The sequence below is a fragment of the Nilaparvata lugens genome, chromosome 7 (assembly GCF_014356525.2).
Source record: "Nilaparvata lugens isolate BPH chromosome 7, ASM1435652v1, whole genome shotgun sequence".
Taxonomy (NCBI): Eukaryota; Metazoa; Arthropoda; class Insecta; order Hemiptera; family Delphacidae; genus Nilaparvata; species Nilaparvata lugens.
Genome location: NC_052510.1, coordinates 40,753,981 through 41,012,072, shown reverse-complemented (window position 1 = coordinate 41,012,072; position 258,092 = coordinate 40,753,981). Strand labels below are relative to the sequence as shown.

At 34.2% G+C, this 258,092-nt stretch overlaps 4 protein-coding genes, 1 long non-coding RNA gene and 1 other non-coding gene across 9 annotated transcripts; 4 read left to right on the top strand and 2 right to left on the bottom strand.

The window, feature by feature from the left end:
• The first annotated feature begins 1,734 nt into the window (after positions 1 to 1,734).
• LOC111051812 (zinc finger protein 436) lies at positions 1,735 to 42,255 on the top strand. 2 transcript variants are annotated; one of them, XM_022338374.2, is made up of 10 exons: positions 1,742 to 2,081; positions 10,812 to 10,949; positions 14,831 to 15,051; positions 19,407 to 19,692; positions 23,513 to 23,822; positions 34,061 to 34,317; positions 37,297 to 37,536; positions 39,210 to 39,353; positions 40,464 to 40,595; positions 41,276 to 42,255. In XM_022338374.2, exons 1-8 carry the CDS (start codon positions 1,914 to 1,916, stop codon positions 39,270 to 39,272), a joined length of 1,683 nt encoding a protein of 560 aa, XP_022194066.1. In that variant the 5' UTR covers positions 1,742 to 1,913; the 3' UTR covers positions 39,273 to 39,353; positions 40,464 to 40,595; positions 41,276 to 42,255. The 2 variants fall into 2 exon arrangements, with proteins under 2 accessions (XP_022194065.1, XP_022194066.1); XM_022338373.2 differs by lacking the exon at positions 40,464 to 40,595 and having other exon boundaries at positions 1,735 to 2,081.
• Positions 24,863 to 26,801, top strand: LOC120352416. Its single transcript, XR_005571831.1, has 2 exons — positions 24,863 to 24,950; positions 26,734 to 26,801. It is a non-coding gene; the product is annotated as an uncharacterized LOC120352416 (long non-coding RNA).
• A 45-nt stretch (positions 42,256 to 42,300) lies between the features above and the next one.
• On the bottom strand, positions 42,301 to 58,774 carry LOC111051809. 2 transcript variants are annotated; one of them, XM_022338371.2, is made up of 5 exons: positions 58,194 to 58,774; positions 48,368 to 48,611; positions 47,152 to 47,330; positions 43,297 to 43,368; positions 42,301 to 42,967 (listed from the first exon to the last, which is right to left on the bottom strand). In XM_022338371.2, exons 2-5 carry the CDS (start codon positions 48,501 to 48,503, stop codon positions 42,905 to 42,907), a joined length of 450 nt encoding a protein of 149 aa, XP_022194063.2. In that variant the 5' UTR covers positions 48,504 to 48,611; positions 58,194 to 58,774; the 3' UTR covers positions 42,301 to 42,904. The 2 variants fall into 2 exon arrangements, with proteins under 2 accessions (XP_022194063.2, XP_039288717.1); XM_039432783.1 differs by lacking the exon at positions 58,194 to 58,774 and adding an exon at positions 48,941 to 48,967 and having other exon boundaries at positions 42,302 to 42,967.
• A 23,865-nt stretch (positions 58,775 to 82,639) lies between these two features.
• Positions 82,640 to 247,499, bottom strand: LOC111043725 (serum response factor homolog). The gene is made up of 5 exons (XM_039432753.1): positions 246,914 to 247,499; positions 197,413 to 197,661; positions 107,266 to 107,350; positions 97,678 to 97,863; positions 82,640 to 87,653 (listed from the first exon to the last, which is right to left on the bottom strand). The coding sequence occupies exons 1-5, from the start codon at positions 247,355 to 247,357 to the stop codon at positions 87,349 to 87,351; spliced, it is 1,269 nt and encodes a 422-aa protein (XP_039288687.1). The 5' UTR covers positions 247,358 to 247,499; the 3' UTR covers positions 82,640 to 87,348.
• On the top strand, positions 120,986 to 181,798 carry LOC111060684. Of its 2 annotated transcripts, XM_039432786.1 has the most exons (5): positions 120,986 to 121,165; positions 142,400 to 142,486; positions 159,005 to 159,043; positions 171,974 to 172,172; positions 181,696 to 181,798. In XM_039432786.1, the coding sequence occupies exons 1-4, from the start codon at positions 121,001 to 121,003 to the stop codon at positions 171,980 to 171,982; spliced, it is 300 nt and encodes a 99-aa protein (XP_039288720.1). In that variant the 5' UTR covers positions 120,986 to 121,000; the 3' UTR covers positions 171,983 to 172,172; positions 181,696 to 181,798. The 2 variants fall into 2 exon arrangements, with proteins under 2 accessions (XP_039288720.1, XP_039288719.1); XM_039432785.1 differs by lacking the exon at positions 171,974 to 172,172.
• Positions 247,500 to 253,322: 5,823 nt separating the features above from the next.
• Positions 253,323 to 253,395, top strand: Trnav-cac. Its single transcript has one exon. It is a non-coding gene; the product is annotated as a tRNA-Val (tRNA).
• The last annotated feature ends 4,697 nt before the right edge of the window (positions 253,396 to 258,092 follow it).

The following is a 258,092-nucleotide window of genomic DNA, read 5'->3' as shown; positions in this document are numbered from 1 at the left end:
CCTCTTGATAAGTAACATAATATCAGGCTACGAGTAATATATTGATATCAATAAAATTGAAGTATTCTGTGTCTAAGAAGAGCATTTACTATAATTTTTCGAAAGACAAGTTTTGGAATAATTTATTTTGATCTAGTTAAAATAATTATAACGTGCATTCAATAAAGAATAATTCCAGTTTATTATTTGCAAGTGAAGTAGGTATTATGTGCATTGAGTTTGAAGAGCTCTTGTTGTTTAACAAAAAATTTCCAATTAGAATGTTTATGGCCTAATTTGTGTACAGTATTAGAACGTGGGGTCTTTCCAGAGAATATCATGTACAGTATTACTATATTTAAGGGGCACTTGAGTCTAGAGTCAATTTCATATTTATTAAAATAATTTAAGAGTATATTTTATCATTAGGCCTATTTTCACTATTCACGTCAGAGCACTTTAATCTTAATTTCAAAAATAATTATTTGAATATGCCTATACGTGTATAACTCTATGATCTTTAGGTCTATCTATATTATTATTATTATTATTCTATTATTACCTACAAAATTTATAATCAAGCTTTATAAAAATTGCATGCTGATTTTCAAATATATTGTATTTAAAACATTAGATTCTCTTGTGTTTTATTGATTCTATTCTATATTCTCTTCTATTATATATCTTGCAGCCACTTCCAAAGTAGCCTATTCTATTCAATATCATATTGATTGATTAGAGAAACCCAGAGTGAAAACCTTCACAAAAAGACTGGTACCGTACCTAAAATATTACCTGTTAGTAAACTTTCTTGTAGTCCTAAGAAGAAATGTGCTATGATGAAAAAACAATCAGGTTAATGAGTGCATAGAAAACAGGGCGTCCATTGGTTGGTCATGCTCCACAGCTTTTGCTAGCATGACGGTTTGTCTTCCAAAGAATAACAACCCAACATTTTGGTACCATCATTGACAATATACATACTTTCATACAAGACAAGAGATTTTCAATCATCAATATCTTATTAATAAATTATTCCCAATCAACAAGAGTTAATTTGTTTAATAGATATAATATTTGTTAATAAAATGAATACTGGAACTTGTTCAAATGTAAACAAGTTATTTACAGAAGTGTTGGAAGAATTATTTTTTCAATTGTCAAATAAATAATCACTTATTATTTACGAGAGGCCTACTCATGTAACCATTTTTAAAAAAAATGGGATCTTCCAAATAGTTAATGGAATAAATATTTATCTAATCCTTGTTTATTCTCACAATAGTAAAAATATAAATGAAAATAAATTATACTTTAATAATAAAAATACATAGCCCTATTTAGACTCAATGGATTAAACTGGGTTTGATATAAAGAGGGCAACTAAAATGCTTTAATAACATTTTAGATCCTCACCCTACTGTATCAGATGTCTACATATCTAACTTGATATTTTCTTAATTGCCTTAAAAACCTTTAAAATTGTAAATCTATAGAGCTCAGAGCGCAAAAACATAAATTTTTGTATAAATAAAAAAAAACTCAACGCGCCTATGCCCCAATATGCACATGTTGGAGTCGATAAATACATTGTTTTCCATAGATTATGTCGCTTGAATTACCCCGGGACTTCATGCTTAATTAAGTTCCGTAGAGGGGTTCTTGAAATGCCCTCCATTTGTGGTGGGGAGGCCATTGCATCATATCGACAGAACAGCTATCTGAATGCCTTGTTACTCCGCCGTCCGCCAGAGGGTTCCGTTTATCGTTTGTTGAGGAGGTGTCTCGACCTACGTAACTTGGCTTGCCTAACGCCTATGCCCCTCTCCTAGCAACTCGCAATGACCATGAAGGTGAACCACGTAACGCCGTTTCTGATTTTTCGACTCTAAATTGTCTTCAAAAGTTCCAAAATTTATTGAAATTCGTCAAAAATGAACGGGAATTTTTTAAGAACTTTCAAAAATGAGCACAGTTTTAGCAACATGTGCCGCATTTGCCTGGCTTGGAATGGGGACTGTATGCCTTCAATTTTTGACTCGTTGAAAAGTGATAATTCCATTCCGATAATTGAAGTGATCAACAATTTGACCAGCATAAGTGTAAGTAAATCTATTTATTGAGTATTTTAAAGTATGAAACCTATTTACTGTATTAATTTCCTATGCTTTGGGTTAAGTTAACCTAAAATATACGCAGTCATAGGTTATGAAACCACTAAAAGCATTCTTTGATCTATGGCTTAGTCACCTGCCTATTTTTGTGAAAAGTAATCATTGATCAGCGAATACAAATCCAAGTTCATTAAAAATATAAAATAAGTGTTATCTTATACAGTTATAACAAGAATATTCTACAGTTATAACCAGAATAAATACTGATATTAATTGAATTTGAGGTAAAATGCTTCTATTAATGCACAAATTTAGGCCAAGGATAGCTGAAATAAGGTCTGTTGTAGTTGCCAAACATTTTTATTTTAGCTTAAAAATCACTTTATGGTCTTTATAATGTATATTAGGCTGCTCACGGTTATAAACTTAATATTTTGTGTTTGTAAAACTTATTACCAGTGTAAAAATTTATCTTGGACCCCTTGGAGATTGGCTCAACCGCTCATGTCTTATAAAAATATTCTTGCTTTGGGTCTTATTCCTGGCAAATATATACATAATTATCTTGAAATTATCAATAATTGTAAAAAAAAGATGAAAATTTTGTAATTCTTGTGAATTATTTGCATTAATTAACTTAGACTTGGTCTAAACATTGCAAATTGTAGCTAAGTTGGGTGTGGTCCTAACTTGTGACTAAACTATTGGATTGAAAACTAAGTTATATAATTATAATATTTCAAAATTATATATTTGAATAATGTAATCATATCAAACATGTAGCCTACTATGCCAAAAATCTGACTTTAATAAGTTTTAAGTTACGGTACGCTACGTTGAATTACTAAACTTATTCATTAGGCTACCAATCAATAATATTTTTATTGATGTCAGGTAAGTTATTATAATTTCTCACTCAGTAAATTTTCTTGTATCTATATTTTTTAAAAAGAATTTGATTTTATGAATGCATATACCATATGAAATATTTAAAAATTGATCTAGCGGCACTGGCAGTAACAGGATGGAAACAAAAATCGAATTTGCGAGAGGATTAGAGACTGATTATGGAGAAAGGCAAGGTTCATCCCAGACTGAAGTGTTTAGAAAAGATGGATACTTTTTAATTTTATTCAGCTGCATTTATCCTACACCAAAGTTAATAACAAAATGTTGATATCATAACTTATCATACACATAATGAACATATATGTGTTTATCAAGTTCCGTTCAATCTAATAGAATCTATAAAGATTGCGTTATTAACATTTTGTTAATAACATTGGTGCAAACGCAGCTTTAGTAATTGAAATTATGCGTAGGCCTATGCGTATAGCTTATCTTTGAAATGAGTAAAAATCTATAGTAAAAATAAATATAATATTAAATCTTTGAGACTGGCTCAACATTAAACTCGGTGACTGCAATTGGAAGCTAGGTATGTGCTCAACTGTATATTAGAGCTCCCACAGTCACACTGCTGACATGTATATTAATTTTTAATTATTAACCAATTCGCTGGTACTCTTTGAGATATAGGATATAGAACTTCGTTATTTCATTTTTCTTAATTAGTTATCTTATTGTATTGGATGTATTTATTCAAGCTCATGTGGAAATAATATTACTAATCTACAATAATAATAATAATAACAGGTACACTATAGAGCACACATATGAGACAAAATGTTAATTGTAAGTGTAACTACTTTGTCAGTGGCGTATTCTCGAAGCTAGCTAGGCTAGGTGCAAAGCGTAATTAGTAAGGTATACTAAATAAATATTATTGTTGATTTAGGTATAATTATTTAAGAAGGTATGAAATCTAGAAAAACATCAGTATTTCATGTTTTTACGTCAAATTAAGCTTTTGCGGGCTCAAATCCCCGCCGTGCAAGATATTTTTTACGGGCCATTCCCATGTTTCCCATAATAAAAACATTAAGGCGTTGGTCCCGGCTGCCTAATAACAGTCGTCAGGTTATGTCAGAGGCCCGACCAGGTGTGTCCTGAAAACTGACACCAGACCTGAGCCAGCCAGGTTACTCGATATTATTATTTAGCAACTTACTTGCTTGTTACTGAAGTCATTGCTAGGACTGGGGTTCTAGGCAGTATCAAAGTTTTCCAGTCAATTACAATAAAACTAATCTGCATTCTTCTTCATGATGTGGAGGTTCCTCAATAGAGGCTCCTCACTCAGCTCCCGAGTAGAGTAAAGTGACCTTTCTATGAGTCTTTCCTTCAGAATTGCAAAGAACTTCGAGTTCTCTTCGTCCTGAATATCCAAGGCTATTAAGGAATTTAATGGCTTGTGTTGGAAAGCTCTTGTAGGCTCCTGCTATTCTGCTTCGTGTTGCCTCCAGCTTGTTGGCATGCCTATACTCTGTCCAAATAGGCATGAGCTCTGAAGGATTAGGCCGACCCTCCTACTACTCACACACACAAGCGCAGTCTCCTTTTGTGTGTGTGAGTAAAGGGACGGTCTGTCTACCTGTATACACATAGTATACTGTCTACTACGTAGTATACATAGTATATCAATGGCGCAGGTAGGCCGGGCGTGTGTGCCTGCGCGTGGGGGACCGAGGGTCGACTTAATCTTTCAGCGCTCATGGCTGTCTGGACAGAGTATAGTATTGATTGTATTGTAGCCTTGCACATCGCACCTTCTTTGCAGCAGCTCTAGGGGTTTCCTTACATTTATCAGCAAGCACAGTACTTATTGACTGAGTACTGTGAGAATTTCAAGACTGTTGAAGAGTGGCCGGCAGTGATCTCTTAAATCCTCAAATAGCAACATCCTCTGAGTCTTCTTCTGTAGAAGCAGCACATCAGGGACGGCCGGCACATCACTCCACAATAGTAAGCCATAGATTATGTGGCTCTGGAAAAGCGAGTGGTAGGCCATAATGAGGGTGCTGTGATCAACCAAGTTCCTCAGTTTTCTAAAGAGGTACCTATACAACTCATAGACTTGCAGAATTGGTGCACATGATGACTCCAGCTAAAGAGGTTTAGCTGGAGTCATTCCAGAATCCCAACAGCTTGACTGGTTTTATGATTCTGTTCTCTGCAATTAGCAAACCAGGTTACTTGTTTTATTCTACATTTGTAGATAGTTTACTTGTTTATTGGGTTTGCATAGGGGGGGCGTGTACGTTACTTATCTTGGGGGGGGGTACGTCACTTATCGGTGGGTGGGAAGGGGTTTCTTGGGTTTCCAGGAGTGGCATAGGGATAGGGGGGAGAAATGTAGTTCCTTTCTTAGTGGGGGGGGGTGTAGTGTCATTATTATTATTATTAAATGTCAACAAGCTCAACTGATTTATGCAAGTACTGCAAAATACATATATATGGCTATTCCTACCTTAGACTCATTCTCGCACACAGGCAATAATGCCTCTGCGAGAGTAAATATTTCTTTATAAATATTAATATATCTGCTGTCATTTCTGTGTTGCTGAAAGTGTATTGTAATAAAGTGTATTCTTATTTTAAGCTGTACCACGGTAATCGCTTGTATAACTTATGAAATCAACAACTTTTGAATTGAGTTGAATTCTCATTGAGATTTAGTTTGTTTGTCAAAAACCATAACCTAGCCGCCTCAAAGAATCTGACAGACTCCTCCCTCACTTGTTTCCTGCTCTCTCCTCTAAAAATCGAGGTGTCATCTGCAAATTGTATCGTTCTCTGACTGTTTGTGAAGTCGTTTATTAGCGAACAAAAGGGGACCAAGAACCGATCCTTGCATCACACCTTCCAATTTAGAGGTTGCACCTCCCAGTTGCACCACCTGCCTCCAATTCTCCAAGTACGATGCCAATGTTCTAAGAACTATGCCACCCAAGCTGCACCTGGCCACGATTTTCCACTGGATCAGAGCCACAGTCTGGCAGCTCTTTGAGTATGTCATCAACTGCACTGACGAAATAGTTGTTGAAGTCATCAAGGCTGAGTGGTAATTCAATTTGTGGTTTCTTGGAACGATGACGGCTGACGATGTCTAGGCTTACAGTTGCTATCAGCTGACTTGATTATCTTTGATGCATGTTCCTTCTAAGCCAGTCTGATATGAGTCATGAGCTTTCAATTTGTTTCAGATTTTGGTTGAACCAGTAAGTTTTCTTTTCAGGTGTGATAGCTGTGTTGTGCTTATGGTGGTGCACAACAACCAGGTTCTTCCTTCTGGCAAGATTTTTATCAAACCAAGGTCCAATTCCAGTGACAGCTTTTCTTTCAAAGTTTCTTGAAACTCTCCTCATTGTCCATGGGAATACAGAGTCGAAGATATGAACATAACCCACCATCATCTACTCCCGCCTTGTGAGACCAAACACATCCTGCCAATCAATGCCCTGGAGCCTCCGGCAGAGTAGCCGAATCCCTTCGTTCTTCACAGATTTGGAGTAGGAGATGTAGTTTCCCCTTCATGCTTCTTGATCCGAGTCCATTTTGTGAATCGCTGCCTGAAAAACCACTGCGGTGCCCTGTGATCTGTGAGATCGAAGAGAATCAATCAGAAAAGTAGAGTTGTCTTTAACCAACAATTTATCCGGTAAAATATTTCATAAAATGTTATATTTAATTGAGCTAAGAAATATTTTAAAATTAGATTATTAGAAGTGAGATCCAATGAATTGGAAAATGTAATACAATAAAATTTATTGTAATTTATCTTTCCAACCTAGATTAGTGGTTCCCAATAAGTGGTCCATGAAAGCTCTGGAAGTGGTCTGCAAGGAGCCCTTCCAAAACGTTGTACCGAACTCATCGTAAGTTCAAAATATGTTTACGATCGGTAAAAGAAGTTATAAGTTCCAAATTTTTAATGAAATAAGATAGGATTATAAAGTTTGTTTGGAATCTTAATGGCGGATTTGTACCATGTGATTGAGCTAGCCAATCAAAAATAATGTGGTAAAATAGTAGTTTGGTTTAACTACAGCCTTATAATTTATCAGCACAAGAAAATCATATGGTGTAATCAAAGTGCATTATTCCATGTTATTCAAATAAACAATTTTTAAATGCTCAATACACATCAATGATTTTTAAAGTCAAGTCTGAAACTTGTTGACATTTTAAAGTGTCTTAGAAAACTTCTTCCGACAATAATATTATTGTATAAGAGTTTTTAATTTTTTACCACTTTTTGTTTTTCAAGTGGCAATATCCTGTAAGAATATAGAAAAGGATTGAAGCGTTTTCCATTGAAATTCAACGGATACAATCTAAGTGAACGTCGATCTTTAATTCACTTATATTTACAATAATCAACGTAGCTATAAATTCTTTTTCAAAGATGATGAGCTCCAAGATTACAGCAATCAAAAACATATTTCCACCAACTTCTACTCAAAAAAATATTCAACAAAATAGTGATAAGATGTCAGCAGAAATCTCTCACAAAAAACTGAACCGACCAAAAAAGGTAAAACCTATTCAAACGCATCCACCAACGGAAGAAATGGTATTAACTGCAATAACAACATTAAAAAAACGTAACGGATGCTCAGTGCAGGCTATCAAAAAGTATATTCTTGTAAATTACAATGTGGATGTTAAGAGATTTTCGTCGCAGTTGAAAAGGTATTTGAAAAAAGCTGTTACTATAGAGGTTTTGATTCAAACTAAGGGTAGGGGAGCAGTTGGGTCTTTTAAGATTAATAAATTAAAGGAAAAGAAAGAAAAAAATGTTAGAAAACCAAAGCTGGTGGTTTCTAAACCTGAAAAAAGTTTAAAGAATATTGTTTCTAAACGCAGAAAATTTGTAAAAGATCTACTTTCGACAGCCAAAAGTTTGAATTCGTTTAAAAGTGCAACTTCAAAATTAGACGATGAAAAAAATTTGAAAAGGCAGAAAAGTTTGTCAAAATTTTCGTTGAAAGATCGAAGAAGAACGGTGAGTCAGACGAAAATTGCTGAGTTGACAAAAGTTTTACAGTCAAGTTTTCAGTCACCACCTAGCAGTGTGACTAGTAATGGATCTCAGGTTGATGGTTATCATGGTGATGAAAGCGCTTAAATTTGTAAGATTAAAAAGAATTTTGACAAAATTGAATAGTCATAAATCGGTTGAAGTTCTTGTACTTGATGTCGTCTAAACAACCATTCAGATCAGATTGTGAATCAGTGTTGTACTTTTATTGTTTCATATACATGATAAAACTTTGTGATCAAGTTTTAAATACCGCAATCACCAATGGAAATCTTATAGAATCATCAATGATTTCATAATAATGCCACAGGTATAACATATTTTTAGACTTGCCTTGAAGTTGTAAGTTGAAGATTGGATGAAATCTCTTGAGTTTCAATCGTTGGAATACCTGTGTGAATTATATTAATCCTTCAAAAACATAAAATACTGTGATGATAAAAATATATTTAAATTATTTCTTATTGAAAGTGTCACCAAAATGCCATCTTTATGAAAACCTTGTGTGAACGTTTTAACTTTAACTGTTAAGCCTTTTTTAAATTCTTTTATACCTTTTACAATGTGTCATTTTTTTAATAAATGAATAGATTTAGTATGATTTTTTTGACAATGTTCTAAAAAATTGCTGAAATACTGTATATTCTTATTTTAATTGTAATCTTTGCTAGCACAACCAAGTTAATAATAAATTATTAGTTTCTATAGTAAGAGCCTGTTCACATGACAGCGATTTACGCTCAGTTGTCGCGCGGTTGACCAACCGAGCGGTTGCCAGGTATAGGGAAACACATGATACCGTACACATGCAACGCTCGGTTTTAGTAGTCGCCGGCGAATCGCGGCGGTTGTAGTCTCCAGTCCAACCGCTCGGTTGTCGCTCGGTTGCCAGGCGGGTCTATATGCTAGATAGGCATGAGAGCGTACACATGTCTTCAGTCAACCGAGCGGTTTCGAGCAGAGCAGTTCACATAGTGCACATTCTATTACAATTACAGTTCAATTAATTGTATCTATTACAATTTTCAGTTCAGTTAGTTGGTAAGTTCAGTTTATGTGAGTTTGTAGATGATCATAAGACAGACATATATTATATTATAGATATAGATATTATATTTCATAGTAGGGTAAACTAGCCCACGTTGGGACATCGATATTCAAACAGCTATAATTTAAATATACAAAAATTCGTCATTTTTTAATTTTATATTGATTGTTTTTGCTTACACTTTCATGGCAACTGCATCGATTGTCGATTGATTTTTTTTATTTCAAAAACAATTTTTTGGGAGTGTCCCAACCTGGGCTTAAGATCGGCCCATGATGGTTGATGGCAAGACATCCCTTGCCCAGGTTGGGACATTGAATTAAAAATAAGCAATTCGTTATTTTAGGTACATAATAAGTAATTTTTAGTAAATAAAATAGCTTTCTCAAAAATTGATATTTTCAAAAAAAATTGTTTTATTCAATCACTAATGCCATGAAGAATTTATCTTCCAAAAATTTAAACTTTAGTCGCTCATATCTCATAAAGTAATAATCGGAAAAAAATTACATTACAATTTTGATAGCTTGATGATATACAAATCGAAAAATATCACCAGTAGAAAATTTAATTTCAGCCTTTTCACAGTCTTAACCGAGGGCAAACCGCTCATGAATCGCTGTCATGTGTACAAGGCTGGCAAATCGAGCAATTTGCCAACCGAGCGTAAATCGCTGTCATGTGAAAAAGCTCTTGGGCTCACTTTTAACTGTCAGGTTTCCTTGTGATAGCATGAATGTTTCTCATTCAAACAATGCTGAAAGTCAAGTAAATCTCATTGTGATTGAAGTTAATCTAGTATTTATACATATCATAGAAAACATATACCGTTTATGCAAGCATACATTGTATTATTAATGTTTTTTTCTGATATTATTCAGCAATTATTATATCTGTATTTTTTGCAGTTAAATTATTATACAATTCAATTGCAGTTATAGTTATATCATTATACAATGCCAAGTTGTAACAAAATTGAATATTAACCAAGAATTTTTTTATAAGCATAAATTTTGTTTTTATGGAAATTCAACAAAAAATAATTAAAAATGGAATATTTGTCACAATGACTTCATTACTAGATTGATTACGGTAGTTAAATAGTTATGAACATCTATTGCAATATCAACTTTACTTCAATCACCTTTCACCCTCTATAGTGAGATTCAGTGGCGAATATAGTTTTTTTTTGTGGGGGGGGGGACACAAGGTAAATGTGAGGTTAAGTGATTCTAAGTAAACACCCCATGATACTTAATATCAGTTTTGCTGTTCATATTCAGAGGGTAATTTGCGCTGGACGCCCTTTTTACTTTACCGTCAGGCCGTCAAAAATACCTTTACCGTCAAAAATTCAGATTAGGGTATTTTTTTCTGTAATTACTGTACTGATTTTTCTTTATATTCATTATTTCCGAGGAGGGGGGGCTCACATAGGTTAAATTGTAAGCATTGATCTTTTTCATAAGTAATACTGACAGTTGAAAGCTTTTTTACTCACTTCTTCACAAAGGTCGAATACCGTGAAAAAGTTAATTACATAGTAGGCTACTGCAATGTCTCCACCACTACTGTACAGAAATTTAAATCTTAAGGTGCGAACAGACTTATGCGCCACGAACACATAGCTGATAAAAAGAGAAATGCGCGTGTTCGTGGCGCAAAAGTGTGTACGCAGCTTGAAGTCCTCTTCTGAGTTGCACCTAAATAATGTTGTTTTTTCCAGATCAAGGAAGGAGATGGACTACCTGAACGTATCTGTGACGGCTGCCTCACCGCCATTGAAAGGATCATTGAATTCAAACAGCTTTGTGAACAAACTGACAGTAACTTGAGGAACTTTCTCCTGTCCCTGAATGGAAAGGTGCGTTATTTATTCATTATTTGTAATGTTATGCGTTCTCACAATAATAATATAGAAATTGTATGGATGATAGGGGGAAAACAACATATCAGGCGAGAATTGTTCTTTCTCGAATATTGCAAGTTATACTGTTACAAAAGTAGATTAAGTTTCCACCTTTAAAACGTTTCACTCCAATTTTCATCCCATAAACTTACGAACCAGACATTTTGAATTAGATGAACTAAACTAAAATTACGATCGCATTGAACCTAATAGTATTCACTCAATTACTGTAAACGATTTTCACTAAAAACACCTTAATATAATATTGCACTCAATAAGCACTAAAGAAGAATTTATTCTAAATATTTTGATAATTTGAAACTTCTTAATTAATGATGCCATAATATACAATCAATATTAACACGCGAGTAATCGCACGGACTTGCAGAACGTCAGTGGTCGCGCGTGAGCATTTTGCTCACACTCACCCTTATAGCTCCCTAGACTATAAACAGTTGGTTTTGACAATTCTCTTTCAACATTTATTGATTTCAAATCTTTCTCAACGTGTTTTATGTTATCATATACTATTAATGTATAATAACATAATACATGGAGAAGATTCCAAAAATACATAGCCTACTGCAAATTTATTGTTAGAATTTATCATTTTTATGGGATGAAATAATCTACTCATGAATGGAGTGAATATACCTTCTTTATTTCACTTATTTTTCGACATTTAGATAGAATAAAAATATAATTAAAGTTTAAACAAGAAGATGGAATATAAAATTGGAAGATAATACCTATATATTTAAATTATTCAACGTTCATTCTGTCATCCTCAAACTGTTCAAGGATTCAAACTGTTCAAGATTGTCTAGAGGACAGTCACAGTGAGGATTACATGAGCTGCCAACCTTGGAAAAAGAAAATTCCCAAAGCTACATACAAAAGTTACAATTGTGCGGCAATTTGTCGCGGGCGCGACTACCCGCGTGTTAAAGGTGATGGTTTCTTGATTCATTCCGAGCTGCGATGTATTAACACACTTTTTTCTATGTATTTCACAAAACATGCAGTCAAATATTTAAGTAAACTAGCAGGTAACCCGTGCTTCGCAAGGGACTTTTTCAAGGGATTGAAATCCAGAAGAATTGAAAATAGGCCTATAAGAATCCTCGGTTGATTAGAATTTATAAGCAGCATTTCAAGTAAATAAGTCCAGTAGTTCAGACGTGAAGATGCGTCAAACATAATTTCCCTATCCTCTACACGTGTTTAAGCCAGTTCTTTCCTCTATTATAGTATAGAAGATGATAGATAGATAGATATATCATCCATCTATCTATCATCTTCTATACTATAATAAAGGAAATGAATGATAATAAATTTGAAAGATTTGAGATATCGATGTGCGGTTTTCACCATACCTTTTCTCTGGAAATCCTGTATCGGAATCATGTATCATATGACCACCTTTCAATTAAAAAAAGAAGTTGGATTCAAAATGGCGGAAAAAATTTGGGTGTGACGGAAAACCTGTTTTTATCATTCGAAAAGGATCCCCAATCATACCTATCTTCTAATTTCCCTTTTAAGAGAAATTTTCTGCTGCTTCCTTACAATTACTGAAAGCATGACAAATAATTGAAAACTTGACAAACTGAAAACTTGATGTAATCAAATATTGAAGAATTTGAAATAGGTTTATAACCATCGTCGGTTAAGCAAGAATCTATATGCAAAATTTCAAGTTAATCAGTCCATTAGTTCAGACGTGATGATGCATCAAACATAATTTTCCTATACTTTACACCTGTATACGTGTATAATCCAGTTCTTTCCTTCATTATAGTATGGAAGATAATAGATGGATGGATGATCATTGTTATTTTACTAAAAGATAGAATACGTTGAATAGTTTCCCTTTCAGAGGGAGTTTTGACAACCCACAAAATTCATTTTTCATTTGAAGATATAACGAAAAGGTGCATATGGCCTTATTTTTTTGCTCAGCTTGCCAAAATATCCCTCATTCCAATATTAATATTTTCGACTGTGAGTGAGTACAGTGAGTGAGTCAGTCATTCTAATTCTATCAGGGCTCGAATAATTTTGAAATTTTAATTAAATAAAAATGGAAGAGAATAATTTCTTCATATAAATATCAACACCTTTATTCAAAGATATATTAATTGCATGCGTTTTCATATTGCCGATACAGCATTGATGAAACTGTAGACGTTTATTTAGTACTTTGTCTCAAAAAGCTGTTCTAGCTGATAAATTAATAATGTATGCCACGTGTAGGCCTAAACAGGAAAACGACGTTTCAAAACTATGGGCCAGTTGCACTTACGTCTGTTAAATATGGACATTAACGCCGATTAACACATTTCTGTTCCACAAAGATCGGTTAGTTTTAATTCCGATTAAGTTTTTCGGTTAACTAACCAAGATTTTAACGGTTTCACAATCCGGCAACACTGTAATTTATCCGACAGTGATGTTATTAAAATTATTATTCTAATCTAAACAAATGGCAAAAAAGTGAGGATATGTTATTGAAGCGGTGACTATTCATTACGCATGCGCCATAAAAATGTTCTGTCTGTCGCCAGTGTCGTGCTATCTGCAAACGAAGAAGATCGAAAACTAACCTCACAAATTAGAATCTAATTTTGAATGCTAATATCAGCTAAATACTCTTTTCTATTTTATTAATGGATGAAATTCATTCATATATTTAGCTCATACTTTGAGTTTTGTAGTTTTTCTACCAAAAACTAATTTTGGAAGACAGCTATCAGTAGGTACCTAATCGGCGTTAGTTGATTTAATTCCCCGTGAATGGCCTGTTAAAATTGTTTTACGTCGATTCAGCATTATCGCTTGAAATTTCTTTTTTGTGCAACCAAAATGCATCAGTTAGCGTTAATCTCAATTGAAGTATAACATTTTATCGCGATTAAACGTTAACCGACGTACGTGCAACTGAGGGAAAGTTTTTTCTAAACAGATGTTTTTAAGATAAATTTGATGCAGCTGTTTCACATTCACCATATTTATTATACAGAGTTTGTGAAAATGAAAATATTTGTTAATTATCAAAACAATACTATTATTATATTTAAAATAAAAATATTATCATTATTATTAAAAATATTTATCAATTATGAAAACAATATTATTGAGGTTGTGGTATCAGGTAGAAAGCAATAATAGAAACAGATGTTCCTTTTTTAATTTCGACCATATGATTTGGTGATTTTTTTTATGAAATCGTATGTACCATTAATGAAGTTTGAACATTAATTCTGAAAAATCTAGAAGGAAAATCGAAATTTGTGCTTCCAGGTGCACGAGATTGATATTTTTAGAATCTATGTTCAAAATTTGGAGATCTAAATCATTCCCGTTTTTCCGGTATGCAATCCACAAGTTGACATGTTTTGATGCGAACAAACGAACACACGAACAAACACAACCCTACTCTCTCCTATTATATAGATAATCAACATCTTTTACTTACTGACTGTAGTACTCGAGACTGTAGATCGCGAGACGGTCGAAAGTACTACAGTCAGTGAGTAAAAGATTTTACAATACTCTTGCAATATTCAAAGCTGTTTGGGGAAGGTTGTGTGAGGGTGAAGATAGTAAGGACTTGTAAGTCCTAATTCCGGCTAATAAAGGATATTTCCATTTCATTTACTTCACTTTTACTTCCTATTACGAGCTGTCAGTTAATGATCAATTCGAAAACTTTTCAACTACATAACATTCTATTAAACTCTTGTAATAATTTATAAGCTCTTAATATTATCGTGTCTATTTTTCACATTAAAATATAATTATATTGGAATTGTAATTCATGTTGATTTCTGCAGAATGGCTGCAAGACCACAAACGACGAAGGTGACAAGGAAAATGTTCAGACAAAACAAGTGGAAAACGACGTCTACTCGAGTATCAGTGAGAGAATTTGCGTGGAATCCGAGGTGGTGGTAGTCGATCCCAGCTCCTCCGTTTATGATGAGAATCAGAATCAATCCGTCGTCTACTATAACCATCCAACTGCTAGCAGTGGTCGCACTGAACAGGAATGGAGGTAAAAATTATTTTTTTCAAAGAGTCATTCATCTTGAGGACGAGAACGTGTGAGTCATGGTTTAGATTTCAGTTTCGATAAATTCAGGTTTTAGATTTTTCAATAATAAATTATACAATAATTTATTAATTTATTCATTATTAAAATTGTTCTTATTCTTGTAAAATGTTATGATTCATAAGGCATTGGGACAAGAGGCTAACCAAGACCTCCTATATTACCAGACCTGAGCCTAGAATAAAAATGGCCGCCGTATGTGGTGGTCTTAAAGAAATTCCTACTGAGAAAAAATCACTAATCAGCTGTTAGAGAAGGTCTCAGTTTGTCGAAAAATCAGTTCGTCTAGTTCCCGTTAAAATATCAATGCCGGCCACCACATGTGGCAGCCATTTTTTTTTTTTTTTTGTAGGCGCAGGTCTGGTATATAGGAAGTCCTGGGCTAACGGAACCTCAAAAACAGTTTGAAGTTCCTAATCAATTAAATCTAAAAATCTACAATTTAGCTCCTAGTTGGAATCTAAATACTAATATTCTGTCGGAAGAATTAATTCTACTATTCAAAGCCAAACAATGACCCTTGGAAAATATTACAAACTAGCTGGCCCGGCGAACTTCGTACCGCCAAATAGTTAATGCATCTCATGACAAACTTTAACTGGATGCACACCTGAGGAGGCGCAATGCGGCATTTTGCATCCAGGTGTTTCTTGCTTATTGGTTTGAATGGAAGAACTCACACACACTGAATCGGGCATGCCGTGGAACGGTGTGACAAGGCACCATAAGATGAGCACTTTGTATCACCAAGCCGCACCTCCTCAGGTGTGCTTAGCCTTAGATTGATCGGATGCACTATATTTTTATGAAAAATATCCAACAATCAGTATTTACATTTATATCTCAATCTGGACTTCCTATGTGCTTAGTTAGTTGTGCAGCAGTTTGTATTTTTAGATATAGTTGAATGCAGCTTGCTGGGAAATTGAATGGTATATCTCCTTGCTGCTGATTTTCCCGTGCATATTCTAAATAATGTACAACATTTCGAGCTCTACGACCCAAGTTTGGACGTCGTTCGTACCGCGGCATTATTATTAGAATTGAAATTTTGTGAATCAGTAGAAAGAAAATGGAAAAACAGATCCACCGACGGCTGTTGGATGCTTAGACCAGTTATAGAATAGACACGGCACATTGTATATTCATGCTGAAAGTCGATGAAGCCAACATCTACTGCCATATCGCCCCATCGTGACGTCAGCATCGGATAGAAAACTTATGTAGAGTTTGTTTACATTGTTTTCTATTTATATTTCAGCGGGAGTTTACCATTTTTATAAATAATAATTTACTTCCATCTGAAATAGACACAATCAGCTATGGAAAACAATGTAAACAAACTCTGCAGAAAAGTTTTCTTTCCGATGCTGACGTCACGATGTGGCGATATGGCAGTAGATGTTGGCTTCAGAGGCTAGACTTCCCAACGTGTCTATTCTATAACTGGTCTAAGGTTGGATGACACAATGATTATAACAGCTGATTTTTATTTCTGTGTGTGGCCAGCTCACAAATCTTCTCCTATAAGGATTACATGTAAACTTTGAAGGACCGTAGGAAAGAGTCCTGAAGTCGGATCATAAATTTGATAGGCGATAAACCTGCTCTTGAACTTGTGTTTGTTATACACAACTTTTAAAAATCATCAAATTCGGTGCACACATAAAAAAATCTGGTGTGGCGCACTCACACAACTTTCCTTGCCGTTATGAAAATTGATCACCTGACACTAGTGTTCCCGCGCATCTCAAGTCTACTACTATTCAAATTTCAAAGATCTGAGCCAGCTGGTGACAGGATAATAACGCTGGAAACACACGAGGTCTGCTATCTCTTCATAGTAAATTATTTAATAAAATCAACAGTTGCCAAGAGTTTGCAATTGAAATAATCACATTTTCTCGAATTTCGAGCTTATTTTCAATTTTAGGTGAAAATGTAACTGAACATTAGTTGTAGAGATTTTTATGCTCAATCTTTTCCACTTGAAATTTTTTGTTTAAATTGTATCTGAAGCCTGATAGTTGGGAATCTAAAATCAAACTTTGCATAGATGGGGCGGAGCTCCTGAAATTTTTACAGATATAGGACTTGTGGCAGTTGATAGAGCTTATCAATGACTATTCTAGGTGTAAATTTGATCAAAATCGTTGGAGCCGTTTTTGAGAAAATCGCGAAAAACCCTGTTTTTGACAACATTTTCGCCATTTTAGCCGCCATCTTTAATTGAATTTGATCGAAATTGTTCGTGTCGGATCCTTATATTGTAAGGACCTTAAGTTCCAAATTTCAAGTCATTCCGTTAATTGGTTTCCTTATATTGTAAGGACCTTAAGTTCCAAATTTCAAGTCATTCCGTTAATTGGGAGATGAGATATCGTGTACACAGACACACATACACTCATACACACACACACATACACACACACACACACACACACACACACACACACACACACACACACACACACACACACACACACACACACACACACAAACACACACATACAGACCAATACCCAAAAACCACTTTTTTGGACTCAAGGGACCTTGAAACGTATAGAAATTCACAAATTGGGGTACCTCAATTTTTTTCGGAAAGCAATACTTTCCTTACCACCTATGGTAATAGGGCAAGGAAAGTAAAAGTTATTGAATGTCAAAATTTGACGCTCGATTCTTATTTATATACATAACTCATCATGTTGTTTACTCTAAAATGATAACAGCTGATAAATTTGAAATCAGGTCTAGGTCGATCCTTTATATCGATTTTACAGATCGATGTGACTGTATAACATACGAATTCATATTTCACTATATAATTATTATGACAGTACATAGTGAGGAGTCACTGCACTGAGGTCAAAGAGGTGACTAACCATCGCGATTGCAATACCACTTCTAGCGCTTCCTTGCCTAGGCAATAGGCATATCCTGCATTCACTGCCCCAGTCGAGCTCGACCACCTTTACAAGCAGTTTCTTGTTGAACGAAACATGCAATGTTTAAATCTAAATACACCAACACTGATTATATTTCTAATATAATATATAATGATTTTTTTTATGAAAAAAAAACAACTGGAATTTTACTGATAAAAAGCAGAGGCGATCAGCGACTGCGTTCAATGCAACGTCTTGACAGTTGTCACTCTAAATAGCGCTGCAGCTATAGCGACGGGCTTCAAATAACCAATCACAGAGCATTGCAACAATCAAATATATATAAACATATCTTTTCTTTATATCAACGTATCTTTTCATATATAAACATCTCTACATAACCTATGTATCTCAAATAAATCAATCAAGTCTGATCAATTCATAATACAATTTTGTACTAGGCTAATACAAAATAATGGAAGATTTTATTAAAAAATATTGACCAAAGAATTGAATATCAGAAGGAAATTTGATGAATGGAACTCTCCAAAAATACAAAATACATGCACATTTTTTGTTTACTCACTTAAAAATGGCATTAATATGTTGAAACATGTTGTGAATAGAAGTTTAAAAAAAGTTTACTTAGATTTACATTTGCAAATAAGAGTAGCCCTCACCAAAAAGTTAAGATTTTTTGTTCTATCAAAATACCTTATCAGCCAAAATAAACAGTGCTGAAACTGAATCAGCTGTAGTTGCCTTCTCGATCAGCTGATTCAATTGGTGATTGTTGCTACGGCTTCGCGTTCATTACTTCTTTCTTATTTGAGGTTATTTTTTATTAACATGGTGCTAACAACTGTAGAAAAACTTTTATCGTAGAGTATTATTTTCGCTCATACGGAAATGGACGTGCGGGTGGTCCAAGCTTGTCAAACACTGCTTTACGTTTCCAGGAACATTTCCACAAAAACCCGCCTAGCAATGCTGTGATTCTTAGTGTGGGGAATTTTGAAAGAAAACATCTTCCGTGAGGACCCACCATCTACCATCGTTCAACTCAAAGAAAAAATAACCATGTGTATTAGGAGAATGGAACAACCCCTATTGATAAAAATGGTGCAAAACCTACATGAACGGTACGAGTGTTGCTTTGAACATGTTATTATATTACCCATTTTTAACCCATTTTTCTTCCTTTGACTTGTATGTGTTGTTAAAATTTATACGTAAAATGAAGTATTACCATTTCAGTACTGTTCATTTTGGCTGATACTGTACTTGGACGAATCAACTCTGATAAATTTATAATACAATTTTGTACTTCGGAATGATTTTTCTTGATTAATTAATTTTGTTGTAGCTCTTGAAATGCGGTATGTTTTTAATAATAGCGTTATTTTGTAGCAACGAGCCTGCTGCAACTGGCAGCGGCGGTCACTCGGTGTTCGACTGGGAGGCCGGCGACAATGCCTCCGAATTCGTGCAGAGCAGCTACGACACAGTCGAGTCGTTCACCTACGACAAACTCGCTTCGTCAGGTCACGGCAGCGGCTATCTGCCGCGCGCTGCCTCGGTCCACGGCAGCGATGATGATGACGTCATTCCGCTGGAGACATTCACGTGTCGCATTTGCAACAAGGAGTTCCATACCCAGAAGTGGTTGGAACGGCATGAACAGTTGCACGATGATGTCAGTATTAAACTATTGATACTTAGTTATTGAAGTCCATAATTAGTTTCATCATAGAGAAAAGATAGCACAAGTATGAATAGTATCTAATGAAGTATTTAATAGGGCTACTTCACTTGTTTAATTAATATAGAGATAACAACGCCATACCCTTCTTTTAACTTTGTTTTTCATAAACACTATCAGTTTCAGCATTCATGCCATTTTAGTGTCCTTTTTGGAAATAAATAGCATGAATGCTGAAACTGGAAAATAAGTGTTTATGAAAAAAATTGAAAAAGGGTATTTCTATCAATAAGGTCTTAAGAGGACTGCCCTTCAGTTTATAGTTGTGTATAGTTTTACTCTCGTGTGTTATAAGTAATAAAGCTAATCAGTATAAATCGCCTCAAGTGTTTTATTAGTGTAGAAAACTGCAACCGTATTACCAGAGACAAATAAATAAATAACAAATGAATTAAACAGTATCTTTACTTATGGTATTATTTAGTTATCTCTACATATAGATTTGCTATAATTTTCTCCATGGTTTTATTATGTGCTAGGTCTATAAATAAGTATTGTTTACTATTGTTGTATTTTATTGTGAAATAAAACCATATTCTATCCCATTGAGTACTTGATACAGCTCTTGATACAGTAAAGTTATTGTGGGTATAAAGTAATTGATGACTCATCACAAGCTGAGGGCTGGCTAACTAGTTGAAAAAGAATAAAGTACGCATATTACTTATGCGCAGATTTGCGCTTTCCAATGTGAAAGATAGGTAGATAGATAGATTAAATAGCATCCACTGCCCACCTAATCAGGGGGATCGGGAACTTGTAAAAAATTAGAATGGTCGAACAAAGTAGACAAAGCCTACAGTAACAAAGACAAGACACAGGACAAAAAACATAATACAATTAATGTAGAGTAATGATCAATGTACTCTTCCTTTGTGTAGAAAGCACTCTTGGAGAAATCTATTTCTAATTTAGATTTAAACTTGCGTTCATCAATATTCTTTATGAAATAAGGTAAAATATTATATAATTGGATGCCAGAGCTCCTGACGCCTCTTTTATAGAAAGTGGAGCGATGTATGGCATGCATCTCATCTTTCAACAAGTGTTTATTTTTGGTATTATGAGAATGAATATCATCACCACGAATAAAATAACATTGATTTCTCTTAACAAAACAAAGGGCCTCCAGAATATTAACACTAGGTTAAAGAATAATTTTAAAATGGGGTCTACAGCTATTCCTCAGTGACTCCCCCAACCATTACCCTGATGGCCCCTTTTTGAATCCTGAAAACCTCAATCAGAGTCAGATGAACTACCCCAGAACACTATTTCATAAGCCAGTGATAAGTGAAAAATGGCAAAATAGATCTCTCTAAGAGATTCCAGGTTTGCCAAGTTTCTTTTTCCACCGCTTTCTATAGTAAATCATTGTCATTCAAATCATCCCGGTGTATTGTTAATTCTTGTTAATAATTATGTATTTTATCAATTTTTTTCATTAATATCTGCATCACCTTTATTATATCCTGATATAAATATAGAAGTTCTACAGGATTTCTGCTTCTAGTATAAATTGATCTGTCAATCCTGTTTTATTTCGCGTTTTCCTAATTGCATTTATTTCTATCTATCTTCCACTGATTCAAATAAAAATCAAAGAAACCCCAAAATCAAAAATCATCTTATTCACTTCATTGTACAATTTTACAAACAATAACAAAATAAAAGTAGTTGAGTGCACTCCTCATTCGACTACATCGAGGAATGGTTCTCGTCTAATTACGGTATATAAAGGTGCGTACAGACTTTCGCTCTGCTCCGCAACCGAACGTCACTCAAGCAGAGCGTTTGATGATCGACCGGGGAACAACAGTGGTTCGACCGGGGAACGCGAGAAGATCTAACATCTTCCGTAACGTTCATGATGGGTGCGACTGCCGAGCGGAGGCGGAGCTACTGCGGTACGAAGGAGGAACGAGGGCGGTACGAGGGAGGAGCGTGCTCGGTGCGGGTTGGATGCGCGAATATGTGTACGCAGCTTAAGAGTACAAATCTTTAATCCATAAAGTACATTAAATCACGAGAATTATGAGCAAAAAAAATATTAATAACTTGATCAATAGATAACTTTGAAATACAACTAGTAGTTCTGTGAACAGTAGACCTCGCGCAGTTATAAACCGCAGCCTCCTCTGATATTGTCCATCAGAGTAAATCCTGTCTGTATGTCGTGTCTGCGAGATATCGGTGTGAAAACGGCTAATGGCTGTTGGGGTTGGTGTATCAAAAATGCTAACATCAAAATCTAATCTTCAAGACATACTGGCAACAGGACAGCCCGAGTTCAAAGCAGAGAAAGTTCGAGAGACATTACTATGTTATTTTAGTTATTAATTGCATGCGTTATTGCACGCAATCAATAGTTCATTTATTTATTCACAATGGAGACAACGGGTTTTCCCAAATATGTCTCCTTAACAATAAAAATTTTACAGATACAAATGAAAAAAGAAAAATAACGATAAAAATAATACGTACTTATGCAATAATAAATAATACAAACAACAAAAATACCACCTAATTCAAAAATGAAAAATTCAATGATTTCAAATACTTATGAAAAAAGTAAAAATGAAACAAATTGAGAATTCAAAATTCCAAAAATTAAAGAAAATAATAATGAACAAAAATTCTATAAATAGGATAAATAACATTTATTACTGAACGACGTCCCAAACCATATGCACATCCACACTGATACACCATCTATTTATTTGATCAGATCATGCTTACACAAGATTTAATTATAATATTATAACGCTTTCCGGAATTTAGCGCGAGAAAACCAGAAGACATCTAGGCGCCCAGACAAGCTGTTAGAAGTTCTTTGCATCCTATTATTTAATAGTGCATAAAAGTTGCATTCAATGAGGCATGCAATTTATAGTCTACACAGCTGCTGATTTTCTACCAAGTTACATTGAAATATTGAATTGCATGCGTCATGGCATGCGATTTATAATCCTCTCGACAGCTGATTTATGATGAATAATTCTAAAGTCTGATTTTTTCATGTAATATTGGCGTATGAAGGAGGCTCCTTTTTCCTTTATCCTTGAAATGCAAAATTTCCAAAAACCTTGTATATACGTCGACGCGCAATTAAAAAAGGAACATACATGTCAAATTTCATGAAAATCTATTACCGCGTTTCGCCGTAAATGCGCAACATATAAACATTTAAACATAAGGAAAATGCCAAACCGTCTACTTGAATCTTAGACCTCACTTCGCTCGGTCAAATATGGAATTGATCACATATACAAACAAAAACACAGTATAATATGCAATGTTAGTCTAGTTACTACACACATTGATTTTTTGACATACGATTTTTTTGCTGTCCTTATAAATTCTATTGGATTGAAATAATTTGACAAACATATGATATGATCATGTGTTTGTCAAGTTCCATTCAATCTGGTAGAGTTCATAAGGACGGCAAAAAATAGTTGAGTGTGTAAGTGGCTTAAGAAAGAAAAAAAACGGCTGCTTCCAAATACAAGTAGTATACAGAAACTTGTTGCTTCAAAATGAAAACATACAGAACTGATCACGTGATTTGTATACTATTCCTAATAATTCCTTTCCCAATCATTCATAGTTCAGAATGATATTGTATCTATATCAATGTATAAATAAATATTTCTACTTTTTTGTAGATTTATGAAATGGAAATCTATAATGAATTTGAACATTTTTGTTGATAAATTTATTGACGGTTACATGCTAAATTGCTTAATTTCAGACGCAGCCCTACCCGTGCGACTACTGCTTCCGTTCGTATGCGACAATGGCCGAGCTGAGCGAACACTGGCGCGATCACGCCGAAGGCCGCGACTTCTGCCGGCTGTGCGGCGAACCGTTTGCAGACAAGTCGCTGCAGCGGCAACATGTTGCGAGGCACTTTGCTGCCAGCCAGCAACAAGTTGCGCCGGCCAAGGCCAGGCTGCCAGCTGCTACTGATTCGTGTGAGCAGTGCCTGACGGGCTTCGGCAATGTTGCCGATATGCAGCTACACATGATCAAGTGTCATCCCGGCAGGAATGTGGCGGCCTGTAAGTGACATTCATCAATTCATTTCATAAATATTAATTAATTTATTGTATACAATATTTAATTTAATATTATATTAAATAAATAATATAGTATTAACTATAATAATAATTCTAATTTGTATATTGCAAGAAAACTCAAAAAGTGAAACAATCGACTTCTATAATTTCTCAAATTCTATGTTTGCAGTAGCAGAGTACCGTAAGACATGCATGATAAACATGCATGTACTTGCAATGTATGTACTTGTGAATGTAATAATTGCATGTACATGCAAGTTTATCAATGCACACACACACATACATGTTCACAGTGGCGGCTCGTCCTATGTGTTCAATGGTTCATTGAACCCCCAGAATTGAACCAACTCCTATAGAATGATGAATTCTACTCATATAATTATATTTTTATTTTATACTCATGAAATTACATCACAAAATTTTTCATCTAAGTAAATTCAGTGTCGATGTTTTGCGGCCGGTGCCGGAGTGGCTTGCTTGAAACAGCACCGAATGGCATGACTAGACGGGTGGTGGTGAAAAGCAGTGTTCATTCCCCGATGTGAACCCAAAAACAGGGCTGGGTGAAGTAGTGGAACAGAGGAGGGGAATCTGTTTGCTAGCACGGATTTGGTTCACAATCCTGTCTGAAACACGTTTTCACGAGTTCATCAGAGAGTATCCGAACCTAGCCGAGGCAATGAAGCATTCGGTAAACCTCGGAATGAATCGTGAGTACTCGTGATACGGATTCAGTAGCAGTGCCATCTTGAACATAGCCAATAAATTCAAATTTGGTGGCAGTAAACAGTAAAAAATCGGTAAACAAGAAGTAGAAAGCGTGACAGTTTTGAGGTTATACGGTACGGTTTCGGGTATACACTGTATACAGTTGTGATAGATTTCACTGCATTTTTTGTTATATAAATTTGTTTTGCGTGTTGAAGAATATAGACTAGTAATTTCTAGTGTGTTTCGTGTATTCGTGAGTATTTCTAGTATGTCCATTGTTTTAGTGAGAGTGTGAATATAATTGATTGTGTTAGGTACCGTAACAGCATTTTGATGAAGAAATAATATGAATAAGGTTCAGTATTTGTTAAAGACAAACATTATTAATATTAAGGATAGGTGTAAAATAAACATGATGGTAGATTAACTCCCAAAGTAAAAATGCTCAAATAAAAATGCAGGCGAGCGAAGCGAGCCTGCTGATCTCATTCTTGGACGATCCAGTCGAGGGGTCCAGGGGCGGAGCCCCCTGGCTAGACGGATATGGCGAGCGAAGCGAGCCTGACGGCTAGTTTCTTATAATTCCTTTCCCAATCATTCATAGTTCAGAATGATATTGTATCTATATCAATGTATAAATAAATATTTCTACTTTTTTGTAGATTTATGAAATGGAAATCTATAATGAATTTGAACATTTTTGTTGATAAATTTATTGACGGTTACATGCTAAATTGCTTAATTTCAGACGCAGCCCTACCCGTGCGACTACTGCTTCCGTTCGTATGCGACAATGGCCGAGCTGAGCGAACACTGGCGCGATCACGCCGAAGGCCGCGACTTCTGCCGGCTGTGCGGCGAACCGTTTGCAGACAAGTCGCTGCAGCGGCAACATGTTGCGAGGCACTTTGCTGCCAGCCAGCAACAAGTTGCGCCGGCCAAGGCCAGGCTGCCAGCTGCTACTGATTCGTGTGAGCAGTGCCTGACGGGCTTCGGCAATGTTGCCGATATGCAGCTACACATGATCAAGTGTCATCCCGGCAGGAATGTGGCGGCCTGTGAGTGACATTCATCAATTCATTTCATAAATATTAATTAATTGTATATAATATTTAATTTAATATTATATTAAATAAATAATATAGTATTAAATATAATAATAATTTCTAATTTGTATATTGCAAGAAAACTCAAAAAGTGAAACAATCGACTTCTATAATTTCTCAAATTCTATGTTTGCAGTAGCAGAGTATGACGGTAAGACATGCATGATAAACATGCATTTACATGCAAGGTATGTACTTGTGAATGTAATTGCATGTACATGCAAGTTTATTAATGCACACACACATACATGTTCACAGTGGCGGCTCGTCCTATGTGTTCAATGGTTCATTGAATCCCTAGAATTGAACCAACCCCTATAGAATGACGAATTCTACTCATATAATTATTTTTTTATTTTATACTCATGAAATTACATCACAAAATTGTTCATCTAAGTAAACTCAGTGTCGATGTTTTGCGGCCGGTGCCGGAGTGGCTTGCTTGAAACAGCACCGAATGGCATGACTAGACGGGTGGTGGTGAAAAGCAGTGTTCATTCCCCGATGTGAACCCAAAAACAGGGCTGGGTGAGGTAGTGGAACAGAGGAGGGGAATCGGTTCGCTAGCACGGATTTGGTTCACAATCCTGTCTGAAACACGTTTCCACGAGTTCATCGGAGAGTAGCCGAACCTAGCCGAGCCAAGTGAAGCATTCGGTAAACCTCGGAATGAATCGTGAGTACTCGTGATACGGATTCAGTAGCAGTGCCATCTTGAACATAACCAATAAATTCAAATTTGGTGGCAGTAAACAGTAAAAAAGCGGTAAACAAGAAGTAGAAAGCGTGACAGTTTTGAGGTTATACGGTACGGTTTCGGGTATACACTGTATACAGTTGTGATAGATTTCACTGCATTTTTTGTTATATAAATTTGTTTTGCGTGTTGAAGAATATAGACTAGTAATTTCTAGTGTGTTTCGTGTATTCGTGAGTATTTCTAGTATGTCCATTGTTTTAGTGAGAGTGTGAATATAATTGATTGTGTTAGGTACCGTAACAGCATTTTGATGAAGAAATAATATGAATAAGGTTCAGTATTTGTTAAAGACAAACATTATTAATATTAAGGATAGGTGTAAAATAAAACATGATGGTAGATTAACTCCCAAAGTAAAAATCAAACAAGAAAAATATGAACAGGGCAAAAAATCTATATTTGTAGAAGTTATGCTTAATCTTTGGGGGATAATTCCTTGAAATTGTTATTGATTACCTTTACACTTGACCTTTCTCCCCAATTGATCATGAGGTTGGACCCCCAAGCTAAAAGATCACGAGCCGCTACTGCATGTTATCATGTATTGTCACAAAGTGAATTTTTGTGACGGATGGAGAGCCGTCGTCCAGCGTAATTTAGCGAATTTATTCTATTTTAGAATTGGAATAGGATCGACTGCCGGATATATTTTGTTAGACTTATAGTTGTATATGCATTATCACCATCGCCGTCAACCCCTTTAAATCATCAGCAGCGGATTCATCTAACCAGATATTTCCAGATCTTGTTTACCACTCGGCTACCGAGTTGAGTCGGTATCATTCTTCTTGTAATTTCTGGAATAGAAATATTGTTTACCGGCCTGAATTAGTATAGCAATTACTATCATTGTCATCATTTGCTGCACCCTTAGCATCAGGAGCAGCTGAGTCAAAACCCCGTCACATGACCAGTGGCGTGATCGTCTTTTCAGACTCTCATTGGTCAGGAAGCTCTTTTCCCCCGGCCTCCTAATTTTCAGCGACCCGGTGCAGCTCCAAGAAGACGAGTGAGAAGCAGTTGTTCGGTGAACGGGTTCGTGTACGGCTGCGTTCCGAGCGGCGCTCCTAATAGTGGTGTATTAGTGGGTTAATATTCTATTCTGTATTTTAGTGAATGGAATATTGTATGGCGAATTGCCGACTGTATTTGAAGATAGAGCTTCCTGGGGGATTTTCTTTCTTGTGGGTTATTTTTCCTAAATTCGTATCACTGGGGGTGAACGAATTATCCTTGGTTTTGAAACCTATAAGGGATCTCAAGTTTGGACTACAAATAGTTGAGTGGGAAATTTAGCTGGGCTCTTATAGCAGATTATTTTGAGTGCTTAATTTATAAGTCTCAACTCTGTCGCTTCACGACGTTTTTAATTATAATACGGGAAGTGGGAATCGGTTCGCTATTCTCCGTATCAGTATCCACGTCATTTCAGGTAATTGTATGTCAGGACTGGTAGTCCGTATATTTTTCCTTCTCTGTAGTAAGGTGGCCTTTAGTTTAAAGAGTAATTTTTCTCCATTGAGCTTTTATTCTTGTAGGGAAATCCCTGTCCTTTTTAAGAATAGTTTTTCTCAATTAATTTTTATTCACGTGGGAAAATCCCTGTTCCTTTGGAGAAAAGTTTTCTCGATTAATTTTTATCCTTGTAGTGAGATTATTATCATTTAAGGTAAATTTTCCTTGCTTAGTTTTCATACTATAGAGTGGCCCAGTATTTTAACTTCGCTTAGCAGTTTCTGACTTGCTGTAATTCCAAGTAGGAAAATTCCAATCATTTCCTAGAGAACTCAGGTACAGCTTGAGTTCGTCCTTGTCGAAGTTGGTAGACTGCGACGTCCTTTCTCTTTCTTTCTCTTCACTTTCTCTATTCTAAAATCCTTCTAGCTCTCAGGTACAGCTTGAGGACTTCCTCGCCGAAGTTTCTAGACTGCGGCATCCTTTCTCTTTCTTTCTCTTAATTCTTCCTGTATTAAAATCCTTCCTGATCTCAGTTCCAGATTCGAGATCGTCCTAGTCGCGGGTTTTCAGACCCGCGAATCCTTTCTAAAATTCTTAGAAACCTGTCTTCTTTAATAGCAAATATTATTTGCTGGTTTTCCCTGTGGAAAATTCACGAATTTTCCCGTGATCTCAGTTGCAAATTAGAGATCGATCTTGTGGTAGTCCTTAGACTGGCAATTACTTGGAAAGTCTATTGAAATCTTTTCCTGAATTAGGAGTCTCTGACTCGATATTTTCCTTGTGGAAAATCCTGGAAAAATCCTTTCCTACCCTGACAACGACAGACTGTTGTCTTCCCGATATTATTCTACAGACTGTGTCTGTGAAAAATCTTTTCTATCCTCTCATAATAGTCGACATACTGACTATTAATTTAAAAGCGTTTCGGACGATTGAGAGTGATTCCCATACCCTTAAGGGCAGTCACAGATTGGCCCTTAATAACCGGCGCGCAGTCATCAGATTAGCGCGGAAATCCTGTTTAGCAGTTTCAGAATTGCTGAAAATCCTTTCGCAGCTGCAGGCTCGCGATTCAGAAATCCGACACCCGAAACCTTATCCTCTAAACTATAATTACCACACAATTGAAATTGATATACTGTATTTAGCTAGCAGGTCCAGCTTGCTGAGAGCTAGAGCGCAATTCTCAGATTGCGGATTATTGAGCAGATATTTATTTGCTGTAGAGAATAATAATCTTATTATTGATTCTCTGTTCCCTATACCCTATACCGTATACCTCATACCCTGTACCCTATTCTCTATAGCTTACACCCTATACCGTGCCCTATTTAATTATACCTTGAATACTACTAGTAACTCCATAGTTCCATCATACCTTTACCCCATAGCTCTCACCTTAAACCCCATAGAAAAACCACATCCCGGGCTTGCAGGTACAGCTTGCTCGCCGTCAATTCGCAGTTGGTTCAGATTGCATACTACCTTTATAAATAGAATTATTGGTAGGGATCTGATAGTCAGATCCGTCTCCTTGTATAGGGTTATCTTAATCTCCCTTAACACCCACCCTGTATTCCAAAGGCCGAGGGCCCAATCGGCCAGCAACGGCACGGGCAAACACTCTTCCCCTGAAAGTAAAAATCTCGCGAAAGAAGCAGAGGGTAAAGAATCAGGATAGAGGGAGAAGTGTAGGTCCGGTAACTCCACCTGTCAGTACGGCTACTGACCCCGACCCATATCCGACTGTAGCTAGTCCGCGTTGTAGCAATACTTCGCAATTATTAGGAAACCTAGAGGGTGGAATAGGTCATGCTAATAGTATGTTTAGTCTCAAGCAGGCTTCTAACATAAAATAAACGACCAATAACAATAAATAAATACTGGAAAATTACAAATTATGAAGATAGAAAATTAATTTTACCTCAAAATAGAGTAGCAAAGGAAAAATGAATAATCAAAAATCGGTGATACAAAACCTAACCTCGAAAAATTTTGCTCGAAGCCTTTTGTTGTGATTACACAGCAATGTATGACGGCATGTTTATCATGCATGTCCTACTGTTGGGCCAGCCTTATTGACCTTCCTCAAAAAATAATGATTTCCTTGGAAATAACTTTTTGGTCTTCCTATACATTCCACAGTTGTAGTGATGAAAAAACTTGGTTGTTTTAAATTGAAATTTCCTTATTTACTTCCGAAATGGCATTATATACACGTATTATATACTCGTTGGATAGAGTACGGAATGAAGAGATTAGGAACAGAATGAAAGTTCAATCGGATATAATGAAGTTCGTTGAGGACAAGAGACTGGTATGGTATGGGCACGCGAGTAGGGCTAGTGCAAGTAAGTGGATCGGAATTGTGATGGATTGGAGCCCATTAGGTAGATGGAAGCGAGGAAGGCCAAGGCGATCTTGGCGAGACGAGGTGGACGACGCCATGGAGGCTAGAAATCTCACAGATGTGGAGTGGAATGACCGACAAACATGGAAAATCCGACTAAAAGAAGGAAGGCGGTGATTCACCGTAAAATCCTAATATATATAATTATATATACTTCCGAAAAGGTCTGAAGTAAATAATCAACAAAAAATATAACATTTCATGTGACATAAACAAATTTTAATGGAGAGGATATCTCCATAAATCAAATCACTTTTAATCATACTAGTAGTTCTGTGAATAGTAGACCTCGCGCAGTTATAAACCACAGCCTCCTCTTTTACTATCAGAGTAAATCCTGTCTGTATGTCGTGGCGGCGAGATATTGGTATGAAAAAGGCTAGTGGCTGTTGGGGTTGGTGTATCAAAAATGCTAACATCAAAAGCTAATCTCCTTCAAGACATTCTGGCAACAGGTCAGCCCGAGTTGAGAAAATAGACTATGTTGCTCTCAGTTATTAATATTATTGCATGCAATTTATAGTCTACACGACAGCTGATTTTTTAGTAAGTTACATTTAGATATCAAATTGCATGCGTCATTGCACTCGACAGCTGATTTATGATGAATAATTCTATAGTCTGATTTTTACGGGTAATATTGGTTTTCGAAGGAGACTCCTTTTCCTTTTGTATTATCCTTGAAATGCAAAATTTCAAAAAACCTTATGATATATACGTCGACGCAAAATTCAAAAAGGAACATACCTGTCAAATTTCATGGAAATCTATTGCCGCGTTTCGCAGTAAATGCGGAACATATAAACATATAGACATACTAGTAGTTCTGTGAACAGTGGACCTCAAGCTGTTTTATAGTGTCTTTTGAGAACCTAAATTCTCAGACAACTATAATTAAGTTTGGAAATCGTGCGAGACCCCGATGGTGGAGGGGTTAGTGAAATTTTCTAGTGCTATTCTAGTGGTGAGGAATCCGAAATAAAAATCATTTGACGATTGATTGCCTCTATATTAAATATTTAAATTCAAACAACACTTTACAATAAATACTTTTTTCAATTAAAGATTATCTTTGTCTTAAGAGACCAAATTTAACTACATTTACGTCTTTAAGAGACCAAATTTAACTACATTTACGTCTTTAAGAGACCAACATTTAAGGGACCCATTGAATTCCGATGGGGAAAGATCAAGTACTCATCTTGTAGTTGTCGTCGCGATGTCCGGAGTCCCTGGCGGAGATGGATGAAGGGTGAAGATGATTGGTCGTCTTCCAGGAATGTTCAGGCGTCGCGGCGACAGATCCAAAAGGGAGTTAGTCTTGTTCTCTCCTCATCAGCGTTCAATGTCGTACGATTCCATCCATGGTTGGAAGAAGTCGCCGGCCCTTTTACAATGGAAATTCTCGGCCCGAAACAGAAACCTGATGACAAATTTACAACAGAATTAGAAACATAATAATTACCAATATCTAATAGGATTGTATTCAATTGATGATCTAGGTAGATCATCAAATAAATACAATTCACCGTTTCCTATGAGGAAATAATATTATTAACATACATAAGTCGAACACTTTCAAATTACAAATGATAAATTATATTCAATGACAATAATAAAAATACTCACCCAAAAGGGGTATTGAAGATCCGAAGTATAGAGGGAATCAACCGTCATTTATTAACTCAAGCTATCCCATTATTACTGTATTCTCTAAAAGAGGGACTTTACTTCTAAATTACAATTACATTACTTCAAAAGATGTCCGATTTACTTGGACAATCAATTAAATTCTCCTGGAGAGAATGAGAATGTTCCCCCAAACGAAAACATTACTGGAAATTGAAAGAAAATCTCAAGAAACAGTTAACACTATGACAGCTGGGATTAGCATGATCGCTCTCCTAGTTTTCAGAGGCGTCCAGACTGATCAGTTTTACCATCATGACTTAAAATATTTACCCGATCGCCGGTGAATTTCTCTTCGCCCACTCTCTTTCTCCTCAGTAAATAAGGAAGGTGATACGTTCAAGCAAGAAGGAAACTAGGAGAGAAAAGTTATTTCCCTTTTGCAAGTTCAGAATTATGGGATTGACTCAGCATACTTCTGGCGTCTAAATCTGTCGTGAGAATATATAATTCCAAGTGGGATCGTGGGAACCAAGGACTTTAATAAGATGCTGATCATAATTATAACGATTTTAGAAATGCTGACTAAGTTGCCAATGAACAAGAATAAATTTACTATCTTTATGGGAACTGAAAACTACTTACTTAAGATATAATAAATTCCATTTAATAACTCAAAATGTTGGTACAGTTTTCTCATCCACAAGTATCTGGTGTCACCTCTTCACCGGTTTCTCCAGACATCTGTGTAATGCATGCAATGAATTGTCAGCTGATTGATTATGAATAGTTCTATAGTCTGATTAATCCTATCTTCAGAGTAGATGATTATAATATTATATAGTGATATCGGAGTATGGAGGAAACTTCTTTTCCTTTCATATTATCCTTAAAATTCAAAATTTCAAAAAATTGTCGCGCAGTTAAAAAAGGAATATTCCTGCCAAATATCATAAAACCCTATCAACGCGTTTGGCCAAAAAAGCGTTACATACATACAGACAAAAGAAAATCCGAGTTAAAACTAATTTAACTCATACCTCACTGCGTTCGGTCAATAAACATATAAACATAAAGAGCAATGAAAAATCGTCGACTTGAATCTTAGACCTCACTTCGCTCGGTCAATAAATTAATATTTGATTTACATTTTTATTGTTTTCTGGAGGCTTGTTAACCCGTTCATAACCAAAGAAAAGACTTTTTGGTTTATTCTTATCCATTATGTATAAAAAACATAGAGAACCTCTCATTTTTACTATAGGCCTATACAGTATTACTATATAGGCCAAACATTAACTAACATTACTCATTTGCAAGCTCTTTCGAGCATGACCATTATGGGACCACTTCTTCAACTCTCATCCCTGACCAGATTTCAAAATTTTTAAATGTTGCTTAATTAACCCAGAGTGCTATGGGTGAATGAAATAATATCTTTTTGAATGATATTTTTTGAGTCTACAATATAGAAGTTCGAATGTGAGTAAACATATTCTCTGAATAAATACAAACAATATTCTTATTTCAGCTATTACAGTACCGGTATACGGTACCGGTAAAGCTTGTCACTATATATACTTTCAAAGTTATGTTTGTAAATTAAATTAAATTCTGTTGTATTGATGGTGTTAGTCATCTCATCTTCTACCTACCTGGATCTCAAATTAATATTTGTTTTATTGGCCTTTCTCCAGAAAATAATACTATACTGTATTATAAGTTACAGAATAGAAGTTCGAATGTGATTAAACATTTCCTGTGAATGAGTTTAGATATTTTGGAAAACATAATTTCGAACAATATTTGAGCTCACTTACCCAATGTATTTGCACTCCTAATCGAAATGTATTACTACTACACCTGATATAGTACATAGGTTTCCCCATGGTTGAGTAATTTAATTTCCGAAAAAAAACTTATATAAATTTGTAGTAAATTATATTTTTTATTTTGAATACTATGTACATTTTATTGCTTGTTTGTATTTTAATGGAAATAAAACTTATTTAATAATTATTATTGAAAGAAAATCCTAATTAAATTCTGTAAATCACCCCGAGGACTTTTGCTACTGAAATGCATTTTCTAATTTATTTCCATGTGTAGAACGTATTTATTTATTTAGTGGTGTGGTTTGCAGCAGCACCTCCGGACCCGTCGTCGGCCGACTCGAGCGAGCACAGGTGCCGCATTTGCCAGAAGACATTCGGCCGTCGCTCGAACCTGATGAAGCACATGCTGGCGCTGCACAGTGGCTTCCGGCCGCACCGCTGCTCCACCTGCAAGAACGCATTCGCCTCCAAGGCCGACCTCGCCCGCCACACCAGCACCCACACCGGCGAGCGACCCTACTCCTGTCATGTGTGTCTCTACTCATTTAGTCGCCGCGACAAGTTGGTGAGCAAACTGAAGCGATAAATCTAGACAGTACTGTACGATTCACGATTATAATGTTTTAACTGTTTTGTTACTCGTTGCCAGCACACAAACCAGTATAGTCCAGGCAATGAATGCTCAAAAAAGGATATAGAGGAAAATGTTTGGAAGACAATTTTTGACTCCACAGTTCTGTTAAGGGTAGTTAGGAGGTAAACATATCAAAAGTCCCCACCCCTACCCATTGTGCTAAGGGGGTGGGGGTGGTTCAATGGTACTTTTTTTTGGTTTCTAGCAAAGAACTCAAAAACTATGTATCTTAAGGACTTGACTGTCATATAAAAATTAAAGCTTACATAATTTCCTACAATATTCATTCTACAACGTTTTTTATATCTCCTCTAGTTTTCGAGTAATCCGCTCTGGAAGGTGTGACATTTAAAAAAAAAACACGTTTGCCAACAATTTGTTTCTATTTTTGCTCTTTTAACTTTTCAAAAATCGACGGGAAATCGATGGCATGTTGGTTATGAGCTTATAGAGCATTAAATTCTCTTTAATTTGATGTAGGCTATAATTTCACACTTTTACAAATTTTCCTATACCTTTTGTAGCAGCTTTAGTGTTGAGTGTGAAACCTCCATTTTTGCAACAATAGATCAATTGACAAAGGAATTAGAAGGGAATGTTTTAAACAAAATTTTTGACTTTGCAGCTTTGTTAAGACTAGTTAGGAGGAGAATATATCAAAAGTCCTCATTCCCAACTCATGTGCTAAGGGGATGAAGGTGGTTTTAAAAGTTGCATTTTTCATCGTTTTGCATCCACGCTCATATCTTGAGAACAATGCGTTCATCCGACATAACTAACTATTCAAAAATGAAGCTTGATAAATTTTCTCCACTTTTTATTCAGTGGAATTTTATGATATTCTCAACAGTTCCCGATATATTCGCTCTTGAAGGTGTGTAATTGTTATAATAACATGTTTTTATCGAATGTTTTGCTATTTCAGGGCTTATAGCTCTCCAACAATGCATCATAAAAACTTATGCTTATTGTAGGTTTGTAGAGCATTGAATTCTCTTTGAAATGATGTATTATTCTACTATTCCAAGTTTTTGTGTATTATTTTGAGGGTAAATAAATTTGATTTTGATTTATTCTTACTCTTCTCCGACTCGTTGGACATGGCATTATTTATAATGAAATGAAATTTATTGATTCCTTTTTACAAAAAACATAGCAAATTACAATTTAAAAAAAGTAGGAACTAAGTTGATCACTCTAACAAGTATTCGTGGTCAACTTACAGAAAAAAAAAATGCCTAGTCCACATATTGGTCCAGTCGCTGGCTCAGCCAGGTGAGCTTGGCTGCGTTGGTGTTGCCTGCCATCCACACTGCGTGCCCAATCAGGGCTACATGGAGCGCCGCATTCAAAATTACAAACAATTGATAATGTTGAATAAGCTCATAAAAAAGCAATAAAACGGAATCTAATAAATAATTATTAATGAGCGAAAATCCCAATTAAATGCTGTAAATCACACCGAAGACTACTGCTACTGCAAATATTGACAACAGGGTTAACAGCTAAATGAAAATTCAATGAGAGCTACTATTCAAAAATTATAACTTCGGGGTGATTTACATCATTTAATTAAGATTTTCGTTTAATAATATTTTTTTATTAATTAGCATTTTAATAACTGCAATTTCTCATTAATTTCCATTTGTGGAATGCAATCATAATTCTCAGAAAATCAACTAAAAATCACAACTCAATGAAACAGCACATATATCAAACGCATTTCACTTCTGAGGCCTGTATATTTGGTATTATACTTCATATTCTCCTTGCTAACCCCCCTATTCGAAACTAATACAACGACCTCCTATAGAGATCCTGTTTATACGCACAGGTCAGTGGCGGCTCTAGGGTGAAAAAGTAGGTACAGCCCAATATTGAGTAACAAATTGACCCCACCCCCCGTTATTAGATAACCCCCCTCGCGGATGGCTGAACCAATTCATATATATTATATCATACTCGTATAACAGAAAAATAATATAAACTTGTGGTCTGTTGATTCGGAAACAAAATTGTCTAAATAATAGCTCCCACATAACCATGAGTTACTCGTATTATACCATGATTGCTGGAAGTTTCTTCGGTCAGCACCACTTCCATCGTCCAATTTTTGAGTATGAAGAATTGGTTGAGGCTTTTTAAGAGCTAACAAATCTTTTCTGTCCTTTTCTTTCCACTTAGAAAACGGTGTTTCAATTAACAAGCAAACTAAATCTTTTTCAGGCTCCATGTTTCACGTTATACAATATTCACACTCATAACTATAAGAACACAACAGCATCAGTCACCACGCGTGTCGCCACCAACAATCTAACATTACCTAAACAGGAGAAAATAGGACAGCTATGAAAAGAGAACGTCCTCTACGTGTACTAAGATGACCGACCAAAGCGAATACCTATAATAATGAGGATAGACCCAGGGCAGCCAAGAGGCAACCTACGATAAGTGGGCAGTACCTGGGCTATGAGTCATCATTTCTTGTCACACTGAAGCTATGGAGCGAGCAAGCCGTTGTCATGGCAACCAAGCCATAGGTGCTGCCAGCTAGTCGGAATTGACATTGGGCTGTACCTGGCAGCAATAGTCATCTTTTGAACAGTGCTGCCACCAAAATGCATTCGCAGTGTTGCTAGCAAGCAGTAATGTACTAGCAATATTGTATTATATTTTTTCACTGAAGTTACACTACATTCTAAGATCTTAAATAAATATATAAGGATGTTTTATTGAGTAAACCAATATTTGAATTCGTATTGCACTATTTTCCTTCTTCAAATAGTATTGATATTTGTATTGATATTTTTATTTTTAAAAACTTGGTACGCCCGGCTGTACTTGCTGCCCCTGAAGAGCCGCCACTGGCACAGGTTGGTATTTTGATTGATTTGTGGTGTGGTGTTGCAGGTTCGTCACATGCGCACGCACTCGAGCGAGCGGCCGTACTCGTGCGAGTTGTGCGCCACACGTTTCAAGTGGTCGGACAAGCTGCTTCGGCACATGCGCAGTGCGCATCCAGAGCACGAGTCAGTGTTGGCGCTGACGCAGCTGCAGCTCTACAAGTGCAAGCAATGCACCGACTCGTTCAAGACGCGGCTCGAGTTGGCCAGGCATTCGATGCAAGCGCACGCAGCCAGCGAACAGCCTGTCAGTGCATTTCTTCATTCATTCGTTTATTAAGGCTGTGCAAAAGGCTAAAAAAATATTTTTACTGGTGATAGTTTTCAAAGTAAGATCTGTATACTATCAAGCTATAAACATGAAAAAAATCACAAGAAATTGTTTTCCGATTATTACTTTTTGAGATATGAGCGTCTAAAGTTTAAATTTTTGGGACAGATCATTTCAAATTTGGTAAGAGATAAATCAATGAAATTTTGAGGATAAATTCTTCATGGTATTGTTGATAGAATAAGACAAAATTTCCTTGATAACTTATATCTATTCTTGAGAAAGTTATCCCACTAACAAAAAATTACCAAAAATAACTCAACTAAAAGTTATTATTAGTCATTTTTTCTAAATGGAATATTTTTTTTTCAAAAATTTATGTTTACAAGAAATTTTTGTTTTATTAAATCAACATTACCCTGAGGAATTTTTCCTCTGAATTTCATGGATTTATCTCTTACCAAATTTGAAATGATCTGCCCCGAAAATCTAAACTTTAGGCTCTCATATCTCAAAAAGTAATGATTAGGAAAAATTATTATCTTGAGTTTTCTAAAATTAAATTCTTATAGTTTTGTGCCAAGCCTGAGTTTGAGAAAACCTTTTTATTTAGATTGCTTGATAGTATACAAATCGAAAAACTTTGAAACATATCACCAGTAGAAATTATTTTAACCTTTTCACAGCCTTGCAGCCATAGAACTGAGCATGTCTAAACAGTTCTTGATGGTTTGGAGTGTACTGGGTGTATTAATTGTATACAATTATTGCAATTCTTCGATCATAATATTTTATGGCACATTTTATTCTTTATTAACATCCGGGAAAAGAATAGTGTCTATACTACAACCATGTTATTATACATTGTTTCATCATACAAAACAACATCAAAAGAATAGTTTTGGGCCAAGCCTGTGTTCTATTCGTATCAAATTTATAAGGCCTGTAATTGTATTTACAATTTCCAAATGGCTCTTGAAGAGTTGAAACTAGTACATAGTACTAAAACACAATAAAAATCATCAACTACCCTTCATTTCACTGCAAAACTAGTAGTTTCAACTCTTCAAAAGCCATTTTAAAACATTTTTTTGACATTATTCAACATGACAAGAGTTGAAACTAGAAGTTTTGCAATAAAATAAAGGGTACTCGATCATTTTTCGATAATCAGTAGCCTTTAAAAGAAGAGTGATAATACAGTACTTTCTGCAATTTTATAGCATATTAAGACTTATTCAGATAGAATGAATTTGATTCAACTCATTTATTGATTGATTCATTCGTTCACTCAAAACTCGGATTAAGGAGAGTACTTGAACAGTCTTCAACATCTTATCTTTGATATTCTTCCATGAAATTCAATTGTGAGGCCATTGAATAGTTCTATCGCCTCATCTATACAGAAAAAACATTTTTATGAAGAATCAACTTTGTAAGATGACGTGAATGTCGTGGGTATTGGTTTGATCCTGGCGTTGGTAATCTAAAGCCAACATGAATGCTAATACGTGTTCTGTGCTCTGTATTTTCTTGTAACTTGCTATAAGTAGGGATCCAGTAATCCAGTAGGGATTTTTTTACTTTTTTACGAGTTAATTTAATTGTTACTGGTATCCTTAATAAAAATAGGGTATGTTGTTTTGCAGGTAGTTGCCTTGAATCGGATGGAGCATAGCTCGGAATCAGCCACTGTGAGAAATGAGAGCTGACGGCAACTGAGACGTCGATAACCAAAAAACACTCCAACTGCAATCATTATGCTATAAAATCACCTGGTTTCTTAATTATCAGTAAGTATTTATAATTGCCTTCTCCCAAATTTTTATAATAGTAACATATTCTCCAAGAGATGTGTTGTATTTAATTTCACTTCCACGAATTTAATTCCAATTTTCTGATGATGGTTTCTTGATCCATTCGAAGCTGCGATGTATTAACACACGGATTTGATGTTTTTTACAACGACGTGCAATCAATCATTCAAGTAAATAAGCAATTTTATACACTTAATGACTTTAGAATGGCATGCGTCCATTTTCAACAGTCTGACAAAATTGCTTATTTACTCAATTAATTGACTACATGTCGTTGTAAAAACATCAAAACCGTATCCAAATCCCTCAAACTCCAAAGCTTTGTACCACCTACTTCCCTGGAATCGAAAACCTCAAACCTGTCCTTAAAGATCTATCTCATGTTGTCTCCTCCAATCCCTCTACCCCAAACACCTTTTCCAGCAACCTCCCATCCTCATTCATAAGCAGCCTCCCAACCTCAAGAAAATTTTCAGTAAAAACCAATCACTCACCTCTGATGAAACCCCAACTCCACCTGATACCCTATCCTGCACAAGCACCTGCTGTAAAACCTGTCCTATCACTGATCCCTCTGTTTCCTTTACCAGTCCTATCACCAACTACACTCATCAAATCCATCAATCCAGTAATTGCTTCTCCAAAATTGCATCTCCCTCTTTCCTGCAACTTCTGTCCTGCCTTCTACATAGGTGAAACCACCATTGCCCTAAATCACCAAATCAACAACCACAGAGCTTTCTTTAAAAATAATACTTCCCTAGCCATCCCTCCCCATGGCTCTGAGCACAACAAGAACTTTGACCAATGCTTCAAAGTCAAGGTTCTTGCCACCCTCCCTCCCACAGCCCCCTCCATAGATGTCAAAACAAAAGAATTGGCCTTTATTTGGGTGCTTGGAGTTACTTCCATCACTGGTCTCAACAGACAGCAATAGTACCATAGCTATCAACTCTATACCAAGTTTTCAATTAAAATAATATACATTTTTAAGGGGTGGAGCCTTTCCTTATCCATAACACACCCAAATTAAAAATCTCACGCTTATAATCCATAATGGCTGTAATCAATCTGTAATCCTTTTAGCTCCATTCGTCTGTACTACATACTCTGTGATCTTGACCGTTGGAATTCGAACTGAACAACAAAAGAGCACTACTCGAGTACTCGGTGGTTGAGGAAGGTTGGCGAAGCCACCGAAAATTACCGGTAAATAATGTGAGTTTCAAGGTGTTTCTCTTCTATCTGTTACGTGCTTCCTGTTTTAATTAGTATTATAAAACTGTAAAGTGTTTTCTGTTGAGTGCTACCTATTGAATCAATATGAACATGGTGTTTACGAACTGCCTACACTACTCTAGGGCCTTTGATGGATTATGTCCCACACTATTGGTAGGCAGTTCGTAAACACTCTCTATATTTATTTATTTATTTATTCGTGGACAGAATTACAAATCATATAGATATGATTAGGAAGGAACAACAGGCTTGGCCCAAATCTATTTCATTCCCAAATTTTGATAAACTAATAAAATGTCCAAAAAATAGGTTATGTACTATATGTACATAGTTTCACTATTTTGCAATTTTCATCAACTTAATATTATTGAGTCAATAAATTATTGAACGATTGATTGAACTACTTTGATATCGAATTATAATATGATATTTCGCGCTATAACTCTTTTGCTCAAGCATTAAAGTCGCTTTACGCTCTTAATATATAAATAGCTATTATATGTATGTTGTTTTCTATTCCAAAATTGTAGTTTAACTGTTTGTAATTTGAAATTTTTCACAAATAAATTTGATTTGAAATAGATAGATTAAAATGATGAGGTTTGAGATTTTTATTGAAATCCTAGTTTAATCTATTCAATCTGTTTTTTTTATTTCAGAATATCTTCTGTCAACCGCCTAGTTAGTTACCCTACACATATGTACAATTTTAAAGGGGTTCTGAACACCAATATTTGCTAGAAATGTATGATCTCTGTATGAATGTTGTATATTTTTTGCACTATAACATTATTTGTTTTCGAAATTGTTCTTATTGTGACAATGTTTGAGGTATTCAAGTGAAAATATTAGTTTTTAATTATCTACTATTGTAGTAAGTTACATTGTATGCCTGTATCATTTTTCACACAAGCTGTTCTGTTTATAATAAATTATTATCTTTGAAATAACTGATTGAACTTGAGATTTTTAGTTGTTGAATTAAGATTTGACTAACGTTAGTAGCAATTAATATTTTCCTCTATTATTGTGGCAAATTTTCTTCTTTATTTAGTCCTGTTTGCATTTTCAACATGATGTCCACATGAGCCCTAGGTTTGTGCTTGGGTAATAAGGGTAAGATGATGATGATGATGAGATTAATATTATTTCTAACCATTTTTAACAATGCTTTATCTTTATAGTACCGGTATTAAAACATACATTCATCATTCTTTATTTATCAGTAGCCTATATTAAAAATTAACAAATTTAAATAATGTGATAATATCTCCTTACTTTCAAAACTAAGACTGCGTTCTTTAGATGTAAATTCCTTGTAATATTTTCCAATAATTTTATGCTAGTAATTTTGTATTATTTGTGACCGTTCAAAATTATTTTAATGTTCGTAATTCGTTGCCTTAATGGTATTATTATATTTATTCTATTGATCTATCTTATTATAGTACTGTATTCCATACTCATTTATTGTTTCATTTTAGTCTATAATTCTTGTATTTTTTCATTCGCTGAGTTGAATTTTGATCAAATTTATGCTTCCTCTTCTCTGCTTATCTATTGAGTTGATGATTATTACAAATTTTTATTTCTATGATTACACTGAATGCCATTATAATAAATAAACATTATAATATTGTATTGGTGTTAACATATTTCACTTCAGACGTTATTGCTTGATGTATTGAGAATATAGTAATTTTTATTATTACATTAATTGATATGATATCATTCGAAAAGATCAGTATAAGTTTAAGATCAGTTAAGTTTAAGTTGCATCATATTTAATATTACATTATACTTTTGTTCAAACAAATTCAATATAATCTAATGATAAACACATTTCTACTAAGATGTACCTATCTACATAGCTCAATTTGTTTTCTTAACTTATTTACATAATTTCTAAGATAACAAAAACATCTAGAAAGACACCATTTGATTGGTAAATTTCAATAAATTTTCAAGATTATTATTTTATTCCCAATCTTACATTACCGGTATATCTTTTCTGTCCTCTCACAAAGGCGTACCGTACCCTACTTCTCAAATTATCACAGTGAAATCTAATAATTTTATCTATGATAATAAATTTCTCATATCCAATCACATCCATAAAGAATTATTTTCAAAAACGTACCTCTTGATTCATAAAGTTTCAATAAGTTGATGACTTGATAAATGTTGAGGCAGTTTGTTCACAATTCATTAATTGATATCGCAACCGTTTTCATTATAATTTGATTTACATAAGTAAAATAATTTTAAACCACTAACTGACTAAAAAACTACAGAGCTACAGTTGATGGATCTTGGTTCATACTCTCCAGCAGCAAATCGTTTCCGTTGGCCTAAAAACACAAAAATATACAACTTGATTTCTGATGTAATTGAAAACTTGGTTTATCCATAAAAATTCAATATGAAAATAGGCTATGCAGTATATAGGACACATAGATGTACTTTTTAAATCCGCTACCTTAATATGAATTTGTCACGAACGAATGCAGAAAAAGTAAAAAACTCTTCCTTTAAATTGAAATGGTGTGTATGGCCCATAGATTTTTTTATATACGGTATTTGATATTATCATTTATCATAGATACTTCTGTGGAATTGACCTGTAGATTTTAGTTGCGATTAATAATTAATTCTCTCACAATATTGTCACATTATTTACCTCTTCGTTGTTGAGCAAACTCCTCTTCACTTTCTGGCGAGCTTTAGCCGATTGAATTCTCTGGTTTAGTATCTGCACAGAAAGCAAATAAAATTAATTTTTTGTTCTGAGCCATAAATTGCCTGAACTGTTGATATAGAACATTGTTATAGGGGGTTCAAATCTAATTGTCTATGGACAAAAAGAATATTATCGTTCTTTTTTGTAGTAGTAATTTTGTTTTGCAGAGGATAAATATTATGCCTACTCATATTTATTATGTGCCAAGCTTTATGGATAAGTGGGTCCACTAACTAGGTACTATTGTTGTGTCGTATTTTATTTGTTTTTCTGTAGAATAAAAACATATTCTATTACCGGTAGTCAATGAATCAATAATAATTGAAATTATGAGCTCTAGAAGTGACTTGTGAGAAAGCTACGGTACCTAATATTGGTTTATAAAGGTCCGCACTTGTGTCAACCAAACTACCGTATACAGAATGCCAGTTGTGCAATATTTCATTTAATATAATAATAAAAGTGATAGAGAGTACTATTAGAGAATATAGTAGCATATAGAGAATATTTTATTCAAACAAAAAATTAAAAATAAATAAATTTAATTATAGAAGCAAAAAACAATATTTAGGCTACCGTACCGAAAAAAATCTGCCAACAAATTTATTAAATTCGCAGCCCTGTTAATCCATTAATTTGAACTTTAAAATCAATAATACATACAGAATATTGCAAAAAACAAGTTGTTTATAATTTGTTCATCTTATTCAGAGTTATCTTGAGGCTAGGATTCAATATGTAAAAATTCATCATTTCAATTCAAAATATTTTCAGTGCCCATCAGGCGTACCTCAAGGCTCTAATCTGGGACCACTCCTCTTTATTTTATTCATTAATGACCTTCCATCTGTTATCAACAGCTCTTCCTGTCTCATGTATGCAGATGATGTAAAGTTGTTTAAAGAAATTAAGGATCCAAATGATTACTACAATTTGCAGAGAGATATTGATCATATGTCCAGATGGTGTGATTCAAATGGGTTAAAAATTAATGTAGATAAATGCAAATTCATGAGTCTCACCCGGCAATCCGCTCCTCATAATAATATATATTCTATAAGTGGTATCCCTTTGGAAAGGGTGGAATTGTTCAAGGACCTGGGGGTGGTATTCAGCTATGACCTCTCTTTCAACTCACATGTTGAGTACACAGTTAATAGAGCCAATCAGCAGATGGGATTCATCTTGAGGACTTGCTCGCCCTTCAGTGATGTAGAGCCTTTGATACTTCTATATAAGTCAATTGTGAGAAGCCTGTTAGAATATGCATGTGAAATTTGGAATCCATATTATAATGAACAGATTTATCTACTGGAACGTTTACAGAACAAATTTTTGAGATGCATTTATTACAGAAAACATAATATCTTTTGTCCTTTTGATTATCCTTCCAATTCACTTAGAAATGAGTTCGATTTTACTTCTTTGAAAGTAAGACGCGATGTCAAATCACTTATTTTCCTTTATAATTTACTAAATAATAAAATTGATTCATCCCATTTGCTATCAAAAATTAATATATATGTAAATACCATTGCTCGCCGTTCTGGTTTTTCATTTCATATAGCGCGCTCTAGAACCGTAAGTCATTATAACTCTCCTCTAAATAGAGCTCAGAGAATCTTTAATCATTGTTCGGAGCACTTAGACGTCTTCTGGTTCTCCCCCTCCAAATTCCGTAAGATCTCATATAACTTGGTTGGGTAGCATGTGATCTGTCTTTTTGTGATCGATTTTATAAAATTTCTATTATTATTAATTTGATTATTCATTCTTGGTTTTACACAGACATCCTTTCTCTCTTCATTCTTTCTTCTTCTTTTTTTCTCTTTTTATTATTACTTGATTCTATTTTGTTTAATAATTATTCTTATAATCAATTATTATTGTTTACAATTACTTCAATGATTATTTGTATTCTTTCATATTAATTGTATATTTCTTCATTTTTTATCTTCTTGTATTCCAAATTGTATAATGTGTTGAAAATATTGTATTGTGTGAAGGAGGCAAAATGGGTTTATCCTGTTGTCTCCATTAATAAAATTATTATTATTATTATTATTATTATTAATAATATTGATAATTATAATAAAAAAACAGGAGACATACAATATTTTACTGAGCTCTAGGCTAGTTGAATTTTTCGCAGCTAGATGGTGTGAGCGTACGCAGACTCAATTTTAGCCGTCTTGCACCGCAAGTTTTGATGTTATAACTGATAATGTTAAAATGATTTTTAAATTATCGCTTATAACTCCTCAATGACACAATTTATTCAACACAGAGTTATAGAGCTCAAAAAGTGAATTACTTAACTGACTAAACTTTTACTTAGGTTCGGTACCGTATACATTCTCATAGTATTTTTTTGTGAACCATGCAGTAACCATGTTTTTTGAACTCTCTAAACATTTAGTTTCTCAAAATTATGGTCACTACCTTTTTATAGATAAAATTATCTATTTGTTGTGTACCTAAGTTTGTATTTATAGTAGATGATATTGAAGTACCTAAGGAAGATGATCATTTAACATTTTCATTAAGATAATTTTAATGGAAACCTTCAACATTTTTCTTGACTAGGCTACTATATAATTAGGCTATAGCCTATTGGTGCTAAGAATGGAAGAAGTAAATGAGCCTATTAGTTTTTCAATAGCCTACCTATTAGCCTATTAACTTATTGGAACACAAATACCCTATACTTTTTTGTAGACATAACTCTACATAACTTGTTCCTTATTTTTCATGAAATAGTGAACCATAATGTCACAATCTAAAGCAAACTGAGTCAGTGTAATAAGGCTTAAGATTTAATAACAATTTTTGTCACTAGACAGTGCTGGCGTTCCAATTTGAGCAGTAGATGTCTAAGGGCCTTTTGCACAGTCAAGGCTTAAACTCGATTTAATCATCAGCTGGTGGCTTAAACTAAAAATGAAACACATTATAACAAACTAGACTTGATACAGATTTAATCCAGTTCAATATGAAATTTAGTTTAAACTGTCACTGTGCAAACGGCCCTAACTGAAAATACTGCTGGTCTGACAATGTGAATTCAAGTCACAAAGTAGAAGGAATGAATTCTCTTTCATCCTCTGTGGCTGAGTTGCAAGGACTTCAGTTTTTTTATTGTAACTCAAGAACTGCACGTTCTATCCAAATTTCTTATTTGACATTTTTAGTGAAGTATAAAATTTTTCACAAAAATGTTAGCTTTTATTTTCCATATAATAATACCGTATTATCAATACATTATTATGAATAATTCATTCAGATACTGTAAGTCATTAATAAATTGTAAACAATACTCTTTCCATATTGCTTAAAACAACCTTTATTAATAATGCAAATAATTGAATTCGTTCATCATCAATGTTTATAATGTATATCTATTCTCATGTAGGCCTATTTCTAGATCATTCTATCGTCGATTAATTTCGGGTTGATGTATCTTCCTTTATTTTACAAGTATTACAGTATGTATTCCAGCAAATTAAATTCCATATTCATATAATATGTATTTGTAAGTAATATGTTTTAATAAGTATTGTATCAAGTTGAAAAGTTATATCAGTTACATTGTTCAATACCCAAAAGAAAAAAATAAATTCAGTCATTTGTAATGTATTTATAAAAGTTTTCTAACCAATTTAATATCCTATTCTCATCAATTTAATTTTCTGTTCTCCAATTTCTGTGTTCAACTTTAGCCATATTCTATTCCAGCATCTCATGTGATATATGTATAGATTACTTTTCAACAATTTCTGACTATATTAAGCTCACCTGTTGCCTTCTCTGTTCGGCTTCAGCCAATTTCTCTTCTAGCATCTCGTGGGTGAGATTGGGAGGGGGAGGTTGATCCTCCAGCCTCTGCAGCCTCTTAGGGGGGTGCTTCTTGATTAGACTAGGGTCGTCACCCCCCTCGTCATCATCCAGGGGTACCTCGAACGCTAGGCCTTGTGCTAGAGAAATGTGACAATTCAAAATCAATCAGGTAAGTAGGCTATTTGATATGTTACAGTTATAGAACAAGACTTCAGTACCGTACGGTACCGGTATATTACCGTACTGTTCTCCATTGGTCTTATAAAATTGATATAAGTAAGAAGAAAGCCTTCTGAATGGAATTTTTGACAGTATATGGTAACTTTTTTCATTCTATACTACGTAAAAATTTGTATTTATTGGCTATTATCATAGAGAAACGATAGCATAAGCACAATAGCACTTACGCTATTGTTTCTCTATGCTATTTCATAGAAGCTTGTGGATTACAGATTGCACAATAATATCCTTTATTATTATATCCTGTATCTGAATTTGCATTATAGATAATAGGTATATGGGTTTATATGCAGGGGTTCTATTTGTAGAGATTTCTCCTTCACTATTCATCCATTTTATTGTGAGTTTGGAAGATTCTATTGAATTTAATATAAATACTTTTTTATTTGATGGCATGGCGAAGATGAAGTCATAATATATTCTAATAAAATATAGCAGTAGGTCTACAAAGATAGTAAAATATATAGATCTAACATATTATAGATAATAGATATTCTACTAAAAATAACTGTTCATTTCATAAGAGGATACGTATTTGAGTATTGCACTGCAATGCTTGAAATTAATTCTACTATTGAACATCGACGAGCGAAAAGCATTCTAGTGGAATGTAACAAAAGTTGAGTAGCCTAAATAACACTTGAAAGAAGTATCTTGTACTGAAATGCTGAATCTCCATTGAAGTGTAATAAGTGATTGACTTTACTGATAATACAATCATTTTTATGATATTCATTGGTATGAATATTAATTTACTAAAAGCCAAATACCAATTGGTATTTGCGACCTCGCTGTATAGTATTGCTATGATGTACATGATTCATTATTATACGGTGGCTTCCACACCAAGTAATAACAAATTCAAATTATATATCATTGGTGAATAATAATAAATCCATGACAGAAAAAACAGATAGGAAGATTGAATTCTTACACGTCCTTGCCGAAATTGAGATATCGTCGTCCACTGAAGCCATGGGAGAGACTTTGGTGGTTTTGGGGGGTTTCGAGGGTCTCTGGTCGCCCCCCATGGGAGTCACTGATGTCGATTTTGAAGAGCCGCAGCCCATTTTTGAGTAATTTGGTTGTGAAATGTTGAAAATCTGCTTTTTGTCACTCCATGTTCAACTAGTAGTGTACCGGTACCAGTGCATTATTGAGACCAGTCTCAACTGAAGCTGAAACATAAACACAGCATTGATATCAATGAAGACAATCAAACTCAATTTGAATGTTGAAACAGTATGAGCCTAGCCTGAAATAAAAAATAGAGACTAATATGCATGGTTGTACAAAAGCCTGTTAAATTTTAATTGAACAGGCTTTTGTGCAATCAGGCCTATGCTCATAGACAATAAATAGATGTATTCATACACAAGGAATTATATTTATTAACAGTAAATTATCATGTTCATAGACAATAATAATTGATCAACTGTAATGAATTAAAATTGATTATCATGTCTACAAAATAATAGCCAATTAAGGCCTTTTTGCACATCACTACTATTTGCATGACCGGACTATTCTCTCGCTCCCGTCGCCGTTATGCGAATCACAGTGGTGTGCACAATGTTCCAAGTTTTTGTTGAAGATGATAGTGACATCAGTCCTAGGCTTGTGCGTCAGTGCGTGAGTGAGACATGAAATATCATGAATCACCGTTTTGTTCCAAAAGAGAGGGAAATAATTATGAGATTCATTTAGTGGAGTTGGCCATAAGCAATCACCCTTCCAAAGGCTGAACAAAAAAGAAAAAACCTTTCAAAGAATGAACATGAAAACAGCGCTTATTCAATCAGTAGGCCTAGTAATGGGATGATAAGAGGCCTCTCCGTTTGCAGGACCAGCAGAGATGAATATCTTTGATAGGTATTCAACTCTACAGTATAATATACTAATATAATATGATAGGGGATGGTATATGCCTGAATTGATAAAGAACAGGAAGTAGCTTACTAGAAATTTTGATTATTCACTCTCATATTCATGATAAATCTCTTGGCTTTTGTTAGCCTCCACATATTATCTCACAATTCAACACATGACTGAATAAATGTCAATAGACATTTAGAATAATTCCACACAGTGAAGGAGGGTGACAGAGGCATTTGAAACAGACTTTTTACAACTTTGCGTTAGAGAGTTCGCGGTATCCTTGATTTCAAGAAACTCTGTTCAGTGTAAAGACTAAAGGAAGGACATGTAGCCACACTTTTAACGAGAGCCAATTGAGAAAGTCAGTCGGACATGACAGCCGACTGATAACCCGATCTCGATAACCAGTGAGCGATGCGAAGTGTCAACTGTTTAAATGGGACTCGAACCCACCACTCTCAACTTTAGCACCTCGATCCTTCTAGTTGCAGCTGCAGGTGAAGACAAGTGGTCAATTAGTCCCTACACAAATAGAAGTAGGTGCTTTCAGCAAATCTGTTAGCAACTGTAGTGGCGTTCACTTCAAACTGTCAGCATTTTTTGAATGGGAAGCATTGAGATCATTTATTAGTGATGTTGACAGTTCGGCGTGAATCTACAGCTTCTACCTGTTTGTAAGCTGAAGAAAACAGTTGAAGATTGCTGTTGGATAATATCGGTATCATTGTGCCATTTATAACAGTTTTTCAATGGGTGGCTGTACAGCTTTATTGCTGGGTTGAGGCTGATAGGTTTGTTGCAGCCTTCCATGCTATTACCAAGTTTATAAGATTTTCAAGATCATACAATAATGGAGCATGAGTAGTGGAGTGTGGAGCTGGGAGAAGCCCTGAGGAAGGCGGTAGAATTGTATCGTCTGTGATTTTCCTCTTCAATAAACATGACGCTTTCTCTAAGCTTCATAAGTACCTATATTGATAACATACATGGACAATCTATCTATTTAGATCAACCAGTTCAACCCTGAGATCTCAGTAACCACTGAACCAATCTTCAAGTTTAATACGTCAAATTGAAGGGGATGATGGGTAAGATTGCAGAAATGCATAAATATTTAAGTTTTTCTGAGATCCTATTATATTAAGCGAGCAATTTCTGTATGTCTGTTTGCATTTTTATAACTGGCTATTTTTATATCTGGTTATTTATGATCTCGAAAACAGCTCTAACGATTTTCACGAAATTTGGAACATAGTAGGTTTATGATATAAAAATTCGATTGCACTATGTCTCATCTCTGGGAAAACTCGCTGAAGGACATTAAAAGGATAATTCATCCTTGGAAGAACAGATCTGTATAATTTCTTCGTCTGTCGATAACAGAAGATGCGTGTGCCTGTGTGGGAGATCAGCTGTGTAATCATTCATCAGCTTACCGTATCTCGCGAGAAATATTATCTAGAAATTTTATCAAAATAATCTGATTTGTTGACATATGACATGGTTTACCACTCTAAATTAGAGTATATATATCATAATATTCAAAGTAATTAATTATTTTACAGTTTTAAGTGATTAGTGAGTGTTATTTTGTTATTCAGTCTGGTTTGTAAACAATCTAAATTAGAACTTTTCTGTTTTTAGATATTTTGACTGAAAATTGGACCTGAATTCAAGTGTATGAAACATAGCCTACTTTTTGGACCATTTATAGTGTATAAATCAAAATTCGGGGAAGAAACAGTTTTGTCCTTCCCCAATCATTTCGAAGAACTGTGTTCTGTTTATCAATAAATAAATAACGAGCGAAGCTCGATGCCCCGATATTTATTCATCAATAAATTGTCCATTCCACACACCCAACCTAAACTTGGCTGTAACGTCATTATCGAATTTCTTCAATTTCAAACAGCTGATCATGCGTATCTATTTCAAACGGCTGATCATGTGTACAGTTTGAAAATTTGATGATATGAAGCAAGGCAAAACCATTGGAGCATCAGGGTTTTAAAACTAGGTCACGCGCGCTTTGCAAAAAGAAGAGAAATAATAAAGAGAAAAAGAAAAATGAAAAGAGAGAGAGAAAGGGGAAAAGAGAGAAAACAAGAAAGAGAAAAGAGAGAGAAAAAATAAAAATAGAATGAGAAACAAAAAGAGAATGAAATAGAGAAAGAGAAAGAGATAGAGAAAGGGAAAGAAAGATAGATAAAGAGAAAGAGAAGGTGATAGAGAAATAAAAGACATAGAAAAAAAGAAAGAATTTGAGAAAGAGAAAGGCAGAAAAGAGAGAGAGAGAGGAAGAGAGAAAGAAAATGAAAAGAGAGAAAGATATGAAAAAGAGAGAGAAAGAGAAAAAATAATAAGAGTAAGAAATAGAGGAAGAGAAAGTAAAATAGGAAACAGATAGAAATAAAGAAAGATAACGAAAAAGAGAAAGATGAGCAATATAAATGTAAATATAAAGATGAGAAATAGAGAGAGAAGAGGAGAAGATGAAGATGAAGGAGAAGAAGAAAGAGGAAGAAGAAGAAGATGAAGAAGAAGAAGAAGAAGAAGAAGAAGAAGAAGAAGAAGAAAGAACAAATTATAATGTGGAAGAGGTAATACCTATGGATGAGTGAGAAGCATACTATACTAGTGGCGGGTTTATAGTCAAGTTCCCAGGATAGTTAAAACAGACACATTCAGAAAACAGTGAACACTGTCTAATAATGTAATAATATTTAGAACTGTGCTTCGACTAATGTAACATGTAAGTAAGCATGTGAAGCGGGGATTACTACTTATAAGCTTTTAGTGAGCTGTGATTCATATGTAACAGCATGAGCGCATTCTAAGACTGAACTTGTGAAAATAAGACAAAACTGACTGAAGGTGGTAAGGCCTAACCAGTAAACGCCGAAGATGAGCTTCTTCAAAGCTACGCTAAGACTCACTTCAACTGCCAGCATATTTTGAATGAGAAACGTTGGTGTTAATCATAAACAATGCTGACAGTGTAGTGCAGAGTTTAGAGGATGATTGTGAAGGCAGATGCCCATTGCAGGTGCAGGTGCGTTATCATAGAGTCAGACTCTCTTCAAACTATCAGCTTTTCATTGTCTTTTTTCTTTAGGGCTACTTTTAATATAAATAAAAATATAAATCTCAGTACCCTTTTGAATTATTTTGTCACAACATGTTTCAGGTTGAAAATGGCTTTAATGTCCGAAACATGTCCGACACAAAATAATTTAAAAGAGTACTGAGATTTATATTTTTATTTATATCAGCTTTTCTTATGTATAAAATTAATGCTCTCCATTCAAGCTTTGCTCAAAGTCTGCAGTCTGTAGTGAATCTCACTTCAGCTGACGAGTTGCAACGCACTGCACTCTGTTGCAGAATGTAGTATAGAAGTGTATATACATAGTTGGTGAGAATTATGAAAACAGCTTAATATTTTAAGAAATTGATTGTTTTTGAAGAGACAACATCTGTGTCTCATTTTTTTCCATTTTCAGCTCAACATTATCTGTTTTACAAGAGTAGTATATATTTTTTGCAGTAATACGCCATTGGGGATCCTATTCGAATTGAGAAACTAATTTTCTGTCATTTCAAAATTTTGATCCGTCATCTTGGATCCTCCATTTTGAATCTAACTTCATTTTTTTGAACAGGGAGGTGGTCATATGCTATTTTATTTTGATAAAGAATTCCAAGAGAAAATGACTTGCGAAATCGCACATCGATATCTGAAACCGTTTTCAAATTATTCACATTCAAAGATACTATTACCTTACAAAAATGGAATAGTGTTTAGTATGAGAGTAGTTCCTTGTTTACTGTATCCTTACATTGTGAATCATTAGATACGATGCACATTGAATTTGATCGCAATAAGATTATCCATCATATATAGGTATTGAAAACTTTTTTCATTATTCGAAACGATTCCCAGTTTCGGTCAACAATTGCATTATCATAATTCAACACTAATTCCCTACATAAATTCCTATTTTTCTCAGTACAATTAAACAATAATTATTGGACTCTTAATAAAAATGCACCTTTACTGAACAACTAGACTTCGATGTCAAGGCAGATCTATTAGAAGCTATGGGTCAGCGCAAACTTTACTTACTGACCTTAATATTCAAACCGTCGTTAATTTATTAACACAATGATTTCTGGGCGGCAGAGTAACGATGCAATTTAGGAGTCAGTGATAGTAGTAGGTAGAAGGGGGGAGGGGTTATTGACACGAATTTTGGTTTAGTAGGAGAGGCCTCATATCGATTTCACTATACCTACAACAGCAATTGGTTTGGTTCTTCTTTTTGCACTTATTTTTGTGCGGTCACCCTTTATTTGCATTATTGATGGCGATCAAGCTCATAGATCACTACGAGATTGACTTCAAATAGTGAGCATTGCTTGAACGGGAAGCATTATTGCATAGGCCTAATATATTAGAGGAATGCTGACAGTTTCAAGTGAATCCACTAATAATACCAATGTTCAGCTAAAGGCAATAACTTCTCAGAGTGGCGGGTAATGACTCTGAAGAGAGGGGGTGAAGTATTGTGCGGGGGGGGGGTTGTTAGTAAAGGGTAGCCTACTTGCATCAGTCCAAAGTCACAATGAGGTTAGTGGGTCTTGTGATGCAAATTGTAACTAAAACTGTTACAAAAGCGTTACAAAAGAGTTCTAGAGATGAAGATATGTATAATTTTATCCTATATTGCCAAGCAATGCTGTAAAAGTGTTATTTCTTAATCATGCTTGGACTTATTTCGGGTAATGAAGAAGTTTTCAATGAATAGTAGGCCTAATATTTTGTAGATTCATATTGAGAAGAGAAATGCTTGTTCCAATAATGTACCCTTTGCTCAGTTTTATGAATATTTCAGTCTTCTAAGTAGATGATAGCTGACTGTAGGATGTGCGCACGCTAGACAAGTTTGGAAGGACGTGTATGTGACAAAATAGTTGGTCTGAAGCTCGGGCCACATCTGTCATGCAGTGTTCCGATCATACTCAGGCCCGATATTTCAATTGGGCTGAGGGGTGGTGGTGGGACAGATGACATGGCGGACATGTGTGGCATGCACCATCCCAGGTCAGGCACCATCCGTGATAGGATCGGAACGCTGCATGATAAGTGTGGCCTAGGCTTATATTGAAATTACATATTTATAATATAATATTACACTGCAATTGAACTCAAGTAGGTATAATGAGATTCACTTCACTCTGTCTGCATTGCTCATAAGTAACATCGATGCTTTCCATTCAATCAATGCTCACTATTCGAAGTAAACCCCACAACTCATGTATTACTATCTGCAGGTCCCGTTTCACAAAACTTCTCAACTATAAGTTATTTTCGATCATTTTTTGTAAATAAAATAACTTTCTCGAAAAATTGTTTTCAGGAAATTTTTCATTATTACTATGAAGAATCTATGTCCTCAGAATTTCATGAATTCATCTATTTACAAATTTTAAAGTATCTGACCCAAAAATTCAAACTTTTGGCCTCAAAATCTCAAAAGGTAATAATCGGAACAAAAATTCCTGAGAAAATGTTTTATTTTGATAGATTCTTACCTTGGTAGTATACGATTCGAAAAGCTTTGAAAATATCACCAGCAAAACGTTTTTCTTAGTTTATCTAGAGATTTATGGATTCAATAAGTTTATGGAGCGTTGTAGAAACGCAATCCTCATGTTTATCGATTCAATAAAGTTATTGAATGGATAAACAGTTCAAGGAACTACTGAGAAACTAGTCATTAGTCTGTTGCACAGTCTTTCAACTTGCTCTCACCCCAAAAAATGATCATACCATAGAATACTATAATTCTTCCCTATTACTTCCACTGGTCTGACCCACTAAGACTATTAAGCTTCAAGAATAAACACATCTGCTCAATCTCTGAAACTACTTCGGAGTAATTAGACATCGAATAAGTTTCCCAGAAAATAATTATTATACATATTTGGAAAATACGGCATTTAAACCGTAAGCACCCAATCAGATGTAAATTACTTTGCTTAAAATGGTTAATATGGGTTATGAGGGATAAGTGGATATACACTTGAATCAATTCATTTTAGGATTTGGAAAGCTATTAAACACATCCAATTTGGAACTACAGTGAGATTCACTTCAAACTGTCAGCATTAATTGAATGGGTAGCATTGATGCTATTTATAAGGAATACTGACAGTTTGAGATAAATGTAGGTGTGTAGACTTCTACCTAGAAGTGGTCAGGACTGAATCAAGTAGAGCATTGAAAGCCCATTGATATAGCGAGATTCACTATCAGCATCCCGTATAAATAACATCATTGCTCCCCATTTAACCAATGCCGTCAGTTTCAAGTGAATCTCATTATATTAGCTAGTAGTATCACCTCCAACGCCTTCTAAATGTTCAGTGCTACGTTACCTTTCATGGAAACCCAATAGAAGATATTCAGTAATTGCCTCAAATTTGAACCGGTTCACAGTTTGGACAAAATAGATTTTGGATAGACTAGAGAAAAAGGAGAAATGAATGAGGTGGAGGAGGAGAACGATGGATGAGGAAAAAGAATGAGGAGAAGGAGGAGAAGTAAGAGATGAACAAGGAATGAAAAATGAGTTAAACTAACAAGAATTGAAAAGACGAAGAGGAAGCATGATGATTGGGAAAAAATAAATACGATGGAGACAAAGGTGAGAGATAAGAGAAGAGAGAGAGAGAGAGGAGATTAAGGAGGAGAGGAGAATAAGTAAAGAAAAAGAAAAAGAGCAAGAATGGAATGAGGGAGAAGATTACAAATAAAAACTTTCGTTTAGAATTAAGGTTTAACAAGATAAATTGAGAAGAGGAGAAAGAAGAGGAAAAGAACAGGAGAATGATGAATGTGGAAAACGAAAAAGGGAGAAAACAGAAAAGAAAACGAAAAGGAAAATAAGGAAAACGAGAACGAGGAGGTGGAAGATCTAAAGGAAATGGTCATGAAGAACAAGTGAGCAGAAGTAGAATTTGAAGAAGAACCAGAAAAAAGAGATGGCCAATGACCAAGAAGTAAGAAGAGGCCGTAGAAGAAGAAGAAGAAGAAGAAGAAAAAAATTAAGATAAAGAGAACGAAGTGAAGTGGACGTGCCTAATTACCGCACTGATTCAGAGCTTTTTGACTCAAAGCGTGGGACAATTCTATCTTTTCACAATATACATAAAACACCGAGACCACATTAATGTATACAGATATAAATAGATATAAATACTATTCTAGAGATTATATTCAGTGATCGTGGAGCGGATATTGGTTGACTGCTTCTTGACAGGTTCGACCAATCAGAAAGCTAGAAACTGGAATCAGTCCCGCTTCCCACGCAAATTGACGCCGCTAATTTGATTTGCTAACAATATAATTGGACCACTCACACACGCATAAATCTAACGGGTACCGATTGACAATAAAATCCTTTCTACTTTTCACGGAAATTCTAGTTTTATTGATTTGATTGAATGAAATGCTGCTGTGATGAAGTAATGTGACAAGGAAGCCATATCAGAGGAAATATTAGTTGGTAGGCTAGTTCCCAGGCTGATTTGCTGTGTTTTTTCAATGAAATTAAGGTGAATGAATCGGATGAAATACGGTAAATGAATGAATTTGAGCATTGAGGATGAGGAGCCAACATTGCTCGGAATAGACTGTATAGTTTATTATGAAAGTTGCTAGCTAAATGTATAATGTGTTCTCGAATTTATGAATTCAAATAAATGTATTAATAATTATTGATATTATGAAAATCCAAAGTAATCATCGTATGCTCTTGATGAACTGCATTGGATTTCATGTTTCTTGAGTTGAATTGTTTTCCAGCCTTGGAATATTCTATAGAAAACGATTCGAATCTTGAAAATGTGTTGAACAGCAAGTAATATTATAATATCGGGGCACCGAGCTCCGCTCTGGAGTACAAAAGTATACAAAATTTATTACGAAAGAAGAAATTATAATATATTTATAGTTCATACAGAAAGGTTCTATCTAATCACAGTGGATTGAGATTGAATCCCAGAGGAATGCAAAAATCTCACAAAAGCATGTTAAATTTTAATCCAAATCAGGGAAGACCATTTCAATAAGATAGCTTATCATATTGGTTCTACTGGAATTAATTAGGATTAAAATTTAACCAGCTCTTGTACAACTGGCACTAAGTACCTGATTGAATGATTACAAAAGTTCGACAGCTGAGTCATAATTTTGTCTCAGTTCCACACACATGCACTCGCTCACTCACTTCCATCATCAACATACGACGAAATTATCAGCTGTTTTTCCAAGGATGAATAAATCCTTTTAATGTCCTTCAGCTAGTTTTCCCAGGGATGAGACCTAGTGCAATAGAATTTTTATATTATAAACCTACTGTGTTCTGAATTTCGTGAGAATCGTTAGAGCCGTTTTCGAGATCCGGTGAAATACAAACATATAAACATCTAAACATATAAACATAAATTGCTCGTTTAATAGTACAGGATATGGCACTACCAGACTTCCATCAATATTATTGTTAATGACTATTTTAATCTTTGAGATACAACACAACTTCTTTTTCATTCAGGATATTGTGAAGTGAAGCTTTTTGACTCAGAGCGTGTATTAGATTGGATAGAATTGATTGAAAATTATTAGATTGAATAGACCTATAGATTGAATATACTATTCAATCTATGTAGGTGTAATTCTGATCTAGTTATTACTCTATCAAGCAGACTCTGAATTCTTATTATTCCATGTACGGTAGATTCAGAATCATGAAGAGTAATTTTTAATTTGCATCAATTTTGTAATGTACTAACCTGATTGAAAAATTCAAAATACTAACCAAGATAATCGCTGAATCCAGGCTCAACCAAACATACAAACAAAATTACACAGATTTTGAAGGCAAGTCCGATTAATCTGTGAAGTCCAAATTGAGATGATGATTTACTTTACAAAGAACTACCTCTGGTTCAACTGAAAGTCCTCTCACTTGTTAATGATCTATTTTTTAAAGTTCCCAATATCAGTGATGAATCGACCTTCGAATTTTCTTAGACTTTGTGAATAAATATCTCTATTAGAATTTAGTCTCCTTACGTGATAAAATACTCCCGAAAATAAGTTCTCAATCGGTAAAGTAACTTTCAATAACCCAAATTCAGTGAATTCTATTTTTTCTTGTTCAAGTAAGACCGATTCTAGTGTACTAAATATTATGGTAAAATTAAACAAATATAGTCATTCTATTATAATTATTTTATACCCAGTTCAACCCAGTCCTTTCTCTCACTGGGAAAATTACTCGTCTAAGTCCCGTCACTTGCGCATAAAGTCGTAGCGCACACTAACTGACAAGTCCACGCGTAAGAGCTTCAACCCTTGTACTACGTTTCAGAGACCCTTCAGGTGAGAAGGCGCATGTCAAATGACGTGCCACCTGTGAATGAAGGGCCATCCCTTAGCAATGGTCTAAGGGGGGGGGAGTCAAGGGTCATCCCTTCCAGGTGCCGTTTTCACCACAACAATTGTTGCCCCCGGCGATGTCATGGATTTAACCTCACAATTCACCCCTACAGCCCTCAGCAGCTTATCTAGTGCTTGGAAATAATATTTGACTCGCCCCACATTACTTACCAATTCATCCCGTACTTGAAAATAATTTTAACTCACCCCACATCCCTTATCAATGTATTTACTACTTTAGTAATAATATTTCTCTCGCCGGGTTGATTTAGCACCTGATAGCTGCAACTTTCGATTTCGCCCTAAAATTGTTGGATTCACCCCCAACCCAGAAATTCTTATCGGTCTATCATTTGAAATCGAAAGCGTTGACCAGCGGGGGATAATTTTGGAAAATAATATACTTTTCACAGAATTGGGGTGAAAAAGGTGGGAGATTTGGAGGGGTTGAAGTGAAGCCCACTAAAATTACCAATTGGCACGCAATGTTTGTACAATTGAAGGTGTTTTGTCTGGTCGGAGTATAGAGATTGATTGATTGATTTATTTATCACAGAGAGCATGATAGTAGGCTACTAGTATTTAGTAGATGGAATACTGAAGTTTTGAATGTGTATTCAGAATAGATTCACTGAAGATATGAAGCTTCGTTTGGCCATAACACAACTCAGATTATTTATCTTGTATAATTATTTATAGTGATACCGGTATTGAAAGTTATTTGCATCAGAGGCTTTCGTGATTTGATATATTCTAGTGAATAAATAATTTTCAAATATGATATAATTGGTTTTAAAATTTAGTAACAGTCTATCGTTCCTAAGAATACAGATATACAACCTACAAACTACAAGAGTAGTTTGTAATTAACTAGTTTATAATTAGCCAACTTTAACTCCTAAAGACCGAAAAGCGAGCTGAATTGAATAATTGGTACCCATTATATATGGTACCCATAATATTTCCTCAATTGATTGATTAGAAACACTCTAATCATTCCAATGTAAACTAAGCATTAATTATATTATAAACTAATTGATGCACAGAAGCTTGAAACTCAAAACTCAGATAGTGAACTATCAAATTTCCACGTTCTATCATTTTACGTTATATGCATTTAAAGTAATAAAGATTTGTTTTGACTTGCACTAATTTCATACACAACACAATCATAATATAGTCGATTGCAGGACATCCAATTAAGTTCAACCGCCGTAATATTACGTCATTTCTTTGCTGTCAGATTCGTTAATTGATTCCGTTAGATATCATATTACGATGGCTCCATATATGATTGCTTTTTCTTGTTTGTTACTCTTTTGAGGCGAGTCATCTAATTATCAAGAGATGGATGATATTTATTAAAAAAAAGTTTCTCAAATAATATTGATGTTTGGTGAATTGAGAAAATACGACAGTAATTCGTATTGGAAAGAACATTTTGGTCAGATAACAAGTACATATTTTAGTGAAAATCATGTACTTTCTGAACGTGGGATCGTATAATTTTGAAGCAGGTTCAAAGAAGTTATGAACCTTGGTAAATGTTAGGACCGTCCCCAGTGAGATGTTATCGGTAGATAACCGAAATTATGATGTTAGTTCTTTGCAAACTCCCATACGCCATACAAAAATACACAAGTTGTTTATTACAGTACGGCACCAATAATATTGCGATGAATATAGATATATCATTGTTCGAGTAGAACTCACAATGATCAGTATGTATAGATATACATTAAATCTGAATCCACAAAACAAGTGAATTTGAATATAAATTATTGAATTTAGGTTGTACAGTATTAAGATATAGTCCCAAATTTATAAACGAATTGTTCAGTTGAAACAATCGAAAAATGTTGTAGCCCATTAATAATATGAGGAACAGTGTATTGGTTCTGATTTTTGTATACAATAATAATGTATGATTTCGAATACAGTCTATACTGTTCATGAATAAATTTGAGAACAGAGAATGCTAAACGTGCAATATTTGCTAAGTTTCACAAGTTAACCACCACAACAAGAGTCACTATAGACTATTGTTTTATCGCTCTACAGGCGTTACACAGAAATGAATCCAAAAACTAGAAAATTGAATCTAATTTTTTTGAATTAGATTCGGGATTTAATTATATAGGTACGGACAAATGTATTGTATCACTTCGATTTAGATTTTTCAAGTCTATCAGTTTTTGTTGTCTAGCAGTCTAGCTTGTATTCTCATGAACGATAAACTTCTTCAAGTTAATAAATACAATAATCAATGAGTAAGTTCTGTAGCTGTTCAGTCACAAAAAAAGTTTATCACTGTAAGGCCGCTGCAATTTCAAGCTTGTTCTCGTGACTAAACCATCTACAGTAAAATTGAAGCAGATAATAATTATGGTATGATGATGAAAATAGACGATTTATCTATAACTTGTCACGTGGTAATTAGAAACCACCAAATATTTTTAAATGAGCCAATGAAATGTAATAGAACTATAAAATTGGAAAGAAGGTTAGACCTATCCAAAGAGTAAATCAACTCAAATCAAGTATTATTAGCGAGTAGGAGTAATAGCATTATCAACAACGATAAGAAAACATGTATTATTGTGATTTAATAATTATGAGAACCCATTGGTAAGATCAAAAAATTATAAAGCGGCATAATTATTATTGGCGGATTATAAAAAAAAAAAAAAAAATAAAATGCATGAACATTGAGGTTAGAGTTACTTGTTTACGTTTTGAAAAGAATTAGTCGATCTTGGATAAATCGATAATTATTAGAACCAATACTGAACGAATCAGCTGATTATTCGATCAACCCATATGACCGGTTGAATCATATAAAATTCACTCATAAAGGATATATTATGTATACTAAAGGAAGTCGATGTGTAGAAATACAAATAACTATTATTTCTGTATAAATATTTATTATAATCCAAAAAAGCATGATAAATCAAGAGTATACAAAACTCATATAAAAACTAAATGTATTATCTATTAAAATCGTATGTTACGATTTATTTATGAATTCAATTTAAGATAAACACTCCATATATTTGTATAAAAACTTCTTTTATTTAATTTTTTCTATTATAAAGCCGAGGAAGCCCTGATTCCCAAGGCAACCAATTGTATTGAGTCTATTAAATTGAAGGCCAATCAGAGAGTAGCTTACAGAATTATTCTAGGAAGAGGCAAATTTTTCTGAAAACCTCTTTCTTCTGGCTTAAGATCCCACCCGAGAGGATGCACATGGAGTTTAGGGTTTTTTCTTCTTCCTTTTAAAAATTTTTAATGAATTATTAAGCCAAACCCTTTTTTAAATGTAATGTATGTTTGTTGAATGTTAATTATTTGTGAACTCAGTGCTGTCAAGGAGTTCGTAATTGTAAAGATTCCCATAAAAATAGCTTTAATTCGAAAGAAACTTATAAAAATCTGGATCACGCGTTAGCCCAGCAGTGACGAAAAGGAGCCTACCTAATTAATTATTGGAAATAATTAATTCAATCCACGAGAACATCTAGAACTTCAGTCAGTGAGTGATAAGTCAAACCAAATGAGCTCATTTTTTCTACGTTCAGTGGGGTAATTATTAAAACAAAAAGCGCTATTCCAATTAATTAGAATTAAAATAAAAAGTCACCACGTGTTGAACAATATCACATAGTTCATAAGAACATTTATAAATTTATTTAATATATGTAGGAAGCTTACTTCCATGCACAGCCCGAATTCATATAAATCCCTGAGATCTCATGTTTGAATATTAATTTATTAATTATTAAATTTGTTAATTGAACCAAGTACATCATATCAAACTTATAGACCGAACAGGTTTTTATTGGTAGAATTTTGTATTGACTGGAAGTCTAAGTACCAGTATTAAAATAATATATTTATGAATTTGAAACTCACTATTGTGAATGTTAGCAAAGCCTGTGATAATTATTCAGATTTTAGGAATAGATTATTTAAGTGAATTATAGAGATATTGAATATTTTATGCATATCTGTTTTATGGGAATATATTTTGTGTTTTATGTCAGCATACAAACTTATAGAATTTTTTATTATATCCCAACTCATCTCGTGTTATATAGTTTGAGCTGTTTTGGTACCAACAAATATTTAGCAGCACTTAAAATCATAGAATCAATAATATTAACCTTATTCAGAGCACTCAATATTTATCATCCTTTGATGATATTCATTTTATCAGCCAGAACAAGTATATTAAGAAATTATATTAATAAGGTTCCAGTTATATCATATAAGGATCCAGAGAGCTTCAAGAACTGGCGTTGTAAGTTCTAAGGAATTTTGAAAGGGTATATTGGTGAATACTTGTATTCACGACGAGCGTTTTAAGAATCAACTAGAAACAACTATAGTTGGTCCTGATTATTCTCTAGTGGTACATGGTTACTGATAATCAGTCATCAAATATTCTTTTAATTTCCTTACTGGTATTCTTCAAGAACTTCATAGAAGCAGCGGTAAGAATTACCAATTACCGATCACTGAACCTTATGGTGATTATTTGTATTTATAAAATTCATGTTTCTACCACTGAGCTAGAGCTGAGGTTTGAACCCAGTAATTTTGCGAGCCGGAAGGCCTTAATTTTTTGTGAATTTATTCGCAAAAGAGGGAATTTAGAGACTGCTCTTATAAATACCAGAAACATCGTATTATCTGTGAAGGAATTACAATCCACAACTTCTCACAATAGCTTCATAACGTGGGACTCTATCATAAGAGATAACCCCCCCAGGAGCACAACTTCACACAATGGCACCCAACCAGTGGAGCGTGATGAAAAGCTTACCTACTCAATCTTACTATCAATGATTAATGAAATTATTGATAAAACTGAAAGCTGCAAGAAACATAATCTGAAGTTGTTTCGACAAGATATATCTGATAATCTATTGTAAGTTCTGGCTAAAATAATTGAGTTGCTCTTCAAATTAAAATTTTTTCAAGCTGCATAAATACAGACAAACTGTATCACACGAGTTTGATAACATAATTCTCATAATAGAGAAAATTGGATGGAAATTTCCATAAAAGTCTATAGTAAAATTTTGATTTTGATCTTTGAATCTAGACATTGTATGCTGACCAGGGTTATAGGTTATTTGAGGCATTATAATACTATCGTTATTCAGGAGGATAAGACCCTAATTAGAATTTTAAGAACTATATTAGTGTAATTTGTAAGCCATATCTGTCTATGTTGATAAGCGTACCTGTAGCACTCGAAGGTCTTTTTGTAATATATGTACATGACACTTGAAACTTTAACACAACACAATTTTATCCAGAATAGGCACTATCACTGAATCCATTTTAATATTCCTGAGACTTGGCAACACACTTGGCTATTTACTCGAAGTATTCCATAATAACGTCACCATGAACCAGTCACCAGCTAACTCGCAAATCTCCTACTTCAGCGACCACCCCCAAAACTATGTAGCTACGACACCGGCCAATCAACAACCACAGGACAACGTCGCGGAGACCCCACGAGAGAGAGAGGGAGGCAGCATATGCTCCATCAGTTTCGACCCGCAAAACTTAGCCCAATTGTCTTCTACGAAGATTGATAACGTCGTCGATGCGATTAATTCCGATGAGAGTCCGGCTGAGGGAGATGAGGGAGTGAGGGCGTCCAACCCGGTACCGGCGTCTTCGCAGATCGCTCCAAGCATCGCCGAGGGAACGGAGAGTGCCGCCACCCAGTCGCCATCCGACGTGACCAGTCAACCACCAGCCGCCACCAACCTGGAAAAACGCAATACAACATTAGACTCTTCAGTCGGTTATGTTACCAATCTTATGGCAAATGAGTCTACAAACGAAATACAACTCATGTTCAGTCAACTCTTAGCAGGACAAGCTAAAGGAGCGGAAACAGCCCGGGAAAACAGCAAAACTATCAAAATAATCCAGGACAAATTGGAAGAAAATGCCAAAGTCCTACAAGAAGAGATCAAAACAGTCAGACAGGATGTCAAAGCTATGGATGAAAAATTTTCTAGCTTCAGGGAGGAAGTGAGAAATATAATAGATACCAAAATAGATACGCAATCTGCAGTCATCAAAAAATTAGAAACTCGTATAGATGACGTCACCTGTCAAATAAATGAACGGTTGGATGACGTACCAAAGGAAGTTGAAAAACAGGTGGACGTATTGGGTAAGGAGCTGGGCACCGCTATCATGGGAACTGTCATGGGAAAGGTGTTAGAAAATAAGGGCGAGATGGAGTCGAAAGTGGAGGAGAATAATAAGAAAATAATAGAGATAGTCAAGGAACAAAGTAACGTGCAGGCATGTATGGCAAATTTAGCGGAGGAGGGGGCAAAATCAAGTGAGAGATACGGCATGTTGGAGAATGCTATAGGCGGACAGCAGTTGAAGCTAACCGGATTGTATGATGAAGTGAATACACATAAGAAAATTATGAATGATAAATGGATCGCAAATGAAGAACGAGTCTCCAGAATAGAAACACGCATGGAAATATCCCAGTCAGTCGAGTGCAATATACACCGAATGAAGTAGTAAACGGCACTCAACTTTTTCAAAGTCTTGGAAAATTCGATAATTCCCATCGTCATATGCAACCCAGACCGTTCATAGATCAAATAAAAGCTATTCAGGAATTGATACCCACCTCTTGGTTAGTATGGCGTTTCCAACTGTCCAGTCTATTACTCGGCGAGCCACTGATGTTTTTCCAGAGCCGGATGCGAGATATCAATAGCTTGGAGGACTTCATCTCCCAATTCCTGCAGCAGTATTGGAGTAAACGTAAGCAGATGGACGCACTATCAGAGATTATATCATGCACATATGATAATAGAGGCAGACAATCATATACTGAATTTGTAGCTAAGATGATGTGCAAGAATTCGCAACTAGACGAATCTTTGGCGGATACATCATTAGCAAATATATTAACAAAAAAGCTTCCTTACAATGTTCGCATGACACTAGCAGTATCTTCGATTTCCAGTTGCAAAGAATTAATGGAACATTTACACTGTATCCAATCTGTTACTTCTGAATCCAGTCAGTTAAATGACCGTACAGGAGATTTCAATCATTCTCATCATAATAGCAACAGCTTCAGGAAAAATTATAACGGTGAGAATCAAATGTCAAATGTCGGAGCAAACACTCGATATCAAAAATACCCTGAAAATACTAGCAGAGGTCAATCGTTCGAAAACAGTTCTAGAAATAAATCTCAATATTACAATAATAAACAACAGGATAGAGGAGCATATTATGATGGCAGAGATCGCTTGAATGGGAACAATTACAAACGAGATGGAGATCGTAAGAATCAAGGTGAAACGCATCAAAATCATAACCGGACAAATACATCTTACACAGTAGCACATACAACAAAAGCAACCAAAATCAACATGCAAATAACCCACCACCAAATCAAGAAATAAGCACTTCTAAAACTACATGACTATATGATACCCCCAAAGCAAAGGATAATTATTCATCTACCAAATTAGAGGAACAAGCCAAACCTCTCCACATAGACACCACTTTCCGGGACGATCAGCGTGAAACACTCTTAGAAAACCCTGACGACACCGATGTGACATCAGACGGCCAGCTACAAACTTATATCGAATGCAAATTGTATGGGACTAAACTACAAGCCCTGATTGACAGTGGCTCGCAATGCTGTTTATTACAAGAGGATATGTTTTCGAACATCAAAGATAAACATGCAATAGCTATACTACCCCTTACCAATGTATACATTTCCGGTATTAATCCTAGCAGAAGAATAAGAGTAACCACTCAATGTCTCTTAGAAGTGGAAATAGAAGGAGTTATATTTGAATATACTTTCCTGGTGTTGCCAGTCAAAGGTCCATCTGAACCGCCCCACTACCTGCGACAGTACACGCGATACCGTGGATTCCTATTTCACCGCACCACACCACAAGATTATAACTGGAGAATCATAATACCTAAGGAAATAGCGGAAGAAGTGATTAAGGAAACGCATGAGAGAATTGGCCACTTTGGAGTAAGAAAAACGATATGTACACTAAAAGAAGCCTGTTATCTGAAAGGTATGCACAAAAAGGTAGTCAAAGTGTTAAGAGCATGCGACCTATGTCAGAAAACCAAACATTTAAAATATCAAGTCAGGGGAGCAATGATACCTATATTGCCGACCGCCCCATTGGAGTTAGTATCAGCCGACATTTATGGTCCTCTACCCCTAGCACAACATGGGAAGAAATATATATTCGTATTAACATGCACATTCTCTAAATACACCATGTTCTTTCCCATCGGTAAGCTAACAGGAGAAGTCCTAGCAAATTGCATAGTGAATAAGTGGACTCCGCAAGTAGGAAAACCTAAGCGCATTCTATCAGATAATGCATCATATTTTTGTAGCAAACCATGGAAAAGAATACTTGACCTGGCTGATATAAAAATATCTCGAACTTCCACATATTCTCCTAGTTCGAACCCGTGGAGCGCCGCATGGCAGAAATCTCACGATTCATGAGGGCGTACTGTGCTGAAAAACATCAAAGTTGGGTTAGATATCTACCGTTCCTGGAAGAATGTTTCAACAATTGCATCAATGAAAACACAGGATATACACCAGTAGAGGTTATTTTCGGAGAAAGAAATAAAATGTTTATTGAAAAGTTAATAGATTTCCCACCGTCGAATGCTTTAACTCATCCTAACCTAGACATCTGTCACATTGTACAACAGAGATTAGAAAGGTCAGCGACCTCACGAAAGCATTATCATGATAATAAATCCAAGCAATTTAAATACAGTGTCGGAGATGAAATACTTTTAAAAAGCCATAGATTATCCAATGCATTGGAAAAAACTACCAGAAAATTCTTCCATATTTATACTGGACCATACAAAATTGCAGCCGTAACTGAACGTAATACAGTTCAGTTGTATGAAGAAAGCAAACCAAATTTAACTTGGTGGGAAAATATTTCTAATCTCAAGCCGTATTATCGGGACAATAAGCGATAAGGATATAAACAATAATATTTTGGTTAAACGTCATTGGCCTACCTGACAAGATATACATACCAGACGAACGCCAACAATAAACTTAATTAGCAGACGAGTATCCACTTCGAATAACAACACCTGAAAATAAAGAAATAAAAAATTTAGAAACCATTTTTAACACCTTTCTTATTAATGAAACAAGAGAATAAATAACTTCTAATGTTAAAAGCCAACTTACCTTCATGTAGCAGGAAGAGACATCAAGATGGCGACAAGTGATAAACCGAAGCCAACATAAACCAGCTGTCCACTACGAAAACCAGAGTAGTCAATGCCTATTAAATCATCAAAGTTGATACCCCGAATAAGAAGATCAAGTGTCATATAAATGTGAATTGCATGTAGAGATATTATAAAAATATTATATTATTATTATTTATGTATAAACTATTAAGAAAATCACTAAAATTATCCGCCAAATGATCAAACCGCATAGTTACCACCAAAAGCATTAATCCCAAGTCTCAATGTATTAGAGGAATAAGAAGTTCTTGTTGATAAAACCTACCAAAGATTATCCTTAAAAATATCCATTATATGAAAACAAAGCCCAATTTCTGCAAGAGAATGAAATGAAAATGTACAAGTCACTGTTCTATGTTGAGGGAGAAAATATGTTATACTCTGCAAGTCGGAGAATTACCAGTTTGTTAGGTTGGCAATGATTTTGCACCAACGTTCAAATGTGCTTCTGGCCTGAGGGCAGAGCGTGGATTAGAAAAAAAAAATTTATATTATGTATGGAGGAGGAGATAGTTTATATTGTGTATTGTGTGTAGAAGGAGATTGGCCGATGTAAGGCGTATGTATTTGAATTGAATTTATTTATTGTTGTATATGTTGTTGAATTGTTAGGAGGTAGGATTCTCAGTAGAGTTATTAGCAGACTTTGTAACATGTATGATTTCTGATCCAAAACCAACTGGATCATAAAATTTATATTATATTCTCGAATTGTCATTTTAAATCAGAAATCAGAGGGCGTTTTGTGTCACGTGGTAATTTGAAACCACCAAATATTTTTAAATGAGCCAATGAAATGTAATAGAACTATAAAATTGGAAAGAAGGTTAGACCTATCCAAAGAGTAAATCAACTCAAATCAAGTATTATTAGCGAGTAGGAGTAATAGCATTATCAACAACGATAAGAAAACATGTATTATTGTGATTTAATAATTATGAGAACCCATTGGTAAGATCAAAAAATTATAAAGCGGCATAATTATTATTGGCGGATTATAAAAAAAAAAAAAATAAATAAAATGCATGAACATTGAGGTTAGAGTTACTTGTTTACGTTTTGAAAAGAATTAGTCGATCTTGGATAAATCGATAATTATTAGAACCAATACTGAACGAATCAGCTGATTATTCGATCAACCCATATGACCGGTTGAATCATATAAAATTCACTCATAAAGGATATATTATGTATACTAAAGGAAGTCGATGTGTAGAAATACAAATAACTATTATTTCTGTATAAATATTTATTATAATCCAAAAAAGCATGATAAATCAAGAGTATACAAAACTCATATAAAAACTAAATGTATTATCTATTAAAATCGTATGTTACGATTTGTTTATGAATTCAATTTGAGATAAATACTCCATATATTTGTATAAAAACTTCTTTTATTTAATTTTTTCTATTATAAAGCCGAGGAAGCCCTGATTCCCAAGGCAACCAATTGTATTGAGTCTATTAAATTGAAGGCCAATCAGAGAGTAGCTTACAGAATTATTCTAGGAAGAGGCAAATTTTTCTGAAAAACCTCCTTCTTCTGGCTTAAGATCCTGACCGGAGAGGATGCACATGGAGTTTAGGGTTTTTTCTTATTCCTTTTAAAAATTTTTAATGAACTATTAAGCCAAACCCTTTTTTAAATGTAATGTATGTTTGTTGAATGTTAATTATTTGTGAACTCAGTGCTGTCAAGGAGTTCGTAATTGTAAAGATTCCCATAAAAATAGCTTTAATTCGAAAGAAACTTATAAAAATCTGGATCACGCGTTAGCCCAGCAGTGACGAAAAGGAGCCTACCTAATTAATTATTGGAAATAATTAATTCAATCCACGAGAACATCTAGAACTTCAGTCAGTGAGTGATAAGTCAAACCAAATGAGCTCATTTTTTCTACGTTCAGTGGGGGTAATTATTAAAACAAAAAGCGCTATTCCAATTAATTAGAATTAAAATAAAAAGTCACCACGTGTTGAACAATATCACATAGTTCATAAGAACATTTATAAATTTATTTATTATATGTAGGAAGCTTACTTCCATGCACAGCCCGAACTCATATAAATCCCTGAGATCTCATGTTGAATATTAATTTATTAATTATTAATTTGTTAATTGAACCAAGTACATCATATCAAACTTATAGACCGAACAGGTTTTTATTGGTAGAATTTTGTATTGACTGGAAGTCTAAGTACCAGTATTAAAATAATATATTTATGAATTTGAAACTCACTATTGTGAATGTTAGCAAAGCCTGTGATAATTATTCAGATTTTAGGAATAGATTATTTAAGTGAATTATAGAGATATTGAATATTTTATGCATATCTGTTTTATGGGAATATATTTTGTGTTTTATGTCAGCATACAAACTTATAGAATTTTTTATTATATCCCAACTCATCTCGTGTTATATAGTTTGAGCTGTTTTGGTACCAACAAATATTTAGCAGCACTTAAAATCATAGAATCAAATAATATTAACCTTATTCAGAGCACTCAATATTTATCATCCTTTGATGATATTCATTTTATCAGCCAGAACAAGTATATTAAGAAATTATATTAATAAGGTTCCAGTTATATCATATAAGGATCCAGAGAGCTTCAAGAACTGGCGTTGTAAGTTCTAAGGAATTTTGAAAGGGTATATTGGTGAATACTTGTATTCACGACGAGCGTTTTAAGAATCAACTAGAAACAACTATAGTTGGTCCTGATTATTCTCTAGTGGTACATGGTTACTGATAATCAGTCATCAAATATTCTTTTAATTTCCTTACTGGTATTCTTCAAGAACTTCATAGAAGCAGCGGTAAGAATTACCAATTACCGATCACTGAACCTTATGGTGATTATTTGTATTTATAAAATTCATGTTTCTACCACTGAGCTAGAGCTGAGGTTTGAACCCAGTAATTTTGCGAGCCGGGAAGGCCTTAATTTTTTGTGAATTTATTCGCAAAAGAGGGAATTTAGAGACTGCTCTTATAAATACCAGAAACATCGTATTATCTGTGAAGGAATTACAATCCACAACTTCTCACAATAGCTTCATAACGTGGGACTCTATCATAAGAGATAACCCCCCCAGGAGCACAACTTCACAAACTGAAGGAAATAATTTCCAAAAGATTCATTTTTAATAGCAAAACAATATAGAAATGCTTCATTCACCTATTGGTGCTGCAACATTGACAGTAGAAATACTTTTGATACGGCAAATGGAAACTTTTGATTAGTGTACAAAAAAGAAGAGACATTATTGAAAAAAAATCCTACATGAAAGAGTTGTACAAAAAAGAAACAGACATAGTAGTTCGTGATTCGTATAGGCGACAAAACGGGAATTCCTATGGTATAAATTTGAAAAACGATAATTTAGTAGTAATAGATGCTCCATTGATATAAAATGAGTTGCAAAGAAATAAACCTACGAATTAAAGCTAATGAAATGAATAACACAGCAATCGTCATATATATTTCACATCATTCTTGTGTCAATTATCGTCAGAAGCATCATGTTCCAGCGAAGCATTGTCATCTGGAACACACCGATTCTCCAGACTTTTTGCATGGAATTCCATGCGACCGATTGCCCTTTTAGGGCAGAAATGGTGGCTATTTCCAGTAACTGGAAGGCCTCAGCTTGGGGTCAAACTGGTGAGATAATTTCAAGTTTCATCAGAAGCTCCACGCTGTCTGCTACTTCGGGCACTTGGAGGGAGTAGTACTTATTGTACCTAGAAAAGGTAACGACAGGTTAGTCCGGTGAAAATTTCGAATTCAGCCGGTGTACCGGCATATTGTTCCAGTGCACTGACACAAACACACACCTACTGAGTATTTTCCACATGTGTGGTAGTTGTTCCAAGATAACTGCTCGGCAAGGTTCAGTTTTTCTCTTCTTCGACGGTTTTTTACGCGATTTTATAGAGTTTTAAACAACATCATATCTTCCCACAAACATCAATATGCTATTCTATTAGCGTGCACGTCTTGGCGTTTTTCTTCCAACCTGTCGATCGCTGTTGAATTCCAGGCGTTGAATTTATATCTTCAAGAAATTCAACCTGGAGTTCAGAAAAAAGTAATATTGCAGGCTTGTTGTGCGATGTGTGTTATATTATTCAATGTTGCAGTAAAATTATATCGGAGTCCGATTACACAGTTATACATGATCATAAACTCAAAAGGATACCAGTTGATCTCCGATAATTATAATTATTATTCTATTCATCCTGAAACGAAATGAAAAATATGATCTTATATTATATTATGATCATGGTAATAAAATCAATTTTTTTCTTATGTCATTTCAATGTTATTTGATATTTTAATATCCTGAAAAGGACGGAGGAGTGAGTCAATCTTGTTCTTCAACGAGCTTGACCTCTAAGAAGGCTCGAAGAATTCGTGTTCAAAATGTGAAGCTTATTGATCAATTCTCTCTAAAGTTCTTGTCGAACACACAAACAAAACGACTTTGGGCTCTAGTAGGTCAGAAGTAGTGAGAACTTCTCTATCGCTCGTTCAATTATTGTCACATTAGATACGGGGTGGGTGAAATGTCCGAGTACTTAATTAACGGAATTCCAAGACAAAATGAATGGCGAAAACCGGACATCAATATCCCAAACCTTTTCGAAGATATTCACATTATTAATCAATAGTATGCAAATCTCCACTCCACTCCACTAGACCACTAGACCACCTGGCCGACATTTCTTTGAAAGAATCAAGAATTTCTTAGAATCTTATTCTATGTCGAATGATCATATCGATAATACCTAGAGGGTTATTTCACCCCTTATGCACAGAGTGCATCCATGTGTCAGTACTGGATTTGTTTTCTCAAGCTATGAGTCACGTTATATAGGGGGTGTCAACTCATCAACTGAAGACATAAATAATGAAGTGAAATGTAAACAGCATGTTTCACATCAGCATGCAACATACAAATCAAACATGATTTGAGTTTCAACAATTAAAAACTCAAATCAATTATTGATAATTTTTCCAGAATTTATTAATATTTGACAGGTAAGATAATCAAGTTATCAATAGATATATAAATAGTTTTGGGCGACCTTTTTGCTTATGATAACTATGATAATTGTTATGATAAATTATTAGATGAATAAAACAATAGCGTTAGACATGAAAAACGTGTCTGTCGTGCTTCATCCATGCAATGTTACATGAAATCTCGTCATAGTAATCTAAGGTGGTTTGGAACCCACATAAAGTTGTAGGTCCACTGTAATAGGTACTAGACGGTATAAATAGTAATAACGATAAAGACTAATAATAGACTGTCCTTAATTATTGTTTCACTTCTTTCCTTCAACCAGGGACGGACAAGCCGTGCTATAGGCCACTCACCTCGTGAGTTTAGAAGGTATACTATAAAATATACTCACTTGAATGAGATTCATTTTGTACTGTCAAAACTCATTATAATTAATACCAATGCTTCCCATTCAACCAATGCTGACAGTTAAAGGTGAATCTCGCTTTTTGCATCTTTACTCACTGGTATAAATGATTCTGGCACAAAAAGACAAGAAAAAGGTTGAAATTGCAGTAGCTTAAAGGCAGCTGCGGTGAGTATAGAATGTAAATACTCTGTAATATCGTCATTATATATCACAATATAATTATGTAATATCTTAATACATATAATATTATGTAATGTCATATTAATATTAAAATGTAGAGTTTTTACATTCTATAATCATTGGGTAGCTGACGATTATCTCGTGACTCATCAAATTCTATCCTATACTATTAAACAAGCAATTTCTGTTTATATATTTAGATGTTTATATTTTTGTATTTCACCGGATCTCGAAAACGGCTCTAACGATTCTCACGAAATTCAGAGGTTTACAATATAAAAAAATTCGATTGCACTAGGTCTCATCCCTGGGAAAACTCGCTGAAGGACATGAAAATGATAATTATTATTCATCCTTGGAAAAACAGCTGATAATAATTATTATTTCGTCGTCTGTTGATGATGGTAGTGAGTGAGCGAGTTCATGTGTGTGGGACTGTGGCAAAATTTATGACTCAGCTGTTGAACTTTTGTAATCATTCAATCAGGTACTCAGTGCCAGTTGCAAAAAAGCCGGGTTATTTTAAATCCTGATTAATCCCATTAGATCCATCTTTTTGAAATGGTCATCTCTGATTTGGTTCGCGCGAAATTAATCAGGATTAAAATTTAACCGGCTTTTGCAACCGGGCCTTTGTGAGGGAAATTTTTGCATTCCTCTGGGAATTAATCTCAATTTACTGTGATTAGCTAGAACATTTCTGTATGAGCTATGAATGTTATTATAATTTCTCCTTTCGTAATAGTTTTTTATTCTTTTGTACTCCAGAGCGAAGCTCGGTCCCCAATATTATCATCTTCAACAAAAACATTTAATCAAAAGTAATAAGGTACTGTATTTTCTCCTACTATTATTGAAGATATAAGTAAGCAATTGCACAATTATTGCAGCTTGCGAATATACCCCAATGCTTGTGCACAGCTTTATTTGAATAGCGGTGAGGTCGATGACAATACAATATGTTGCTCACTGTTTCCTTTTCGGTCCGCCAAGTAGATAGTAGCCGTGCCCGTGCCAAGTGCACACCTTTGTACCGCCACTATCTACTAACAATGGACATTATTTGCTACTCTTTCTCTCTCACACACACTTATTTTCTCTCTTCAGCCTGCTCTTTTATCCAACTCGCTCTTCCCTCCTCCATTTTCCACTTCTCCCTTCTCTTTCTATCTTCATCAATTCCCTTTATCAAAGAACAGGCGGCAATATTCCTGACCGCTGATAAAATTGACGAAATTTCCGTGCTCCAATTTTCGATTCGATCGAATCTGGCCTAATTTTCGTTCACACCCCTTACTATGATTTTCTTCCTCTCTTCTACTTCTTCTTATCCACTTCTTCTTCCAATCCTTTTTCTTCTATTCTTCTTCATTCACGTCTTTTTTTTCCTTAGTCAGTCGGATATATCATTTTCTTAATTTTCTGCACGATACTTATATATAAAGTCCTTTGCAAATTATTCAACTCTTTTCGTGAATTCCTCCTATTTTACCCCTATTCATGTTTTTATTATTCTCATCTCCCTGATTCTAGTTCTTGTGATCTTTCTATACGGAATTTTCTCAAGTCTATTTCCACTTTCATCTTTTTGCCTCTTCTCTTGAATCATTACTAAGTACTTACTATGTACTCTCATGTACTTTCATTAACTAAGTAACTTACATTCTTTCCCAAGAATGGACATTGAGATTTTTCAAATATAATACTACGAAAAATACGAAACATACGTTAATAATACATCTCATCTTTGCATTGTTCAATAATTTTCCATGTTACAATTTACCATTTACAAGTTCATACTTGTAATGTTTATTCAATAGTCTGCTGCATTGTTAGTTATTATAAACATCATTTTAGCCAGCATTTAGTAAAATAAACATAAATTGAGTAACCCAATCTTTTATCTTTCTTCTCCTTTCTCACCTCCGTATTCTTCTCTTCCACTCCTCATCGCCATCCTCATTCATTTTTCAACCTTTTTTCCTCTCCTCTTCTATCACTCCACAGCCCTCTACATTCTCTCTTTTCTTCTTCACTACTTTTTCATCCGTTTTTCTATGATTTACAAATTCTTCTTTTTCTTCTTCTTCTTCTTCTTCTTCTTCTTCTTATCCTTCTCCTACTACTCCTCCTCCTCCACCGTTTCCTCCTTTTATCCTCTTCCCTCTTCCACACCACCCGAACCCCTTCTAAACGACTGTTGGCTCATTTTTGAAGCAGCTTGTGCAGTGTGATGTATATTTGTGTGACCCCTACTTTGATCAGTAGCAATTTGTCCACTTCAAAATCGAGCAGCCTGCTTCCTGATGGCCCAAATATTCAGTGCACAATGTCTGCTCCGCTCTGCTTCCTGTATGCAGGTGACCTGGTTCAATTTCCACTGCTTTTCATCCCTGGAGTTTGTTCATGTAGTAGACGTCTGGTCTAGTTTCACCTATTTTTGTATTCAAACACATCTATGCTTCGGACATCTGTCTTGTTCATTATCTATTGTTCGATTACAATGTAATTCATCTACTTCACGATCCAAATACGATTGTAATGTAATCTTTGTTAGAGATTTAAATAAAGTTACGATTGAGTTAGAATGAGAAATGAATCTATGTGTCACTAATGTGAATAGCTTCCTTATTCTTACAATGTATTCCGGAGAATTCCTTACATTTACAGGATTACAATTGAACATCTCAATGTCACGCTTCCTAACTGACTCTACATATTCACTTTACATACCATGTAAAGCCGTATTTGACCTACATATGCCCAGCTGGCAGTCTGTCGGTAGAGCATGAGATATTTGAATATTTTTGGTAATTTGACACCTGCTGAATACCAATAGTATATAATTCTTACCAGCTCTTCGAGGAGCTTATACCAAATTCTGCTATCAGTTACTGTAAACTGCTGCTGCTCTGTCAATCGGTAATTTTTACCGCTGCATTGACTAGTTCCGCAATTGTAGATGTTGAAGAGGCTGTAATAATGCTTCGACTTAATACTAAGACTCTGTATTTCAATCAATTTGATTCCAGTGAATAGGTTGATCCATTTAAATAAATCTTGAGAACGTATTAGTGATCGATACTGTATATCGCTGATTTATCCAACTTATTCGATGAAGAATACAGTTGGTTGATACTCCTATTAATGCGTCAATAATAATATAAAAAAATACTAGTACAAGATTGGTCATGCAAGAAGACAGGATTAAAAATGAGAAGAACACCATTCAATCAATAAATATATAATTACAATGAAATCAACGAGCAAAAAATAATATATGAAACAATAAATGCAAAAACAATATGAGAAATATTCAATAAAAATATCACAGCTCACTCAATTAAAATTCTTATTCTGCTCAATAGCATCAATTATCAATTTTCATGATTTTTATATCAGCATACATTTACTAATTCCTATAGCTCAAATATTCGACTCGCTTCTGCTTATCAAATCCGAATTTTATCATTCAAAATTTCAATAATATTAAACAATTCAATAATATTTGATATCCTAAATATAAAAATTTCTCAGGGTATAAGTTCCGCCGTCAGTGGAAGTTAGATGAATAATTTATCTTATGAACTTTGAGCTTGAAAATATAATACTGATATTTATACACATTAATTGAGCATATTCAATAACTTCAAATAGTGATATATAATTCAACATTCAATTCTCATATGAATTCTTAATATGACTTTTCCCTTATTAATACTACTTGCTCAATTATCTTTTAATAAAGCTTGATTTTTAAGTAATACCTTCGACAAGCTAGCTTTATGAAATTTCTATTCATTTGTAGAACTGAGGATCCTCTTAATAAATTATATTTCAATAACACACCTACAAAGATTTTTCACAAATTTTAAAGATGTAGCATGGTTTTCGCCTCGTGTGTCCTGTGCTTCTCTGGTAGGCTGCTGTCGTCCTCTCCAATGGGGATATTTAAATTGATAACTCATGTCATACAGCGACATCACTGAGTTATATGAATATATTTTTAAATACATAAATCAAAACTTAAACTTTGGCAAAAATTAATTAATGTACAATAAGGGATTCAGTCTAATGCTCTCATAATTGGTGGGTGTTCCTGGTGACCTCTGGCAAGGAAGTGGGCAGTTGGTCTTCCCCTATTCTCTTTCAATGATACTTCCGACTTTTTTAATTTACATAAAATGTAAATATCTTTTCCTATTGGTGGATTTTAAATAAATCGACGCAATTTAGTGCTGCCAAATAGTCTGCATTACTAGAGCATATTACTATCTTAAAATTGAATATCTTTATCCTTAATTCTTATTTTATTCTAATTACAATGTTTTATGTATTCTACAACACTCTTACAAATTTTTATAATTCTAATAAAGACCACATGGAGATTTTGAATTAAATAATTTTTAGCGCCGAGCAAATACTGTATTATGATTGGTACATCCCCAGACTGTAATATGTATTAATGCTCTCAATAAAAATAAATCCCATTTCCTTTATCTTTTTGTTTTGTTTTTAATAATTTTTGTTCATGCTATATGATACAATAAATATTTTTGTGTTTTCTTAATCGTTTATGTAACATTTATTTGGCATGCTTAGTTTACAAAACCCTCTTGTCCTCGTCTTAATGAATGCTACCTAGATGCAATTATTTTGCTAGCAAGTATCTAATTAAATTGTAGATGTTCAGCTTGGTCGTTATTGATATTGCCGACAAGCGTTGTTTATATAGAACCTAACCTCAAATTCACAAAATATATTATCATTTTATTAAATAATTGAGAAATTGATTTTCATTTCAAAATGTTAGCTATAATCTTGGCTTTTCTAGTCGTTATCGTCTTATCTATATTTTCGATTGATAACACCCTTGGTGACAGATATTTTTGCTATTCTGTCTGAGACCTAGTAATTCATTTCAGTTAATGAAATTTTTATTGGTATCAAAATGTACCGTTACAACCAACGGTATTGATGTTTAAAATCTAGGAGGAAAATATTGTTGAGAATCCTTCAATATCGCGGTCCCTCAATCATCCTTACCATGGAAAATGAGAAACAAATGAAACAAACGAAATTCAAATAAATTCTTGAGCCGGTTTCAATAGGTTTCACCAACCATGAATGAATAGATTAATATTTTTGATTCATTAATCACTACGAATATGCTGATTGATGAAATCACAATTCAAGTGACTTCCAAATCACCATTTCTCCTGATTTCCTGATGAATATAATTCAAAATGGCCGTCAACTGGCTGGAAGGCCTGAGGCGTCGCGCTGTCTGAGCTCACAGGTCACTTTCTGCATTGCACTTATACAGTGTAATATAGTATAAATGACTATAGTACTACAGTACAACATACAGTGTGCAACAGTCACTCACCAGCCAATCACAAGGCAAGGCTGTGCCTTTTGCACACACACTCCGTATAAGGTGGACCTGCCAACAACTAACTGGAGCAAAACTGTACGGCCGTTCTAAGACCACAAGATGAGAATAAATGAGTTGTAGTGAAAGAAGAGGAAGAAAGAGAAAAAGAAGAAGTAGAAAAAGGAGGTGGAGGGGAATAAGTAGAGGAAGAAGAAGAAGAAGAGGAAGAGGAAGAAGATGATGTGGAAGAGAGAAATGAAACGATTAAGATTAATGAGGAGTGGATAAGAATAAAAATTGATAGAGAGAGGAGAAGGGAAAGAAGTTGAGGAAGACGTACTAAGAAGAAGAGAAGAAAGGCGAAAGAGGAGGAGGAGGAGGAGCAAATAACAAAGAGAAGGTGATAAAAGTGAAGAACAGATGATAGAGGAACTAAAGAGCGAAATTATGTGGAAGAAAATACTGAGAAGTAGAGAGGATGAAGCCGTAGAGGAAAAGGAAGAGGGAGGAAGTAGGCCTATAGCTGAAGAAGATTGAAAGAGGGAATAAATTGTGGAAATGTTTGTAATTAGCCGCATCCCTTATTCTGGTAGCGTTACATAGCAGACAAGAGAATGGCGAATAATCCCTTAAAAGGCAAGTGGTAGCCTAGCTAGCACTGACACCGCACAGACTGCGTGTCTCCTCTCTGCTTGCTACCCGCTCCTTCCATTCCTTCTCTTATTTTATTCGTCTTGTTTTTTTTTCAAACAATTATTATTGTCTGGTCATGTTCCGACTTTAAGAGTATGTGGTGCTGAGGAGGTACCATGCTATCTTGCTCGAGATACAATAAGTTTTATTTGAAAATACTTTAAAATAAATGAGATTGTTGAATTGACATAGCTATTGACTTACCCTATTTTTTTATAATTCAATTCATCTTCTATACTCATAGTTTTATCTATCTTCTCAACTGAAATCTTGAAACCTTTGGTTATGCGTAAAGAGTGGATTTTGAATCCTATAATCTGACTGGATTTTTCCAATGTGACTGGAAATTTGTAAAATAATATAGGACGTTTGAAGCGGACACGGCAATTTTGGTTGGAATAGTTATGAAGTAATATATTAAATTACTGCTTAATCTAAATATTTATCACTCCGTTAACATATTTACTTGAAGATCATCGCAAATTCAAGTCATTATTGTAATAAACCTCTCTGAGGAGAGTGCTAATTAATATTTATCATTGAACACCTAATTATTTATTGTCAGTTTACCTTTTCTTGATTTTAATAATCTGGTGTAATAATTTGACCATTTAAATCATCGAATAAGTGAGCACAAACTAGAATTGAGTTTTTCACCAACATTGCTATATTGAGGCAACATATTCGACCCATTATTAAGAGCTAATTGATCGAGTTAAAGCAGTGACGAATGATGCAATGAAAAATTAACGGTATCTTTTCTCTATAGTTGAACGAACTATCAAGGTTTCTCATATTTTGTCTAAATTCTCTTGTAATACAGAGCTATTATTAATATGTCTATACTATACTATTGTGTAGATACTATAATGAAAGAAATATCACTCAAAACCTTAATAAATGTTATACTTGGAGCTGCTTGGAAACAGCCCTCCATCATCCAACCCATAGAGGAAAATTGAAACTCTACATAAACATTCATTGAAACCACCAACTTCAGTACCATTCACTTGGTCAATTAACATAACGATGTATATAATTGTAAACATGTGCCATTCATTGAGATAGAAACCACCAGCCTGAATACCATCCACTCAGTCTATTAACATAAGCATGTATGTATGTGTCTAATTGTAAACATGTATGCAGGTTTGTGTGTATAATTTGAAACAAGTTGCTCGATTAAGATGTAGCCAGCCGTCTGATATTGACTTCCAAAAACGGAAAGACCACAATTTGCCTCAATTCAATTTTTTTACTCTCTTCTCTCATTTAGTTTGGTCCAGACATTAGGTTGAAACCCAACAGACATTATCCTGGGATGAATCACCTGATCCCAAAACAATCTCAAATTCAAATCAAAACGCCTACTCTAAACTCTAATAACCGTACTCAACGCTCGCTCTGTACGTAGATATCTTATCCAAACAAACTGTGCATGTATTTAAATACGGCTTTAAATTGCCAAGGAGGCAACAATCTGAATAATAACCGATGCTTGTCGGCGGCGCTATTCAAATTTCATTGTTCGGTCAAATGTTGATCTCCAATTAACAACCTGTCGGCTGTTGGGCTGTCTCCATTTTTGGAGCGATTTTTCTATAAATGACGTGTCGTCTCTCGCTGGAGACAATGCGATGGTATCAGGTGATGATGAGTCAGCTTTATTAGCCTCGTGCCGTGGAGATACTTTCAATATTATTTTTAATTCAATCTGTATTATTTCGTAGAATTATTGAAACAATATTGATTGAATTGAAATTAAAATTCTACTTTAGATAGAGATTACATTATTAGATTAATGTATCATCTGGAGATACATTTAGAATAGAGATTCTACTTTGTTTGCGGTAGAGGTAAATGACGGATTAACAATGGAAATGATATTCCAATATCAATCTTTAAATTGAAAAAAAAATAATTATATTATGTTCTAGTAGAATATTATGTTTGACTAAGGCGTTTTGATAACAAAATTCGAGGAGAAAAAGTTTTAATTGATCATGATCATGTAGTTTAAATATCTCCCAATCATCGAATTGGTTCTGTGCATGTTTGAGAAGTATCAGTAAATATTAAATCAATATAACTTACAGATTAGAATGAATTATTGTTGCTCATGAAAACTTTGAATTTACTCTTACATCAGAAGTAAAATTAATTTTTTCTGTAATCCAATGTCTAGCTTTCTAACTAATGAACATCATTATTACAAATAATACTGTATGTGATTATGAAGCTACACTCATTATTGCAATCTACTAAATCCAAAGTATGGGGTTTTCATGTTGAGCCTGAAGCCCAGTAGGCCTATAAAAAGACCTCAATAAGAGGCTTTTAAATCTGAAATTATTAGCAAAGTATGGTAATTTTTAACAGTCTATTGGCCTGTCTACCGCCTTCTTTTCCTTTTCTTCGTCTTATTTTTCTTGCCTTTTTTCTTCTCTATCTTAGTTGGTGTCTCCTTGTACGGTGCGGACACGCGTGAATTCGCGTGCGGGCGTCCTGCACCATACTAACTGACCGTATATGATCATCGGCATTATCAAATACAATCAGCATCATTTCTACTGGAAAAATATTTATAAATTGATTCCAGGAAATGTTGAGAAGGATTGAAGGAAACTTTCTGTGTTTGCCAAGATATGGATATCAATATAAATTATTAAAATTGACCTAAAATTGTCACACAACATTCATGTTTCACATTGGAGTTTATTCAATTCCTTATAAAATGGGTGATTTGTGGGAATGTATACAATTATCCACAATTTGAGTAGAAAAGATTTTATTTTGTGAATTGTTTTTTCAATCAAGCAACATACACCATGGCACTTGTTACAATTATTATCAATATTAACAAAATAAATAACAGTCGGAACAAGTCACTACTATTAATGGGTAGAATAATATTATTGTCAGAAATATCATATTGCTTCCCCATTAAATTCTCTTCCCCATTAAAATCACTTGGAAGAGGAAATATGAAGTCATGAAAAAGAAAAACAATTTTTTCAAGACTAGATTTAGTGATAACATAAATTAATATCATAGCCTACCTACTGCGGGAAGACTCAAAATTAAAGATTATTCATATGAATTAATCAATTGGATCAAATTTCAAATAGCACGCCATTTTATTTCTGTTTCTATAGTGTATATACGTAGTAAAATCGATAATTCCAGTCCTTTGGAAAAGAAAACAGGCTGCAACATGGTTATAAATTTGAAATTTTGGTAAAACAAGACAGAGCAAGAATAATGTAAAAAATCTAAATTTTCTCTATCACAGTGTTCACTTAGCACTACAATAATTTATAACTAACAATTTATTTATTTGATTATAATTTACACGATTTACAGGATCGGTTGCTTGATTATTTTCTATCATGTTATTTCTGGTAATATTTAAGTTAGAAAGTAGAAAATGTGAAACAAAATACCATGAATAACCTACAGTATTTCCGATGAGAAGCGTATTAGTTGGTAGCTTAGGGTGATGTGTAATAAGTACATGAATTGTTAGGCTTGTAACAGTACTAGAATGAACTGCAAATGCTATTCTATGTTCTATTTTTTGAATAAAAAAGAAAATAAATAAGAGGTGCTAAATAATGTTAGTTCTTTGTTAGATTCACTACTGTATGTTTTGTGAAATGATGTTTGGTACCTGTTATAGAGGTAACTTGTTTAAAGGTAACTGAATACCTAAGAATTCATAATTTATTGTAATCATTTGTTGACATAATTAAATTGTTGACATTTACAAAACGATTGACGAATTTTGACTGATGCTTTGTTAATTAAAATTCAATTCAATTTTCATACTTACTTTAGTGTTCTATAAATCATGAAGGGCATATCAATTTTGTAAACTGTAAAATTATTCTCCATGATTGACAACGAACAACCACAACAGTTTTTTGACTACAATTATAATAATTTGTTTAAAAAATCAGTTATATTAGTCCACATAAGAATAATCATCATACACAAACAAAAATTAATTAATTATTCAAAATAATCTAACTTAAACTAATCGGGAAATCCTAATCGTACGTTATCACAAGTTAGGTCTATTTATCTCAAAACAATTCACATAACACTGTTAATACAAACAAGTTCAAAAATTCAATTTAAGTTGATCGTAAAAATTAAAAATGTTCACTGAATTCAACAAGCCAACTTTATGAAAGTAGCAAAACATAAAGCATTACTGGAGTTTATAAAACTTTTGTAGTGAAACAATTGAAAAAGTTTCTTATTTTATTCTGATAAAAAACAATTACTGAATGTATAGAGCATTTTTTGAATGAAATATAATGAAAAAAATAACTACTGTGTCTTCAAATATGAAAAATGAATAATAATAAACTCAATCTCCAGAAATGATTGAACCTCAACTTCTAAGCAAAAAAGATTTGAGAATGCAAGGCACATAATTTGTGTTTTACTCTTAGCTGATTTAAACGATCAGCTAATAAAATGATAACAAATACTATTATTTATTCTGGTAGAATATTGTAACAGTTGAATGTCTATTAGAAAAATATTATTGATCCTAAAACCATTCACAACATTAATGTCAAGTAATCGAAAAAACTCCACCTAATTGACTTAATAATAAAATATTAATTTACTTATCCTAAATTAATTTATCGAGTCTCTGTTTCGAATATTTACAAAATTCTTAGACTATGCAGTTCTTCAAAACCTCTAAGGTTATGGAGATCGAAATTGATTAAAATTCATAGCTAAAGATTCTTCAAAATCTATTTTTTAGAAAGTGTTTGTCAATTTTAGAGTAAACATGATCCTTGAAGAAATAATAAACATTTATTTGACTGTATAATACGGTACGTGAAAAAGAGTAGATTTTTTCATTAATGCATATTAACATAATTATATTATGTTGGAAAGTAAAAGGGTGCACAAGGGAAGATAGGCTTCATAATGTCGATAAGAAGCGAGCTCAACATAATCTCAGTATGTTTACAAAGAATTCAGAGGAATATCTGGTCAAATTGTCGCTGTACCGTATTCTTTTTCCAACATTTATTTTTGACGAAACGTTTTTGTTATATATACTAGGCTAACCTAGTTTTTAATTATATTGTAATTTATTGACACCGTTCTTTGAATTTCTTACATCTGGTGAATAAAGTATTTCTCTATTATATTCTATTCTATGGCCAAAAATTAAAGAAAATCAGCAAAACTGGGAAAGATCATGCTGAAAGGATGGAGAGCGACAGGATTCCCAGGGCAGTCATAACGTATAACCCGGTTCGGAGGAGAAGTGTGGGCAGACCCCGTAAAAGATAGCTGTGATGGTGAGTTTGAAGTCGGAACAGGCAAATTGCCTAATCCTTGTAGGAAGACGACGATATTATGTTAAAATGAATAACCTACAATACGGATGAAAAATCCAGAAAATTGATAAATAATTTGAATAGAAGAAAATTTGTTTAATAGCAAATTTTTAGACAGGAAATACATTGTCATCAGTTCTATTGTGTTGTTTGAAAGTAAATAAATGGATCAACACCCACATATTTTCATAAATAGTAAAATAGAGGAATAGGTAGAAAATAATGTACTATAGTAATCATTTTCAAGTACCTATGTAATTCGAGTAATAAATGCAAAATAGTAGTCATCAATTTTAAAGCTTACAAATCTGTATTCATGATTTTAGTATCAAATATTTTATTGTTTATTTCTAGTTCTGAATTGAATTATTTGGAACATGAACGAATCACAAAAAATAATTCAATTTTTAATAAATGAAAATCAAAGACGATCATTAAGAAAGTTGATAGCCAAGCAAGCTTTGATTGCTTAAAATTCCTTGGAATAAACAACCAATAATTTCACCAATTCCGTACAGCTCAACTGTGTTATGGCAACGAATTTCTTCTCAATCCATGCGCACACCACTGCCAATCGCATGATGGCGACGGGAGTAGAAGAATTGAATTCTCAAATCTTGGTATAATGGTTGAAACCGTCGTCGTCATGCGATTCGCAGTACTGTGCGCAGGGCTTCTTCAAAGTTTATTTCTGTTAATCGTTCTCGTGGATATCCTGTATTTCAATTTCAACCATCAAGAATCATTAGATATTGAACCATTTTATAGAAAAGAAAAAAATGTGAAGAACTGCGTAGCCTTGCCAATTAGAACAACGTTTTTAACGCAGTAATTTGTGGCGAGATCGTAAACGTGGGGATCAATTAAGTAAGTAGTGATTGAGATTTGGAACCTGCAATTCTACTTACAACTTCAAGTTATAACTTTATGAAACTCCGCACCACAGACTAAGGTCAGTGGTTACTAAACCACTTCTTTTCAGCCGAAGACAACTCAATACTTTAGTACCGTTCTGTATTGCCTTTACTACATATACCATAATGTTAGGTCAATTGTATCTGTTTTATAAGATTATACTGTCGTATAGTATTGCCTTTACCACGACATACTGCTGAATTTAATTGCCATCATAATCACAAAATGAGTACCGGTATACAATACAGAGTGTCTGAAACCATACGGAATTTCAACTTTCTATTACATTATTCATTTAATAAACAGTATATTCCACAAATCTGTTAAATTTAACCTACATGAAAGAGTAGCAGTAGGCCTATTTTAAAAATGGCTTCTACTGTAATTGAACGACACACAGCACATGTGCGTATCCTTAGTAAATAATCTTTGCCTCGCTCTTATTCATTATCAATATCATGTGATGTAATTTCAATTACACTATAGTGCATGAGTAATTTATTTTCTTGCACTTTCACAAGCTGTCTGTTGCTTATTTTGTGGAAATAAATAATATATTATTTTAGAATTATTATCGAGTACATTTTATCGAGTACATTTTGGATACTCAAAAGATCTCGATAGATACACTATCCATCGGTTCGAGTCTGGTTATTGTAAAGTCAATTTCATTCGTCATAAGAAAAAAAAATGTTTCCACTTCAACGGAAGCCATATTGATCAAATTTTTCTGAATTTTTCTTGAAAATGGATAACTTTCTGAAATTATTTATGTCATTGAAAAAAGCTCTAGAAGAGGGTATTAATCTTTCAAATAAAAAACCTATCAACTAGGTTATTCCTTTATAAATAAATATAATTTTATAGAATATACTGGCGAAAAAGAGCACAATCCCTAGGCTGCATGAGCTCTGTAGTATTCACGATACAGTGGTAGCGTACCTTTTATATTGTCTTGAACATACGATACTCTTATGGCGAATACAATTTTAAAAAAGAAGCTATCTTTCCTCTATGAAACAATTATTTCAATACTACGGTATCATACTGTAAAGACAATATTACTGTAGCTTATGGTGAATATGATAAAATACAATTCATAACACAATACTGTAGTATTGAAATATTGACTTCACAACAACTATTTTATAGCATTGTATTGTGCTAGTTTTGAGACTGAAGAGGGGCGGTAGTCACTTTTTCGACTTGCTGAGATCAGCCGGACCAGCACTAGCACTGGAGGCGGTGCTAGCATTCAAGGCCCCCGAGGCACCCAGGGTGAGAGGCAGTGGAATTGTGATGAACTGCGGGGCCTGGGGCGGCTGAGAGGCGGAGGCGCTGAACCGTGATTGGGTGGAGGCGGCACTTGTGTTGGAGGCTCCCTCGGCAGCACTGCCTAGGCTGAAAATGACGCCCCCGTTGGGTGCCGCGTAAACCACGCCGCCCCCTGGTGTCTGGTACACTAGGCTGCGGGCGAAGTTTGCTGCTGCTGTGCTAACTAAAACAAGAAAAAATAAAAGATTAGTTTAGGCGATGGAATACGACAAATAAATTGCAAGGCATAATTAAAATTAAAAGCATTCTTCTTCTTCATGTACCGTCTCCATGGAGACGGAGGTTGGCTTATCATGATGGCGATTTTTATTTTATTCACAGCTGCTCTGAATAGGTCGGTGAATGTACACTGGAACCAATCCATTAAAAGCATTAAGCAATTTCTATTACAAACTTTAACTCATAATAATATAGTGAGATCCACTTCAAACTCTCATCATTCCCTATAAACAACACCAATGCTCATCCAATCAATGCTGTTTCTGACAGTTAAAATTGAAAAGTGAAAATAAATTTTTTTGTAGTGATGGTGATGTAGTAGAAGGTATCCATATCGAATGAAATAGCTTATAATTGTGACAGAACACCAATCTATTGGAAAACCAATATACGGTTTATAGAGTTGTTTATTCAAGTGAATCTCACTATAGTTTCGACCTGAAATCAATAGTTTCAATTCCTACACTTATCAATAAATATTACACAAATAGTTTGAACATTTTATTTAGATATGTATATTTTTAATGATAACTTATAGTAACATATGTTTATATAAGCGAATGGAAGCTCCCAGATCACTAGTGGTCTAGTGCGAAATACTTTTAAAAAACCAGCACTCGTTATACTAATTGTTGTTCAATATGGGAAACATTGATGTATCAGGAATGCTCACAGATAATAAATAATCTCATCAGGTATTGATAATGGTGTAGCAACCGAGCCTAGTTGTCCCTATCTACATTTTTTTTCAATAGTTAGTAGATTCAATGTATGGATATCTATCACATCACTCACACTGTCTCACTACAACAAGGAAAATTCAAGAAACTCATTGTTCAAATATGCCTTGTTCAGTACTTCTTTATCTGACACTTGATTCCAAGAGGTTCCGTCAAAACTCCCTAGCGATGGAAACACTATCAATTTTCAAATATTAGATTTCCAAAATCAAATGAACCTCACACCTACAGGACCATCTGTTTTGAAACGAACCTAATTTATAATTTCGCCCAATTCAACGTTATCTTGAATCTTGAATCTATCATTATCACTGTAAGTGCGATTTTCGAAAACGGAAAATGGGCTTTGACAAAATTGTTTTTCCACAGTTTTCTTTTGTTAAAAACTTCAGTTGAAAAATATTTAAATTTTAAAATATTTATATTATAATGAACTATAAAGTTGTGATCCAAACAACCACAAGTTTCGGGAATGGAGAACATGCCAACCCCAAAACTGTATTATGAAAATATTGTAAATAACTTAGTTAGAAAATATGATTATGTTTTAATATTGAAAAAGGGTGTTTGTACACTAAAATCAATGAAAATTCTGAGCAAAATGATTATTATAATATCCAATAACTTAGAATATCCATTCCATAGAAAGAAATCTATAGACCCATTGATAGCGGTTATGATGCGCTATCGTACTCACAAATTTTACACGTTTTCCAAGTTTCAACATCTGTTTCTATTGGAGACTTGTGATAAAAATAATTAATTCGGAGCTATTTTTACTGAACAATCGCTAGTTAGTTGCGTTTTTCAATGGCGTGTCAATAGAATAGCCAATAGAGTTCGCTGTTTGACCATCTGGACAATCTGCGAGTTGTGGTGCAATCCAACATGATTTTCATCTATCTTCTTCTTCTTCTCTTCTTCTTCTTCTTCTTCTTCTTCTTCTTCATCATCATCCTTTCTTTTTTCTTTTCTCCTTCTCCTCCTCCGTCTCTTTCTTTATCTCGTTGATCCTCCTCATAATCTCATTCTCCCTCTTTCCTTGTAGACATGTTGCTATTCTTTTCTTTTCTCATCTTCTTCCGTCTCTTCTTCTCCACCTTTCTCTTCTTGACCTTCTGTCCGTTAGAAATGGAAAGATAAGGGTGATAAGATGTGGTAGAAAGCAATGATAAACTAAGCTAAGCCTTCAACTTCTGCTGCTTCCCAGGCAGAAAAACTTCAACTGAAAGAATAGCAGTCATAGAGGATGGGAATAATAGAGAATTAAGTGGAAAGAGATGAAAAAATAGTTGAAGCAAGTGGAAAACAGCGGAGTAACAGAGCACATACAATAAATAAGTTGTGAATGTTAACGGCATATCAATTAGGCCTAGCTGCACTAAAGCTAGTTTCCTATAAATGGATAAGTCTGTCATTCTTTCAATTGCAATCGCCTTCTTCTTCTTCTGATCATCTTCTTCTCTTTCTCCTCGTTATTCTCCTACCTCACCTTCATATTCTTTTCCTCCTCCTCATTCGGCTGGTTACCCTCTTTCAATCCTACATTATCTCCTCATACCTTATCCCTCTTCCATTCTTCTTATAAATATTCTCGCTTTTTCTAATAATGTACTTCAATATTAGACATTTACACCACAGTTTCAAGATTTTAAATTATTTGGCATATGATTATCGATTGATAGATGATTCACAAATTTCAACAGTATACTGCTCTAAGGTCTGATTTTTACCTGAATTTACAAATTTTAACAGTATCCTATTATAAGTTCTGATTTTTCACTTGAATCTATCTTCATTCTCTTCACTTGCAATACGGTACTTCTTCTCTCTTTCATTTTCATCGATATTATTCATTATTCTCCTATTACCCCCCATTCTCGATTTGCATCCATTAAAGCAAACTTTTCATGCTCTTTCCAGAACGTTACAAACTTTTTCCGTAGATTTCATCTAATTCATTTTAATTCATTGTCACTACCTTTTACAAGCATCTTATTACTATAAATTATATTACTTTGTATTTTCCGTATGTTTCTCCATAGTATTTATTCTCTTACTTTCCACCTCATTTCATTAATATTCTTTCTTCAACGTTACTTTCATCTAAATACAGACTAAACAAGTCTTTACTCTGCCAAATGATCTCCAATCTTGACTTTTTTCCAATTAATAATAAATGTTATTCTTCTTCCCTTATTCTACCCCTCTTGTTCCAAATCCTTCCTTCCTCCCCATTCTCAAGTCAATAAAAAATTCTAAACAGCCGACATGTTGTTGCTTTCTTCAAGGACCATTTACTATAATAGTAAATAGACTTCAATAACTCATATCTCGTTGATTAGATAGCTTGCTCACAAGCGACAAAAAAGAGAACTTCAAAGATAAGCCGGGATTCGAACCCATGACTTCGGCGCCAAAAGCCATAGCGTGACTTCATCGGAGGATTGTTGATAAAAAGACTGAAAGGAAGCAGTGATAGTAAATGTGCAATTTGCAAAACTTTTATGTTTGAACATAAAAAGCCGAGTTATCGCGTTATGATTATTAATTACCACTTTTGGTAAACGTATGTGTGTAGTCAGTAGTTTAATGTTTTTTATGAACAATAAAGTAGCTATTTTACTCAATTCACTTCAAACTTTCAGCATTCCTAATAAATAACATCAATACTCCTCATTCAACTAATGCTGACAGTTTGAAATATCGAAAAGTGTGCTTGTAATAGGCAGGCATCATTCTCCCAATCTTCAGCTATACTAGAATATTATTTGTGATAAGAAAACACATCACTGGAATTTAGAATCGTCTGTCCTTGGGTATTAGGGTCTTTGACCAGAGTTTATGGAAAAACCAGGCAGTCTTGGAAGGGGTGTCTTTTCAAACCCTCTCCTACCCCTGAGCCAAGCACCTCAATAAAGTACTCATGATAGATTGGTATTGTAGTTAAGTACGATGCACGCATCAGGGACTTAGCAGTTAAGCACGTCGACCCGGGCGACATTGGCCTTCAACTTATCGGCGAAACAAATCAAGTCCCCGTGAAGTACCTTGTCAGGGGACTTTGCCCTCGCCGACTTTGTTTTGAATCGGTCGCGGGACTTGGCAGTTTTGGGGCTTAGAGAGTGAGAAGCCTCTTGCCTGAACAATAGTTAGCAATTTGTGTTGTTTATTATTGTGCCGGTAATAGATTGAGGTTTTTGGCTGAGATGAAAAAGTTCATGGGGCGGTAAGAATGTATGAGTAGATTGTCTATCAATGATCTTCTAATTACCACATTGATTCATTCACAAATTTATTGAGATCGATTGATCTATATCTCAATTATGAATTATACTCATTTTCGTGCCAAACGAAATAGTTTGTTTGTTACAGTCAAAATGAATGTCATGAACATTTTATTGACGTTAAAGGCAAACCTGAGTGAAGAGCCTTATTTGTAAAGGAATGCTTGAATCGTTCTCAACAAAGCACGCGTTTTGGAGATGACTGAACCAACATTTTCAGGTGGGTTCCGAATCACTAGGAAGTTATCTTTCATGCTCATAACTGTCAGTTAGTGGAGCAGGCTTCAAGAAGCCAACTTTTCAATGAGAGTCCGAAAGAAAATAATATAAATTTAAAAATCGCTACCCGGTGGTTAGGAACCCACCTCGATCTCTAAGTAGTCTCAACTCTCATCATCATCCGTCTCATTACCCACGCACAAGCCTGGAGCTCTTGTGGTCATCACATTAGCCAAAGAGGAACTCATTCATATAATTTGAGTTATATGGAATTAAATAATGATACTGGTTTTCAATTCTAACTCTGGTTTGATTTATTCAAGTTCCAAAAAATACATTATTTGTCATGATATAATACTCAAACACTTTTATGATAAGTAATTATTTCATTAATTAACTCCTTAACTTGAAAAAATACCGAAAACTAGGTTTTCTACATAAAAATGTATTATTTTACTTCATCAAATATCAATATTCATCTATTAAATTTTCATAGAATAGAATTGAATTCAATCCATATCTATCAAACTCCATTCAACAAAAATATTGCGTGATAATTTATGATACGAATGATTCGTGAATTCCATAAATTGACCGATGTAAAAAGCATTCATAGCAGACAATTACACTTCACGAGCAATAAAACCTTCGCAACTGCAATTTCAGCCATCATCCTCTGTCTTAGCCAATCATCGTTAACAAAAACGAAACGTAAAAGCGCCATCTGAACGACTATTACTGCACTAAAAGTGCAACTGCATTTCGCAGAGATGCGCCATGCACCACCCACTATAAATGTACTTGAAACAGCCTCCGGATAAATAATTATTATTAAAGGCAGGCCATTTTATTAACGACCCGGGTATTAAAATTGAAGCCAACTACCAATTAGGTATAAACAATCAGACATATGCCACACAGTTTGAGACATTAGAACAACTATTATTGTCGGGTCGGCTACTACGCGCGGTGCCTAACATGCCAACATGTTGAAGGCATGGGCTGAAGAGTGTTCTAACAACTATTTTATACTCTATTCACTATCATAGTTCAGAACAATAAAAAACTGTGTTTTTGAGCCCTGTGTGTCCGATCTTACACTCAAACTAGATGTACAAATATTGTAGCAAGTTTATCTGTTATTATGATACAATTAAATGTGTGAGGTACTGTATTAACGATGATACAAATGTAAGAATGTATTTGATGCAACGGTCAGTTTTCCTAATATTATTAATTACAATATTATTTGCATTAAATAGTCACTAGCAATTAACTCGATAATATTAAGATAGTAAGGTATTTTCAGGAACAATTGTGGAAACTGTAGGGTACAGTAATTGTTATGGATTAATATCTGTCTACAATCAACGGTATCAGTACAATACTTCTCCAATAATCTATCTCTTCTCTTCGTCAGACATTAATAAATATTTTATACTTTAAATAGTTTTATCTTTAGGTAACCTATAATAATTGAAGGTTTGTTTTTTATAGTCAGTTTTCCAATTCAATATTACTTTGTAATGAACAGAATCATCAAGTAATGGTATAAATTACTATTTATAATGGGACATCTTGAATAAAATTGGGATGTTCTGGAAAGGATAACTATTTCAAATTAACTGATTATGATAGTGATCTCCAGAATAGTGCTAAAATAAATTTGAAGGGTACTGTAGTGTTTGTGCCACAAGTAATATAGTAATAGTGCCATAAAGTAATAGAGCTACGAGTTATAGATTCTGGTATATCATTATTATTCGAATAGTTGGCTATGTTATATCATAGAGGAAAGATAGCACATGCTATTTTTTCTCTCTGGTTACTTACATTCGGAGTTTAACCTACCATCCATTGCAATCAACTATAAATTTTCACTGTGTGGAGTATGCAAACGGCCCCAAATTCTTTATTTCTTCAATCATTCATCCAATCAGTGATAACGCTATGAGATGAAGATACGCGCCCTATCAGCTGTACTTTCTTTCCCCAACAGTCTGTCTTCTTTATCACTCCATACTGCCGGCATTGCTTATGAATAACTTGCCATTGAATGCTGACAGCTCAGCACTGTAGCTGAATGACCGACAATCATCGACTGATGGACCTCTCACGTCTGAGACGTGCTGCGGCAAAAGTTTCCTGCGCGCCCCGAGTCTTTCAATAAGGGAAGCCGGAAGTGGTTATTCGCATGCACAAGTCACTACACACGTGCAAGTCTACTTCCGCACACACATACACGTGCAAGTCTACTTCCGCAGACACGTGCCACCCTAACTACTCTTTCCGGAGACAACGAAATAATTAAATAATATATCAATATTCTACGCCTAGTCGTCATGTACAGGGTACAGGTTCCATGATCCTATCGTAAAGAATATTCGCACTGATTGATTCCGGAAAGTTTCAAGATTCACATCAAACTGACAGCGTTGGTTGAATGAGAAGTGTTGACGTTAGTGTATATAAGGAATGCTTCCAGATTGAAGTGGATCTACACTAGTATGGAAATAGGACCGGTTGCAGAGAAGCCGGATAAATTTAAATCGTGATTAATTCCACGAGAACCTATCAAAGAAAGCTTTTCAGAAAAGAAGGCTTCTAATCGCTTTGATTAGATATGTGACATATCTTATCGGTCAGATTGGATATTTGACATGTCCATTGGGAGGATTAGCATGTGGTGGAAGGTGCATCTGTTGTCAAGGGTCACTAATTGATGTGTCATTGTAGTGCAACTTAATATTGGAAACTTATTGGGAAAATATTTGATCCATAGTAGGTTAGCGGTTAGCGTCATATCTACTTGTCTAAATGACGTTCAAACTGTACATCGTTGCACCGGTGACCACTGCTTGAGACCAGCTACATTAAGTTATGAGTTTCATAATGAATTTCTGAAGGTTCCAAGTGAAGTAGAGCAGGTTTATTCATCACTCACCATGTATATCCCTCCTTCGAGAATATCATAGACATTATGTGGCCATTGAGATTAGACATCATGTGGGCATCATCTCCACGCAAAAATAGCTATAAGCTACAAATCAGATTCCGTAACAATTCAAGTACACATTTCTCGTACTCTCCAACTCTATCATCAATATAATTCTTACCAGTAACTTGAACATTCTCGGAGGAATAATAAAGTATATTGGAGAATATTATGGAAAACACGAGAATTTTCAGTAGACCTTTTCATTTTTGAAAAATTTTCAACGTGAAATCTGGAATCCATTCAGATACAATCTATTCATCAATTCACCTATATTTCATTTCTATCATTAACAATTACATTATAAAAATGAAAAAAGAAACATTTTAAAAATGAAGAATAATGTATTTTCATCCTCAACAATATACCCCGCATATGCATAGAAGAAAAATGCAATAAAAGTGCATAAAATGCAAAAGAATAACGCAATATGAGGGACATGCAACTTGGTGCAAAATCCATCATAGATTTATGAGCGACCGTAATCAACAGTAACTCAGCACATCAAAGATAATCCGTCAGTAGTATTTAAAATCTAAAAAAGAAAATGACCACTAATAATCCAGACACAAACAATATTCTGCTCGCGACTTTTGGCCTCTCTATGCTTTTTATCGTGCTTTGTTCATTGGTTAGCGCCGTCCATAAAACAAAAAACATCTTAGAGAAGCCACTCTATGTCTGTATGGGTTTATACAACACTTAAACACCACGCTAGAGGTGTCTGAGCAATATCGTAACTTCTATAGTGAAAATGTAAAATTCACGTTGGACTGTCAGAATTTTTTTATAAACAACATCGATATTTCCCATTCATACTATGCTGACAGTCCTCAATGAAGATGTTCTACACTGAAGTTATTCAAATATCAATGCATAGATATATAATAATAATATATAGAAGATGTTAAATAGATTCATGTTCAATGATCTCCCTGTATACATATATATTGAGGTACAAGTTACATGCTCAATGGAATTACTGTATTGAGAATGTATATAGTGTGTCTGATTATATGCATGAATGAACAGCTAGACAGGTTGAATGAATGGATGAATAGCCATTAATGGAATTGAGCTTACAATCGTCTCTGTTTCAGAAAACCAATTGAGATATCATTTGTGTTAGAAGAGAGTTAAAGGAGAAAGTAAGCTGTGTACTGACATCGATAGAATGTACTTACAGGAGATGTAGATGACTATTCACACAAGGATTATGATTGGAATATCTCAGTTATCAATGATGAAGAAGAGCTTATCAACGGTAGATCTCAGCAAGTACATATTTCTCATGATTTTGGGATTATCAAGTCGTTTTTATTCAAAATGGACACAAAGTTATTTCTATTCACAACAGCATAGAAAGTTGAAGGAAGAGGGTATAATATAATGAATTGATAGAAGAATGATGGAGGCCAGGTTATCAGGGCGCTATGTTATCGCTGCTTCATCTTCAATTCGAATATCAAGATAGGCATGGACGTTTGATAATCCCATCAATCATTCATAAATGAGACAGTGAATGATTGGATGAATGAATCAATAAATGAATTACCACTACAGTATTCATCTTGCTATTATTTATAAACGATTTTGCATATGATTTGCATAAAATTTAGTTGATTTATGTACTTCAAATTATTTAATAAAAATCATTTCATCAATTTAAATTCCAGTGAAAAGTAGAAAATTAAAAATGTAAATAATGTTGTTCAATAAGAAAGTAGAAGATATGATGTAATTTGATTTAATCAATAATTAGTACCCTTTTTTCTGTCTTCTCCATGACACTACTATACTCTTTACCTACAGTTACGTTGAAAAGTGGCCATTCCTGCACTGATTACAGAACGCAAAGAATCACTTTTCCGCTCTAGTGCGGGTAAATTTTTTCTGCACTCCAGATTTGCAACATGGCAACACAAAATAGTTAGTAGGTTATATGGAGCACCAATGCAGCAAAATCAAAATTAAGTTGGTAACTGCACTGACTGAGCTGCTATAGTGTTGTGGTGCACGTTATAATAATATCAAGGACACCGAGTTCGAGGACAGCCACCACATGAGTGACAGCCGCCCCTTCATTCATTTACTACTACATTATTCAATTTTATTTATTAATAATAAAATTACACAGAAAAACATTTGATGGATTTCAGGCAATTTTACCCAAAATTACTCACTTTTCATATTTAATGGTAACTGTAGGAAAATATTAAATGTGAAATACGTGCGCAAAGTTCCTCTGCTGCACTCAAGAAACCATTCCGCCCTCGCCTACGGCTCGGGCGTAAACGTTTCTTTCGGTGCAGCAAACTGTCACTTTGCGCACTAGTTGCACAAATAACTATTTTGATTTAACTTACGACTTGGTTTAAAACATATAAGATAATAAGGATACGTTAACATATACGATGAGGAATATTATGAGTTGAATCAATATCGTTATAAGTTATCTCTATGAATTATCTAGTGACATTAATTTAACCTCAAATAGAGCAGCAAAGAGAAAATAATCAACGAAAAACGTCGGAGTTACAAAAACCTAAGCACAAAAAATTTGCTCGCCTTTCACTGTGATGAAACAACAATGTGAGACGACTTGTGTCATGCATGCTTATCATGAATGTCCTAACGTTTGTGGCCAGTCTTAGTGAATCCGGAAAAATGGGTCCGAATTGGGTCAATGAAAATTCCTATGAAATTGGTTCAAAATTGATTGGATACCTGAAGTGCGGGCGTTGCTCTGGTGTGCTGGTGTGGCTTGCAGTGGTGGCGATCGTGGTGGCGGTGGTTGAGACTGGTGGTGGTTAGGTGGTGTCGTGGTGTCCTGGTGGTTGGTGGCGGTGCTGCTCAGTCGTGGTGAAGAGGTGGCCTGTCTCAGCTGCTGCTGGAGCAAACTCAGTTCCCTGCCTGTAATCAACACAAAATCAACTCATCAAACATGAGAAAACCAATAAAACCACTTCACTTACCTACGGGCTACTACTGTAGAACCTCTATAATTCGTAGTTGACGGGACCAAGCGTTTACTACGGATTATGGAGGGTACGAACTACAGAGGCTATGAAGAAAGAGGATCAGAGCGAGATGATGAGGCTAATATTATGGAGGTTGAATAAAAAACATGGACTTATATGAACTATAGAATGCTAAATATTTCTCACTGAGCAAAGAACAATCATGGATGTCGTGTTATTCGATGTCATGTGATGTCATGTGATGTCGAGTTATCGTGGGAACCGGAATACATTGCTTTACTATGAATTATAGAGGTTTTTCAAAGGACCGAGAAGCTTTCACTATGAATAAAATTATTAGTCCAGGCGCTGGCTTACATTGAGCATACATGAGAGAGGCAGAGAATTTGACTTCGGATTATTGTTAGGGGGTCTTTAGTGTATATGAAACTCGATGTCGTCACGTCCCAGGGTGGTCGACAGCTTGGGGGGGAGGGGGGTAAGTTGTAAAAAACACGCGTTTATAAAATCGCCTGTCCTGCAGTTACTATTCATAGTACAGCTTTTAATTTTTTCTCAATATTATGTACACATAACTGGCTTTCAATGTGGTCCTATACATTTTTGCGATAAACCGCATAGTTTTTCCGTAAAGAAATAAAATATCTCGAAAAATGTATTTTTTTATTATGGACTTTTTGTTATTTCTCGAATATTCAAGTAATTAGCCGACTTAGAGGAAAAGGCTCCCAATAAACGTTGTAGGCCGTTTCTTGCTGAATCCAATGATATATATAGTTTGAGGGTTACGATCATGGATGCGGCGGTGGGAGGGGGATAAGTAGCACTGTTACGCTGCGGCGCGGTCCTACCCCATGATTAATGCGCGTAATGGCCTGTCTATCGCATCGCTCCTACTAGTCTATGCATTCAAATTATGTATTACAGGAACGCTATCTTATGTATTTTCGGTCGCTGAACACGATTTTTCAACTCTCAAGCCTTAATAATTGATAATTCTCATCATAATATACTAATTATGGTCAAAATTACAAACTTCATCTCATTATCATTATTTATGATTACATTGTAATGATAAACCATCCTGTTAGGAATCCTAATGTGTTTCTCAGTCGATAAAAAACTGATATTCCATTAGGAGAGAATAATTATTGGATTTAGTTCAATGATCACGTTGGAATTGCGAAAGTCAAGTAATGGAGTAAGTTAAACAAATAATATAGGCTACCCCATATAGAGCACCGTGTAACAGGAGTAAAATATTTTATTTATATAAATTTACAGTTGAAGCACAAATAATGCCAATTACTCCCATGTGATATGACTAAATATTTGATTACAAAGGAAATAAAACTCTAAAGCTGCGTTTACACCAGAGTTATTAAGGATATGTTAATATAACTTAATCTTTATAGATTCTATTAGATTGAACATAACTTATCATACATATGATGGACATATGTGTTTGCCAAGTTCCGTTCAATCTAATAAAATCTATAGAGATTAAGTTATTAACATTCAATCTAATAGAATCTATAAAGATTAAGTTATTAACATTTTGTTAATAACTTTGGTGCAAACGCAGCTTTATCAACTGATTTCTGTAACTTATATCTACGAATAGATACTTTTCATCTGGCTGAGTTTGACTGATTGTCTTGGGGTGGTACTTGAATGAAAGTGGAATGAGAGATATCTTTGTTGAATTTGAAATATTTGGAGAGAATACTGTTGGAAATCTATTGAGGGGAGATCAGTATAATTAAGGTATGAGAGCAAGCAATCAATTCAATGAAACAAGGACTCATGAACGGTTCAAATATGAGAGATTGTCAAAGTATATTTGAAAGAAGTCAGGAGATATTTGTGGAGTTTTTTAGAATCAAAATCAATGACTACTTGAAATTTATGACTGATTATTGTAACATAGCTTAAATTATCTTAAATTGTATTCATGCTCATAAGGAAGGACTCTGGTACTGCACATAGAAACTGTACGAAAGATCCCATACTTTTTTCATTCAATCACACAAACTATGTTATAAAGTCTGTGTTATATCTAGAAAATATGAAAAAATACAATACATTGACTCTCTGTCAAATGAAACCTTGAAAATTTAATAAATGTGACAACCGATCATGCTTTGGAGCAAACCCTCATTCGATCATCCAAAACTGAGTGATTGGAATAGCTTGTTCTTCAAAGGCTTTCCTAAAATGGCTGCTACTATATAAATAAATCTCCCATCAAAGATATTCTGTTCAAGTATGTTGACATTATTATGGATATCACTGGAGATTGTGAAGAAAGTCATCTAATGAAGTAAAACAAGAATAATGAGTGGTGAGAATGATTTCCAGAAGCATTATCTTCTCAAGAGAACATAACATTTTTTCTTCAAGACTCTGATGGACAACAGAATCTGCATAATGTTATCAATGGTCTGGAAGCAAGTGAAGAAGTGTGTGATTCTCTTTTGAACGTATAGAAAGAAATAGTTATTCGGTCTCCAACGATTTTTATCTGAACATAGTTGTGGCAAATTGTAGAAGTGTATTCTCACCTATAAAAAGAAACAGAGTTCTTTCATTCTCCACGATGAAATCAAACAAAAATCCTAGTCTTAGTGAATTCTAGAACAAAAAGATCTGATCTCTGTATTTTTACTAGGTAGCTGTTTAAAGATAATTCAGCATTGAAGTTTTAGTGCAGCATGCATTTCTACAATAACCGCAATCTCTGTCAACATCTGATGGATATTTGAAAAAAAAACTCTTAATCTCACTTGGCCCATAAATTGTAAGTGAAACTAGTTGTGGATTTGACTAAATCCCTAAATATCGTTGACAAATTCGCATAATGATGACATGGCTCTCCTGAATTCAACTCCTACTTCACTTTTCAAAACTTCAATACGCTGCAAGATTATGGTAACTTTGTGATGAGAAGAGTTATGAAAATTCTCAATAAAGATGGAGTGATACAGGTGGACATAGCTTTTCATGTCTAAGGTCTAAAATCAAACAAAGGTAGTGAACATATTAAAAGCAGCAGAGTAAAAGAATCACTCCAATAATATGCTCTCCAAACCATCGAGACTTGATTTCTAAATCTGTGGCAGAGATTTATTAATGTGAAATGCAAGAATCTATAAAGGAATAATCCATACGTTAGCTACGTGCAGGAATACATAAATTCATTCATTTGTGGATAAAATTACAAATCATATAAATATGTTTGGGAATGAATAACAGGCAAGAACAGTCTACAAAACGGGAATACCATAATGGATGAATCAATCAAAAGTTAGTGAAATATCATTATAATAATACTGTTAGAAATAATATGGATGAATATTTAAATTTTCATTTCATTTTGATTTGACACGCATATCTATTATTATATTGGATATAATTTCTCAAAAGTTCACGACAAACTGAAGATTCACGAGAGATTAACATTTTCATACTAAACATAATCATTATGATAATGAATGAATGATGAATTCATTTCCACCATGAAGAACTAAGAAATTCCACAAATATTTCTTGGAAATTAACTGACCACTATACCAAGTAAGCGTGGCCAGTGTGCAATTAATAATATAATTTAGCCTGCAGAGCATCACAATAAATTAATTTGAGATAAAAACAATAGAACATAAACATATATGAATATTATCTTTATTCTATCCTAATATATTTCTTGAAACCCAAGTTTCGTTCATTTCAAACAGTCATTTCTTAGTTTCCTTGCAGAATGAGATGAAGTTTCTAATTTTGACCATAATTAGTATATTATGATGAGAATTATCAATTATTAAGGCTTGAGAGTTGAAAAATCGTGTTCAGCGACCGAAAATACATAAGATAGCGTTCCTGTAATACATAATTTGAATGCATAGACTAGTAGGAGCGATGCGATAGACAGGCCATTACGCGCATTAATCATGGGGGAGGACCGCGCCACAGCGTAACAGTGCTACTTATCCACCTCCCACCGCCGCATCCATGATCGTAACCCTCAAACTATATATATCATTGGATTCAGCAAGAAACGGCCTACAACGTTTATTGGGAGCCTTTTCCTCTAAGTCGGCTAATTACTTGAATATTCGAGAAATAATAAAAAGTCCATAATAAAAAAATACATTTTTCGAGATATTTTATTTTTTTACAGAAAAACTATGCGGTTTATCGCAAAAATGTATAGGACCACATTGAAAGCCAGTTATGTGTACATAATATTGAGAAAAAATTAAAAGCTGTACTATGAATAGTAACTGCAGGACAGGCGATTTTATAAACGCGTGTTTTTTACAACTTACCCCCCTCCCCCCCAAGCTGTCGACCACCCTGGGACGTGACGACATCGAGTTTCATATACACTAAAGACCCCCTAACAATAACCCGAAGTCAAATTCTCTGCCTCTCTCATGTATGCTCAATGTAAGCCAGCGCCTGGACTATATGGAGAATTATGAGAATTATATGAGAATAATTTTGAAAACATCAAACATAAAAATAAAACGTTGATGGATTGAAACATGAATAGATTGAAATAGATAAGATGAATAGATTAATATACTGTAGATAAATTAAAACATAGATAGATGGAAATTCAACACAAAGATAAGTTTTGAATTGAAAATTTTCAAAAAAAAATATTGACAAAATTGTAAATGAAATATGATCAGAATTCAATCAATTTAAGATTCTAATTTATTTCCGAAAAAAGTTCTGATTTTAATATTTTCTAAAAATACTGGCTGACTACATTGTCAATAGAAAATAGTTTTGTCTGTAATTTCCGGTTGATGAGTGATGTCTGGAGAATTAGTTAGCATAGTAAAATTCAGTCATTTTCCTCTTCCATGATGTATGAAAAGAGGAGAAAATACGATCTATAGAGAGTTCTCGCTGTCAAAACTACGAATTATACAGGTCAAAGATAAGCTAGCGCTAGATATCACCTCGAATTATCGTGGGAACCGGAATACATTGCTTTACTATGAATTATAGAGGTTTTTCAAAGGACCGAGAAGCTTTCACTATGAATAAAATTATGGAGAATTACGAATTTTAGAGGTCCGAATTATAGAGGCTCTACTTTATCACGATCGGATTATACTACGAGTTGTTAATACTGTTTAAAGCAGCCTGTACTGAGGGACAATAGTAGCTGCCGCGGCAACGCGGAATTGGAAATGACCGGATCTTAAATGTAGAGGATTGAGAACTTCGTAGGTGAGACAGGATCAATTGATTCAATCTCAAAGCTCTCTTCTATGTAGAGACCCAAAGCAGCCTGCACACAGGGACAATAGTAGATTTTACTACTCCAAGTCCCGGACATTTCCAATTCAACGTTCCAGCGGCAGCTATAGAGTTGAAGATTTATTTATTTTCTATTTATTTATTATTCGTGGATACAATATTACAAATCATATAAATATGATTGGGTAGGAAAACAGGCTTGGCCCAAAACAATTGAACTCCCAAATTTTGATAATGTTACATGTCCAAAAATAGGTTATGTTTTTACTGTAAAAAGTTCAATTTCAATATTAGTCCAAAAATATTTATAAGCTGGAAATTTTGAATTTAGAAGAATTAAAACAACAAATTTTAGTTAAATATTACACTTAATTAAAACTGAACATTAAATTAAGTATGTTATTTTATAAAAATTTGAAGCCAAAAATACACACAAATTCTCACTAAGATATAGTTCAAGTTACTATTGTCCCCAAGTACAAGCAGCTCTAAACAGTTGTAACAACTCGTCCTATAACCCGATAGGTTTACCAATGTTTGAGAACATGATGAACAAAATATTCAGAGGTTAAATAGAAAACTTTAAATAAGATACTTCATGAAGTAACACACTTTAAATGAATTTTAAACTTTGAACTTTATTTTCCAAAAAACATTACAGACAAAGAAAACGAAAAACAATAAGGGTACTTACTTATTGCATTAGCAAGTTGATGCTAAATGTGGCTATATATTTATAGTTTATTAATAAGAAAGTAACATTGTTGCTAGAATAAATATAATGTCTATTATAAATAATTACAGGTAATATTTGAGGGAAAATGATACCTGCATAGGTTTAAAACCTGTGCGCAGGTAGGTTATTAAAAAAAGATCAAACAAAGACACAAAGAAAATTACAAACGAGTTGATAATTATAACCAACATAGGTACCTACCTAAAAAAATAAAAGTGGAAACTTTCCAGAGATGAGGTGAAAGAGATTATAATTATAAAGAAGAAATTTAATTGATTAGTGAGAAATTTAATTTAATTAACAATTTTAATTGATTATTAAGATTTTTGGAAAATCAGTCAGATACCAGTCAGTAAGATCAAAGTTCTAGGCTGCTAGGTACTTGGAGCCTGAGCTGAGAATTTATCAGTAATCATTCAGCATTTGTTGTTAGCCAAATCTTGTCCATGTAATCATTCAAGAATACGCCATCCTAAGGCGCTAGTGTGGTAGATATGAATTCAGATAAAAATTTGATGTTCAGTGGAAGCTGACAAATCTACTTAGCAATTAATAGAATTTGATTCTGTTTCCTCATTCAATTCTCCACATACCTGTGTTTTGTTTCTGCTTTTTGTTTATTTAACTTGAAAATATCAATTTTTCCTACTATTATCAATTTTCAGTATCATCATAATCATCACATTTTCCATCTTGTATTCTCCAACATTTCCCGACTTACTTGATTTCAGTCATTCTTTCCAACTATATTCCCCTACTTGTCAACCTTCGAACACGAGTCTCTGTTTCTAGAGGCTATTCTTCCATGTAATTCTACTCACATCATGACTTTCTTTTTCAATTTCCATCTACACAAGCCTCCATCGTCTTCCACTCCTTCTCCCCTCTTCCCAACCACATTCTGCGTCATTCCGCGACTGACATCTCCCTCTCCACACAGGCTTTTCTCACATTACACCTTCTTCTGCGTGGTGCATTTATAATAATTTAGAGTGGGTTTTGATTTAATGTGCTCTAGTCTAGCACAGAGCAGATAAGGATTTGCCTTAATACTAGCCGAGCTATAAATCCACCTAATTTATTGTTGTTTTGCAGCGTCGCAACATGATTGGTGTGAGCATTTAGTTGGGCGGTACGGCTCGGCTCACTTCAAACTGTCAGCATTGGTTGAATGGTGAGCACTGATGTTATCCAAAAGGTATGCTGACATTTCCAAGTGAATCCTAGCAAATGTATGTTATGTGCTAATGCATATGTAGTAAGAAGAATAACTCTGTAAACACACCAGTTATAAATTCAGGCTTTGCATGCTCAAATTACATACATTTCGATGTTGAAATGACATGTGAAATTGTGAATTTGGTTTTCTTAAGTTTACGTTCGAATATAGTTTACTTTTACCAAAGTTGAAAATGATTCAAGATATAATAATGCGTACATTTTTTCTATCAATCGGGTACTAGAAGGATTGAAATTGAATCAGACACATTACATACATTTTTTAACCAAAAAATTACTCTTCTATTTCACTTCCCATGACAAACTGCTAGTTGATGATTCGTTTTTGAACTATTTTTGACGATACTACAGTCAAGTTTTTGAATAAACAACACCTAAATAAAAAGATAAGAGACCTCCTTCAAAAAGAATAAGAAAAAGAAGTCAAGAATAGTACAAAAACGAACCAATAATTTTATTTATAATTATGAAATCGAGATCTCCTGAATTGAAATTCGAATAATATGGTTTATTTTTCTATCGATAACCCGGTTTCAAATTGTGCAATACATTGCCTCTTTAGACTCTCTTCAGCAGATTAATACTTAATGAGAAGATTAAGATTCAGATTAATACTTCCCTCTTAAACCTGCCAATCATTAACATCTCCATGAAATGATTTGCAAAACTGTTGGATTGAGTCTTGGGTTACAGTAGTTAAAGGTAACTCTAGTTACTTGACAAGGATTCGAAAGTATTTGAAGAACGCAAAAGAATCTGCATTTGACCTACGAACTTTCTAAACAAATCTGTCTCGCTGTATATTATGAGTCACCACTCTCTGAAATAGGCATAGGATTTCGATATGAACGTTGCAACGGAGTAAGGAATAGAGTAGGATAAGTTACAGCGAAATAAGTAGTCGGAATAGAGAATAACAGAAAAAGGGAGAAAAGGACAGAAAGGTGGGAAGAGAAGTGGGAGAGGAGAGTGATAATAAGAAGGAGGATTCACGAGGAAAACGATGAAAGTATTGGCAAAGACGAATAGCACAGGAAAACAAAAAATTATGGAGAAAGGGAACTGAGAAGGGTAGTAGAGAAATTGGCAGGAAAGGAGGGAAACATAAAACATAGAAAGGAGAAGAGAAAATGAAACGGAAATGGAGAAAGAGATAAATTTGTATGATGAAGAGGAGGCAGGGGTCATGGAAGAAGGAACTTGGCGCCAGTTAGATGAGCCATATGGTAGTTCCTTGAGGCCTGAGGCATCCTTACCCGTCCCCCCAACCATAAGCATAACCTCCCATTTAATCAGCTGACTTCTCCAAATTTAAAGCTCAACAGTTTGGCACCTCACCACGCCTCACTCCACACAAACCGTACTCACATTGTACTGCAATAATTCCGAAACAAGTTCAAATTCAAACTGTGTATTATTCCACTCACATAAATTTCTTGGCAGCTGTTTTGCGTACTTTTTATTTCATTCAACTTCCGCTTTCACATTGTTACAATATTTTGGATATGGACAATTTTAAGGAGTTTAAAGAGGATAAAAATTGAGAGTGGGAGAGTGGCGGTGGAGTAAATGAATTACTTAATTTCGAGTTTTTCTACCAAAAGTGGGAATAAACCTTATTGAAACTTAAATAATATACTCTGCATTAACTGTTATTTCTACTGTATACAGAGTGTACAGTATGCAATTTAATGTACTATTTCATACTGTATGTATATCAATATCAAAAATAATTATTATATCAAAGAGCCACTGAAAGTCAGTAGTTATTGATCAAGAAATAAAGATAAAACTTTTGACTAAATTACAAAGACCAATTAAGATTCTAACGGTGTGGTTTTAATGAAAATAAAATAAGTTTGGAATTTTTGACTTTATTTACCAACAAATAACTATGAAAATGGTTTAAGATTGTCTCAAAAATGGTTGAAGTAGGAAGTTACAATAAGAACTATCATGCATATTATTTCATAGTGAAATGCATGTGATTCCGTACAATGTGTGACAATGCATATCCGATAATGTTAAATTTTGTCCAAATATTTACGGTCGATTTTCCAAGTTAAATGAAATTGAACTTACTGGGATTGGACAATTCTGGAGGCGGCGCTGGAGAACTGGAACTTGAAGAATCATTTCCACTCAGCATTTCAGGATACATTTCCTCCTGGAAAACAAAGAAAATTATTGTAAATATAGGGGGAAAAGAAAGATTAATATTCAATTCATTACAGAACACAATATTGTTCACGTGATTTTATTCACAAAATTACTTGGTAACACTCTGAAATCCATGCTCTACTTGCAAATAACTAACTACTCTGCAAATACTTCACTAAAAAATAGAAAAATCGCAATGAAGCTTGATATAATTGTTTCCATGTGTTAATGGAGTATTTTGTTATCAAACTACACACGAGTTAAATACCGGATGGTTTTATAAGGAATACGAAGAAAAATGCTTTTTAAGTTTTGAAGGTTAAGAGAATTATCCCAGTCCTTAATACCTAAAAAAGAATAGTTTAATTATGAAAATCAAACACCTGCAACAAAGAACAAATGTACGAATGTCTCAATTTCCATATACTAATTCATAGAACTCCGACCAATCACTTACAAGCCACCATTTTGATTTGTACAATCCCATTTTAAACGCATTCTCATTGGTTGATTCCAAATCGTCATAGGCTGAGGAGGCTATTGGACGATTCCGACCAATTTACTAATTCTCAATACAACTAAAACCTACACTAATACTAATATGTAGACGGTGTTTCAGAGAAACGGAAAATTTTGAAAGATGAATAATTTCAATTAATACAAATCTATAAATAACGTTTTTCATATCATTCAATAGTAAAAATAATGCTATTTTAGAATAAATAATACCGTAGCATTTATTTTTTGAAGATGACATCTTGCAGGTGTATTCCTTTCTACGGAAACATTCCTGTAGTCTCATCACAAATGATAAATTTATCTCTACTCTGTTAAATTAAACAAACTGGCAATCAAAATAGTTCCAAAAGTAAAAATATGGTCCATTTTTTTCTCTAAGAATATGAAAAACAGGTCTAGAAACTTGGTGCGAGGTTGATGTAATTGGAATACTTGGATGCATTTTCGACGTGGTTCTTTATCGCTGGCACAAGCCACAGTCGTCCTAATCACATTCCTCATTCCTATCCTTTTTTATTACTCCTCTTTCTCCTTTTTTTGTTCTCTTCCTCCCAGTTCCTCTTAGTTCTTCTTTCTCTATTTACCTAATACCTTTCACAATTCTTATATTTCTCTAAGAAGAAATGGAAAAAATTTCACAATCCTTATCACATCTGCTCCTTATTTTTCATTGATTCCAATTATTTCTTATCCTACTCTCCTCTGCTTCTCTTCTTTCATTCTCTTTTTACCTTCACTTTGTTATTTTCTTTCCTATTTTTCTCCAATTTTGCTCTTACTGTCTTTATCAAGTTTCAAATACTATCTCCTCTCAACCATGTTTAAACTATCATCTTTCCTCCCTCATTTTTCTTACCGTACATTTTCTAAATTGTTCTCTTTCTTTTATTCCTGACTTAACATCTGACTTTTATTCTTCTTCAATCCCTGACTTAATTTACGACATTTATCCTTCTATTAGTTTATTATTCACTTATTCGTTTTTCAGGTTCATTAGTCTTCATATCTTGTTACTTCTTTCTTGAAGTACATAGTTTCCTCCCTTGCTTCCTTCATTCTCATTTTTTATTTCTCCTCATGTTTCTCACTATTTTTTCCATTTTCCCACTCGACTCGATTTTTCATATTGATACACTTTCATTTCCGATATTTTTCCTCACGTACAATGAGGTCAGTTCCTATTTCCTTTCATAGTTTCATTATATTGTCGTCTTCCTTCTAATTTTTCTTTTCCAACCTCCTCCTTCTTTTCCCAAGTTGTGTGACCACTTGACAGTTAAGCCACACCAAGCAACAGAATTCCAGACGCCATTCTCGCGAATACTTTGCGTGCTTAGCTAAGCATCAACAAGGGACTTAGCAATGAATGAAGTCCTTGTGCTTACAGTGGCCTGCCTGCATGTCTAGTTCAGCTATGATAATCACCAGATACGCCACAACCATCAACAGGACAATCCTCACTATGGTGTGGTTCACTTCCAACTGTTAGCAATGGTTGAATGGGAAAGCGTTGATGTTATCTATGAATAATGCTGACAGTAGAGAGTGAGTCTCCACTGTAGTAGAAGTGGCTGTGAATGTTGTAATAGCTGCCAGCAAGATTGTTTACATTATGTGCTATGAGTCTGTATAGTATTACATAAATATTGCAAAATCTTGAGAAGAGTAGAAGAAAAATAGTTGTAAGAAAAGATCTCATAGAAATAAAACACAATCGTCTCATAGCACCCCACTATTTTCATTTACAATTAACGCTCTCTTATATACCCTTCTAAATCACGATTCTGTGGTCAGCAAAATTATCTCCTCTCCATAACATATTTATTCATTTATTTATTGGATAGGACAAAGAATAAAATAGTTGGAAAAGAAAAAACAGGCTATTACTCAAAACTTCTTCAATTTCCTAATTTTGTCTCAAATTATTGTCACATTATAGTTCATTAAATGTTCTTATGAGTACATTATTAGGTCGTTCAATGACTATATTCCTCTATATATCTATAATAAAGGATACTGCTGTTCACTAGAATTCTTTGTTGTTGTGCGTTGGCCATTTGAACCATAGGGTTGTTTCCAATAACTGGTTCTGATGATGATAATAAAAAATAACATCTCTGAGTCATCACAGTGACAACAAAAATCGACTAGGTCGAAGTGGGAAGTGGAAAAGAGAAGAAGGAAGTAGGAGAAAGAGAGGAATTTATAGACGAAAATATAAAGGGAATGATTAATTTTTGAATGGTGAAGGGGGAGTTGAGTTGAAGAAGAGAAAGAAGCAATACGATTCGAAATAAACAGTAATAGGGGTAGAAGAGGGAAAGATAATGAGGAGGAGATCAAGAATGAAGGATAAAAAGGATCATAGAGAGAATGAAAGAAAGAAGTTTAAAATCGAACAGGAGAAAAAGAGTTATTCTTTCGTTCCTATTTCGCGTATTATAGTTCTTTATTACTTCTAGGTACTTTATTAAGTGTACTATTGCTACTTCCACAGTTGAGTTAGTTGATAGTACATGTTGCTGGTTAGATTGTGGGTTGGAGTGAGAGGGCTGACTAAATAAAATCAAATAATTCATTAATAGACTTCATAAAATTGATCAAACCCAGAAGGACTGGAAATAGGAGTTATTTTGAGAATTGAGGGACGAATAGTGGGAAGGAGATGAAGAAGAGCAAAAATAATTAATAGAACGTTTTTTATGCAATTTTCAACTATTCTTTCCTTTCCTTTATGCCTCTACTCTACTTCTTTCTTTTCCCTTCCTGTTTATCAACTCCCTGTTTCTCTTCCAGATTTTCTTAATAAATGTTAGATAACAAATATAAGTTGCATGTTATGTCATTATAATTTTCTTGGATTATTGTTGATCATTGAGAGCTCAGGGTCTGCGTTCAGTTTTTTTCGAACCTTTCAGAGACTTCCCAATTAATATATTTATATTTCATCCTATTTTATGGTATTTAATTTTCCATTTTATATTGTATTTTACATTTCATTCTATAACCATTGTAATTCTAATTATGTTCTTGGGATGAAAAAAGATTTGAATTTGAATAGAATATTAAACAATACATTGAGAAATGACTTGAAATCACTTCCAAATGAATTGGGTAAATAAGTAACAAAATTCAAATGCCACTATATCAGTAATAAGCACTAAATATGTAATGAGTAGGGTGGTGAAGAAGAAGAAGAAGAGTGGGAGAGGAAGAAGAACAAGAACTAGGAAGAAAGAAGAAGAACAAGGAAGGAAAAAAAGAAGAAGTAGATGAGACAGGTCGATTGGTCGCATTCCTTCACCATATGGTCAGTCATCGGTGGTCAGTACTACTACCACCAACTTGTCCACTTCTCTTTTTTCTTCTTCTTCTTCCCATTCTTCTTCTTCTTCTTCTTCTTCTTCTTCTTCTCTTCTTCTTCTTCTTCTTCTTCTTCTCCACCTCCATCCTCTTCAATCTTGAATGCTTATTACTTTTCATCGCCAAGCCGCTTCTTGTTGCCTTGATCTCAGCTGCAGAACCCTGCTCATAAGTCTCTCACTGCTAAAAGTTCTCCTCCCGCACTTGAAAAACATCAATTGCTACTTCACTGGACAACTGTAGTCAGATCCATTTGAAGCTGTCAGCAGTGGACAAATGGAGAGAATAAATGCTATTTATAAGGAATGCTGACAGTTTGTAGTGTACGTCAGTATAGTGCATAATCTGACTCTCTCTGACTCACAGGAGTCCGCTCTCTTTTTCTCACTTTATTCCAGTTGAACTATCTGCCTTTTTGAATAGTATTGGAGTTGATAATGTAAACAATATTATCGAGCATAAGAAATAGTTTTTTTTCTATAAATCAGTAAATCGTATAAATTAGAAGTTACTATAAATCAGATTTTCCACTAAAGAAATATCAGATTCCACTTCAGAGATATCCGCTCTGAAAGGTGTGACATTTTTGGAAAAAACACATTTTCCTTCAATTTTTCGTTATTTTTGCTCTTTTAACTTTTTGAATATGGGAAAAACCCATGCTAAAAATGAGCTTATAGAGCATCAAATTCTCTTTAATTAAGAGGGAATTTTCTTCAATTTGATGTATAATTTAACAAGTTTACACATTTCTCTACATCCACAATTATTATTAGAAATTACAACAAATTCAAATAAGTTCATGAAAATACCCAGTTACCATTTCAATTATTTTTGTGTTTTGGATTATGGATTGTGGAGTATAAATTAAAAATGTGAAAGTGTCACCCAACCTATATTTATTTGAGCTGTTGTATGAATTAGAATTGGAATCTTTTTGGGCTACAGTTTGTGATACTCTTCTAATGAATGATTAAATAAATAGATACCGGTTTCCGTTATTACTTGTTACACCATTATCAATCCATAGTAAATTGGTTGTGCTCCTAGTCTTTTTATTCAAAACTATCTGATCTAATTGACGTGATTACCTATACATTATCACTATTTATCTCTCAAATATCGAATAAATATAACACATTGTAGAAAAGAAAACTGGATATAATATTATTGTTGGGTGAGTTTGCCGCTCAGAATGCACTATACGTTAGTATAAATGGCAAATCATGGAAAACAACTTATGATCATTTACATTGTATTACATTTACTTATAACATTCATATTCATACAAAATGAATAACAAATTTTTGATCACAGCCAGAGTATGAGCATATCTATACTGTTTATTTATTCTATAGATTCTTATATCTATAGGACCCACGATCCCAGTATCCAATAACATCTGAAATATCTAAGATCATATTCCCTAAGTTTTATTGTAGGATTAGCCTCGAAAAAAATCGAATTTGGCTTAGGTTTGTTACATTAGTTGATATGCTTATGAATTTTCATTATAATGGATTGATAATAAATAAGATTTAATTCGATTTAAAGTAAACTATTCAGGAATCTTGGAGAATAAAAATCACTGATTTGTGAGTAAATATAGTAACAATTCGCAAGCCAAAATACAGCTATGAAGAATGGGTGTAGAAGTACAGAATTGATCAATAGTTCGATTATTAGCATAATCAGGTATAGTCCAAGGATATTTCGAAAAGAGAAAGATATTGCTTTCGGTTCTTAGGAGAGTGCTCATAAATTGGTATACAGCAGCTCCAAGAAGAACCAATAGTATTTCTAATTGACAACAAGAGCAAAAATCCACCAGAAATCAGGTTCCTTAGCTGAGGAAGCAAATTAAAATCTATGAATTTGACAATATTCGTGAATATTGAACTAATACATTGGAAATATCAATGGTTTGATGTAGAGAAACAGGAGAAAGTTGATGAGAAAGATGGATTATAACTGGGAAATTAAGTAGTAGGAAGAGTGGAGTGGAAACGAGAGATGAGAGAACGTTTGAGGTGAGATTGATTGATTGATTGAGTACTTTATTTATGTAGATTACAATATATACCGGCTTATACATTTATATACAATAGCTTACAATACAGCAAAATTATAGATGAATTTACATAATATAGACTAAGAAAATAATTATTGAAAGTATATGATATGAAAAAGTAACTTGTAATATAATAACTATGGATAATTATATTGTTATGCATCTACATAAATTGGCGGAGCTTTGGACATATCAATGTCCATTCTTCGGAAAGAATATTAAAAATATCCTCCCCACTAACTCTCTACCAAAAACTGAGAGAGAGACTCTACTCTGAGAAAGAGAGGAGACAATAGAGATCAGAAACGAATGAAATGAGATGGTGAAGCTGATCTCGGTGGAGTTCTTGAACACTGAACAGGCAGTTAGTTTCAACTTGACCAACTCTGCTTTTCTCTGAATTCGTCTTCTTCTACTTTTTCTCCTACTCCTTTTTCTTCTTCTTCTTTACCTACTCCTTTTTCTTCTTCTTCTTTACCTCCTCCTTTATCTTCTCTTTATTGGTCTTCCTCGAAAAAACAATAAGATCAAAGCCGAGGTACCGACGCCTTCTAACTCTCTACCTGTTATGCATACTCACTCCCCTTCCTCATTCCTCCTTACTCTCTCTCTCTCTTCATCTCTTCCCTTTCTTTTCCTCCCTACGACTCCTAACAATACAACGCGACCGGTAAAGCGAGAGACAGAAAAAAATCAGGAATAAATTGCGTGAATATGGAAATTTTCGGTAGGAAAAAGGCGAAAAAAGCAGCAGGAGAACAGTGTTGAAAGGCTGCTTTTCCACCTGAAAGTGATTCTGAACGTTCGCTATGTAGATCTCTGATACTGATTTTGTAGTTCGAAGCCGAAGCCTATTTCAAGAGATATCGACGGATTATGTTGTCAAACCTCTACAAAAAAATATTGTGGTAGTTTATTGGATTCATCTATAATATTGAGAATCAAGGAACTTCACCTGGAGTTTTATAAGTTTTGCACGTAAAGCATCCTCATATCTGTCAATCTTGTTATTTCAATTTATCTTTTAATCTTTAAATTATTGTAACTGTTATCTGTATTGTTATTTCACATCTTATCTTCCGTGCCCTCAGCCCTGCCTATCTATCTACCTCCTTTCACGTCCCTATCACACACCCTTCCCTTTCAGTTATATCTTACCTGCCTATTACATGGGAAACCATAGTTGGCAAGGTATTTTCCCACTCTTTCTTCCAGCACACATCATTTTAGCAATATTGTCTTTTAATGTGTTAATATCATTGTTATTGTTATTGTTTTGTTGTATATTGCCTTTTCTCATTGTATTTTTGTGTGTTGTGAATAAATTGAATTGAATTGAAATTGAATTTTGTCACAATTTCAATTCCAATCTAGATTCAAATTCAAAGAGTGAAATATCTCATTTTCTAATTATTTCAATTTATTCAGATCAACAAAAATACATAAAGGTCTAATCAACCATTCAACTCAAATCTATCAAATTAGAAGGGTTAACAAGAATGTATCCATCTATCAAGTAATCTTTCATTCTTAGTAAATTAAACTACTTGTACATGTCACAACCACTAATCTATCAGAAACTGAGTAACTTGTTTCAGCTATTACACTATCATCATACTCAACGCTCCAACATTAAGCAGCAAGACAAATATAGTACAAATATGTAGCCATATTATTGGTAGTTAGATGACTCTCAAGGTACACTTCACCATTGGACGAGACAAGATACGCCCACACTGGGCGAAGCATTCGAGTCAGGGACACATAATTGAACAACAACAAACACTAAACTAACAAACTAATCTTACATCAAACTAACAGAAACAACTCAGCCTAAAAGCCCAAGAGAAATAATTTTATAGCAAGTACAACAGCCATGATCAAATACCAACAACAGTAATTGAAGAAAACAGATGAAATATCTTTTCTTAGAATATCCTGTATGAGATCTCAAGATTAAAGGAAGTGAAAGCGTGACATCAACCCAATTTGGAGATCTTTTGATAGAAAAGAAAAATGTTTAGAGCTGTTTGTTTGCATTAGTTGATTATTGAGGTGTTTCACTGGTCTAATTTACTTGGATGATTGATTTAAAACGAATTCTACTTCTAAAAAATACATATAACCTGATGTATAATTGAAGTCATGGATGGCGGAGTATCCATAAGTTCATCATCATTATTGTGTCTGTTCAGGTATCCATATGTTTTGTTAATTATTATACAAGTGATTGATAACCAATTGCATTCTGCTCATTCTATTTGAATTGGGCAATAATTGATTAGCATTTCAATAATGATTCCAAATGTTTTCAATGAAAGATCAAACTCCGATGGCTGAATTTCTTCCCGCCGATTATCATACTTCTAATTCTATTTGAATTATAAATTGGACAATAATTGATTAGCATACAGAAATCAATAACTGATAATGACGGGAGTCGGTGGCCCAGGGTAATTAGTTGCAGTGATTAATGAGTTGTTATTTTGAAGAGCAGAGGAGCAGTTCACCGTAGGTGCTTATTAGTATGCCAAATAATGTGGGCCGACACCAGCCAATTAATAATTCTGCATCTGTAAATCATGGCGCAAAATACCCAGAACGAATCCCAAGCTATTACTCCCAATAGTTATTAAGTGCAGGTGAAATTTGAAACTACCACACATAAATATTTCAACTGTGCAGATGTACTGCCGCGTTTAAATTCGTTTGAAATGGGATCCAATCGAATGTCAAACATTTTCAATTTTCAAATGTCAATAATGGTTATTCGTTGTATGGATGTTAATTATTAGATTCAATTTAGGATGAAGCCTGATTTAATTGAGAACAGGGATTTCTATTATGTTGAATGAAACTGATTATCTGAGACTTGCATTAAAATAACTCAAAAATGGTGGATATTCAAATTTTGATTCGTTGACAGACAGGACATAACTTTGATTGCATACTAGATACTACAGTAATCATGTATGATATACTTGGTTTAGTACTCAAATCTGGTGATTTTCAAAGTTTGAAAAATCGGTCTTATAAAAATATATATCTTCTTGACTGTTTATTGGAAGAATAACAAGCTATGTAACACCTGATGAGACCAGTAAATAGGCTGAATACTTAACATAATACGAATAGTCATACAAATAAATCACTTAGGTTTCAATAGAATGTGAATATGCTTCAACTCTATTTTCAATACACCCAATTAATTACTCACAATTTTATCAATTGCAATTCTTCCAATCTCTACTATATTCGTATGTAATGATGAAATCATTGTCATTGTTTTTCAGCTTTCTCTTTATCACGTTATTGCTTTGATGCCTATTTTTAAGATGACGTCATTTCTTAGAATCCATCTGCTACGTCTTTGTTGCTTTGCACACTTTTCCTGATAATTTTTTCGCGTGATGTAGTCACTAAGAAATGATACAATCTATTTTTATACTTGACAAAGATGTATTGTGATTCATTTACTGTAACGGGAATTGTAACGGTGGTTTACGGTTTAGGAATGTATTGTTCTATATTATGTGAAGAATGCTGGAAATGGACAATAAAGAATGCAATTTCACTTTTGAAATTTTAAAAGTATAGTAATATTCTAATTAAATCACTTCGATTTAATGGCCTATTTTTTAAATTATTAAAAATACAATATAAAACATGGAGTACCCTTTTATTTGAAATATTTCAATTAAGTCATGGCGCAGAATACAAAATAAACAAAAATATTTGTTTGAACTATTTTGAATAAAAGGGTACTCCATGTTTCTATATTAGAATCTTATTCTTTATTGATTCATACAATAAGTGCATCATCAAAATGATAGGGAGAGGAAAAATAAGGTGACATTGTGCTATTCCTCTCCCCAAATTTAGATACTGTAATGTTACATATAGTCCGAAATAGGTTCTTGTGGTTGTTAAGTCTTGTAGTTGTTCACTTCACAAAATTTTCAGTCCTTAATTATTTTCACAAAGTGATTTTTAAATTTAGATGCTTCAAAACCAAACATAGAAGAAATATGTTGAGAATTATAAAGAATCTATGTTGGGAGATGAGAGATCTACAAATAATTGGAAGAATAAGACGTTAATGTTGTCTTTCAATTATGGAGAAATACCATAACCACAACATCTCATACCATACAATCAAATTATTAGGACCTACAAATACTTCAGGTTCTGATCGTAGATTTCGAAGCTAAAAGCTTAAAACATCAAACACATATTTTTAAATTCCTATTGAGTGTTAATACCTCAAATATTGTAAAGGTACGCATGCTTATGCCTGGTTTGTTTCATTCCAGCCCACAATTTAGTTACTGGAGACAGGTTGAGGAAACCAAGGAACTTGAACCGTGTGAACATCCAATTAAGCCTGTAACCTTTTTAAGTACGTATCCCCACGATTCAAGCTACGTTTCTTTCAGTTACCTGCCTCGAGTAACTAGAACATCTAATACAGTAATGTAAACCAGGCATTAGAGTAGGCGAAAAGTATGTAAATGCACTGGTTAGATTGTTATCCAAAATAACAATATTATACATTATTCAATAACAATATTTACATTTCCCTAATCAAGCAGACTACAATAATGTAGTGATCACATTATTGTGTTATAATAATGTTGTCAATAATTTTAAATCGAATGAACGATAAAAAACCCTCAAACAAGTCAATAAATAAGAGAAAGGATTTTTATTACAAACAACAAAATTACGAATCGGCTTTCTCTCATCTAAAACAATACCTCAATGACAACACAATCGAAAAAAATCGATCGAAATCCAAGAACAGTGAACAGGGGCATATATTGTTCAATTTATTATCGATCGTGCTGTATTCATTCATGGAAAAAATAGAAAATTTTGAAATATCGATGACAATATATTGATTAATTACAATATTAATTATATAGAGAGGCACATATCGTTTCAATATTCATAATAGTTTGTTCATTGATAGCAAAAATTAACAATTATTCTAGAATATGATGATAAAAATCGATATCTATCAAGCACATCATTGAGGGACACAATATTGTTCCATTGTTTATTATTTATCGTTTGTTTATTGATAGCAAACATTGACTCGACTACTGATGAAAATATAAATAGATTGGAGTGAGAAAGTGGGCGATATGAGCAGTGATAAGGAGTGAGTAGTGTGGCCTTGTTTGGAGGTTTGGCGGACGATTGGCCCTATAAGGCCAGCTCACTAGCTACTAGTGTGAGATTCACTTAAATCTGTCAGCATTGGTTGGATGGAAAGCATGAACAAGGATTGCTGACTGAAGTGAATCCCACCTTATTCGCTGGTTGCCTATCTACGCAAAAGACGGCGCAATCTGTGCACACAGAACTCTCCGTTGCTTGCAACGATCATGCTCTTTGTATCAAATTATGTATTCGGATTTCATAGGATGATGTATCTGGTGGATTTTGACTTCTGTGGAATGACTGTTAGGACGCGATCATTTCGTACACGAATTTCTATATCACAGATCGTACGAAGTGTTCAAACTAACTTGTTCATGCGTTTCTCTAGTTCAATAAGTATGAATATTGTGAATATTATCATACGAGATAATAATATAAAGAGACTCACATGCTATAGACTGAGTTGGGGAAGAATTGTATGTACTAAAGATATTGGGTATTTTTTTTTAAATTCGAAAACTGTATTCAATACTGGTAATATTAGTTGACGATGGCCATCCAAATATGACAAATGAAATAATGTAGTCAGTATTTTTATTAGTCATATAAAAAATAAGTTATAATAGTAATTATTCTAGTCACTGGAATGTATTTGGGACAGTTTAAATTAGTTGGTGGATAGTTTTGTTCATTTTATTTTATGATGATATTTTATTGTGGGAAATATTATATTTTTTATATATCAAGTTTCTCGTGTAGTTTCAATGGCTTTCACCCATGCTAATATCCTGTAAGCTAAGGCATGACCATTCACTAAATATATTTTACAGTAACAGCATCCTTTTTCAAATATTGGCGTTTACCCACTTCACCACTAATAGGAACTGTTTCAAAGTGTATATATTACACTATATACAATAATTCCAATATTCGTATGTGCTGTTTATGTAGTGAGTTTAGTTTTGTTTTCTGGTTTTTAAATGTCGATATAATTCATTGTTTTAAAGTTTTGAATTACCGTACAGTTTGTTGCAATATTTTTATTCTTTTTGGTTTTTAATCTAATTAAATTCTAAATTTTGGTTTGTATATTCCTGGACTCGAAATTTGATTCAAAGTGAACCAATATAACCAACCATTTAGACATTGGCTTAAAATACTATCAAGACTAGAAGATCTATCAAGAAGATTCGGAAAAGGAGCAGTTTTGAACTAGGCCTGTTGATCTTTTTCTAATCATGTAGGTATTCAATGTGTGTATTTTTTAAATTTGAAAAAAATAAATAAATATATCAGTGTGATAAGCCTTTGAAGAATCTACTTAATAACTATTAATAACAGTGAATTATATTCTTGAATTGATCTTATAATAATACTGATAAGCCTTTTTCTTATATTTTATTGCAGAAAATACATATTTCGGCTATAGATATTAGGAGATTTAAGAAAAATATTCCATTGTGATATATGATCATCAATACCATAATTTTTATTACAGTTATACATTATTATGAATGAGTATTGATGATTCAATTCCACTCATATTCCTTCTCATGGCTCTCATTGATGATCACAAAAAATGTTACTAATGAGTTTTTCGTGAATTTTGTGTGAAAACATTATAAATGATTGTGCACCAAAATAAAATAGGGAAACATATTCCTTTCCGTCCATAGCACCCTATCTCTGTGATAATGCATATAAATGAAAGAGAAAATAATTCTTAGTGAAAAACATATCTATTAGTGCAAAGTTGGAATATTCTATATTCTGTATTAACCAGCGAGAAGGATAATTGCCTCCCCCCTCACAAAGTCTATGCTGATGAGTCTATACTAGTTTCAAGACTAGGTAGTAAAATGATGGCATCAATTTGAACTAATGCAAGGAGACTCAACTATTAGACGCTCTCCTATTGTTTGGTCATTATTATATGAATTGAATGTTCAATTTGATCGGGTTTTATACAACTGATCCTTATCCTTCTTAGAAGGTCTTGACGATTCAAGAGACAATGTTCAATTTGAGGCGGTGTCAGGACTTCAGAGTCCTTTCTACCTCACAACTCAAGAAGGATATGAAAATGAGGATTATGAATAAATATGATAATCTCTTTAATTGACATAGAAATAGCTACATAGTACCCTTTATCTATTTATTTATTTATTTTTATATAAACACTACTAGTTTCGGCTTTCAAGACATTTTTTCTGCTTCTTACAAGTAGCTAAAATATCAACAAACAAAAAATTAATTCAAATATTAACAAACTCTATTCAGCAGTTACTCATTCAATAATCAAATGCTTGAAGGGATTATTTCGAAATTTCACAGATGCAATAATGTATTGGAGAAGTATACATTTTTAGTGAACAAAGTGCTTCTAATAATCTATTTCTGTCTAGTGTTCTATTCTCTATTTTGTAGATATATAAAATTGAGTTTCATAGTATGATGACCGAAAATAATAACATTAGGGTTCATTATTATGTACCTTATTCATTATTATGATACACTTGGAAGTGACGTTGAAACGTAATGTTTCAAGGTGTTGCCAATGAGTTTCCTGTGAGTAAGAGACACGAACGAGGCATGCATTCAGTAGCGAAGTGCGCACGGCTAGAGGAAGGAGGGCAGCCCGCTTCCAGCAACGATTTCTCACGCACGTGTCATCCGAACCGCCAAAATCACCCCCAAGACAAGGTAGGAACCGATTCTTATTGATCTGGAACGTTTTCTGGTGACGGGAATAGGGTTGTCACATTTTCAACCAAACGGCTATATGGACCCTAACCTCAAAAACCCGCCAAAACAATGCCATAACCTAAAAACGGTTACAATAGACACCTGGTGGGCCACCTGTTATCATTTTTATCAATAATTTGCTTTAAAATGGACACATTGTTTGATTAGAGTATGGAAATTGTAAGAAATAGCATGGAAAATAAATACGAGCATTTTTAAATTTTCGAAATCCTTTGAGAACTTTCAAAATTATGCATAATTGTTAAAAATATGAATAAATGATTGAAAGTTGACAATATTACGGGAGATTGATGAGAAATTGCAAGAGAAATGAGTGACATTCCATGCCTTCTGAATTTCGGAATATTTCTATTGAACATCTGTAAGAATAATATAAGAAAATATTGATAAAAATATTATTGAATCTTGTAAAAAAGAAAAAGAGGTTATGACACTCAAATTTCCTCAAGGCGTTTATAAATAGATGAATAATTTTGTAGACACGAAAACTGTTCTGAAATTATGAAGCATGATAATAATATTCAGATTCCAGACAGTTTTGAAAGGAATAGATCTTATTTCACTGATCTCCCTTAGCTGAGGAGAGGTTTAGACGCAGAATTTGACAAGTAATTGAAAAGAACTGAAACTATCACCGACGGCTAGTTAAATCGATTTCTACGATTAAAGATAAATTATAAAAGATACTTAGAGATAGCTTATAAAATTTGAATCTCATTTGGTTCATGACATCGACAATGCTCTTATTTTTATAACTTCTGCAATTACTGTCTAATTATTTTTAAAAAATCGATCAATTTGATTATGGCGAATTAAATCTTCGCTTTATATATTTGGGTGACAGTCAAAAATCATTAACAATAGTTATAATTGAGCGAGATTAATAATTTAGCGCCATATACCTTATAATAATCTCAAGATTGATGTCTTCTAAAATTTCAAAACATCATTGTTAAAAATATGAAGTAAGCGTTAATGAGAGCGTTTCAAACTGAATGATAATCGTTCTTAAACTTTATGAACAAAATCAAAAGTCAAAATATTAATAATATAGGACACTATAGAGTACCCCTAATATGAATACAGGTATATAGGATATGAATCAGAGATATTATTCAGGTTTGTTCCTAAAATTTCGGGAGCGATTAATCCCAACCCGTTAGATTGGGATGTAAGCAAATCGATAGAATTATTGGCACAACTCGTGTTAAAATTGAAACTAATGTTGGTGTCTGTCAATAAAACGATGTCCGATGGTTTGAATTTTTCGATAATAACCACTAGTTATGTTGATCGGATTTCCACCTCTTTCTTCTATTTCTTCTTCTTCTTTTTTTTCTTCTTCTTCTCTCTCCAGTCACCTTCTGCTCTGATTATAACACACCGAAATGCGGTCGTTTTCTCGCGTATTCTGTTTAAAATTCGACTCGCGAATCACCGCGAATGTTGATTGATAATAATTGATGATTGTCAGTCAGCTTTTGGCTCCAAGGCAATCTCAAGTCCAATCAACACCAAAATTGAGACTTGAAAAGAGAAAATCGGGTTTGGTTATAAAGGACTACTTGAGAATGAAAATCTTTTCGTTTTGGAAAAAAAAATGTTGTCGATTTGTGAATTTGGTCATTCAGTCTTTTAGCCTTTGTAGGCTCTATTGAAGAGTATTCTTTTCTATTATAATTGGTCTTCCACCTCGAATATATTTTTTGTATGATACTAATATTTCTTGTATTATTTTTTTTTTGATAATATTTTTAGTATTCCAAGTAAAGACCCATTTGGACCGCCTGTTAGTGATTTTGTAGTTGAGTGTTATCGAGAATTTATTAATTACTTGTTCTCATTGATCCACAGCAAAAAGAACTATTGAAACTTGAAAAGTGTAAAATTTAACTGAAAATATCGTACTTGGAAGAATTTTATTTAATCCAACAAACTTGATAATAATGATTGAATTGAAATGCATCAGAATTGTGAAAAAATATGCAATTGATATCCAATATTCATTTCGAAATTTTGACAGCACAGCTAACTTTTTCAGTTTAAATGAAGAAAAGATGATGAACTGTTGAATAACAGTATTGAATTCATTTATTTCCAAGAATAAAAATACGTGCCATTTCATTTTTTCAATTTTATTGTGTTAGACGTGATCTCATGATTCTTGAATAGGTACGGCAATAAAGTGAACTAAATCCAACAACATTTATATGGATTTCACATATTAAGCCTCACATTGAGATAGATATTTATTTGAGCTTAGTTAAGCCACATCACTCAAGCACAAGTCATAGCCCGAATAGGAATCATATGACAGAAGACCTCTAATAAATGGAATCTTTGACAAAATAATATATTATTGTGATTAAAATATCTCTTCGTGTACTCAAATAAGAAATCCTGAAAGTAATTCATCAACTTTACATAAATTAGGAGTAACGCAAACTTCACTAAAATCTGTCCTACAAAAATTCTTCAAAACTAACTTCGCATTCAATCTTCTGACATGAATAACCCAATGCACTACTAATATGCAAGGACCAAGCAACATGTTTCACATAATGTATTGCAACAAGTTTCAAAAAAAATATGAAGCTTCATCGAGCAAAGTTACCTACCTCCACTTCACAACTGACTATCAATTTAGTCGCGAAAACTGGTAGTAACAATTTAATGCGTTTTCTTCTCCATCATCTTCGCAATTTTATCAATTTGATGATAAACTTGATCCCTTCTACTTCATCATAGCAGTTTTCGTACTCGTCTTTCTCTTTTACCTTCTTTCTCATTATTTTCTTCCTCTTCTTCAAAATTTTCTTTCTCAACTTCTCTTATGTTTTTTCTGCTCCTTACATAATTGCAGGATCTGCTCGTTTTATTTTATATATTTTGTTTATCATCCTCCTTCTCTACCTACCCACTTTCAATATTCTTCCATTTTCTTGTTCGCCTTCTATTTCTTCTCATTTATTTTCTAGTCTTTTCTTGTCCACTTGCTCTGGCCATTCCACTGCTATGATCTCCCTCCGTCTCTTTTATGTTCTCGATTTCTTCTATTCCCCATCTTCCTGTTCCGAAAATCCTGTTCTTTTCAGCTCATTCTCCTTGATCCTATTTACCCTTTGAATTATCCTGATTTAATTATTCTTTGTTCCTCTTTATTTAGATACTTTATTGCTCTCTCTCCTTACTCTTCTCCAGAATCCGATTTTCTCAATTTGCAAAAGAATCTGATTTTGTCAATGTGCAGAATAAATGCCGCTTTTCCAATTCTCTTCTTCCTGTTCTATCCCCTCATAATGTTCTTCTTCTTCTTCTCCACTCTCTCCATCTAATTCTTTATTTCTTCTTCTTGCCCCTCTACTTCATCTTCATCTCGTCTCTCCTTTATCTTGCTCTTGTTCTTCTTCTCCCACTTTTCAATCTTTTTTCTTATATTTATTGTTTTTGTTCTTCCCCTTCTCCCTTTTCTTAATATTGTTCTTGATCAACTACTTCTCTCTGATCGTCTCATTCTCTTCCTCACATCATCAACAGTTTCCTCATTCTGTCGTTTCCTTCCAATTTCTTCTACATCTCCATCATCTCGTCTTATTCCTCTCCTTCTTCTTCGTCAATTATTTTCTATAATACAAATAGCTTGTTCAAATAGATTCACGAATAATCAACTGATTTAGCTCATCGCTTCTCGCCTGAGGTCTGAAACCACGCCTCTCTCTCGCGAAAAACCTGAAAAAGAGGGTTGGTCCTCTCTCCTCTTTTTCTCTTCTTCTTCTTCTTCTTCTTCTTCTCATTCCACTTCTTCTTCTTTATATAGCAAACCAGCCAAGTCGGGCCTCCGGTCTCGATTAAAGCCCTAACTGCAAAGTAAATTGTTGACTTTAAGCAATTTTTTGCTGCTGCTTTTATGATACCCACTGTAGCAGGCAGCAATAATTACATACATGCCTCACACCTCAACTACCTGATGTGCTGAAACTAATGATAGAATAAGGCCCGCTTCACACTGGTCCCATTCAACAATCTGGCAGATGCATATTAATACAAGGTATAAGGCCCATTCACACAGATCCCATTCAGCAATTGCATTCACCCAGTATTACTTGGAATATGCCCAACTGCTTACTGGTTATATAATATAAATCTAGCAGATAACCCGTGCTCCGCAAGGGTCCAATTAAAACTTGACAAATTTCAACTTAATCAGTCCAGTAGTTCCGACGTGATGATGCTCATTCGTGAATTTCCTATCCCGTACGTGTATAAGCTAGTGCATTCCTTTATTATAATAGAGATAATTGTGGCCCATCAACACATGAAATAAGCCCAGTTCCACGCTAGTCCCTCACAGCTATTGTAGTTAACACAAATTGGATTAATACAATCGGAAATTCAATCCTACTCATTTCTCATTTTCCTCACCAAAAATCTCCTAGGAAGAATCCTAGAAGAGAAGTTGAGGATAGGTTATTTTCCTCGAGCATGTGGAATCCAGTTTCCATCCATCACATCACTGAACGATTATTGAGCAAACAATAAACCATAACAATCCAATGTAGTATAAATTGAATTACCATCCTCTGCTATTGAATTTGAGGGAGACTATTGTATTTTCAAGACTAATACTTTCAAGATTTGAAATTCCGGATCCGACTGAGGCACTGAGTTTTATCTTGAAACATCAGAAGCGTCCACTAGACGCCATCAGCTACTATGGGAAAGCGGAATTGGAAATGTCATGTACATTTCAGTTCCGGACATTTCCAATTCCGTGTTCCCGTAATAGCTAGTAGCCACTACAAAGTAATGTACATGTATGCAGGGTGCTTAAAGAATCAGTCTGCTCACTGCAGGCTGCTGGTTTAGGATGAAGTTGAGTGTTTTAGACTTGTTCTAAATCTATGAAAAAATGTTTCATCAAATATTGATAGAATGTTATAATTTTTAAATATTTCATACAATTTTGAATAATCTATGAATCGAAAAGGATGATAATCCAAGGGAGGAATGATAAAGATCAATCTTTAGCACAGATCTATCTGGCTCCGGGCAATAATAAACCATAAGCATGAACTATAGACTATTGATTTTGGACATAGGGAATGAAAAAATAGAATGAAGACACTAATTCTTTTATACAGCCTTTATTATTGAAGAATGAATATTGAAGACCTCTTCTTGAGGAAGTAAATCTTTGAATGCCAGTTGAATTTGAAATCAGTTCTCAAATTTGTGACTCATCGGTCTGAGTGCTACCAAAAATGGTACAACAGCGACGCCATTTGCAATTATCATCATCTTCATCCTCATCATCATCATCATCATCATCATAAATGCTTTATTATGGATCCTCCGCCATCACATGAAAAGAAGAAGGAAGCTCGAATGAGCAAGAGAAAAAGAGAGAGGGAGAGAGAATGAAGTAAGGAAAACTGACAAGCCACCCACTTCCTTTGCGAAATTCGGCATTAAACAGAGATCAACAACAACATAAAGAAGAAGGAAAATAGTAGAAGACCGGGAAAAAGGCGGAGAGAAAAACGAGTCTGAGAGAGGGAAGAAGTCACGGAAAAACAAAGATGGCGTCCAGGAATAGTGGTAATCATCATAGTCAAAATAATAACAGCACAGAGTGAGTCGTGATCAGTTTCCACGATAAGCAATCTCATTTTGTGCAATTGCATTTCCACCCACGTTTACTAGAATTAATTTCGATTTGCGTAGCTAAAAATTGCGTTTCGTTTCATCTGCGTGATTCTGATTTGGAAATATTTGCCATCATAGATTGAGTGTAACTGTATCGGTTGACCGTTCCTTCAAAACTTAACATCGGTTTAGCTAGATTCTTTCAACATAGTATTCCATCAAATTTTGTCTCTCGATTGGATTCAACGTTTAAACATAGATAATATAACATACAGTTTCCACAAAGTTTCGCAAATAAGCTCTAGGAGTAAATCAGTCTGTTTATCAAACAACTCTTGACTCTCCAAGTATTCAACATTAAATAGGCTGTTTTCTATTATATTAGAATTCAGGGTGCAGGATAATATTAGATACTCGTTATCAAAGAGTTCCACCTGATTCCATGATAAATTTATCAATCAATCTATTTCTATTTCTTGCATTCATTTTCTTCCAACACCTGTTGATTGGAATTTTTATGTATATTTTTTAGTAGCTAGAAGAAAGTTACTGAAAGACTTTTAATAGGACTTGTATTGGCACGGAATTCGAAATGCAATCCCAAATTGATCAGTTTAACTGCAATGTTCTATCCCAATTCTTATTGACAGGAATGCCCCCGCCTCCTAGCCCTACTGACAGGAATCCCCCGCCCAACCTATGTAACATTTATGCCAAGCTTCATAAATCATCTTGAAGTCGGTTATCGGCTGTTTCAGTAATTGAAAAAGAAATTGATCCCCGATGAAAGCTTTGAAATTATATCTGTATTCATCCCACATATTCTATATCATCTATGTTGGGTGTTAAATCATGCTACTAGTTTTGAAATTGATTTATACATTCTCTAGAATAAGAAATTGAAATTGAATTCATCTGTTTTCTATATTTACAAGTGATTTATCTTGATTTCATAATGTTATTCATTTGAGACTAACGGATAATGGTATATATAGATTCAGGTCCGCTAAGTACTAGTAGTTAATTGATATTATGAAGATATTATCTTTCAATTGAATTTTATTATATTTTTTGAAGTTGTTGATCGAGATGATTTGAGATTCAAATGAGTTTAATGACTATTCATATTTCATGGTCTACAATTCAAAATACCCAACATTCTATCATATGATAACTATTCTAGAACTATGAAAATAACAATTCTTCTCCTCTACGGTTTAAAACTTTTATCCATGAATAAATCTAGCACGTAGTAACGAACTACAAATAAAAGTGATGAACTAAGTACTATGTACTATGGAAGTAAATAAGTGTTCCCTTCATGTGTGTCTACAGCAAAAACAGAACTTCCTATAATTAAATATGTGACAACATGCAGTACTAGTTGGAGTGCATTTCATGTCCACATCCTATCCATACTATGCATTGATTCAAATCCGGAAATCCCACTCCATAGTGGAAATATGTATATATATAAAAAATCCTTCCAGTATCTTAATGGTAATGGCCAATGTCTATTTCAATTTGAATGTTCAATAATTGACAGACATTTTTCTTATAATATCAATAAAATCAGCTGCCGGTGAAACAAAAGAAACTACCTATCAGCAAAAATCAAAATCATAAAACAATGACGACTAATATTTAGAAAAAAGCTGATTTTCGAGAAAAAATTATGAACGAACAAGTCTACAAAGTTCATCTCGTGTTCGTGCTAGAGCCTAGTAAAAGAACTAACGTTTTCGAGTGGCAAGCTAGCTGCATTATTGCTATCAGACCTCTCGCAGAATTGAGTGTTTTGTTTTTAGGCAACATGAGAGTATGAAATACACATTTTTCATCGGAAACTGTTGGCTCTGGTGGTGGGGTAGATGATTGAGGGTTACCGTGGGCAAATCTTATGGGAGAAAGATATCTACTTCTATGTTGTACATGGGAGACCCAGCGAGAGCTAAGCGGAGATTCGAGCTCTTCTTCTTATCTCGCGACAAAATCTAAGATTGTCGATGAAGATTCTTGGTTTTATTGTTATTTCATGAAGATCGAGGTGTATCTTTGGTTAGGTTTTACCCCTCTGGACCACCCCTTCACCCCCTCAACAAGACAACAAAACATAACTGTCATTAATAATATTATGATACATTTCTCGGAGAGTGTCTGCAGTATATATTATGCTCTTTCGAATTTCAAAAGACAAAGGAACTAAAAAAGAAGAAATGGATTATATTCGTGTATAGTGAGCACTTCATTCGTGTCCGTCTACCTTTCACTGTCGCCCTCCTTGTTTATCCTACTTGTAACAGTATTTCCTTCTCTCTCTTATTCGTCTCCTATTCAAACAAAATACGAGCACTCTTTTTTACATCTCCATTCGTGTTGGCTGCCTTGAGATACTTTTGTTTTATAAGCGTTTCGCGCTCATCAACCACAAACGTTACACACACAGATTTGACAACTATTTTGGAGGATTCTCTATTTATTGTACTTGTACTTGTTGTACTTTATATCACTTGGCAATACATTTTAAACATAATCTTCCGTATCCAGTTTTGAACTAAGATCTGGTTTGCAAAAGATCATGCCAATGTTTCGGGAATCATCTTGCTGAATCGATTCATATTCAAAGGTTTCTTGCTTTCTTCAGAGATTCTCGATCACTGAATCTACATTTTACCCAACGAATTACATTTTTTGTTCCCTTTACTTCTAACGTTTAGTGCGAGTTTCTTGAGAAACACTCCTCTTTCTCATTTCTCTGATGAGCTTCCTATCTTTCAGTTCGCTGCATCATATCTTTGCTTCATTTCCTTATTTCCTCATTATTCCATGTATTTTTCAATGTCTCTTGCGTTTTCAAAAATCGATTTCATGAAAACAAAATCATTACAAATCTCGATAAAACAAGTCTCTTGTTATAACCTATTCGTTAATACTGATTTCGCATATCTTTGAATGTTCTCCTGCATGAGAATGCATTTCAGAGGGAATCCCGTTATTGTGATTAACCTGATAAATCAGACTTTACATTCAGTTCTTCGTTAATGCACCTAGTATTTGGTTTCCACTGTTTATAAGCTATTTCACCTTGAAACTTCATTGAAAAATCATCAAAACTATAATCGAATACAGTATAATGATAAACATGATTCGAGTAAAATGATGTGAACGTTCTTATTTCTACTTAAAGAAAATTGCACAGATCTTCTGTTACAATGAAATAAAAACATAAGGATTTGGAGTTAGGATACGTAGCACACTTAAACTATTTAGGACTGGAACATGAGCAGCTGGGGAATTACATTTTTTTGAAAATCTCAACCGTGTTCTAGTAGTTGAGCTAATTAATCTGGGCAAACCAGAGAGAAAACACCTGCTTGAGGCAATAGCAGGACTCCCACATATTTTCCAGCATTTAAGTGGACCATACAAAGCCATTTCATCAACCTACACAACGGCTTGCTGTTTTCCTCCCAAAGGAGCCTCAATCAACAAATTTTCAAGCCTAGTGAGATTTACACCAATAGAATAAGAGCTTCTGAATTACATCAGAGTAGGGATTCATCCAACGTTTTTAGTCTAACGTAAATTTTACTTGCTTGGAAGATATGCAATAACACCAGATAAAACATCTCAAGTATTGATCAAAGTATATATTATGATTCTGATCATTAAGTGATGATTATTTTCGATGCCGTCTCATAGAAATAGTTAAATATAATGACATAGCAGGGAGTCGAATTAGATGAATAGGCAATGAAATTATCCAACCCAGAAACTAAGAGAATTCGTTAAAGTTACTTTTTATCAATCACATAATATAAAACAGTATTATTTTAATATTTAATTTACAAGCAGAATTCAGAATAATCAAAGCATACGAGTAGGACAGTATAATTAATTACGCTGCAATTCTCATTCACTTTTTTAGAGTTTTATTCAATTAGGGTAAAAGGTAATAACTAATATATGAATGATTTTATCATAGTTTACAATGACAAGATGTATTTAATTGAGGTTCGTGCAACTCAGAAAGCCAAACTATTGAGAATGCATTCTGTGCTTATAGGTTTGCTCTCTTCTGGTCTTCTTTTATAGATCGTTGTATTAGTTATTCTATAGATAAATAAAATGATTGATCGATTGATTCTGTTGGTTGCGTTTGATCGGTTGTAATCATGGATTTGTTTTCATCTTCACGAAAATTGTCTGCATTGATACATTTTCTCTAGAAACCCTCTTATCAATTTTGGTAAAGAGTTAGTGGGGAGAATATTTTTAATATTCTTTCCGAAGAATGGACATTGATATGTCCAAAGCTCCGCCAATTTATGTAAATGCATAACAATATAATTATCTATAGTTATTATATTACAAATTGCTTTTTCATATCATATACAGTTCAATAATTATTTTCTTAGTCTATATTATGTAAATTCATCTATAATTTTGCTGTATTGTAAGCTATTGTATATAAGTGTATAAGCCAGTATATATTGTAATCTACATAAATAAAGTACTCAATCAATCAATCACAGAAACTTTGCACTAGTAGGCTTGAAATTCAGTACAAAACGTCACACAAGGTGAAGATGAACGTATCCAATAAATACTCAAGAAGGAACGTCAGCTCCTAGTTGTGAATCAAACTTAAATTACAAATTGGATTGATGATGAAGCCGGAGAAAAATAGCTTAGAGCAAAAACGAGACATGATAAAAAGTCAAATCAAAAATGCCCATTATAGTACTAGGCCTAATCACTATAAGCCGCATAGCAGTCCATCTCATCAACTAACTGTCTTCTATTATCCTCTTATTTTTCTTCCCAGTCATCTTCTTCGTACTTCATCTTCTCTTTGCAATGCTCTTCCTGATCCTGTTACTTCTCCTCGCCCTCTTCATTCTATTCTTCCTTCCTCAAATTCTTCTACCCCTATTCATATTCATTATCATCCTTTCATTTATTTGATCCTCCTGGGTTGCTCACATTCCTCTTCCTCCTCCTCCTTCACCACCTCCTCAATCTTCTCCTCATTTTAAACATCCTCCTCCTTCTCCTAACTCTCTTCTTCTATCATCTCATTCTAATCCTTTTCCTGGCTTCTTTTTCGTCAACTCTCTTTTATTTTCAAGCCTCGTCTAATACTCGCTCTCACTCATTTCTAAGATATAATAATTCTAATGTTAATGATGATCGTTGCAGTCCAAAAGATGCAGCACGCCTAACCAGCTTTGACCGTCGTCAACTCAACGACGTTGAGCTGCACGCATACATGTTAAGACACGCGCCACGGCTTAGACCTGGCAATATTGTCTGTCTCCTCTTCTCATTTTCTTCCTTTTTTCGTCTTCTCCGTCAAACACCTCATCACGACTCCCTTTTCACATTATTGCGACCGTCTTGTACTTGTGCAATGTCTTCAACCTCATTATCACCTACAGTACAATTCACTTCAAACTCAGAGCATTCCTTATTATTAATATTATTTAATGCTTACTGTTTAAAGTGAATCTTACTGTAACCTCATGCTCTTTGTCCCGTGCGTTTCATCTAGGTCTCAAATCATCTCTTAGTTTTTCGCGTTTTGTTGCATTCTGTATGTATACATTCATTGTGTTCTATTTCTTCATGTTTTTTGGTCTTGTACTGCATCTTCTTTCGCTATTCTATATCATCCTCTTCTCTTCCTCATCATATCTATCTTCTTCTTCATACCCTTGTAATCCTGACGCTTTTCTTCTGAAATCTATCTCCTTTTCCTTCATTGCTCCTTTTAGGAATGGATAACAAAGCATCCTTTTTGTGTTCTCCTTCCTCTCCTTCTTCTATTCTTCCTTCACTCCTTTTTTACATCATCCCCTTTTCTATCAACTGCATATCCACATCATTTCCTTCATCATTGTCTTCTTTCTACTCTTATTCTAAGATTTTCCCTTATCCCTCTAAACCAACTTCCTCCAAGACCAACCCTTTTTCTTCTTCGTCTTATTCTTCCTCCTCTTCTTCTACTTCTGCTCATCCACCTTCTTATTCTTCTACTCATTTTGCTTTTACTTCCTCCTCCATACTTCTTCTTTTTCTTCTACTCCTCCATCATCTCCGCACAACTAGTTCTTCATCATCACTCGGTCGCACTTCTTCAATCATCTCTAATGACGTGCTAATGAATCGTACCTCAATAGAGCTCATCACTCACGATTCTCTTCTCCTCCTCCTCCTCCTCCTTCTTCTTCTTCTTTTCTTCTCTTTCTTCTTCTACTTCTACTTCTTCTCCACCCTCTTCCTCGTATTCTGTTACCTTTCCTTCTCCCGCCCTCACCCCTCTAATCGACACTCTCTTCTTCTTCACATTTCCCTTCTTTTTCGTCGCCTGCACCACCGAGTGATGCTTTTTGTCTGCTTTCTGCTTTGGCGTCCGCCGCCACTATTCTGAGATTCACATCAAACTAGCAGCATTGATTAAATTGCAAGCATCAATGTTATTTGCAGGGAAATCTGACACTTTCAAGTGAATCTCACCTTAATGCCTTTGTTAAGGCATCATGTGGCACACTGTCAGCATAATTCACTACATTACCACATTGACGCTCCCCATTCAACCCATACTGACTGTATAAGGTGAACCGTGCTACGAAATGCCTTTGTTGTGGGATCATCTAGAGCTAGAGCATGCGCCACATTAGTGACCAAGCCAGTTGTTGATGTTCAATAATTCTCCTTTGAAATAGTTTCAGGCGTGAACGTCACCATTAACCTCGCAATTTGTGGAGTTTTCACGCTCCACACGTCTACTTCCAGTATTATTCACTGTTACTGATTGTGTTTTCGTTTAAAGTTTTCAAATGAGTATAACACGCTGAGGTAACTCAGCAACGAAGGCTGAAATCAGGGTTTATCAATCTCTCATTGTTTAATGGTCTCCCTTAATCGTCATATTTTCTCTGTATTCTCGTTCTCTTTTTTTGTGTAGTTGAGAAGTTGATATTGTGGTAATTATTCATATTAAATAAAAATACTAAGAAATTGTCAAAAAACACAGATTTATAGTTAGAAAGACCAGTTTCGGTTGTTAGACCATTGTCAATCTCTGATAATCTCTGAGTTCATCAGAGATTGACAATGGTGTAACAACCGAAACCGGTCTTTCTAACTATAAATCTGAGGTTTTTATACAATTTCTTAGTCTTTCTACTAGTATTCTCGTTCAATGATTTCATCAGGAAAGAAATTTACACAAAAATGAAAAGGTAAAAAGAAAGATGAATTCTAGGTTCCTTGAAGGAGATCTTGTACTATAGGCCTATGCTATACTAGCAGGAAACCCGTGCTTCGCAAGGGTCTTTCTTAAAAGTTGACGTAATGAAATCTAGAAGAATTCAAAATAGGCCTATGTACAGTGAGTCAGTCATTCTATCAGGGCTCGAATAATTTTGAAATTTTAATCAAATAAAAATGGAAGAATATAATTTCTTTATGTAAATAACAACACCTTCATTGAAAGACAAAACTGCATGCGTTTTCATATTGCCGATACAGCATTGATGAAACTGTAGACGTTTATTTAGCATTTGCCTCAAAAATTGTTCTAGCTGAAAAATTAATAATCCATGCCACGTGTAGGTCTAAACATTGCATCAGGAAACGAAGTATCAAAACTATGTTCATCAGGTAGAAAGCAATATAGAAGCAGATGTTCCTTTTTTAATTTCGATTTGGTGATTTTTTAATGAAATCGAATGTACCATTAATGAAATTCAAGCATTAATTCTGAAAAATCTAGAAGGAGAATTAAAATTAGGGCTTCCAGGTGCACGAGATTGATATTTTTAGAATCTATGTGCAGAATTTGGAGATCTAAATCATTCCCGTTTTTCCGGTATGCAATCCACAAGTTGACATGTTTTGATGCAAACAAACGAACACACGAACAAACACAACCCTACTCTCTCTTATTATAAAGATGCTATGTGCCAGGAACATGTGATTGAATATTGAAGATATCCAATAAACTCTACAATTTCTTGCCTTTCAAGCTGCTTTTCTTCCTCAATGATCAGCATACATCTGAATCATATTTTCAATTTCAGATTCGTCAATTCGATAGTAGTAATTTATTTGTAATTTTGTGCAGAGACAACCAGAGAGTATAAATCGTAATTAATTGCATTCCAAGCTCTCTGGAGACAACACTATTCACCCGAATTTGTAATCTGATAATAACTACAATCTGTAAGTTAACGGAAAAATCAATAAAACCAATGGACGATAACACGAAACGTGAACCTAACAAAATTGTGAATTGAATCATTTCCGCAGAGAGTATGGAGCTATAGTCATGTTTGACATTTTTCATGTAGGTTGCTTTTCATTTCAAGTCACACGTCACTGCAGCCGTAACTCGCTAATTTGCATGTGACTTTGAAAGCTGCCAACCGGTATGCAGCCGATGGGAATAGATATACTTTATAATATAGATTCTACTATCAATTGAAACACTCCATTTATATACAGGTTTACTTTTTACTTTGGTTGCAAACCACTTCGATTTCATAATCCATCCTAGAATCACAATATACGTATGTTTTATGAAGTTTCAAATTATAATTCGCAAATCAGTTGAAGGAAAGACAAGGTTAAATAATGGAAATGAGAGAAGAAATTGGTTCTGATAGAAATTAGAGAGAGCAAGATAGTACTGGGGAGAGAGGAGAATTTCAGTAATCAACTAAGATAGTAGAAGTGAAATTGAGATAAAGATAAGGTTGAAAAAAATGATATTTCAGCAATCTATGAAGATCGTAGAAGAGAAGTTGAAATAAAGATTAAAGAGAGAGAAAGAAAGGGAGACAGAGAACCATGGAGATATATACAGTATCTATATATATATATATATATATATATATATATATATATAGAGAGAGAGAGAGAGAGAGAGAGAAAGATAAATTAGCGGACCCTTGTGCGTGTTGATTGGCCATCATTTGGACTTGTGTCAGATTACGTCAAGCGAATTAAGATATATACACGATGACTAATTAACCGATGCCGGCCTGTCCTCTGACGGTGGTCTAGCCTCAATTCCGCAGTAGATATGAAATTTTCATTCCAAAAACCAATCACATATGAGAATTCCGTCATAGAACTGGAACAAATTACGATATAACCAGTTATAAAGTTACTGCAGAACAAATTATTACTGAAAGAACTATAAGAGGAATGCAACTTAAACGTCGATTGTCTATCACCTCTCTGCTCTGTGATGAATCTTTCTCCTGTCTTCTAATACTTTAAACCTATTCGACCAATCACAAGCAAGCCGCCATTCTGATGTGGTTCAAGAAGCACTCCTATTGGTCGAGAATGCATCATCTGACTGTGAACAGCAATTATGGGAGCTATGATTTGACCAATAGGAAGACAGTATCGTTGTTACCAGCTCATTATTCTCTGTAGTGAGAAAGACTCAGAATTGTTTATCTGCGAAGCATTAATGATGTTATTTACTAGGAATATTGACAATTCAAAGTGAATCTCCATTGAAGGGTTATGATGTAATTTTTATAAGGACACAAATTAGTCTGTTGAGCCGATAAGAACCAACCTCCCACAAATTAATATGTCCAATCTGACGGATTCAGTTTTGACCAATAGGAGTGCTTCGAGAAACACAATGAAATCGACGCTAGCATGAGATTGATCGAATCTATTTCACATAATTGGAACAGAAGATAAAAGGCACGGAAGTGTGGAAATGATGAACTAGAATAATCCACGTGATATTATTATGTCTGAAGAAATGAGGAAACATAGCTCTTGTCTAACATATAAGGTTGTTGGAATTGATGATTTTATTGATTATTGTGAATAAAAAAAATTAGACCAGTAATGTGTTTGACAAAGTACTGATTGGTCTTCATAGATTGTTGCAGCTTGAAATATAATATTCTAGTGTAGGAGTAAATTCAATAATACTGGGTACTATTTTAATACTATTCTACTTCTTAGGACGGATAAAGAACGTGAGTTCCAAGTCAGGCATCGTTTGATCAACAATTCAAAGTTTAGAATATAATGATCAATCGCATTAAACTCTTATCTTGAAATCAGTTAAACCACAGCTTAGTTAACTGGTCTATGTTGTCAGTTCAAATTAGGTCTATCAGGTTATTCTGTAGACAAACCAGAAATTTGTATTCCAACTTTAAAAAAGTTATTTTGAGTCTAGTCTTCTCTATTATCTTTGAATGCTTTAAAATAGGTGACATACGCCAAACATTTGACGAGATAAAAACTTATCACCAGGGCCTTGTAGCCTTGTTGCAATGCAAACAATCCCTACAATATTATAGGCGAATTGCAGAAGAACCCCCATACACACATCTAAACAGATGTAGATATCTATCTATCTCACAGTATTATAATTCACAACCAAAGATCGTACAACAAAAAAGTACAAGCATAAAAAACACGGACAACAATTCTCAATAACTAAACACCAATAACATATATGTAAATAACTAATCAAACATTTCACGCCCTGTAGCTGTGGAAAAAGAACAAGATTTCATCAGACATAATTTCAGATCGTAAACCACAAATGATATGCAACAGTTCTACGGGACAGAATCCAGGAAGAAAGTTCGGACACTGTATTCGAGGGGGAGGGAGAGAAACGAGAGACCAAAATGAATGAGGAGGAGGAGTAGAAGGAGGAGAAGTGGGAGGAAGAGAGATTGGCACAGATCGCAAACTCATCTTACAAAATCTCATCTTGCGTCTCTGTTCCACCACAGCAGACCGAATAAACGGAACCGGAGTCATCAACCGACAACCAGATGTACGAGAAGAGAGTGAGAGAGACTGAATGAGGAGGAGAACTAAGAATTAGAAGGAATGCAGTAGTGGAGCGTGCGACAAGGAGATACGCGAACGCACACATGTGCCTTGCTAAGGCCTGGGGTGTCTTTAGGGGGGCACTTGGCGCCCCGGGGGGCCCAAATTGGTCGAGGGGCCTCACAAGTGATGTGTAAGGGCATGTGCCCCCCCCGGCCGGGCCCCGAAATGGCCGTGAATCGGCCCAAAACGGGCCAGATGTGTGGGCAGATCGGTTCCCCTTGTCTGCGCGGTAAAAACAAAACCATACAGTCCGCCGCACTCACACACACACACACAACAACAACGGGTCAGGAACCGCTGCGGGCTGTTAGGGGGACCTCCTTCCCCCCATCACAGGTGACTGACCCCACCCCTCACAAGATAAGACACCCACAAACGTTACTACTCATCAAGCAATTACTCAGTACTCTACCTGTGCTGCTTTCTTTCTATTTGGTGGTGTCTAGAGCAGTGAATTCAGTGTAGATCAGGTGAATTGATTGGTTCCAACTTTGAATGTCATGTTTTGAAGCTTCAAGAAATTATAATTCTATTGCTCGAGAAGAGTTACTATTAAATCAACAGGAGCAATCATCAACTACTAGAACAGTCACATTCGAAGATAATTCACCATAGTAAACTAGTCTAGACAAACACACAGCTTTAGCTTAGCACCACTTAATTTGCTCAAATATTCCGTCGCCTTATCTAATACGCAATCCTGTTCAAGTCCAAGCAAAGCCTAAGTCTAAGCAATTAAGGGCCGGTTTCCGAGATCGGGATTTAGCTAAGTTCTAGACTGTTAACAGCTAGAGTCAGAAAATTGGCTTCCCAAAACGGGGCGTAGTCGTGGTCCACGTTTAAATTGAATTTCAAAAAACTAGAAATTGAACACAAAATAAAATAAAGAAAAAATAGTGTAAAGTTTCAGCTATTTTGAATTATTTAGGAATGTTTTATTTCGTCAAGAAAAACGTTTCCAATATTATAGAAATGCGAAAATAAAGATAATCATAAAAACTACGAATACGCTCCGTTCCGCTCGGAAAGCCAATTTTCTGACTCCAGCTGTTTAAAGTCTAGCTCTAGAACTTAGCCAAATCACGAGCTCGGAAACCAACCTCAAGTCCAAGTTTTTCTGGAAAACCCACCAATAATTCTCACTCAACCCACTTGACTAATAATTTTCACCCAGCGACATTTTTCAAAATGCAATATTGAATCCTACACATGAAGACATGAAGAGTCGCTAACCTCTGTTTTGGTATAAACTTCAAAAGAATTGAACCAGTACAATGGAATCAATGACTGCACATTATTTTCAGGGATGTCTTCTTATCCACTGTATAAGGATTTCTGAGAAAGGTGCCTGTTTCACAAATATGATACATAGGAAAATTAGTAAAAATCTCGGAATAATGAAAGAAACTACTTGAATCGAGCTGAAAAGATCAAATATCCTACGAGAACTTCACACTAATAGTACAGACAATATTGTATAGGGTTTATAAAGTCGGTACATGGAAAGTGCAGATTTCCATTCGTATATTTACGAGCCTCTTCAATTTAAGTGAAATTCATTTGCAATTCCTATGAAACAATACACACGCTTTCATGGAACAAGCAAGGTTGCATGTAAGTTATATGCTTCTAGTATTAGCTTTCAAGTTATTATGTTTCAAATGTTATCATTTTCTTACCATATTTTATTTTACTTAATTTTTTTTCATTTGCTAACGTAGTAATCAAGCGGTAGAGATGATATTACTGTCCAAACTTCGCCTCGTCAACACATGAAAAAGTGATCATATTCTATTCTAATTCAATGTTTTTTTATCACAAATCACCTTGAAAATTCAATCGAAATCCAAATATGTCTTTCTAGAATTGATTAATCGATTCTTTCTCTGTGGAATTCGATTTAGGCCGTTCAAGGAAATATGTTTCTAAGGACGTAATTGATAAGCTAATAAGGTAAATCATTACTTCATGAATACGATATTGGTGTTGATTGATTTTGAAGGTGGAAATAGCTAACTGCTTTAAAACAAGAAAGACTAGTACATAGCTCTGAATAATGAAAGAAACTACTTTAATCGAGCCTAAAAAGTTTGAAGATGCTAAGAGAACTTCACACCGAAATTATTCAGATTAAAGACATTTCATTTGTGGTGATTATGGAGATTTGGCGTAGTAGAAAAACAAAGCAAAAAGTGTCCAATCAAAAGAAGCGGTGAATGAAAGACAAAATCTGTGAGTTTCCACTGATAACCAATTAACAGCATTGACTGACCAGTCGGCGGTAATGATCTCTTCCATCTCCATTTCTGCCTTTGCACTACCTTCCTAATTCTCTTCTTCTCCTCTCATTTCTCTTCTCCTCTTCTTTCTCTCTCGATTCATCTCTTCATTCAATCTCGTTCTCCCCTTATTCTGCATCTTCCTCCTTCACCAACCACTCTTGTCATGTCAATCATCATGTTCTCCACTTTCTACTCTGTCTACCTATCATTGTCATATTCTTTGCCTCGTTTTCAACTCCAATACCAAAGAGTTGGTAAAATATTTTCGCCTATCGCTAATAAGCTCTTTTCCGCCTAGTTGTCTATTATACTTGTTTTTCTAATCTTCATCATCTTCTTTTCCTACTAATCCTCTTCTTCTCTACCCGTCTGTTCACCATATTCTCCTTCCTGTTATTGATCTAATTTTTTCTCATTCTTCAGCCAAATCCATCATCTTCTCAACTTCTCTTTCTAAATTTTCTTTCTCTATCACACCCCTTCTATGCTTCCTCACTACTTTCTTTTCAGAATTACTCATGTTTTACATCACACATACTATTCTTGCTTCTCTCTGCCTTCTCTAAACCCTACTTCTATGATATCCAGTTACCTGGTTGATCTTCAACTCATTCTTCGCCTTCAACGTCTCATTCTCTTTTAGCCTTCTTGTGCTGCCTTCGTTTCTTCTTCTCCTTTGTTTTTTATACTACACCTCCTTTCTTTCCTGCTCGTCGAATCTTCAAATTTTTCTCTTTCTACGTCTCATCTCTCCTTCTACTTTATCATCTCGTCATTCAACATGTCTTTCTCGTTGGTCATCATCTTTTATACCTCCTTCTCCTCATTCTCCTCCTCCTCCATCTTTATCTATTTTTTCTTATTTTATCTTCTTCCTCTTCTTTTTTTCTCCTTCTCCTTCTTCTTCTTCTTCTTCTTTGCCTGCTAATTCGACCACACACCCGAAATACTCTGAAGCGATAACGATTGTGGACCGACCGGACTTAGTTGTTGAGCTTTGGTGTCGGACAGCGGACAGCGTCGGCTCACTTCACCCCTTCCAAACTACTAATGAGCTGTTTTAAAATCAACTTCAAACTGTCAGCATTCCTCATCGATAACATCAATTCACGTCATTCAACCAATGCTGACAGTGTGAATCTCACCGTACCGTCCGCACCACAAATAATAGGTGACCAGTCCTTCTTTTCCCTCTCTCTCTCTCTCTCTCTCACTCTCATTTGCTTTATCAGTTTTATCAGTTCGATTTCGCCACTCTGACTGCGACTGCTATCATTAGTGAAGGCGGCAGTAGCAACATGAGAATCGAATTAAAAAAGTCGAAACATCGGACTCCGAAAACCAGCAAACTGCTCCTAATCGACCGGAAACTGTGGCTCAGATGACCACACAAAACTGTACTGACATTCATTTTCAACTTTCAGTATTCCTCATAAATAACACTGACGTTTCCCATTCAACCAATGCTGAAAGTTTCAAGTGAATCTCCCAATAACATTTTTTATCGCTCATGATTAATAATGTTTGGGAGGAATTCACTAATGTGGTCTAGGCCACTATCATACTATACTGCTAAGAATGTCCTGTGTTTTTAGTCATTTCATTGAGAAATTATTGGAAAAGCAGATTGATCTGATTGGATATTCAAGAAGATTATTAGATAGACATATTCATCGACATTGCAATTATGAAAAGTTCAAGAATATGAATGCCGTATTTATAATTGATTTGATTGGATATTTAGGATATTATTAGATAGAATTATGAGGAATTCAAAAATAGAAATGCCTTATTCTTGATTGGAGATCTTATCAAAGTCTCACTATGAGGACAAGAATTGATTTATATGTTATTTAAGTTAGATAACTGTGCAGCCGCAACTTCCCTATAAACCTTGAATTCACACCACTTGTGATATTCGAAATGGGATTACCTATAGGTGTAAAATAGTAGTTGACAACGATTTATCGTGTCTAAAAAATACAGTCGTCTACAATATAACAAAACAAATTAATCTTCCATTGCAATGAAACACATAAACAACACAATAGAAAACACTGCAGCACACAAAACACAGAAGAACAATACACAATATTGCATTAATTGTTGAATGATGCACTACTTCCAGACCCCTTTTCCATTCCAAATACTCTATTTTCCTATGCACCGTCCAAAAAACTGTCTACTAATTACAAAACAATGCAAAATAGGGTGATTCTATAATGCAACCAATGATTGAAATATCAAGCAGAACAATAAGCAATTTCCATAACAGTCGGAGGATTCAGATTGTGATACTAAAATCTTATAATTACAATAATTGATAAAAATCTCTAATTGTTTACAGGATGCAGCAACCAAATCAGGATACAGGTTCCAGAATCCACACCCAACCAGACTGAAGGATATTCAAAATAGTTTTTGGAAAGAGATGGTGAGTTCTGATCCAAGTTTGCATGAAACCTTTTTCTCTAATATTCAGCTTATCTCTATTTTTGGGATTCTAGAATATGAGGCGAATTCAAGTCCAGGTCTTAACGATATCCATTGATAATATTCAATGTTTTCAGAAATTAATGTTTCAAGCTGTCAACACACACTAATACGATATTATTTTCATATTTATTCAACATATCAATCGTGAGACTTTTTACAACATCAAAGTGGAGAATAAAAACTTATTGTTCATTAATCGAACACGATAGAGAAGGAATTATGACTTGAGTTGCTAAGAGTGATTCACGAATAAATTAGAGTTTATTCAACTATGTGGATAAAAGATTGCATTATTCATAACATTTACCATCACAAATAGACTCAAACCACACAACAAATTTATTGGATTACGTTAAATTTTTTCACGAATAAAACATACTGATTCTAACTTCAAAACGGAGCTTAACTGATTGAAACGCACAACAAATTCATTATATTCCAATATTTTTTCTACCTTCAACGAAGAACGAAAATTGGCACAACCGATGCAAGATATCAACACTGATAGATAAGAAATGCGCGGAACAAATTCATCTGATCAGATGCAATTTTTTCCAAGGGGATTTACAGTTTTTTCAGTGACTTGTCAACATGAGAGCCGCAAGTGTGGATGCAACAGCATATTTTCAATCGTGGATGCATTTCGGATCGACTTTTCAACTTCTCAATGCAGGAATGCAAGTCTCAGTGACACCGCATGTCTCAAGTGCTTATTGCAAAGTAGAAAGCAATCCTTGCTCTTCAAACATCTACCCGGGTCGCTCACTTAATAAATAATACATAATACCGTTGCTTTGCTTCTCACTTACATTCAATATAGAGCTTCCAAAGCCTCAAAGAATCTAATTTAGGACATAACATGTTACATAGCTAGCATAATACAGTGCTTCTAGTGAATATAATTTAGGTGATAGGTAATTATAATTTCCATAGGTAATATTAATTACCATAGGTAATTATAACATGATTAATAATTATAATTTATAATTTAGGTAGTGAATATATGCATATGCATATGTAGCTTATATACATTGTATACAATATTGAAATTCTGAAGAATATAATTTGAGGTACATGATAGGTATGTGAAGTATATGTAGCCTCTGTACATTATAGAAACGCTGAATATTGTAGCTTCTTGAGAATCTAATTTAGAACATCCATATATATTATGTGCTCGATAAGTATGTGAAGAATATGTAGCCCCTATGTGCACTATAGAATATTGGCATAATAAGGAGCTTCAGAAGCGTAATATAATAAGATTAAAATATATATATATCGGGGCACCGAGCTTCGCTCCTTGATTGTTTATTGACTTTTGATAAACCAAACACAATTCTTTAAAATGATTGGGGAAAGACTAACAGGCACAGCCCAAAATTGTCTCTTCCCCGAATTTTGATTTATACACTATAAAAATAATAGTCCAGAAAGTTTTTTATGTTCCATACACTAAAATTCACGTTCAATTTTCTGTTCAAACATTTGAAAACAGAAAATTTCTAATTTATATTATTTACAAACAAAATTGAATAACAAAATAACACTTACTAATCACTTAAAATTGTCAAATAATGATAAACTTTGAAAATTATCATATTCTCTAGTTTAGGAGGATTATCATGTCATGTCAACAAATCAGATTATATTGATCAAGTCAATTGAATTGTCTAGCTAGATAGAATTTCTCGCTGATTGATTATGATTACACAGCTGGAAATAATTCTGTCTCTCTCCCACCCAGACACACGCATCTTCCGTTATCGAGATACGACGAAATTATCATCTGTTTTCCAAGGATGAATTATCCTTTTCATGTCCTTCAGCGAGTTTTCCCAGGGATGAGACCTAGTGCAATCGAATTTTTATTTATTTTTATATCATAAACCTGCTATGTTCCAAATTTCGTGAAAATCGTTAGAGCCGTTTTCGTGATCCGTTGAACATAAATAACCATATAAATATCCAGATAACCAGATATAAAAATAGCCAGATATATACAGAAATTTCTCGCTTAATACAATAGGATAAATGATATAAAAAGATTCGAAATGTATAAATGATACAATAAAATATAAGATATATGATTGTAAAATGCTGAGAATGATGTGAAGAATACGTAGACTCAGTAGAATATAAACAATATTATACAACTTGTAGAGTACATGATTTCGGATAAATAACAGTACTTCTGATAAGCATGTTGTGATAATATAATGCAGAATACATGTATTCTGTGCCGAATGGAATAATAAACAGTATATGTATTTGATGCAGAATAACTAAGTTAAGCAGTAAACGGTAGCCGATTTAAGTAGTATTTATTCAGGAATTACCTGACTCCTTCCTTGCATGGGAAGATGCGAAACTGAGAGAACGTAGAGAGAGATCAGGTGTACGAAGAAGTGAGAATAGAGAAAAGTGGAGACTATATTAATAAAAAAGATATGAAGAGAAGGAGATAAAGTGTGTGGCAAGAAACCGATTCAGATTTGCAAAACAAGACTTGGAGAAGACGAATATCTCGAAGGACAGCAAAGTAAATAGAAGCTGGGACAGAAAGATACCAAAAAGTGAAAATGTTATGTTAGGAAGATAGAGGAGAAAGGAAGAGAAAAATAACAAAAGATGTGAAAGACTGAAGAGATGGAAAGAATGGGATCACAATGATTAGAAATAGGGGGAGAAGAACAGGGGAAGAAGCGGGTGACGATGAATAAAGGAATATGATAAAAAAAGGGAAAAGTCCAAGAAGAAAGAGAAGAGGAAGAACAAGATGAGGAAAAAATACAAGAGAAGAATAATATTGTGGTAGTGCGGCAGGGCGCATTAATCTTGTCCAGTCAGATTAGTTGGTTGGTATGAAGCAAGAGCTAAATAACAAGTTTTTTATTATTATTTATTTTGCACTACAGCGCCAGTATCACTAAGCAGCAGCTATTAGAGTGAAATTCATAAAACTGGCAGCATTCCTTCTGAATAGCATCACTGCTTCCCATTCAACCTTTGCTGTCTGTTTGAAGTGAATCCCACTAGTCTGGCTTAACCTGGCGCCTAACCTATTTATTATTTAAATCGACTTTTAGAACCAGAAAAAATTATCACAAATGCTGAGAAAAAACAACAATTAATTCGAGTTTAACTGGTGTGAAGGTTGCACTACGTGACAGGATTCCCCAATATTGAAATTAACTGCTGAGTTGCGTGAGTTTAACACCTCTAAATTTGATCGGGTTTCCTCAGACATATTCAGAACGAAATAGAAATGGGAAACTAGAATTGTGCTAAATACTGTATTCAAAAAACGTTATGAAAAATACTTGGTGATGTTGTTCGTCTATAATCATAGTGATAATGTTTACCATCGAATGAATTAGATTACTCATTAATCGAATCATCTATCAATTAATCATACAATTTATTCAATAATTTAAAATTAATACAATTGATACCAACAGAATTGGTACAATGAATAAACTATATCCAACAATTCTTTTCTTGCACATAAATAGTCCAAATGAAGATCATTTTGGAAATGATTCCTCGTGAGCCATAAAGTTCATAGATCAACATGAAAATACTTGATACTAGAGAATTTATACAGGTATCTCAATTGAGATTATAATTATTCATGAATCATATCTTATACAGGTAGAACTGCAATGGAATGTTTGCAATTCTTAGTTACTACTATTTACCGTGGAGATTGTAACATATTAAATCTGGGTAGACAAAAAGCCCTAACAGAAACAGTAATAGGTCTGAAATAAAGTAACTGGCTAATATCGCCAAATAGATAATAACTAAGATTAGATAGCATCAGCTTATTCTGGCTAAATGGTACAAGAACCTAAAAAGGATTTGAAGGAAGTTTATTGCTCATAAATAGATTATTATATAAAATATTTGAAGATTGAGGTTATGTACATGTATTCACGGATCGGTGACCTAGAGATCGATCAAACCGAGGAACGTAGAATCTGACCAAAACCCCTTGGCAGAGCTTTATTGCAATCAGATGGTGTGCAATATGAAAAAACACCCGTCCACGTGGCTAATTATTAGGTAGCATGGAATTAATATTAATGTATAGAATATTAACTAGCATGCAAAGAGCATAAATAAAAACCAAATAAAAATAATTTAATGTATTCAGGAAATAAGAGTTACCAGGCGCATGAATACCGAATAAAATTGCATGCACCAATAGTAAAACGGTAGTTAATAGGCGGCAACTGTAGGCCAGTTCAAAAATATTTCTATATATTTATATAAATGTACTAGATTTTGTGTTAAAATTTGTGTAATCTATGTTATCGATATGGCTCGAATGCAAAGAAATTATTAATCATATAATCTAAGCAATATTTTGGTATTTTTTGTAAGATCTATTTGAACCTAAATGGCGGAGGACTAAGATATTTAAATTTTATGCTAATTTGAAAGTCGGAAAGAGGATCTGTAAAACTTGAGAAGGAAGAACCAGCACTCGCCAGCCAAATGCCACCATAAGAGGACCCCAAATATTTTAGAGCGAAGTACCTTACTAATGATTTTGTAAAAGTTAAAGTTAAAGTAAATTATTAAATTTCTTAAAAGACTTCGTGATGCTATGTGAAGCAGAAGTCATTTTCATTTTGAATTAAACTTATAACCCCTTGGAGGAGACGATTCCGGCTACCATATTCCCGGACCACATGGAGTTGGATCGACATCGGCGGCTTACAAGAAGATTTTCGACACGTGAGTGATTAAATTTGAATTAGTGATGGGCGCCCTAGTGCTTCGAATTAATCTGATGATCAAAGCTAGCTCGCCGAAAGGGTTTTATTATAAATTGAGAAATTAATAAGAGTAATACTTGCGCAAGTAAAATTAGTATTAAAGGTATTTAATTGAAAGAAAAATATAGATCAATATTTTAGAAATTCTATTAAATCAAAGAAGTACAAAATCTAGGCTATTAAAACATATGCATATAATATTTAATTTTTTGCAATACAATTTGCGATAATTTATTATAGTTCTAATTCACTAGATGAATGGCTCTACCTATTCCGTCAGGTGCCGAATCTTGCACCCTGAGATAAAAATATATATGCGATACAAATAAATCTACTAAATACTAGAGATTTTAATATATATATATATATTTGGATTATTAGTGGCTAATTTATCAAGCTGATCTTAGAGCACACATTTTTTGATTGAATTATCCAAGTCGACAAGTATTAGCAAGCGCATATCGCAACTACATGCAACAGAATGCATATGATTTTAAGATAAAGGCACATGGTAATGATTCGTGCCATAAATCTAGAATATAAAGTTAGCCTGTGATATTTTTATTGATTTCAATTATTGTTCTATTTTTATATTATATTTTTTTATCGCTCTATATATATTTTTTGCCTCGACTGATCTTTGCATTATTTATGTAATATATGTATGAAACTTTCATGGTGTGCAATTTATTTTTTATTCCTCAACTCTATAGTATAAGTATCATTTATATATATATTTATTATTTATTGAATTACAAGAGTTATTGGAGAAGCCCATATCTAGGCCTATCAAGATTTTTTAAGACTGAATACTATTAGAAAACCACGACCTAATTATATCAAATCTCATGCTTTACCGACTGATGCCAAGCAGGAGGCTAATCGTTATTTAAATATAAAGAATAACGTGACACAAAGACATGTCGCCCAACGTGATAGGCCACGGATACGGCACAAAGACATGTCGTACCAACGTGGGACTGATGATGAGAGCCAAGCTCATTGAATAATTATTTGAAATTAAGTCAATAACCATATTGAAAATTATAGATAACTTATACGAGTTGTGAGGAAAACTGGCGAAGGAAATTTGTATTACTTTTTGGGGAAACAAGAGCTTTAAATAGAGAGAAATTATATGTTTTAAAGAAAATTTTATATTATTAGTACTGTGAAAAATTACATGTTTATAAAGAGAGATTATATTTTATAAGCCTAAACTGCTATTACTTTCTAGTCAAAAATATATTAGGTGTTTAAGCCGGTTGGAAAATAAGTCGCAGCCTGTAAACTAGCCAAGAATAAATCAACAAAACATTGGGGGCGCTAGAGCATTGTAAAAAACTTAAGTATAAATACCTTGTTGTAAGAGTATCCAAACACTTTACACATCACTGTTCACTGTAAGTCCCGGTTTGTGTCTCTTTTTTAAGCATCTTCGCTTATCATTTTTGTCACTGTTTAATTAGCATTTATCATATTTGACATAATGAATCACACTCCCGCAAACTCTGAAGTTTCATATATGTACGGCGGTTGCACAGATCCCACTTTGTCGACTCCAAGCACATCAAACCCCACCACGGTAGATGCCAATACGCCACGAGAAAGGGAACCAGGAAGCGTCGGGTCGATAGTCTTCGATCCACCAGGTCTGCAACCTCTATCATCCACTCGAATCGACGCCGCTGACACACCATTGAATCAACGGATAGTAGAGATCAACTTTGAAGGGGGCGAGGAGCAGCCTGCCGAACCCGCATCTCCAGAGGCCGAGTCACATCTGAGCAAACAAAGTCTATTTTCAGTCACAGAGCTAGATCCTTTTCAAAAGGTAATGATGGAACAAACTAGCAGTATGTTCAATATTATGCTACAAAACACAATGGACAAAATGATGCAGGAGATTAAAAAAGAGAATGTGGAAATGAAAGAGGCAAATAAGCAAACAATGGAACAGGGCATGAAAGAGACAGCGGGCGCTATAAAATCAGTAGAACGACGGTTGGATACTATTGAGGCTAAAGTAGAGAATCATAGGGAAGAATTAAAAGCAATGATAAATCTACAGAAAGAAAGTCAGGATAAAGTTACGGCAGGATTATCGGAAAGGTTGGATACGGTTACATGTGAGCTCAACGAAAGGATAGATAACCTAACCATACAAATCACTACACCCATTCAGGATATAACCAATAACATTAAGGCCGATTGCCACCAAGAAATCCACAAACAAATTACCGTTGCCAATCAAACATTAACAACTACAGTTGACAAAAATATTAACAGTATTAAAGAAATACAAAATAAACAGATTAATATGTCCACAAAAATGAACCAACTGCAAGGTAGCATCAATCAAAATACTGAAACCTGTAAAGCTTTAAACGGAACTCTACTAATTCAAAAATCCACTCTGACTCAATTAAATCAAGAAGTAAACGCAAATAAAATTACACATAATAGTCAATGGCAGATAACACAGGAAAAAATAATAGCATTGGAAAATCATATTCAACAACAACCTCAAGGGACTCAAACAGACAACCTCAACGTACATAGTATATTACAAGGACTAGGAAAATTTGATAATACTGATCGCCATTTGCAACCTCAACCATTCATTGATCAGATAAAATTAGTACAAACTCTTGCACCTACCTCTTGGAATTTTTGGCGTCTCCGTTTGACTAATTTATTGATTGGCGAACCCCTGATGTTCTTTCGGAGTAGAGCCCATGAATTTACATCATTGGATGAGTTTGTCGCTGTCTTCCTGGAACAGTATTGGAGCAGAAGTAAACAGTTGGACGTGCTAGCGGACATTATATCATGCGAGTTCAACCCTAACTTAGACGGTGCATGTACCACTTTCGTCACTGCCCTACAGTTTAAAAATTCTCAATTGAGCGAGCCCATTAATGAATCGGCATTAGCAAGTATTATTTTAAAGAAGCTACCGTATCAAGTTAGAATGGCACTCGCCACACAACCCATTACTGATTGTAAGCAGCTGATAAATCATTTATATGGCATACAGTCTGCAATGGCAATATCAAACCACCGTTCAGACCAGAGATACGCACCAAATCTACATAACTCAAAATTTAATCAGTATAACAGCCAAAATTATGAACCGGTATCATATGATCGCTACCGATCTGCTCCTCAATTTGAACGCCGCTATGAGCACAGGCAAAATGGTAACTGGAATAATGAAAAATTTCAAAATCGTACAACCAACCACTATGCCCAGCAGAGCAATCGTAGGAATCACTATGATGGCCGTGATCGATTAAACTCACATAATAATCACACACAAAACAATTACAACAGAAATTATAAACCGCCACCTCAACAAGTAAGTACAAATTATACATTAGCACATGCAATAGGATTGAATCAACAAAAAACCCGGAACCCAGCACCCAACGACCCGCCACCAGATATACAGAAAACTACAGCTAATAAACCAGGACTATATGATACCCCCGATATAACAAGCACAAGCTCAAATGAAACAAACCAAGAAAAGCCAGATATTTCAACGTCATACACCACATTCAGAAGTGATTTACCAAAAACATTATTAGAAGAACCGAAAATATTAGAAAAACAGATGTTAATACAAGACAGCCTACCACTAAAAAACGCCGCCCACCATGCAATTAAAACCAGCCACAAACATCAACCCATATTAAGTATTCTGTTTCCCACCGAAGAGCAACCCGCCACCAAAGAGTCACTACTAAATATAAGCAGTCACCAGGATCATGCTATAATTAAGGAGTTGATGAATATAGAACAAACTGAAAATGTAACAGATCCGCGCACCGAACCTACAACCGCTTATCAAGGGACACCACCGAAGCAAACCAAGGACCCCATGGAAGAACGAGAGGATGGCATCCAGGACAAGAGGAGCGACCACCGCAAGGCCCGGAGACGAAAGCGCCCGAGGACACCCGACCGGTATCAGGACGAGGAGGACAGCATACAGGACCGAATGAAGAAGATGCATCGCAAGGCCCGGAGGCGAAAGAAAAGGAGGAACCACGCGCGCGCATACCGGCCGCATGCACGCTTCAAGAGCCCGAGGAGGATACCGGACCGGGACCAGGTTGGAGAACAGACCACCGACGTCATGCATCCGCGGCACATTCGTTTTAAGGAAGATGATCAACGATGTGACCGGAATAATAGGCCAAAGAAATATAACAAAAATGGAGCTACTGATAGGAATACTAATATGGATTCATGCCGGGAAAATAATGGAGTGGACTACTTATTGAGACTGATGAAGGATAAACGGTGTCTAGGAAGAGTGAAAGAATTAAAAAATAATATTAATAAAATGGAAGTACCTGGATATTATACTATTGAAAAGATGATAAATGTTTGGATATTGTGTTTAATGTTTGTTATGATGGCTGTGATATTAATAAAATACTGTGTTGTAGATATGAGGGAAAATATTGTATTGTTGGTATTGAAAGAATCTATTATTGATAATTGGGAAGCTAATATTATAAAAATGTTTATTGTCTTGAGCATAATGATTTATAATGAACAGAGATCAAGAATATTAAATGAAGATAAGAGGAAAGATGAATTAAAATTACATGATGATTGGAATAAGAATGGATTGAAAGGAATTATCATAAATGAAGCTTGGAATTATTTAAAGGAATACACCGGATACAAGGGCTTTAAATTTATGAAGGATAAGTTATCAATAGGACAGCCTCACAAATCAACAGCAGATAACCTCACCAGCCTACAACATCTACAAACAGAATGCAAGAAGATGCAAGTAAATCACAACATTTCCACATGCAATATCGTTGAATTTGAAATAAATATGATAAGAAATCAAGGAAAACATTATTATCAAACCGATTACTAACCTTCCTTAATAAATTTAATCTTGGTATAGGACCGCGTGGCAACAATCCAATGTTTTAATTCCTTCCAGCCGTTAGAAGCCTGCAATAAGAAAAAGAACAATTTTTAAATATGTAATTAAATTATATACATCAGATAAAAAAGGACACAAGCGGGGATAATAAAATTAAAATTTGTTAATTACCTTTTTAAGAGAAAAATTGAGCAGTTAGGTTAGTTATGAAAGTCGACAGCAAATTCTGATGTAACATGTAGCACTATGAAATGTAGAACAGCGACCAGCTGAGCAAAGCCACCTAAATCAAATATGTGACGTCTGTTGAACATATGTTTATAAAAAGAAATACTGTACCCAAAAAGTTATTTATTATTGTTATTTATTATATTTATTAATGTCGATATATTTATTTATATGTTTTATATTTATTACTTTTAATTATGCCACGTTTGTTACCTGAAAAAGACTTAAAGTGAATACCAGCTACCAAAACCAAAGAGCCATTAGCAAAAGAAAAGTATTGTACCTGATGTATAGAAAATTATTTATATTAAGACCTAAGAAATACTATAAGATATAAGCCCAGAAGTTTTGTGAATCGAAATTATTGTCTAAAAGGAATCATTGTGAGAATTATGAAATGTGTGTAGTTAGGTTGGCGGCCCTGCAAGCGGCGAATTTAAAAATTACTATATGTTAAGTGTTGTCAGGAGGAGTACGTTTAGAAGTTTATATTTATGATATTTTATGTGTGTTGAGGAGGAGAATTTGTTATTGTATTTGATAAAGGTATAAAGGAGATGCAGCAAATATGTCTGCGAACTGTGATAGAAGTATGAGAGTATAATTTATAAATAAAGTATAGTGTATATCGATGTATTGAAGGGTGGGTTTTCATTAAAAACATTGTGATTCTCAAATATTTTGAATTCAAACCCAGGGGCGCGTGTAACATATAAATCTGGGTAGACAAAAAGCCCTAACAGAAACAGTAATAGGTCTGAAATAAAGTAACTGGCTAATATCGCCAAATAGATAATAACTAAGATTAGATAGCATCAGCTTGTTCTGGCTAAATGGTACAAGAACCTAAAAAGGATTTGAAGGAAGTTTATTGCTCATAAATAGATTATTATATAAAATATTTGAAGATTGAGGTTATGTACATGTATTCACGGATCGGTGACCTAGAGATCGATCAAACCGAGGAACGTAGAATCTGACCAAAACCCCTTGGCAGAGCTTTATTGCAATCAGATGGTGTGCAATATGAAAAAACACCCGTCCACGTGGCTAATTATTAGGTAGCATGGAATTAATATTAATGTATAGAATATTAACTAGCATGCAAAGAGCATAAATAAAAAACCAAATAAAAATAATTTAATGTATTCAGGAAATAAGAGTTACCAGGCGCATGAATACCGAATAAAATTTGCATGCACCAATAGTAAAACGGCAGTTAATAGGCGGCAACTGTAGGCCAGTTCAAAAATATTTCTATATATTTATATAAATGTACTAGATTTTGTGTTAAAATTTGTGTAATCTATGTTATCGATATGGCTCGAATGCAAAGAAATTATTAATCATATAATCTAAGCAATATTTTGGTATTTTTTGTAAGATCTATTTGAACCTAAATGGCGGAGGACTAAGATATTTAAATTTTATGCTAATTTGAAAGTCGGAAAGAGGATCTGTAAAACTTGAGAAGGAAGAACCAGCACTCGCCAGCCAAATGCCACCATAAGAGGACCCCAAATATTTTAGAGCGAAGTACCTTACTAATGATTTTGTAAAAGTTAAAGTTAAAGTAAATTATTAAATTTCTTAAAAGACTTCGTGATGCTATTGTGAAGCAGAAGTCATTTTCATTTTGAATTAAACTTATAACCCCTTGGAGGAGACGATTCCGGCTACCATATTCCCGGACCACATGGAGTTGGATCGACATCGGCGGCTTACAAGAAGATTTTCGACACGTGAGTGATTAAATTTGAATTAGTGATGGGCGCCCTAGTGCTTCGAATTAATCTGATGATCAAAGCTAGCTCGCCGAAAGGGTTTTATTATAAATTGAGAAATTAATAAGAGTAATACTTGCGCAAGTAAAATTAGTATTAAAGGTATTTAATTGAAAGAAAAATATAGATCAATATTTTAGAAAATTCTATTAAATCAAAGAAGTACAAAATCTAGGCTATTAAAACATATGCATATAATATTTAATTTTTTGCAATACAATTTGCGATAATTTATTATAGTTCTAATTCACTAGATGAATGGCTCTACCTATTCCGTCAGGTGCCGAATCTTGCACCCTGAGATAAAAATATATATTCGATACAAATAAATCTACTAAATACTAGAGATTTTAATATATATATATATATTTGGATTATTAGTGGCTAATTTATCAAGCTGATCTTAGAGCACACATTTTTTGATTGAATTATCCAAGTCGACAAGTATTAGCAAGCGCATATCGCAACTACATGCAACAGAATGCATATGATTTTAAGATAAAGGCACATGGTAATGATTCGTGCCATAAATCTAGAATATAAAGTTAGCCTGTGATATTTTTATTGATTTCAATTATTGTTCTATTTTTATATTATATTTTTTTTATCGCTCTATATATATTTTTTGCCTCGATTGATCTTTGCATTATTTATGTAATATATGTATGAAACTTTCATGGTGTGCAATTTATTTTTTATTCCTCAACTCTATAGTATAAGTATCATTTATATATATATTTATTATTTATTGAATTACAAGAGTTATTGGAGAAGCCCATATCTAGGCCTATCAAGATTTTTTAAGACTGAATACTATTAGAAAACCACGACCTAATTATATCAAATCTCATGCTTTACCGACTGATGCCAAGCAGGAGGCTAATCGTTATTTAAATATAAAGAATAACGTGACAAGATACACCACAAATTTTATCAAAATACAACTAGATTGTGAGTACATTTTTTGGAATGATCCAAGAGTCGTAACAACTTAGTGGAATTCTCATTCAGTATCAACCAAACACACATTCAACATTCTTGCAAGCGATAAAGTTCCCAGTCAAGCTGAAACCAAAGGTGCCACACAAATCCAATACTCCCAAAGATTATCAAGATAAGAGGAAACAACCAAAAATCCACAGGTTATCTCAATCTTCCCTAACAAGACTAACGAACGCTATTGTAAATAACAAATTGAAGACAGCTAATCTTAAAACACAAAGTTGACGAGTGTGTAAGTCGAATTTGATAGGTTTAAAGGCAATTTCTGTGGTTTAAAATTCTTCTGGGTGCTTCAAATTTAGAATTATCGCTGCCAATCAGAGCCGGTAGAAAGTTGTCACCTGCATTTTTCTCAAATTTGGAATGCCCAGTAGTCGATTGATCAGTAAGATGAAGAGTTTATTGGTGCAGAAAATTTCAGGCATTTCAACCGTTAGTGAAGTTATCGACAGGCAACAGGTTCAACGCAATTTAAAATTTTTAAATCATTGACTTTTTACACCTCGAGATATTTTATGACTAAATATTTTATGATTTATACAACATAGTTTACACCTGAAATTAGTGGAAGTCAATAAGACTATCTATAGATTGATTCTAGAGGTTTTATCAACAATAGTTTAGTGAAAAGCTCTGGTTCCCTATGAATTTCTTCTCAGCGGAGGAGAAAGAGGATACCTGGGGGTCTTATGCGAGTGTTCACACATTGGCACATTGAGAATGTGAACGCTCTCATAAGAACCATTGTAATTGTTTCCCCGGTCCCCCCTGTCAGGCAGTTATACTCTGCATAAACTTATTGGAGAGCAAGGCTTAACGGATGAAACTACAGTACATAAATAAAATAAAATTAATGTTTCAGTTCCTATAATAGGATGATAATGATGTTGATTAATGGAAGATAGTGGTAGATAATATTAGTATTCGCGATTAATAATAAATTGATGAAAATGACTAATACATGTAGAATACATGAAGCAAGTATGACACTCAAGATCAATGAAACTATAGAATAAAATACATATTCAGCAGAGTATAGTTCGATTTCTTATTGGATTAGCCTATTGCTAAAAATTCTATTATATCATTGTTGAGATTCATAACCGCAGCTTTTGCAGCCTTTTCTCATCACCCACACTTAAAAGCCTTAGATTCATGTGGGAGGTGAATTTGTTTTTCAATAGGTAATTAAGAGAGCTTATTTGTAATTATTTCTCAAGCATCCATAATTCATCAATTATTGTATGGACCTGTTGTCTGCACCGAATTTCTAATGATACTCAATACTGTTGAAAAGCCTACGGAAATTGTATAATTTTTCAATATGGTAAGTTAAGCTTTATTGTCTTCATTCAATTTTAGTTTTTAATCATGTATTAGTTAATCTCTCCATTGCTGAATCTCTGGATTTTTCGCTTCCTAATATCACGATGCATGAATATTCGATAACTTATTTAGGTAATTGGATATTGAACATGATTTAAAAAGAATCAGTCATGAACCTCCCCCCACCACTCATTCACTGCTGGAATGTCATCTTCTTTGAATACTTGAACATTGCTATGTAGGCAGTGAGAATAGTATGCCAAACTTCGAGTTTGTATTCAACATAATTTAATCTTGAGAAAGAATAAACGGTTCTACACATGATGCTTATTTCTTACTAGCAGGTTACCCGTGCTCCGCAAGGGTCTATTTTAAAACTTGACAAACTGAAAACATTACCCATTGGAATCTTGAAGAGTTTGAAATAGGTTTAGAACCATCCTTCCATCCATCTGGTTAATTAAACATTTATATGAAACATTTCAAGTTAATCAGTCCAGTATTTTAGACGTGATGATGCGTCAAACATAATTTTCCTATCCCGTACGAGCCAGTTCTTTCCTTTATCATAGTATAGATGAGATCTTAAACTTGGTGCTTACCTAATAAAGTGACAGAACTCAAATCTCGTTTAGAAACCTTCCTCTACTTAATGCCAACCTGGCAAAATTATACTAGTTATTAATTTATTTGCCAATTTTAACTACTGTTGTACTGTATATCTTTTTCGAAGAAGTAGTCTCTCTAGATTATAGTTCTCTATTAACATAATATGGTATTTATTCATGTCCCATGAATGAAATTTCAACATTCAGTACTGAAAAATCTAGAAGGAAAATTTAAATTTGGGCTTCGACGTGCACGATATTGATATTTTTAGAATCTAGTGTCATTTAAGGAGAAAACATATAAATATGAGTATTCGAAACTTATCTGTGAATATTTGTCAACTATGAAAGAAACTTGACTAATTGAATGATGAGAACTAGTTGAGTGATATGAACCAAATGATTATATTGAATCAATTCAATATTTTGAAGGATATTGGTCTTGCATTACTCATAAAAAATTCAAAGACTGAGTGTAATTTTGAAGTCAAACTTAATCTCTCATCATGACTAAATTTTTAATCAGTAGATCATTAATATAGAATTAGTACTGATGCATCAATTGATGGCAATTAATCGAGTGGAGAAAAGTTGCACTGAAACGTTGATTGACAGCGATTAATTAAACCAAATTTACCAGAATTGATCAAACGTTAGCAAAATATAAATTACAGGTCCTGAAACGTTTACAGGAATTTAAGACGTTTAAATTTAATGATATTTAGAAAGTGTTCTTTCAGCTGCAAATACTAGTGACTTTTAGGTTTTATGGTTCGATACTATCCGTTGGTTGCTAATGCTTGTGACTTTAGGCTTTCGGACTACCTGTAAGGCATTTCCATCTTCTTCAAGTGCTGAAATTAATCAAGGAAATCCGGCCTCATCACATCACCTGAATTCAAATCGCCCACTATGGGAAAACACACTGAATTAAGGTCAAATGAAACGATCAAATTGAATATTGGTCAATGGACAGATCATTCTGCAAAGGAAGTAAACAGCTATCACTTTCAATGAGATGTGAGGTCTATTTGCAGGCTTCAGGAAATTAATTCTTGTGACATGAAACTATCAAACTGTAAACTGCAAGAAGATTGGGAGATCAAAAGGTTTCGAAACATTTTTTTTTTGTAGGTGATTAGTATAAAGTGATTGGTTGAGGATATTTGAATCATAATCTCAATTATATATGTTATCTGAATACCGTATATAAGATTTTGTTGTGCATGTTACCTGAACTATAAAATAATATTCTTTAGTGCAATCTTTTTTAATGTTGAAATATATCATCATTTGACAAAGAATACAGCTCTGCTTGCTGACAAACTATCACCACAAGCTGCTTTCAAATTTGTTCAATAAGATGTATTTCTTGGCCCTAAAGGCAATTAAATAATGTGACATTTCAATTCAATTTTCAAGATTGCTGGTAGAATTTAAATTTCTTTTAGTACTGTATTTATGAGATATGCATTTTTTAGTTTAAAATTTTATATGTTGATTTTTTAGTTTGACATTTTTTAAGTTGATTTTTTAGGCAAAAGATAGGCAAATGCATGTGTAATAGGTTGCGACAGATATGTTCATTTGATTCTTGAATTCAATGTTCAGTTTCATGCATGAATTTAATTCATCTCAACATATTCCATCATAATAGAATCAACAATCTATTTTTTAATTTTTACCATTATATAAAAAATGTTTAGTATGCTATCACTTTATGACAATGTACTTTATTATATGGTGATTGGATCTTGGAATGAATCATTTGAAAAAAAATAATGAGATTTATTCTATTTTCAGATATTCCTGAAACTCAGCGTTGCACATTCTAAGACAATGGTGAGTAGATTTCAATTACTTGTATTATTATAATACTATTACATGATCATTATTATTTCAAGGGAGAGTGCATCTGATCAATCACAATATCACCCCCTCTAGAAATCTCTCAGTCTCTGTGTGGATTTATTGAGGTGTTACATTTTACAAGAGATTCCCAGGGAATAACTAAAATAAATATATTAATTAACCCATTTGAAATTCAGAACGACCAACAGTCTACCACATAATTATTTCAATGAGATTGGGAAATAAAATCAAATTTTAATAATATCACGGAAATTGAGTTACTGATGATCAATATATCCATTGACAATATCTACTACAGTTGGAAGCACAACAATGTCACAACCACTGATTCATATAGAAGTACTAATCGACCGAGCAAAGTGAGGTCCAAGTTTCAAGTCGACGGTTTTGCATTTCTCTTTATGTTTATTTGTTTATATTTATATATGTTTATATTTATTTAGCATTCCCTACATGGTTGAAAAAGACGACACAGCACGTCGAAAATTTCCAAACAATAATGTAAGTTTCTAAGTGTTTTTAATCTATCTATGTCGTGTGTTACCTGTTTTAATTCATATTTATGTTCTGCATTTACGGTGAAACGTGGAAATGGAATTTGACAGGTATGCCCCTTTTTCAATTTCGTGTCGACGTATATATAAGGTTTTTTGAAATTTTGCATTTTAGCATTTTAAGGATAATACAATATGAAAAGGAGTCACCTTCGAAAGCCAATATTACCGTAAAAATCAATGCGCAATGACGCATGCAATTAATAGCTGAAAGTAACATAGTATTTTTTCTCAAACTTTCTCCGCTTTCAACTCGGGCTGAACTGTTGCCAGTATGTTTTGAAGAAGATTAGCTTTTGATTTTAGCATTTTTGATACATCAATCCCAACTAGCCGTTTTCACGCCGATACCTCGCCGAAACGACATACATACAGGATTTACTCTGTCCACAGAACTACTAGTTCTTCAGTCCACCGTATTAACTGTTTTATTCTATTCGTTGCCTCAACGGTACTTACATTATCACCATGAAATAAGAATAGAGAAAGTATCTATTTTTTTTTCTATGCTATCACCATCCTTCTCTAAAGCATCTACTGCGTTGCAATTTATATTGATAAGATCCATCAGGATTTATCAAATCCATAAGGATCACATCCATAAATCAATTTACAAAAACCGCCTCTAGTTCTCACAGCACAAACAAACAACATTGACCAGCTACTAAGAGTTGTAACTCCCACAGCCTTGGCAGTTTGCAATTTGCAATTCGATCAGAAGTGCATGTAGGAAAGACAAAAAACTGCAGAAAAAAACTCAAAGTGCAATGCAATTCAGGTATTTGTAGGCCGCCATACAGAAAAAAGAAGCTGAAAACAAGGCACAGAGTGCCGGTAATAATAAGGGAGCGTGCGCCTTCTGAATTCCAAATCAAACCGCGACAACAATTCGAGTTTTGTTGCCGTTTTCCAACTGTTCATGATCGGTAACATCACTTTTATATCACCAAGGGTTTCGTTCGAAGATGTATTGATAAGAAACAGTATTGCCGGAGACTCGGGTCTTTGACAGACTGAACTGTATCGAGTTCAGTTCACTTGTGAAATTTCAATGATTGTCAAGTTGACAGGTTCATAAAGTGGCGAATGTTTGTGGAAATTGAGCCGTTCAGTTGCTAGAATGTAAATTTAAATTCATCAGTATGTCCAATTGGACATAGAAAAGATATAGAAAATATTCTCATTCTAAAACAAACGAACGACACTAATCGAATTCTTCAAGCTGCAGTCAGGGCGAATAAGTTGTTTCTGATAATGGATCACAAGTTCGCAAACATCCTTGAGAAATATAAATCTTGATCATTGGGCAGCATTGTTGGTGAAGTGATAGAGTTTTGAACTATGAAAGTTCAGGCCCTTCAGGGCTTTGAAAGTTTAGAACTTTGCAGTTCTAGAACATTGACAGTTCAGAATTATTTTGAGGATTTGAAACACAAGCCTCACTTCTACAATATGTACATCGTGGAATACTTCAGCAGAACGCTATTCTGTAGAATATTGCAGAAGCAATGCAACTGCAAACTATTGCAACTCTTGCAGAGGATTAATAGAAATGAAGTGTACATCTATCATGAGTTGATTGATATACTGTCAAAACTAATAATTTGGCTACTGGAAGTTGTATATTAACAATAAAAGAGTAACTGATGATCACAGCCTTGTCTTATAGTTTAAATAGAAAAAATGTATCTTCCATAAAGAAGCAAAACCACTCTAATGTCTACCAAAGCAATACTTCAATTATTTCCCCCTCATTATTTGAAAAATGTGATGTACAGTGAAATATAGTGTTGCTCTACACAATACATAGAAACCTTGCTTGAAAAAATCAACACAAACATTATTATTTTCCTCTACACAATATTATTCAACGACTGTACAAACAGCAGTACTTGACTGGACTACCAGAAATAATGATATCGAGCTCATAACTATATAACAAACTCGTAAAAACCATCAATAACAGACTCATTCATTTATGTACAATCCGACCTAGCTCATCTAAAAACAGAAAATTATCTTGGAGGAGAGAAATATCTCGATCAGAAAAGAAACTAATTGAATTAGTTGACTACAAGTCGAGACCAGTTAGGCTACAATAGAAGTAGTAGGGGCGTAGGAGGATGAAAAAGATGCATCGAACGATCGAAGAGACAAATAGACGATTGGAGGAGGTAAGAAAAGGAAGAAGATAAAGACAGAAGAAGACTCAATCATGAAGTCTGCTGGGAAGTGAGACAAGAAATATAAAAGGATAGAAGAAAATTGAATAAGAATGAAGGTGAAAGAGAAATAAAAATAAGGAAATAGGAGAGGTAAATAGAGACAGGAGTTGGGCAAACGACAAAGAGTGCTAATAGTGAGAAAATGAGAAAAAATGTCGAGGAGAAGAAGAATAAGAAGAATTGGAGAAGAAGGGGAAGAATTGGATAAGAAGGAAATTAAAAGAGAAGGATCGGAAGAGATTTTAGGAGGAGAAACGCAAGGACGCAGGGAGAAAATATGATAAAGTTTAATGGTAAGTGAAACAGAGGATAGAGAAATGATAGATAGAGAGGATTGAGGAGGGAGAAGATACATGATTTTGTTGCAAATGGGGAATAAGAATCCACAGTAATATGAAAGACAGTAAGAAATGAAAGACAGGAAAAGTTATGAATGGAATTAGTTCAACTTGAGGGAAGAATACTAATATAAGTAAGACACACTAAACAGGATAAACGGTTGATATAATTAGCTTCGAATGATAAGGGGTAGGGTGAAGAATAAAGAATCAAACAGCTAATGGCAATGAGAAGAACGATATAGGAAAGGAGATAATGTAGATATTACCATTCCTAGTGAGAGATAATATTTAAGACAAAATGGAGGAAGAAGAAAGATCGAAGAAGAAGCAACAGATTCATAAAGTTGGCTGAGAGATGAGAAAAAAGAGGGAATAAGAGGAGAATAATGATGAAGGAGAAGAAAACGCTAGAAGGAGACCGATAAAGGGGAAGCGATTATGTATTGTGAGATTGCTAGTAGAAGTTTGCTAATAAAGAATAAGACAAAATAGAAAATCAAGAAAGATAAGGGAAGAAGGAACAGGCTGATAAAGTTCGCGGTAAGTGAGAAAAAGAGAGTAGCGGAAGATTGGAAAAGAATAAGAACTCAGAGAGAGGCTAGAATGCGGTCGAGCTGGTTGGTGGTGTATATTATCGACAGATCGATTGTCGACTATCGATATAATAAACTCGCCCGATGACAACAATTCAAGGTTCCCTTGACCTCTCCCCGGCCCTTGAAGGAGCCCTCCAGTTTGATTTGTACCCTGCAGCGAGTGCTACCTCTTGGTATGTTAGCACTACAAGGAAGCACGGCTGTATGGAATGCCCTGTAAAAGCTTTTAGCACGAGCTACATTTAACAAGCTAGGACTATTTATGTGATCAGGGAGAATTCTAATAATACTAATTTATTTCTTTTTATAAGCCATTTTCGTTTCAGTATAATCCTTTATTAGACTTTGTAACCAAGAGAAGAGTGAATTACTATTATTTATACACAATCTCTACACTAGTAGTTCTGTGAACAGTACACCTCACGCAGTATTCTCATCCACAAGTACCTGATTGAAACTATAAACCTTATGCAAATACAGCAATAGACTGGCTTCTCCACACATTCTGTGTAATCACTTGTCAGCTGATTTATGATGAATAATTCTATAGTCTGATTTTCACACTAATATTGGCGTTTGAAGAAGGCTCCTTTTTCCTTTTATATTATCCTTGAAATGCAAAATTCCCAAAAACCTTGTATATACGTCGACGCGCAATTAAAAAAGGAACATACCTGTCAAATTTCATGAAAATCTACAACCGCGTTTCGCCGTAAATGCGCAACATATGAACATTTAAACATTAAGAGAAATGCCAAACCGTCGACTTGAATCTTAGACCTCACTACGCTCGGTCAATGAATGTCTGTTTGTGTGTTAGTTTGTTTGTTCCCGAAAACTACTTGACAGAACGGCATGAAACTTTGGGAATATGTTGTGTGAATATTGGGGATGGTTTCTGACCAGAATTTTAATAGGGGAGACAATAATAATTATATATTAATCCATTTGACAGATCTATGTTATCGAAATTGCCGGCCGAGCGGCTAACGTAGAACGGGAAGATCATCATGATTCAAGATCATTTTGTGATAATATGAGTTAGCATCTAAACTTACCAGCTGTAATAAACACGTCACTCTGTGATAAAATTGTTTACTGGTATTAAAACGGTACAGTAGTTTCAAGCACATAGGAAGTCCGTATTGAGATGTAAATAAAAAAAAATATTGTCTTCATGATTCACCAAATAAAGTCAAGTGTGATACATTGACTTTTTGGCGGTACGAAGTTCGCCGGGTAATCTAGTAATTTCAATAAATATCAGTGAATTGGAATTTCAAGAGGGACGATTCAAGGTATTCAACACCTTAAAGATTGTGATTTTCATTCATCTATTAATGGAGATTCATTTTTTTCAATTACTGAATGATAATACTTTCGTAGAGAACACGTTTAAAAATACCCACCTTTGGTGTTATACATTAATTCATAATACAATAATTACTCTACCCAAGGGAATGCACAATAGCTTATACCTTGATATAATCATAGAGTGAAGATACCGTCTACTAGTATCATTTTTCTCTGATATGATGCTGTAATATGAACAGTTAGTTCCAAGTTCTATTCATAAACAACCAAAAAACCGTTCTAAAATACCTTTTATCTTCACCTTTACGTTTTACCTTAGTGTATTTATTTATTTCGAAAAATAACATACCAAGACTTTACATCGATTGCTCAGCTTCACTTTCAACTGATCTGTTACCTCCATAGTTCCTTCACCTTCCACAGTATCACAAATCTACAAGCCGTTCGTTTCGCTATTTGGAAGACTTGTTCAACATTATTGCCCATTTAGATACACACAATACTCACATTTTTTCTAGAGAGCGAAGTTGGGGCGCAATCGGCCCTCTCATACACTCAACAACTCTCAAGCTGAGTATGCATGTATGATAAGCTGATTCAAGGCTTACTAATACACTTATAAGACTTACTTATTCTGACTTAATAACGTAAATGTCACTTGAGAACAGAAACGCTATTCATCAATACATATTCAATAGAGCGGTGTTGAATTTGTATATATTTTTCAATAATCTGTCTTCAGAGGGCATGCCTCATTGCAAGCATTTGTGAGGCATGTTGAAAGAGGCAAGAAGCACACAATCTTCTCCTTGGTTGGCATTTGCTTGTTTTAGGGTCGACTTTTGGACGCACTCCATTTGATGTTATTTTCCGCCCTCGCCATCTAAGAACTTATTTTTAGGTTGGTTTCAGAATGATACCTCTGCTTCAATAAGCATTCTCTTGTTGACACATGATACGTGGAAAATAGGCTAAATTGGGCCTAATATCATAGAGCGAACGTAGTTGATATTTCTAAAAATGTGATTAAAGCATTTACGAATAGGTGTTTATCATAGGACTGTACAACTATATGTGTTTCCATTCCTATGGAATAAATGGATATGAATGGAACTCTACGAAATGATAATACTGTATTGAAAAACATCCATTACTACACTTTTTTGAAGAGAAATCATTGACTTTCCAACACCCATGAATGAATAATGTAGAAGTGTATGAAATTAACAGCGAATAATTACCCCTCTATAGGAGTTATAAGATGGAACTCTGGGAAAAAATTGAAATATTGATTTGCTCTTACAAGAGAGCTCTAAAAAAATTTCCCCGATCGTTGAGATCATTGCATTGAGATCTATGAAGTGATTGAATTAACAATTATTGAGAGGAGATCTTTAGACCTCATAGTAACAAGTCTCACAGATTATATATGATCCTAGAACTCTAATCACTCTGAAGATCTAATGGGCTCTATCTATTTCATTCTATATTTGCAAGAAATGTCTCATTTTGAACGAGGGTGGTGCAGAAGAAACGCAACTGCAAGCCACATAAACCTGACCACTCACTTTTTCAATCAGCGATCGATTTAAGTTTGTAGCAAAAATAAAAAGTAGAATACTTTTCGAAAAAAGTCGCGATCTCATTCCTCTGACGACGACCATTGTTCCAAGACTTTTTCACGAATCGAGTCCCTGATGGATTGTGACGTACGCGTCCGAAACGCACAGGAATGCGTTCAATTGCTGCTGCTACTGATTTCATTTTATTTTTACATTTCTTTTTCAATCAATTGTGTTACGAATTACGCCGCCCAGTATGCTATAAGAGTATTTTTGACTGTCTTGCGCTGAAATCCTTGTCTTCGGCATTGAAATGCAAGCACTGCTGATACCGTTAAGTACTTGAAATTCACGTTCGTATGCAGGGAAAGTTTGCTGGTTGAGTTAAGTGAGTCATTCCAGAATAAACTGATACACAAACGGCTTAAGGTAATTTGTGTTGGATAGATTATATTGATTTGATTCTAGGATGTAATACAGTATCCAGAGAGTAGATTATTATTTTATTCCAGGGTAGGTACATTTAGTTTTGCCAGTAACCAGGTATTGGTTGACTCTATTGAAGTAAGCTTAAATTTTAATCCAAAATTTCTATGATGCTGAGTACCTACAATCAGCTTATTGATAACAGTTGATCCTGGTTGGTGTAAATCAGCATTGAATAGATTTTTTCCAATGTATTTGGCAAGAGATACATTGTTTAGACATAATAAAGTACGACAACTTCACAACCTCAACTTTACAACAACACAAAATACATTAATGTATTTCAAGTTTGTTTAAATAAAAAATTCGGTCATGAACTTAGTATCCATTACGCATTCCATTTGTAATTTTAAGCTATTAATTGCTTCCACATGTCATAAAATCACGAATCTCGCAAATCGGGAATATATTCAGTGAAAAAAATGTATTTATTAGAATTTAGAAATATAATTTTTTGAAAAATCCTATTTTCTACTTGTAATTCCAAATATATCGAATTTGTTCGCCCCATCCAATAGATTATACACACAGCTAACATATCATGAATCTTGAAAAAATCATGTGGAACCAATAGCAGGAACCTATACAAGAATTATTTAGAGATGAAGATATTAAGTAAATTGAGTACAAGATAGCGTTTTGCTTCTGTGTTAAGTTGAGACGACTTTACCACTGAAAACAAGATTAAATTCGGTCTGTTTCGCGTGGTATCATCTCTCCGATTTCCGTGCGTGCCTTTGACATGATTTGCGGTCAATGTGTACTGAGCTTCTGATTTTGCGGTTAATTTTATTATTTTTTATTAATTTCCAACGTGAGAGAACACCCCCAAGACTACTGGTTATCTCCGACAAACTAGTTTGAACTCAATCAGCTTCCCGGTTTTGCTAATTTGACCATGACCGAGCTTTGATCTCGGAAGCATATCATAAAAATAGTAATCATAATTATTGGCTACCGCAAGTCAGGAATGTCACCAGGCTGGAACAAAATGTTGGGAAGATGTTTGCGTGACTTTTGGGTTATGTTTGGTAGGTATCAAGTGGCCCACTATCGAATTTTGTCGGCTTCTTCAGTTACAACTGACAAAAAGTTCGTTGTGCTTTTGTAGCCTCGTGGTGTTTTGATTGTTAACAAAAATCCTCCAGAACACTAGATATGGTATATGCCCACTCATGCCTCTTAGAATACCGAAGTATATAGTTTTCAAAGAGGCATGAGTGGGCCTATACCATATCTAGTGTTCTGGATGTACATTATGAAGGCCTAAAAGAATGTCCCTGCAGATTGACACCGGTATCATTATGATCATCAGTTGAAACAGAGAAAGTTTCTATTGAGATAGCAAATTTTCAGTGAACAGTCAACTTTATTCTGATTATATTGTCATATTATGTTGTGAATGAATAAATTCCGTTACTGAGGATGATTCTACGAGTATATTTGATCTGTCATAGTCTGCAATACCTTAGTACAATATTCACTATCCATTCTTCATCAATCACCAAAGATTTAAAATTGATATTCTAGTGTGTTGCTGATGTGTTGTTACATTATGTACAATTTCTTGAAAAATTTAGATTCTATTTCCGGTTGCTGGTTCATCATCAATCCCTAATTGTTCATCACGAAATAAAGATTCTAGTTTTAATTAGGCTTACTACACTATTGTCAATACTGAGCTTCAGGGTTCATCAGATATTGAAGATAGTGTTAGCGTGAAAGATTGAGAGTAGTAGACATTGAAAATAGTGTAATAGTGTAACTGCAACCTGACTAGAATCTCAATTTTTCAATAAAGTTGTAACAATTTCGAGTTGTTCTATTCAATTACCATAGATTATGAACGAATGAACTAAACTCTGGAATATCACATACAATTCCATCCCCTGAATTATTTATCAAACGAACCAATTTTCAAAGAAATGATTGCATGAAACGGGAATACAGTCGTGATAGGTTGAGGTGGAGCGCGTTTTTTAAAAGCGTGGGACCGACTTAATTTCCCACAGCAATTAGACGACCAATAAGAAATAATCAGCGAGTAAAAATAAAGCAACTAATGAAATCGAATAAAATAAATTGGAAAGAAGCAACAGCCGGACTGTCGCTTAGGCACACAGACACACACTCTGTAGTCATCAGCGTCGTGCATTCAAGTTGGATACGATAGCCACTTCCGCAGTAATTAGCATTCAACAGCTTCTTCTTCTGGTTCTTATTTATCATCATCTTCCACCTCTTATTCTTCTTCCTCTCCTTTTTCTCATCTTCATTCTTCTACTTTCTTGTTCACTACCCACCTTTCTTTTTTCTGTACATTTTCTACCAATTCTCCTTCTCCTTTTCTAGCATTTCTTAATTTCCTTTCATTTTTCCTCATCTTCTTCTACTTCTCTTCCCTTCCTGTCATCTTTTGACTCTACTAGTCACGTGGTTTCTCTTTTGGTTTTCTTTTCGTATACTCTCCATCTGGTTATTCTCTTTTTTGTCGGCTGTTATGAACTTTTCCTTGCAGTTTGTCTCCTTTTTCTTCTTCTTCTTCTTCTCCTTCTCCTCCTCCTCCTCCTCATTGTTATTCTTTTTACTTCTGCTTACTTTTCTCCCTTTTCTTCTTCATTCTTAAACTTCCTTCTCCACCATGAAAAGAACTTGATTATTCGAGCTGAATCAAATCAGTTTAATTTACGACTTTCGCAATACCGACTGGGAGGCGAAAAGTTCGTTTTGGTAACTCTGACTAAGATAAAATCGTTCAATTAGTGTAGGTTTTTCTGATTTTGCTTGCGGACTAATCGAAGTTTCGGAGCCGATTCGGTTTCAATAAATTTTCTTTATGCTGTTGACCGTCCAATCTTTCTCTACAGGTAGAAAATAGCAAAGATCATTAATAGAAACTAGAACTCTACTTGTGCTCTACCCGTATTCTACTCCATATAACACATTGACAAAATATCTCAGCCTTGAAAAAGAAGAAAAAGAATAAAGTAGAAGAGAGACAAAAATACTGAAGTATTACAACACCACTGAAATCCTGCCCAGATATATTGAACACTGAAGTTATAAGATATAACATGAACACGTGCCTGACTGCCTAATCTAGTCTAGGAAGAAAGAATTTTGTAGGAAAGTGCAGCTTTCGACACGGGAAGTTTATTTGCATGCTGAGGGACCAAACAACAACCTGTGCTCGCAAAATACGACCAAAGCCTTCTCGATAACTTAGATGTTCGATCGGAAACAACAGAAGAATAAAACACGATTAAAACTCCCAGCACTGAGTGTGAGTGTGTGTGTGTGTGTGTGTGTGTGTGTGTGTGTGTGTGTGTGTGTGTGTGTGTGTGTGTGTGTGTGTGTGTTTATACTAAGTTGTAGTATGGGGTGATTCACTTCGATCAAGTTGGCATTGGCTGAACGGGGAGGAGCACTAGAATGGAGTTCTGTCAACGCTGACAGTTTGACGTGAATCTCCTCAGAGGTTCTTTATCACTGCGGAATTTAGTCTGTCACATTGGGCACGAATTTTTCGAAAGATGTTCTTCTTTTCTACTTCATCTATTATTGTTCTTTTCTGTTCTCTTTGACTTCTTTTCTGAATTATTCTTCTTCCTCTATATCGTCTCTCTCAAGGCATCCTTTTCTCCGAAGTTTGGCAAAAATAAGACCGCGACCCACAGGGGTCCTTATAATTTAGTCTCGAACTTTGTTGCGTTGGAGAAGAAAAAAGTGAAATTTGTTGATTCTATTCGGAAAGGTGACAAGAGGAAGTTTATCAAAGGCAAAATTAATAAGAAGAAGAGGAAGCAGAAGAAAAAGAAGAAGAACAAAAATAATGAGAAGAGAAAGAAGAGCAAGTAAAAGAAAAGAGAAATGCGAAAAGTACACAGAATGATCGCCACAAAGTGAGAAAGCAGGAGAACAAGAAGGCAAAAAGGTCAATATACAGGAAGAAGATGTAAAAAAAGAATAATAAGAGAAAACAGGAGGATAGAGTGGAGAAGAGGATGAAGAAGATAATTGTACAGTTGTGCCTAGTGCAAAGTTGTGTGTATATTTTTGGTTCAAAATTTTCTGAAAAAACTTAATTTATTCAAAGTGCGGTGATATTAAGTGCAATATTCGACTATTATTTGGTATTTTAATCATTCTAAATTCAAAATTTCTAGCTCATATATGTTTTCGGACAGAACTTTGAACTTTAACTTTCCTCAGTAAGAACATAACCTATTTTTTAACCTAATATAGAAAAAGTGAGGAAATGAGAAAGGATTGTTAAAAGGAGAAAATCAAAACATGTGAATGGAAATTATTTTAGAATGTAAAAACAGAATTTTTGAATGACGAGGGACAATGGTAGGAGTTTTATTGTTAGGGAGAGAACAAGAAGACAACATAGAGATTAAGGATAGAACTAAGGAAAATAGAAGAAAGACAACGACATAAAGATAGACAAAGGATAGAAATTAGGCGAACATAATCGTAGAAGGGGAAGAGACAATTTTGGAGAAAATGTTACGAAAAAATGTAATAATTAGGAGAAGGGGAAAACAACAAATGTAATAGGAAAGAAGCTAAAAAGATGAAGAAGAAAAAATGACGAGAAAGAAGAAGGAAGAGAAGAATAAAAAGAAAATTGTAGAGGTAATACTGTCATGAGCGAAAGACAAGACATCGCCACAGATATCATAGATGAGGAAGTAGTTGGGAAGTGCAGATCTCAAGAGATAAACGAGAGGAACAAGAATATGATGAAGAAGAAGAAAACAACAACAGCACCTTCCGACATATGGCCGGTACTCACGCCCACACCTGTTGCATTCAGAACACGCTTCCGACGTGTGAGCGACAGTCTGACGCCGGCGTTTTGTCGCCAGCGATTTGAGCGCGACAAACGCTACATGTTGACTTTGTCGCACGCGACAAAAATCGCCAGATATTGGCGACAGATGGTCAGGATCAAGACACGTGCACAACTGCAAGCAAGCGGCTGAGTGACGTCACAGCTCTCACATGATAATGATGCGGCGGTGATCATCTGTGCAGTTATTCCAATGCCTAGTTCTCTCTCACACTGGTGTCTCTCGAACTGTCTCGCTCATTCCCAGCCTCTATACTCTCAACACTTGCTTGCACACTCTGTATTGTCATAACCAACTCTAGTGCCTCCCTCTTTCTCTCTCTTGTCAAATACTTCTAAATAAGATGGAGGGTGAAAGATTTCTTCTTACAAAGACAGGAAATCAAATAATGAGAAAGAAGAGTGACCAAGACGATACAAGTGATGGTAGCAGGAAAAATTAAGTTGACGTGATAAGGATATGCAACTGCAGAACAGTTGCATGTTCAAAAAAGTTGTGAGTCAAATATTAAAGGCGAGTGAGGAAAGAATATGAAGATCGCGTAAGTCGCGGTAAATGTCGATACCACTAAATAGTCAATGATGAAACATTTCGATTCATCGATCTAGAAATACTATATTTAGATGTCGATAGCGAGGTGTAATCTACATATCAACCTGACCGTTCTGTTCCCACCCTTAGTAGATGCAACTTAGTACAACTGTAGTACAACTGGATGTCTTCTGAGATGAACAAAGTGTTTGGAGACTTGAATTCAAAAATTGGGGAATTCAACAATGATGATTCATCTATTAAGTTATGATATGTTGGGGTGTAAAGTTGATAAATGCAGTGCCATGTGAAAGAGTTTAAAGTATTGATTACAATATTTCCAATTAATTCGATTATTAAATTCAAGCAACAGAGCTCATGCAAACTGTGTGATGAAATTTAGAATCAAACCCCTCATTTTTTCTGTTCTAGGTGGAATAGAATTGTCTAATTGACTTGCAAAACTTATTACTGCCTTGAGGAGAGAGCAGCGATGGAGGCAATAGACTGCAATTCAAACGAAAATGGACTACAAACTCTACCATCAATTTGTCCAACGTTTGACTCGTTCCAAGTGATTCACAAGACAACTATCTGATCCTGAACGAGTATCAAACCGCAATTGCTCAAGGTAGGTTTCTAATAATCTTAACAAATCTTAACACGAAAACTTCACTTTCGAAGTGTCAATCTTAAATAAAATTCTAGTAATAACTTTGGACTGAAAATATTGTACTAATGATACAAGATTTTCATTATCTTGAACTAACAAACATCACTCTGCAACTATCAAAATATCACTCTGAAATAAAATTCTACGAGGAACTTCAATTGTATTTCAATGTACTAGTAATCCAACAACTTGCAGTGTTTAAACCATCAAACATTCTACTGACTATTATAAAGACGGAGCAGTGCTGAATTCAAAATTTACTGATCGAATCTTCAATTTTTTTCAACAATCGTTAGTGAAACACTTGTTAACGTACTGAAAACTCATCGTGAAATCATAAAAAATAATCATCAAATTTTGGGAGGAAACCCATAATCTATTTTACGCTTGCTGTGCATGCTCATATCGTTTATCTACTCTTTTTCATTCATTTCATTTCATTTATTCATAGACAATAGATACAATGCAGGTAAAAACAACAGGCATTTGCTGCCCATGCTCCGCTAGATTCAAGTATCCAATAGTAATGATTGATTCTGACTGTACTACGCAGTACCACAGATAAAATAAGTAATAAATTACTAAGCTAAATAAATTATTAAAATAAATAGCTATAAATTACTAAGTCCTCTCTGGCAGTACGATGTAGGTTGTGAATGACGTTCAAATTCCATTCAAAATTTCTGAAATAAAGCTCGTAGAAGCTGTTGAAGAAGATAGCAGGAGAAAGATATCTTTCATGATATATTTATAAGGAAGCTTCGTAGAACTTAGATGTTATTAATGGTTGGGATTTTGCAAAATTCTGCTAAAATTTCAAAGTATAGTATGATTCTCTTCAAACTTCCAGCATTCTCTCTGAGCTCCCCCCATTGATCCAGTGCTGACAGTCTGAAGTGAATCTTACCAGAAAATTTGTATTATGAATAAACCAAAATGATATTTTTTAATATTAAGCGAAAATCCAAATTTAATGCTGTAAGACTTCTGCCACTGCAGATATTGACAACAGGGTAAACAGCTAGATGGATATTCGATGAGCGCTACTATTCAAAAATTATTTGTCAGCCCGGGAAACGAACCCAGTACCTCCTAATTGCCAGTCAGGAATGCTGGAAATGATTTTTTTCTTATAAATTGAGTTGAGAGACTGATAACAGAAGATTCACAGACACTTTGTCGAGACACAAAGGTTCAAGACACTAAGTTGTACGATTGTCTCAATTCAAATATTGATTTGAGATGGACAAACTTAGTCTTGAGTTAGATGGACAAATCTACCATCATCCATTACAATTTCAACAGATCATTCTTGATTGAGGTTCGTTTGGAACATGTTGGGCAATTAGTGGCTGCAGGTGGAGCGTAGTTTCCCTTTCGGTCCGCAGAGAGTGATTGCGTCTTGCAGAAAAATTAATTTTGAATGCATTAGAGAGACAAGTCCAGCCAAGTAAGCGCTAATCGCGTTGGCAGCAAGCCACGGCCGCTTTTTAAGTTGCGACTTGGGACTTCGTTTTACACCGTATTACACTAATGACATGCTTATCCCTCGCAAAGCACGCCGGGAATTCTCCGGACTTAATTAACTCAACCAATAATAAGTCGGACAAAGTCCTCATACCTACACCTTTCAAGAATCATACATACAAGTATATACATATTTTGTTGAATTTCTATAGTTATTGGATTAGACTATGTCTCGTCGTTTCTCGCAGTTTCTCGCAATTTCTCGCTCCACTGCCATCTTGATCGATCACTTGTTTGTTGTCAGGGCATGAATTTCAGTCATTTTTAATTGAGAAGTAACATTATCTTAATTGCATCCAGTAATATTTTTGAAAAGCAACTGAATATTTATGAAGCACTTATCAAGTGGACTTGGACTTACAATTTGACACACTCATTATTTTCATTGAATTTGTGGGCAAAGTTACTGACAAAAAGTGCATTATTACTGGGTTAATATTTGTGTTTCAACTGGAATTTCTTAATAAATGCAGCATTTTCTATTTATCAGATGAAGTTTCAGAGAAATAAGCATTTCAAAGTCTGAAATTCTAGGTTTGATTTAATTTTTATGGAATTTTCTACTATATAGTCTATTGCAATAATTTCAAGCAGAAGATTGAGTTTCATGTTGACTAGCATTGTAAGATTGCCTATGGGATCATAGCATAGATTCATATGAATAACTTTGAGTTCAACAATGAGTTATCAATCTAATAAATAAAGCCCGCACGGAATGCCAAATACAGTATCCTAATATCCTAGGATAAAGTATCCTAATCTAGAGTTTCTTTATTGTACTAAAACAACGAACTATTCTATAAGCCCACATTCATCCATCAATCTCATTAATTTTAAAAATATCAGTTCGACCGTTCAAAGAAGACTGGAAATGAAAGATTTCCCACATAACTTTATAAATTCAATCACGAATCCAATAACCCAGGTTTGGTAGAGACCAAACTGTTAGGAGAGTCAAAATGGAATCTAGAGTTTTTTGGGTTATAAGTTCATGTATAAAATACAGTCTTCACTTGAAATAGAAAATTATAACGTTTAGAGAAATTTTCTTTTAAATTTACACAGTCACATCTAGATATGAAGTTGAGTGAGAAGAGATCTACCAACACAACAACACAGCTACTGTTGAGAGAACCGCAAACGTTATAACAATACAGTATCAAGTTACAAAGTATATTTTACAGGCTTCCACGATGTTTTCCACACAAACAAAATTAATACCGGATCGCTACCAGTGTTGTGGGCTTGTTCATAGCTTGTAAAACACGTTATACAAGTCTAATAACGCCAAGAGCTTAATCTATATTGCTCCGGCGACGGCTAAGTCCGCGAAGCTCTACTTTGTGCCAGTAAGTTGAGTGGACTTAAATCACGGCTCTCTAATTGGTCGTTGTTGTCAACATGCGTGAGAATCGTGCTGCAGCCAATCGCAGGCTTCGATATATCGAATTCAGTTGTTGTCGAAGTCTCGGTGATCGATGTATCGTTTTTAAGACAGCCTGTTTGAGCATCTGAGCGCGTAGCACTCGAATTGCTTTCAATTTTATTAATACAGCAGAGCACTCACAAGGTACACGATTCTCCAAGAATATTAATAAATTATTTATAAATGTTGCGTTTTGTATGTTTTTCGTTCGTGTACTGTTGCCGCCTTCGTTAAGCTTCGTTATTATTCTTCCATCTCTTCACAGGATGGGATGGCTCTAAACCCTTTTATCGTACCACACTCTTCTCTCTTTCTTCGTCACAGCTTCTCCTTCTCTTCACTTTCCCTTCACTCCACATACTCAAGTTTTTCTTCATCATCCATAACTCCAACTCTCATAACCTTCTTCTCCCCCACCATTCTCAATCTCAACATTTTCCTCCTGTCCTTTTTTCGGCTTTTTCTTCGGCTTCTCCTTCTCCTAATGTTCTTCTTTTCGTCTTCTCTTCGTCCTCAATTCATCATCACTTTCCATTTCAACATCAATAAATATATTTTATTCATTTTTTCTTCTATGTTCTACAATACTCTCTCATTAATAATGTCTCCTTTTCTTTCTTGTCCTTCCTCTTCATCTCATTTTAATCTCCTCCTTTCTCCCCACTTCATGCTATTATTTTTCTTCATTTCCTCGAATCTTCTTTTTGGTATCATTATTGACTTTCTTCTTCTGCTTATTCTTCTTCTTCTTTTTTTATTGGCGATTTCACCAATTATCCTTCTCTTTTTTTATTGGCGATTTCACCAATTATCCTTCTCCTTCCTTTCTCTCACTCCTTCTCTCTATTAATCCTGTTCGTTCAAGAACAAAATATTATGCATAGTCTTCTATTTTCTTACCAACGTTCCTCCCACTCCTCTGCCATGCTTTTCTCCTATTGATTTCTCATCATTCTTATCCCACTTCTAATAATCTTCTTCTCTTGTCTTCATACATCATCCACATCGTCATCTTTATATTCTTCTCTGTTTCTCCTTCGCATCGTTTATGAATGAACAACAACGTATTCATCAAAAACCGATCACTTATCTTTCAATATTATTATCATCATCTTCTCTCCCATCCACTGGGCTGCAATGATTTTCATTCATTTTTTTTTTGTAACGTACTCCATACATACTTTTTTCACTTTGTTCGATTTTTTGTGTGATGATTGTCCCACTTTGTTCTCGAATTTCATGTCAACCTGATGTGCCACGAAACAATACAAACAGTATTTGTTCTTTCAAGTCACAGCTTTGCTACATATTTATGTAGGAGCATTACAACATACATTTTCCGCATGTATGCTTCAACAACAGTTATAGCTGTTGAAAATAAATGGCCCTCATTTTGGAAACAACACTTTATGATGTCAATCGATCAGTTTTTATCTCCTAGGAGAGAAAAAGTTGTGCATTTCTTTTACTGCTGTATGTTTTTGTTGACTGAGATGAAACAACGGCATGAAAGAAATACTTGAATGCTAAATTATAGAATTTCTTTTGACTTGACAACAATTTGAAAAAAATGTAACTATCTAACTACAGTAATGGCCTGATGAAGTTGGTTGACAGCCGAGCCCTCAGGTGTAATAAGACAAATCATACAATCAAAAGTTAATCCACAGATTTTTTTCATTTTTCAATTATTCTCTACACACATTTTCAATTATTAAGTTGAATCCAAATCAGAATCAGTAATCACAATTACAATATTCCTCATCTATTATCATTTCTAAGCAACGTAGATCTATTTGTCATTCATAAGTTGAATTCTGAACTGCTTTCAAAATTATTTATCACGAACGTTGCATAGTGTGATTGAAATGATTAATTACCAAAGAACAAAGTCCGTCTCAGGCTAAGCAACGTAACGTTGATATTATGAATCATAAATTAATACGATACTATTTTTGCAATACATATACATCCCTACCATGGAATAGTGAAACGGTTCATTATTCCATGAGCCCCATATGGGGTTCATTTTATGTCACCCCCAATCAAGGTCGATCTCAACTCTTTTTTACTCTGTGGCTCACAGAGCACTTCTATGTAGTGAGATTCACTCCAAACTGTTGACTTTCTCTACGAATGGCATCAATGCTTCCCACTCAACCAATAGTGACTGTTTAAAGGGAATCTCACTTTAGCAAACCAATTCCCTGAGGCGTGCTGAAATGTGAGGCTACCTCAAACATGCCTCAGGCTTTTTATTTAATTTATGGTGAGGCTGTTGGATGCCCTGAGGCCTAATCCATTAACAGATCGACTTGTTGAAATTCACGCCACAATAAACTAGAGCCTAATCAACGAGGAGGGCGACGCTAATCATTTATTATATATTGGTCGGCTGCTGGCCACGTCCAGTGCTATCATTATATGTGGCTGGCAACCAGCAGACACCAACTATTACAAAATTACACACTCATACGATTTGCATAATTATTCACACATGATTGAGAGAGAGCGAGAGGCAGCGAGGGAGAGAGAGAGAGAGGGTAAAGAAGGGAGAAAGAGAGAGAGAAATACATAAGATGAAAACTGAACAGTGCAGGAAGTAAGAGTAAAGTAAATAGGGTGGAGGGTGGTAGACGAGGTAGGAGAGACAATGATAAAAATGAGAAGGTCGGAGAAGAAGAAAGCAGAGGAGAGAGAGATAAATATAGGAGAGAGAATGATGAGATGAGAATCGGAATAAGGCAAAGGGAAGAAGAAATAAGAGAGGAGATGGGAAAGAAGCGAAATAAGGAGGAAGAGTAGAGAATGAAAAATGAAAATAAGAGATGGATGATTGAAGGATGACACAGACGATGAGGAAAATTAAGAGGAGAGAAGAAGGAATAAGAATAAGAGAAAAAGTCAAAATAATTGAATTTAGTAGAGAGGAGGAGGAGAAACTGTTGAAAGTATGAGCAAATATGGAAAGTAAGAAGAGCCTGAAAAGATGAATGGAAAAAGGAAAAATGGGTATAAAGGAAGAGAAGAAAAACTTTAGAGATAAGAGAGAAGAATGTGTAGGAGTTGGAGAATCGGAGTAGAGGAACGAAGGGAGGAATAAGATGGAAATGGGGAAAAAAGATGAAACTAAGAGAACATTGAAAAAACCTGTATAAGACGTTGAGGAATTGAGTTGAAAGAAAGAGGAAGAAGAAGAGACTAAAAGAAAGTAGGAGGAAAAGAAAAGGAGATAAATACAGGTAGTTCTACTGTAGTGGAATATAAAAATGAACGCCGTCCGAAAGTACTCCAGTCAATTAGTGAAAAAAATTGTTTATTTACAAAAACACAATGACTGCTTGACGTTGTATAAAACATCAAAATAGTGTGTTAATACATAGCAGTTCGGTAAGGATCAAGAAACCATGATTTAAATATGAAAGATAAAAAATATAAAGAGTGGTAAAAAAGCAGGTTAAGGAGAAATAGGAGGATAAGGAAGTGTACAAGAAGAAATAAAAGAAGATAGGAAGAGAAAGGAGATGAACGGAGAAGGAGAAGAACCGGTAAAACAGAGAAGTAGTCGACGAGACCAGCAGTGAATTTAAATGCAACATGTCAGGCATCTCAGCTCTCAGCAAGTAATTCTTACTTGAATCGAGCTCCCAGCACACAAGTTATGAGCCCAATTCAATTTTAATACAATCTATTTATTGGTCCGGTAGCGATATTCAAATGGGGAAATTTTGCAAGGTGCACGCTTCTTAATCGAATTTTAATTTGAGAATTTTCAGCGCTAGAGCTTGTGTAACGGTTTAAATTCACCTACAGTGAGATTCACCTTACATTGTCAGTATTCCTTATTAATAACACCAATGCCCCCCCCCCTTTCAATCAATGATGTCTGAAGTAAATCTCAGTATAGTTATCAAATGAATTTCAGCTCAATTTTATGTCAGACCTCCTTCCTTCATCGAGAACATTTCTCCCATACAAGCTATTTTTCACCATTTCAAGTTCAGAAAGATGAACATGCCATAAATATCAGAAAGAATATACTTATTGGATTATTGGAGTAATACAATTATTTACTGAGTTTGATTACTATGGAAAATTGGGTTATCAAAGTTCAAATCTATTGAAATGGGTTTTTTGATCCTTACATAGCTGGTTGAAATTTATCGACTAAAACTCAACCATAACCTATTCAATCACAGCGAAGTGGGACATTTTCACATAATAATTTTATTCATACCTTCATTCCAACAATAGCACAAATAAAACGAAAATTGTTGATGGAATTTAATCAACCACAGAGTGACAGCCTCACAGCCAGCAGAACGGAAATAAAATCAAATTAAAGATGATCGCCGTTAGTTGATGTTCTCCAACGAAGTAAATGCCAGTAAAATCAATGAACAAATCTCACAGAGCGATGACGTCATTTTACACTGGTTCAATCAAATTCTATTTTCGTGTAACAAGAGACTTAATCCATAATTTATGACTAATTTCACCAGGTCTCAAGTCTTTTGTTTTGAAAACAATGTGACAGATGACAATACAGCCTCAAATATATCTTATAGCAGTCACCATAAATGGATAAATGATTGTTTTATCACATAGTAATGAGTAAATAGGCACTGAGTCATTACATTGTTCCAGTTTGATCATACATTATTAATGTCACCACTGCTTCACTCAATTATTATTTGAACTCATGCCAAAATTTACAGCTGTTACTGAATACATTAATATGTTGGCATTTCGGAAGTTGAAGCCAAGGTAAAAAGGTTGTACCTTGTAATGCCAATTACCCTGTTGCCTCCTAAAGAATGGTCCATCCTTATAGATAATTATTCTATTCTAATCAACTGATTTTCGAATTCAGATGAATAATATTAGTCCAGGCAATGAATGCTCAAAAAATGTATAGAAGGTAATGTTCGGAAGACAATTTTTGACCCCACAGTTCTGTTTAGGGTAGTAAAGAGATAAACATATCAAAAGTCCCCACCCCTGCCCTTTGTGCTAAGGGGGTGGGGGTGGTTTAAAGGTACCATTTTTTGGTTACTCGCATAAAACTCAAAAACTATGTGTTCTAAGGACTTGAATGTCATATAACAAATTGCTTACATAATTAAATACAATATTTATTCTACAACTTTTTTCATATCTCCTCTACTTTTCGAGGAATACGCTCTTGAAGGTGTGAGTTTTTTGAAAAACGTTTGCCACCAATTTTTTTCTATTTTTGCTCTTATAACTTTTTAAAATCGATGGGAAGAATCTATGTTGATTATGAGCTTATAAGGCATTCTCTTCAATTTAATGTATAATTTAACGCTTTTATGAATTTACCTACACCTTTTGCAACAGCTTTAGTGTTGAGTGTGAATTCTCTATTTTTGCAATAGACCAATTGACAAAGGAATTTGGAGGGAATGTTTTAAACAAAATTTTTGACTTTGCAGCTTTGTTGAAACTAGTTAGGAGGAGAACATATCAAAAGTCCCCATTCCTAACTCATGTGCTAAGGGGATGAGGGTGGTTTAAAAGTTGCATTTTTCAGCGTTTTGCTTCCACGCTCATATCTTGAGAACAATGCGTTCAACCGACATAACTAACTATTCGAAAATGAAGCTTGATAAATTCTCTACACTTTTTGTTTAGTGGAATTTTGTGATATTCCCATCAGTTTCCATGATATTTGCTCTTTAAGGTGTGTAATTGTTAAAATAACAGGTTTTTATCGAATGTTTTGCTCTTTCAGGGCTTATAACTCGTTTGTAGAACATTGAATTCTCTTTGAAATTTTGTATTATTTCACTATACCCTATTTTCTTCTCATTGTTATAGCCGCTTCAATGTAGGGGGTGAATTTTTCATTGTTATAGAGCAAAGTTTTAAGAGCAAAAATAGAAAAATAATTTGTGGCAAACATGTTTTTTTCAAAAATCTCACACCTCCAAGATTGGATTTCTCCAAATCTAGAGGAGATATGAAAAAGTTGTACAATGAATAATGTATGAAATTATGTAAGCTTTAATTTGTATATGACATTCAAGTTCTTAGGATACATAGTTTTTGAGTTTTATGCGAGAAACCAGAAAATGGTACCTTTAAACCACACCCACCCCCTAAGCACAAAGGGTAGGGGTGGGGACTTTTGATATGTTTATCTCCTTACCACCCTAAACAGAACTGGGGGGTCAATATTTTGTCTTCCCCTCTATAACCTTTCCTTGACTGGACTATAAATATATTGTTAAGTTGAGGTGTATAGTACTGTTAAGTATATGTGAAGCTGTATTGTATTGAGTGAGTTGATTTGATTTCAATTGAATGTTTTATAGTTATTTGTTTGATACATTTTTATTCCAAGTATTATCAAATCTTATTGTATTTTGTTAACTTTTACTCTTCATTTTAATTCCTCGAGAAAATCAATAATGTTTTTCCAAAAATCCATCAAGCCTACAATCTATAACAATCTTGGTTCTTCTTCTTAAAACAAAAACTTAACTCTCTTCTCTTTTGTTACAGGATGGACCAGGTAGACCAAGTGGGAGGAGCCCAGAGCAGTGTTGAATGAACTACGATATGAGAAACCGGAAATAGATTAATAAAAGAACTAAAAAACCTTGTAGCCAATATCTTTTTTAACCTTTCTATCGAAAAAATGCATCCTCAAAAACCGCTTACTAACTCTCAACGAAAGACATTCCCACGTTCATTGACAACTCCTGATCTCTTCACTGTTACTCGCTCTCATTCACTCCCACTTACTCTCTCTTCTCTATCTCTTCCTCTCAAACATCTAGAGAGAGACAGATAGAAGAGAGTGTGAAGAGGATTTAGTCGAAATTTCTGAATGAACTCATCGTTCAATAAGTTAGTGATTGGCCCAAAAAAACCCATCTAAGCTCGTTAATCAGTTTTTAGTTCAGCTCAGACGATGAAAAAATTGTCAACCGTTAATTTTTTGCTGGCTACAAATTTTGAGAATTTCCTTATCGGCCGAAAATATTCAGAAGCTTCACAACAATCTCATTAAAGCGATGTTCATACATTTTTTCGGGCGAAAACATTTCTTTGGTGTGAGACAGGAAGTCACAGAGTCCTGCACTGCGGAAATCAACCAGATAGTCACGAAGAATTCGTTAATTAAATAAATTTTATTCGATTGCAAATGTGTAGAGTGGCATCATTAGAGCAATAGTTGGGAGGCGTGGGAATTCAGTCGCCATTTTGTATTTGATGTGTTTGTTAATTTGGGCGAAATGATAATGGGTGATCAGATCAGCTTCAAGAGTGACCCGTTATCGGAATACGTGGGAAATTGATTGAAGCTAGATTATAAGAGTGATAAAACGTCTATTATTGAGGTCGAGAGTTATCCTGGATAAATTGGCATGAGTGGATTGATTACTAATTGGATAAAGCTACTGTATCATTGCTTCATGATGATAAACTGGCTATATTAGCCCGAGTAGAGGTAAAGAGTATTATTTTGTCGTGAAATGGTAATATTTATGGTCGTGTCGTACGTACCGTTCTTAGAATTCTAGTTCGGACGGTACTGTCATGGGAAGATGACATAGCATAGGAGACCTTTTCGTACAAACTCTCAGATGTAATATTGTAATAAGTATCAAATTAAATAAATATGGAACACAGAACTGAACCCCCAAAAAACAACAATTTCCAATGATATTTCAAAATGAATATTTTCTGATGAGATTTATACTATAAGTATGCAATCTTATTAGAAGAATTTTAAAATAATAATATCTGGGAATATTTTACTATGAAAATTATGATAGAACTAAAAACTTCCAATAATGAGTTTGAATTTCGTATATAGTTGACCGAACGTGGTGAGGTCTAAGATTCAAGTCGACGGTTTGGCATTTCTCTTAATGTTTAAATGTTTAAATGTTAATGTTTAAATGTTTAAATGATTAAATGTTTAAATGTTTAAATGTTTAAATGTGTAAATGTCTAAATGTTCAAATGTGTAAATGTTAATGTTTAAATGTTTAAATGTTTAATGTTAATGTTTAATGTTTAAATGTTTAAATGTTTAAATGTTTAAATGTTAATGTTTAAATGTTTAAATGTTTAAATGTTTAATGTTTAAATGTTTAATGTTTAAATGTTTAAATGTTTAAATGTTTAAATGTGTAAATGTTTAAATGTTTAAATAGTTAAATGTTTAAATGTTTAAATGTTTATATGTTGCGTATTTACGGCGAAACGCGGTGATAGATTTTCATGAAATTTGACAGGTATGTTCCTTTTTAAATTGCGCGTCGACTTATATACAAGGTTTTTGAAAATTTTGCATTTCAAGGATAATATAAAAGGAAAAAGGAGCCTCCTTCATACGCCAATATTAGAGTAAAAATCAGACTATAGAATTATTCATCATAAATCAGCTGACAAGTGATTACACAAATGTGTGGAGAAGCCAGTCTATTACTGTATTTGTATGAGGTCTATAGTTTCAATCAAAGACCTTGAAGACGTATGCATCTTTAAGCTGGGTTTACACCAAAGTTATCAACAAAATGGTTATAACTTAATCCTTATAGGATTCTATTAGATTGAACGGAAGTTGACAAACACATATGTTCATCATGTGTATGATAAGTTATGTTCAATCTAATATAATCTATAAGGATTGAGATATTAACATTTTGTTAATAAATTTGGTATAATCGCAGCTTTAAGGTCTTTGGTTTCAATATTTTATCTTGCAGTCATGGTATTATTATGCGTGTCCATCAGTATCAATATTCTCACATTCGAAAAACTAATTTAATTGGTGATTAAAAATAATCAAATAAACTAAATAATGCTGATAAAATTATAATATTTTTAATTGAAAAAAATTAATTTTCATTAGATGGAAAGATTATCACGGAACTGGATGAATATTATATAAATTCTGGAATAGAAATATATTCTATTCATTGTTTAAATTAACATAAATATTAATAAATTATGGAATACAAATTCAAACGTGAACTGATTTTGTTAACATTCAAAACAGTTGACATCAGGTACTTGTGGATGAGAATACTGCGTGAGGTCTACTGTTCACAGAACTACTAGTTAGAATGTAATGTTCAATATGAAATTAATATTATTAATAAAACGACTTCAAAAATATAATATGCAAATATTCTTTCCTCAAACACTGAAATTTCAACAATTTCAGAAAATAGTCTCAATCAGCTATCTGTTGTGGAATGAATAAGAATGAATGTAGCCTGGAGCCTTAATAAACAAAGTTTTACATTCTATAAGTGTATAATAGCGATTAAATACCTTGTACAGTGCAACCACCTGAGGTGATACAACACATATTCATTTTGAGAGAGAGTGAGAGAGTAATCGAGTGAGATGAAACCAAAAGAGAAACCCATTGTTCATCAACTAATGTGACCCAAATGAGAGGCGGTTTGTTAATTAAAGGCCCATCAATACTGAATGCAGAAGAGACTATTATTTCCATTGTTAGTCATAAAGAAGAAGAAGCTGTTCATAGTTGATAGTAGGTCTTCAATACATTGTTGTTGTGATATATTAGGAATGCACTACGCATGCGCAGAACGCGATTAGAATCGGTTGGTGGCGAGCGAAATATTTGAGCAACAGCAATAAATAATTGAGTGACGACATTCTTCAACAGGTGAATTATGACTCGTCAGTTTTTGAGAGGTAGAGAATTGTGGGTCGAATTTTGTTGGAATATACAGACAAAAGGAATTATTGGAAAAATGTTTACAATTTATAGCAGACAAAATTTTAAAAGCAAGGGCATGGCGAATAAAAATTAATTACAAATACAGAATTTATTATGTGAATATTTCCTATATTAGTGACTAACCGTAAGGCTCGCTTCGCTCGCCATATCCGTCTAGCCGGGGGGCTCCGCCCCCTGGACCCCCGACTAGATTGTCCAAAAATGAGATCAGCGAGCTCGCTTCGCTCGCCTGCATGTAGACCTCAGCGGAACCTCTGTATCGAATTTGAACGTATTATGTCAATTTGATCTCGAAAAACACATGTTACTATATCTTTGGCGAACAAAATTCTTCCACCTCAGCTAAACCTGTGTACTGATTTTTTTAAAATATATTTCCATCAATTATTGAAAAAGGTGAGGAAACGCAGAAAAGCTGAGAAAACGCTAATTTTGGATAATTGGATAAATTGGTATTTAGGAGGTCCTGGATAAATGCATTCCAATCTTCAACTTGGTCCCAACCTAACAAAGTCAACTCAACTTAATGAAAACCTGGCAAAATTGTTAATTTAGTTACCAGAACAACTGTTTCGAAGAGGTACTCTCTCTAGATTATAGTTCTATATTAACATATGGTATGGGCATTTCAATTATAATTTTAAGATATTGGAATAAGAAGAATATACATGCTAAAAGAACTTTAAACCCTTAAAAACCACCCTTAGAGTTGAAATATCGCCAAAAGATTTCTAGTGCGCCTCTAAAGGGCCAACTGAACATACCTACCAAATTTAAACGTTTTTGGTCCGGTAGAATTTTAGTTTTGCGAGTGAGTGAGTCAGTCAGTCAGTGAGTGAGTGCCATTTCGCTTTTATATATAATAGATAGATAATAATGTAAAATATTCCTTCTATGTTTGCTTTTGAAGCATCTAAATTTAAAAATCTACTTTGTGAGAATAATCAAGGACTGAAAATGTTGTTAAGTGAACAACTACAAGACTTGACCTATTTCGGACTATGTGTAACCTTATCTAAATTTGGGAGAGGAATAACACAAGGAATACCTTATTTTTTCTCTCCCTATCATTTTGATTATGTACTAATTGTATGAATCAATAAAGAATAAAGAAAATCAGAGAAATTGGTATTTCCAAAGTTGGAAGGTGTACTTGTGTTAATATTGTGTACAGTATCCTTATGTGACAGATACTGTGCAGACTGTGGATTGTGCAGGTGCAGGCGCTTACTCATTCTGTCTTCATAGGTGATTGCATTGTTTGGACGCTTTGTATTGTTTCAATTACTGAACAATGTTAGAGCATGATGAAATTATTACTTAATTTTCAATTCACAATAAAGAAATATTTTAATATAGTAAAAAACTCATTCCCACATACAGACTCAGTCTTTGTGAGGATTATTCACTATTTAATCAATTTTGTATGTACTGTATAAATGTTTATGATTTGCTGATAAAACACTACTTTATTTGACTTCATGAAAATTATAAGATACTTAACAATATTTTGATTTGATAATATAATTATTATTTGGCAATATTAAATCCTAAGGTAAGTTCCTACTCTATTTTGTACTTCTTTGAAAATATTAAATCCTAAGGTAATTTCCTACTCTATTTTCTTAGAAAACGGGCAATATTCAGAATTAAATCACAGAAATGAAATAATAGTTCAATATTATGGAAAGTATGGCCTATTCATTCGTAACAATCATCGCAATCTTCTTGCATTGTGTGGTAGATTTGAACAGTTATTACTTATTAATTTCAGACTCATAATAAATAGAGCTTTTACTTGAAATTGTCATACACTTATCTATTGGAAACCGAAAAACAAGTTTCGCTTGTTATAAAATATCATGATCATAATGAATCCCCATTAAACTAAAAAATTGATGATATAAAAGATAGCAGACATACAGTAGAATTATATTCTATCTGTGGATTCATACAAGTATGATTCATAGTTGATGGATCTATCAACGAAAGGTTGATTGGTCGAGGCAAAAAATTCACGCTTATTGTGGGCGGAGCATTCACAAAGCATCAACGGAAGAACCCATTTAATTATTGGCACAGAGAAAGTATCAACTCTCAATTTTTTCCTGAATAAGTTTTATTTTTCTGTGTTATCTCACTTATTGATTCTGTTCATTCATAACTCTCAGTTGTATTATGGAAGCCCCGCCCAGTATGGACATGTTTTGTTTCAGCCAATAACAGCCAATAACATTTCTATATCATACGTCAGTCAAATACAAATCATGGGGCTCCATTCACACTATATATTCTGCATATTCTGCTGCACAAGCTTCAGATTTTAGTATTAAACAAAACACACTGATTATTGAACATTAAAATATTCAATTCATTGTATTACATTTCAGTATTGACTTGAAAATAATGTAACAGCCTAAACTAGTTTCTCGATTTATCCATAAAGAGGTGAATGTGATAACTTGAAGTCATTTATTCAATACCATACTCTCATTGATTTAGCTTGGAAAAAGGGCCGTAATAAAAATCTTACTCAAGTAATGAAGAACGAGTAATTGATAAAATTTGTTGAAAATATATTAAGTCTTTTTCTCGAAAAAACTTCATCTGATTGGTTCTCGTGAAATTAATCACGATTCGAATTTAACCGGTTTTGTACAACTGGACCTGAATAAGTAGAATGATCATTGTAATCGGAATGATCTTTAAAAGTTACAGTGCTTTATGGAAATATAATTCAAAAGGCTGGTAATTGACTTATATTTAATACAGTAAATATAATTTTCAAAAAATACAGTGTGAGAAGTTGACAAATAGCCCTTTCCTCCACTTCAACCACAAAAGATTGAAAAAATAGGTAATAGTGATCATTTAGGGAGATCCTCCTTCCATTGAAGGGAAAATAAAAAGAAAAATTGAATTTGAAATAAATTGATCAATATTATGTTAATTTTTTATTATAATGATAATTTTTTATTCCAAGGAATTTCTCAATCACAGATATTACATTAATTTCCAAGGAATATGACTATTATCATCAATGAAATTCTAATAAGTAAACCAATATTTCTTTAGAAGTCTTAACTGTATGGGAAGAAAGGATAAGTTTCTAAAGAAATTTATTATGAAGATATTGCCCAGTTTCTCAAGAAGTACTTTAGGATGTTAAAAATATATCAATTAAAAAAATAACTATAATAGATTCCGATAGTTGAGATTATAATGGTAGAGACAAGTAGCATAAGCTGCCTAATACTGTAGTACAGTACTGTTGTGATAGCTAGTATGAGCAGGAATGCAGCAAGTCACCTTCTGCCACAATACTCCTCATGCCACTGAGCATGCCACTCCAATCGACCGTGTAAACCTACCCACATATCTGACACAGAGTTCAGTTCAAATTATCTACTTTGGCAGAGAAAATTATTCAGCTTGGAATTTGAAAATAAACCAGAATGATCTTCTAAAATACCCTATGTCTTAACAGAGGTGTTTCCTGTGTTACAGTACATATACAGTACAGTAGAGTATCTTGTATGAACTGATATAAAGTAGCAGTAGAATCATTTTACAAATTGAATTAATTAATAGGCTACGTGTGTTAGGATCAAAACTTAGTAGAGTGGCGATAAGGGAAGTGGTAGAGTGTTGGAAAAATGCATGTATTCAAAGTCAAAACCTATTGCAGCGGCGAAGGTAGGGTAGAAGATACTGTACAAGGAAGCGGAGATATTCATATACATGCTTTATTTAAACCACTCTCAGACACCTTCTCTGAAACACGCTCCACTATGATTTGACCCTACTAGAGCGCAATAAGACTAGAATGAAATTGGACTTGAATAATATATAGAGTCAATCCCTGCTTTCAATGAATTGCTACTCTTCTGAAAGCAGAAAGAGAATAACATAGACTCTTAAGAGAGAGTTCACACATTGATAAATGTGTGTGAGTGTGAGCACCCTGTAAGAACCAATGGTATCTTCTTCTTGTTGATCAGTAGAGCAGAAATTCTGAATACAGGGCTACCGAATTACTAAATAAGATTGTGACATCGCTAATTTGCCTCATTTTGGATGAATTTAGTGAGAATCTTAGAATCTTCCACTAATGGAATTATTTTTTTTCTCAATTCAGAAGAAAACATCGTACGTCTAGCATAGATTGATCATATGTTTCTGGGAGAAAACGCCATATTGAGTGGTAGCCAAACTTTGAGGGAAGCCAGTGGACATACTATTCTATAGTAGAATAAAAGCATATATATAGCATATATAGTATAGCACAATAGCATATAGCATATCTATGCATATAGATAATAGCATATCTCCGATATGCGGAGCAGAGAAAAGGAGCGAGATGGATTACCAGAACAGCCAATTACAGTGATGAATATAGTCATAGAAAGAAGGGCGGTTGTCAAGTTGACGATCAGACTCAGCCGATGCAGTACTTTCAGAGAGGAAACTAGGTATGCCTATGATGAGGTGTTGAACCCTCACTAGACTATAGATTCTGTCCGCTTTAGCACGGTAACATCGCCGCCGCTTTATCCCTATTTTTCTCTAAATATCCCTCCTGGTCGGAAGTACTATTAATTCGACTATAGGAGAGATCCTCATTCCTCACCACCAGTTGAGAGATTTTAACAAAGGAAACGACAAGTTTCCTTCTGCTGTAGATTAAAAAAATGGAAATTTATATACTTTTGCAAAATTAGGAGATTTATGTGAAATTAAGGATCATAATCCATCTATTGTAAGGCCTAGCAAGCAATCCGCATTGAATCGTTCAACATTTTATGAGAGTTTATAATACTTGAGATGAGATTAATTGATTTCCCAATATTTTTAAAGTGCAGTTCTATATTTTTCAGTCATCAAGACCTTTTTGGAGAAGTATTTCAAAGTGTACTATATTGCCGTATATGGAAGAATGAGACAATCTGTCGATTCGAATCAATCTTCAGTAGCTTATTATCAAAGTAGCCATGATAAGCCAAAGTGACCATTTCTCTGATAGCTCTTTTAAAATTCCGAGATCCCTTATCTAAGAAGAAAAAAATTGTCTTTGGATTTCGGATCGCTTCCATGAGAGACTATTAGAAAATTATTTAATCAATCTATCAATTACTCTTTAATCAATTAATATTATTCTTCATAATGAAGATAAGCATATCAGACCCTAGCTCAGCATTAGGACACGATGAACTATTCTGATTCCAATTAAAACACCCCCGACCAATGATGTCAACTTCCTATGTAGGTAATGTGGAACTTTTTGGTGTAACACCAACACATTATTTTCGAAGATGAAACTTCTCAAGTTTGGAAATTCAGTCTATTATACTCATCACACCACAACTCTATATCCATCATGGAATATGGCATATTTCATGTTGTTCCCCAAATAAATATTCCAAGTAATACCTGATGGAATATATTCGTCTATATATTCGTATATATTTATTTTGGAACACTCTATCATTAATATTTTCCAAGTTCCTCTTCATAATTCAAGATATATAATTATCCAACACATACCTAATTACTCAAGAATATAGAAAATTCAAGGAATTTCAAATTATTTGCATAGTTTCAATGTCTATTTTCTATAAAGAGAACAAACTGCAACTTAATATACAGTATTGTCAACAGTGCCTAGCCTGTATCAAAATATCGTAATGCTGGTTTCTTCATAATTTAAAACATTTCAACACTTTGAGTTGTTCTAATAGCCTCACGAATCCTTGTACTTTGAGTACATGAATCCTATAGACTCTGAGATATCACAAAAATTCTCAAGATTCGAAACTTATATTCACACTGGAAGTGAGAATCAAGCAATATCCTAGAAAAATATTAAAATATATATTGGTAGACTCATAATTTTTACGATTCCCACGGAGATCTCTGGCATTTTCAATCCACAAACTGTCAAATCCTTGTCAATGGTTAAAAGAACTTAGCCCAATTGTTGAAATATTCCATTCAGAATAACAGCATTTAAATATTTATCAACACTTTACTTATTTCTTAAGAGCCTAAAACCAACAAAATACTCAACCCCTAACTTCTTTCAACTTAAAATAAATAACAAAAGTCAAAATAAGAATCATAAAAAACAGTTTATTTTCATTCAATTAATTATTTTTCTAAATGTATACGGAAACAATCGTATGGACGGTTAATTGGAATGCAATTAATCCGAAATAGAAAACAGAACGTAAAAATTTGAAAAATTAACAACAAAATTTTCAAAAATATCAGATCAAAAACTTAATCAAGAACGTCAGAGAGCATTGTCGATAAAACCTTTGTTAACAAATTCATTTCAACTTTTCACACAGTTGAAAATACGGTCTCAAAAAATTACAACATAATTTTTACATACTAGTCGCAGAATAGTTTCAAAAATTTCTTCAGAAATAGTGTCTTTATCGATGACTTACAAATAAAATTCCATAATTCTATAATAAGGATAGCATTTTTCAAGCTGAATGTTTCTTGTCTCGAATCCGTCTACAAATTACCTTCTAACAAAGCCTGTTTTTCCCCAATTAAATACAATTTGTTTTTTTAATTTATACAATAATGTTAAACAATTCAAAAACTGTCTTCTCTAAGTGAACGACTTATCGTTTCAACAAAACATGTTAAGGTTATACCAAAAATGTTAATCAAATCATAAATAAATTTGTCTTTAAGACAAAAATTTCTTAGAACAAAAAAAAACAACGAAATCTTGCACTAACACAAATGTACAACCAAACTTTGTTTGGCAACGAATTAATAAATTAATTAAATTGTAAATAGAATATTTTATAACTATTTATACACTAATACCTTACTTCTACAATGTCACTAATGCAGGATAATGACAGACAACCAACCATTTCTCCTAGAAATTATTTACAAACATTTAATGTCAAGTTGAATAGATTATAACTGAACTTGGAATCTAGAGATTCAGACACAATATTCATTAAAGTTTTCTTCTAGAACCCCATAACACAACCCATGCAAAATTTTGAAGATTATTAGTAATTACGAAAACTATTTTATATTTGAAATATTTGAATGAAAGCAATGACTAGCAGTAATATAAGAGCTTGAATAAATTATAGAGATATTAGAGATATATTTCATTGGATTTATCAGTATTTCAGATGAGAAATACATACTACAATAATGAACCTATCAAGTATGATACCATTTTATAGATCATTCCGTTACAGCTCTCAATTCTGAAATCTATTATAAAGTTCTCACAATTTTATGAGATTTCTGAAGAAAATCAGATATATAGAAGGGATTTTTCATTAAAACTGATTATGGGAAGTAAGTTAATACATAATGAAAATTGATTTTCTAAACGTTAGTTATAATATAAAAGAATTGATAGCATGAAACCTAATGCCCAATCATTTGATCATTCAAATTTTCTTAGGAAAATAATCAATTAAAATTATACAAAGATAAAACTAAGATGGGGAAGATTAGCATACGAATACAGTTCAACTTGAACATAAACTAGAATCATAATAGTATAATACATAAACAAAATTGAATCTTCAATAGGAGCTAATGATATAGCTTAAATAGATATGAATATTCGTTGAGATTGGCTGCCTGTCATTCGCTTTAAAGATGATCACATAGCAAATATTAATTAACAAACAACAAGAATCATAAAACATAAGCCACATACAAGACACACTGTGGAATACAAATCAATCAGAGAAAACCATGCTTAAAATAAGAAGTCTGAGCACAACAAAATTCAAAAAATACAATCATTCAAATGAAAGATAATGAGATTGAAAGAAGTGAATACAGCGGATATATTACTAGATAGGAGGAGTATTCATGGTTTCAAAAAAAATTGAATGAGATTTGTAAAATTTGTATGGTTGAAGAGTCAGGCTAAATCTTATCAATGAACATCGGATGAATACTGAATAACATTTAAAAAACAGTGTATTTCTTCAAGTACATGTTTAAATTAATAATCATATTTAAATGAGTAATCATTACCATTTAGATTTACTGAGTATTCAAAAAAAAATCATTGATAATTTTGAATAAATTGGATAATGCCAATTTGATTATATATTAATAATTAATTTTTGTATTCAATTTGAAATACGAAAACTTATGTTCTAACAAATAAGTTTATTTAATTATTTTTCTGTTAAAGTGCTTCAGTTCAATTAATTACCCTTCAATTATTTTTCAATTGTTTTTGAATCTTATTTATCAATAATTGAACCATCGCATTTCCTTTCAAGTTGAGTAGTGAGCGATTAAAGGTCAGTGATCAAAAAATTAACAAAAGTTAATTTTTCTACAAAAAAGTGAAAACTAATAAATTTTATTGAAGAATGAATTCTGCTGTATGTTTCATATCAAACAAATTCCAGATTAATGAGAACGCAATGTTTCAGGCAACAGAAGGACAGTAATAAGACTTGAAATCGATATCAATCAAAAGGTTTGATCAATGAGTTCCCGATAATAAGTAAGGAATACAATACCACAATTTTTCAAGAATCGATTGAAAATTTTCAAATTCATTTTGAAACATGTATCTGAATAGCATTGATGGAACATTTCACATTTTCTCTGAAAATTAGTTGAATTAGAAAAATTGTCGGGGGAGTCTGAGTCATCAAATTTTATCCGAATAAATGGTTGACTGGTGAAATTTTCTTTCTAAAAACAATAAATTAAAAGCTGACAGAAATTATTTAAAAATTGAGCCGGAAAAAGAGTGTAAAACAATGGAGTAGCTGTCCCCTACACACCTTGTCAGATCGGATTGCACTCCCTATACAAGTCAATCTTCAATTTCACCTATTCTTTGCTTCCAGCTAATGTTGGCCCCAAAAGTAGAATAACAATATATTCGGTGAAAATAATAGATAATGAATTCGGTAATTTGATATAAAAAATCGCAAAGGAAACTGAATGATTAGGGGGAGTTGGAACAGTGTACAAAAACTGATGAACTATTTCTGCTTTCGAACAATGGGCTTGTCGTTTTGCAATTTTTATTGCACAAGTAAATTGAAATTCGATCAGGTAAAAATTCAGGCCTAGCAGACTGGTCCTAGTTTGGTTAGGAAACTCAGAATTATACTAGACATAGAAATAAAATAAAATAATATTCTCATTCGAAAATCTGTAGGAGTTGATTCATGTTTCTACGAATTATACTCCATAGTTTTCCTAGAATTTGTTTGTAAAATTCATCTTCAACTCTAGCCTTTATCGGTTCGTAGAATTCTGAATAGCCATTATAGGAGTAGTTATTATTTGAATAACAGTAGCTGAATAGTTTATAGTTATTCTAGTAATATTACTATAAAAGTTTTTATTACTTTTTCTTTATAGGGCTATGTACATATATTATTCATATTTTATTGAATGATGTGATATTTCCATTTTATAAATTTCTTTAGCTATGTCTGAATATTATTGAATGTGAATAAAAAGAAAACTGAGGCAAATTGACCAATTTTGCCTCGTTTTCAACTCTTTTCTTTCCGCAGTACATTACTTATTTCAGGAGCCCCACCCCCCAACCCACTCCCCCTAAATTCAGCAGTTTCTCCCCCAAACTGACCTTTTTTTGGGGACCCCCTTTAAGGATTTTGATCTTGTTGATTCCAACCCCCCCCCCTGTGGAAGTATTCATCTCCTTCTCTCATTGGTATTTGTCAATTCGGGAAAGTTCCGAATAACTTCACAGTATCACTGGATAAGTTGGTAGATTATTGAGAATTATTCAAAAAGGTTAAACATATCTACAAATCTGATATGAAGTTGAATTACGGGTGGATTTAAATAACCTGTTTAGTTATGTATGGAGAAGATAACTCAACAGTAAACACTTCTAAATAATCTAATTCTTGTTGAATATACAATATCTAAATTCTCAAGAGATTGTATCAGTATTGATTGCATGGAATGTAAAATATTTGAGAAAATATAGGCCTATTCTTGATATTATTAATAAAGTTCTGTTTGAATCCAAATTTGAAAGTAATTTTCAACACAGATATTAGATTTGAAATTGCTATTGATATTTGATATGTCAAACTCGTAATTGATGTACATTTAAAGAATTGAAATGAAAGCTGTTTCGAATAAATTCAACAATTGGCCATAAGCATGGCCACCTCTAATACACATATTAGAGGTGGCTATGCCATAAGTCTATAAAAGTAGAACCAGGAGTAATGTTATCAAGTGTTGAACATGTTTTGGAACAATCACTTCGGAATTCCAGCTGATACTTTGTAGAAGAACTAATAAATCTGAAAACTTGAAACCAATCAAAACTGATACAAAAATGATGAAACCATGACATACTGTTTACTAGCAATACATACGCTGAGTTCAACAATTATTGCAAACAGTAGTGAATCATAAAAATGGCACATACGGTAATTCATGCATTAAGTCAACTCAGGTATGGAAGGCTGGAATGAAAGGAAAGACAATAAAAGATAAGGAGAAAAGGAATGGAATTTGCAGATTGCAGCAAAGCACCCCTCAAAAATTACTTTCATTTAAAAAATCTACAATTTTTAACCAGTCACATTTATCCCTAATCTATGTAGACACACGAATCTACATCCCAATAAATACATACGTTATTAAATAAAGCAATCCATTTACAAAGAAAATTCTAACTTTGAATAAAACATAATATTCATACTATTTGGCTATAAATTAAAGATAGAATCTAGATTATATGAGTTTTGTAGCTCAGATTTGTTTTATACAACACTCATTTCATTTGAATTTGATTGCAGTCTGTCTGTCGTGGATTAAGGAGCAGACTTTCAAGTAATTCATAATAATAATAATATGAATTATGGCGAAATAATTGGGAGGTATACTATGGAAGCACAACTTGATACATGATGGATCATGCAGCGCGAACTCTATAATAAATTAAGACTAAAATAGTGTTTTATCGTATTGAAGCTATCACAGATAACAATGAACTTTATTGATTTATTACTGGACTTGATAAAAATATAAGCAAACAAAAGTGGAAAATTCTTATAAAAAAATTAGAAGATACTCTCCTCAGTAGAGGAGAGTATACAGCTGCCTCTTAATCAAGTTAATCACCCTTTCAATAAATAGATTCGCCTAGAATAACTAGAAGGTTGAAGGTAGAATGTTTGATCAGCAACCATAAGCAGAATTTTTTGTGCGACCTTGAAGAAAAATGGATCTGTTATTCTTTTGAAACTGGAAAAATAAATTCTCGTTTGCAAAGTGTTCACAACAGTCACAATATTATCATAATTATAAATTACATAGAGTACTATCATGTAATTTAAAATTAAAAGTTTTTTCTTGGAACATTTAAAAACTTGGATTCTCTTTGATTTAGGATTAAACAAAAGGAATCTGAAAATTAATTACAAATTCAACTATACTGTTAATGATGGATGATTATTGTTCAAAAAATGTAACAATCCAAGATTAACCAAGCTCCACTACTCTACTTTTCTAATTTAGTAAATGGAACTATATGGTATAGTAATTTGACCATCACAGTGCATTTCTGAAATAACACAAATCTACTCAAACAATACTTGTCACTAAACACTAAACCCAAGGTACATCCCAAGAGTGAAGAGATTTTCATATAGGATTATGGTTGTTGGTCAAAAATATAGCACAACCCACACAAGTAAGGAAGCTTTTCCTAGTCTTACAGGTCTGTGTGAGGCATATCACATAAGTATCAAGAGTTTTTTACTAGTTTATGGTTGCTGATCAACACAAGCCACATTCCAGAAGTAACAAGACTTCAACAATCAATATTGATCACAGTTGTCAATATCAAGATAACTAACAAGATTATTTCATTGACAGCAGTTGCCCCAAGAAACAAGGTACATCCCCAAACGTAGCAGGACTGTTCCCAGGGTTGCAGATCAGTAAGGTACATCTCATTTAACAAGAGTTTGCACAGGGTTGTAGGTCATTTCAATGCACATCCATTTACCCCAATTAACTGCATATACCCTTAACACAGGGCACATCCCACAAATAATGAGATTTTGTACCTATTGCAAGGTACATCCCAAAAGTATCAAGACTTTCCTAACCGATTACAGTTGCTGCCAACACAAGGCACATCCCACAAGTACCAAGACCTACCGCTGGGGATGTGAGTGCGACATGTGCGGATAGGTGGCACTAGCCGACGGGTGGTGGGGCGGGGGTGGAAGGGGTGAGGGGCAGTTCTGCTGATAGCCACCTGCAGCACTAGGACTGCTGCAGGGTATGAGGTGGGAGGGCGGACTCTGCGCATGAGTGACCATCATATGGTGCTGGTGGTGGGGGTGAGGGTGGCTGTGAGGGTGAGGGTGCTGCTGGGGTGGGTAGGCGAGGTGGTGGGGCGAGGACGAGGATGAGGTGGGCACTTGTAGGCCAGCATACAGGTTGTGTCTTACTTTCTGCTCGTCATCACCGATGTTGTAGGACAGTTCGGTCTCCTCAAAGCCGCTGACGGACATGCGTTCGCCTCCGCCGCCCGCCGGACACGGGTCGGGTGAGTTGAGACACGTCTGGATGAGTGCCTTGCCAGTCTCTGACGTGATCATAGGCTGCAGTTTGCGAGTGGCAAATGTGTACACATGGCCTGTTTCTGACGCCACCAGTAGCATCACCTGGGTGCCGGTCAGGGTTGACAGTTCGTAGGCCTAAAACACAACAAACAAAAATAAAATATTATTTTTTTTATGTTTTTTTCATTTTAATTATATAGAATGTTGAGAGGTATTATTGTCATCAGATTTTTTTGCTGTGGGTGATGCTCACATCAGCACTAGGCTTGTGCGTGAGTAATGAGCTGGATGATAATGGGAGATGAATGGACAATAGACCTACAGTTTCAGGTGGGTTCCAAACCACCAGGAAGCCATTTTAGAATTCAAGATCTGGAGTTGCTGCTCGCTGAACATGGTTCAGTCACAGTAAAAGTTTAAATCTACTATTGATCAGTCACAGAAAAAGTTTGAAACTACTGTACTTTTTTAATGTAGCTTACAACTTGATGTAAAATATGAAAGATATTGAATACAAGAATACAATGTATTCCATTAAAAAATTATATCAATAAGAGTATAATGTGCTTGTCCTCTGTTCTCTTGGAATCAGTTTTGCACTAACCGCGGCAGTGCTACCAACCATACACCCTTCCCACTAGCCAAGCTTTCTCCTGTGACAATTATAGTACCCCTGCTTCCCAATGAGTTTCTGATGTGACATGCAGAGAATAATATAATTAGTTCTTGAGGGGGTGCTACAATAATGAAAGAAAGAAAATGTGAGAACACTCTCATGAGAACCTATAAATGCATTAAGATAGTTGTATAATGTGATGTTTGAAAAAGGGAGGTAGTCTACAGTAACACAACAGCTTGAGGAAATAATCAAATAGAGCCTGACATTAATCACAATTTCATGTTTCCTTCTTGTCAGGAATTGATAGAAAGATAAAAGTTGGATATCAACAGAGTAAGACTTTTTGTATAATGTTGGAGTCAATAAGTGATTCACGTTAGCATGACAAATAATGCCCATACAAAAACACAACACAATCATGATCAAGGGATGATATGATAGAGTATGAGGAGGTTGTAGTAAGATATCAGATTTTCCAGTTGATCAGTTGATGATTTGACACCTAGTGGATTTGAAAGATTTAAGCAATAAATTTCGATGAGGGGTTAGTGAAGACGAGAGCATCCGAAGAAGGAGGTCGGTGTGCGTGAGATCCGATTACAGAGATGCCGATAATATTCTATTTATGTCGTAGTCAAGTGTCCCACACAGAGCAGCGCATCTCCTAACTCCTAAATGCGTCTCAAAAATAGTCAACAAGGCGAAAATAGCGTCCAAAACTCCACCAACAAGACACCACCTACTATTCCACTCTACTCATTCCGGAAATACACTCTCTCTTACTCACGATATCTCTCTCTTTCTCTCTTTCCTATCATCTAGTTCCTCTCCTTCTCTCTCTTCTCTTTCGGTAGTCTTAATGAAAGGATATTCTCTAATGATATCCTTTTCAAAGAACGGGCAGTTTTCTATTTTCATCTTCAAATACTATAGTTAAATAAATTCTTCAACTCATAGGTACTTTATCAAATTCATTGAATAGTTGAAATATTTTCATTTTAATTTGATCAATTCCTCATAACAATAAGAATGTAGCAGTGAACTATGAGAAACGCTATGTGAAAATTAACAAATAAGAATTCTCGATACATGAAAAAACATCGGAAATCATTAAGTACTTCCCCAAAATCCAAGGGGAAAGAATTCAATATGAATTATTGCTGTATAATATAAGCCAGCATAATTTACATGAAAAATAAACGGAATCTAAGCATTCCCTTGCAGAATAAAATGATGATGATTTTCTGATACATATTTTTCCAAGATTATACAATGTACGTTCAAACTTGACCTCTCCATGTGGATAACTAACAATATTCTACCATCATTATCAAATTGAATCTCATCTTTTTATCGTTCGACGAGTGTTGAACTATGAGAATCTAAGTGGGCATGTATTTTTATTGTAATCTACACGAATAAAGAAAACCTAATCTTCTTGAGGCCTCTCTCTCCAGAGAGTATAAAATTTAAAGTGCATTTCTTACTCTCTGACTCTTTCACTTACTCATTACTGTAGTATTATAGTTATTTTATTATCATGACCTAATCTCATACATACTCTCTCTCTCTCACTCTCTCTCACTCTCTCTCTCTATCTATCTATCTCTATCTATCTATCTCTCTGTTTCCTTCAAAGTTCTTCACTCCCTCTAAGTCCGCCCACACACGCACAGGGGCGCGAGCCGCGCGAGCGAATCGTGCGGTTCCTGGTTTAAAAAACGGAAGACAGTCACACACTTTCGATTTGTCGGAAGCCACCGATACGACACCGGTCCGGCACGTCACCGTATCCGGTCATTATCCGCAACACAGTTCGCTAAAATCCGTTTGGGAGACGTGATATCCGATCACATATATACAGTACATTATTAGTCTATGTGACGTATGTATATGGTGTGTCGATAGTGAGATGCACTTCGATCTGTCAGCATTGATTGAATGGCTAGGCTTGATGTTATCTGTAAGGAATACTGACAGTTTGAAGTGAATCTCATTACAGTGGCCTTTAATACTGTCGCCAAATCCAAATCAGGAGGCGAAACAATATTTTGGGGTCACCCTGAAGTGACTCATGGAATAGACATGTGGTGATCTACACTATAATAGTCTATATTACTGTATATCTCACAACATGCAACATCAATATTAGCATAGCCTACAGAGTCTAGTTACAGTGCAGATAGTGTGATGATTTATTCAGATTGTCATCATACAATTATGAATGAAATCAATGTTTCTAATTCGATCAACAATGATTTCACAATACAAATCTCATCAGTTTATAATATAGTTTTTCGAAATGCGTCCGATAACTTGCACAATAAACTCAAGTTTGGCATTAATGGGCACTATAGAAAGATTCACTTCAACTGTCAGCATCACGTATGAATAGCTTTGATGCTTCTTATTCAATCAATGATTATAATTCAAAGTTTCTTTCAAGAAAGACGTTTCAAACTTTCTTTATAGAGAGTTCACCACTGTTCATGATAAAGCTCTACAACTGTTCAAAATAGTTGACCATATACCGTTGCGAATTCATTTGAATTCCAAGGAGTTGTAATTCACACTGTCTTATATACTTTTATATGATTCATTTGGAGATGATATGCTATCTATCACGGTTCACTGTTAATTATATCATATAAAAGACTTGATTCACACAATTCATAAATGAAGTAAATCATATTCAATCAGATATGCCATTAAGGCAAGACAAGTCATTCTAAAACAAATATACTAAAATTACCTTCTCAATTCCATCCCAAATTAATTTTTTCTATGAACAGCCTGATTACAAATTGATTATTCAACTTGAATGTATTTTTTATGAATACTGCTCAGCAATAAATAAGAAACTCAAGTGATACTGTAACTTATTTCTAGACCTCCCAACTCTAGAAATCAATAACAATCACGTGATATTCCACTTCTCCACGTGCAATTTATTCTCATTTCTAATTGAACACAGTATATTCGCACTCAGACTCAACAATAAATAAATAAGCCTTCAGTTGCATTCATAAAACACATCGTTAGGCTCAAAACAAACGCTTCCACTTCTCTCCGAATGCAATTTGCATATTATTAGCTCCATTTCAAAGGCTTCTTGTACTCACTACAAAGAGATGCGAAATGCATGCACTCTGAGAATAAGAGGAAAAAGTTCAACAGAGTTGGCAAAACGCCGTCAAACCGCGTAGATTTATGCACATTTCAATTTTCTCTCCTTTCTACTGTTAGAAAATTCAATTTCTCTGGCGGTACACTGTTGGAGTAGAAGTTTTGAATTGTTCTCAGTCACTGCATCAATAACACTAAGATGCTCTAGTTGTGAAGCTTAAATTCAATTTCTATTCAGTTCTCAGCTAATTGGGGTTCCTTATATTTCATCTGAACCCGTCGTTTTCATAACCGCATCAACATTATAGTTTTCAATGATCTCTCCAATTACTCGTCGAATAAAACGAAGAGTATCAATATTTTGACAACACCCGAGTAGTCATTAGGAATAGAAAATCACATTAAACTGTAAACTTATATTCACCGAATAGACCTGAACAAAATTACAACACATCTCAATAAATATTGTAAACTTATAGAGTTGGCAAGTAGGACTGATCAAAATTACAAAAATCAACTACTTACAATAAATTATCAATAATTGAAACCACTCAATCTCCATTGAGATAGTAAAGAAAAACAAGTTTCAGTTAATTTATGGTTTTCTAGTATTTTAGTGTCAACCTTGCCCACACGTCCATTCATTATTTTTAGGTTTCTATCATTTTTATGTTCATTTCACGCCTCTCACCTATTCCATCTTCTTCTCCTTCATCTCAATTTTATATTCATTCTTTCAATCTCATCACCATATCTATCTCTTTTTCTTTCTTCTTTCATCACTTCTTCTCTCTCCCACGATTACCATAACCCTGTACAGCTCTCCCAAAAATTTAATTTCATGGTATTTCTTGGAGGCGTGTCGGAGTAACGACCTTACAATTAAGCAATAGTATTTTTTATGTTTCAAGTTTCGATGCCTGACTTTGAAAAGACGTCCGAACGGAGACATTCGTTGCCGTAGACTGCTTTCATTGAGTAATCTAACGACTCTCAGAGTAGGTTTGCAATACAACATTCGAGTTCCCAGAGAATGGAGCAAAGATGATAGATTAAAGCGCTATATCACTCAAATTAGTTTACTTGTAAATTGACAAAGTAAGATTTGAAAACCAGTTAAAACAGGGAGACAAGAATGGGAAGCCAAGTAACTAAACAAGAATCAATATTATCGTCAATAAAAGACAAAACATCTTATTTCAACCTGGTGACTCATTCACACTTCTGTATCGTACCTCAAACAGGCTACCGAATTTCCATATTAAAGACAAAATATGCAAACAAAGCTGATAAACAGATACAACAAAGGCGACCAATAGGAGAAAGCGAGAAGCAAAATTGTAGATTTTATCTACTCTGATCTTCAGTGGAAGTTGGAATTCCGCATTTCCAAATTTAAGCAAACCGACTGGATTACAACCTTCCCTCTTTCAATATACATAGTTCGGTGAATAACCTGCTCACCCTCCTAATATCTTACTATCATTATTCTGAGTCTATTCAACACCTTCGCTTCCATATCTATTTATAGACTTTTCCATTCAGGTCGATTCTAGTAGGTTATTCATGCTCAATTTATTTATTATTGAAAAATCACTTCATAATCCAACACACTGTAATCCATAGAAACACTACTGAATTCACCTTAATAGAAAACGACTTGCATTTTAGTACCAATCTGATATATCTTTATTTGATAACTTATTTCAAACACTGATACCTTGACAAAATACCTCTAGTATGTATGATATCTCTATAGTCAGTATGCATAGGAAAAATGCCGTGTATAATCGAATGAGCTTTAGACTACTGTACAGAGTTGTTATTGAATAGCTGCTGACACTCCCTAAAGCCTTATTTGACACTGATGACTTCCTACAATCGAATCAGCTAAATTAGCTGCACAACAAAATATAGAAGTCTATTGTTTGAAACACTAGAAATACACGTTTTACAATCCCCTGTAAGCCTAACATTTTAAAAATCATACAAGCATATCACAGTAGCATTTCCACTTGCATTGAATGATTCACTAGAAATGATTCCAGTGAATCATGGAAATATATAATTTTCTGACTGAAGAATGGGACGTGAATTTGATACCGAATCTCTCGATTTGAAGTAAGAAACAAACAAGTATGCTTGCAAATATGTAGAGTGGCATATTAAAATAATACAGATTATGACAAGCTGGTCGTGGATTCGAATCACACCCGGTGCATGCATGGAGAGTTGATCGTTCATCTCGTTCTTCACCTTAGAGGAAGAGATTATGTGTGTATCATCCAACAAATAAAATCTTGGAGACTTGATCCCCGATTGATCAAGTTTTATGAAGAAACAGTATTTAGAGTAAATATACAAATAGATAATTATTTGAAACGTTGACTAATTAAGTCTTAAAATTTACTCATTGAAATTTGCTCTAGAGCCATAATTCATAGAAAAATTAGATACTCTATAAAATTATTTGAGTTTGAAAGAAGCTTAAAAAGAAACTTGATCAAATAATATTGGAGTGACCAATTGAAATCTGACTGCATATAGGTTCATCTGTTATTTTGGTCCCAACAGAGGAAGAGAAAATGTATTTTCCTACAGTAACGTTGAAAAGTGGCCATTGCTGCACTGATTACAGAACGCAAAGAATCACTTTTCCGCTCTAGTGCGGAAAAAATTTTTCTGCACTCCAGATTTGCAACATGGCAACGCAAAATACTTAGTAGGTTATATGGAGCAACAGTGCAGCAAAATGAAAATGAAGTTGGTAACAGTGACTGGGCTGCTATAGTGAGCAGAGCTGCAACGAAGCACAACGCGCAAATTATTATTATATATTATAACCAAGGACAACGAGGACTTTAGGATTTTAGGATTAAGGTTTTTATCAATAATAAAATTACACAGAAAAACATTTGATGGATTTCAGGCAATTTTACCCATAATTACCCACTTCTCATATTCAATGGTAACTGTAGGAAAAACTTAATGTGAAATACGTGCGCAAAGTTCCTCTGCTGCACTCAAGAAACCATTCCGCCCTCGCCTACGGCTCGGGCGTAAACGTTTCTTTCGGTGCAGCAAACTGTCACTTTGCGCACTAGTTGCACAAATAACTATTTCCTACTTCTATATCTCCTACTTCTCCTCTTGCTATTCCTCATCAGCTCCTCCTTCTTTATATACGGTGTACCGAAACAGAGTGGAGAGTAGGGGAGGGGACATAGTGTCCAGTTTGTCAGCGCGCGAATAAATCTTGTACACAAAGCGGCGTGCAAAAGACAATAACAGGAATTGATAATGAAAACGACCAGGCACTAAGAAACCAAATGGAAACAAAACAAACCAATGGAGGGAAGAAGACGAAGAAGAAAAAGTAGTAGTTGGAGAAGGCGTAGAAGATTGTGGAGTAGAAGGAGAAAATGATGAAGAATAAAAAGGAGAAGAAGAGGAAGGAGAAATTGTAGGTAGAGTGCCTTTGATGGGTACCGCACAGTAGCCAATACAATGGACTTGTGGCAGAGGATTAAAGTAGGATGCTGCGATAGGGGGATGGAAAGGGAACGGAACAACGGGTAATGGAGGAAAAGTAAGAAAGAAGACAGTGGAGACTGATTGAAGATGATGGTGGCAAAATAACACGAAGAAAAAAGTGAATTCAAGAGGATAGTTTTCAAATTCAATTTAATTTTTATTTGGGTGATGCCTATTATGAACTCTAGATTGTGCATGTGCATAAATAATGAGAGGGATGATGGTGATGATGAGGAGACATGACGTAGAGCTTTGGATGGGTTCCGAACTACCAGGGACTAGAACTGTAAACTGTTACAGTGATTGAAAGTAACTGTTAAAGCTGATTGATCTCAGTTCTGGAAGTAAGAAGAAATTCTGTCCACAATATTGAGAATAGAGAATCGAGAAACATTTTTAGGGGAGCTTGCATCCAAACAGTCTTGAAACCAAAAATGAACCTTGAACAAGAAAGATAAGAAAAATAATATGAGGAAGAGAAAGAAAGAGATAAATTGGCACAGGCGGTCTGTGACAGTGTCAGTGGTTCTGACCCATGCGACAATATCACATAAATCTTGGGAAAAAGAAGATGCACAGCAGAGGGAAAAAGAAGAAAGGAGAGAAAGAAACAGAGGAAGCAAGAGAAAAAGATGGAGCAAGAGAAAAAGAGAAACCAACTGGTTGTTTTGTCGTCTGCATCTGTATACATTATAGGGCTCTATAAATTTCACCACAATCACCGAAGAATAGTGCAAAAATTGATAGGAAGTAGTGGATAGCTCCTCAGAAGCCATGGGGGCCGTAGGGAACGATCTTCAGTAGATGATCTCGCATACTCTCCCCTCCACTACAATTTGAAATTGAAAATACCTCTTCTTCACTAGAGAATAAAATGATCTAAACTGTTTCTATTGTCATAGCCTTCAAGAAATTGAACACGTTTAATGGCTGAAGATGTACTTCAAATTGATATTTATCACAGCCAACTAGAAATTGAACAACTTTAGTAGGCTGTTATGAACATTAATTTGAAGTACATTTTTCGCCTTGAATCAGTCTTGATTTTCATTTTAAATGATAACTGGCTTGTAAATTCAATTTTATAAAGGTTGATTTATATAAGGACTAGCCACTAGATCGATAACTGAATCAACTAATTATCGTTTCACCCATTAGGAGGCAAACCAATAATAAAAATCCTGGAAGATGAATTTCAATCATGAGAAGACTAGCCAATGTTTGAGCAGAGTATTTGCAGAAGAATGGAGAAGACTGTCTTTTGCAATGTTTGAGCAGTGTAGTGAAGTTGAGAATCTTGCATGAGCAATTCGAAAAGTATTACTTTGAGGTAGATATTGAACAAGACACAATCAAATGCCACCACGACTGAAATTGGGTAACAAGGTAACATTCAAACACCATGCAATAAATCCAAGTTGAAAGATTTTTATTTTATAATTGTCCAGATTAAACCTCCAATGATTATACTGGAAATTTGTACAGGATAATTTTTAGTGTGAATTGAAGACAGTAGCGAGAGAAGCGTGAGAATGAGTCATGGTTGACATTGATAAACTGCATTCGCCAGTGCATTCAGTGATGCAGCCAACTGCATAATGCAATCTGCATGCATCTATTCAGGTGGCAGCCACAGGTGTACACTCTTGTTGCTGATTCCTTATTCTAAATCACACTGTATTTGCCTCCAATAAGTGTGCATCACTATTTCTTTTTCGTCTTCTTCTTCTTTTTCTCCTCCACCTCCGTTTTATTCTTTTTCTTCTCGTCCTCCTTTGCTGCTACCGCTGCTGCTTCTTCTTTTTCGTATCTTTCATATTCTCATTTCTCTTTCATCTTTGTCTCCTCATTGCAATTATCTATTTATCCTTCTTTACATCGGCAATGCCAACATAATTCTCGAAATCCTTATTTTTTAATATTTAGTTTTATATCTCTTCATTGATGTTTTCATTAACTTTACTTTCTAACTTTCTCTTCCTCCTTTTTCGCCGTCTTGTTCTTCTGCTTCTCCCTTTTTCTCGAATCTTACCTCCTCCCAATCTTCCATTTTCTTTCTCCATCTCCCACATTCTCATGTGCATTCCACCTTATCTATCTTTCAATTCAATTCATTTATTAATTTAATTCAATTCACTCATTTGAATTTAGTTGCTTCTCAATCACAAAATTTGATATCATAAAATGAACTATGATAAAATTGGCCTGTAAAATATAATAAATGAACATTTGTCATAAAAATCAAAAAATGAACTTGTTAACATTTTGTTGCAAATCATAGGAGGATCATCACTCATTATGGGGTCGAATCACAATCAGTACCCGAGCAAATAGCAAGATGAAAGTTGAAGAACGTTCGTTTTCAATCGATTGGCGCACATGAATCAATTTTTTGTCTTTTTACTGTTAAACTTGAGTCAGTCTACTCTTTTCTTGGATGATGTTTCTAGTTTGTACCCTTTTTCTTGTAGTTTTCTCCTCTCTTCTCTTTGTACTTCTTATCCTCTCTTTATGCTTTTTCTTTCACTCCACATCCACATTGACATTGACTCCGCATTAGGGTTCTGTGGCAGAGAGGATCTGGAGTCCTAACTCTGCCCTAATAGATTTATATATGAAGGCGGATGAAGGAGACTGGCGAAAAATGAGTTGGGAAATAGGAGGGCAGAAGTTGAAAAAATAATAAGCCAAAATTGAGTTGTTAGATGAAGAGTATCGGGAGGAATTGTAAAAAAGGAGCTAAAAAAGGAGGATTCTAGCAAGAACCAGAATAGGAGACAGTATCAGAGATGAAAAATGGGGAAGGTTTCGAAAGAGAATGAATTTGAGAGAGCAAAATAGTGAACGAGATCAATATTTACCATTCTCAGCAGGCATCAGAATTCACTTTTTTGAAATTCACAATTTCACACAGCACTTTTCTTTTTGAACAGAGTAAGAGGAAACGTATCTTGATGTTGGAAAATTATGAGGATATATCAAGGATGAGGAAGCAGAGAAGATCCTGAAAACAAACGCACCGTATAAAATTAGCAGAACACATAGAAGTGGAAAAAGAAAAAGACGCAATGAAAATGGAGAAATGGAAGATGAGCAAGAGCAGACGTGAAGGGGAAAAAAGAGAGAAGAATACAGAGAAAATAAGTAAAATAGAAAGGAGGAAGAAGGGATATAAGGATGAATGCTCGCAAGTGCTAACGACCAATTGCCTATTTACGCGGTGTTTGACAAGCTACAACACGTGTTTCCATGTTCTCTCTTCTTTATTTATTTCTTTTCTCCCTCGTTTCGTCTTTTTGTTTGCTGCTAACATCATTGTATGTTAAGTTCATACACATTCAATGCGTCCTATTCAAACCAATTTCGCGCCCTTGCAAGTGTGAATACGAAATTTTTCACACAACTTTGATTCATGCTAATTCGTGCGACTGGTGTCACAAGCAGCATGAGTTTTTGTTCTATTTTGGGCCAGTCTTACACAACGTTATTGTCGAGGAAAAGTAACTTTGACCGAACTTTGCTCTGGAGTACAAAAGCAAACAAATTTTATGACGAAAGAGGAAATTATAATATATTTATAGTTTATTGACCGAGCGAAGTGAGGTCTAAGATTCAAGTCGACGGTTTGGCATTTCTCTTAATGTTTAAATGTTTAAATGTTTATATGTTGTGCATTTTTGACGAAACGCGGTAATAGATTTTCATGAAATTTGACAGGTATGTTCCTTTTTAAATTGCGCGTCGACGTATATACAAGGTTTTTGGAAATTTTTCATTTCAAGGATAATATAAAAGGAAAAAAGAGCCTCCTTCATACGCCAATATTAGAGTAAAAATCAGATTATAGAATTATTCATAATAAATCAGCTGTCGAAAGGATTTAAAAATGCATGCCATGACGCATGCAATTCAATATCTCAATGTAACTTGGTAAAAAATTAGCAGCTGTGTAGACTATAAATTGCATGTCTCGTTGCATGCCTCATTGAATGCAATTTTTATGCACTATTAAATAGGATGCAAAGAACTTATAAAAGCTTGTCTGGGCGCCTAGATGGTTCTCTTCTAGATGGCGCTTCTGGTTTTCTCGCGCTAAATTCCAGAAAGCGTTATATGATAGTTAAATCTTGTGTAAGCATGATCTGATCATAATAGTTGGTGTATCAAAGTGGATGTGCGGAATATGGTTTGGGACGTCGTTCAGTTATAAATGTTATTTATTCTATTGATAGAATTTCTGTTCATTATTTGTTATTATATTCTTTAATTTTTTTATAAGTTTTGAATTCTCAATTTGTTTTATTTTTACTTTTTTCATAAGTATTTGAAATCTTAGTATTTTTCATTTTTGAATTAGGTGTTATTTTTGTTGTTTGTATTATTTATTATTGCATAAGTTCGTATTATTTTTATCATTATTTTCTTTAAGGAGACATATTTGGGGAAACCCGTTGTCTCCATTGTAAATAAATAAATAAATAAATAAATAAATAAACTATTGATTGCGTGCAATAACGCATGCAATTAATAACTAAAATAACATAGCATTGTCTCTCGAACTTTCTCTGCTTTGCTCGGGCTGTTCTGTTGACAGTATGTCTTGAAGGAGATTAGCTTTTGATGTTAGCATTTTGATACACCAACCCCAACGGTCATTAGCCGTTTTCACACCGATATCTCGCCGACACGACATACAGACAGGATTTACTCTGATGAACAGTATAAGAGGAGGCTGCGGTTTATAACTGCGCGAGGTCTACTGTTCACAGAATTACTAATAGAATGATATACTGTTTGTACTATGTTTGCAACACTAGTAGTTCTGTGAACAGTAGACCTCACGCAGTATTATCATCCACAAGTACCTGATGTCAAATGTTTTAAATGTTAACAAAATCAGTTCACGTTTGAATTTGTTGTATTCCATAATTTATTAATATTTATGTTAATTTAAACAACGAATAGAATATATTTCTATTACAGAATTTATATAATATTCATCCAGTTCCGTGATAATCTTTCCATCTAATGAGAATTAATTTTTTTTCAATCAATAATATTATAACTTCTTCAGCATTATTTAGTTCATTTGATTATTTTTAATCATCAATTAAATTAGTTTTTTTCGGATTTGAGGATATTGATACTGATGGACACGCATAATAATACCATGACTGCAAGACAAAATATTGAAACCAAAGACCTTAAAGCTGCGATTAGACCAAATTTATTAACAAAATGTTAATAACTCAATCCTTATAGATTATATTAGATTGAACATAACTTATCATACACATGATGAACATGTGTGTTTGTCAACTTGCGTTCAATCTAATAGAATCTATAAGGATTAAGTTATTAACATTTTTGTTAACTGATTTTGTTAACATTTTGTTAATAACTTTGGTGTAAACCCGACTTAAAGATGCATACCTCTTTAATGTCTTTGATTGAAACTACAGACCTTATACAAATACAGTAATAGACTGGCTTCTCCACACATCTGTGTAATCACTTGTCAGCTGATTTATGATGAATAATTCTATAGTCTGATTTTTACTCTTAATAGTGGCGTATGAAGGAGGCTTCTTTTTCCTTTTATATTATCCTTGAAATGCAAAATTTCCAAAAAAAACCTTGTATATACGTCGACACGCAATTTAAAAAGAAACATTGCTGTCAAATTTTATGAAAATCTATAACCGCGTTTCGCCGTAAATGCGCAACATATAAATATATAAACATTTAAACATTAAGTTTTTAAAAAAGTAAAAATAAAACAAATTGAGAATTCAAAACTTATAAAAAAATTAAAGAATATAATAACAAATAATGAACAGAAATTCTATCAATAGAATAAATAACATTTATAACTGAACGACGTCCCAAACCATATTCCGCACATCCACTTTGATACACCAACTATTATGATCAGATCATGCTTACACAAGATTTAACTATCATATAACGCTTTCTGGAATTTAGCGCGAGAAAACCAGAAGCGCCATCTAGAAGAGAACCATCTAGGCGCCCAGACAAGCTTTTATTAAGTTCTTTGCATCCTATTTAATAGTGCATAAAAATTGCATTCAATGAGGCATGCAACGAGACATGCAATTTATAGTCTACACAGCTGCTAATTTTTTACCAAGTTACATTGAGATATTGAATTGCATGCGTCATGGCATGCATTTTTAAATCCTTTCGACAGCTGATTTATTATGAATAATTCTATAATCTGATTTTTACTCTAATATTGGCGTATGAAGGAGGCTCTTTTTTCCTTTTATATTATCCTTGAAATGAAAAATTTCCAAAAACCTTGTATATACGTCGACGCGCAATTTAAAAAGGAACATACCTGTCAAATTTCATGAAAATCTATTACCGCGTTTCGTCAAAAATGCACAACACATAAACATTTAAACATTTAAACATTAAGAGAAATGCCAAACCGTCGACTTTAATCTTAGACCTCACTTCGCTCGGTCAAATATTTGTTAATTTACTATTTACTACGGTATTCTACACTAATAGCATCTAGTTACTATTTTGGACTTTGAGTAAAAATTTAGCTCAACATTGACAACTATAATGATGAAGTTTTCACTTGAAAATCACTTCTGATTCCAGTATCCAAAAAAGGACTGTTATTCATACACTATGAATACTGAATGGTCATTGCTAATACTATTATGGTCTTATCAACAAAATACTACACATGCAAAGGCCATCAAACAGCTGTGTGCATCTGCTAAAAAATGTTATAGTGTTGAAGAATTCAAAGGAAATTTAACTATTTGATGAATTTGGAAAGATCACGAAAATATGTTTATATTTTGAATATGATTATTATTTTTGATTATTTATAATTAATTTCACCTTTCAAATCCTCAAGGTTATATTTTACAGTTTGGTTGTATGTTTTACAGCATGTGAATTTCAGGGATGAGATATTTTAATTTTCCATAGACGCACTCGCTTACTCATTTTCATATCCAAAAACGACGAGAATCTCAGCTGTTTTTCCAAAGATGAATTATTATCCTTTTAATGTCGTTCAGCGAGTTTTCCCAGGAATTGATTGATTGAGTACTTTATTTATGTAGATTACAATATATACTGGCTTTTACACTTATATACAATAGCTTACAATACAGTAAAATTATAGATGAATTTACATAATATAGACTGAAAGAATAATTGAACTGCATATGATATGAAAAAAGCAAAAATTGGTAATAGCTATAGATAATATTTTTATGAATCAACATAAATTGGCGGAGCTTTCAATGTCCATTCTTTGGAAAGAATATTCAAAATATCCTTCCCACTAACTCTCTACAAAAGACGGTAGCTATGGGGGTAAGACCTAGTGCAATCGAATTTTTATATAATGAACCTACTATGCTCCAAATTTCGTAAGAATCGTTAGAGCCGTTTTCAGAAATTGCTCATTTAATAGTATAGGATAAATTTATCTCCTTTAAATGAACAGTAATGCGGAGTCAATGTCAATGTGGATGTGGAGTGAAAGAAAAAGGATAAAGAGAGGATAAGAAGTACAAAGAGAAGAGAGGAGAAAAACGACAAGAAAAAGGGTACAAACTAGAAACATCATCCAAGAAAAGAGTAGACTGACTCAAGTTTAACAGTAAAAAGACAAAAAATTGATTCATGTGCGCCAATCGATTGAAAACGAACGTTCTTCAACTTTCATCTTGCTATTTGCTCGGGTACTGATTGTGATTCGACCCCATAATGAGTGATGATCCTCCTATGATTCGCAACAAAATGTTAACAAGTTCATTTTGTGATTTTTATCACAAATGTTCATTTATTATATTTTACAGGCAAATTTCATCATAGTTCATTTTATGATATCAAATTTTGTGATTGAGAAGCAACTAAATTCAAATGAATGAATTGAATTAAATTAATAAATATTTTCATTTTCACAAACTCTGTATAATAATATGGTGAATGTGAAACCGCTGCATCAAAGACATTATCTCAAGAACATCTGTTTAGGAAAAACATGGCCAGTTGCTGCATGTAGATCTGTTTTAAATATGGACATTAACGCCGATTAACGAATCAGTGTTAGTTTTACAGATTCATTTCTGTTCCACAAAGATCGGTTAGTTTTTAATCCTGAATAAGTTTTCCGGTTAACTAACCAAGATTTCAACGGTTTCACAATCCGGCAACTCTGTAGTTTAACCGACAGATGTTATTATTCTGAACCTTAGACCAGTTATTTAATTATTATTCTATAACTAATTCTATATTTTATATTTTCATTCTATAACTGGTGCAAGTTCTGAACAAATGACACAAAAGTGAAGTTATGTTATTGAAGCGGTGACTATTCATTACACATGCGCCATAAAAATGTTCTGTCTGTCGCCAGTGTCGTGCTATCTGCAGACGAACCAGATCGAAAACTAACCTCAAAAATCAGAATCTAATATTGAATGCTAATATTAGCTAAATACACTTTTCTATTTTATTAACGGATTAAATTCATTCTTATATTTAGCTTATACTTTGAATTCTGTAGTTTTTTTACCAAAAACTTATTGGAAGACAGCTATCAGTAGGTACCTAATCGGCGTTAGTTGGATTTAATTCCCCGTTGATGGCCGGTTAAAATTTTTTTACGTCAATTATTATTTTTTGTTATTTCTCGATTTTTACCTTTGTGCAACCAAATTTTCTTCAATTCATCTAATCGCCGTTAAAATGGTGCCATTCAATCAGAATTTAAATTTTTTTACATCGGTTAGTTTAATCGGCGTTATCAATTGAAATTTCTGTTTTGTGCAACCAAAATGCATCGGTTGGCGCTAATCTCAATTAAAGAATAGATAGCATTTTATCGTGATTAAACGTTAACCGACGTACGTGCAACTGGGAGATAGTTTTGAAACTTCGCTTTCCTGATGCAATGTATAGACCTACACGTGGAATGTATTATTAATTTTTCAGCTAGAACAGTTTTTGAGACAAAGTGCTAAATAAATGTCTTAAGTTTCATCAATGCTGTATCGGCAATATGAAGGCGCATGCAGTTAATATGTCTTTATTATTTATTCATTTAGCGTATGGCAGATACACAACAAAAATATGTCTTTGAATGAAGGTGTTGATATTTACATAAAGAAATTATTGCTTCCATTTTTATTTCATTAAAATTATTCGAGCCCTAATAGAATGACTGACTCACTGTACAGTCAGTCGAGAATTTTAATTTTGGAATGAGGGGATTTTGGCAAGCTGAGCAAAAAAATAAGGTCCTATGCACCTTTTCGTTATATCTTCAAATGAAAAATGAGTTTTGTGGGTTGACAAAACTCCCTCTGAAAAAAGGGAACTATTCAACTTATTCTATCTTTTAGTAAAATAATTTTTACTAATAATCATTCATCCATCTATCCTCTTCTATACTATAATAAAGAAAAGAACTGGATTATGCACCTATACACGTGTATGAAAAATTATGTTTGACGCATCATCACGTCTGGACTACTGCACTGATTAACTTGAAATTTTGCATATAGATTCTTGCTAGAAGATAGGTATGATTGGGGATCCTTTTCGAATGATAAAAACAGGTTTTCTGTCGCACCCAAATTTTTTCCGCCATTTTGGAACCGCCAATTTGAATCCAACTTCTTTTTTTCTAATTGAAAGGTGTGCATATGATACATGATTCTGATACAGGATTTCCAGAGAAAATGTATGGTGAAAACCGCACATCGATATCTCAAACCTTTCAACATTTATTCTCATTCATTTCCTTTATTATAGTATTGAACTGGCTTAAACACTTATACACGTGAAATGGATAGGAAAATTATGTTTGACGCATCATCACATCTGAACTACTGGACTGATTTACTTGAAATGTTGCATATAAATTCTTATTTAACCGAGGATTCTTATAGGCCTATTTTCAATTCTAGATTTCATTACGCCAAGTTTTAAAATAGTCCCTTGCGAAGCACGGGTTCCCTGCTAGTTTTTTTATAATGAATGCAAACAATTAAAAGTGAATCATGCTATAGACAGGACAAGGACAGTGAGTATAGAATTGCATTCTATGCCAGTAAAAAACTGTGAGAAATTTGTAAAAAGAGCAGGAGACATAGGCCTACCACAAGAATAGAGTATAATATATACACATCTTAGATGTGTATACTACATAGCTAGTATACTATCCTTGGGCCTTTGCACACTTTCTATATTGTTTGGATTTTCGAGCCGGTATGAAACCAGCTCATTCACGATAAAATAAAAAAGATAAAATACACGAATTAGAACCTGGCCGCTCAAACCACATCAGCTAGGATTCACACAAAATCCAGGCGAGAGTTACGAAACTATCTGCTTAGTAACACAATCTTCTACAGTAGATAAAACTTGAAAATCACCCACAACCTGCGACTTACTGAACATCATCGATTTAGCATGAAATATTGATCGAAGAACATTGATAAGCCTATTAAAATTCCGATAACGATACTTATCAAAAAAGATGAAAGTTGGGTGGACGTAGTTCACTTTCCTGCCGCAGCGCAGCGCTAGCTCCTGGATCAAGTTTTGATGGTGGGGCATGGAGGCGGGGTTTACAGTTGCATCGATCGAAGCCTGGTACAAATCAGCTGATAGCAGCTAGCAACTCCACGTGGTTTGGGAAATGATAAGACAACAGAGATGTGAGAGAGCTGTTATCAGTCTCGCGGACGCGCTCACTTCAGATCAGAGACGTTTTCAGTAGCTTATTGAATCACTTTATTCTTTCAAACAATAAGACAAGGATTAGTCCTTGGCATACTCCGACACATACTCAGCTTCAGCTGATGCATCATATACAACAGCATTGACGCGATTATATCATGCATCATCATCTTATAATTTTTTTCCCACAATCTCTTTTCCCTACTGGCTGATAATTTGGAATTTTAAGTGGTAACTCTTTTTGAGCATTCATTTAACATGTTTCCTTCATTGATTCAAATACTCAACCACTTTACAAGATAGATTGTACATTGAGCTATTGAATACAGTGGACTATAATTACAATAAAAACTACGACTGATTATTAACTGCTGACATTTGATGACTGACTGACAGAAGATTGAATACTTTCGAATATGTTGAGATCTTCATGTTGACTATGAAGCCTGAGAGGTCCGGAAGCATTTTCAAGTCAATGTGTAGCCTAATATTTAATATTTTCCAATTCAGTTATAATCTGCATGTAGTCGGTTGATAAATTAAAGTGGTAGAGTTTTCACAAATGAAATACAGTTGAAAACATCACTTATTTTTTAGTAAGTAGAGTTGGAAGCTTAATGAAATGGAGCTGTTTGTAACGAATCGAGAAATTCAAAAATCAATTTCGAAGTAACTATGAAATATATAAAGATTCCCACAAACTGGTCTTTTGGAATTGGACACTCACATCGCTGTACTCTACGTTTAGTGGAAGGAAGCCTTTTTTATATATTGCATGACTAAAAACTCATCATGTCCATCCCTTGTCACTTTCATTTTGAGCCTTATAGTAGATGGTAATGAATTTGATTCGTATCGGCCAAAAGAATATGGCTATTTAAATTTCTACTTTGGGTGTGATATGGTGGGAAAGTGATATTGCTATTAAAGTTATATGGAATAGAAACACAGCACAAAGGTGATTGTTGCAGATATTCGTATAGGATGAAAAGATTTGTCAAGAGAGGTTGATATAACATTTTGATGAATTCAATTGATATAACGAGGAACAAATTTCGGTGGCTACACCATTGTATCAATCATTTTGTTTTCAAGATATTGAACTATCTACTCATGGAGGTAAAAAGGCATGAATTTATGAAAAACAACCATCAGAAATAAGAGCATCATTAGGAACGAAAAGTTGCAGTGGACTAACATCAATTTGTTTCATTCTCGTCGAACACCCAACTTGTCATCAACAAATCATTTCCGACATCATACTACTTAACAAAACCCACAGAAAACATGACAGAAACTGTGGAAGAGCAAGAAGAAGGAGCACAACAAATTATGAATGAAGCTGAAAAAGCATGCAAACATAGCATGCAAATGTCCACAAATAGTCGCGCGTCTGCTTGGTCTGTCCTTAAAAGTACACAGCATTTTGAAAGCCGAGGAGACCGTTACTACAGAAAAATGAATTAAAAGAACCAACCACGCAAAACGTAAAAGTTTGGCGGCCGTAACATGAGATTATCTGGATATGGTAGTGGAAATCATGTAAAGATAGCATGAATAGGAGTGGCGTTGGAGGTGTGTTAGGACAGCACGAATGAGAGTGCTTTGGAAAAAATTAAAAACATTTCTGGAACCAGGTATTTGAAGGTGTAAAGTTTGCCTGATGGATACAATGTATTTTTCATATATTCCGCACGAGGAACCCATAAACGTATGTTATTGTAGGTCTATGATCATTGGAAGACCAATCTAAATTGAAATTTTGAAAAGGAATTCTTCTACATCTGATCGGTATAAAGGAATTATTCTCGAACCACTCGCGTATATTTCGGATGGACGAGTAAAGCCGCCAAAAACAATAGTAGAGGCGAGGCAGATACTCTGAAAATATTGATCTGCTTCTACTGAAGGATCTAAGACCAGACCTGAGTCAGCAAGGTCATTCAATATTTTCTATTCTTAAGGAATAATCGAATAAGATCCAAGCAGAGGCGATGGATTCATGATTTATTCAGTGATGAATCTGAAATCCTATATTGTCAAATAACATACCAACTCATGAAAATATTACAGCAGTAGAGGAGATAATCAATAGTCTATTATAATTTTCCTGAGTATAGCAACTCTATCACCAAGTAAGAACTCGAAAACGTGCTGTATTTAACATCAACAACACCAGCAATCAGCTGATAAACAAGAATAAAGAGACTGCGAACAAAAACGAAAAGGACACCTCTAAAAAATAACAACCGCAAACACGTGCAATTAGGAAATAGATTTTCGACATTTATAGTCAGACGGACAGGTTGCTCTACCTCCCTCCTTCGTCACAACCTCATCCATCCTCCTCATCTTCACCTTCTTCTTCTTTTTCTTAATCGTCTTTCTCTTCTTTCTTACTCTCGTGCCCATGACCATGACTAGAAGTTTGATGTCGTGGGCGGGCGAGATTCGAGCCCCGGACTCCTAAACTGGTGTGCTCTTGGCCTAATAAGGCATACACCAACTGATCAACAACAAATCCTCTCCTTCCTCCTCCTCTTCTTCTACTTCTCTCCTTCTACTCAGAGACGACGACCTCTGAATCATAACATCAACATACACCAACAAAACAATATAAACATAACTTCTCAGCTGACTGCTGTTCTGCTACTGCTATTTATTCAGGTGCACTGACCGTCGAATTAATTTGCAATTCTTATTGAAGGTCGATTGTTTCAAATATATTATTTATTGAACAAGTAGGTGTGGCTGACACTTCGAATAACAATCGAATATATCAAACCTGTGTATTAATATTGTAAAAGACTTTCCAACCACCTTTCTTTATAAATTGTTTTAATGGATTGCATTCACACCTTAATGGGTCTCCACTGTGGAGAAATTGATGAGAACTGCACTAGATTTTGTAAGTACAGTTTTGTGAATGAGTTAGTTCTGGAGGTTCGGAACCCACCTAAAGCTGTAGGAAGTTCATTCATCTTTCATCAGCAACACACGTAAAAGCCTAGAGCTCATATATGGACATCACATTCACAAAAAAAATTAAATTTGGTTCACACTCTTATGTTTCACTTTAAGAAATTCTTAATGAATGATCGAGGGAAAAGACATTATGAATGGTATTATAGTGCAACAAACGGATTAGTAGAACTGTCTATCATACTCTGAATCGAATTATTAGAAATGTGGACAAAATATCCGCCAAATAGTTACCAATTTTCCATCTTGATGTGGAAGCCAAAATGACAGGATATATTCAATTTGTGAACACAGACGTTGCAGAGTCATCTTCTTGGATTATTATCCTATCATTATGGTATTGCGTATCGCTAGATTTGATCTTGTCCGAGTCGCAACTTATTTGATTCAGAGTATGATAATAAAATTTAATTTCATAGACTAAGTCGATAACAATACTCGATTAAAATTATTGCAGTGGAGAGAATGTCTTGAAGACAATTAATTAAGAAAATAGTAATCATCTTCCATATTGTTTTTTTCTAAATCGGTCTTGAATATAAGAAACTGTACTTGACTCTGAATCACACATCAGTCATAGTTTTCTTCATAATATGATATATCACTAGATTCCAGAAATGCAACTGAACAACTGACGAGTGACGAGACAGAAGCTGACAACGGAGGAACCAGCAGAAAAGGAACAAGAAGTGCAAGATGAGATGAGAAAGCAGAGGAAGAAAGAGAAGAAGAAGAAGAAATCAAAACAGTGTGGGTGTGATAGAAGATCACTACTGTGACTTCCCCTGTCAGGTGGGTGATGAGAAACACAGCCGAGTGGCGCCACAACAATTACCCCATTATCAGCGAGTAGCGCGACTATAGTGAAATACATATTGTCAATCAGTCAGTAACACTTGCAAGTAAAAGCAATGCTTTCCATTCAACCTGTACTGACAGTCCGAAAAACCTCACTACCACAGATAACGCGGCAGCGCCACTTGGCTCTAGAGACATGCACCTCCACAATACACTAGCACAATATCTATATACAAACCATAGCACACATAACTATCTATATAACTATATTACAAGCTAGAACCACTTCTTCACCAATACTCTAAACTACATCTACATCTACTCTCTCTACTGCATCAATATATACATCAATAACTATATCTACCTTTCTACCTGACTATTCGAGTTAACTCAGGATGAATAGCTCCATCATTCTCTACAGCCCACTCATTGGAAGAACCCCGGGCACCCTAGGGGGGCTATAACCTCCCCCCCACTACCTGATGACTAACAGTGACCCGATTTCATGGCGCTACAGCTGATCGGTCTGTCTCCCATACGTGCATGGGCGCACAACACATTTCACCAGATACGGAGTGCTTTTACAGGACAGATGTAGCTGAGCTTATACTATTTTTTGATGGGGATGATCCCACACGAGTTATAGACTTGTCCGTGCGTAATGAAAAGGATGATGATGGGAGATGAAATTAAGACCTACAGATTTATGCTATATAATAATCTGTATTAACATTAATAATCCTATTTTTAATTATTTTATCTTATGTAACTAAGAGTGATGCACACGGCACATTTCACGATGGTTGAATTCAAATAGAATCAATTTATTTCCCAGCATATAACAAGAAAAATGAGTTACAATTTTTAATAAAATATCTTAATAAACCATCAACAAGACTACATGGATCTGGGTTTGGAAGTTCAATAATATAATGAAGATATCTCAACTTATCTGCCTTATAATATAAATTATTGAATATTTATCTTATATATAATATAAATTATATCATAATTATTTTTCAATTAATAATGAACAGAATAAAGTAACCTAATTTTGAGGTTTAATAATAATGATAACTCTGCTTTAACTGCGAAACATGGGCCCCGGCCATCTCTAGTCATACAAAAGATGAAAGGGAGGGGAACAAGGAACATTTGGTAACGGATTGGAAATGAGACATGAATTGGGAAAGATGACCGAGTGTATGATAAAATTTATTTATTTATACAATATGACAATTTCCACTGCGTCCAACAAGACCCAAAGTGGTACAAAACAAAATAGCACTGTAGCCTACATGAATAAACTATAAGTATTAATGTAAAACTGAAATTATAATAGATGAGCACAGTAAAAATTAATGTAGATTACTACAAAAACAAGATAGAAAGACAGACATAGAAAAATAAGAATAAGAAAAAAATTCATGCAGTTCGTAAAATGGTAGTTTAGATGAGCTAAGATTGGATCAATGTACCTGGAATAAATATAGTATTGATGTAGAATACAAAAGTACATGTATTCTAGGTACATTGAATTGGGTTGGGTGACATCGTGACAGGATCGCCCGCCTGAATATTATTCAATTTAGGCAGATATTAGGTCGCCTTTCAGCCCATATGGTACAACAATTCAATTGACTCTCGAGCAGCTGAATCGAAAACCTCCTGAGCTTCAACTGATGGTTACTTTTTGATACTGATATCTACTTGCAGTTGAATAATGGATACAATTTGGACCTTACAAAGATCAGACTGCACATAAAAGAAAGTGGAGATCATACTGGTAGAATTTGTTTTTAGCAGATATAGATGTATAGATATCAGTGTATTTACATAGCACTACAGATATGCAGTGGGTACGTGTATGGCCAACACCCACTCCATATTGCACAACCAACAGCTGTATGCAGAAGCCTAACCCTGAACTTTGACGTAACTTATAAACTTCGTGCCACTAGGGTTTTGTACTGCAGCACGTGCAACGCTCCCTCAACCAGACTTGCAATTTTGAATGATCCTTCTGCCTTACTAGCCTACAGTTCAGCATTTAGAAAACAGTTAAGAGACACGAGAGTGATAATCCAACCCTCTTGTTGGAGAGAAAAATTAGAATAATTTATCAAGAAGTACTGTACTGGGATAGGAGAACTGGAAGAATAATTCTCTAGGAATAAGGATGAACCTAGAGACCTAATATGAAAGTTAAATCTGGGACATATATGCCTGTTCGCCTTGCCACAAGCGGTATGTATCTGACGATCGTATGTATATTATACAACATAATTGTATCTTGTTTGAATGTATATGTGTATATTGAACGGGAGAGGGAAAGCTATTCCAACTATACATCTTGTTGCAAATCAGACTGCAAATCTATACAGAGAATGACTTCTAACTATAAGCAGTGAACAAATGGGAAGCACGGATGTTTTCTGAAAGGAATTGAATGAAAATTATGTTTATTAGGCGAGTATAGGACAATAAGCCCTCTCTCACACTCTACCGTACTACTCCTGCTAATAGTTTGAAGTGAATCTCATTATAAATAAGTTCATGTTTTGTGTGAAATAATACTAGTTTTAAAAAATAATTCAAAATGAAATACTAAGAAACTGTCAGAATCCACATGATTCCATCAAGTTTTTATTAATTCCTCTACCTTTTTCGAGGCGTAATTATGTTATTGTTAATGCACTTGACACTGAGCACCTGTTATGACATTCATTCAAGTACCTCTCTGTAGAATCAATATTCGAGTACGTCAAAAACGTATCATGGACTATCATTGGAAGGTACACAATATTGAGAACTATTCCACGTTCATTGCAATGTAATCTCAATTATGATACAATATACTTATATTCATTTATTTTAACTACAATCACTGATACAGTAACTGTTTGCATTTCAAGGATTATTTTCCAACAGAGCAGTTCAATCAATTTTTGCCGAGATTCATAAAATTCTTCAATACACAATAATGATTCATAACTATTCACATTTAACTTTCACATAACTGACTCATTCATTACTACCTACATCTAGAGTTAGACTTTACTCAACTGCCGAATAATGAACGCCTTAAAAAAAAGGTAAAGGAATCAATAGAAACTTGATGAAATCATGTGGTTTTTTACAGTTTCATAATATTTCATTTTATTAGAACTCTTTCCCCATATACAGAATTGTTTATGAGAAGAAAATTCACAAGTGTTGAATATTCTTTTATTCATGTACTGTATAATGAATTTGTGAAAAACGAAATTTGATTTGAACTAATTAAAGTGTATGCAATTTATTGACATCTTGAAAATGACGAGAGTTTAATGAGTTCAATCAGAGTCGATGATGAATTAGTTGATAGAACTCTGGCAATATTTACTCCAATTGATTCATTGAGTAATTTAATAGTTGTCAAACATATGAATAAGATCACAGCAAGTATCCAGTAATATAATGAATCAAGAATTACCAAGAAATTTGAAGCTTTGATAAAAACATTCTACATTTATATCACCAACCATTTCAAATATGAGCTGTAGTCATTTATGAGATGGTTTGCGGAAATGGAAAGAAATATGAACATAATTAAAGAGTGTAGTTTTTACAAGAATATCAGAACATAAACTAAATTCCAAAATCTGGTCTCATCCATAGAGCTCTGTTACTTCACATTCGTCCACATTCACATCACACAAATACCGACTAGCCAATTACATTGTAGAATTCGCACACCAAACCAAGAGAAAGCAAAGTCTGCATCAACATAAACACGAATGAACCAGAAAAAAAAGAAAACTAGGAGAAACAAGGAAGAAGCGCAATTGCATTCGAAAATAAAACGCGATTTCAATAAAGCCGAAAAAAACCTTCGTATTGAACCAGAAAGTATAGAATATAATACATTCTATAATCTCTACTCATTTACATTCTATACTCTGATTTGAATACGTTGAGCACTTTGTCAGCCATGATTAATTGTTGTAACTAAGATAAACAGCCCGAATTACTATGCACAGAAACAACAAATGGACTAGAAAGCATTTCATTCTACTCCTTTTTTATTATCCTCCACCTCTCCCTTCTACTCCTCACCTTCTATTCCTTCGCACATCTCACCTTGTCGATACGAAAACTGGTAAGTGATTCATAAGTTGCTGAATCAATTTTAAAGGTTGTTCCAAGGCTGTCACTGGCTATAACTGTCACAGCCACAAACAGGACAGCTGTTCTAGAAAAAGAGAACTAAGAGGAAGAAGAAGAAGAATAAAAAAATAATTATGATGAAGAAGGAAACGAGGATAAACGAAGAAAATAGATTTGATTGAAACAAATTAATATAGAAATATTGAAACATTTCTATTGATGCCTAACATTCCTACTACGTTCCCTGTTATACTGTACAGCACGATATCCGAAAGTTTGACTTATTTTCGAGTGCAATTTCTATACCAAAAGCAGTTTCGATGATAAGCTATTTATATACTCAAAGTTCGTGATGGAAATCAATAGCTATTAGAAACCGAATACCCAGATTGAATTCGATCCATTCTCCATTGAGAGTTGGAACACAAGGAAAGCAGAGAACATACTCATTCGATAGGCGGTAACAAACTTATGAATTACAGTATCTAATCACCATAGAATCGTTGGTTCATTGAGGGTCCAACGAAAATTGCTTCTACAAAAACTAATATCCACCGAGCGAGAGTCCCGTATCAGATGTTTGAGGCGTATCAGCAATTATTATTATAATTCAAGCAGCTAAAACCAATATGAAAGCGATTGAGTGGCTACGATACGCATCTGAATTAAATAAATAAGTCAATAGCACGCCTCAGGGACCACTTACCCCACATGTTTACATTTCTAATAACCAAATTAGATTTTGCCGTACGGTAGGGGCGGGGCCTTGCAGAATAGCAGATAGAGAGAGATTGAAGTAAGAGAGAGAGAGAGAGAGAGAAAAGATAGAAGAAGCTGAACGCAAGAGAGAGCAAGGAGAGTGTTGGCAAAAGGATCATTGCTCATGTATATTATCAAATGCAAGAATTATAGCGGAGGTGCCGAGGGAGAGAGATAGAACGCAGGAGAGAGGCGTTAAGAGAAGAAAGTAGGAGAGAACAAGAGAAGAAGAGAGAGGGAATGAGAGACATTGCTTATTTCCACTATAAAATTCAAGAAAGTCAGATAAAGATAGAATGTGAAAGGAAGAAAGAAGATAGCAGGAGCAGAAAGTAGGAGAAAACGAAGGAGTGAGGAGGAGAAGAGATATTATTCATTTCTACAATCAAATCTAAGAATAACAGAAAAAGATGAAACACAAAAGAGGGGAAATAGAAAAAGAAGAAATAGGAAGTGGGAGGGTGGAAGGAGAGTACTGAAGAAGAGAGACATTGCTCAATTCTAGAATCGAATCCATTAATCATGGCAGAGAAAGAATGATAAAGCAAGAGATTGCTCGTTTTCAATACCAAATACAAGAATGACAGAGGAAGGTAGTTAACAAGTTTGGAGAATAATATGATGTTGAAAGAGAAGAGCAAGACAATGGGGAGGAAATTGATGGAGAAACAGACATAATACCAAATCCAATGTCCAAAATCTACTATCAAACCTAAGAAAAAGAATTAAAGAGTAGAATGAGGGGTGATAAGAGGAGCAAAAAAAGAAGAGGGCAAGAGAATGTAAATGAGAATGATGGAAGAGAGTTTAACCATCATTTTTTCTTATTAAACTTGCTTCCTATAAACTTTGATTGTACATATCATGAATTGATTGATTGACTCATACAATAAGTATATCTTCAAAATGATAAAAAATATGGTAACCTTGTGCTATTCCTCAACCAAATTTAGATAAGGTTGGTTACACATAGTCCGAAATAGGTAGGTTAAGTCTTGTAGATGTTCACTTCACAAAATTATTAATACTATCGAAGTATCTAAGTAATAAAACCAAGAAATATCTTATCCAGATATTGGAAACACATCAAGATTGAAGTTATATTTATTTATTTATTTATTTATCATATTGTGTACAAATACTTGACAATCATGAGGAAGGCACAACAGGCTAATGCCCAAAACTGTCCAATTTCCAATTTATACTATACTGTCCAAATCAAAATATGGTGATTTCTACATTATTTGTTGCATAGTCTAGCATCAATCTCTAGAATCTGTGGAATTTATTAATTTCACAGAGCTCTATCGTGGAATAATTGGGACTCGTATCAGGCTGAACTCACATGGAAATCATATTTGAACGGATAAGATATGGCTCCACTGTTGATTGTGGATATTTATTCATTTATTTATAAGGTTAGCAAAAAAATACAAGAATCGGAAAAGAAAAAACAGGCTATTGCCTAAAACTTCTTCAATTTCCTAATTTAGATTTAAATTGTTCAAATATTATAGGTTATGTCCATTCAAATTTCTACACCAAATCACAATCTAAAATATAAATTAGAATAGAACAAACTATTTTAAATTTGGATGGATTAATAATAAAAGTTTCTTAAAAACATGAAACAAACTATAAATTCACAAAATAAAGAATATAAACACTTAAATTTTGAGCTCGAAAAATCACATTCACCATAGCTATGGTTATTGTTATGGTTATGGATATTGTTGTGGTATTGCAGTTCTGATTGCTACACCATTATCGATCTCAAGTAAACAACTCCAGTCTCTAAACGTGTAGCAGCAGAAGATATTCTAGTATAATGTAGCCGTCTAGCCGTATGAATGACCAATCATGGTGGAAGACTTATGGTGAAAGCCGAAACAGAACACATCAACAAAAGAGGGAGGTGGGAGGAACATTACTTTTTACTTTTCCTACATTATTTACTTTACTCACTACTATTGAATCGCATGGGAGAGTCTGAGATTTATTGTGAGTCTTACAGGTTAAAACCAGTTGCAAATCACAGTTGAAACTTGAAAAATGAAAACTAAAATTAAACATTTGAATAGGATAAAAGTAAGACGAATTACTTCTGAGTCATGGTTTGTTCTTGATAGAACTTCACAATGAGCAAAACAAAGCACAATAGCAATGTACAGGTCATATATAAATCAAGCTTTAATACTGATTATTACCAAGAATTATGTCTATAGAAGGACAATTCAGAAAAAGCGTGCAGTAATGCAAATGATCACTATCAAATGACCACGACAAGCATAGTGATAAATGATAATTAGGATAAGAACAGTTCAATTTGAGAGCAACAGCCCGTGCTCATAACTGATATCAAAAGCACATTCACTGATTAATTATTTCAACATGAATTATAGGACTGGAGCAAGTGGGTTAAGACTTAAGAATAAATGAGTTAAGACTTAAGAAACAAGTAATTTTCAAATTAGATTGAAATGAATAGTGCGAAAAGTACTGTACTTTACCACTAGCAACTACAAGTAAGTAAGTAAATAAATAGTTTTGTATTAAATGTCTCTGTAACTAGTAAGTACTGTATTGATATAGTATAGTGGAGTTCAGTTCAGTGTAATGCAGTTTTAGTAAAGTGAATGGTATAAAATAATATTAAGCTTTATAATACTTTTAGGCCTTTATAGTTTTTAGTCCAATAATATGGTACGGTATTACAAAAATTTTGTAGCCTTTGAGACATCATGGTTTATTGTAGCATGTTTCAATTTTTATCACGACGTTAAATTCATTGTACTTCTTATGAATTGTACTTCCAAAGAATATTGTACTACTATACTAGAATTTGCAAGAGGAAAAATCTTTAGTCTTGAAACAAAAACCTTTCAGAAGAGATTTGAAATAGTGTCAAACCCCTGAACAGAATCAAAACAATGTAGAAATTTCAGACTACTTTATTTACATACTGTCTAAACGATTCAAATAGCTTTAAAGAATTCAAAATGAGATATCAGGCATCCCCATTAACAGATATCAAAAATCTTTTCCAACAAATTAATTCAGTTTTTCAATGCAGCATAAGATTATCAAAATTCAATACAAATTAATACTCTTCTACTAAATGCAATCATGCAACCAGGCTATTCTCGTACAAAGTGGATCGAGTATTACATTTTTAGTGCATAATATTTTGTAGCGAAAACACGATACAACAATTTGTTTCCCTGAATTACTGCTATGAAGTGCATTGGACCGACATGCTATGACCAGCCATCATTTGTAACTTATACACTGACGAGACTACATACTATAAATGGTTTGGCAATTTAATTACAGTTGATTCTGAAAATGATCGCAGAGCATAAGATTATAATAAATTTAATATGGTTAATATCTTGTTTAACATGTATACTGTTCTAGTTGTGAAGTCTTGTTATGGAAATATATCACAAAATCAGTCAAATTATCTATACACCGTAATAATGAATTCTCTTCTACCATCTTAATTGACCGAGCGAAGTGAGGTCTAAGATTCAAGTTGATGGTTTGGCATTTCTCTTAATGTTTCAATATTTATATGTTGCGCATTCACGACGAAACGCGGTAATAGATTTTCATTAAATTTGACTCCTTTTCTAATTACGCTTCGACGTATATACAAGGTTTTTGGAAATTTTGCATTTCAAGGATAATATAAAAGGAAAAAGGAGCCTCCTTAATACGCCAATATTAGAGTAAAAATCAGACTATAGAATTATTCATCATAAATCAGCTGTCAAGTGATTACACAGATGTGTGGAAAAGCCAGTCTATTGCTGTATAAGGTCTATAGTTTCAATCAGGTACTTGTGGATGAAAATACTGCGTGATGTCTACGGTTCATAGAACTACTAGTACATCTACCTTTGAATACATCGATACAAGTATATTGATACTGTCTTGTTATATTTTTCATCCTTTCTCATTGAAAGTTCTTTTGAGCCTTGCCAAATTTGTCACTCATTTTCTTCTTTCACTTCACTTTCATATTCTATTCATATTCTTTTCTTTCCATTTTTCTGTTCATAATTATTCTATCAATAATTAGAATAATTGTCTCTGGCTTGCAGGTCGCACCTGATCAATTTCAGGACATCTGACAAGATCTAACGACTGTTTTCATGGGCGTTGCGAGGGATTGAGTTGGGGGAGGCTTGAAGAACTTAATTACATAGAGTGCCGTCAAGTCAACGCAACCCCTTTAAACTTAAACCCCCCCCCTAATGGGGAGGAGGAGGTGGGATTTTAGAAAATTATTCATTAAAGCTACCTGACTACTAATTCATGAGGAATTATATTATCATTGATATCAAATTTCAATCAGTAGAATTTGGCGTTGAGAGCCAAGGTGAAATTATGTGGAAATATGTGAAATGGGTGGAATTTGTACAAGTAGTGTTGACAGTCAGTTTGGCTGCGAACAATTCAAAATAAACAATTTGATTTGGGCGTTTCTTTGGAAAAATTTCAAAGCCGTCTCCACAAAACCTTTTCAGGCCCTAGCAAATCTTCTGTCTGTCATATATTATGGACGTTTTCTATTCCTAAGTTTAGAAAAAGTTTATATGAACCATGGAGTTCAGGGTTGGAAAAATCTCGGCCCGTTTCAATAAAATTGAATGGAAATAAAGTTCCCCACGTACTTACAAGATTAATACATGAGAATAATTGTATTCTAGTCTAGTTCTTCGAAATTTGAGATACAAAAAATGATGTATAGAACTCACAAAACATTCATACCAAATTTCAAACATTTCTGTCTATTATACTGAGAAAATACAGGGAATGAAGCATTTATGTATATCATTTCAAAGATAGATTTACGAACAAGTTAATCATTAACAAAAGTTTATGAACTCAAATTTAAATGACCACATGACTATGAAGTCGATGCCTACAAATCTACTATTTGAAACACAAATATACTTATTCCAGAAGATGTCTGTCTAGTCCAGAATATCTGACAGCCAACTATCAGAGGAGAAATCTTACTGACTCCATGCCAAGAATGTAAATTATCATTCAACGTGAACTCCAAATCATCCAAACTTTGCCTCTGAAATATCTAAAAACAGTTTTGGTTGCTATCTCAGCAAAATCAATACGACACCGTATCAATTTTAACGTTACAAGATTACAATCTACATAAAATGAGTGAGTGAAAAGTTATCCAACCTTAAAATATTTATTTTTGGTTGTTATTTCAAGTATATTTAACGCAATAGATAGATCGGGGAATCGTTAACGAACACAAATGACTGAATGGCAAAATCCAATTCAATTCATGGATTCGAAAATACTAGAGACAAATTCAGCAACTATATTCGCTGATAGTACCAGGTCATGGTTATTACAAAAAAGGAACCAAACGTTCAAACTCGAATGAAATTCATTCGATATTATCCAGAGTAATCGGCGGTACTACAATTATTTTCAAATATATTTTGTGAGCAGCTTCGCCCAAGCACAACGTCAACATCAATTATTGATTCTAAGCTCAATTCTCAATCCTAAATGCTGTTGGTACTAGACTACTGGGTGGGTAATAGATAATTTATTTATTCTTTTATTTAATTGTCAGTCACAAATCATAATTACAATATAATATGATTGGGAAAAGACAACATGAACTGTCTTCTCCCAAATTTTCACAAATAAAAGTTTCAAAAAATAATGAGGTTATGGTTTCACTTTCCACTTTAAAAAGTCCAATTTCCACTTCAAAACTAATGACTAAACTAAAAATTTTAAATTTGTATATTTAATAACTAATTATAAACAAGAATATTATACTCAAATCTCTAGAATTTGGAAACTTTTGAGTAATTTTGCAAAATTTTGAGCCAGAAAAGAAACACAACTTCACTATTATAGGAGTATTATTAAAGTACCTTGAACTTAATTATTTATATTAATAATTTAACGAGCTCAGCGAGTTCCAACTAATGACTAAAGTCGTCCGATTGTATGTTCAATTGCTTTCATCAATCAATTTCAAATTTTCAATAAATTTCCCTGGACCAGTTGCCAACGAAACTGAGTCACTTCTTCTTTTTTGAGGATTTAACAGGATAGCATTGAAAGTGTATAAGAGTAAAATATGTTATATCCATAATTACAGATCACAAACCAATGATGCATGCAATTAATAACTCAATGCAACTTGAAATATTTTTCTTGAACAGAACAGAATAGAACAGTTAACAGAATATGAGCGGCATTTCGGGCGAGTTCTCCAGCACGAGGGGGCTCACTACTAATCACATCTCTCAAAGAAATATAACTACAAGGGTACAGAGCCATATTCTAAGTCTTCTTCTTCTGGCATTAACGGTTCAGGCATGAGTACTGTTCCAGTCCATGAGATAATCCAGTTCTAGCAGCTCTTTTCCAATATTTTTGAAATTCAATTTTGTGCCCATCTCTTTCTACATATTCAAATTACCAAATACAACACACCTCTCTCTAAAAATATTGTTGTATCAAGCCACATTTATCCAGACAAATTAAATTATTCTGGTTGATTTAGGCCCTGTTGCATGAGAGAATACAAGCTTATATTTTATGATAATATTCTATTCTAATAATCAGCTAACTACTGATTAGTATGTATTTTAACATGCAACAGGCTCCAGGCTCCATGCATTTCAGAGCCACTAGATTGTTGTAATAATTTTGCTACCGTTTAAATCCAGCACACTTGGTAACTCCCACATGTGCTGTCTTCAGTGCAACACTGACCCGCAGAGTGCACCGATTGTGATCCCCCTTTCCCCTCAACAGACCACCGAACATAATTCCGCATGCCAATGACCAGCTGTTCGCCACAATGCACCTGAATTTCGCGGCCCTGCCACCAAATGGTGGACCTCACTGGCAGTGGTTGTCACCCAGCCATAAGGCACACATTGGCGTGACTTGGCCGACAAACACACGTGTGACACGCGACTCTAGACCGTGTTGACCTTCCCAGATGGTGTCCCATCTCGCCACGCCATATGCAATTATTCCAGGCCAAGACCAACCACGAGACGGATAACTATTCACTCTTCATCGTCTTCTTATTTTATATCCTCCTCTTCTTTCCTTGTTCCTCTTTCACCCGACAACTTCCGTTTCATCGAATAAACCACCTCCTGCATTCGCTTTCATCATCCTCTAACCTGCTTTGTTAAACTTCACTTCATTTCAGAATGTCTTATGAATAACCACCATTCCTTACGCTTCTCATTCAAACAATATTGCATTAGTCGTCTGTTAAACATTTATGTTTTCTGTAAGGAAGGAATACTGATATTTTGAATTGAAATTCACCAAAGAGGAAAGTTTTGTCTGTAAATGTTTAATCTCTCACGCATCCGTTCCAGCTGATTTGGATTGTATGTTTATTGTTGAATAATAAAACAGCTGAAAAATGTTCGAACAGCTGTTGGATCACATATTTTAACCTTAGACCAGTTATAGAATAGACACGGCCTATTATATAGGCCTATTACACGGCCTATTAGTATATTCATACTGAAAGTCGATGAAGCCAACATCTACTGCCTTATTTCCAAATCGTGACGTCAGCATCAGATAGAAAACTTTTCTGTAGAGTTTGTTTACATTGTTTTCCATAGCAGATTGTGTATATTTCAGTGGGAGCGCAGCTGGAGTTTACCATTTCAATGAATAATAATTTACATCCTTCTGAAATAAACACAATCTGAAATTTTTCTATTCGATGATGACGTCACGATTTGGAGATATGGCAGTAGATGTTGGCTTCAGAGCCTAGACTTCCCAGCGTGTCTATTCTATAACTGGTCTAAGGTTTTAACATTGAATGCTCTTACAGCTGATACAATGTCGAACAGCTGTTGATAATTTCGTTATCCTCTGCATAAGAGTATAAAGTTTTGTTCCCGTTACAAGAAATTAGTAACATGAAGGAAGTGTTGTATAGCTTCTAGTACACTATTGTCATGCTAGACTCTACTAATAGTCTACAATGGCCATTGAAAGTAATCCTGGAATTGCATACTAGCCCAGCCTATTACTAATATTTTACTATTGGTCTACGAGTAGACATAATTTTGTACTATTGGTATAATATAAGATACTATTACTAAAAATGTAACACTGCATATAACCATAGACAAACATGAGATGCTTTTTTATTATGCTATCTAATAGTAGAGCTATCTTTTCTCTATGGTAATACGTAGTATTGAATAGCAAAAATGAGAGTAGCAGTAAAGAAGATTCAGAACACCAAAGAAAATAATGAATAGAAAATGGAATATCTATCACTTCAGGATTTAGGATCATGTGCTCAATAAGAGAGTAGCTATTCTCTAATCATCGTATCAACGAATGGGAGTTGAGTAAGAAACAATAAGACCAAACAGAAGCTAACCAAAAAGAGTGTGGTAATTTTGTCGTCATTGCATCTGCCAATGGGAGTTGAGCAAGAGAGAATATTTATTTATTTATTGCATATAGCAAACTATACAATAGTCAGAAAAGAAAAAGCAGGCTTTAGTCCAACAGGCTATAACAGGCTATTGCCCAAAACTTTTTCAATTTGTAAATTTTGTCTTAAAATGTTCAAATAATATGTAGGTTATGTCCAATATTATGTAGAATCACAAGCTAAACAATGACGGTGTAACAATTCCCTCTTCATGGTGACAGTCAATAGGAGTTTATTCAATCGGGAATCAGACCAATCACAATTGGATACTAGAGAGTAGTAATTTAATCGACATGCTGATCAGTGACTTGCTAACTAATGTGAGTTAAATAAGTGATACTATACAATTCAACTAATCACTAGCCAATCGAATACATACATTTTCCTCGGCATGACAAGATCAATGGGCTCTGTCTACATCATTAAATGCTGCTGAGAGTATCTTATTTTTTAAAAACTCAAATCTTTCACACAAATTAATAATATTCAAAATCCTTAAATCACAAGAATCTCTAAGATTATTTTGCAGTGATAAATTGGAATTCGAAGTCTACTACCTAAGTCAATAAAATTAAATTGCATTCTACATAACTCATATTCTGCAACATTCTACCATAGAGTATAGTAACAATAAAAATAATCTCAGATTCTATTGGACCACCACTGTCTCAAATTCGTGCTGCCTTTAGCGAGACAAGCAGGGAGGCGCTTCCAGCCAGAACGAGGAGAAGGAAGAGCATCTCGCGAATGAGTTACTTCGAAATTAGGCATCACATCTGATGGTGATAATGCACGATGGGCACCTGAACCGGTCACTCTATCACAGACTCTCTTTCACTCTCCCTGTCTCTATATTTATCTTTCATCTCTCATCTCTGTCTCTCGAAAGAACTGCCTCTCTCTCTCCAACCAATCTCTCTCTTCACTCGGCACCAAGTGTCGGTTCATAGATATTCTAATGAGCTGCTGCACTGAGGTGAAAGAAAACCGTTCTCCAGATATCGCAGACAGAGGAACGCGAATTTCACCATTTGAACAGTCAAGTCGTTAATAAAGATCAAAGCTTGAGCAGACATGAATTGCGTCGAGTCGTGTGTTTGAGATAGGATAGTTGCGAGAGAGGGAGAGAGAAAGAGAGGTTATTGAGGAACATCGAGGAACATGGGATGGAAGAATGGGAATATGGGAGAAGAGAAGTGAGAAGGTTGAGAAGGTGAATCTGTATTGAGAGGAGGAACAGAGGATGAAGGAGAATGATAGAGAGGCAGAGAAAATATTAATAAATAGCAAAAAGATAAATAGGAGAGAGAAGAAATAGACAGGGAAAGATGAAGAAAGATAAATTAATTGAGTGATTTATTCAAGCACACTAAAATAAAACTAGTCTTTATACTTATATGTAATAGCTTAAATCACAGCAGTTTTAGATGATTTTACAAATTGAAGTGAAATAATAAATGTATATGATATTAAAAAATAATTGCTATTTAGAATCACTTAACATATTAATGACCATTCTTTGAAGAAAATATCCTTCCCAGTAATTCTCTAGTAAAACGATAGAGACAAATCGAGTGGAGAATGGAGTAGGGAGGGAGAGGTCAGAAAGGATGGAGAAACATAAAAATGTAAAGAGACTTATCATTACCTTGGACAAATTTCCAAGGATAGTGGAACTGATTGTAAATATGGGAAACGTTCCAAGTGAAGGAGAAAAAGGAAGAGAAAAGGTAAGGATGGAAAAAATTTAAAGAACGAGGATTGGCAGAGAATTTGTTAGAGGAGATAGATAGAGGAGTTGATAGGTGAGTGACAAATAGAGAGGTAGGGAAATTTTCGAAGAGGTTAAAGTTGGAATCTGTTTCAAGAGGATGAAAGAAAGAAAGGGAAATTTTCGAAGAAGAGTTAAAGTTGGAACCTGTTTCAAGAGAATGAAGGAAAGAGGAGACATAGAGAAGAATGAGATAAAGGAGAAGAAACCGAGTTAAAGGTAGAGGAGACATGTAGAAGAAACAAAAGGAAGAAGTATATTATAATAAGTACAACAAGGAATCTGTTTCAAGGGAGAAGAGGGAAGAGACAGTGGGAAATGGTGGACAGAAGAATGGGATAGAGAAGAGGAAAAGAGTCGTTAGGCTCCTGAAAGAGAATGCATGGGAGGAAGAAGCAGGATGTCCAGCAAATAGCAAAACAGAATTTGTAGAGGTTTGAATTAATATGAAAGTGAATTATGTTTTTATTTGCGGTGCAATCAAAGCAAGCCTATTCAAACAGAAGAGACGAAAGAGTGAAGGATGGAAGTGTTATGAGGAGAGCGATGATAGCAAGAATAGGGAACAATATGTGTAGAATAAATGAGGAGAATACAGATAATGAAGACTTGCAGACTTTGCGATGAGTAGACCAATGAGTGTTCACGTTTGGCAGGAAGTAAAATTCAAACTACGGCACCATGATAATGAAACTACATGCAACGAACTGTTTTCAAGCCTTCTTTTAGGTTTTGTTATCACTATACAGGGTGTACGTTGTCGCCATATGGGCGTGAGAATATTGGTGTGCTCAATCAACGTTTCATGTTAACTCACACTACGTAGCATAACCAGGGAAGGTAACCTTCTGAACATAACACCCATCATAACTTGAGCTACATCAACTCTGGCTAACCAGTATCATTCTATTAAGAGCTAGTACAAGTTCAGAGCAAGCACTTATTGTATCACACTCACAATTGCATCCCAAGTATCTTGAGATTAAACTTTATCTCGAATATTTCAACACTCAAGTGTCATGTTCTTGTTAAAAATTCCATGTCATGCTAACATTGTATAAAATTTCAATTGCAATTGAATTTTCCAAGAAAAGAGCCAATTTCAAAATTACAATTCACATAAAATTGTATCTCGTAAGTAAAAATATAGTTTTTGTTCATGTTTTTAAAGGGACGGATTCAAAGATCCAAAGGTTCAAAGAACCTCACACGTCAAGCGAAGCTTAGTGTTGACATGTTTCGGCTACTAATGCCATTTTCAAGTCAAAGACTAGAATCCTCTTCAAAGTCAAGTCAAAGACTAGTAGCCGAAACAGTAAAATAATTTTAAAGGGTACCCAGATTTATATTCTTATTTATATTAAAAGTAGCCCTAAAGATAAGACAAATAGAATGGCGTATCATCCAAACATAATTCATAAATGGAAATATACCCAATTGAAAATAAGAAACGTGAGAGAAGATATATTATTTAACAAAACTTGTTTGAGAAATAATGTCATTCCAAATGATGTTCATATTTATACAAAGTCTAAATCAAAAGCAGCTACAAAAACTATGAACATTGCAAAAAAAAAGGATTGAAGAGGAGATAAATTATTTATATTGAGAATTAAATAAAAAGAAGAATTTAAAATCTATATTGAAACATGGATTAAGCCTATAGCTATAATTGAAAAGAAAAAACTCACACAAATAAAGAAAATTGATAATTATGTTGATCCAAAACAAAAGAAAAATACTAAAACTCACACAAATAAAGAAAATTGATAATTATGTTGATCCAAAACAAAAGAAAAATACTAATATAAACTACTACAATGATATTGAAGAGTATAGATCATATAATAAAGTGAAGAACCTGGCAAATATTATGTTTACTGAAAAAGAGAATAATTTACAACCCAAAACATTAAAATGTAATATAAATTTAGATAACAAAGTGTATGTCATGAAAAAACAACTGATGGGAGTGGAGACGTCCATAACACTTGAAAATGGCATTACTAGCCCAAACATGTCCTGACTAAAATAATTTAAAATAGTACTCAGATTTATATTTTTATTTATATTGAAAGAAGCGCTAAAGATAAAAGACAATCGTATCTCGTTCTGGTTCGTCAAGCTTCACAGTGCGAGTAGAAATTTCAATACGATTAATTCAATCTTAAATTTCAATTTCAAGTCTGAAATTAAATGATTGTGGTTTGAAGCCTACACTTGAAGTTTATCATTCAGTTATCTTGAGAGTCAATTTGAAGGCAAACGCTAAATCTCAAGCCTCATGGAGCAGAGTACGCATTAAACATTTCTGAGAGAAGAATTGCAAAGATCCAAATAAAAAGTAAGAGTGGAGTGAATTGAAGTGCAGCTCTAATAATTGAAGCTTCAAATTTGGTTTTATTTAAAGCTTCAAATTAGAGCTTAAAATAAAGTAAACCTTACAGCCCTTCTTATCACGCAAAATTGATCACTTTATACTGTATTAATAAATTGTCCTATAATATGAACTGAACTACGTTGTATATTACATTTGAAAAATAAAATAAAAAAAGGAGTCAAACTGTTATAATGCATTAGATATCTTAGGGGTTTGGCTTCGTTCACAGCGAAGGATAAGGTAACGAAAACCCTTTTTCTCTATGGTTCAAAGAGCACAAACATCATATTATTGATCCCCGGATTTTGAACGAGATGTAGCAGAATGTAATGTTATCTGACGGAACCAATGCCACAAGAATCAATAAACGAGTACGATAACAATAGAAGATAGTAGTTCCATTACTACATTTAAGCGCGATTAAATTAAATAGACTTCCGTGCAACGAATCAAAGAGTTAAATTCATAATTGGTTGAATTTCAAGATTTGAACTCTGTTTCACAATGCATGTCTGATCTGCTGAGCAGAAAATAATAACATTAGTAAGAGAGTATTCATTGTCAGAATATAAATCTGTCCCAAAAGGATAGATGGTACCTTTTCGCGCAAACTGAAAATCAATGGAAAGCCAAATTAACTGGATCACTATATCGCTCTAAAAATAAGACCTATGAAGTTACAAAGCTGTATTTTCGCAATAGTGAAGATTGAAGAGTCACATTCAAAAATTAGTTCAATTTTAATTGCATTACTAACACTACACTATACAAGGTAGACTATAATAATTCCTGGATACAAAGTAACACCCTGTTGGGCCACCCTGGAGTTGGAGGGGTTCTGAATCAGCGTAACATAATATACTATTACCAAAGATTGATCTCTTGTTTAAAAATAAGACCTAATTTATAATCACCAGAGGTTAATCTAATGGTAAAATGGTATTTTCCGTCAACCGCGTTCCAGTCAGAGATAAGTCATATTAACACTGATTTTTGCGTTACAATGGAGGAAGCCCCCTACAATGCACGGCACTAGAAATTGAAATGATACATTTGATGGTACCATTAACACCGGTACAAATGGTAAATAATGGTACAACAACGTGCCAACTACTCTGACACAATGAATAAATTAAGAATTTCTACATTTCCGGCCTTCAGACTGGAAAGTGACCCATTTGGTTTGATGCATTTTTTATTCAAATGAATTCGAAGGAGGCTGCCTTCAGCCACGATTTGCCTATGCTAGCATCATTTCTATTGTTTTCTAGAAGAAATTGCCAGACAATTTTCTCACTAGAAACGTGCAGCTTTCGAACAATGTATTGCTCATGATTCAACGTGTAAATATTTTTTTTTAATTTTCATTATCTTTCACTTCCAGAAGAAAAGAATGCGTTCAATTTTCTACAAAAAGTTGAAACATTCTCATGTTTCCAATGAGTACGATATTGATCTAAATTGTAGGAAATTCAAGCAGGATCATTATATAGATTATCTTATCCGTACCCTAACCCTTTAAAAATCTGATTTATGATTAATACTGATCTCATCATTGATAAATATCGGGGCACCGAGCTTCGCTCGTTATTTATTAATTTATTAATTTTGGGTAAACTGAACACAATTCTTTAAAATGATTGGGGAAGTACTAACAGGCACAGCCCAAAACTCTTCCTTTCCCGAATATTGATTTACACACTATAAATAGTGCAGAAAGTAGGTTATGTTCCATACACTTGAATTCAGGTTCAATTTTCTGTTCAAACATTTGAAAACAAAAATTTTATAATTTAGATTATATAATTTAAAAACATTTGAAAACAAAAAAATTATAATTCAGATTATATAAAAAAACCAAATTGAATAACAAAATAACACTCACTAATCACTTGAAAATTGTCAAATAATGATCAACTTTGAAAATTATGATATACTCTAGTTTAGGAGGATTATCATGTCATGTCAACAAATCAAATTATGTTGATCAAATCGATTAAATTGTCTAGCTAGATAAAATTTCTCGCTGATTGATTATGATTACACAGCTGGAAATAATTCTGTCTCTCTCCCACACAGGCACACGCATCTTCTGTTATCGAGTGACGACGAAATTTATCATCTGTTTTCCAATGATGAATTATCCTTTTAATGTCGTTCAGCGAGTTTTCAAAAGAATGAGACCTAGTGCAATCGAATCTTCATATCATAAACCTACTATGTTCCAAATTTCGTGGAAATCGTTAGAGCCGTTTTCGAGATCCGTTAAACATAAATAACCAGATATAAAAATAACCAGATATATACAGAAATTGCTCGCTTAATATAATAGGTTTCAGAAGACCTGGCAACAGTACAAACATAACATCAGCAAATTTGTATCACATGTTGCAGCATGTTGCAGCACACTCACGTTGCTAAAAAAGCACATAAGTTATACAAATTTTCCCTGGATTTGTTCTTATTAGAAGAGTCTTTGTTCTAAATAGGAAAAATGTATATTCTGATTATTGATGGAAACAATAAATGAGCCTTAATCATAGAAAATCCAGAACAGATTTACGCTTAGCTTGCCTATCAGCCAGTTAAAATTATTCTGATTGGTTCGTGGTATCGATTGCTAGGCAACCGAAGCCTACCTAACTAAATTCATCCTTAAGAATAGTTTATAAATATGGCACTAAGCTTAGCCGCCAAACATCGATAGAAATTATGTATAGAAATGAGATAAATCAGTTTTGATAGTGGAGATTACATTCAATCAACTCAAATAATAGGGATTGGATACTCGTATGCTAGGTTGCATCAACTATCTTAAATCAGCTCATCATACCCACTTCACAAAGCATTGATCTCCAATGATCAACTAATAATGGTTTAAATTCGAAGTGTATAATGTATTCGAATAAACTCCAGGTACAGTAGGCCTGCATGCTTCTGAAATAATAAATTTTTCTAGAATTGAATTTCCTCAGTGCTAGCTATACCATCATAAAAATAAAATATACACATTGTCTAAAATTATACAGTAGCTATATGCATTATAGAGGTGTCTTAAGACAAGATTTGGACAATACCTTAGGTTTCGTCAACTCACACCAAATGGATTTTTAAGTAAAGTAAGCCTCAAACATTATGAAAGAAGCATGACGTGATGAAATATGAGATATCTCAAAAATGCTTTGGAAAATTTCAATTTGAACATTCTCAAAACCCCACACCAGAGCGCTGGTGAACCACTAAAACTTCACAAAAATCCCCTCAATTTCTACACTCTAAAACTCGTATCAAATTTGGCATACGATATGTGACCACCCAGATTCATTCATTCAATCGTATGGTCCGACGCCAACACCAGCCTTGAAATTCTTTTCAGGAAATAAAATAATAATCAGGTCTTAGACCCTCGTCTCCAAAACATAAAATATCAGTTATACCACCCAGTTAGTGCCAAGTGCCATAATTAATTGCCAAAACCACATTACAAAATTTATTTGCAACCTGCCGAACAAAATAAATTACAACAACCTCTACAAATCATTGTGCAACAAAAGAATGAATTTAAAGAGTTTAAATTCAATTTATTCAACTGCCATTTGGCATGTGTTATTTGTATGAGTTTATTGAACTGCCTCAGGCCTAGACAATAAATTCTAACTCATACTCCACTGCAAGCCAACAAATATATTTGCTTCAATAGTACAACCACCTAGAATAACTACAGTAACTTATGCCTACTTCATTACAGATATAGTCAACTATGATTGTGAACACGCTTTTTTCAATGAATCGTACACTCTAAATACACGTTTCTTTCAGCTACAATTTCGAGTGGCCAACAATTAACATTATCAATTAAAATCTGATAATTATCGGTTCTCAGCCGACTGGAATTCTATGTTTACTAGGAACTCTCTGTATATATATTTATCCCTGTCTCTCGCTCACAATCCCAAGCCCTTATCTCTTTCTCTGCAATCATCACCTCTAGCTAGACATCTATCTTGATCAACCACCCACATAACGAAATTATACAGTATTGAAACTCAACTACTGAGTTAGATGAGTAGCAATTTATCAATATGATGATAATTTTATCAATCTTCAATTATTTCATCAACGGACCTCCTTGGTAGAAGGTGATTCAAACTCTGGTATGAATTACCAATAGTAAGAAGTTGATTCACAACATTATTTATATATTATCCCTTCAGACTGTGGGTGACTTTTCAAAGCTCACCACAATGTCTTAGTGCTGACTACGAAGGAGGAGAAAAGACGGTTGCGATAATCTTCACTCACAGAACTAGTAAGACAGAGTTGAATCATAGTATGCCTAGTCCATTTAGATAATCACTGCTTCTCTAACTTTGACAAGCCACACTAAACACTGTATCTGTGAAAGTGATCATAGGCAAAATGTCATATCCTTTGTAATTTGTTGAAACAAGTGAAATTAATCATTTGAACTTGGTTGCCCCAGGATAAACACTAAGTTAAGTAGGTACTATCAAAATAGTAATGTTGATGTAACCCAGAATCTTTCATTAGATACAAGCCAACAACCATATACATTGAGATATTTGAATAGTTAGATGAGACAAAGTAACATAGTTAAATTGAGCTAATTTTTAGTATCTGAATAGAATAGCTCAAAAAAATCTGGTGTGGCGCACTCACACAACTTTCCTTGCCATTATGAAAATTGATCACCTGACGCTAGTGCTCACGCGCATCTCAAGTCTACTATTCAAAGATTCAAGCCAACTGGTGACAGGACAATAACGCTGTATAAGAGGTCTGCTATCTGTACACGAGGTCTGCTTCATAGTGAATCATTTAATAGAATCAACAGTTGCCAACAGTTTGCAATTGGATATTAAACACATTTTCTCGAATTTCGAGCTTATTTCCAGTTTTAGGTGGAAATGTTGCTGAACATTAATTGTAGAAATTTTCATGCTGAATCTTTTCCACTCAAAATTTTTTGTTTAAATTGTATCTGAAGCCTGATAATTGGGAATCTAAAATCAAACTTTGCATACATGGGGCGGAGCTCCTGGAATTTTTACAGATATGGGACTGGTGACAGTTGATAGAGCTCCTCAATTACTATTCTAGGTATAAATTTAATCAAAATCGTTGGAGCCATTTTCGAGGAAATCGCGGAAAACCCTGTTTTTGACAACATTTTCTCCATTTTAGCCGCCATCTTGAATTGCATTTGATCGAAATTGTTCGTGTCGGATCCTTATATTGTAAGGACCTTAAGTTCCAAATTTCAAGTCATTCCGTCAATTGGAAGATGAGATATCGTGTACACAGACGCACATACACTCATACACACACACATACAGACCAATACCCAAAAACCACTTTTTTGGACTCAGGGGACCTTGAAACGTATAGAAATTTAGAAATTGGGGTACCTTAATTTTTTTCGGAAAGCAATACTTTCCTTACCTATGGTAATAGGGCAAGGAAAGTACCTAATACCTTAACCCTGGATTGCAATGAACGAGATTAAATTTAATTCAGGATCAGCCCTAGGATACAGGATAAGTAATAATATGATACAGATAGGATAACCCGATTTGTGCAACCAGTAGGCCTACAACTATAACAGTACATTTTTTACCACCAATATTGCTAATTTCAATTTATTTATTCACACACACACACACACACAAGATACATCAAAGAAATAAAAATTAATTACATCAATAAAAAACATTACAGTATAAAATAAATAACATAAATATGAGAACACATTACAATATTAGAAGGTATTAATAGTAAGAGATATTATGCAATAACCAGAATAAGCGATCTCATAGAAAATACACCCTGATCAGGGATTATAATAATATATGAATGAGTATTATTTTCCAAGATAAAGGAATATAAAGGAGTAAGGGATCTTGGGAGAGTAAATCTTTGGGATTATCAATGAAAATAATGAAAATTCCCATAGGCTAAATCACACATGAAAGAGAACTTTCTATCGTCTTTTTAAAAGTGGATTTTGGTGGATAAAAATTAATTTCCATCAGCAAAATAAATTAAAGAGATAATTTTAAATTCCTTCTTGGACAATATAAATATTCTATGGGATTCCTTTTTTCGTATTTCGTCATTTAATCTGTTTGGAAATAATTCGTTCTAAATTAGATAGGCTTAACCAAGTAATTAGTTTTAAATCAGATAAGAAATTATCAAAGTATGTCTTTGATTCTAATCGATAGAGGAGATGAAATAGAAAATTTTTGTAGTGAATGTATTACACTATCGTTAACAGAAAGTTTAGCCCATTTAATTAGAAAACTAGATTTTCAGTTACAATCAGTTGATCTAATTGATTACATTGATTGGATAAGAACAGCTCTCATTTATTAGGGAGAGAATATTATACCAGAGGTGAAATACAACTACGTCTGTGGTTACAGCTTCTGGTTACGAACCGCAGGTTCCGGGTTCAATTCCCGATTTACTCTGACAATTCGGTCACCAGTTAGCACAAAATAAACTTTTATTTATTACTGAATTATAACATTCAATTCCATTGTGAAATCCTCGGGATTTACAAATTCTTTATCTCTCTAGTATTATAGATAATGTGCATTGTGCATCACATTAGTGAAATGATCATCAAATGTAGTTAGTTTATTTAAATGAGTACATTATGTAATGCCAGTGGTTGATTAATTTGAGTATTGTGGAATAATAGCTTTCTGAGCATTGAGGAGAGTTGCTCATAGAATGTGCGGTTACTATTCGATTTCTGTTAAAGTCTTTTATTCTATTTATTAAGCGAGCGATTTCTGTATAACTGTTTATATTTTTATATTCCTATATCTGGTTATTTATGTTCAACGGATCTCGAAAACGGCTCCAACGATTTTCACGAAATTTTGAACATAGTAGGTTTATGATAAAAAAATTCGATTGCACTAGGTCTCATCCATGGGAAAACTCGCTGAACGACATAAAAAGGATAATTCATCCTTGACTGAAACAGCTGCGACTATCGTCGTATGTGGATGGTAAAAAGGGAGCGAGTGATTCTGTGGAAAATCGAAATATCGCATCCCCAAAATTCATAAGCTGACGTATAGCCAGCTGTAAAATATAAACACGATCATTTTAGAGAATTGTGTTCTGTTTATCAATAAAAATATCGGGGGACAGAGCTTTGCTCTGGAGTGCAAAAGAATAGAAAATTTGTAACGAAAGATAGAATTTATAGTTTATATGTATTTATTCATTTTCTCAGTCGTACAATTATTTTTACAGTTATATGGGGAGGCACAACAGGCTTATGCCCAAAAATGTCCCTTTTCAAATTTATAATACAGTCCAAATCAAAATCTAGATTATCACTCATCAAAATAATAATTTATTCACACTTCAAAAAAACAAACACATCATCAATTACAAATAGATATACTATGAGTTCGATTTAGAATGATATACCATGTTTGCTACGTTAATATATTATGTATCACTAACAGCATCTAGTTACTATTTTGGACTTTCTGAAGTAAACATGTTTTATAAAAAAGAGAGAAATAAATGAAAATAAGTTTCTTTTGCTGAATTTTTCTTCTCGTGAGATCAGCTGAATGATCCCACACACATGCACTCGTTCACTCTCTTCCATTACCGTACGGCTTACGGTATCGACAGACGACAAACTTTCCAGCTGTTTTTCCAAGGACCGACCTATTTATACTTTTAATGTCCTTCAGCGAGTTATCCAAGGGTTGAGACCTAGTGCAATCGAATCTTCATATCATAAACCTACTTTGTTCCAAATTTCGTGAAAATCGTTAGAGCCGTTTTCGAGATCTGTTGAACATAAATATATACCCACATAACCATAATATAAATAATACAGAAATTGCTCCCTTAATATAAGAGGATATCGGGGCACCGAGCTTCGCTCGTTATTTATTTATTGATAAACAGAACTCAATTCTTTAAAATGATTGGGAAAGGACTAACAGGGTTAGCCCAAAACTGTTTCTTCCCCAAATTTTGATTTATGCACTATAAATGGTCCAAAAAGTAGGTTAGGTATGTTCCATACACTTGAATTTAGGTCCAATTTTTAGTCCAAACATTTAAAAACAGAAAAGTTTTAATTTAGATTGTCTACAAACCAAATTGAATATTCTGCAGTATTAATTGCTTTATTAATGGAGATACATATGTACATGATCTGGTTGAAAACTGATAGCAGTTAAAATGCTACCTACTAAACTTAGGCTACATTATTTTCAACGTTATAAAGTCAAAAACAATGTAATATTTGTAGCTGGAAAAATTTGTAGAAGTTGAGTTAATTTTTTATTATTTTATTAAGAGCAGTTAGAAAAACCGAAGATGGGTAAATAATATAATAGGAAAAGCAAACACTTCTTGGTAGGCTTATTCTATGATAATAATAGCCTAAAATTAAAAAAAAAAACTATAGACATGATATTTATTTTTATACTTTCATTCTAGAAGAAAATAGGTAGATGAAAATATAAGTTAGTTCAAGTACTATATTTATGAAAATTGTAGTATATTAGATCAACTTATATATAATTCGTTTAGATTCATATAATTTATTATTATAACCATTGCTTTATAATCCAAGTGTTACAGAATATAATTTATTATTTTTTAAAAGATGAATTAAATAAATCTAGTATGATGTGTGAAATCCAAATATCAATGATTTTAAAAAACCAAAATATGAATAGGCTATTCCATTAACGCTACTCAATTTATTAGCAATCAATTCATTAAACAAATATATTAGTATTTATGAGAGATAAATCCTATTGAATATTAAACATGAGTTATAAGTATCTTTAGCTCCAACTACAACTAACCTGTACATAGATCTGCATCTTTGTATGTAACAAAATACTAAACTTGAAATAGATCATCAATAACTTGAACCAATTGACAAACCTACCAAAAATTTGCTGAATCAGTGTAATTATGTGATATTTATAAATAAACAAGCTACAACTAAGTTAATTTAGGCAAAGTTTTAGAGTAGTAGGCTGGTAAGAAAAGTACAATATTAAAATAATAATAATATAAAATAATATCTAGGTATATCAAACTCTATGACCAAACAATATTTCATCAAAAGAGCTCCAGATAATTTAATAGATATTTTTCTCTGTTTTAATGACAATCAAAATATGTTCAATATTCTGGGACTGGGACAATCAATACATTAATTTGATCCTTGAATTTGGAAAGTCAACAACCTATCAGACGTGTAATGATGTAATGAGGACTAAAGAAATTAGGTAACCACAATCAATCCAATACTAAGACTATGATAATATTTTGCGACAAATTGTGTCAAAATAAGTAGAAATAAATCAAGATAATTTCTTGTTGATTCAGTTTACAGTCACAATAACGGAACAGAAATCCGTATGACCCAATCTGCCACAAACAATAGTCTACACCTGCTACAATCAGCAACAAATTTGTAAAAAAACGGCAATCTATCGTCAAAAACTAATAAAATAAATATTATTTAGTGCATAAATAGCTAATACAGCACACAAAACCTATTTTTTAACGTATTTTGAAAGGAAATCGACTAATCTACGTTTCAGCTAGGTAGCTGGCGGTTTTTGAGGTTATGTTTACCAGAGCTCAAGTACCCACAACGATAACACAGATGGTCAAGACTGATTAATCCTGAATTACAAACTAAACACAAATCAGAACTATGAAAAACATGGATTTAAAAATATATTTTACGATGAATAATGTGTTATTCAAGTACTGTTAACGAATTTTAAAGAGAAAATAACCTAACATCTCACAACTATGTAGCCTACTTACTAACAAATAGGTTAGGAATTGAATTGTCCTCTGAAATGTTGATTGAATACAACTAGTAATTATAGCGTAATCTATATTGTATTGATTACAGTTCTAGTGATAAGGTTATAAATTACGTTTGACAAGAAAAATAGACATAAATGAATTTTATAGGTTAGGTTTGCTTACCTTCTTCATAATGCCAGTCTTTCGTTTAGAAAACGTTGTGTACCGCCGTAATTTGTTGTCAATGTACTCCATCTTAATTTTAACACGTCCTTTGGTCTTTTTGCCATTGGAAGGCGGCGAACCCTTCTGGGTTGAGGGCGAAAATCCCTCATCACCAAGATCGGAGCCACAGTCGCCGGCACCAGGGACCGAGCCGGGTCCGCGACCCGAGTCCTGGTCAAAACAAACATCTGACGAAGTTCTTTTCAGGCCACGTTGTAGATTGGCCGAACAAGCACTTGACATAGACAGCGAGGATCTCGATAGTGCCGAAGTTATGGAAGTGGAGGGCCGGCTATGGACTGCGTTATGGTACATTTCGGGAGCTGTTTCTCCACTAAGCAGGGACATGTTGTAGCCCATACTGTACCGGGAATCCCTGCCCCCACCTGAAGGGGTATCCATCACTATCACTCACTGATAACACAAGCTTGATGTCATAATATCACTCTACCACACTCAACACACGCTACGAACTCACAGCTGACTACTAGAGATTCGTCATCACAGAGTTTGTTCCACACACCAGCAAGGCAGAACGCGCACTGTCTCAGTAATTTGACCTGTGCGCTCTTGTGCTGCTCTATCTCTTCATCCGCCACAAAACTTAAGTAGTTCCTCGCAAAACACAAACAAAAATACATAAATCCACCTTGATTTGATTTTGAATATATTCCTTGAGCATCTTGAACCCTTCATTGAAGTTAAGTTCAATCTTGAACTCTCAAGGCCTTTGAAATCGTTGATAGTAAAGATGGTGGCGTATGAATTCAGAATAGTAGTAGACGGGTGCCCCCGCCCCGCCATCCAACCGTATTTAGAAGCAGCCGATGCCAAATTAGGTAAACTTGTCCAAATATGGCAAGCCGAGATCCTCCCTTTCGGCACGAGATCTCATTTGACGAGCAAACGCGCCGCTTTATTTATTTCCTGGCCGGCGAGACTGCGGAAGAGATCGATAGAAGCCCGCTAATTTTTGAAATCAGTAATCGGACCGTTTGTAATGTTTTCACTTGTAGTTATTTAGCTATAACTATTAGTTCATTTTAAATTGATAAGGACATTACGTATACTGGTGGGGCATGGGTACGATACGCGAAATATCAGTACAATTAGGGCCATGCCACATGGAGTGTTTTTAAGGCGTTTATACACAAGCTGTGGACAATCACTACATCCGTAAACAAAGCCGTAGTGCATTCGTGTGACGTCAGCACAGAAAGGGCTCCTACACAAATAAAAATTCGTTGATTTCAGCTGATCTGTATCAGCTAGTGTTTTTATTGGTGTAGGAGCCCTACCTGTGCTGACGTTACACGAATGCACTACGGCTTTGTTTACGGAGGTAGTGGAACAAGTCGGAAGAGTAGGGAGCTCTCCGGTTGGCTGATTATCAGCTGATAGGGTTGGCGTATCATACCTATCAAATGTATACTTGTTTGTTATTAGACAGCCGATAACTCCATCCTCTTCCTCCTCCGCATCGTTGCCAAATCGTTTGTACGCTATAAGGAATATCATCAACTAACTAAATATTCTATAAAACTATCATAAAAAAATATATTTCCTTGACCATTTAAATATAATTGAAATAGAGTTGATCATCAACAAGAATCTGTTCTATACAATAATTGACCGAGCGAAGTGAGGTCCAAGCCGAGTCCATACGCTTAAGTTTACCATCAGTCTTTTGCTCAAGCAAAAGACGGATCGTTTGGCTCAAGTAAAAGACTGATGTAAAATTGCGTCCACACGCATCCGTCTTATGGCTAAATGGCTTTGTTTACATGTCATATCTCGAGACCCAGTGATTGTAAATGGATTGAAATTTTGTAGATAGTATTCTTATCAACAATATAGTACATCTTAATATATCATGATATTAAATCATAATAATATCAACATCAAATTCTGAGAGTATCATGAGGATCAAGAAAGAAAAAAGGGTTAAATGGCGTTACAGTATATACAATCGATAAAAAAACTTGCTTATTTTCAAGTACTCGCGAGGCATTTTATTAATTTTAGGGCGCTGAATCCGAATCTGAAATCACTATTTCTCTATCTCCATTTTTACGCGATTTAGGTTTTGGTGGATAGGCAAAAGACGGACGGTTTGATGGAAAAAGATTCCCGGCCGATACATTTTGAGTTTGATGACTTAAAGCTTGAAGACCCATCCGTTTTACCGTCCAGACGCAACGACTTACATGCTCCGACTTTTGCTTGAGCAAAAGACTGAAGCTAAACTAGAGCGTCTGGACCGGGCTTAAGATTAAAGTCGACGGTTTTGCATTTCTCATATATTGTGTTTATTATGTTTATATTTATGTTCCGCATTCACAGCGAAACGCAACAATAATTATATTTTCATGAAATTTGACAGGTATGTTCCTTTTTGAATTTCGCGTCGACGTATATATACGGGTTTTTTAGATTTTGTATTTTAAGGATAATACAAAAGGAAAAGGAGTCTCATTCGAACGCCAATTTTCCCGTTAAAATCAGACTGGAGAATTATTTACCATAAATCAGGTCTCGAGTAGGTTATTAATTGCATGGAATGACGCATGCAATATTAATATCTCAATGTAACTTGGTAAAAAAATCAGCTGTCGTGTGGACTATTAATTGCATGCAATGAGGCATACAATTGATAAATCGAAGTAGCATATTATAGTATTTTCTCCTGACTTTTCTCTGCTTTCAACTTTGTAAGCTTTTGATGCATAGTTACTTAAGTAGCATAGTTGTTTACAACAAATTATTAGCATTGTCGATACAAAAAGCCAAACACTGCCATTTGTTGAACACACCAATATCTCGCCGATACGACATAATTATTTACTCTGATGGACAGTATTAAAGGATACTGTGGTTTATAATTGCGCGAGGCCTACTGTTCACAGAACTACTAGTATTAACAAAATAGAGAATTGTAATTATCATAATACAGGATAGGAAATACATGTTTGACGCATAATCAAATCTGAACCACCAAACATTACTTGAAATTTTGCAGAAAGATTTTGAGTACTCTGAGGATGGTTTAAAGGCTTATCTTCATTTTTATTATTCAATTAATTCTAATTAAAAAATTGAACGAAATTCGTACAATTTGTTATTCAACGTTTATGTAAAGGTGCATACAAACTCATTCCGCGTTTCATCGGATGATTATTATAATTTTCTCTTACTGTTCTGTACAGTTACAGACATAGTTAGCATAGCATCAGCTGGTGAAGAGTGAAATGCGCCTGTTCGTCAATTGACATGAAATAACACAGGACCTAGCAATTCTTATGGTTGTCATTAGCAATCATTTGACAGTTGATTAATTTAAAAATTTATTCTAATCATTTACCTTTCACAGAACAGTATTATACAGTATACGGTACTCAAAACAATATTGCAGACACAAGACAAGAACAAACTCAGAAAACCAACATTACTCAACTTGCAACTTATTACCTACAAATCAAAACAACACAATTCTATTGTGTATTGTAAAATACACCACACAATACTCACCAATAATACTCAATCTACTAATAAAAATGTAATACCTACAACAACAAAAATACTTAACCCATAAAAACGCAAGCATTTTTTTTAACAAACTCCATATTAAATTTATTTTGCACTGACTTAACTATAGCTTAATAAATAATAGTTGACTTCTATCGGTTTCCCGTTACCTTCAACGGTGAAAAATAATAATTATTTATTGTCTCTTTTCTGTATAGGGCTACTTGCTATATAAATAGAAATAAAAATCTCAGTACCCTTTTTTTTAATTATTTTATCACAACATGTTTCAACATTCATGCCATTTTCAAGTGATAATTCAATTGCCTTGAAAATGGCATGAATGTTGAAACATATTGTGATAAAATAATTCAAAAGAAGTGTACTGAGATTTTTATTCCTATTTATAATAATTATTTATTACAGTAATCATTTTCTTCATTGCTAGAGTATCATCATTCGAAAGTACTTAGCTTAATAAAGTAGAAGGTTTTTTATTCTGAAAAAGACAATACTGCAGTGAAATTTTTCTGTTAGTTTGATCAAAATAATTATATAAATAGTGATTAAGTCCTTCAAAAGTCTGATTTGTACATATATTTGTTTTCAAGCTTAAAACACTTATTTTTTGTAGTCAATACTGTACAACATGTGAACATGAAAATGTTCTGTGATAAGTGATAACTATCTCATAAAAGGAAACTTCAATTCTACATCTTTTTCTAATTGAATATGAATATACACTTGGAAAACTTTGAATAATTGAGATAAGTAATTGGATAAACTTGAAAGGATCGCCAGTGGAGGCCAGATTGTTTTTGGGCAGATATTTTTGAGCCACAGGAACTCTATCTTCTAGAGTGGAATATTTAAAGAGCTCAAGTGTTTCAACTTTATTAAAAATAACCTTTAATAGAACTTGCAAGTGTTGGTGTGACACCTCCTATTACTCAAATTGTGGGATAGCAACATCTATAAAACAACGTTAATTATTCCAAGGCATCCATAGTCAATATTTCTGTCTTCTCTTCTTTCTAGTTATTAATCTCTGAAACTTACTCATTATAAAATGTTTTACAAAAAACTTTCAACGTGAGTTTGAATACGGTAATAATAATTATTATTATAAGATGATGGTTTCTCGATCCATTCCGAGCTGCGATATGTATTAACACACTTTTTTGATGTGCTTTACACGACATGCAGTTAAGTTTAATCAATTGACTGCATGTCATGTAGAATTATTATAACATTCATAAATAAAATAATTATCCCTGACAAATTTTCAGATTTTTGTAAGAAATGAGATAAAGTATTGTAATTGAACAATATTTCCAATTTCACTCATTCATCCGATTGTAAAATCGGATTGTAATATCAATAATCCGATTGATAAATTTTACACTGAACATAATCTTTATTTTATTCATTAAGGAAATGGTTGGAGGAATTTCTAAAATGAGTAGAATGTTTCCTAATAAAAATCTTTCTTTCAAAAATAATTATCTATGAAAATCCTTTTTAAAATCAAGAAAAAGAACAGGTAAGGCTTTCTGTGTTCTTTATTCAATGATGTGATGATTCAATAAAGAAGCAATGGAGAGATGGTTGAAGAATAAAGCTTTTCATCCAATCGAGGAAATGCTGGTTTCTTATCCATATTTAAAATATTTAATACTTATTATTTCTTATCCATATTTAAAAAATTTAGTAGTCGATTTGTATTCTAATTTGTAATATTAAAATATAACGTGAACGTAATGTATAGCCTACTCAGTACCGGTACCATTTCAATATTATTGTATCCAGATGAAGTGACTTCTGTCAATGCAAATTTCTTTGTGAAAATAAATTAACATTCTTGATTGTTGAAATTATTGCAATTCGTTTTTTATTTACAGTAACTTATGTCATTACCAAATAGTGTCATTACATCATCCTATGAAATAAAATGATACATTAGTTCAAAATAGTTGTCTGTTCTCTATTTTATTTGATATTTTGAAATGGGGTGGAAGAATCATACTTTTCATCCTGTCAAGGAGTTTCATATCAGTTGGAAATAATAAAAAATGCCATGATGAACAGTTCTTGATACACCTAAATTTTGTATGTAATTTTTCACAATATTTCTATAGGCTTATATCTATTCAATAATTATTGACAATAGTATAAATTAGTATGATGCACCATCTTGTATTAATAACAATGCAATTATTTTTATTTATTAGAGCAAACAATGCAATAGTCGGAAAACAAAAAACAGGCTATTGCCCAAAACTTTATTGCTCTATATTTTATAAATTATGAAGAAGTTATTTCAATGGTAATTTATATAACTTAGGCTACTCATAGTTTTTATTCATTTTAAATTTGGTACTGAATTGTGTGTTATTTAAATTTATGTTGTTTAGTTAGTAGTTTCATTGATTTTCTATGCTCTCAAAATTAATTTATGTATTATTGATTGATAGTTTAATATTGTACTGGAAACAAAAAGGAAGACCACATCCTTTAATCTGTGCTGCCAGTCAGTTATGTCAGAATATTGTCATTATCATTTTCCTAGCGCATCAGTAGAAGCTGATAGTTGTTGCTGACTACCATTTAAAAAAATATTGCCAACGATTAAAACCAGGGGACTTCTCGTGATGCGCTGATGATAATAATTATTACTATTATATAAGTGGTCCTACAGAAGATAAAACCAGAGACAAAATAGGCCTAATTAAGTTATCTTTATTCAGTGTCAGTGATAAAACACCATCGCTATTTTGGAAATGAATGACATCAATTATTACAATGAAGGTGATGTGCAGAAAACAACGAAGTTTTATCATCGGTTTCCGTAGTGTAGTGGTTATCACGTGTGCTTCACACGCACAAGGCCCCCGGTTCGATCCCGGGCGGAAACAGTCTTTTTTGCAACTTAAATAGTAGTCATGGAATTATGATACAGGTATATTATGGTAGTTTTTCATCTTTCAAAAGATAATTATTAATTTTATAAATATTTTTATCGAACTATTTTACGCATAATGTATGCGTACGAATAATGGTTTGGTCTAGTTAGCAGTGATAAATTACTGAAGAGTGAAGAACTCACTGTTTTATAATAGGATTAGATGGTTTTTAGATAGTAAGTTTAGTAAGTAAGTTTAATAACTTATTTATTTACCACATCATGTAAGAGCTTAGGCCTACAGTAAATATTGTGATAAATATTATCAAGGGAAGGGAAGGCTGATACCCAATACTGTCCCTATTCTGAAATCTGAATTATTATTCCACAGTTCAAATACCGTTTTTTTATGTATGCATAAAGTTTTGATTTTTTATGTGTCAAAATTCTCAGATTCTATCCTTGCCTGAAATCTACAATTCTACATATATAATTATATATAATATAAGTTTCATTTTTATCAAGAGTAATATTAATAAATTTCAATTTTGCACAGAGACATAATTACTCCCATATCAAATGGGAGTATTCCCAATATATGATGTAATGTGATGAAAAATAATAAATAAAAAAGGAAAGACAGCATAATTCTTTAAACTATAATATTATAAAGCAAGCATATTATGCTCTCTATGATATAATTATGCTACTTGTCACTCTTCAAATCATACGGTATTAAATCAATTGGTGAAAAAATATAACTCAGTGAGAAACGTTATTTCTATACCTGCTGTATCATGTTTGATGAAATATTAATACTATAATTATTCTAATTATAATAATTCAATTTAAATTTTTTATCTGTTCTTGGATTCCATGAGAAACTACGAATTTGATTATCAATACATTTGAACATTAAATAAGTTAAAGGTAAAATAGAATAAAAAACTTTTATTGTAGCCTACAAAATACCGTATTGAAAGTTTCAGAGAATAAACAATATTTTCCAACACGGTCAGCGATTATTTGAGTTGGACTGTGATAACTAGGGTACTTACTTTTTGCAACTTTTCACTCGAATAACCAATTTTTTTGTAACAATTGAGTTAATAAAATAATAATTGACATATTAATTATATTGACAAAAAATATAATTAAGACTAATAAAAGTCAATATAAAGACAATATAAGACTAATATTGACAAAATAATTTTCAATAACGATGTAACTTTATTTCGATAGTATTTCCCAATGTAAAAATCGACTTCTCCCGACAAAATCTGAATGTACTTTGGTATATAGCACATAGCTACATCTATTGTAGGCCAATGCAATATTTTCATTTGAATAGAGCGAGAATTCGTTATGTTTTTCATATCTCTCAGAGCAGTTTATTACCCCCAAGAAAACTTGTAAGTTGAATCGAGTTTCTGGCTACTGTGGTGTAGAAGTGAGGAATCGTTTCTCGCTTCTCGATGTTAATAATGATTGTGAATCGCAGCAGTCAGTCGTGGGTCATACTTTTGCAGTGAAAGCGCAAGTACATAGGAGTGCCTCTCCAGACGGTACCAAGTCACTGTCTAGACAGTCGGTAAAAAACCGCATTGTGATTATCGCTGATAGCCAGGGAAGGGATATGTACAACTTTTTGAGCGGATTATACAAGGATTATGATATTTTTGTTTATACACTACCGGGAGCTAAGTTGAAACAAGTTGTCAAGAATGGACTGCAGTTTGTGAGACATTTGACAAAGTCAGATTATGTGTTTGTGATGGCTGGATCAAATGATTTTGGTCGCTATAGACCATGCTATCTCTCCGTGCATCAGGGATTGGATGTGATTCTCGGAGCGGGATTGAGCACAAACATCATAATCAGTTCGATTCCCTGCAGATATGATGAACCTCACCTGAATGATGACATAGAATTCATCAATGCCTCAATCTCAAACAGACTCTCCTCGTACATTGGCAAATTGAATGTTGTATTCGGTGATTTCAATGATAAATTGCACAGGTATCACTTTAGTAAAGGAGGTTTACACTATGGGAAAAAAGGAAAGCGCTTATTAGGGAAATTATTCAGTGAACTTGTAATCGGTAAAAGTCAATCAAAACGCCAAGTAAAAGAGGTAATGGAAAACTGTGACGATGGAAATGCGATAGTCCCCGACCCTGATTACCAGTACTCCATAACAACAGCCTCGACCCCTTTGGCTGAAGAGCCTCCCGGCATTGATCTTGGGGAGGCGGCTGGCGCCCTTCATCTTGGAGACGAGACTCCCCACCGGATGGACGACGGTGATCACAACATCTCATCACAGTCACCTCACGATCAGTTGGTATCTTCTGTCTTACCTGTCCATAATAATTCAGGAACTGATTCTTTTTTAGAAGAGTAGAGGAGCGAAGGTCTGATTCGATTACTACGCCTGTATGCACACAAACTGTGACTGATGTTGCCATTTCGACAAGTGATTCATATAAGATTCCAGTTTATAACCGTAACAATCTCAAAGGTGGTGCTGATAGAAATATTTCTATTAATAAATTGAAATTATCTATTCTTCATATTAATATACAATCCATCAGAAATAAATTGAGTATGATAGAAGCTGAACTTGTAAACAAACCAGTGGATGTTTTATGTATGTGTGAACACTGGTGTGTGCGAGATGAAATAGATTGTTATGTGCCATCTAATTACGTGCTTGCTAGTTTCTATTGTAGAGAGCCACCACAGTCACACGGGGGATCGTCCATATATGTTAAGAAAGATAACATTTTTGAAGTTATCGACGTAGCCAATCTTTGCACTGATTTTCTATGTGAGGCTTCAGCCATCAAGCTTATTGAGAATTCTATTATTGTAATAAATGTATACAGGACTCCGAACTCTGATGTAAAGACTTTCTTTGTGTATCTTGAAAATCTGTTGGAATATATTCTCACAAAATGTTGTAAATCTATTATATTGGCAGGAGATTTTAATGTAAATATCTTGGATGTTAACAGTTTGGCTTGTAATGATTTTTTAAATCTTCTTAGGTCTTTTAATGTTTATTGTGCGAATAAGTTGCCCACTAGGGGGCAAGCTTGCCTAGATAATATTATCACTGATATTCAACCTGATTTATGTAAAGTATCATTGCTGGGTGAAGGAAGATTGTCAGATCATGCAGGGGTGTGGCTGGAGATTTCTGTACAAGATTCTAAGACTGGGAATGTACGAAACAAGACTGTAACCAAACGATTAATAACTGATGATAGATTATTAGAACTTAAGAATAGATTTTTGAATGTTAACTGGTCTCAGAACTGTTACAATGAAAATTTGAATGTAGCTTTTGAAAATTTTATGAATGTAATATTGAATCATTTTAATATATGTTGTCCTGTAATTACTTATGTTGAAAGTGCTAAGAAAAAATCTTGTAATAAGTGGTACACACCTCAAATAGCAAATATGAGAAATTGGCTGATTATTTTGTATAATAGATGGAAGTATAGTCATGACATTGAAGATAGGCAAAACTTCTTGAAATTTAAAAGAGATTATAGGAAAGCCATTACAAACTCTAAAATTAAGACCAATGATGACTGTATTACTAGAGCAAAAAATTTGTGTAAAGCGGCATGGAATATTATAAAAACTGAGTCAGCAACTTCTGGATATAAACAGCAAGAGCCACCTATATCAGCAGATGTTTTAAACAATTATTTTATAAATGTATCATGTGCTATTAATGCTAGTAACGTACCTTCTGAGAATCATTCAATTTTGTTAAATAAATTTAAAATGCCTTTGAACTTAGAAAATAATAATTTCAAATGGAAAAAAGTGGAACCAAAGCTGGTTCTTGACATTGTAAAAAATCTAAGCACTTCATCAGCAGGTGATATTTATGGCCTGAGCAATGTCGTTGTCAAAGGTTTCATAGAAGGTATACTGACACCTCTTACATTTCTGATTAATTCAGTTCTTATGGGTGGAAAATTTCCAGATTGCTTAAAGCTCAGTAAGGTAACTCCGGTTTACAAGAAAGGTGATAAAACGCAGCCTAATAGTTACAGACCAATAGCTTTAGTTCCTATAATAGGTAAGATTATTGAAGCCTGTATGTTTGTTCAATTGTACGACTATTTTAATTCCAATGACTTACTCTATGAACATCAATATGGTTACCGACCGAAACATTCTACCATAACAGCCGTTGAGACTGTTGTTAATAGGATATTAGAAGCATTTGAGAATAAGTTAATTGCAGGTGTGTGTCTAATAGATTTACAAAAAGCATTCGACTCCATATCACACACTATTCTAGAGAATAAATTACGCCACTATGGTATCTTGGGCAGTGAGCTAAATGTAATCATGTCTTATCTGCAGAATAGGAGACAAGTTGTAATTATAAACAGTAAGAAGTCAGAAGTTGTAAAGGTGATAGCAGGAGTACCTCAAGGGTCGATATTGGGCCCATTCCTATTTCTAATATTCATGAATGACTTTCATTGTAGTGTATCATCTAATAATTGTCTACCAATACTGTATGCAGACGACACATCATTGATGTGCTCTCAAAAAAGACAGGAAGACGTTACAGCAAGGTTGATAGAGAGTATCCAATTGTCTACGGCCTGGTTTGAATCTAATAGATTGGCAATTAATAATGATAAGACTGAGAATATATATTTTTCATTGGCGAAC

What these genes read in the sequence shown, in the direction of transcription:
- LOC111051812 (XM_022338373.2), top strand. Translation starts at nt 1,914, where the DNA reads ATGAACGGGAATTTTTTAAGAACTTTCAAAAATGAGCACAGTTTTAGC. An exon ending in ACAATTTGACCAGCATAAGT is followed by an intron (nt 2,082 to 10,811) that starts GTAAGTAAATCT and finishes TGTTTTTTCCAG; the next exon opens with ATCAAGGAAGGAGATGGACT. An exon ending in CGGCAGGAATGTGGCGGCCT is followed by an intron (nt 23,823 to 34,060) that starts GTAAGTGACATT and finishes TGTGGTTTGCAG; the next exon opens with CAGCACCTCCGGACCCGTCG.
- LOC111051809 (XM_022338371.2), bottom strand. Translation starts at nt 48,503, where the DNA reads ATGGGCTGCGGCTCTTCAAAATCGACATCAGTGACTCCCATGGGGGGC. An exon ending in CTCAATTTCGGCAAGGACGT is followed by an intron (nt 47,331 to 48,367) that starts GTAAGAATTCAA and finishes ACATTTCTCTAG; the next exon opens with CACAAGGCCTAGCGTTCGAG. An exon ending in GTTTGCTCAACAACGAAGAG is followed by an intron (nt 42,968 to 43,296) that starts GTAAATAATGTG and finishes TTGTGTTTTTAG; the next exon opens with GCCAACGGAAACGATTTGCT.
- LOC111060684 (XM_039432785.1), top strand. Translation starts at nt 121,001, where the DNA reads ATGTTTCAAGGTGTTGCCAATGAGTTTCCTGTGAGTAAGAGACACGAA. An exon ending in AAAATCACCCCCAAGACAAG is followed by an intron (nt 121,166 to 142,399) that starts GTAGGAACCGAT and finishes AATTGTTTACAG; the next exon opens with GATGCAGCAACCAAATCAGG. An exon ending in ATAGTTTTTGGAAAGAGATG is followed by an intron (nt 142,487 to 159,004) that starts GTGAGTTCTGAT and finishes TTCTATTTTCAG; the next exon opens with ATATTCCTGAAACTCAGCGT.
- LOC111043725 (XM_039432753.1), bottom strand. Translation starts at nt 247,357, where the DNA reads ATGGATACCCCTTCAGGTGGGGGCAGGGATTCCCGGTACAGTATGGGC. An exon ending in AGACTGGCATTATGAAGAAG is followed by an intron (nt 197,662 to 246,913) that starts GTAAGCAAACCT and finishes GTTGTGTTTTAG; the next exon opens with GCCTACGAACTGTCAACCCT. An exon ending in TCCAGAATTGTCCAATCCCA is followed by an intron (nt 97,864 to 107,265) that starts GTAAGTTCAATT and finishes TGTTGATTACAG; the next exon opens with GCAGGGAACTGAGTTTGCTC.